Genomic DNA, 276,893 nt, shown 5'->3' with positions numbered 1-276,893 from the left:
GAACTCAGTTCAATTCCTCATCTAAAAATGTGAAAAGTTTTTCACAGCTGCAAACCAAAATGCAGCTATGGACCCAAACTGGGAAGTTGGGAAACGAGAGCACAAGTCAAGGAAGCAGGCAGGCCTGTTGACAACAGACAACTTGCCTCAAGACAAGTAGGAGAAAGCGGCAGACACGAGAAAGAAGAAGTTCAGGTTAAATGAGCTTCTCTGTGGTGGAAAACCACATATTTCCTTCTATCCTCATGATGGGACACGGTGGTGGTGGTGGCATGATGTGGGGTGCTTTGCTTCTGTATGGATTAAGGAAGCTTGTCCGAGGTGGTGAAGCTAAATAGAAGACGCTTAGCAAAATGTTCTTATATTTTTGCTCCTTTCAGCAGTGTGAGATTTTGCAGTGTTTTTCTAATTAGAGTACGCTTTGCAACACTTTGGCAAATTTCAATAAAGATTGTTTAAAGAAAAAGTAAGGAGTGACTGAAGCAAAGGAGACAGAGGATTCAGGGAGCTAACAAGAAGCTCTGTAATAATAATAAAACACTGGGATGATTGATACAAACTAAAAATAAATATGACTGCAGCCAAAAATACATCTGTAGAGTTTGTTTTGTTTCTGATAAACAACACCATAATCTGTGAGTGGACTGTGACAAAATGTAAAAAAATAAATAAAAGTTTGAATAGTTTTGCAAAGCTTTCTAACTCCCACAGCTGCTGTCTTGCGACACAGACCATCATCATAATGGGCCGTTGTGGTGATCACACCGATCAGGAGGAATGATCCACTTTCCGTCAGAAACAAACAATATTCTGGCAGCAGCTGCAGCCCAGACTCTCTTTGGGACAAGTTCAAAGGATTACGATCTGAACATCATCAGATACATGAGTACTCATCATTTTTATTTTACAGTAAATGAGTGAAATATATATGTTGGCTCAACACAAAGAATTTTTACACGATACAAATTAGCTCGTGTGTTTTTTTTTTCCCCTTCCTTTGCTGTTTAATCCCATTCGAACCCCAGAAAGCAGACATGCTCCAGCAATTTGGAGCCCAGATAAGTGCACCCAGGAGAGAAGCCACTTCTGAGGCTGCATCATGAGTGTGTACATGTAGATGTGTGTGTTTGCGGGCTGGGAACTCTTCTCAGCTTTGGTCTGAACCAGATGTGAGCCAACTTGTTTACTCTGTATGAAGATAGAGATTTACAGTAACTGGCATTTTGAAACACAGAACAGGCAGCGAAGGGGAGGAGAGCAAAATGGGTGGAAATGAGAAGATTGACAGCATATCTAAGAGCCTTAAAGGCCTTACTCAAAGTCTTAGGAACTATTGATGTTTAAAACTAGTATAATTTTACTAGAAACCATTTTATTGGTTAAAATAATCCCTGCCTTATTTAATTTGTTAAAAATATGTAAACTTGAAAAAATAAATGTGGTGTTTTCATGTTTTTGGCTTTTCAGTAATATTCTTTATGTTGTACAGACTTTGCAAAAATATTCCAACTCTTACTGGCAAATTGTTTAAAGTCATAGCCACAAATGTATTGAATTTGATTTAATTTTCTACATTTCTCCTGATGTTTTCAGCCACCTTTAAACTAATACCCCTGATTATGTATTATATTACTATCTATGCTTACAAAGTTATTTTTATTCATATAATTTTGCACCACTGTGTGCTAATTTATCACTATATAGGTGAACTCCATCAAAATGTTGTTGCTACCCTTAAATGTTGTCATTATTTCAACAAAAACACATTAAATAGGGCTCTGGAAAAAATTAAGACCCCACTTAAAATGATCAGTCAATGTACATTTATTTATGACTGTGTTGGTCCACCACAAAAATGGAATAAGAAAATAGTGAAGTTTGTGGACGTAAATGGGACTTTTCACACTTTCAAACTGGAGAGAAATCTGGTGGATATTATAAGTGGAGAGTAACAAAGTTGCTTTATTTTTCATGTGGTGATTTTTGATAAACAAGCCAGAAAATCCACTCCTTGATCTCGTGAAAATGGAATATCTGAAGTATTTTATAAAATTTATGTGGCGCATATTTGTCCAAATCTGGTTTACGTTATTGCATTTTAAATCTTTTATGTCCATTTGGGCTTCAGCAAAGCTGGATGGCACATTAATAAAAACAAAACAAACGTCACTGTTGGCACTTTAAGTAAAGAAAATGCTCGCATGATTTAACATCGTGAGAGGAGGAGTTTTCTGTCAGTCTGACACAAAGAGAAACAAATAATGGCAGGAAGGGAAAGAGCTTTGAAAGCTAGAATACAGCTTACATCTAATTAGACATGATTTGGCAAAATAAACAAGCGTCTGAAGCACAATTTCAAAAGTGTCATATTCCCAAATGCAATCCCCAAATTACAGATTGATTCAGACTCAAACTTACAGAATCAGGTTAATTTATGAGCTAATTCTGAAGTTTAGCGACAAATATTTACTGAAAATGCACCGTAAATGTTTGTGAAGTGGTTTTCCTTTAGCCTATGTTTGCTCCAGGGGGGAGAAGAGTCAGAGTATACAAAAAAGACAGATCAGAGAGAGCAGCATGTTCCTACTCAACATGTGTATGGAAGTACATGTATAATCACAGGATAGAGGTCTTCTTCAGGGCACAACACAACCATTCTACTAAATTACGCTCCACTTTATATGAATGTAGAAGGATATGCCTTAGCACTGGAGAAAGTGCTGATTTCTAATCAGTAGGTGCAACATGTGGAAAAGATCCTAACATGGATAATTACTGTGTAATATCAGTAAAGAATCCTTAATGTCTCGAATATACAGATAGCTGTCATTGCCAAAACCTGTCCACTTATTGGAGATCTGGGACAACATATCCAGGGGGAAACCCCAGCAATCCCTCTCCTTAGTGACATCCTCCAGCTTGTTTGGGGTGTCCCAAGGCATCCCCATGCCAGAACCGGTTGCGAATGCTAAGGCTAGTTAGCATGACCACCGATGATGGTCCATAAATAGTTTTCTTGTAATGGTAAGCTGTTTCTCCACCAGTAGGACATTGAAGAAGGTGTGCACGAGGGTGATTGACAGCGCTAAGACCTTCCTCCTGACTCTGATTGGTTGTATTGTATTTCTTCAGATTACAGTAGCAATAGGAGTAATAGGAGGAAGTAGTGAGCTCAATCTTTTTTATCTGTCTCATATTATATTGTCATGACAGGAGTATTAACAAATATGTAAAAAAAAACATATATATATTAAATAAAAGTTACAGGAGATTTATTATTTTATTTAAAAATTATGTGTTGAACCTAGTTTATTTAATTCTCCATAATCACTGACAAATAATTTAAATTGCCAACCAGATTTTGTTACTGGTGTTTTGACAGGCTTTGCTCGGTGATGAACTCCAAGTCTTTTAGACTGGAAGTCCTCCTTGACTTCACTCTAATCTTCAGCTTCTTCAACAGATTTGTATCTACAGATGTTCGAATCGCTTTCCAGTCAAAGGAAACATGCGGGGTAAATTTAAAAATGACCAAATATCAATCTGCCAGGGGTATGAACTGTTCTGAGCTTAGCAGACATAACTGTCAAGACACTGAATAAAGTCATTAAACGAAAGCAATAGATTAAAGTACTAAGATTTAAAAACAAAAACACGGTATGGTTCCAGTCCAGACTCTTCAGCAGCATCACATCACTCTCAGCATTGGTTAACTATTTCCATTAAGAGTTCCCACCCTGCTGCTGTGGAGCATGCTTGGAGGAATGGTTGAACATATATCAACAAACCCTCAAGCATGAGATGTCCCTGAGCTGGGCCAGCTGCTTTTTTTGGACGCCTTTCCTACAATATGAAAACAGAGATGGTGATGGAGATTAGCGACTTCAAAGCCAACAACTGAAGAATAATCCGCAATGCACAGAAGGCTTTAAGATTTGATCTGTTAAGAAATAAAAAAAATTAAAAAATGCTAAAGGCGTATGGAGAACGAGTCCACAGGATAAAACATACGGACACGTCCTCTGCAGCTCCTCTGCAGATAAGTGAAATGGGGGTTTTGGACTTCTGAGCACCAGGTCTGTCAGTAGCTACAATTAGCCAGAGGTCATTACCATGGTCACCAGTGGCCCATGACCACTTTAACCCAGTGCAGCCTTCCTCCCACTCCCTCCCTTCATCTTCTCCACTTTCTTCTTTCCCTTCATCTCTGAGGCTCAATGACTTACGTTCTGGCCTGCTGATAGACACGCACCACCACCCACAAGAACCTAATTAGCATCATGTCCATCTCAACCACTCAGCACAACACAAATACAGCCAGTTGAGGTCCTAGGGGAGGTCTATATGTAGCAGCAGATTTGTTGTTTGTCTCGGCCTGCTGATCTGAGTAATAGCACTGCAGATCAGAGTCACAGCTCCCAGTGGGAGTGATAAATCAACTTAAAAAATAACTTCTTGCATGTATACACACACACCCTGCTTTTAGAAAATACACACCACACATCCCTATAGGCCCAGACGTCAGAGCACCACAACTCGTTCACTGGTGAAGTTAATGAGGCCTGCATGGTTCCTCAGGCCAGTTGAGGAGTCTCTGATGTGCCCCTTAAAGTTCAAGAAAAAGTTCAAACACATGAAGATCAAGGGACACGGCAGTCCTACTCCTGATCACAAAACACCCGATTGAAGTGACAGAGTCCTGGATTGGTTCAGATCCAACTTGGCAGAGTGAATTTTCCCTGTTAAACTCTTGGCTTCTACTGTGGGATACCGCATGGCTGAGTTTTAGGCCCCCTTCTAGTTACACTGTATTTGCAACGCGATGCAGCACTCTACCCTGGAGGAATGGTCTGTTGTTCCACCTTTAGTGTTTTTGTGTAGTTGTCCTGACACTTTAGGAAACCTCATTTCAGCAACAAGGCATTTCAAAGTGCTTAAGACGAGAAGACAAAACATCAGCAACATTATATTGATGCGTCAAAATAAAAGAAAGTGATGAAAAGTTAAAATACAGGCAATAATTTATTAAGGTTCAGTTATTAATATTCACAAGGACCTCTAACCAATGAGATTTTAGCCTTGAATTAAAGGAATTTAATGTTTCAGTATTTTTGCAGTTCTCTGTAAGTTTGTTCCAGATTAATGGAGCATAGAGACTGAATGCTGCTTCTCCATGTTTGGTTCTGGAGATTCAGAGTAATCTAGAACCAGGAGACCTGCGTGATCCAGCAACAACAGAATTATAATGTATTTTAAAGTCTATTTTCTGAAGTACAGGGAGCCAGGGAGTTTTAGTGAGAATGCAAGCGGCAGCCTTCTGGATCAGATGTAGCTGAAAAGCCGAAAGACTTTTCAGGCGATTTTGTACCTCAGGGCTTTTTGGTGGTCATAGGAACTGGTGGCACTGACTGAATGGCAGCTTTCATTACGTCAGTCTGTAATAGGGCAACTTACCATCATCATTATATGAATACAGCTCTGGAAAAAATTAGAGCCCACTGAAAATTTTCTGGTTATTCCAACAAATAAAGATTTCTGAACTTTGCCTGAGTTAAAACATTAATATTGTTGTTTCCTTTGCATTGTTTGATGTCTCAAAGCACTGCGTCTTTTTCATTATTTTGACCATTTTCTGCAAATAAATAACACATTTTTGCATAGAATTTCAGAGACATGCTGTCAGTAGTTCATAGAATAAAAGAGCAAAGTTAATTTTACTCAAACATATACCTATGAAAAGTAAAATCAGAGAAACTGATAATTCTACGTGGTCTCTTACTTTTTTCCAGCGCTGTACATGCAAGAATTAGTGAATGACTGATTGTGGTTTGGTGTCCTCTGACTTGATGAAGTGTATGAAAGTGCAAGCCGTTTGCCATTTTCAGAAGCTTTTGATAAAAACCTGAAACATAACTTGTGTTCGTTGGGCTCATCGCGACTCAAGCTTTTCTGTAAAGATTTCAGCTTTTGTTTTTATCTGCAACCATAGCTCAAGTTGAAGTGGGAGTGCACATCAGCAAAATCTCATCTTAACATGATGTGCCAACAAAACCTACGACTTGAAAGCAGATCAAACGATGAGAAAGCTCAAAGTTATTTTTAAAGCTCTTCTTTACTCTGCTCCCTCCGTCTCTCTGAGCCGACCTCAGCACATATGAACTTTACTTGAAGGTATGTTGGCACAAACCGCAGGCCGAACAGGGCAAGACGGTGAAAACAAACATGCTCCAAACTGAATCTAGTTTTCACCTCATTTACACAAAAATATCTGGTGAAGGCAGCTAGGAGGGGAGAAAAGACGCCTGACCTAAAAGCACTTGCAGCCTGAGAAGTCCTGGTCGAGGGAGAGTGAAAGAGAGAGAATGACAGACGGGGACACAAAAGAAGGCGCAAAGAAAGGCAGCCACAGAGCAGGATGAAAGGGAATGCGAAAGAAGGAGGTAATGGCAGATTAGAGGGGAACAGAGCATGTGTAAATGGAGACCAAAAGAGAAAACGCTCTGAGAGAGGGAGCTGATTTGTCTGGCTCAGATGGAGTCAATATTTGCTCCATTCCACCAGTTCTGTGCCAAAGTAGGGATCAAAGCAAAATGTGCGTTCTGAAAGCAATGCAGAGAGCCAGAGGAGAAACCAGTCTACATATTTACTGTCTGCTGTGGACGTGGCTGGGAGGCCAGATAGAGAAACGGCGTGAACATGAACATACACTCAATAAACTTCAAGGATGTCTCTATCACAGCTGTCCTCACACCAACCCTTTTTTAAGCTCTCTCAAACCTTGCATGGTTGCCCCACTGGCTTGTGTCTGTATCCAAATGGGTGACAATTATATATAGACCACACACAATCACAGCAGCCATTCTGAGAGGTCAATCAACCTGTTTTTGTTTTGAAGCCGTCTCGCTTCCTGACAGCGAGAGGAAGTGAGACGGCTTCCTCTTGCCATGTCACATTAACATGATTGTTTTGGAAAATTTTGCTCACAAAGGATGCCTCCTGGACGCCATATTGTCAACCGGCAAAGATATTTAATCTCTCTTAGCTGGATTTTTTTTCAATATTTTAGATGAGCTCAATGAACAAATCTGCAAATTGGTGTAGTTTTTGTAAATAACTCGGAGTGACATTCTACAGAAATCAAGTGCAGCACAAACAGGAGAATCCTGAAAAAAAAAGCGCGATTTCACTGTAGTTACCTTGATAGCAACTTCTACTAGAACTCAGAGGTTGGATTTTCCCAGTTCCTAGTTGAAAATACAACAAGATCTGGCTGATTGGGGGAAATCGGAGCTGATCAACCAGGATCCAATATAGCTGCCAGCATACAGAAAGTGTTGAAAGTTGCAGATATACACTTTTGTGTCTTGTTAGACCAGTGCCATAGTGACATACTGCTGCTTTTGTGTTTGAATGGATTAATTCCAGTTTTTCCAACTTGCAACAGAACTCTGGTGAAACCTCATTGTTCTGTGCCAAGCCCCGACTTCAGACCTCTGAGAAAAATCAAGGGCAGCATGAAGCCCTCGTCATATTAACACGAATGTTTTGGAAAATTTTGGTTACAAATTGGGCGCCACCCCGGTGAGGTGTTCCAGGCCCTTCCCACTGGAAGGAGGCCCCGGGGAAGACCCAGAACATGCAGGCCTGGGAACGCCTTGGGATTCCCCTGGAGTGGCTGGAGAGAGGGAAGTCTGGGCCTCCCTTCTTAAGCTGCAACCCCCACGACAGATGGATGGATGGATGGATGGATGGATGGATGGATGGATGGATGGATGGATGGGATGGATGGATGGATGGATGGATGGATGATGGATGGATGGATGGATGGATGGATGGATGAATGGATGGATGGATGGATACAAAATGGAGATTGTTGTAAACTCTCTGTGTAGAACTGCGAATGAAAAACTTTAGCCTTGAACAGCTTTAGCCACTCAGAATCTTCTCGCTTTAAAGAGTTACACAGGTAATGTCTGCATTATCGCCTCCTACTGGTGCAGCATAGACATTACAGCTCTTTTTTACAGAGCTGGTATAGATGTAAAGTTTTTATAAAATCATTCAATAAAAACTTTATCTATTAGGTCCTTAGGTGATAATGTAACCACCTCATTAGCAACTTTTTTTGTGTATTCATTAATTAATGGATTAATAATGAACTGACTGAGCTAGAGCACTTTGATGTGTTCTGGTTGCGTGTGTTTGCAACTAGAAATAAATCTGAATTTATATTTTTATTTAGTCTCATCATGCTGCATCAAGTCCATCATATTTCATGAAATTTTGGGGAAAACATTTACGCTTGTTTCCCTGCATTCTGTGAAATGAAATTCCTGTCATATCAAAACAAAACTCCTTCTGGATTTGAACAATTGGTGGTTCAGTCCTGCTGTCGTACGCAAAAGCAGATGCACACATGTGAAAACAATAGGCTTCTTCACAGCTGATTTCCCTCACCATGAAGCCATCCTCTCACGGCCTCCATGTGCAGAGTCGTGTTGAGTCAAAAGGTCTCGACAGAACCGCAGTTCGGATACCTCTGAAGTGAAACCAGACGGGGACAACAAGAGGCAATGGGTGGAGCGCCCTTAATGAGGAGAAACAGTCATAACTAAGACGACAAGAGCAAGTTCAGCTCGGTTTTAATTGGCTGACCAAACTGCTGGTGGAACCTTGTTCCAATTACTCACACAAAGACCAATTGTTGCCCGCTCCCCGTCGCCAGGAGGTCACATACATCCTCAAAACAATAACAAACAAATTAGACTCATGTTTGCGTGAAATGAGCCCAAATGGTATGGCTTGGCACGGCTCAGCTATGCTTGGCACAGGAGAATGTGTGAGAGTGACGCTGCTGGATAAGAGCTTGGTATGTTTATGGCTGATTGGTTTTAGACCGCTGAGTGTTGCATCACTGCCTGCATCTCGGCTAAGTGACCTCGTTGAATCCTCGCCCTGTTCATTCACCAATTTGAGAGGACACTGACGACCGACTGTGGTCAAAAGTTCTTGTGATCTTTTGACAATTTTTTACACACATCAGAGTATTTGTGACTTGGTGACGGTTTTAAATATGGACCTTTTATACACACATTTGTCCATTAAGATAGAGGAACAAAAAGCACCAGATAAAAACTCTGGGAGTTATAAAATGATAAAATGTTCTTTTGTTTTTGTCCACAGTGAGTTATCGTCATTGTTTGTTGAGTATCCACCGACCTGAACTAGCTAACATCACCCCAGAATAAAATGTTTTAATTCTAATTGCAGCAGAAATTGGAGCCTTTTTATTAGAGAACCAATTTGGTCTTCAGGTTCAAAGTGAAAATGACTAGTGAGAGTACAGTACCCTGTGGTGCTCCTGTTGACTATCCAGTACTGTTGACTATTCCCACACAAACCCTTCAGTAATCCAAACTGTTGTTTTTTTTTTCATCAGTATTAAGGAATTATTTATTTAAAACAAGCTCCTATATCTTGCTGCCACGTTATTTGTAAATTAGCTTCGTCTTATTTCTAGTGTACCAAGACATTTTCACCCGAAACTGACGAAAACACTTGGTAAGATTTTGTGTTTTTGAAGTGATTACATTAGTATAGTTTGATGTTTATTAATAACGTTATAAATATCATGCACAGAAAACAGTTTTCTAAAGTGCAACAATGACTTAAATGTGCAATTTGTTTCAACCTTTCCAAATGGACTTAAACCATTTTCAGTGTTTTCACAGACCAACGGGTTTGTTTTTAGAAAGCACAAATAAATCCAGATTTCAGCTGCTCTGCAGTCCAGGCTCATTATTGCCTGATTCTCCTCTTACGTTTCTAATTGGAGACAGATCAGGGCTGCTGGCAGGCGGGTCCAGGTCTCCTTCTCTTCTATGAAGCAGAATAAAGTCTGGTATTTTCCTCATGAGATAACCAGATATATATCCCTCTGATGGTAGCCCACATCTCACTAAAATTCCAGAATTGCACATTCACGCAAATAGTATGACAATCAGAGATATCAGGCTTCAACTTCGACTGATAATCACTTGGATGTTCATTCTTGTCTTTGGCACGTTGGGTCTGACGTCTGTTTTTTCTCAGAGAGCTGAAACGTGGATCTATCTGTCCACCCGATCAACTTGCCGTGTGCAGTCAGGGGTAGTTTCAGATGTGGGCAGCATGGGCGGGCGCCCAGGGCGGCACTAGAAGGGGGCGTTTGGAGGGAACACAAGCACGAGAGAGAGAGAAAAAAAGGGAGAGTGAAAAAGCTTTTTCATTTCTCTGTTACATGTTGACTGAGCTTTGCTTATTTGAGTTATTAGTGGGGAGCAGATGGAGGTGGTCACTCATGCAAGCTGAAGGAAAGATTAAATCACCCATATTGCCAATAATCTTAACCAGTTATCAGGAAAGTGGTTGGTTTAGTGGATGTAAAAATGGGAGCTCTTCCTTTTATTGACTGAAAAAAGAGAACACACCAGCATGACCACAAAACCAGAAGAGATCCAATTTCAACACATCCAAAACACCTCCTTCTTACCTGCGTAAGAACATTATTTTCATGTAACAGCTGCGTGGAGGACGTTGTTTTTCGCATTGAATCTAATATGCAATCAATTCGACTCATGAAACAGCACATACTGGCAGCCAGACTACAATAAACCATGACTTAAAGTCTCCACCTTCAAACAACAGATTTAATCTCTACGGATAATTTCCTTGTTCCTGACAAGTGGAGAGAAAATAAGTTATTTATCTAGGAGTGGCCGCGGCTCAGGGGATGAAGCAAGTTGACCTCTTTCCGACAGGTCAGAGAGGTCAGAAAGCTTACTCAGTATTAGACAGAAAACGGTCAAAGGAAACAATTGTGAGGTTTAAGAAAGCTGTGAAAGAACCTGGGCAGAAATGTGCAGAACTCAAAACCTTCTGCGGCGTTGAGGGGCCCGCATCACTACACAACAGAGACATGGGTTAACGCTGGACTGACAGAGAGGCCCCTGTCATCGCACTGCATGCTGAATAATGCATATTCCCACACAAATTAGCATTTAATTGAATTAACAAACAATCCCAGGTGAAGTTTGGAATTTGGGGCCCGAAGCAGCTGACACCCGTCTTCCAGAGGAACTCTGAACACAAAGTGAAGCTCGCTTTTGTGCTGGACGTCTCTGAAGATTGGAGATGAGATGTGAGTGAAACACTTTCTGTTGAGGAATGCGTTCGCTTTCCAACTTGTCAGTTTGACGGTTCAAGTTTTGCTCATTGTTAATTTGCAAATTGTAAAGGGGCCTTGAGGAGCTCAAACTGAGTCTGCAAACTCACATAAACACACAGGCTGGCGTAAACTGGAAGAGGAAAAGCTGTGCAGACTTTGGACTTGGTAAAACACAGGGGACCGACACCAGCAGATGAAATGGCTCCACAAATCTCTCTCTTATATGGATTTCATTTCAAGATTCTCTTCCCTTTTCATTGTTCCTTTTGCTCCTTCCACCAGTTTTTCCTTCCACACAACTCTTCATTTATATGGCTGTGATTGTGGAGGTACTAATATTGCATATTTGTGCTAAAATCCTTTTTTCAGAGACTGATGTTGGAATCTTCATGAGTTTTAAGCCAAAATCATCAAAAAACTGAAACAAAAACTTGAGATATACATTAACGTTTTAGATTATATTCTAGTTTATTGATTAAACTTCATTAATATGTAATAAAAACTGCTTATTTAAGTTAATTTTACAGAATATAATCTCAACAATCAGGAACTTTTTCTTCAGAATATGAATGCATGAAGAATACAGATATTTTGGTAATCGGTCACAAAAACTAAAACATTTTCTGGCAGGAAGCGGACACTTGTGTCCAAATGGATAAACAGCTCTGAAAGAAGCAGGAATAATGAGAAACATGTTTTTTAAATGTGCTCTGAAGTCTCATCTTTCATGACTTAAACTGCCTTCCTCTGCAGGTTAAAGTTACCCCAGAAAAACAAATCCCAAAGGTAAAGTGAGGTCAGCATCAGAGGTCATCTTCTCCTCTCACTCCTAAAATTCATCCAGTTTCTTCACGGCAAGCTGAAATCAAACATGCATTATAATCTACGAAATGCATTGCGGTTTTTCAAAAAGGCTCACAATAGGCGCATTAATTTTAATCAATATGGATTATATGGAGGAAACAAGACAATCGTATTTGATTTTAGTTAGAAAAGCTAAAATATTTCTCCTCGGGTGGCTTTTCTTACACGCTGGACGTGTTTCAGTCCAACCCACATGTCTCCTGGCAGCTTTTCTTTGACTGCTCCTAGAGTTCTGAAGATCTGACCAAAACAAGCAACGCTAGGATGTCTTCCACGTGGGCTAGAACAAAGTCTTAAAAAAAAAAAACCTGCTGCAGAAACATTTCTTCTCCTCGCTCCTCTGTGAAATAAAGATTTACAGTGATTTCACTGCGAAAAACACAAACCTTACCAACTATTTTTTGTCTAGTCTCTAGTGGAAATGTCTTGAAGCAAGACAAAACTGACTTACAAGTAGCTTTTCAGAAAGATACAGGGCATGTTTAAGTAAATAAGTAAATTCAAGATCTACTAGGAGATTATTTCACTTATAACTTGGGAAATAATCTGAAAATGGAAGTAGTAGTTTTTCATCAATAATAAGGACTTAAAAGCTCCAACATCTTGCTGAAAAGTTACTTGTAAGTTAGTTAGAATCAAAAATATTTGTTAAGCTTTGCATTCTTTTTTTTTTTTTTTTTGTTTTGCTGTGTTGCAGCTGCATGAGGGATGATAATAGTAAATATTTGCAGATCTGGAGTGAGAGCGACTTATTCTTCTCGCATACAAAAGTGACCTGAGAGTCAACACGGCCCTTGACCTCCTCCTGAAACCATGGGCCCCTCTCTCCCAGGAGCGTTTCAACAGGTTTGCAGAAACAATAAACCGAAAGCCTCTTTCACACAGAGGCTGCTCGTCGGAGTCCGCTCCCTCCAGGCGTCCCGCTCCGATGCGAGCGGGATGGGGAACGGGGTCAGCTGCGGTGCTGAGCATAGCAGACATACCTCGGAGGAACCCGATGCCAGGAGGAGACTGTACACCAGTGTGCTGAGCTGGGAGCCATCTGACTCTCTCTGCGAGTGTGACTCTCCCAGCTCAGCGTGAGTTTGCAGAAACATCCATTGCTAATATAAATCTAGGTGGAAAGCATGCAGAGACAAAGGATCCGGTGGGTGAGCCGGTTTGTTGGAGCAGCAGCAGAGCCAGAATGTTCCCCCAGTGTGAAGATGGGAGTCAGTTCTGAGCTGGGCAGAGATACTGGGCCCAGATAAGTTCCTGGAACAGAGGGGCAGTGTGGGTGGCCTGAGGTTTTTGGTGTATCCAGTCAAAGAAGAAAGCCGATCTGACAGTTTTTCTGGGGCTGACTTACATTTACAACTAAATAACTCTGATAGCTGGTAGACTCTGGAAACACTCTAAACATCCCCGTCTAAATCCTTCCAGAACTTCTGTGTGTGGCATCGAAGCAACGATGAATGAAGAACATTTACCTCTTGGACGCTTGTTAGGAAACATGCAGAACAAGCAAACATGCAAGCACAAACTCAAACCCAGGAACAACTGGCTGTCGCCTAAAATGAACCGGAAACCGTTCTGAAAGAGGACAGCAAAACTACACTGCAGGGCATTCTGGGTTAATACAAGAAAAAAACACAAAAGTGCAAGTCTACCCCAATTGAGAGAATTGACAAAGACAAAGGAAAAATCCTACAAAAAATCCACATTTGTGAAAAAGGAAGTTGCGCTCATGTCTTCTTCTGAGGTTTTAGTGAAAGATATTTACAGTAGAAACTTGACAAACTTGTTCATGTCCTCCCGTGAACAAAGGGCTCATCGGGGTCCGTATGTAAACCCACAGCAGGCTCCAGTCCACGAACGAGGCCTCATGCGGGACAAAACATAAAACTACCGACTCCCGAAATTTTGGCCTTATTCCGCCGTTGCTTCTCGGTCTGAGGAAATTTTCTTTTAATGATCCTGTTAGTAAGATTTTGAGTTTTTGCAGTGTATGAGCCCAACATAGATGGTTAGAAATTCAGCAAGACGGAGTGTATTGCAGACCCCTACACAGTCTGATCAGAGATTAGGCGTGTGTGGGTGTGCGTGGGTGTGTGCGGGGTGTGTGTGTGTGTGTGTGTGTGTGGTGTGTGTGTGTGTGTGTGTGTGTGTGTGTGTGTGGGGGGGGTGGGGGGGGGGGGTGTGTGTGTGTGTGTGTGTGTGTGTGTGTGTGTGTGTGTGTGTGTGTGTGTGTGTGGTGTGTGAAGAGGTCAGTGGGGGGTTGTGTGCTCTGTCTCTCTGTCCCTGTTTGACTCTGAGCTTTAAAAACCTCCTGTTATTGTTTTCAGTGGCTCCTTTCTCTAAGGCCACCCGGGCAGTGATCAAATCTCTCTCTGCCTCTGCTCACACACTTTTTTTTTTATTTCTTTTTTGTCTTGTCCCTTGATTTGCACACAGTTATAAAACGCACAACAACACACAATCGGTTTATTTATAACAGGGTGGGTGGGAGAGAGGAGCCCGGCCTTGGAGCTCCTATTTGGGAAGCCCAGCCTTCAATCACTCAGACTGACAGCTTCTCTGTGATACCAAAGAGAACAATACAGAGCAGCCTGTTTATCTTCCTCTGACCGACCCACTGGGCCCTGCCTCCAGCCTGGGTCGCCGTCACCCTGCCTCCCACCAGGAAAAAGGGACTTCCAGGACTGCAGCGATATCAAAGAAACCCCAAAGAGATTTTCCAGAATTAAATTCTCACCCCAACCACACTTTTGCAGCCTTGGTCGGTTATCTTTGCAGAAAAAAAGAAAAGAAAAAAAAGACCCAAAATCTTTCAGCTACATTGTTCACATGAAACTGAATCCACTTTGATATCTAACTCAGGAGAGATCGAACTTCCCCCTCCCCCCGGGGCAAAATACTCAAGTCAAAAGCATTCTCAAGCAAAAATGTCACAAAACAATTAGAGCAACCATAGCATGGCTGGACATCCATCCGTCCAGCCATGCTATGTTCGTTTAATCCCGTCAATCTGTTCATCAATACTTCTTTAAATACTTCCTTCTTTCTCCTATATTTTAGTGTTTATAGGTTCTGCATTTAAAGCCTGATAGCTGCAGAAATATCATCCATATTTAGAGTGATCTGAAATCTGGGAATCAGAGTTTGGAAGCTAAATAAAAAAGTGTAGCAATCCTACAGCTTAAACCAGAGTTTTACTAAAACAATATTTTTATTTTTTCATCTGGGTAATAAGATAAAAAAAATCATCAGGTTTGGATGAAATATTAAACATTTATCCAGGTTCAAGTTGTTCAAATGTGAAAATTTGAAGCTTTCACAGATTTTGCTTGAAATCTTCTGCTGCTTTGTGAAAAAAAAAAACACTAACCATTTCTTTAATTCATTGCGAATAAAGTAGCTTCTCTGACCTTTAGCTGCGGCTAAAATAATTTCCCCCCTTTTATTTCCAGCCTGACATCATGCAGTTTATGGTAAGCCCCTTCAGCTAAAAATAATTTTCTATGAACTCTGAGTGACTCCTCTAAATGAATGAAAGACTGCCTTGTATGTGTATATGCTTCACATACACATGACAGATTACATGGGTGGAGGGCAGGCACAGTGGAGAGGCGGCGGGGCGGGGGGGGAGAGAAAAAAGGCCGGCTGCAATTGTTATCTCGAGTGAAGCTTTGAGGAGTTTTCACTGGAGTTAAATGGTCCGTGTCATCACGACGCAACTACTGTGCAATGTTGGCTGGTGGCTGAACTGACCGGCCCGGGTTTTATCACGACGATTTGGACGAACCACAGCAGACTGAGAGACTCGCAGCCGTAAAACGTGACGACAAACTGATGAGATCTGGAGCAAAAACTAACTTTTATTACCCTCTGTGCTGACTGTTTTCTAGAGAAATCACTGTTTTATGTTTGAAATGCCTGAAACTATTTTTCTGCCATACATAACTGTTAGGACTGTCTTTGAGTCTTCATCCATCCAGCCATCATCTTCCACTTAATCCATCTCTGGGTCATAATAGAAGCAGCCTAAGCAGAGAAACAGTTTCTCAGCCACTCTGGGCTTTTCCCCATTGACCTGAATTTCTCTGGTACAAGTTCAACCGGGCCAATCAACCAACAGAATCAGAATTTGTGAATGATGTCGATTTTCAAGCCCGTTTTAGAGTTGTAGTCTTCCTGTAGTTTTAGCAACAGTAGCGGAGGAAGTGAAGGAAGCCATTCAATGTGTTGGTCACACTTCTGAATACTGAATGAGCGTAAACATTCAGTATTCAGTCAATCTGAACGAGATTAACCTCGTTCACATTGGCTCTTCTCTCTACAGAAGAGGATGGTTGGGCACAGAACAGGCAATATCCGGTAAGCTTCATAGCGTAGAATACACGTCATGGGCAAACGTGAACAGTCAGGTAAAATTTAAAGCCTCAATACAGCCCAATCCTCCAGCAAGCAATCGCTTCTCAACAGTCGAGGTTCAGACCAGTGAAGCAAAGCACTGAACAAGGGGTTGGTTTTTACCAGGCCAGGAAAAAATCCCTGTAAAATGATTAATAACTCTAGCTGATTCTGTTAAACTTTTCATTTAATGTTAATAGGATACACTTATGTCTTGAGAAGCAGAAGTAAGAAGCCCAACACGTCTGATTATTACATATCAGAAAGTTTGCAGAGCAGCTCTGCTGTTGGCTTCAGCAGAGCATTACTGGCATTATTTGAATGAGCCAGTCTTAACGTAGGCATGAAAATGCCTTTTCCTTTCTTACTGTAGCACAAACAAAAACATGTCAACCTGCGATAATGGTTTTAATTCAATTTCTTTAGAAACACTTCCAAAATAATTTTTTCAGCGATCATTTTTCTACATTTCCCTCTTTGCCTCGGTGTCACTGTTGTGACTGATGTCTTTTCCATCCTGTTGCCCTCTTTGAATTAAAGAGGAGGAAAAGCGTCCAATCCCTTTGACCTTCACCTTGACTTATCCGTTTCCACCAAACACACATAAAAACACGCGGGCCTGACACCACGTCCACCTTTCCTATTTTAGTCAGATTGCCTCCTCTGCGTTCTCTCGCTCTCTCTCTTCCTAACTCTTTTAAAGGTATGTCTGGTTTTCTGCTCTCATGATAAACTTACACAAGCGGAACGTTTGCATATTTAATGGCTTTTAGGGAACAAATTGCATCCGTAGCCCAGTGATGCAGATGTTAGACCGATAATCTTTAAATAGCCTTAAAACTACACTCTGTACTTTTTTGGGCACAGATTTGTCATCGAATTCCAGTAAAGGACAAAGCTAAGAGCACAAACAGCAATGTTAATACACTTTTATTAGAACTGATAGCGTTCACATTCATAAAAAAAAGAAAAAAAAAAGAATGAAGTAACAAATTGGAGAATGAAGCCATGATTTAACCCAGGAAACGAGGCGCTGTTAAAGCTCGTCTTGGTTGCTCCTGGTGTCTCGTAGACGTATGAGGGACCTGAGGACCTCCTCTGTTTGTCTGCTGCCCAACTGTTTACCCCCTCTGCTCCTCACGTTCACTGCTCCACTCTCACGCTCCTTATCGCCCACCACTGCAAAAAACACAAGGGAGGAAAAAAATAAAGACGCTGAAATATGTTAACGTTGATATAAGGGAGGAAGAGGCAGGAGATGGAGCATCAGGGGGGGAAAAACATTTATATAGGCAGCTCCAAGTTGCTGCTTTCATTATTCATCTTTACCAAATATGTAGTTGTACTGGGCCAGCTGAGCGGAGCGAATCTTCTTATTTAAGGTTGCTCCTTGATCGTTGTTGAAATCCACCAGGAAGCCAGCTTCGTGGAACGTCGCGACCACCTTTAGACAACCGAGAAGTTTTCCTCTAAAGATTTTATCTCTTAAAAGCTTCACATATTTACTGATTTATCACACTGAACTAAAAAAAAAGATTAGACAAAGAGGACTTTGTTGGCAGTTGTCCACAGAAGACTGACCTGTCTAGCGTATGACTCACTGTTGCCCCCTACAGGAATCACCATGATCTGAGACGGAGACAACCACAGCGGCCTAGTGTGGACACAAACAGAAACGTGAGAATATGTCAGATGAGAAGCTCATCTTTCACCATTTTTTTGCCTAAATCTCATCATTCTAATATTTCTTTCATTTCCCATGTTTTAAAGCTTTTTTGTGATACTTTTTTTATGTTTTTTTGGTTAAAATTTTTCAGTGAAGCACATTTAATTAAGTGTGATACAAATAAACTTGGCTTACTTGCAACATAATGGTAATTTAAAAATGTAATTCCAGAAATGAAACTTGTACCTTAGATAGATCCAAAGTACCTGTAGGGTATATTTAAACTATTTATTACTTTTTAATTTGGATGATTACGCCATAAAACTAACCAAAATCCAGTTTGTTGGAAAATGTAAATATTACAAAACAAATTAGAAAAGGATTAGGTGGTTTTCATAGCTGATGGTCCAGCAGACTCTGTTTGATGGGAAGCAAAATGGCAACATTTCTTTCATTTTCAACTGGTTCAGTTTCACTCCGTGTCAAAATGAACCAAACCTTTGTTCTCCTCCTCGCCTTGAGGAAACGAAACAAAAACTTCTGAAGAAGACATGAGCGCAACTTCCTTCTTCATGAAATGTAAACATGAAGTAGCATCACATTTTAGTAGCTGTGTCTTTGGCAAAAGACCCTGAGCCATTTCTGTCACCAATGCTAGACATGAACAATTGTTTTGGTTGCATTTACCCACAATGCCCTGTGCTATGGCTTTTAAATGGCTCTCTGGTGAGAAACGCACCAGAGTTCATTTCCACCAAACCGAGGCCTGGGCAATTTGACTAAAACAGCGAACTAGAGTTTGCTTTTTTTGGTTGGCATCAGAGTTAAGTTGTGCATTCACACACAAACAAACCAAACTGTCTAGGTAAACAAACTAAAGTTAGATTAAAGTGGATTGGCTGGTGTGAATGAACCCCAAGATAAAATACTGTTATGGCCACGACTGTAGATTGAAGTCCTAATCATCAAAATAAAACAGAGACACTATTAACTTTTTTAGAATGTGCTAACGTAAAGAGTTGTAGCTGTAAATGCCGTGTTTTGTCATCATGATCTCACCATTTGCCTCCAAAGTTTTCAGCCAGTATCGCAATCATTCTCTCCAGTGACCCCAGTACAGCCCTGTGGATCATCACTGGTCTGTGCAGCTGTCCGTCTCGTCTGAGGAACGTCAAACGATGATTAGGTCACAGTGCAAATCAATGGGGAGGGCAATTTTAATGATTTTTTTTTCAAAGAGTCGATATCTGAAGCAACCACAACAAATCTATCAACGTTTACGTTTTTGCTGGGTTTTTTTTCTAAAAAAAAATCTAATAAATCACAACAAGTATCTGTGCTGCAGTAGGATTCCTCTTTGCTGACTGATTGAAAACACTTTGATGGAAGCAGATTAACATGAAGCAAATCGAGATCAGAAGCAGTATCCTCTCTAAAGACAAAAAAACACCCAATTATTCACGACTAAATTAGTCTTTTCTTAACTTCTGTCATTTTAACCTGGACATTACAAGACTTTACTCACAAAAATGCGAGTTTAGAAAAATGACAAGTAGATGGCAGAACCCTGGAGGTTTAAACCAGCACAGATGTAGGAATGTTTTGGAAAGCGAGGGCCAAAGGCAGCAGATCTGAACTGACTCACCCGACGTACTGAAGGTTGAATCTGATGGGCAGCTGGAAGTCGAGCTGGATTGTGGCACACTGGTGTTGTCGGCCAATTGCATCTTTAATCTGGATGTCGATCTGAGATGAAACGGGACACCGTTTCTTAATGTCTGGACTTCACTTCTGCTTTTCAACAAATCTGATTTTAGAGCTCTTAGACACCAGCGGCAGCCCAAGTACATTTTTGCGGACTGAACTGGTTACAAACTTGTTTCTGGGAAAGCTGCAGTACCCAATTGTGGCCAACGTGGCCCAGCTTCACAGCTGTGAGGAATGCGAGTTAGAAAAGCACAGGACTCTGTGTGCATGTACCTCATACATGACCTGACCTTCCTCCTGCTCCCAGCCTGGACATGTCGGCCTAAAGCCAACATCCTCCTGCGACTTGTTCATCAGTTGCACAAAAATAAACAGTCCCAAAAGAAAACAGAGCACATTCCAGTTTTACAGTTTCTAAATTTATACGTAAAACTCAAGAAGCCAATAAAAAAAAATCTTAATTTAGATTTTATTGCTCCACACTGAACAGAAAATGGTGAAAATATAACAGTAAAGCAGTAATACCAGGCTTAAGGCAAAAGTGTTTTAAAATCCGTCACAGACAGTTAAAGTTAACAGAAAAGAACAATTATGTATATGTTTAAAAGCCCACAAAGCTCTTACCCTGAAGATTTAGGAGTATACTTACAGATGAAAACATTGGTTTCTAAGTAAAAGTTGGTTCTCAACTCAGAACCAACTGTTATTAAATCCTCCCATATGACCCATGTTAAATCCCCCTGGATGTAACGTGATTAATTTCAGGTGCTGTGTTTGCTTTCTGCGAAGTGGCATCTTCCATATATATTTTTTTTTTCTCTAATTGAGTCTGGAAAGTTTTTGCATATTTCATCATTGTGCCTCCGAGTTGCAAATCTGCACAATCCGTTATACTCCTTAAATCTGTATTGGCTAAGAAATATCCTGATCAGTGGATCAATAGCTGTAGCTGCCATCAGTAAATGTTTGCACCTTTCTCACCGCCCCTCCCTGCTGACCTTTGGGCCGTAGAAAGCTCCGTCTCCGGGGTTTAGCTCCCAACGTTCGGCAAACTGCTGCAGGCTCTTCTCCAGCTGCTGCTCAGACACAAACACACGAGACGACTGGAGATGAGGCGGCGCAGGAGAACAGCCAGATGATTAATTCACATTATTATCAGCATTTTGGGCTCTGAATGTGAACTGTGGGAGCTCAGAACACTGATGTTAAGTTACAATGAACAAAAATTCCTGGAAGACAGTAGAAGACATTCATACATGTGTGTCAGCTATGAGCTGGTTCTACACTAGTTCTTGGTTTTTCCATGGATGAAAGCTTTCACGCTATTTTCGGAGTTGGAGCAGAAGATAGAAACACAGCATCTGCAGGTGGGCTCATGGAGACCCGAAAGCCAATCAAAATGTCTTGAGCAGGACGTTTTATGCTTCCTCGAACAGATTGATTGGACAGTCTAAAGCATGTTCATTACATTTAGCTCCTCTTGTCACTTTAAATCCAAATAAGCTGCTGCTGCTGCTGGCTACGGCCCCTAATTTAACGTTTACACTCGCACATAACAGATGTTATGTAAACAGATGTGCAGTTATATGACTGTACATGTTTGAAAAGCAAAAATGGAGCCTCCTGCACAATCAACAAGAATTCATAAAGTGGTTTATATGCAGTCAGTTACAAAAAAAACATTGCGCATAACATGCAGTGGTAAAACCAGCTGATCAAATGTGCTGGAGCTCCGGTTGGGGTTAATAGATGAAGCCTGGATTAAGATGGGGTTGCTAGGTAATGGGAAAATGCCTATGGCTTGTCTCTTAGCAATTGTTTTTGAAACTGCTTGTTTTTCAGACAGTGAAAAATATTAAAGTATTTCCAAAAACATCTCGGTCTTAGAAGCAGCAAAGACTAATGGAAGTAGAAAAACATGCACAATGTGAATTATCTATAAAAGGTCTCCTTTAAACTCTAACGTTGGTTTTGTTGTGTTACCTAATTCAGAACCATATAGTTGTTGTAAACCAGTGATAAGAGTTAGCACAAGAGTAACATAAGCTCTCCTTCCATCTTCCTTCTCTTTATTTGAGGAGTTTCAGGAAGTCTGTGACCAAAGCTGAACTTGCATCTGCTGTTGTTCACTGAATTTATAAACAACCATTTCCAACAAGGGTTTTAAACGCACTGCCTATTCTCTTTCATGTTATCAAACACTGCTAGTAAATCCTTCTCCAAGTGCTGTGTTTAGCTTCTTCCAGGGCTTTTAGAATCACATTCCATTAATTTGTGAAGTTTTTGATATTAGAGTATCCGCTTGCATGAAAACTGGGATTAATGAGGTGATCTGTGAGCTGAACTGAATCCTTGAACTGCAATCCTGAGGAGAAATTAAAAATTAGCTGCATAAAACATTAAAGATAAAACAAGGACGTGGCTCAGCGTTCAGAAGTGGTGAAGCACTGGAGCCAGTTTGGTGGAAACACCCTATCAGGCTCTTCTGTTCTTGCCTGTTCGGCGTGGTTCCACTGTTCAGGCTCCCCCAGGCACGGAGTGGGACGTGTGGACAGCAAGCAGTGGAAGGAAAACCCAAACACTTGATAGACGCGCCGGACAAAGTCCAAACAAGCCACAATCTCCTGTTCCAGCTGCAGAGAAAGAGCGAAACGGTGGTGTGAGGGAGGGAGCAACAAGAGGACAGGAAGGTATGCAACAATCAGCAGAGATGATTAAGACAGAGGAGTTCAAAGGGTAAAATTCCTACCCAGGTAGGAAGAGTGCATCTAAGATTGAATTAGCATTTCAGAGGCCAGTGGTTATCATGTGATCTCTGAATTGCCAGGGCGCCACCAGAGACCTGGAGAGCGGATATGATGGGAAAGATCCAGGTCTGGATGCAGCAGATCAGGATGACTGTACAGCTGCAGCGCCACACATGCGGAGGTATCGTGTTTGAACGGGACAAAGGGTCACATTCATCCAGCCAAAGGCCTCCTGGAATGTCTCAGGAGTTATTTGTACAGCCCATCTAATTACCGTGCCACATGTGTCTCCTTTACAGTTTCAATTTAATTGAAGCACCTTCAGGGATATAATGTGGCTTAAATAGATAAAAAAAAAAAAAAAAAAAAAAAACATGTTCTACCTGCTCCGGCGTGCAAAAAATGTGTGCGTCGTCCTGGCAGAACCTCCGGACGCGAGTCAGCCCTCCCAGAGCTCCAGACAGCTCATTACGATGCAGAGCGCCAAAGTCGGCCCAGCGCAGAGGAAGCTCCCGCCACGAGCGAACCCGATGCTCAAACATGAGACTGAACCCAACAGAGCAGAGTCAGTTCCCATCGAAATGTCCAAATGTAGAAATAAGGATGATATAAACAGCCTTTATTATCCCGCAAAGCATAAATTCAGGTGTAAAAGCAGCAACTGACGTGAAGGGTCACACAAAAAGTTCTTAAAGAGTTAAAAGCAACATATAAAAAACAAGATTAACATCAACGAAAATAATGCTGCATATTAAGAATGGACAATAAAGCAATAACAAGGTCGGTGGTATCAACTAACTCGCTTTCTCTGCGGTTACTGAGCAACTCACTCATTTTTGATTACTTATCAACAACCTGCTCGAGTAAACAGCAGGGTGAAGTTTCGCCACTCATAAATAAATAAATGTGTGGAGTGAAAACTGGGTAAAGCAGGAGACATCACATCACAAGTCTGGAAGTAAATCAGGTAATTAAAGCAAAAAACTAATCAATAATTATCAATATCAACTGATATGAAACACTAATATCATGATCAAAATATTGTGCAGTGTATATCTGTGTACAGATGTGGACTGACAGCGGTTACACTCCTTTGTGCATTTCGGATGCGGCAGTCTGTTGCTGAAGGAGCGCTGTTTGTTACGTATTTGTGTGCTTTTGCTTTTACCAGTGTGCAGGGCAGTTCATGGGCTTCAGAGCGAAGGTCTGAGCGCCCTCCGAGGTCACGGTGAACATGTTCTCGCTGTAGTGCTCCCAGTGGCCCGAGCGCTCCCATAAAGCAGTGCTGTAAAGGGTCGGGGTCACGACCTCGGTGAAGCCTCGCCTTCGGTACTCGCTCTGTGAGGGGTCGGAGAGGGAAGGATATGTGCAACAATGAGCGAAGGAGTGGGTAAAACTGTCACAACAGCGTCACGATTAAACCAAGACTAACATCCTGACCACGGACACACACTCATAAATCTTCAGGGTCGTAAACTGAGCACATTAATGGGAGAATTCAGTTCGCAGAAGAAACAGTCATTACCAAGAGGAACGAATGAAAAACCTTCGGCTGCTGATTCTCATCCAACTTTACTGCCATCACACCAAGGCATGTTTTGTATTTGGGTTCGGCTCAACTGGATTAAAGGGTCATTTTTATTAGCAGTTAAAATTGTGTATTGTCGCAGCTTCAGATCTAATTTCTAATGTTTCTAGAAGAGAAATTAATGCCTGAATCTGTCTTGGAGATGGACAAACATTTCATCAGACTATGTGCTCTGTTCCATATCAAAGTTTGTTAGATGATATATGAGAATATTGAGCCAGATGTTACAAATCTAAGTTTGTGTAAAATGTTTAGATTTACATCTAGTAGATTTAGTCTTTTAAGACTTCTTTAGTCTATTTAACTTTAGGAAAACAGTAAACCTGCATTTCTGGGTTTTCTTAAGTTTCAAAAGGTTAAATTTAAGGTTTTAAAGACCTTCATAAGACCATTATGGCTCAAATGTAAAATCTGCACAAATGACAAAAAACCAAGTTAACATGGTCATGTAGTAACTTTGAACTTCTGACTTTTTTGTATTTTTGCAAAATTATTGTTGCTTAGCTTATGCGAAATACATCAAATTTGTCCAGGTGTTGTATTTTAAGCCTGACGTCTCAAAACTAAATAAAGCAATCTGTGTCCTTTTGACTGATATGTATCATTTTACAGTTTGTGATATTTTATCTCCACCAACTTGAATCTAGATTTTTTTTTTTAAGTATAAAGATTGGATTATTACATTTGAGACCAAAGTCCAGGATTTTTTTAAAAATAAATGATCTTGACAAATTAAAAAAAATGGACATAGTCTACTTTAGTCCAAAAGCTTTGTATAAAATATTAAAAATTAAGATAATCTGCTGATTCAGTATATTTGCCATATTTGATTCCAGTCATTCATGTTAATTTGAAAAGTTGTTCAAAATATTACTATAGTCTAAAAATATATGTTTTAAAACATCTCAGATTTCATGATTTTATTTACCGACTGTTACTCCAGCATGAAACTTTTTTGTTGTCTGTCGACTCTAAATATTTGGCATAAAATTAACTCCACCTGAAATGAACTACAATAAAGAACCAGCCTTTTTCCAACTATTTGAAGCACAAAATTATGCATTTTTTGACTCCATTGACTCTGCCAAACATAATGAGTCAATTTGGTTATAAAGCGGCCATAAGTAGTTTAAATGTTTACAAAAAGTAGAGCACCTTAATAAAGTCAGTGAGGGAGTTGTAGATGTGGGCTCCTTTAGGCAGAAAGAAGCAGCTGCCTGGGCTCACGTCGTTGAAGAAGAACAACTCCTGGTCCTGAACAAAAACATCAAATCTATTTACTGATGAGAGGAAGGCTGATTTTACCACTTAGTTTCACTTCTGGGATGCATCTCTCATCTCACTGTTCCTATCCGCCGGTGGTCTCTCCTCCGTGCCTCTTCCTGCTCCCTCTCCCACTCCTTCCTGTCCTTCTCTCCTGGAAACGCCACACCTATCAGACGCGTTAAGCCGCTGGACTCCGTCTGGTTGCACAGCGTGACGGAGGACAGCTGGAATGAGAGAAAATAATGAGCGAACAAACAGATGGCAACAGAGGAAAGGAAAGTGACAGGCTGGCAAAAAAAGGGAAGAATGTGATATTTATCTGATGGAAAGCATTGTGTTAGTGCTTGGAACAGGAATACGGCCTCTGGCAAACACAACATCCTGTCACCAATATTTTCAGCCTCATGCTGTTGTGGAATTCCAGTCTGCCAAGTGACAGACCAGCACAGAACCAGAGCCACGGATCAGAAAAATGAGGAAAAAAATTTTGACTTATTCAGGAGAAAAGCCACATGAGATAAGGATGGAGTCATCTGATTATAGTGTGATCCAAAATTCTCAATCATCTTGTTTGAAGCGTAAAGAAAAGACCAGAGCTATAAAAGGAAAACATTTGTTGACTTTCTAGAGAATAGTTATCCATCTTTAAGTTAGAATTATAAAAAGGCAAATGCATAAAATTACAGGGAAGTTGAGCAAAGAAAAATCAAGAAAACAAGCAGAAGACAGAAACAGCCACACACCTGCAGCATCTTAAAGACCTTGAGGAAACCTGTGTGTGGGAGGAGAGGCCCGTCACACACCGCTAACCTGTCCCCACATCTGAATCACACACAGGATAACAGCAGGTCACATTTTTGTTGTTATAAAATAAACAAACAGAAAGCAAGTCAATATGAACACATGCCTGTAGACTGTGATGGTGGGGCCGTTAATCTGCTCCTCAACAAGCTGCATCCGTAGTTTACTGTCCTATAACACACACACACACACACACACACACACACACACACACACACACACACACACACACACACACACACACACACACACACACACACACACACTGCACTATTAAAAAACACAGATGCATTATAAAACAAGTGTTGAAGTTATTAAACTCAGAAGTAAACTATTAGAACTAAATATGAGACTACAAGACTGAGTAACACCATGACAATAACGAGAGATAGCTTAAAAATGATACTTTAAGAAATGAAATATTACTTAAGGCCTCCATTTTTTTCCCTGAGTTCTTAAGTCTTGATTAAATTCGGTTTTCCGGAGTATGAAAAGCATTCCTCCTTTTAGCTGCTCAGCACAGGAACATATAACAGTAGAGCCAAACTAAACAGAACAAGTCGTTTTAAAGTATTTCATTAAACTGGATTGATGCGGATGCTCCAACATGTCTGACCTCAAGCGTTTCTGTTCTTGCTTTAGTTTGTAATCTGTGCAAATCAATCTGGAAAAAGTCTCCATTTTCCGATGAAAGACGTGCATGGAGAGAAATTTACAGACTTACCGTACATCTGAGCTGAAACCTGATGAGGAGTAAAACCCCCTTGTTTTTATCAATTTAATCAAATCTGTGAATTCTCCAGCAAGCACTTTTGTCAGTTTGCCTTTCGTGGCTTCTGGTGATTTGAACTTTTTCTGTGATTACACTGCAACAGTTTTCTTTAAACCAAACACTGAATGAACTACTATTACTGCTTTCTCTCCTCCTTTAATTTAAATTTCATCAAATACCCAACAATTTCCCACTGCTGATTCTCCTGACAAGGCAGAAACATCAAAGGTAGTTGTGTGCCTACCTGCAAAAAACTATTAGTCAGTAAAAGAGTTTCTACAGAGCACCTTGAAGTGCTGCATCTCTCACCTCCTCAAAACATGGAAAAAAGTTATAAATTTAAGATGTATCTATATGTAATTTAGGCTCTGGAATGAAACAATCGATTAAATATGTTAATTATTAAGTTTTGCGCTTTTTAAGATGCAGCAGAAATCCCTTTTTTGTGTGCAGCTATTTAAAGGATTTACAGTTTTAGATGGCAGGAGGATAAATTGAAACAAGAAAGGACCAAACTGTTTGTAAAAGGTCCCGCATAAGAACATTAAGAGACCTACAGCAATAATTACTGACCTGAAACAGTTCATGAAGCTCTGCTGTGTTCAGGTCCAGTCTGACTAAAGGAAGTTTGAGGGCTGCAGCCTCCTTACATTTAGCCTCCACGTCACTCAGCAACAAGGAACTGAGGAAGAAATGAACAAATTAAAACTTAAAGCTTCCATACTTTCCCAGACTCATTGTGTTTTAGATTTTTCCAATACTTTATAACCTTGAGTAATAAAATATCAGCTTCTCCAACTTTATTCTCAAAGAAATCATGACAACAATCATGAAACTAAAGGAAAATAAAGGGTTATTTCACTTTTTTGGCATCTAGATATAGTAGGATTGCATGAAATCTCTAGAAAATCTAGACATCCTTCATCTCAAAGTATACGAACAGAAATACCTTCACTTCACATATGCAAAAGTGAAAAACTGCAAAGCATCCGTTTTCTGAATTTTAGGGGCCATGAATTTTTTGGTTAATGCATAAGAAAACCCTCAAAAAGTTGATCCTCTTCATAGAAATCAACAGTTTTACATAATATTTTTACCTTCAAGATATTAGAATTACAGTTTAGAAATTAAAGTTTTTCCCCCCATACATTTTATTTTTTCTATATTTACGCAGACGTGGAAAATAATCAATTCAGATTCCATAACTTTCCAAAGTTTTCAAGACTACACAAGAACCCCGAGTTCTTGTGTCTCACCTGCTGCTTGGAACATAGTCGCAAAAAAGTCCGAACTCTGACGCTCCTTCCCTGCACACCTCTGCACCAAACACCCCTTCCAACACACCGCCAAGGACAGACGCTCCTGTCCTCCATGCTGCCTGTAAATTAGTTACCGAGTTTATTCGGCTCAAAGAATAAACCAGAGTTTTAAAAAAATAGAAGGTGTCCATAAGGTTTACATTAAAAAAAAAAAAAAAAAAGTTTACATTTACAGCAATATCAGATTTTTCCTCACTTATAAGGAGTTCAAAGTTTAGAGAAAAAAAATACCTTCTGGGAAACCAGTCGGTAAAAAAGGTTAAGAAAAGAAGTATGCCAGTAAGTTGAAATAATGAGAATAGAGTGATAATATTATGAGAATAAAGTCAGTGTTGCAAGAAAAAATTGGTAATAATACCAAAAAAAGCCATAATACAAGGATAAATTCATAACATTTCCAGAAAAAAAAAATCACAATATTAAGAAAATAAAGTTGTGATCTTAGGAGATTAAAGTAGAAATTTCACAGTCTGAAATTCTGAAATTTCAGACTGTGAAATAATCTTGACTTCAAATAATCTTGTGAATTTATACTTTGGTATCAGTTTTAGAAATAGATTATATTTAATCTTTAAATGCATCAGCATGAAATTATTATTAGTAGGAAGATTTTGAAATTACTGTTTCAAAGAATGAACCACATGGACTGAACTGGTCATGTCATGTTTTCTCAAAGCTTTGCTCTCATTAAAATGACTTTTTCTAGTAATTTTGTGACTTTCTTTTGGGAATACTGCATCTTTATAATGACTTTATTGTGGTATAATGACAGGTATGTCATACATACCTGTCTCCCTTCAGCAGAGTCAAACCCCAGAAGCTGCAGTTCACAGTCTCCCTCTAGAGGTCGTTCAAGCTCCCACAGCTCCCCATTCACTTTACACACCAGGGCTCCTTTCACCCTGAAATAAAACATGGATTTACACCTGCAATCATGCAACACCTCAAAAACATTTCTGCTTCTCTTGTGTATTCACCTCAGACTCTGCGCAACATATTGCGGTGTGGTTACTCCAGCTGTTCCCTTCACCGCCTGTCCATCAGATAGGCGGACGGAGAGAGGGCTTTCTCTAACTTCACGTCTCCTGTTCTTGTCTCTTTGTTCCCTGAGAGACTCAAAGACTCGCAGGCGCTCTGACAGGGCTGGAGACAACTGGAGCTGCAGAGGAAAAATATTAAAAAGAGTAAGCAGGCACATCGTGAAACATGACGAAAGTCAGGGAATGAGTAACAGTCATTAAAATTAAAAGCATTTCATCATTTCAGTTGTAAACCTCATCATAAAGCAGTATTTTCCTAGCAGAAACCCATGTTTTCATCTTTCTAAAATAATGGCCTAGGTCACATTTTTTGCCAAAAGTGACTTTTTTTTGTGCTTAAAGCATATTTTGGAACAAAAGTGGTGGCAATTGTTTTGCCAAAACCTCTTACCACTATAGTAGGAAGGTGACGATATGTAAAAATTACCGTACATCTCTTAACTGAGTATTTTATAACAGCCAAGGGATTGGAGAATGATAAGTTATGTCATTTCATTTGTTTCTCCCTGCCAAATAAAATGAACATCCAGTCATGATGATGACTCAAAACTCTGGTTCTCATACCTCTGGTGGTCCTCAGGCTTCCTCTAGTGGCAAAAATGTGAAATTCAAGCTTTATGTCTAACCAATAGGGTAAGGCCATCACAGGGACGCAGCACATTTTTTTATTTCAAGGTTGTAGAATCAGATTTATGGACCTTTCATTACTTTAATCAATTTTCTTAAATATACAAAAGAATATTCTAAATATTTGGCAGATATTTCCACAGATGTTGGGTTTTAAACATTGGACATCAATCAAATATAAAAGAATTTAAAGTAGTAGAAAAGAAAGGTCAAAAAGGGAAAGGGAAAATAATCAACCTAAAGAGGAATGGCAGTGTGAGAAAGAAAGAAAGAAAAAAAATATAATTCATAAGGGAAAAAATGGGATAGAATGGAAGACAGAAATAACCAAAAGATGGAATGAAATCATAAAAGAACAGGATTAAGGAGGAAACATTGGGAATAATAAAAGGAAGAAGGAATGAACAAAGGAACTACAAAATGACAGAAATAAGTGGAGGGCAAAAGGAAAAAAAAAACTGTTTAATAACAGGAAGGATGAGAGGAACAGATGGAATAATGGAATAACAGATGGAAGTAAGAAATGTTTTTAAATACAATCTTTTTTCCTGTATTGCTCTAACGCTAGAAAAAAAAAAAATCAATTTACACACTCATCCAGACTGTAGGAACTCTGTACTCAAAAGGTATGTTGGTCAAGCAAGCTACAAGATCCTGGAATGTAAATTTTAAAGAAGATGTGCAGAGGAGAATATCCAGAACAATTTCAGAAACTGGAGCGAATGACAGTGAACCAGAAAAAAAAAAAAAAACAACTAATGTTTTAAGCAAAATTATGTTTGATTTCTCCAATGCTTTTAACACAATTCAGCCTGATTTGCTTTGTCAGAAACTCCAGAAGCGGAGACCTCAACAATCATGTTGAAGGACCATGTGTCTTGCCTGGTGATCAGCAGCACAAGGAATAGTACTCTGACCTTTTAGATAAACTATGTACACTTCAAACTTCCAGGACGAAACAGAGTCCTGTCATCTGCAGAAATACTCAGATTATTCTGCAGTCGTCAGATGTATCAGAAATGGACAAGAAGCGGAGTACAGAAGTGGACCACTTTGTGTCATGGTTTGGAAACAACCTACTCATCTCTAATGTGAACAAAGATGGTTGTAGATTTCAAGAGAAACAGGGTTAGAGCAAACGATTCCCATCATGGGGGGGAAAAGTAGAAGTGGTTGATGAATATAAATACCTCAAAGTCCAGCTGGACAACAGACTGAATACGAGATGCAAAAGAGAAGCATCTACAAGAAAGGATAGAGCAAGCTGTATTTCTTGAGGAAGTTCTTCAGTGTTTGGAGCAAAATGCTACAGATATTCTGCAATTCTGTTCTAGACTCCTCGAGATCATCTGGAGAATATTGTACAAATGAGATTTCTTCATAAAATGAACATTACAGACAACCCAGTGCATCCTCTTCATGAAACTGCTTTACAACAATAGACTGTCTTCAGCCAGAGGCTTTTTCAGAAGTGAAAAATACTGACTCCTACAGGAGATCCTTCCTGCCAGCAGCATCAACTACTCTGAAGAAATTTCAATGAGTTAAAACATTTAATTTCCCTTTGAAACTAATAAGGTATCTTTGAGAATACCTTATTATTATCCAAAAATAGTTCCTTTGGAACTAATAAGGTATTTTTGAACTGACTTTTGAAAAAGTACTGGTGGCCATTTAAGTAGCAGCATTTGCATTATTCCAGCTAGAAAACGTGAATTTAGCTGTGGGACATTAAAGGCAACTCTCTTTGCAGCAAATGCATAACGCCATTCCATCGACAACTTTGATGTCTGTCCTTCTGCTATAACTATTATCAATATAAGTAACTGACAATGGTGATTTGTTTTATTTTTTTTTTAGATAAAATGAATGTCAATACAGTCTGCCTGATACATTTGACAGATATTTGTCATTTGGCATCAAGTAAACCAAAGACAGACATATCTGCAAGATGAAAAGCTTTTCTGTGGCTATGCTGACAGTAAATGTGAGGCTGCGTCCATTTATCATTTAAACACATTCAGGCAGACCAGTCAGTCTCTGTGTACTGATTTATTAATAGTAACCCTCCACTTGAAGCCTCCTTTAGACACCGTTTGCATAACAGAGCAGATCTAAGCACAATGGATCTGTCACATGAAATGTCCCAAGTACCATAAAAAGCTACAGCTTCAGTCAGATCATTTAGGTTTACAAATGCAAAACTGTTATGCCGAAAAAGTGGCAAAATTCAAATCCTAAAAGAAAAACATCACAAACATGAAAATGTTGATCTTGAGAAATTATTTCAAGTGTGGAATGCCAAGCTGAAAAAGAAAGTGCTGCATCATTGTAATAACTAGCATGACATTATGAACAGGATGAGCGCCCTGACTTTGCAGATCCATGTGCAAAACAGCAAAGAACTGTGTATTCTGCCACCTTTCTGTAAGAGCCAGCATTAACTTCTACAGCAATCTGAAATAGAGCAAGTCATCTGTCAGATTTTATCAGATGGTGGTTTGAAAACGTTCCTTTCTTGGGTTGCTTTTGATTATTATTCACCACTGCAGACTTGCTCACCCCAGAACAGCTGCAGGTTTGGAGATGCTGTGACCTACTTTAGTAATCAGTCCCATCCTTGTATCCTTATGAAGCCCAATTTTCCTGCTGGCAACACTAAATCTGAGGTGAGGTAGCTTGCTGCTTAATGTTGTTAACTCATGTAAATCCTAATGCTAATTATTGAAAATGAAAATATTCAGCTGGGGAATGTAGCTAAATTTCCAATCCCAGAAAAGTCCAAGCATTACACAAACATTTTGTAACTAATGACAATATTGACAAATGGTATGGTTTTAATTTTGTGGTAACTGAAAAAGGGCGTATATTAATAAATAAAAAAATCTGGTTCCATCAAAAATATTCCTATTAAATTACTTTTCCCCCAAAGGACATTTAATTTAATTATCATCTAAAGCAACCCGTTTAGTCAATAATAAAATGTGTAATTACACTTGATAATAAATGTACAAAACAGAATTTGTTTACACACATATCAAATGGACATCAGTTTCAGCTCATGACATGACACACAGTAAACACTCTGCCCTGTATGCTAACTTTAGCATCAGTTAGCTTCCCGTTGCCACAAGTTTCCGCACCTTGCTGTACCTCCTTCCTGCGTGGAGTGTCGACCTACTCACGAGCAGCTTAAGCAGCTGCGTCACCGCCATCCTGAACGCACCTGCGCAAGAGTTTATTTACAAACATGCCTCATTTCTCTGTCTCCCTATATGCAAGCGGCCATAACACAGGAAACACGAAAGTCGGCAGAAGCAGCGGTGACGTTCGTTGAGGTCAGACTCGGTGACGCAGATTCGGAAGCAGCGTGCGCGTTCGCGGCTAGAAGCCAGAGCGCGCTTACACTTAAGAGATGCGCCACACAGAGAAAAAAGGAAGGAAGGATGCAGGGCGCGATACACTGGAAACCGAATAATTAGAAGTTCAAATTGAAGTTATTAGTAATTAATTTAAGTCAGAAACTCTTTAAAATTTCACAGTGGGCATTCTGCTGCATACGGGCGATAAGCAAGGTGAAAAGGGGCAGTTTTTGTGCCTTCTCTGGTTTTAAATACATTTATTCATCTAGTTAACAGCCAGGTTGATTTCCCAAACATTTTCCCCTCAACGTAAGCATTCCTTCAGTAATCAGACATTCGCAACACATTTTAATCCTGCAGTTCCAAAAAAATATCACATTTAATGTTTGATTTCGAGAATGTGCGAGCAGCGATCTTGTTTACAGACGCACTGAAATACAACGCACTTCCAAATTGAAAAACTAGTTTCAATAATTGTAGATACTGTACTTTGAATTTCAAATTTTGATTAATCCCATTAAAATCTTACTCATCAAGATGAGGCTTCAAGATGGAGTACCACCAATCTGCCACATGAGGGCGCTAGGGCATTATAAGAGCAGAGTCGATCACATCTTTCAGCATTCCATATATTTGGCATTATTTTGGTGTCTGACAATTCCCATCTTTAATCCACAGACATACTAAGTCATTTACTACAATCTAACTCAATAGGGGTACTGTATGTGCTCAGCATCTTCATGAGCTTCCAGCTGGAAATTCAAAACAATGCTCACAAATGCCAAAAAATGTCATTAAAATATGACACGTTTAGATAATTGCCAACAATAGATTTGGAGATGAAAAAGTTCTTTACTGCTTAACATTAGGTTGATGGTGTTTTGCAAATGCGTAAAATACTGGGCCATAAAACATTGCAATAGGTAATGCAGGGTTTGCGATTTTAAGCGGCAAACTTTGGGGCAACTAAAGGTAAAAATAGTTTTGGACATCATTAAATTTATGTTTTTAAAGAGGAATCTGCATGGCAGATGAGACAAAAGTAATAGGAGCATATGAAAATAAAACAGCTGTTGCAATAGGGCAGCAAAATGTGCCGACATATTAAGTGAAACCATTATAACTGGACTTCAAACGATCTGCTAGAACTTAAGACTACAATCTTCTATAAAAAAGTGCCTGTTTTCCTGGAGAGATAGACTTGTATTCTCGTTAATAGCCGCTGCAGAATGTGTGCATGTTCATCACAAGAGAAAGGACTGGACACTCAAAAACCAGTGATATAGCATCATTGATGAGAACAGCAGTGAAACGTGTCAAATATATACAGACCATCAGCTTCGGTACATCTTCAGTCATTTTCAAACTCAACTTTTCAAATCAATATTTTTTTGTTGTGAAAGAAAAATACATTTACAAACACAAAAAAGAAAAAGTTCAACATGTTTGGTGTTTGCAGATGTTTAAGAATTAAGCTCGCTAATAACTTTGCGTGTAATCACTGCAAACTAACTTCATTGCTAGCGTTGACTGCAGAGGTGACAAGACAGGCATCGTGAAAACTGTGATAACAGATACATTTTAAAACGTGATCGTCACCAACGTCATGCAGAACGTGGAGCATTACTTGAACTTAATCTGCAAAAAGAGCAAAAAAAAACAGATTGGACAAAGGAGTTATGGGGCTTGGAGGAAAACAATCTGCACCTTTCAGGTGGGCGAAAGAATGATCACATCTTGGAAACAATTGCTGCCCCCCTGACTCCCTAGCATTCTAAGTTGAGCTGAGAGGTGCAGAAATGCTCTGGGGAAAAAAAGCACAGGAGCTTGAAGCAGGAAAATGAAATGAAAATGTTTAGATGCGGATTGTTTCAAATATTTCTTCCTTCCCATCCCCAACTCCCCTTTTAAACTGATAACCAGAAAACTTGCAAATGTATATCCTGGAGAGTTGCAGAAAATGAAAGGGCAAAAAGCTTTAAAATAAATTCAGCTTTTACTGGTGTAGCATAATCTTATACTGAAACGTTAAGAATAACTGCCTTTATTTTTTTTAAAGTTATACTTTGAGATGTTTAAACAGTTAGTCTTTTAATGGACAAACTCACTTTTGCCAAAATGCTAGTATACCCAATAACTATTTTTAACTAAATCTAACTATTTGTTCCATACACTTTTTACTAAATCACAGTGTAAATTAATTCCAAACCACAAGTTTCTGTATTTTGGGGCATAAATAAGGGGGTTCATTTGTTTTAGCAGCTGGACCTGGGACCCATATTTGTCTTGAACGGCATGCCGGATGGTACCAGAAATAAAAGACAAATAATCCCAAAGCTCACTGTAAGGGAACTGGCATTTTGGGGTCCAAATAACCATAGCAATCATTAGAGATGGCTTTTTCAGTCATAGCCAAACATGGATTTATCTGAACTACCAGGACTTTAACAGAACCAGGTGTTTAGATCAGATGATGGTGGATCGTGGGTGTCCTGACAGTTTTAAACGAGTCTCTGCTCCGACACAACTATCTCCACAAAGTTCTGCTGAGGCCTGATAATGAACATTTGATTCTGGTGTGTTGAACCTGGGAAAACACTAAAGCATGCAGGATAGAGGAATGGGTAAGATCCCTCTCTCCATAAGCTCCATTGTTTTTAAAATGTTAATACAAATCCTTGTCCCATTAGAAAATATTGATATTCTCTTGTGAAAGTGTCAAAAATGTTACATTGAATAAATGTACTCAAATTAAATTTAGATTTTTTTGATGTTGTTAAATTGACAGCATAGGATTAGGCTACAAAAAGATGCATTCATTTTAAAATATTCTTAAATATATTTTCCTGGGTTGCCCAAAACGTTGCATGCATCTGTATGGAGTTTATACAAAGCAGTGCTTCCTGAAGAGTGGGAGGAAATACAGCCCAACGGATAAAATGATTTAATTCAAGGAATAGGTTGCAACCAATTACAAATAACCCCCTCTTCAAATTAAACTCTTGATTTTATTCAAGTAAAACTACTGTCCCCATCTCTTTCTGCGATTCAGTGTTCATAAATGAAACTTGAACAGAACACATGTTATGTCTGTGAAAGAAAACGCTAAATTATCCCAACACTTATTCAGAGCAGTGATTTCAAAAGGAGAGGGCAAGGAAGTTATGCCAAACATTGCAGGGGAAAAAAAAATTCAAGGTTAAAGCTTATCCAAAGGCCTTGATCACAGTGAAGACGGGAAATAAAACAATCACTTGAGACATTTTTAGAAATAAAAGTTTGAAGAAAAAAAAAAAAGGTTTATCAACTCAGTCACTCTTTATATTTACAGGTTTAGAAATGTACAGTAGGGAGGAATAGATAGATGCAAAAAGGTTGAGCAAGAGAAGAAGAATATTTACAATAGGTACTCTGGAAATCAGAACAAGCGTTAAATTCAACTACCACAACAAACGCCACATCAAATCAAAATAACTTTCAAATCCTCAGTGTACAGCTCTCACAACAATTATTGGTAATGCTGCTAAAGATGTGTAGGAAGCCTTGAAATGAGTTTCCAAACTATCTCCCTTACCACGCTCCTTACTCCTACCATGACATACTGGCAAGACTGGTTTGGGTCCTTTACACCATTCCAGTTTTAAAAGTTACAACTATTTTTCCGACTGCAGGCAAGAGCTTACATACGATGTTCTCTTGTGTTCACCATTTTGAAGATTGTCAAAGCTCAAGGAAACTTTAAGTCATGGATTAAAAGGAAAAAATATAAGTATATTTGCTGACATACTGGCAAATTTTCTTAAAATTTCAGTGAGATTTCACAGCTACAATAACATAACAGTGAACATTTCTACACATCTTTATCAGAGGTGCTGCTAAGTGTAGAAGATGCTGTACACTCTTGTATTTCAAAGAGGAGATTAGTTTGGAATCGGTTTGCTTTCATTTCCGGGGAACATATCTAAACATTTTAGAAAATGTGATAAATCCCACTGAAAGGCTTCATTCTTTTTAAATGAAGCCAGATATATCGGGGTATTCATTTAGCTCAGCATAGAGTTATAACAGTGCCAAGCAACAAGTCTGCGTAAGAGTAAATGCTCTAGATAGCTTTTTTTCTTCTATACATTTGGGAATAATTGTCTTAATCTTCAGAGATTTTATCCTCATCTTTATGCTAAGCTTCAAACCAAGTTGGCTGGCATGAGAGGTAATCTTTGTGTGTAAATCTGAGCACAAGTGAGGTAATGCACAGACATCTTAAAATGCTAAATCATTCATTTTAGGTTCTTCTTGTGTCTTTCTTCTGACATCTCAGGTGAAGTAACCCCAGAATCACAGAGAAAGAAAAGTATTGTTTAATTTCTGTGTGAACTATCTGTTTTATTTTTGTAGTTATGCCATTCAAGGTAAAGCATCTAAATGTGTGGAGAAATGGAAGAAAGCAGGTTATACAACACTCTGCACTATGTCACTGACAACCTCTGAGTACAGGGTAAAGTGAGTGGCCACTAAAGCCGAAGCATCAAGACTTGATCAGCTATTTACACACAACCTAAGGTAGGTTTCCTTCAAGCTAAGTAACAGAGTAAAGATATCTGGGCTCATACCAGCAGGGCTAACACACACTGCACTGTTAGATGTGTGGCTTGCTCTTCTCATTCAGCTTGTCATAGTTGACCGCTTCAGTAGCGTGGGGGAAGGTAAGGCCTCTTCTGCGCATGGAAGGGACCGCCGCCGAATGGAGGTCCGGCTCGTTTCCCTCCATGAAACCCGCCCCTGGGGTGGTCTTGAGACAGGCTGCGGCCTCGCATCGCGGGTCTCTGCTGCATGGGAGTGGCGAGGATCGGGGATCTGGACGTGGGTAAGTTGAGGAGGGGGACGGGGTTGGAGCCTGGGTTGTGGGGCGCAGCTGGAGGGCTGGGTGGGGGTTTGGAGAGAGAGGAGTCTCCTGCGGGAGAATTAGGCGTGGAGGGAGAGGGCGTGGAGGATGTCGGGGAGGGGTGAGGTAAAATTAAAGGCTCCTTCACTCTGCCGAGTAAAGGCGGAGGAACGCCAGGCGCACCCGGGCGGTGGAGAGGGGGGGTATGGCGAGGGATTAAAGGCTCTTTAACTGTGCCGGGACGGGGAAGTTTAGGAGGTTCACCTAGCAACGATGACATGAGTGGTGGAGGGGTCACCTTCCTTCCTCTGGGCCCCATTCTGCCGTGCTCTGCACCTTTGGGTCTTAGTGATGGAGGAAGAGGCAAGCTGTGGTCCACGGGGACCAGGATCCCCCCCACCATGACGGAGTGGGGCAAAGAAGGGTGAGGCGGTGGAGGCGAGAGGCGGTGCATGGAAGGAGGTGGAGGCAGCCGAGGGATCGGGGGAACAGAGGCGAAAAAGGAGGCGGAGGGATGAAGATGAGGTTGAAGCATCGATGGAGGAGGAGTCTGCATGTTTTCAGGGTGGTACGGCATTGGGAACGGAGGCTGAGGAGGGGGGAGAGGAAGAGACGGAGGAGGGTGAAGATGTGGGATGTGGTGTGGTGGAGGAGGAAGAGGAAGCATGGAGGGGTTCATGTCTTCAGCGCCTCCCTGACCCATGTTGTGAGGAGGGGGTAAAACTTGGGGTGATGGAGGCTGACCCTCCAAGTATTCTTCCTCTTCGTACCACATCGAAGCCCCTGGCCGACTCCCGGCTCCTCCCCCTCGCCGAGAGCCTCGACCAATCACACGGATGCTCTCAACTGTCTTGATGCGCTCTCCGGCTGATGGGCGGTTTGAATACCCCAGAGTTTGGATTGGTGCTCCTTCGGTGTGGGGCGACACCAGTGTCTCGATGCGATGGTACTGACCTTCCTTTGTGTCTGCTAGCATCTCTTTCCCATTGTCCTTTTTTCCACCCAGACCCGCATCGTCGGAACCGGTGCTCGCCTTCCGAGAGCCAGCAGAGAGTCGCCGCTCTGCCAAAGCTCTGCTGTTCCGACTCTTCAAGTCACCGCCAGAAGAAGACGACACCTGCTTCCTCATCATGTCTTCGTCGTTTAACTTCATGCCGCTCCTTTTTCCTGCACCAAACCTTGAAGAGGAGAAGCTAAGAAAGTCTCCGTTGTTGCTGCTTCCAGTCGGGGTGACTGCAGCATCCCAGGGATCATTGCGGTAGGCTGTGGGTGAGAGGTTATGGCTGCCAGAGGAGCCCAGAGATTCTGGCACGCCTCCAGGTGTGTCCATGATCTCGTCCTGCGTCGGCGTGCCCGCAGCCTCATCCCTCACCGGGGTGCCGTCGACGCCATCAGGACTCGCGTCGCCCAGCGCCAGGCTGAAGCCTGGATTACCCTGCAAGAAACTGTTGATCTTCGATTCTAGGCTGGGGGGAGAGGAAGAAGGAGCTGAGGTACGAGGAGGGGGTGGAGGTGGAGGTGGAGGAGAGAGCTGGCGCTCCTTCTCCCAGTCTCTGGCTCTTCCAGGTTCGTCTTGTTTGAGACTGTTCCCCAGAGGGGGTTTCGTCTTCGGGGTTGTGGGGGTTATCGGGGTTTTGACACTGGATGAGTCTGGGGAGGTTCGGTTGGAGGGAGCGGTGGAGGTATTAGTCACACTTTGAAGGAGAGATGACAAACCTGTTTTGAGATGATTAAAATAAAAAAAGAAGTGACATAAATTGTGTGATAATATTCATTACTAATTAAAACAAAGAGAGAAGTGTGTGCAACCTGGTGTGTTGGTTTTAGACAGAGCGTTTAGTATCCCTTCAGGGGTGATGTCAACACGTGACAGGATGCTGGCCAAAGCAGGACTTGGCGGCGTCCCTTTGGAGGCCGCTGATTGGGCAGTAGGGGTGGTGGGGGTCCCAGGAGACGGCCGAGGAGATGGAGTAGGTGCTGGGAGAACGGCAAGGACAGAACAGACAAATCAAAACCACAGTAAATATAAACCAAAGCAGGCAGTTATCCAGTTTTTAATGGTCCAAGGGCTCATCCACTTTCCCCCCAAAAGTGCTAGTAAAATTCTAGCACTTTTCAAGCATTTTCAAGGTGGATTTTCTAACTTTCCAGGGACAGTTTCAATTCAGTACTATATGGTATGATTTTCTACTGTTACTAATGTTAATTTGTTTAGTAAAATGTGATCAGCTGACATTGATTAAATAATGTCTAATCATGTCTAGTATCCTTCAGAGGATACCAGAGAAGGCAGACATTTTCAGACAAGAGGGAGTTAGTTGTCTCCACATACAAAAAAGTTATTTTTCAGAAATGCTGAAAATATAATCATCACAGATTTGTCTCGAAATTAGAAATCCTGTGAACTGGATGAACATTAGAATTAAAGCATTCACTGTTTCTGGTTGTTGATGTCCTGGTGAACTGCAGTGGTAGTATAGTAGCAGGGGAGACCAAAGCTGAACTTTTTTTAACAACCACATAAGAAACTGTGACAATAACCACACGCTACATCAAAGTTATTCAAAATCAAAATATGCCAATTTTCATTTAACTGATTTGTGATCAAATGCCAAAGGTCAAGAATGGTAAAATTTGATTATTCACTATTTATGATTAAACTAAGAGCTCCCACTGTTTTAGTAAATATATCATACGTTTTTCCTTTAACACACAACAGCAAAATTAAAACCTTAGACTTTTGCTTTAAAACAAAAATATTGATAACCTTGTAGTTCCTGAATTATTTGCAGGATTAAAATTGTTTCAAACCTAATAAAGTGGCCAGTGAATGTACATGTACAACTCCACGAGGTTTTTTGCTGTATATTTTTAGCTAGAAATAGCTAACCATTAGATTTTAACACATGGTGGCGTTATAAGGAAGACGGTGAGAAGTCTTTTCGTAACCGGCCTGCAGCTCTGCATGTCCAGGCAGTCAGTTTGTATGCTTAGCTAATCAAAAGCAGGAAAACCCATCACTCCTAAAAACCTGCAAATTAACAAAATATATGAAGGACATTTCTCAGTTATCAATCGTTAATTTAATTTTTCTCTTACCATAGAGACCATGACCAACTCCAAACTCACCTGTGTTCTTCATGGCAGATGTGAGAGAGCTGAGAATGGAGCTGATCTTCCCCAGGTCCACTTTGGCCAGGTTCACTCCCAGGGGCGTGGTCGGGGTTGTTGCAGCTTTAGCAGATGTCGGAGTCATTGGGGTTGCAGTGGTAACAACAGAAGGGCTGGGTTTGGGTGGTTTTGTTGGCGTGCTTGGAGGTTTTGACGCTACGTCCGACTTCGACTTGGAAACAGCCGTGGACGGCTGGTCTGACTTAACATCTGACAGGGGAAAAACAAATAAATGAAATTGTCCCGACTTAATACAATGCTGCAGTGGAGAAGAACTTCATGCTTTGAAAAATTCAACTTTTTCGTTTTCAACAACTTCTATTTACTTATTGTCATGAATACACTTAATGAGCTGAAGCACTTAAAAAAAATTACTCCTTGACTTCTGCACAATAATCTGAGAATTGTTTAATTGAGAATTACCCTGCGCAGCACCAGCGCCTGCCTCCTCATCTGACATGTCCATGTCTTCCATGTCTCTGTTGTCGTTTTGGAGCTCTCCTTCGTCCATGGCCTTGCCGTCCAGCTCCGGATCCACCTTGGCCCTGGCTGTCTCCATTTCCAGAAAGGGTGAGTCGGAGCCAGTGGGTGAAGGAGCGTCTTCAGAGGGAGAGGGGATGGGTGAGTCCTCAGGGCCGGAGAGTGATGCCTTGAGGGAATCCAGTTTCTTCTTGAGGCTGTTTACTCGGTTGGCAAAGGCATTATATGCCTGAGGAGGGGAATTCAACAAATTAATGTGAGAGACATGTGATCAATATCAATAGATGATACTCTCCAATCCCAGTTATATTAAACTTAATTCTGCTCCTCTAACTCCATGCAACTCTGTGTTAAAGCTGTTTAAGCAAATCATTCATGAACAAAGACTTGCTTAAACATTTAGAATATTATGAAAAAGCTTTCTCATTTTGTTAAAAACACTTTTTCTTATCTGGATGCAATTGTGTCATACTTTCACAGGTTAGTACGTAAATGTATCTGTCAAAGTTCTAAAAAGAGCTTAAAAATACAAGCATCTTTATCATATTTTGAACACACAACACACTTACGTTTGCCACAATCTTGACCTCCTTGTATTGCATCTCATAGAATATATCTGCATTTCCCAAAGCTTCCAGCAGGGGCGGTCCAGTTTTCAGCTCTTTTTCCAGGAAGCTGACAAACTCCTGAAGCTTCAGACTGCCATCTTCAAAGTCCTTAGCAAAATTATTTCCTCCGGCTTTGTCTAAAAAGGGAGAAATTGAAAAAACAGAATAAAGTTATTTGAATTTTTAAAAATCTCAAATGGAATGAATTGATGTATTTTTGTTAAGACTGAAAAGCTGAAGAGGAATTAAGTGTTTTAAGAAAGGATGAAGAAAATTGTTTTTGCACAAATGCAAAACTGAGTTTATAGCAAATTTCCTACAAAAATGGTCAGAAACACTGGGTTTAAGTTTCAACCTATGGGAGGCAGTATTTCTTACTTACACTACACTGCTACCCCAGGCTTGCTTCTTGTCAAGTTAAAGTCTAAGATCAATATGGAGAGTTACAAAAACTCAAATTTACCGTCATACATACTTTGCTCAAAAGACTGAGCAAAGTAGTGTGTCCCTCTGTTCTCCATGAGAGTGTGTCGGGGGAATTATAGCAAACTTTCATGCAAATATTTCTAAAGTAAAATAAAAATAATAAAAAATCCCAAAACCTGGAGGGACTGATAATCTACAGAATCTGTTTTTTTTTTGACAATCCTGTGCCACAGACAAGAAATTTCCTCATTGACTCCTCTTTGCTCTCAACGAAGATGTGTTAAATATAAATATATAAGAGGGGAGATAAAAATATTTGTGAGAAGGAGGACATTGTTCAACGGGAACTTCCATGTTTTTCCATATGAACGTTTTCCTGGTCCGGATGTCGGTACAATGGTTTCTTATTCTCAGGAAGTCACCAACAGAAACGTTAAGAAGATAAGCTGGAATTGTGCATTTTGCATTTGGATGCATCTGTAGGTCTGTTTATTGTTTTGAATAAATAAAATTAATTTAAAAAAAAGCTCATGAGAATCTCAGATATTCTTATCTGTAAATGTAAACGCCCAACTGATAAACGGTTCCTTCTGAGGCAGTTCATTCCTCTGTGAAACTGATGAAAATCTGTGTTTTTATTACTTATGATTGTTGCATTTGTAATGATTCAGGAAGCTCCATCCACTTGCTCTCATACTAAAGCTTTATCATGTTCATAAGTAATGACAAATAATCATGTAGTTTTTTTCTAAGTTACTTCATAAAGGTGCGCATTTGAAAAAACAACAACTTGTGTTTATTTTGAGAACATAAGATAACAAAAGCACTGTCGCCAGTTTATCTGAATGTGTGTTTTGTTGGACAAGTTTCCTCTCCGTTTCATTCACTGCACATCCATGAAAAGCAAACAGCTTCCCAAAACTTGATCACACAGTGCATACCTGTTTTTATACAAACATATAAAAATACACATCATCTTACATCATGTCAGAAAAACATGATGATCTAACCAGATAATTTTGTTTTTAATCAATAGTCAGACAGTTATTAGCATGCAGAAGTATTGATATTATCAATTGAGATAGTTACTATCTTAATTGATAGCAACTGATATCAATTTTTGTCCAATATAGTGTCCAGGGTTTCCCACAGTGTCTTATAAGCCACCAGGCTTCGCAGTTTTTTTTTTTAAGACTTTGTAGTTGGTGTTCAGGGTTTAATCTTCCAGTCTTCCAATAACACATAACTATCAAGTGATATTTTTAAATAACCTGTCAATTTTAAAGATTTAACTGAAAAACATGGCAGCAGGCTAGATGACTGCCAAAACGCCCTGAGCACCAGGCTTAGCAAGTTTTCTGAGGGAAACTCTGAGTGACTGTCTCTTCTGCAAGATTTTACCTCAGTTTTGGTTGAGTCACAAAAAACCTAATTCCATCTGTCTGGAATATAATTGGCGATTAAATACAATGAGATCAACCCTATTGATACTTTTTTTTTATCATTTTCACATGTTAACAAACTAATGTCTTCAAAGCCTTATGGTGTCAACTTTCTAGACTGAGGATGACACTAGAAAAAGGAGGTTTGTGATTTTAGGGAAATTATCTGGGAAACACCCGACCTTTAAGCCTTTTGAAAGCCTCTGTGTTGAGGACGTCCACCCTAAGCGTCTCAAGCTGTTTCTCTCTCATCTGCTCTTCGGCAGCAGCTTGCTTGTGTCTCGACAGCTGCTCAATAAGGGACTGGGGCTAGAAAAAAACCAGAGAAAAAAGATGAAAGGACACAGAAGTCAATTTTGTTTCAGGCAAATTTTAGTGCCACTATTTCTGAAGAGCAACAATGAAAGGAGGCTTACTGTAAACTCTGCAACAATCTTGGACTTCAACGCAGCTTTATTAGGTGGAGTTTTAGTGCTGACGGCTTTGGTGCTGGTGGGAGCTTAAGAACAGAAACATCATTAAAACACAGAAAAATAAAAGCATTTTAATTAGTAGTGGTGCTGGGACATTTGTGAATCTCTACTTTTCTGCATCAATGTGATTCAAAGAGGTGACAGGAAGAAAAAAAATTTAAAAGACAAAAAAAAAAAAAAAGAAGAATTTTCAGAATAAAATGATCCAATTTATCCTCAAAAACCCATTTGCAATAAAAACTTACTCAAGTCTTTCTAAACTTTATATATCATATCCACAAGTAACTCCCAGTCAGTGATGTGGTCAGGAAAGGCAGGAAAATTTCATCATGGAAAATAATATATACTGATAAAATGTTTTATATTGCTATTTTCACCCTTTGGTTTGTACTATAAAGTTTCATTTAGCTGAAGCAATTCTGATTATTTTTTCTTCAAAATCGCTGAAATTTCATATTTTCCTTTTCAAATGCTCTGAAGATTTAAAATAAAAGCTGACCATTATTTGATGGAGTCTCCTTTTCTTTCTGCTTTTCTTTCTCTTTTTCCTTCTGCTTTTCTCGCTCTTTTTCCTTTTTGTGCAGGCTGGCTTTGAACTGTGCAATCACTTCCTCGGGATACACACTCCTCTCCTCCCAAATGGAGAAGATCCTTTCAACCGATTTGCGGACCTTTCCATCTCTAATAGAGAAAAGCACACACATTGTCTCCATAAATACCAGGGTTGATGCATTTTCTTTGTCACAGACCAAACTACTGAAACAATGTGCAGATTTTGCTGCAACAAAGCGCTGAGTAAACACAATGAAGCTACTCACTTGATGAGGAGGGCAGCATTGGGAAGCACGTCGGAGAACGCCGAACGAAACACAATGGCGTTCTTTCTTTTGCAGTTTTGGATCACATCATTGGCAAGGTAGAAAAGATTCAAGCGATGATTGTGGTCGGCTACAAAAGAAATGAATGGGGAGATTAAAAAAGAAAAGGACAAAAAATAGCTGCAGTTTTATCCAGCTATGTGTGATATTTATTATTTTTATAATTTTGTTTAGCTCTGTGATGCATCCTCATCCATGCAACTAATTTTGCCAGCCTGTTGTATTTTTCTGTGTTGTATTTGTTGCTGGTTCTCATACTCCTTTGAAACAGAGATTTTTCATCTAAGTGAGTTTTTATTCTGGTAAAATAAAGGTTAGATAACTAAAAATAAAAGAAAAAGTTGTTTAGAAGCAAAGCATTTTTGGCATTTATGCTTTCAATCAGTTTTCAATAAATGCACATGCATGTTTTAGAAAATATCCAAGATTGCAGGAAATATATCTGTTGCAACATAAATACACACGCAGTTAAGACAAGCAAACTCTATTGGCTATTCAGCAATGCAGAGCACACATTTTAAATCATTATTTTACCCAACACTTCACTTTTTTTTAAACGATTCACCAAATGTCATGTTCTATTATTTTTCAAACTAGCCAAGTTTACAATGTCAAGTGGATTTATAATTTCTTCTTTACCTTATCTTTCGTTTTTTTTTAATAATCCAACATCAAATAAAAATAGTAAATAACCCACTAAAAAGTGATACTCATAAAAATGTCCATTCATAGTGAATATCTTTGATCTCAACTCCTCAGATCACTAGTTAATCAATGGCCACATTTGCAATTTTTTCTTTTCAAAGGGAGTTGACAGCATTGTAATAAGATCATAAGACAAAGAAAGCTAAGGATTAAGGTATTGGATGCTTGCTTCAGCCGTTTTCTATGTCTGGTTTCTTCTAGTGCAGAATTATGATGCATGTCTCACATCATAAATGAGACATGACCGTTCTGACTGCAGATGCTTTGAAAACTATCAGATACGTATCAAATTTTGGGGTCAAAACTTCAGAATTGACTGCCATAAAAAAGTTGATTATGGAAAAAAAAAAACAGAAAACAAAACACTTTGAATGTGTCACATAGCCAAACATGAACAAAAAGACAAAGTGACAGAAGTAAATCTAAGGACATGATAATTTCACAAGAGAGGGTTTGCAGAGTCAAAGTGAACTCCAGTCCCTGAACATCATTTGATTTTAAGTAAAAAGCAAATCTATTTAAATCCACATCTACGCTGAAACACATGAGCGATATTCCGAGACTGACTCATTTTTATCTTGAAATGATGTAAATCCATCCATTTAAATGCCATAAGCACCGAAATTAAGTGCTTTAAATTAGAAATGCATTACTTTTGTGATTTTGATAGAGTTCTTTCCATGAATGTAATGTTTGTGACTAAATAATTAAAGGGGTCCAATTCGCACTCCTCTGTGAATTTATCAGATTTACATAAAGCTGCACAAACAATCAAATGTCAATTGCAATGTCAATATCTATTTATGTAACATGTTCCAATTGTAAGAGTGCAGAAATGTAACACCTGGAAATGAATATTCCAGTTTTAATGACAAGCACATAATTACTGCAAGAAAAGAAGACTTTTAACCTGTTAAATGTACTTTCTATGGAAAAAAGAGAAAATATGGAACAACTGTAATCAATAGGAGCATGAAAATATTCAGCAATAACTTTTTTGCTGATATTTTGCAGCCCCAGTCATATCTGTTGTGAAGATTTGCATCATTTAATGTTAAACTTTCAAACTGTGGACAAATTAAACTTTTTCCAAAAGTTTAATCAAGGGAATTAAGTTAATTAATGCAGTTATGTGTACAGCAAAGATACTAATACTAGTCCTACAACAAGACCACATAATCTTAAATAATGCTCCAGATTTTTTATGCGCAAGCAAATTGAAAAGACCCAAAGAATCTGATGCAGCCCAATGAAGCAGAAAAGCTCGTTATATTAAAAAGCTTTTACTGGTGTGTTGAAGACACAGAGTCTAAATTTTATGCTCTATAAGACAAAACAGGTCAAATTTCAACCACATCATTCTGCAGAGAACAAAATTTACTAAAAAAAAAAAAACAAAACATATTTTTATATATGTCATGCAGTTTATAAAACCTTTAGAATTGCTTTAAGTTTTAAAAACTGTCAACACTGGAATATGGATTGAATTAATCAACACCAATTACTGTTGATTACTTATTAAACTTATTATATTTACTAATCTGTACATCTTTTGTGAAAACAAAAATGATTCTTAGCCATTTTTAAAACTATTTTTAATAGTTTAAAAATTTTGCTATTTTTATCAGCAATTTTAAATGGAAAGGTTTGTGAAAATCTTGCCATTCGGGCTGAAACAATTGATCAGATTAATCGTGATGAATCGATTACTGAAATAATTGTCAACTAATTTAGTAATTGATTAATTGTTAACTGAAAATATTATTTGGTGAAAGAACACAGTCAGAGCATAAAAAACAAAATAGTCCAGCTTGTGATTACATTACTATGAGCCTCAGATATTAAGAGAAATATTTTAAGATTAGCAATTTTTTTAGATCCACAATTGAGATTCCTGTTTCAAACTAAAGTTCCTGTGTTGCCTCATTTTATTGATCATGTCGGCTCGAACACCTGGCTGACAACACTTTGGTACAAAACCACTGAAGAAGTCAAGACTCCTCTGTACTCAAATCAGGTGTTATCAAGCACTTCGACCTTCCACAGGAAAAATCTGCTGCAATAAGGACACAGTCTGAGGAACACAAATGAACATGAATAAATTGTTTTATTTTTAATGTTTCATCACCTCTGGTTCAAGATTCTTATGACTGATTAAACATAAGCCTGATATTTCCACTTGAAAGATTCTTCAAAAAACAGATAAAAATGAATGAATGAAACTTTTCATTTCTATGCTTTTTGACATGTTACAACTAGCTGAGAATATTTAATGTCAATATATACACCTCACTCAAGTTTGAACTGAATAATTGTACGTCGTTACAGATTCACATAAAGCTTTAGTCGGTTTATGTGAGCAAAAACTAGGTTTATTTATTTTCCCACATTTTGCTGAAACCATGTCTCGTTTCTCTTTAACCCAGTATCATATCACACTCCTACTCCTGATTTCTCTGTTGAAGATTACTGCAAATATGCTCAGATGCACTTTCAAAGGCCTCCTCCTTAATCAAGGTTTTTGAAAATGTGCCTAAAAAATGACAATGCCAATAGTTTCAAGCAAAACATTTAAGAAATATGGCAAATTGAGGTTTCCACCACACAAACTGCTAATATTTAGGCTCAAAATGTATCATCTTTACTAAAAAAAATTTAAAAACCCAACCTGTTGTAAACTTGGATCAACTCAAGAGTCAGACTCAATGCAGAGATCCTACAAATCCACAACAATACAGTAAATATTTGTATTTACTGTATTAAACATTTTTATCTGGAAAACTTCAGTCAGTCTTACACAAAATACAATAGGATAATATTTTCTGACTAATATTTTAAAGGTCATCTAATGTTATGTTTTTTATCTGAACTTTTACCAAATGAACCTGTCTGAGCTAAAAACCCAACTCCAGCTGTCCTGGAGATGTTTTCTGCACAACGTTTCTGGAGTTTATGATTCTTTGTCCTCGGTATAAAAACGACGTGTTGACTCTCAGAGATTTTACTCTGGTCTTTCACCTAAAGAGTTTGGACACATTTTTTTCCTCCATAACACCATGACGAAATCTTAATAAATATACAGCTCCCATCCCTTGTTTTTAGAAGATTAAATTAAGAATAGTTATCACCACATGTTCCGTATCTTCCCCCAACAAAACATATTTATTAAAAAATATATTGCTTAACGTTTTAATATTTAATTGGTTATCTTACCCAGAAGATTTGAATGAATTCATGTTACTACTTACATTCTGGCATTAATCTTTAACCCATTTCCATCTAAAGCTGAGTTAACAAAAACATGCATGAATATTTAACATATCCAGAATAAAATGGAAAACTGCCAACAAAGGAGCACAAAACAGCAACTTCAAGTAACATCACAAAGTTTTACAGTCACTAGTTATAACTAATCATATAGTTCTCTACTGTGATATGGTTTTAAGGATGTGATGAAATAAACATTTTCTCTTTTGAAAGCCTTAGCCAATGTAAAATCCACCTTTATAGTCACACTGTATTATTTAACTTCCTTTTTTAGCTTTCATTAAGTAATTTTTGTGAATTTTATAATTTTATAATTGCACTTTGTGCAAACACGAGTGACAGTAATAAACTTGACCCCTCTGGCAATACTGTTCTTTAACAGACTGCATTTCTAAATTTAGGAGTTTGTGTCCATAAAAGATCTGGAAGACTGGCCTCAAAAGCATCAATAAATCTTCAAAATATGACTAAAAAGACCAAAAGTGGCTTTATCACCTGAAGACAGTTTGTACACAATTAAGGACACTTAGAGAAGATATAAATCAAATGACATTGCCAACAACCTCTAACCTTTGGAGTAAATACAAGACTATTCCTGAGGGAATTTAAATAATAAATCAACAGACTTCCCCAACTCAGATTTTTCTGTCCCAAATTTAATTTAGAAACAATCCAAATGAAAGACTTAAGTTCAGTAATGATAAAGAAAAAGATCTGCGAAACCCAATACACTTAATTCGGGCTTTTACTAACATCAGAACCACTAAGATTAAAACTTAGAAAAACACATTTGTGATTGAATTGGGTCTGGGTCAGAATGAGATTACAGCAGCAAAATTGTCTGGGGTTAAATACCACAAAAAATCCTGCATTCGTTCCAGGTAATTCAGAGAAAAAAAAAACACCTAATAAATATTATTGTTAAATCCCACTTGGACTCAGAATCTGTTTTACTGGCCAAGATTATGTGCATATTCAAGAAATTTGACTTTGGTTTTCAAGCACTCAGCCGCTGAACACAAAGTAGAAATAAAAAACTTTAGAGAAAATAAAATAAAAAAGTAACAAAACACATATGTATTTCCAGGGATTTCAATTTAGATATGCAGAAGTATTAAAAAAAAAACTGAGATTGCTGTCACTCTGAAAATATGTTTATTTTGCCTCACAATAGGCAGCTCCTAAAGTTAAATCAGACCAATTTAGGTAATTATTTCTATCTGCTGAATGTCACAATAATAAAAGTCAAAATTTCACATATAAATTGAATAGAGAGAAAAGAAACTGTAAGAAAAAGAGAGGCTACACATTAAGTAGCCTCTCTTTTGTAGGCAACACAATGCCTATTTGTAACACACAGAACTGTTTGGAATGAAATATTTGTAAAATGTTCCAAAAATGTTTGCAACTTGTAAATGTTACGCTAATGTAATATTTAACAAACAAGTCACAGAGTCTCGCAGTAGCAGATGCAGACACAAATAGCATAGATAAAAACACTGAAGATCAGAGTGCAAGACGTGCAGATAAGACAAAAAAAAACATAACTGATTTTGCCATCTCATCATTTTTCTGATCCCTGTGAAACCCTGTGCACATGTGCATGTTTTCCTTTGCACATGTAAACTTTTGGTTTCAGCTTTGAATCATATTCAAGTACTTAAACATAAATGAGTTTACGTTATTGTAAAACCATGAACACTAAATTTAGCAGAAACTAAAAAAGTCCAGCTGATGAATACTTCAGATCAGCTGGACTGTTTTCATTAGGAGAGGGACCAAAGATGAAATGTGACATTAAAGCCAATCAGTTTGTTGCGTCTTCTTGTTTAGTTTGCTTAGAACATCTGAAAAATTAACAGGTTTAATTTTGCTCATAAAAATTAAGAAAATTATGAACATCTTTAAACATCTTCATGAGACCGTCTTCAGTCAGAGGCTGAAGACGGTCTCTTGTACAAACTGCTACAAGAGGACCTTCCACAGCCATTATCAAGCCATGCATTCATCGAATCAATCGCATTACAAGGCAGACGACTAACGTACTGTGCAACAATTAAACAAGCACAATATACCTGCAGACTAACGAGCTACGATCTTGCCAATGTGCTAAAAACAACTTCTTTCAATTGTGCTCATAAAATAAACAGTAAACATCTCATCAAAACACGCCACACGAACAGCTATTAAGATGCAACCAAAGCTGTGTAAGAAGTGATCCACTTAAAGAAAGCAGCTACGCGTGAATGAAGATCAACACATCCCAACTGAATTTGTTTTTGCACAGCCAGCCCGTGTTTCCCAGAGAGGCCCATCTGTAAACACTGCCATCAGCGACACGTTAGCTTTGCCACCATTAGCGGCTAATTTTAAGTAGCATCACCTGCGAATACTTCTGAAAATAAATCGCTCGTTTAAAAGTGAAAAAATAAACGGAATAACAACTTTTGCGATACAACGTAAGGCACTGCATGATTTAGCCAAATATCTTGACGGGTTTTGCAAACTATCGGTGGAAAAGCCAAAAATTAAGCTTTTGAATTAGCTTGAGGTATGCTAGCTAGCGGAGCAGCTACTCACATTTCTTGAGCCACTTCATCCAGTAGCGAACAATGAGGCCGTGGTGTTTCTTGTTTTCAATGCACCACGCCGAGAGGCTCTGTATCGACTCCATAGTATTGGAAACTCCTTGAAAGCGGCGGTCCAGTGAGGCTTCCAGAGAACCAGTGGAGCTGCGGGCTGCCTGCCCGCTTGCAGCGCCTGAACCGGCCGCCATCTTCCCCGATCTGCCTGCTAATGTTGGGGCAGTGGCGGTGCTAGACCAAATTTACCAGGGGGACAGAGGGACGGTGGGGGCAGTGCTCTTTCAACGGGGGCTCACCATAACTAAATAATAATAAAAAACTGCATTTGTTGTTGCAATATTGCTTTTCCAAAGGCTACAGAACACAGATAAAAACTGTTATACCATATAAAAACATTGCCTTACTTTTTAATTGTTAAAAGTAAAATTTTAAATTGATCCAATGAACCATTTTGTACAGTTTCTGTTCCAATAATAAGAAATTAATTCATTTATCATCTCCTCAGGACTAGTCCCCATCTATAACTGCTCATAGTTGGGGGATGCAGCAAATTGGAATAGAGGAAAAGCTGGAGGAGGTAAACTTTAAAACAGGAGTAGTTAATGCAGTGAGCATTAACTACAATGTTTAATTAAAAAACAAACAAAAAACCCAAAAGTGTTTGTATTTTGTTTATTTAAGGCAGAGACTGCACTGTTAAAGATAAGTGTAGCTACAACAGAGCCAAAAATGCCTCTTCAAACAAAAATTGCTTAAATGCATTTAGACACCCGCCTTTCAGTGAAACGTTTGTGAACCTTATGTGGTAAAGAAATTTATCTAAAGTGTTTTTTTGAGTTGGCACAAAATTGTGCAAATTGTTTCTAATGGAGGGGGGTCACTCAAATGTTTCCAATCAAACTGATTGGAAACAGTGGGCATCTTGATTTTTATGACAAAATTAGCAGTCGTGACAAACGGATCTCACCATATTATGCCTACGGAGAGTTATTATACCAAACTGCTCAATCTGTCTACAAAAAATACAATTTCAACTGAGAAGCCTAAGTCATCAAAGAAATCAACACTGATGCAGATCTATACACACACACTTTTCTCTATACACATCTGGATCTCTTCCATTCTCTCTCTCTCTCTCACAAAAAAAACCATAAAAATAATCACACTCGCACGGTTGTTGTTGCTCCTTTTCAAGATTCAAGTCTCTTAATAAAGCCGATGTCTGTCCAGGAGCCAGCAGAGGGGGGTGGCTGGCTGTGAGGGATGTGCAGGCTTACTGATGGTTCAAGTCACTGACAGAATCAAAGCGCTTCGTAGGTTTGCTTCAATCATCCGAGCCTTCCAACACACTCTGGCTCAGCGCTAAGTCCCAGTAGTGTTCTGTGCCGTGTTTCCTGAAGTGCTCTCGAGCCATGTTCTCAGTGGGGCACTGCTTGAACTTCATCTCACCAAAACTCCGCTCCTTAGCCGTTCCCTGTGGAGCCAGGAGAAACAGATACTTTCAAGAGACTAATGAAAAATAATTAAAAAAATTAAAAAAATAATCAAAAAGGAAAGTGACTGAGCACGAAGATGCTAGATGTAGAGCACTGACCTCCCAAATCAGCCAACATTTGTTGTTTCTTCTTGTATCGTCATCGCCATCTGGATCTAATAAATAAAGGGCCGGATGGAAAAAGTTAAACATTAAAATAAAGTATTACAGGTAGAACATTAAAAAAAGCCTAAAACCAGTCTTACCATCTCTTTTGCTGTTGTGTTCCTCCCATTTGATTCTGTGCATCATCAGTCTCTTAAACTTTTTCTGGGCTTTAGGGCCTAAAATGGAAAGAAAAAAATATGAACATTTTAAGTGCAACATAAAAATCTAATAGTTTAAAGTCCAACAGACTATTTACAGAATGATGCAAGAAAATCATGAGATGATATACAAAGTAATGGCATACATTCTAGAGGCTGCCCATTCTGTGCAAACAGCTCAATTAAAATCTTTTTACAATAGAAAATGTTGGGCACACAGTATTTTATCTTTAATAAAATAAAAAGCATAAGTATTTAAAGAAACTAATGTGATCTCTTGAAAAGCACCATGTGATCTTTCGAAAAGTGCAGCACAAATGAGCAATCTGATGCCTTCCACTTGAAGATCTCATTCATAACAAATTATCAGTGTGTCTTTCCTCATCAGTCTTCTTATGACTGATGAGGGGAAAAAAGCATTCCAAAAGAATGCTTTTTTTTTTTGCATTCTATTGGATGAGCCACATCTACAATGTCAATCTTCCTGATCCCCAGGCAGAATTAGCTCTTTTTGGCCAACCACACTAACATAAATCATTAAAATAAAACTTTAAATACAAAGGTTTTATAAATTTTGTAAAAGTCTATCAACCCTTCCTAGCATTTTGATTCATTTCTTACCTCCCTCCACCACAACTATATTAACGTCTTTGTGCAGAACCACTGTGCCCGTCAGGTATAGCTGGTTTGCATTGGCCTCCACCTTAAATTTCTTTGCCGGATTTTGCAAGTTACGGATCCTAAACGAGGAAAATGTAAGAATTATAAGTATTTCCACATATCTCAAGTGACTCATGTCCTGTTTGCTTACCTGTATACTGTAACGTGAACGCCATTCGTAAGATCTTCTTTTAACTTCTTCACCTTCTTTTCTTTTCTCTGCTCTGCTGTCAGCTTGCGAGCTGCATTGGCCTCTTCATGAGCTCTGTAATTAGACAACAAATTAAGACTTGATTTATAAGAAAGTCCTTCAGTTTTAAATGTCAAAGAAATACCAAGATATTAATAACCATGCTACAAACTTTTGTCTCTTGGCCATCTGCGCTCTCACATGGGCTTCTACTTTTGTAGGATCCTGAACAGCCTCCGTCCCCAACACTCTCATCAGGTTGGAGATGCGTACTAAATCAATAGAAACAAATATCAGCAACAATATTCTGCTTGGTCCAACCCAGCAACTATTTATGACCATATTTGTGTACCTTTTGGTTCTGGTGGAGGCATCAGTCCCAGACGGACCTTTTCCTGCACTTCTTTTTGTGCTTCCCTCCGTGTTTGTCTTCTCAGTTTCTTTTGTTCTCTCTTTGTTAGGTACACACCTAAAGTTACTGGCTTGTCTGTGTCAACTAGAAGAAAAACAAATAAAATATTAAAACTACTAATGAGGGAATTGAACTGAAATGAGTTGCAATCAATTTGCCCAATGAGAAGAGGAGTGGGATTGAGTATTGAAACCACTTACTTGAAACCATTTAAAGGAGAACTACAGTAGAGTATCAAGAAATTATAATTGCATTTAACCCACACCTTACCTGGAGGACTAATTTGGGCAGGATGTTCTACTAGGTTTGTCACACCAAAAAGGTCATACTCTTCAAATTTTGATAGTGGATTTCTTTTCAACACAGAGAGAAAAAGAAAGCATGATAAAGGTCAGTCACTTTTAAGCATCATTATTTTGTCTGCAAATGTCATACAGAATTATTAAATAACTGAGATTATTATTTAATAACAGCCTTATTCATTTGCTTACATGGGCATTTGGGTGCTTAATATATACGAGTCCCACCACTCAATATTAGGCACATCTCCTTCTCCAATCTCTTTTTTCGGAGCAATCAGTGCCAATTTGGTGGAAGCTTGGATTCCTGTTTTCTTTGCAGCTTGGGCAATCTCATTCTGCAGCCTCTCCAGCTGAGCCTGTTTGGGTTAGACAATCACACACACACACACAAAAGATTATGAAAACTGCAAACCATTTAACTAAACTGAAAATGCATCTACATTTGAAGAGCTTTCTTCTACCTTAGTTCTAACTCTCTGAGCAATTTTCTCAAAGCGACCCGGTTCGTGGAATTTGAAGCCCTTGCGAGTCCGCTGGGCTGGAGTTATGAGAACCCGCTGGTCAAAGTAGGACGTGGACTCTATGTCGTCCCCGGGCTTCTCCTTCAGCTGCTGGCGAAACTGCTCCCTCTTTACAGCTCGTATGTTGGCTGCACAGAAAGAAGAAAACCATTTTAATTAGTTAGCATTATGAATGAAAAATGAATAATAAAAAAACTTCCCTGGACACAGCAGCTCTTCCTGGGCTATACTGACTAACAAATGTCTACAGTACATCCAAGCACTCTTTTCCTGACATAATATAGAATAACCTAGAAATGAAGCAAACTCTTTCTGGTAATATCCACCTGAATTTCTTTATTCTTCTATTATTCATTCTACTGAACAGTAACCAGAGGTAGTGTGGCCTATTCAACCACCATCCAGCAAAAAGATTTCATATTTAATTAATTATTTTTGAGAACTAAAACAACTGTTCAGAATAATCCAAAAAAATATAATCCAGTTGAGTTTTTTTGTTTTAAAGTTGAAAGAAATGCAATACCTTTGAGTGTGGGCATACGATGTGTGAGTTCAATCTCTTTGCCTGTAGCATCAACAGTTCTGCCTTTGTCATCCAGGATCAGAGGCGTTGGTTTGTTCACTTCTTTAATATCGACTTTCCTGTAATTTTACACATATAAAAGGACATTTTTAGCTATAACCACATTGATCCCAGATTTTCTTGTGCAAAAAAGTTTCTAAGTGTTACTAACGGTGGTGCAATTCCCATGGCGTGCAGATTAGCAAGAGCGACTAAGTTTGGAGGCCCCGTGTTCACAAAAGTGTTGAGGATACCAGGCTTCTGAGCTAACTGGGACTGGATCCGGGCCTGAAGCTCAGCTGCTTTGCGAGCTTTCTCTATAGCATCGTTCATAAAGCTGGCAGCCTGAGAGGGGGCAATAGATGAGGCTCCACCGGCAGCAGCACCAAGAAGTCGTGATCCATCACCCTGTGATTGTGAGAAAAGACAGCAAGCGATGTCAGAAAATGGGCAAATAGTTCAGTGTGATGAATAGCTGGATATTGTAAACATGTTTATTTATTTTTGGTCTAATATTTGAGGGTTTGAATAAAAAATTACTGTTGCAGGCGACGTAAAGCTCAGCTGTTTCTTCCTTTCTTCTATCTGCTTAGTGGCTGCTTCCATCATCTGCTTGATCTGTTTGAGAAGCAGAAGGTAAGACAGTTCTTAAAACATGACTAACTAAAGACATACAGTACATATGAGATGCACAACAATTTGTTTTACCTGCATTTTGGTGAGCATACCAGGGCTTTCAGATGGAGGTCCGGGAATTACCTCGGGCTCCTCCACCTCCTGAAAGCGTGGGACTCGCTTCCTCTTGGGTGTTGTCCCATCCCCTGTATCTGGAGCAACTTGCACTGCTCCTGTTTCTGCCTCCTCTCCAAAAACCTCCTTAGTCCAAACAGCCGAATCACAAGCAAACACACAAGGTTTTTTCAGTTGTTGTACTTTGTCACTAAGTGATACTATATCATCTTAATGGAGTGTATATAAATTCTTATACAGACTCAGAGCACCTTTCATAAGTTCGTCAAAAGGTCAGAGCACCAGTCTCTTGTTACCTTAAGTTCTCTCTTGCGGTGTTTTTCACTCGCTCCTTTGCTGCCACGGCTGTTGCGGCTTTCCTCGAGAGCTTCAAACAGACGTTCTACAAAACCTCCCGCAGAGTCATCGAGGATCGGACGCAGCTGGTCTAAAGGCAAACGAACATTTAAATAATTAACACAAATTCAACGGCCATTTAATAGTCACAGTAAGTATTTCAAACTCTGTAATTATTTGAACCTACTGCTCTTATTTATGTCATGTTTAGGTTTGATAGTGACAGCTTGACCTAAAGCTATATGTAAAGCTACAGTATGTAACTTTTAATTTTTTCTTACATATTTGTTAAAACTGCCCCCATGTCCTGACAGTATGAGACAGAAAATACAAAAAAAAATTAAAAATAATCAAGCACTCCCACGATAGCCTCCCTGAGCTACCGTCTAAAGAAGTGCTCCCTATCAAAAACAACCAATCAGAGACAGGAGGAATGTCTTAGTGTTGTCAATCAACCTTGTATATGCTGCCAGTTTATCTTCTACCACTGGTGGTTGTGCTAACTACCCTTAGCTTCCATGTCAGTTTTTGTTGTGGTGAACCAACTGTAGTGTAGCAGAGGGAAGCTGTCAGCAGCATGTACACAAGAGTGACTGACAGCACTAAGGCCCTCCTCCTGGCTCTGATTGGCTGTTTCTAACAAAGCAGTGCATTTGTTCAGGTGACAGCAGACCTATAGGGAAAAGGCAGAGTAGGACTACCTGTCTTCTGTCTCTTATATTGTTACAATACAGTTACAGTTTTAATTAATTTGTAGTAAAAAAAAGTTCTGCTATTTTAAATATTCCCTTTCTAGCAAAAAACTAGAAAGGGAACAGAAATCGCTCAATTTAAATATAAAAATTGGCAGAAGAGCCCAGTGATAAACACTGTTAGTTACCTGTCGTCTTCTTTTTATCCAGCCCCTTCCCGACGCAGTGTAAAGCTGCGGTGACCACAGTGGGCTCTGAGAAACCCAGCACCTTCTTCACGGTGCGCTCCACCCAGGGTCTCAGCTCCTCCACCTCCCGCTTTGGCAGAGACATCCTCCAACACTGCGAGACATAACAATTAGGAAACGTTTCAAAGCTGCATTCAGCTCAATAACCAGCTTTTAATTTGTAGCAAGCTTATATTTAACAGATTTTTTTTCTTAGGATCTGAACGTGCCAAACAGGACGTTGCATAAGAGAGTCGCACAAACGACCTGAAAACAACACACATGTTGAGCAAAGACTACATCTTTCGGTTAAATATTATGTGTCAGTACGTGGCTAGCTTTGCTAACATGGAGCAACAAACTAGCTAAGCTCAATCACATCCGAAACTCCCCGGTAACATGCTAAGAGGCGTTAGCTCACAGCTGTACATGGGCCACCAACATAGATGTGCTCTGCCTCAATTAAGCTTTCAAACCTCTTGAATTTGAAGAGATATCCCCGAGTACACGTTTTCTGTGCAATTCCGGCAAAGACGAGCAGGTTTTGGATGCTGAAAAAGCTCAAATGTTCCAGTTTTCCTCCAAAACTTTCTGTTTAGCCGCGCCGTTCACGCGACGTTTCTGTTCGAGGACCCGGAACAGGAAACTCAAACTTCTTCTTCTATGATGTTTTTTGGCGGTTGGGAAAACAATGAAATTGATGCATTACCGCCACCGACTGGTCTGGTGTGTGGAGCAGAATGTCACTGAAGGAGATTATTTTCTAAGATAACAAAATATTATCTGATAACCTTTACTTTAGTTTAATTAATTTCTAATTGAACTAAATCTTGTTTTAGTTCAACTCAAGTAAAATTTTGAATCAATGGTTTTCGGTCTTCATCATAATTTTGACAATGTAACATAACATCCACATCCAGTCTCGTTCTACTGTGCCACTTTCTGCTGAGATGTCTCTCCAGGAAGTTGGTTTCACAGCTTGTCCACTGTACAAGAAACTGTCGACTTGTTTCACGTACTTTAAGTGTGTAGTTTGCAAAAAAAAAAAAAAAAAAACATAAAAACATATCAAAAGTTAACTTAAAAATGTCCAGTTGCTTAATTATGAAGGTTAGCATTGTTGTTTATCCTTTAAAATGCAACTTTAACATGCAACATATCAATAAACGTATGCAATGAAATTAAATTGGAGTACAATTTTCTCCCATTATTTTTTAAATTGATTTATGCATTAATTAAAGACTAAAACCAGAGCTTTGGTTAAACCTGATTGTACAAAAAGTATTGGCCAACGTTTGTCCTCTCTGTCTGCACCTTGTCTCATTGGCATATTTTGAGTGATCTCAAATGTGAAAGAACTTAAATTAAATTAAACGCTCTGAAATTCCACTGAAGGCTTGTCTGTTTTGGGAGGCTTTTTTTGCTGCTGTGCGTTCTATATGACAAGTTATTGGATAAAACTAGACATTTCCATAGTTGTAAGTGGAGTTAGTCTCAAGTTAAATATTGCTGGGTGCCTGACTGGTGCACCCAGCAAACTGGTTTGAAAAACATGGGATTATCATGTGATCTCCCTTCACTGAGGACCTACCCCTTCCTTTTGGCTTTCTTTTTGTGATGTGGGTCAGCTCACTGCACTTGTAGTAGCGTGCGTATGAATCACACGCTACTACATGATAAGCCTGAGGCTACACCCGTCTGCCCCCTCCTCCTACAACAGACCGTGTCCACTTAATGCAGACTGTGGCAGTCCGGACAAAACAGCACAGAGACACACACCATATTCAAGTTTGGCCTTGTTTTTGTTTTTAAGATGACACATTTCTATTTACACTGTAAAAGTCCATGATCCTTACTTCTCTAAATGCTCCTTCATTGGGACAACACCCTCTCGAGTTCACCGCTTACCTGCTTATCTGCTTACTTGCCTCACCCATGCATTCACAAATAAACAACCAGACTGTAGCATTTTCTAAATGTAGCTATGCATCCTTATGGATTGGACTTATCTACACAAGATCTCAGTTTTGACAATGATTATCAGACCACTAAGCAATGACATCAACACTATAGAGCACAAATCTGGGGAGGAATACAGACAAATCTGGAAGCACTGTCTTATAAAGCAGTGGTTACTTGTTAAAACTGAGCATTTAGAGGAGAATGGTCTTGGTAAGAAAGGGGAACAAAAATCTGTTGATCTCTGAGCTCCGCCATTCACTTGTGGAAATACTGGAAACTTCTACAAGGTCAGTCAGTGCTATTGTTCTCCACTAATCACCCTTTCAATGGAGAGGCAGGCAGAAACACACCTTAGAGATGGGCAGACCAGAAGAAACAAAAAGCTGTAACATACCAAATGTGAAAAAATGAAAAGCTGTAAATTGTTCCTTCATGCACTGTACATAAAATGGACACTGCAATAACTTGAAGGAGCCTTTCAGAAAATCATATCTGAATGTTTTTCAGATATTTACCTTCAACCTCTTTAAACAACCACATACTTTGCAAAGCGATATTGTGATCAGTTGTAATCAAATGATTAGTGAGTCAGTTAATACGGCAAACCGATTCCCTCACCGCCACCGGTGATCAACCTGAGCCGTTCCGTGGCTCATCACATGTGCTGAACCCCCTTTAGCCCCTGGCTCTATTATGTAATGAGCTCTCAGCACATAATATGACAATACCTCAGATATTTCTGTGCAACAGGAAAACAAAAACACACAGGCTCCTTTCCAAACTGGCAAACACAGTGAGACAACTGAACTGCAGCACCATGCAGTTATGTGATGAGGACAGTGTAAATATATCCCACAATTATCCCTGGATAACACAGCAGTGATTTTCACATTTTTTTGTGCTTCATTAATTATGAAAGAATAAATGACTTTATTGTAATAATCTGTTAAGCTTCCTCCCCTGGGAATGATTTTCTACATGCACATTAAGGAGTAGAGGTTCTTTATAACTATCACAATTAAAAGTCTAACAATAAAATCAACCAAGTATTACAGTTGTTTTTCTTCACATGACCAATTGATTACAGTAATAAAAAAAAGAAACAAATATCACAGAGAGGAATAGATGGAGACTTTCTGAAAAAAGGCAGAAAACTGAACTAAGTGAAATAGGCTATTGTATAAGCTGATTCAATGTTTCAGTGTTACCAGAAGTGCACTGCTTTCTCAGGAGTTTGAGGTTTTTGCAGACTGACATTCTGAGTTGATGGAGAAAAAAAATGTTCCATCAAAAAAATTTGATGGAAAGTGTTTGGGAGAAGACAAAGGAAAGATTCAAAGTTTCCAAACCAGCTGGCCACATCCCTTTTCTCACCTTGCCATCATCGTGATAGAAAAAGGGAATAAAATGTGTACTATCAGGCCTAAGACGGGCTCTTAGTTTTCTCACAACCAACTTCAACTTCTGCTCTGGTGTCCCCTAATTCCTGTCAGCCTCAAGCTCAAACAGCGGTTCTTTTTCTCGGCAGGCTGCTTTTATGGGACGGTTTTATTAGAACAGTTCTGTTTATTAGATGTCTTGGTGATTGCTCACTTGGATCATTTCGGAACAATACTGGATGCAAACATGAACAAAACGCTTAAAGAAAGTCAGTGAGTGATTTGGAGGTTTGGAGAAAAATTACATAAACTTTACAGGGTCTTCTTCGGAAAATTAGGCAAACGTGGCAAAGAATATGTTGCGCAAGACAAACTTTTCATCACAACTAATTTGAGTGGGGAAAACCTTTATTTTTCTCTCTGGCTTCCAGAGAAGGAACCTTTGCAAAGTGCTGATCAGCCAATCACAAGCAAAGTTTGGGAAACATGTGGCGCCACGAGTGGAAAAAACGGAAAAACAGTGAGCTCAGTTTCAGAGTTTAAAATATTAGCCAAGTCAAATAAAGTCAAATAAATTTTGCACATTTTAGATTTTGAACCTAACTGTGTGAGTTTGTGAAAGATAAACTTACAGTTGTGTTAACTTTTCAATATTTTTGTCAGACCTCACAGAGTTGAATATGCCAGAGCTTTTAGGTCAGCACTTGAAAAACTGAAAGAAGAAAAAGAAAGGAGTGGGAACTAGTTCCCAGCATGCTTAGTGGCATGTTTTTCTATCCTATGTTGAACCTTGAGAGTGATGCAAGTGTGTAACATTTATCTGATTATTCTGTGTTGTTAAGGCAAATGTTTATTTAAATGTAACTTGAAAAGCTTGACGATAAGGTCCTGTTCACGCCAGATGTTTTAGAGCAGAGTTCATTGTGATGTTTAATACAATTTATTTTCAGTTTATGCAATTTGAAACAAGAATTTAAATTACTCGTAAGTCAAATAAGTTGCTATTTCAACTTGGTATTATGAGTGGAAATAATAGAGAAATGTGTGCTGTTTAACTAGGTGAGGGCAGTTTTTTTATGCATACTGTGAAATAATTATCTCATTTTCACCTTCAAATATTTTATAATGTGACACTCCAGAGTCAAAACAACCTTGACACATTGGGGACTCAAGGAACCATTTGGATCATTGATTGTTTCAAAAAGTCCATCAAAGACATCTTAGAAAACATTGGAAAAAGAGCAGATCTTGTGGTTCAAAGGTCAGATCCGATGACCTGGCTTTATAACACACAACCTGTTGTGTTGTTCCATAATACTCGTCTGTTCTTATATGTATTCCAATGTGTGTGTGTGTGACTTTGTTGAGAATGTTTCTCATCTGGCATAAAGGTTTTTGATATAATTCCGTCATACTGGCCCAGTTTTACTCCATTACAAGTGACAGGGGTTATAAATCAGCTCGGATGATTCAGTCGCAGGGGACGTTGCTGTCTGAACTCCACACCTTGGCTGGAGCGTTTCCACCCACTCACTAATGCATTTGAGCTTTTATTAAAATCATTCCTAAGACTATTTACATGCATCTTGTGCATTTTTTGACGTCCAACCTGCGCGTCCTGTGCTCATGCGACATGGCGTCACCACGAGCACGAAAACATCCAGTCCTTAAGAAACTGATGAGGACGTCGCTGCCTTTTAGCTCTTCCTTGTCCCAAATATTGCACACAATGTCATGAGGAACACGTGAGTCCTTGAAAGTGAGGCCCCCGTGTCTCAGTCTTTACCGAATAGGTGGCATCACGGTGATGGAGGGTTACAGATGGTGGGTGAAAGCGTTCCCTTCAACGCGGAGAGCTCTGTCAGTGATGGGGTCTCCGGAAGGGCAGAAATGACTTCGAGGTGGCTCTGATTTCCATTTCAGGGTTTGCCACTGTGCATTTTAAATGTGCGTCAAGGCTGTTTTGTGACAAGTCTGGACTAAAACTCCCCTGTGGGCTTCGGGTGAGTTTGAGTTTCGTGTGTGTGTGTGTGTGTGTGTGTGTGTGTTTTCCTGCAGAATCACTGTGTGCCTTTAGCTCAGAGGGTTTTAGCAGAGCACAGTGACTGAATTATGAAGGGAGGGGAGTTTGGGATAAATGATTAAGCACCTTATTGTGTCATTAAACATCCTCACGTTCGCAGCAAGCGCGGCTGCAGACACCCTCAACTTGTTAAGCTCAACAACGGGACACAGACCCACAAATAAAACCTCCACAACAGCGGATAAGAGATGCAGTAAGTTCATTATGTGAAATCCTATTGATGCCTGAACACACATGCTCAAATAATCCCACACATGCTTGTTGGATACTCAAAGAAGTGAAAACTACAAAGAGCATTAATGGTGTTTTACCAATTCCTGTTTAGTCTTGCTGCTTACTCATACAAAGGAATAAAAAAAAAGAGAAAATCAATACAACATAGCTTTCTCAAGGTGAGTTAGTTTTCATTGTAAGCTTTAAAAACACAACAAAAAGCCATTACTGTTTTAATGAAGCTGCAGCAATGTCAATGTCCTTGACTGACCCCCAGCACATCCCTGCCTTCTTGCCCCTGGTTTCCATGCTTCAGAGAAGAAAAAGGGGTGTGTTGCTGTGTTGGGGAGAAGCAGGCAATCGCTCCTCTGCTAAAAACTGCATGGATACAAGGGGGGGCTGGGAGAGGGGGAGAGGAGGTGGGCCTTCTCCGGTTTTGTAGCGCAGCACAGTCAGTGTGTCAGAGACAGACCCGTCGTGAAATTAGCCAGTCACTGTGTCAGAAAGCAGTGCACACCTGAGCCGAATGTGATATGTGTTGCTTGTATGTTTACGTGTATGAATGTCGTGTATGCACCACTGCTGGTTTCATTCTGCTTGACCAAAGAGCCAAACCCCGCCCTCCTAAAATCCACCACGCAACACTCCAGCAAAAAGAGGAAATTACTCTGCTTCCCTGTTTTTTCTAATGGCTGTTATGAGATAAAACATAATTTTCCAAATATTTCTTCATATTTCACTGAATGTTAATTAAATATTATTAAAATAATGAACATGTAATGAAAATTTCAAGTTCAAAATTTCTCCAGTCATTATAGATTCTCTGAATTAGTCCACATTTATATGCATTGCTGGTAAAGTTGTATACAACTTTTAAGAGCACAATATCATATACAAAACTTTTTACAAATTATATTATTTGCTTAAACCTATTTACTGGTGAAAATTTCTCATTGTATTTATTTTTTCCAACAAAATTGCCTGTGCAGCAATTGTGCACCAAAATTAAAGGCATTAGTGGTCCAACAAAATATTAGTGACTTTTTTTCTTATGTTGGCTGCTACTTTTTATTTGTCTGCTTGTGGCAGTTCTCCAGGCCACACTTTTTCTGTCAGATTTAGTTCTCTACTCTCATTTTACCATTTGTAACATTTCATTTGTTTTGGTGAATAAAATGTTAAATCGATTGTTGTGCATGTTTGTTCTTGCTGTGAAGCAGAAAAAAAATTGCCATTTCTAACTGAGACCTTAAAAACTCATCTTTCCTGATTTTCTTATTTCACCCACCTTTACAGAAACTCTGGTTCCATTTTTAAAAAATGATTCGGCTTCCACCGTATTTCACTTTGGGTACAGTGTTCTTTTGCCGATGTGTTGGATTTGTGATAAACTTATCTTTGGGAGCTGCGTCCCAAAGGTCAAGTTGGATTTATCAGACCATAGCAGTTTCTTTAAGCCAAAACCGGATGTGTTATTTAGTGATTTAGTAACACACCCCGCAGCTCCACAGCCAACCAGAAGTTTCTGCAGACTCTTCAGAGATCATTTGGCTGCCTCTCTGATCAGCTTCCAGATTTTTAAAGATATTTCTTATCAGCTTTACCTTTATTGTTAACTTGACAAACTTTTTTTTTCCCCCCTTAGTAGCCTTTTTGAGAACTATGGATTAGCTAAATTATGTAAATTAGCAAGTCAACAAAACCCTTTTAACACAGCTGAATTTCCTAATCAGATTGAATATAATTAATACGAAAATTGAACTTATGTAAAATACTTTTACATGAGTACTTGATAAATGTCATATGTGGAAAAGTAAATTTTTTACGCACAAAAAATAAAAAAAACTTGTGTAGATTTTGACAAGAACTATAAGTAATATATCAGATCTACTTTTGACTCCCAAACCTTTGCATATTCAGATCAAGTGAAACTATTTTTCACCCCCTTTCATTCATGACACCACAGGATGCACTTGAGACACCCCCCTAGAAATAGACTCTTCTTCTATTTCTAGGAGGTTGTTACTAATTCTGATTTTCTAACCTAAATGTGCACACAACCTAAATGTGCACACAAATACATGGCAGTAATGTTTGGGCTCAGCAGTAGCAGCTGGTTGGAGGATCAGCCAGCCCCCTACTACTTTCAGTCAGATTAGAGTCAGTAGTCTCACACCATACACCCTCCTTCCTTCAACCCCCCACCCTGCAAGCTCACACGCACTTCAAAATGTACAGTCTCTAAATCGGCACCCCTCTGAGTCACATCTGTTTAGTGAGAGCTGCCTTTCAAAACACGTCAAGTCTGACTCACATCACGGCATCATAATGAACAAAGCCAAACAGCAAATATGGGAAGAAAATATAACTTTTTTTATGTCATAGAAAACCCAGAAGAAAAAAAAAATAAAATCCAAAATGCGTTGTCACTTTCAAAAATTTGTCATTTATTAAAAGATTTCTGTCTCGTGTCATTCCTGGAAAACAAAATAGTCAGGAGGATAATAGAAAAAAGATGGAAGTGAAAGAAAGAAATAGCTTCATTTGAGAGAACGATACTAACAGGATTGAGGGGGATGTAGCGGAGATGGCAAGGGCAGAGCAGTGCAGCCGAATGGGGGAAGGGACGCGTTTACAGTTTGCGTATAATGATAAGCGTTACAAAAAAGAAAAATAAACAAAAAAAAAAAAAAAACAAAAAAAAAAAAAAACATACATCCGAGAAAGCCAAAGAAAAAAAAAAGCAGGTTAACAAATAAGTGCAATTGGTTTCTCTGTCATACTTCAACAGTAAACAAGAGTGAGGTGGAAGACAAGCCCCCGCCCTTAGGCTCTGATCCAGAGTCTGGATCTGTGACGGAGGGTTTGTGTGCTCATTGCTCCAAAACATGGGCAGGAACATGATGGCTGCCAGGGGGGCTCTGTGTTTACATGTGGGTGTTTTTAGAGGTGTCACCTCCCTCGGTACAAAATCAGTGAATTAATTACAAAAAAAAACAATTACAAGTAATTTCAATATTTATATGCTTCTTTTTGAAATGCAAGTTGATTCAATCACAATAAAGATAGCTTAATATTTATGTGAATGTTAGCTTATTTTTAAAAAATAAATAAGGGGATCCTATGAAGCATCTAGTACAAATAAAGATTTTCTAACTAATTTATATATATATATATTTTTTTTTAAGAGCACCAGCAGTTCAATTAGCTCCGCCGCTGATGAGAGCCCAAAAACAGCGTTAAATAAAGATTACGCTCAATCATACACAACAAAATTATAGCCACTGCTGAAAGTGTGCATATTCGGTGTGTGGAAGAGTAAAACCAGATTCCTTCAACCACAAATTAGTAATAAAATACAACCACAAAAAGAAGTGGCTATCTGATTTCAAGATAAATACAAACTAAAAAAGGGTAATAAGACAAGTCGTTTTTTTTGTTGTTTTTTTGTAGAACCCTTCCCAGAAACCTTTTTGTATTATTATTTATAAAATAAAACCAATGGCTGAAAGAAATGTACAAATTTTTCCAAACACAAATATGTGATAGCAAGGATCTTTGAGACACCATTGCCAATAAATGGCCAGGATGAGCATTTTTAACATAAAATGAAATATTACATAATTTATTAAAATTTCTCAAACTAATGTTAATTTCTTTAAATTATCATCCAAATAATAAAATAGCTAAATTTTTTAAAAATCTTTTTGATCATTGCCAATTGTGAAAAATGTTGTTAGCCTACAACTAAGACAGCGCCTCCTACAGTCACGATGATGGACAGTCACAGAATTACGTACCCTTCTAAAATCATTTTTGAGGATAATAAAAGAAAACAAATAAACACTTGTTTTTGTTTTTACATGACTGGTTTCCTCATCAAATTACCTGAACACATACACACACAAAATCAGCTTGAAATGTGGGCAGTGAGGATAAACATATCGGATCTGGACGCCGTTGGTTTAGTTGTCTTTTATGTTGTTGGTTTTAATGCATTGGTGCATTTTTAAGATGTACAGACTACATGTTGGCTTTCCTTGATTGAATGTGCTATTGGTTTTGTGAAATGCAAACAATCAAAATGCACTGAAAGCACAAAGATCTTTTTCAAACACATTGGCAAAAAGGCACAGTAGTCCATTAGTCCAGTCGAAATATTTTATCTGCCTCCTTTTTCCTCCTCATGATAGTTGTAAAAAACACATGAAATGTCAAAAGTATCGAAAACCCTCGAAAAGGAAACTGTGGGCCAGACTATGCGAAATGCACAGCAGGCGATAATCAGCTGCCCAATAAATAAATATGAACAATAATAAATAGCTGCAGTGTCTGATTGAAATGTGAATAAATTAACAGTGAAACTAGAGTCTTATGTCTGAGTGGTTGCTGTTTTTCCTGTTTGTTTTTTTCAGGCTGGTCATTAAAAAAAAAAAAAAAAAGTCTTTCTTGACCCTGATTGCCGGTCAGTTTGCAGACAGACACCGGGCGGCGGCGCCTGATTCACAGCAAGACGGGTCGTTGCTACGGCGTCGCTCCTCTGGATGTGAAGAGTCCAAACATTTTAGAATACATTCGTGGGATGTTGGATGTTTGTTTTCCGCCTTCTTCGCAGACTCCAACACACCACATAGACAGCATATTAATTAGTCAGTTCTGTATTTTTCACCGTAAAAGCCACAGGACTTGGCTTGACTCTCTTCACACTTATTTTTCTCCTGTCCCAACTACAGTTAGTTGTAAAATCAATCAGGACTTCCTGTCATAACACAAATATTAGATTGGAATCATAGCTTTCTAGGATTTTATGTTAAATACTGACATCAGACTCCAAAGTTTGTAAAGTTTCAAGTTTAAGTTAAAGTTGTGCGAAAACAGCCATCTCTGAATATATTGATTGCTTTCATGCTATGAAGTTATTCTCTTAATTGCTTCCTGGAACTCGTTAGTCTCCATCGACCATCTTTATGCCTGTATTCCTGATCTTTAGGTGTATTCTAGTCTTTTTAATCATAACCTCTTTTAGTGCATGTTAATTAAGAACATTACTTTATCAATAGTTTTTTTTCATATATATATATCACACATTATATTCCATATTGTGTATTTAAAAAACAAAGTTCAAAGGGATAGTTTGGATATTTTTAAGTGAGCTTCTGTTAAAGGTTGTCTTACCATTGGTGGATAACCTTCTTGATCTCGTGTAAATTTGGGATAGTTGGGCCTGGACTTCTACAGTTGTAAAACAAGTCCAGTGTCAAAAACACTAGAGCAGAGTATCTACACGCCATTTTGTGAGCCTTTAGTCATTTGGATTTGTTGGTTATTTACACAAAATCCAATGATTACTCATAGAGGCGATGGAGGTGGGAGGCGCTCTGCCGCCAGTGATCTTCCCGTGTGAAACTTCCTGTGGGAACTGAACAAGGGAAGCATTTTTCCTACTAAAATAGTATACTGCTATTCACTTCAACCTTTTTCTTACCACATAGTTACTCCAACCAGGAACACTTCACACCAGAGGTGCCAAATTCATTTTCTTTTTTGGGCCATATCAAAATGAACAATTTGAATGTTCTTAAAGGGCCGGTTGTGCCAGAATGTATTGATAAAATCAACTCAACTGTTAAAATATCGATAAATAGCAGTTTGTTTCAGCATTCACTAAGCGTTTCTTAAAATTACACAATGGTGAGTCTTGAGTTTGATACGTGCTTCACACGTTCTGCTGTCAGTATGCGTTTCACAGAGGAAGACCATGTCTGACAAGTTTCCTCCAACTACCAACTGTTATGTAAATCATTGCTATTTTCTGTGTAAATAACCATAAAACAGTTCAAATATTGATTAGGTAGTGTTGCAATAAACCAGTATGACATCAGCATGGGTCTGCTTTTAAACTATTTAAATTTATATTAAACGAAACCCATGTAAGACACTTAGTGCTTATAATGCCTGATCAGAACTTCACTTCAAAAATTTCCCAGTCCCTTCAACTTTACCCATAGCAATTTATTGTTTATATCCATCTCCTCTAACTGCTATTCTCCTCCTGTTGAAATGCATTAATAAACAACACTTTCATCCCTTTCTTTGTGTTGCAGCAGCTTTATGCCTCAGGTGGTTTAAGGAGAGCGAGGCTGCTGGCTTTTTGCTCTCTCTGTGTGTCAGGTCTCCACGGTGGAGGGGCATACCCGAGCCAGAGGCTTCAGCGAGACAAGAGGGGGCTGGTTTTGACCTTGACATGTCCCACTGCTCTCTGTCTCACCTTGTTGTCCGGCAGCAACGGGCTGGCTTTGGCACTGTGTTGGTTTCTTCTGATTTTTTGGGTTCTTAGAGGGCGTGGTGGACGAGATGGAGCAGTCTTGCATAGCTGGACTGCCCCTGCTCCCTGCTGTGAGAACGATTTCGCCGACACCTTCCGTCTTTATGGCCTCGTGCGAGATGCATGTTTTTCGGGGGGACGGGATGGGAGCGACGTGGACCCACGTCAGCCTGGGCTCGGAGCTCTGGGTCGTCTTGTACTTAGAGCGCTCGTCTAGCTCCTCGGCCTCGCTGTCATTTCCCTTTGCGCCGTTGTTTAGCTGTCTGCTGCAGACCACATCTGGCAAACTCAGGTTTGCGTCAGAAGCCAGCAGTGGAGAAGTAGCAGACTGATCTCTTTCATCTTGAGTGTGCTTCTTCCTCCTCTCCTCTCCACCGATTCGACGGCACTTGATAGGTACAGGAGAGGGCATGGGGGAGTCGGTGTCTGTCCAGCTGAGTCTGCGCTTCTGGAAAATGAAGAAGAGAGCAAGCCAATGAACATTAACTCTTAGCGGTGTGGCCGCTGGAGGGGGAGGGGCTTATTTGCACAAGCAGGCAAGGTGAAATGCACGCATTTTCACCTTGACGGGGATATGCAGCTGGTCCCGATGTTTGTGTGGCGGAGTGGAGCTGGAAGTGTCCTGGAGGGAGTGAGTGGGGGAAGTGGAGAAACTGGAGGACGAAGACACAGGCTGAGCAGCGATATGGGGAAACCAGAGCTTTAGCATCACCTCCACCTGGAGCAAAGTGTTCAGGTACTTCTCCCTAAAATACAGAGAAAAAAAAGAAGTCAGAAAACATTGGGAAAATCATCACCAATCATTTAGTGTTGCCCGATACTCCTGATGGATGCTGTGAATCTACTCCTAGGAGCGCTCAGTTAAACATGCAGCAGGCAGAGAGAGTTGAAACTGAAAACCACCTCCAAAAGCTTTTGAATCGTTTAATAATCCTGACTTTTATGGAAGTAGATGTCAGATAAAGGCCTCTGCACAGAGAAAGTATTAACGCCCCTTAAATTTTACATATTTTATCACATTACAACTAAAACCTTCAATGATTTTTCCACAGGGATTTTATGACATGCACCAATACAAGGTAGTGCATAACTGAAAAATTTCCAGGAAAGGGATACATAGTTTACTGAATTTTGCTACAAATAAAAATCTGGATTGTATTTCTATTCAGCCTCTCTGAATGACTCACAGTTTGCTCAGATAGGTACAAAATGTTTTGCCAGTTCCGCTTTGCAAAACAGCTCCAGGCCAGTCAGATAATTACGTCTTGACTGTATGTTGCCCCAATAGAAAGTTCAGTTCTCATCTCATCTGACCAAATTATCTTTTTTAACAAGTTTGCTATGTCCTCTACACGATGTATGTCAATGTGAAAACAGAAATGGTTTTCTTTGGGCCACTTTCCGTGAAGCCCACATTTATTCAATCCAAAACAAATAATTTTTCTGCCAGTAGATTCTTCCACCTGAGCAGTGGATTTCTGCTGCTCCTCTAACTTTATTTGCTCTTTTTTCATTCTTATTATATCCAATAAACATCTGAGACCTTCATAGAACAGCTAGATTTACACTGAGATTGTATTACACATAGATTGACTATTTATTTATAAGATTATTTATGAAGACACTTTCATGCTCTGGATTTAGGAAATACAAATAAAAACTAAGTATAATTGTCCTTCCACTTCATAGAGTGATCACTCAATTTATGCTAATCTATCTCAAAGTTCTTATAAATACATCAAACTTTGTGGTTTTAAGGTGACAAAATGTGAACATTTTTGCAAAGCACTCTATAAATAGCATATGTGAAGGAAGGAAGGCAATGTGGATGACTTCTTACCCACAGTCTGGTCTCTGCAAAACCCCGACAATCCTCTGGATGCGATCCATGGCGACGCTCTGCTGGAAACTGCTTAAACCTGTCAATCAAATCCATAATCCACCTGTCATGATTTACAGTGAGCGGACACATGAGAACACATACAGCCCCCACCTCAGGCACCACTTTCACTCAAACCCCAGAGGTCATATGTAAGGAGCAACGCTGTCGTGTCGTGTTAGTTGCACATTGTACCGTATCAATACACACTTGAGTCCAGAGGAAAACTCCTCAGTCCAATAGAGAAGTCCTCATAGCCTGTATGTATCTACACCACGCTTGTAGGAGGCAGTGATTTAGGAATGCTTACCTTGGTCGAATCGGCCACTCTTCAGCCCATTCAGCAACTCAAGAAGCGGCCTGACAAAACCCTGCAGCTCAGCACACTGGCAGAGAATAAGACAGAGCAAATAGATTACAGTCTCAGAAGAGGCCCCCCTCTGTACAAACACTGCCATGTCATGCCTCTCCTCTCCTCCATTACCTTCTGAGCAAACAGCAGATCTCCCTCTGATTTGGGTCTCTGGCTCGCAGCATCTGTGTGGAGCATGCTGAAGTTTGCCCCTTTGCCATCATTCTGCGACCTGTACTCCTCTTCCTCGCCTGGGAAGCCGCTGTATGGCCATTGTGACCTGGGGCTCCTCGATCCCAGCCCCTTTTTGGATGCCACTTCGCCGATGGTGACGGAGGAAGAGCTGTCCGTCAAAAAGACGTCAGTGTCGTCCTCCATCTGTTCCGAGTCGCTGAGCACGAGGCTGTCGCTGGAACTCAGGGAATCGAAGGAGGGCTGGGTGGAAGTGCTTCCTTGAGACTGCATCACTTTGGGGAAACAGTAGTAAAGGATTTGGATTACTACTAGTCAGATTTAGCTTTTAGGAGAAACAACACAAACAACACGCTTAGTGAAGTGCAGAGTAAATTCATAGAACAAACATGTTTTCTGTTTTGCTGGTGCTCCATTTTCCACATCTCTCTTCCTAAATATACAACTCCCATAACTCAAAATGGTGGGTATACCAGTGTCCTAGTTTAACATGGTGCAGAGTGGGGCTGGGGGTATATGCAGGAGGCACACAATGGTGGTACATGTCTGGCTCCCATTGAGGAGACTGGAGGAGAGTAGGAAGAGTGAGAGGGGGGATGGGAGCTCGTGGAGTGGTGAAATCAGAATAGGCACACTCCCACTCCACCACAGCCTCCGGTTGCTCTCCGAAGCCCCTCCTCTCTTCAGTCTCGTGCTTTCTCTACTCCACACACACTCACCCCCCTCCCCAGCAGGATTAGAGACACACAAACCACCTTCTTTCCTCTCTGGCTGCGTTTCTGCATGCCGTGCAGCTCTCATCCCATCCTATTCGTTATGCACACAGCCTCTATATTTCCGCTCACATTTTTCATTCTCTCTGGCTACTGACGCGCCCTTCTCCCACAGTCTGAGCGATCTGCAAGCGTCCTCTAGTCTCTGATCCCACCAGCATATGTGGGGAAATAGGAATGTACTTGGTAGATAAACACCCCAGGTCTTATCAGAGAGACCGATAGATTTTTGCACCCAAAAAGGCTAAGAGAGGAATGAAACACTCACAGTTTTGTCTATTTAAGTTACAATGTGAATTTTCAATCAGCTGGGTATTTTTAGATCAATATTAAATGTTTAAAAAAAAAACTAAAAAAAAACGAATTACCCAAATAATGCGTCACTTAACTGTGACAGAGTTAGTCCAAGGCACAGCAAGCTGCTGCTCAGGGCCCCAGGGGCCAAGAGGGGCCCTGAGCAGCAGCTTACATTCCACATAGAATATCAGTCCCAAAACTTTACATTTTTACTCAGAAGAACTTTTAAATTCACTCTTGATTCATGAATAAGAGAATGAAAAGACAATTTTAAATATGCAAATAATCTGGGATCCACAGCAACTGATGGAAGTAGTATAAACCGACAGATTAATTAACAATCATATTAATTTTTAGTCAGTTGAAACAAAACTCCGCAAAAAAATGTTAACATTTAATAATGTTAGGATTAAAAGAACTGACAAAAATGCAGCAGAATAAAATGTTCAAATATCAAACAAATGGCTATTTATGATTTATAAGTGCAAGCAAACACTGAAGAATTATTCCTAGCTTCATAGCTAGTTTAGCAGTCATGAATTTAAATTACTGCAGCTCCTCAATTTCTCCTCGGTTATATTTTATGCACGCTAAAACTGCGACCTGTAGTCACTAATTTATTTCAGCGATTAATTTAAGTGGAGCTAGCATTCTGCTGAGGGAAAGAACTGGTTCTGTGCGGGATGGATGGAGACGGGCTGGGATGGTGCATGCGGGCTCAGGTACAGAGACAGGTGATGGCTGCCCGTCTAAATGTGTGCGCGCGAGTAATCACGCCCACTACAACATCCGAACACATACTGGACATTTTATGACAAAGTTGTCCCAAAAAATAAAAAATAAGCTGCTATTGCTTTCAAAAAACTAAATACAAGACTAGCGAGAAAGAGTCGCGTCGGGGATGGGAATAGTCATTGTTTTAACAGCACAAACAGGATAAAGCTGGGCAGGAAATTCCGTTAGGCTAGCCTGCCAACTTCAGGAAACGGTAACAACAGATGATGAAAAGCGGTTTAATACTCACCGCCGGTAAAGTGAGATGATAATGAGAGCCTCGGTGAACAACGCATAAAATATCGCGTCTGGTTTGGGTTCGGTAGATCCGTCAGTACGAGGTTAGTGGCTGGAACAGCATCAGCGAGTCCATTCTTTGCAAACACACACACACGCGCGCGCGCACACCGCCCGGTCTGCTCATCGATCTCTGTCTCAACTAGCTGCTTCTCTTGGTAGTTTACGAGCGTCAACGTGTGTGTAGATCCACGTGCCTGCGTGAGTCGCTCTTCCTATTGGCTCACGTCCCGATTGGAGGCCCCCGCCATTGGCTGAGCCGCTCAGCCAGTGAAAGGATTACCGAGGGTTGATTGGACAAAGGTTCTAACCTTTATGACGGACACGCCCCACTCATGTGTCTCCGGTGTGTTTGGTGTCTGAGCGCTGCTGCTGTTGCTCTACTATAGCAAACGGTTGTAAACACGCAGCGCCGGAGCCAGAGGAGCGCAATGTGGCCTAAAAGGACTCCACCCGTCACAGCAAAAAACACCGAAACACATAGAAAAAAATCCTAGAGGACTTATGCAAGTGGGGTCGTAAATCGTCAGTGTAATTGACAAATATATTAACAGTTTTTTTTCTTCTTCAATCTGTAGAAATTAAATTTAAAAAAAAATTCACTGAGGAAAAAGAAAACAAGGAACCCACGCTGTCTGAACACATGGAATTTGATTAAGGATTTTTCATGTCTGTGTATGGAAAAAATATATATATTTGCATTTCAAAACTCTCAAATTGTAAAGATTCAATCCATCCACCGATCCATCCATCCATCCATCCATCCATCCATCCTATAAAAAACGGTAATCTATTTCTATTTTCAACCAGTAACCAAAAGAGGACTGACAATTCTAGAAATGTAAACGATTTTGAGATTAAAAATGTACCAACATCCACATTCATTAATTTAACAACAGCTCCATGTAAATAACATCTGAAGCTGTCACAGATTTCTCTTACAGATTGTGCCTCATGTCAAAACTTAAACATAGTAATTATAGTCATGTGAAGAAGAGAGCACAGTCCCTCTCTAGGCAACTTCAATAACACCCATGTTTGATTTCAGGCAGGATTCAATTTGCACTGTCTGTGTGCGCACACTCAAAACCTCAATCTCTGACAAGTCTTCAAATATTCTTCAAGAGTATTGTAAACAATTAGAAGCTGTTCGTTTGATTCTGATGGGATTTGCACTTAATATGTAAAATTTTTCTGAAAACAGGCCAGAATGTTGCATTTACAACCTTTTCTGATCTCTGATAACTGCAATTAGAAATCCCCAGACTACTTATTATGAATACTGTTTCACACAAATAATTTTCCGAACCCATTCTATATTTTTTTATTTATTTAATGCCTCATACTTTCTTTTAGCATTTTTGAACCTGAATCTTTCAGTCTGTGTTGTTGTTGTTGGTGTATATAGGATCACTCATGTAGTTACTCTTCAAGGTTATCCATGAGCAGCCATAGTGTGTCCTCCCCCTTCGCTTTTAGCTCACAACAGGGTGAACTCTGTGACCACCTCTCCGTACAGGCATTGCACTTGCTTGCATAGCCTGTTTGCACACACATATACCTACACACATCCTCTCCACTGATTATCTAATGCATTTTTTGTTTCTCACTTCATAATGCTTAAATGATGCATCAGTAGTTTGGCATGCTTTTATCAGGATTTTCCTACGTGCTGCTCCTCATGTTGCAGTCAGAGGATGAGGAGTCTGCCCCTCCCCCTCTATACATACAACTTACACATGAACTCACCGACCGCCCCCTCCCACCCTCCTGTCTCCAGCCATATACATTGCATACATAGCAGGGCGTAGCCGTGTTTGTTTTGCTATGCGTTTCGCTTATCCCAACTATATGCACTGCCCAGACTGCCTTCTGTGATCAGGAAAGCAAAACACAGGTTAACCTTTGGCTGTAGAAGCCAAAAGAAAGGCGTCTTAGTTGAATGTATGGAAGAGGCACCGGGTTCAGAGAGCTTACCATCCCCCTCCCGCTGTCAGAATTCCCCTGCAATACATGAACCGCCTGAACCTACTTTGAGTTTATGCTTGCTGAAGACCACCCCCATCATTTCAATCCTTCCACTTCCCTTCCAACTAATTCCCATCCCCCACCTGCTTCCCCCTTTCTCTCTATCATTTGCTCCTTTAAAAAATAAAAATAAAAATAAAATCATTATCTTTGATATTGACTATCCAATTGTGTCAAGCCTAAACTTGTGGATGAGGCATTTGTCAGCAGGTTGGATCAATGTAAAGCACATTACTTTACAGTTTACTGGATGTTGATTTTTGAATTAGAACCACCTCAATTTGATGAACAAATCAAAAAACACCTGTTTCAATTAAATAAATAGTCCAATCATCTCAGTTTTGTCACGTTTTTTCTTAACTAATGTTGACACAATCTCTGTAATGTAAGAGTTACCTCGATGTCTTCTTTCTACTGCCAAGAACTAAGAGATCGGATATCGAAGGAATGTGGAAGGTCAAAAGCACAAGTTTGAGCGTTTGAGAGTAGACAACAACAGCAGAAATCTTATCTCCCTCTGGGAAGACGCAAACACAACATAATGACTAAACTGTAAACGAGGGCCCCTTTTCACCCTCACTGCTCTTTTTTTCCTCTGTGAGTCAGAGGCAAACATGTCCCATTTGAAGACAGCGTGGAAAAAACCCACTCACTGCAGCTTTGTTTTCCCCAGTCTGCACCTGCAGACCAGTTTTTCCTTTCCTCCTTTAAATCTAAGGAGATTTTGTATACATATTCAATACTGTCAATATTATTTCTCAGTGATACTACAACAAAAAAAAGAAGATTTTGAAAAATGCAAGTTTGGTTTTCATAGTTTTGCATCTTCATTTGCAGTTTCTTGCAAAAATGTTCATGCTTCTTGAAAAATATACAACCACAAAGTGCATATGGCCTCCTTTCCACAATGTGCACAGAGAGGCTGTGCTCATTGTGAACATTCCTCTACATTTTGCAAAATAGCAAAAAAAAGTTCCAGTTCAGGCAGACTACATTAACAGAACCTCAACCTTCAATTTTTTTCACAAATTCTAAACTGGATACAGGTCGAAAACCACTCTAACACACTAAACCAGAAGTCTACAACACTCTCCCTCAAGTGCCACAGTCCTGCAACCTTTAGATGCATCCCTGCTCCAGTGCACCTGAGTCAAAAGGTTGAATTACCTCCTTGGCATAGAAGCAAGTTTTGCAAAAGCTTTGCAATTAACTATTTATTTGATTCAGGTGCAAGGATGCATCCAAAAGGTGCAAATCAGAGGGACTGGAGAACTGCTGATCTCAAGTCCTCCTGATCTAAACCATTCCTTTGAGGCTCTGACTGCATGTTTGTTGTCGTCTGTTAGAAGATGAAAATGTGCTCCAGTTAAAGCGTTTTACAGCCTTTTACAGATTTTGAACTCAACCCACATTTCAATCAACTCTGACAAGATTTCCTGCTGAAGAAAAGTTAAGCATGTTTCATGGCGTGTTTAAGGTGTTTTCCCACGTCTGCTGTGTCCACTCCAATTGATGAGGTCATGGCATTTGAGTTTCCTTTGGTTAAGGTTCTGTGTTTATGCTAATCCTTTATTTTTTTAAATATTTTACTTTGCATATTGGTGTTTGTTTAGGTTTTAGTTACAGTTCTGGTATTGCCATATGCATTGGGTTTCCCCCTAGACTCTGCACATGAAAAGCCAGTCTGCTTCTGCCTCTGCTGTGTGGTCATGATATCTGGTTCTCCTAATCTCTGTATTTTTTTGTTCTCTGTCATCTGTGGACTTTTCTTTCCATTAAATGCAGCAACATTTAAGTTTTGGTTGGCTTATCTTTCATGCATTCAAGTCCAATATTGGACCAAAACACGTGACATGGTTCCTTAAAGCTTTGTTTCAATAATGGCTATGCAGAATAGTGGAACACATGAATAATAGGTGCATCTACTGCTAATACCACCTGAGCTGTGGATGTTAAAAGCTCCTCCAAAGTCACCTTAGACTTTGCTTACTTCTCTGGCCAGTGCTCTCCTTGCCATTAGCTGTCAGTGGACGGCCATGTTAGCTTGATATTGATATTGAAGTGAACTTCTTGAGATGTTCAAAGCTTGAGTTACTATCTTATTAACTAACCCTGTTTTATATTTCCCCAGATATTTATCTCTGACCTTTTTACACTCACAGTAATTCACTTTCAGAAAAAAACCCAAAACATTTTAGGGCTTGTGCTGTATGTCATTAAAATGTTTCATATTGTAGATCAATATAAAACAAACAAAAACATTTGTTATGAAGGTGACGCTACACAGAACCTTTAGCTCATGTAAAATAAGTTTTCTTCCCGAAATATATTAATTGAATGAATTCTTTGTTGAAATAAAGCTGACCTCTAAGTCTTCCTTTGCCAAAACCACAGCCGCACATCTGCAGACAAACATGTGTGCAGCAGTGGGAAAAACGGGGATTTTCACATGACGAGGAGATGCTCTGCTGCTGAATTTATGAATGGATGCAAAGGACACGCCCTCCCGCGGAGACACAACCAACGGCACGCGCACTGGTCACAACCACGCGCCGTGATGGAACGCTCGCTAACCAATGGGAAGCCGACGAAGGCCACCGCTGTTGCATAATTTGTCTGAGGCGCGTCACGTTTCGGAGGACCTCGACACGGTGACTGTTTTACAGCATTTGTATTTAATCTGCGCTCGACTCCACGGAGTGATGTCATTCGCATCGGAACACGACTGGATGGCTCCAAAGCAGAGAGCCAGTTCATATTTTCTTTGGTGTGCAAAGAGGACGAAAAAAACACAACAAAACAACTATTAGTTATTTCAATTTAACTATCACAATGAGTGACAGTTTAGGAGACTCTGATTCGTCCTGCAGGGGAACAACTGGGTTGTTAAATTATTTATGTGAAGCGCTGGATTATACCAGGATTATATATTGGATTACCTCAATATACTATATTATTGGTTTTGGGACATATTTCCGCCATCAATTTCTCTGTCACATGTAAAGGGCTCCTCCTAGTGTTCACATTTAATAAGCAATTTTAAGAACAATTTGACATGTTTAAGTATATATATATATTTTTAAAGTGTGAATCTAAATCATGGCAGAAAAAAAATACTCTCAAAGCCAACCCCCCCTAACCCCCTAAATTATCCAACCCCCCCTAAAATAACACCCAGAGTGATGCACCCTTATGTAAATCAAACAAAATTAAAGCTCAATTTCTCTTTGACTATTTTTACTAGCTCTCAATTTGCCACCTTATTATTATTTTTTTAAATATTAACATTGGCCAATCCCACCATTTATTTTTGCAGTTTTATAACACAAATTTGCAAAAGTAAATAAATTAATCAATAAATCACTTGGATAAATTAAGTAATCAAATTCATGTGCAGCAGTTGTTATTTGGCAATAGCAAATCGGACATAAAATAAATATTTTAAAAAATAAGCTGCTAATTTTTGTTATGTAAGGAATGGTTTATTTTTCAGGAATGATGCCAACAAACAAACTTTATGCAGTGTTGAAAATTGGCCTCATACCAATGAAGGACGGAGGAGGTTGCTGGGGTTTAGGTTTCATTAGCGCTCCACCTAGTGGTTTGAATAGTTATCAACTTAGCGTGGATGCAAAGCGTCTGTAAACACCAACAGGGTCATTCAAACTCATTAATATTATTTTAAATCTTATATTTTTTAAATATATATAATAGAATGAATAATACTCTATTTTGTTTAATAACCTAACCCTGCTGTAAACCGTGCCACAACTTTCCCCAACCCTGACCTCTTCATGTTTGATTATCTTCATGCTGTGTTCACTTATCAACCCCTCCCTCCTCAATAACCAGAAAAATACATCTTTATTTGCACTACTGCAATAAAACCTTCTTTTTTTAAATAATTGGTTATCAACTTTTTGCATGTTTCCACTGGTATTTTTATAGTTTGCCTTTGATTTTCAAATCTCTACAGTTGAAAGACCTCCTTGCCATCACCCTAATCTCCACAGGTTCTTTATCAGATTCAGATCAATGCTCTGGTTTAGCCACTCCAAAACATTAACTGACTAAATTAGAAGGTCATCTTACACTTAATCTTTCACTGATGTCAATAGCTAATGACAGGTTTTCAATACTCCTGTAGTGGTCACATTTTTAGAGAAGTATTCAGGAAGTCTGAAGGGACTGTTTTGGTCAAGATTACAAAATAAAGCAGGTGTCAAAAACTGTAGATCCTTTAGTTTGTAAAGGAGACAGGAGAGTTAAATCAAAACGTCACAGCTGCTGATAATGAGCATAGTCAGTGCAGAGTAAGTGAAACCCCCAGATGCAGCTTGGATATGGAACAGGACCTCACAATGTATGTAAATGATGTACTAAATCACTTATTTATTTAGTGATCCAGGTTATGGGTTACCTTTTCTGATCTACTCCTTGGTAGCTGAAATGTTTGGCATTTTTCAGCTATTTTTGGATTAAAAACAATCCATTATGCTGGATCATGTTTCAGCACTGGATTGGTCTTTAGTTCATCAATGAATATTTGTGGAAAATACTCAATGTATTTATTTTTAACTCAGCAGCTATTAGATTATTATTTCTTTAAGTGTGAAATCTCTGGAAAAAATACTCTGATCAGTCACCTTTGGTTCTCATCTGGTCTGTCCCTGATTTGCACCCATTTCCAACAAGCAGCCATCTTTTCCTTCTGACCATTTCTCTCTATCCGTGTCAAACTAAGGGCCTTCTCTGGAGCCATGCATGCCGGACCGGATTCAGCATGTTAAACAGAGCTGTAGCAGGTGGTATTATTGGACCCGGTCCCCTCATCTCCCCCCACCTCCATCTCTCCCTCTCTTGCTCCTCATCTCCCAGTAAGCCCTTATTCATTTCTGCGTATGGGCAGGAGGGTGAACATGGACTCGTTGGGTCTTTTTGTCCTGCTAATACCTACGTTTTTCCACTGGACAGCTGCCGCTTCTGCTGGTAAGATGTTCATTAACATGAAAATAGGCCTTGGGTGATCATTTATTGTCTGTATTTTGGGTTTAGGAGGCAGAGAGTGAGCTTTAGTGGAGCACTAATCATTCCAGAGTGAATTTGTACGGATTTTGAGAACTGCTGACCACTCTCTTTGAGCGTCAACAACTTTTCTTTTAGGAGTGTAGGGTGAAAAGTGAAATTTGAGTTTGAATTTCAAGTATTTTATGGGAGGCCTTTCTTGTTTTCCTTTTAGATGAAATCAACTGGAGCTATTCTGGTAAGTTCATGCTTCATAATATTCTTTCAATAGCTAAATCTCAGTCAAATGTATAGCAACTTTTTTTTCCATATCCAAATGGGAATAAACACGATTGTTGGTTAGTGTGTGGATGTAATTATTATTTTGGAGTCAAGCTTTTAATGTCCATGCTAACAACTGGACAAATCCTGAAATAAATAAAATAAAAATTACTTTTACAGCAGTTTTTCTTTACCTGATGAGTAAAGAGAAGTTTTTTGAGAATAACAAAACAATGTTCCCCAACAACTGGAAGTTCTCATAACTTTGGGAGAATTTGTGTCTTTGGCCTTCTGTTTCACTCCCTCTGTTTTCCTCTCTTTCCCTCTCTGTCTGTATTAGTTACAGTTGAACAGGCTGGCATGAGCACAGCAATCACACAGGGTGTTGGAAAGGGGGCTGGAGGGTGATGTGAGGAGCAAAGCAGGAAGAAAGACAGAGGGAAGAAGGCAGGTGCACGAGGATGAGCGTGTTGCACTGAGACGGGACGGGTTTGAGGGAAAAGCCTACCGAATCCTGCAACGTATTGTTGCTGCACACAATAACCTATGTGTTTATTGTGCTGTCGACGCACACTGGCTGCCTATGAGCCGCACAATGAGTGTGTGGGAATGAAAGGGGCGCACAGCCGAGCACCCTCTGCATGTATTCACAGGAGCAACACTAATGCATCGTTCTTGCAGTCATTTTTCAGAGACTGCTTTGTATTTCCACATAACTGTTCAGACTTTATAAGAATACATGGATGTGCAAAAACATGATTTACTTAATTAACTTCCTGTGATCCAAGCCATTCACCGCAGCTGAATAAGAGGTGGAGAATTGTCTGTATTACTCTCCCAAAATGCAATGCTATTGTTGGCTTTTCTGTCACACTAGAAATTAATGACATGCTTCATCGTTTGTGTGCATTGGTTTCACGGCTGCGTCCAGGACAGGAGCAACGTTCTTGGTGAGACAGTTAAACGGCTGTAATTGCTTCAGAATATTTGGCCTCCAGTGGTTACAATGGTGAAGATGAGGAGCGAAGCCCGGCAGAGTTTCAGGGATGTCAGCGAACGTGTGATGTGTGTGAAATCCCCACCTTCCTCACATCGAGTGCACTGTAAAAAAAATTCTGTTGTTTTTACAGAAAAAATCTGGCAGCTGTGGTTTGCCAGAATAATTTTGTAGAAAACACAGTGAACATGTAAACTGTTTTACACCAAACAGTAATTACAACAGTGTTAAATTGTGAAATAAACAGATTTTCCCATAGTTTTATACAAATTTGAACTGTGATTTGAAAAGGTTTATTTTGGTAATAAGACAGTTTTATCAAGTAATTTTAACCAACTTTTTCTGATGAATTATCATTATAATGCTGTTATTTTACACTTTTTTTCCAGTAATTTACCCATTTTTTGTTTGTTGTACAAAAAAAGTTCATTTAGTCCTACTGATAATTACCTTTGAATAACAGATTATAACTGTAAAATGTCAATTTAAAACATTTTATTAATACTTTCTGAAAAACTGAAATTTGCTTTAATTTTTTTTGTAATAATTCTATTTTTAAATATTTATAAGCATCAAATTTCAACCAACATTTCCCACTTAAATGAAAATTTAAAACACAAGGAAGCCCAGTATAAATTGTATCTATGATAATCTTAAAAAAATAAACATACACTTACATGCCTTTGAAATATTTATTTTAATGAAGTTCTCATTTGTCTTTTCTGAACATCATGAAGCATGAACAAATGCACCTGCTGAATACATATAAATTTCTTCAACCTTTTTAACTTATCAGACAGTATGAGAGCCAACTTTCACACCCTTTTTTTGGAGAGGGGGCTTGAAGATTATAACATACAATAAATTCTATTTCCAGTATACATTTTAATAATAATGTTTGTTTGCTTCAAATTTTTTTCTTTTTTAGAAGCAATTCTATTTCCAAATATCTATGAATAATCAAATTTCAACAAACATTTACCAGTTAAATGGAAATTTAAAACACAAGGAAGCCCAATATAAACTATATCAATAATGATAATTCTAAAATTTTTTTAGAAACAAACATTTTAATTGAAAACATATTTACAATGAAATTCTCATTTGTGCTTTCTGACATGGTGCAAAATTCAGCCACTGAACAAATATAAATATGTCTTTTCAACTTTTTAACTTCAGAAGGCACGGTGTGAGATGCAACATACATTTAGAAATCTATTCAGCTCTGTTAAGATTAAACACCGCCTTGAGAACTCACTGACTTTAGTCCTTTCTCAAACATCACGCCACTCATGATCTGAAAGTTCCTGGATCAAGGTGAGTACACGGGGGTTCACACGCAGTCTGGGTTTACGGGTTTCTTCCACCTTACTGCCCTTGTCTGGGTTGATTGAGAAGAAACACCTTACGATAAAGAGGACAAACAGAAAACTACATCAAAATGTGCTTCACAATCAAACATTTTATTCAAGACATAAAAGTTGTCAAAAGTCAAATTTAACTCCCTACAATTTAAAAAAAAAACAAAAACAAAAGCTCATACCTCTGCAGAAACTCCAGTGTAGACGCCAGCCCCGATGGATAATGTATGTTAAAACAATAATAGCTCCCAAACATCATGCAGAGGGCAGAAATAAAACAGGAGATGTTGTTGTTTCCAATCTGTTGATCCACACTCAGCATGAATCGTTTAGCATGGAAGCAGGATTGACCTAAGGAGAAAGAACAATAAATTTAGACTCCTGATACAACAAAACAATGACATTCATATGAAAAATAACAAATTAAGTAAAAAGTACAAAAAAAATTAGTATAGTAAAAGCATAAGAAATAATTGGAAAAAAAACAAAACAATATTAAACAAAATGCCAGATGGACAAAAGCGCAAAGAAAGGGACAAGATAACAAAAAAGAAAACAGGTCAAAGAAACTGGAAAAACAAAAATGAACTCACCACACACAATGATAGTGGGAGTCAAGGAGACGTTCTCCATCTGTACTTCTTCAGCCAGGCATGTGTCCTCCACACAGAAGAACATTGCTTCTTCATTTTCATTGAAGTAGCAGAGAAGTAGGAGCATCATCTCTTTAACATCTTCAGAGTAACCGTCCAGTTCTCCCCTTAACATCTTCAACTTTGTCTGAGCCTGGAAAAAACTTTTGTTTTTGTTCACACAAACAGTGTTCATGTAGTTCAGCAGTCTTTTTCCCTTCATATCAATGTTCCTCATGAAGGTTTCCTTCAATCCAAGTCCAGTAAGTTCCTTGTAGTGTACAGCCATCCCAATGTCATGAAATAAAACAGGCCAGGCTTCCAAGACATCTTGAATACTTTTCCCTGGTTAATATCTTTGCGCTGTGAGTAGAAAGTTGTCCTCAGTAATTCTTTCATCTCCTCAGGATTGGCCTCCTTCTGCAGAGACATCATCTTGAGCTTGTCCTTCTTCTGTTGCTGACTTTCAGCAGTTTCTCCAAGAGGAAGGAATTTTACATTCCAGTTTATACACCCATAGGTGTCCTGAATTGCAGCTCTCTGTTCCTGAGGAATTCATCTGTGTCAGAGTTTTCAGAGCAGTGCTTTCGCTTTCTTATTTTAGGCATTGTAGATCGCTTCGCATTGTCAATTCGATATTGAAGTTGTTTGACGAGTGAATGATAGCCAGGGCCAATGACATCTCCATCGATAACGTCTTGTAGAGATTTTGGATATTTTGCCACCATCTTCTTTGCAACCTCTGTAGAACTCCTTTACCCAAGTAAGAACTTTTTCGCATCATTTCAGACACCACAATCCTGACCATCTCCTTCCTCATTTTTGGACTTGGGCGTTTACCTCTCTCTAATGCCTGCATCAGTTCTTCTGAGAACTTTTCCCATGGTATCTCAAAGGTGTCCATCCAGTCTGCTGCAGATGTCTGGTTGCTGCTGGAGGAGTTTGATGACACACTTAGCGGGGACGAAGACTGCTGTGATGGAGGAGTATCTGGTGATGCATTACTTGAGGACCCTGCTGGTTTCAGGGGTCCGGCCTTCAAAAACACAAAACAACCAATAAGTTATCAAAACTGAATAAGAATATCGGTGTTTAATGGTTGACTTTTGCTTTCTAGAATTGTACTTACATCTTAATTTCCAAGCAGCAAGTGCCTTTCTGGCTTGAATTGGTCTTAATGCTGACAGCAAGTCCTTCTCAACAATGAACTGGAAGTCATCATACGTTTTCTACTCCAATTGACTGTAAAGTCTCCTCGAGAATGTCTTTTGAAGCCTCTGCAAGTTCGGGCAACACTTCATTGATAGCACTGCGTAAAAATGTTTGCTCAGCCATTTCTGGAATAAAATCAGACAAAATAATGGTAAAAAAACAAGATCACCATAATATAACATGTATTCAACTATGTACAAATTAAAGAGACTCATACTTAGTGTCAAACAAAATGTGCCTGATTCACACTTTTTATTCATGTACATCCTTAAATTTTTAGTCAAACTTCTTTCCCTGTTTTTTCTTAATTATTTTTGTTCACATCAACATATCTGTTTTAAGTGGACTTTCCATGATGGTATATGAAGACATTTTTATTTTGAAAACACACTGTGTTTCAGAGGAACAACTTGTTGTCCATTTACCCTGATAACAGGTCAAAGGGTAAAAGTCAACCAAGTCATTTATGTTAATACACAAAATGCTTGAAGTCTGTTTTGTCACTGAATACAGATGGTAATCAGGATGATAGACAGCTGTTTGTACATCCATAACACAATACACATCAGTTTCATTTTGAATCAGAATTAAAACCAGCTCTCCAAACTCCATATACTCATCATTCTTTGAAACCAAGAAATGCCCCTTTTTATAAACTGTCCCTTATTTGTATCTCTGTGGAAATACTTGTGTCTTTTTCAGAAAATCCCAGGTCTTTTACTGCGTGTTTTATTTCATCACTGTAGAGGCTTGAGTAAAAAACACAACTGTCCTTGACCAGCAGCAGCTGATTGCATCTAGGGCCAGCTGAGATGTAAGCCTGAAACATCTGGTGTCTTTCTGATAGTGTCAAGCATATGTTTTTAAAATTTTTCAAATGCCTTGCACCTTTTAAAGTAGACATGTTTACTCTCAAAACGCATTGTCCACAACCTAATCAAAGGTCCAAATTTCAAAATTAGGGCTGGATAGTGCCGCAAAAAATGATGTTTTGGTTTAAGTGAAGTTTCAGGAAATAAAGATTTTCTTGATTCCAAATATTCTTGGATTATTATTTCAAGAAAGGCAACCTGTGGCAAAGAAATTTGTTGTGCACAAATCAAATCCACAATGTCTTTGAGCTGGAGCGTTGTCTGCCAAACATTATCTTGTGGATTTTGTATCTTGTCACCAATAATCACTGGCAACAATCTCAGCAAGTTCCAGTTTTTGAACAGCTTGACCTGAAAGCCTGATTGCCTCAGAGTTGACAGGGCACGGCTTTGTGAGAGCATCTGATCCTTTGTACTTGAATTGCTTGATTCTACGGTTGAACTGGGAATATGTAAACCATTTCCTTGTTTTAACGAAATATTTCAAGTACAGTGCAAGATCATAGGATACGACACCCTCAAATAAGTCATGGCCTAAGCAAGGTGGAAGACCAGGTTGGCAAACATGAAAAGATTTAGTGAGTTGAAGTCAGAGTTTACCTTGACACCTTTGTTGTCTTGAATGCTTCCAATCTCTCGATGATGCACTGCCAAATTGTAAGCTGCAGGGGTTCGCTGTGGACCACAAGCATTTGGATCATTAAGAAAGTCTTTTCTTGTGATTTCACAGTACCTACAAAAGTACTGAGAAGTACTAAAGTTTTCAGTAAACCCACCAATGCTGTGTGATCCTAAATTGTCACCAGCAATACAGAACAGTGCTCCTTTGACTGTTTCTTCACCTGCAATAATGCCATGTTCCTCTAAATCTCTCAAATCCATGAGAAGTTCAGAGCAAACCTTTGCAGTTCCAAACTGTTTTAAATCGTTCTCGAAACACAATGAAACTAGAGACATGTGATCAGTGCTTGACCGCACATGAGCAGGTAAGTTAGCCACAGATAGATAAATAGCGACAACTTTGTGTTTCTTCTTTGCTGAACCAAGGGGGTTAACAATTTCAAAGGCATCTTGGTAGAAATAAGCTTCAGGCACCCAGGATTTTCAATGAAGAACTGGTTGCACTTGAAGTTTGGCCATCACTTATGTCACAGAAAACATCCGGGTGTGAGTCATTGGACTGTTCCAACACTGAATTCTTCCATAAGTCTGATTCTAAAAGTGCACTTAGTGTCTGTTTAATGGGTATGTAGTAAGAAAATCTCTGGGTCATGTTTTCATCACTTCCTAAAGATATTTGCTTTGGTTCTGTGTATTTGAACATGTTTTTGAAAGTCTGAGTTCTTGAATATGTTGTTCTCAGTGGCCCATGATGACAAACAGAAAATAAATCAGAATCTCTTACACAATCACAGATTTTAGCTACAGCATCATCTACAAGACATGTCATCTTTTAAAAGCGACTTTAGTTTTAGTTAAAGTGTAATCCATTCCCAGCTCATGCACATTTTGCATCTCTTCAACGATGTTCTGTATCGTGGAAGCTGGAAGAAGCAGCTGTCCTTGAAGTTTCAGGTAGAAAAGACCCAAGTTTTCTGAGATAATCCTTGTTGAAATTTGGAGATAATTCGTGACTTTCATTAGTCAGAGCATCATTAAAGCTCTCAGAAGGCCCATCGTTTTCTGATAGACTAACGATCTTATTTGTAGTTTCCTTGTACAAAACATCAATGTCATCCACAAAAATATCTCTATGTTTACGGGACATATGAGCTGTGAATGATGATTTGACGCTGAAAACTTTTTTGCAGGCTTTTACTGGACATGCTACAGGCCGCCCCTCCATTATATGCTCCTTCAAATGAGCAACGAATTCTTTCACAGTTTGGCTTTGGTGCCCACACAATGAAATGGTGCATTTCAATTTAGCAACAATGGCTTTATCTGATTTGGGTTGTGAAGCCACATTGTGAACTCGGTAAAAATGAGTTTTAAACGCTGCATATGTACAAAATGTCCGCTTACATTCTGTGCCGAGGCATTTGAATACACAACTGGGCTCGTTTCTGTGCACTCTGCAATGCAACACATAGCCCCTCAATGATTCTAGTGTTTTACAGCAAAACGTACATGTAATCATGTTTAAACAATTTCAACCTATCTAACAAGTTACACATGTTGCAGGTGTAGCAAAAAATTATTCTACTGCATATTGTTCCAAGAAGCAATATGACGCCTAAAAAACAACAACAACAAAAAAAAACACAAATTACCGTGGCTTTTACGTTAGAAGAAAATAAAGCTTAACTTACATTTGCTGAAAGCTGACGAGGTCCAAACAGCGTTCTTTTCTTTGTCAAGGTTTGAGCACAATTCAGCTTCTTCTGAGATGAGAACCGTTGGACGAACTTTTTCAAAACAGCTTTCAGGCGCCAGGTAAGCGAACCAATTAGAGAGCAGGTAAGCGAACCAATTAGAGAGCAGAACAGACCGGAACTTGAGCACAAAGCGGTGATCTCTGTCTTTCTTGCAGTAGCCGAACTTTGAGCTTATAATGGCAACGGTGAAGGTAAAAAATCCAGTGTTAGCAAAAATAATAAATAAAAATAAAATACATGTACCAATAAGCAAGTACATGAATTCTTTTTTGATTCAGGTGTTTCCTCCACGTTAGTCGTGAAATATGAAGAAATTATCCAATCAAAATTGACAAATAATAAGTAAATGAATTAAAGAGGAAATGACAATCTAAAGAAGTGGGAAAACACAAGTGAATAGATAAATAGTGAACAAAATTGGAAGTAAATAATGTGGAATCATAATTACTTAATTCCACATTAATTTCCAAATCTATTAATTTATTCATTTATTTTATTGTCCATCTGGAGTTGGGTCACAGGGGCAACAGCTTAAACAAGGAAGCCCAAACTTACTTCTCCCTAGCAAAAAAAAGCTAAGCTAGCTTCCAATTCATTTGGATTTAATCATCACAGAATGTAAATGTTAGTTTTACACTGCTGAAATGTAAGAATGTTGTGAAGGATACAACTTTTTTCATTAACAATAAAAAATGTGTATTTTCTACAACTAAATACAATATTATTTACAATTTTCTATTTTAAAATGTACAATAATTTTCGGTTCTACATTATACAATATCATACTGGTAAATGAACAAAATATTATTGTGTTTTTCTTTACAAAATTTTTCTGTCATGATTTCACAGATTTTTACTGTTGATTTTACAGACTTTTTTTACAGTGTGCATCTGTGTGCCGACAGGAGGCCTTAAGCCCCTGAAAACATTGTGCAATTCAAGTATGGCACAAACCAGCCCGCAAGCAAAAGATGTTTTTGTAGAAATTTTGGGTATTTTTTTTAAGGGTTATCTACATTAGCTTACAATAAAATATCAAGCCTTAGGTACATCAGTGATTATGTGAGGGTATGGATTTCTGTGTGAGTCTTTGGTTAATTTAGTCCCTCTCTGCATCTCTTGTGCTTCTTGTTCTCAGCAGTTTCTCCTTCCCCTGATTATCACCTCCTGTATTGATACTCACCTGTATCTGCGTTTCGCCATCGGATCTGTCGTATGTCGTGTCGTCAAGTTTTCCACTTGCTACCAGTGTTTGCTGCTGGACTTTTATACCTGCTTAAGATCTTCATTAAATAATCCACTACCTCTCAACTACCACAAATCACGACGGTGTTTCTTTTATTAATTTAGTATTTACTAATGACATTTTCAGGACCACAAATATCCTGAAAGTTTTATTTCTAAATAAATAAATTGAATAAAAACAAACAAACTGACTTGGGTACTAAACCTGGCACAATTTATAAAGTGTTTACTTAAAAAAATAATCATAGATTTCCTGTTCTTATTGAGAATAGACTGAAAAAAATATTCAAACCAGCAAAATAGACAGATTAAAACCAAAAGAAGTGTGGTAAAGATGAATGGAGTAAGAATAAATGCATTTTTATGTTTTCATGTCAGCCTTTGAGCTCCTACGCTTTAGCCAATCAAACATAATCCATCTTGTAGAATAAAACTGCACATATGTAAATATATTTGTATTCATATTTTTAGAACATTAATCTTTATGTACTTTGGGGGATTTAATGTGATGGAACATAACATTGAGGAGTGGAAGGAAATTATAGATGATTTTCAAAATCTTTAAAAAGGATCCAAAAAATGTCATTTTGTATTTATCACACACTCTTTACACACCTGTTAATGAAATAAACCGCGAGTTACAGCCTCTGTTGGAGAACATTGGTGAGCAAACGGCATCATGAGGATTAGATCAGACAGGTTGGGGAGAAAGTACACAATGTTCAATCTGCAGACGTTCAATGGTGCAAAGGATATTCCCAATAAATGGACTCAAAGCTGCGATTGCTGTGAAAGTTTATTCCATGCAGCGTGGACTCAGGGGGGCTGAATCCAAATATCTGCACACTGTTTACAATTTTATTTGTAAAGCATTTTAAAAGCCATATTTTTTTTCCTTGTACGTTAATATGATGCACTTGTTCTCGCATAAAATCCCAACAAAATACACTGAAGGTTGTGATTTTAAAGCCGTAAACATACTCTTTTCAAAACACTGCCTTTGGGTTTATGTGAATAAAAAATGTGAGTAGCATTCTTGTTTTCCAAGGCATTTCTCCCTTTGCAAATTGAATTCAGGTTCTGCGTCTCGCATGTCACATCCTCTTTCTTTCTATCCTCATGCCGCTGCAGAAGGCCTGTCCTTTTCCTCTGATCAAACTCATGCTCTCCTATTTTCTTCCCACTTCTGTTGCCCAACTTAACAACATTCTGTTGAAAAGTGGTTTTATTCACTGAATAAATGAGGTGTCTCTGAAATATTTGGCATAAGTAAAATCTAAGTCAACCCATTTCTTCAGTGCATATAAATAACCTTCAGTGAAATACCGTATAAGCTAAAAAAACAAAAAAACAAACTCCAAACCATATTTTTAAATTAACAATAAAAAAAACTACATTCAATATTTAAACATCATCAAATAAAGCTGAAATAAAATTAACTGAGGCTAAAAGAATGAGCTATTGAATCAAAACAAAGGATAGTACAAGAAAATGGGTTTGAGAGAAATTGTGACTACTGAAGGTTAATTTCACTTGAAATGTAGAAACAATTTCACAGTTAATTTAAAAGAATAAATGACGTTTAAAAAATATGCCTTCTTGTTAGTTCTATACGTTGTACTCATAAAACGCAGGACTGCCTCTACTTTATATGGCTACTTTATTTGCCCCAAGCTGCAGTATGTTTTGGGATTGTTCACTCTGGAGTAGCTGTCCATGGACGGACAGACATCCATAGTCACGTTTCTGAGCTTCTGCTTCTTCTTAATTTTAGTAGCAGATTCCCTGAACTTCTGCGCCTAGACAAAAAGAATTACCCAAAATGTTTGGACAATAAAATTTCATAGATAAAATATATTAAATAAATTGTGTTTTATGCATTACAAAATGAAACATTTCCAGGTGCAAAATGTATAAATAAAAGCAGAGAAATCTGATTTTAATGCAAAATATGTTAAACTTTATGCTGTTTCATCCAGCATTTGTTTCAAGAGGCCACAGCTCAATTTTTAACTAGCATTCAGAGGTTTGAACAGATTTTTCCTCTTTTTTGGCTTTACCTTAATGGCTGCCCGTTTCTTAGGATTTATTTTAAAGTTATTTTTTGAAATCCTGTCACATCTCTCAGCTATTGCACCCTTATGCACCTACCGTTCTTGAAGGTCAGCTGATGAGCTGCTCCTCACTGTTCCTCGGACTGAGTGTAAACTTGGATCATGTCGTTGAATGATTTGGGCTCAGATATTAGACAGAACTGTCTGCTTTTAAATCTCTTCTGAAACCCCATCTCTTTTCCCTGGCCATTTCAGGTTATTTTTGTTGATTTACAATTTTTCATATTTTATTTTTAGGGCAATTACATCTTGCATTTGTATATTTTGTTTTTAACTTAAGTACTTACAGCACTTTGGCCCTGTGATTTACAAATCGTCACATGAGACAATATGGGATCCTTTCACATCAGAAGTTTTGTTTTTGTCAGTAAAAGATCTCTGGAAAGAGGAACCAAACATACCTTTTTGTGTTGAAGCAAAGAAAAACTCTTTAAATACTAGTAATAGTCAAAATTGTATTAATGCATAAAGACTCACATGAATACACACAGTGAAATGAAGCAATTTTTCAGTCTGGCAATTCTAACTAAACTTCTTCTTTAGCTCAGTTTGCATTTCTACTTACTGAATTCTACAATGAGAGATTTAAAAAATATATATTTTTAAATTCTTCCCTCAAAGTCAGAAGAGTGGACACGATGATTGCTGTGCACTAAGTTGACTAAATTGTAGTTGCTCTTAAACGTGTCCTGCATCATTGACTGTGTGTGGTTGTGCATGTCTTTTGAAAAGGATTCAGCTTCCTCCCATGAGGCCATGAATGTAAATAGAAAATAGTAGAATAACTGTCCTGCATGGCTGGAGGCCGATCAATGGAGGCTTTTCACTGCGTTGCTCAGCGCCAGTGAACTGTGTGATTGGGTGACATCACTGTTTCTGTCTTTTCTCCGCTAAAGGTTTTGCTGGTCAGTCTGAGTGGTCAGCGTATTTCCCCGACTGTGGTGGGACTTCCCAGTCACCTGTGGATGTGATAACCACTCAGACTAAATATGACCCCAGTCTGATGCCTGTGACTCCGCTAGGCTACAGTCAGCACGGCAACCGGCCCTTTTCAATGCACAATAACGGACACACAGGTAACTTTGACAGCAAGCTCATTTGGTCCCGTTAAGAGCTTCTGTTGTGTTGTGCATTTCAGCTGTTCTGTTTACCCTGCACTCAGACGTAACCTGGCAGCACATTTTTACTGCCAATTGAGACATTGGGTAACATTTTAGAAAATGCCACGTCTGGTTTTAGGAAAATAAAATCTGTAAGTGATCCCAGTCCTTGCTGGCTAAATAAATTTTTCTCCTCTGCAGTGATTGTTGAGCTGCCAGAGTGGATGGGACTTGGGGGGCTACCGTGGTTCTTCACAGCCGTTCAGTTGCACCTTCACTGGGGGAATGAAGGCCCAGATGTCGGGGGCAGTGAACACACTGTCAATGGGAGGAGTTCAGACGCAGAAGTAAGTTTAAACATTGTCCTTTACCTGCAGGAAGTCATAGCACTGCAATAGAAAAATCACCTGTATTGCACAACTTATATTAAACATGTTGCTTCTGTATTCTAATATTTTCTATAATTACAATCCACAATCACAACGAGGGTCACAGATTTTTTTTTTCCTTTTTTGGGGGGATATTAATAGTTGTCTGATAATCACTGCTTTTTGAAGACCCTTAATGAACTTTAATGTACCTAGTTTTAATAATGCATGATCAGGATTAAGATGTTCGGCAACAACAAGAACGCCATCAGGCTGAAGTCTAACATTAATATTTACTCAGAAAGCTGTGAAGTCCCTGCTCTAAACTTCTATACCTTTAAGTTTGGCTAAAATGCATTGCTGCTCATATGGATAAACTAAATGTCTGCCTAAAGATTAAGCTAACTGGCCAAATCGGCAAGAAAAATATGTGAAGGAGTTGATATGAGTATCTTAAAACTGAGAATGCTATAGGAAGGGTCATTCACGGATTTATTGTCAGTGATGCAATCGTATTTCACAAGGTGGATGAAACACAGAAGTTGAAATTTCTCCAATTTCACCTCAAATCATCAACTAAATGGTTGAAACTCTGATGAAACATTTAAAAAATGTATGGAAAAGGTCTAAATTTTGATGATGAATATGTTTGTTATTCTCAGAGCACTCCTACACAGACCCAGGACTTGCCCGTCATTTATTTTAAAATCCAATCAGGATTCAGTGCGACTGTGTATTGTGCTTTGATCCTGAAAAGAATTATTTCTAGAGAACAAGTTTTTAAAGAGGGAAATATCCTGTAAAGATGTTAAAAATAAGAAACTTTGATGGAAAAACTGTAGAGAAGGCAGAAGGAGGATAAGCTTGAATTTTTCAGTTCCTGTCACTGTGCAGGCATGTCAGCAGCTCATTTAGAGGTAGGAGGAAAAGTCATGTGAGAAAATGTGGCCTTCAGTTGACATGGGTCATAAAAACAATGAAGGGAAAATGAATTAAAAATTATCCGTATTTGCTAAATGAATCGTTTTAAAGCAGGAGTATTGAGTAGAATAGACTTCTTTGAGCTTTAATTCATGTTATAATGCGATTCCCTCATCAAATGCATACCTGGAGTGTTGCCTTGATTATTTTATGAAATCTCCTGTGGCAACCATACAGCTATGCATAACGCCTGGGGGATCAAGGACGCCCTGGATTCAGGTAAATCAGTGCTGTGATTGACTCCCCCGTTCGGCTCCTTCAGACTAGCCAGCAGCAGTTAGCAAACCCGAGGTAGAACTATGCATCTGCTGAGCTCGTTATAAAAGCTACTTCTCTGTAAAAATGTTGTTAAAGGATTAATAAAGAAGCAGCGTTGCGATGACGTCCTGAGGTCAGAGTTTCAGAAAAAGCAGGAGTTTTTAAAGAGAGAGAGTCACAATTTCAAGGTCTTAAATTACAAAGTCACATTTCTTTTAAGTAATGTTTGATAACTATAACATTTTTATAACAACTGTAGGAATTGGATTGTGCTATAAAATGTTACTATGTGCCTGGAAAATGCTCAACCATATTTTAACATGTTTTTTTGGACTGAATGCAATATTTTCTCTTTCAGTCTCTTCCTCTTTCTCTCTATAAAACCTTCCCCTTAAAAATGTAGAGAGCAAGAAGACAGTTCCTTATTTTTCTCTTTTAAACTGAGCGTGTTCCTGCTCTCTCCAGCTCCATGTGGTCCACTACAACGCTGAACTTTACCCCAACATGTCCGCAGCGATGACACAGAGAGATGGCCTGGCTGTTTTAGGAATTCTCATTGAGGTAAGAAAACCACACAGAACTTCATCGCCAGCTTTGAAACACCATGATAATTGTGATACACACTAGAATCAGAGTGTCTGAGCATCTCGAGTCTGAGGTTTTGTTTACCAGACAGGTGAAGAGACGAATCCAGGATTTAATAACATCCTCAACTACATGAGCCGAATCAGACATGCTGGTAGGTGTCCATGTTGGTTTTCAAGCCATATCATGACTTGGGTTCAATTTTTCTATTTTTCTGCATAATCTCAGTATTTAGTATTTTTTATTCATATATATATATTTTTACCTGAATCAAGTTTAAAACAATCCATCAAAGTCACAGAGTTGTTATAAATGAGTGGAACTAAATGACCACTATTTGTTCTCAACCATATTTAAACATTTACAGATTTGTTTGTGTCTTGTGTCGTCTCTAATTTCCTGTCAGACCAGAAAGCGTTCATCCCAGCCTTTGACGTCCAGTCTTTACTCCCCAAAGATCTAGGGCGCTACTATCGATACAACGGCTCCCTGACCACCCCGCCCTGCTACCAGAGCGTCATCTGGACCGTGTTTCATGAAAGGGTTCAGATCTCAAAAGCACAGGTCTGGCTAACAATGAGAAACACAAAATCAGCAAGCGTCTCTTAATCCCAATTCAACTGGGCAAAGTAAATCTAATCCAGATACATGTAAATGGAAACTGATCCTCAACCCGAACGTTTTGGTGATCTGAGGCATTTATCTTCACTGTCATTATTTAAAATGTAAAGAAAAAGTTATAGTTAAGTTTTCCCAAATTTTCTTCTGTTACAATATTTTATTTTGATTGTATGTGATAGAGCAACACAGAGTAAGAAATAAGTGGAGTGTAATGGAAACGTAAACACAGTTTAAAATCTAAATAAAGGCATCTGAACACTTAACCTGTTTTAAGTCAGGACTTTGTAGAACCACCTTTCACACAATTCCAGCTGGACTCCTCTTTAAAGTGTCTACATGCTGTTTACTCCTTTTGAAGGCAGTATATTTTTTAATCCATCGTAAAGAGGAGAACTGACTGTGAGCAGACTAATCTGTGTTTACCAGAAAAATGCTCCATTCTGCTGGGAGTTTTAATCTTAACAGATATTATTGCTTTAAATTGCATTCAAAATGTTTTGCAGCTTCTTGATTGTCAGTGTATTTTGGATCATTTTTAGAGGGCAGTGGTAGAAATAAAAAGTGAATCACTTTAGTCTAAAGTCAGTCTGAGACATTTTTCTAGATTGTCAGAATAGTGACGTGATCATTAACGTTGTTTTCTTATGCATTTTGTTTTGTTACAGAACTGAGAGTGTTAAAGGGTACAATGAATTTGACACCTGTGGTTGCAAAACTTTCTTGTTTGTTACAGGGTTATTTTGCTTTTCTTAACCTGAATCATTTGTTTCTCAAATGTATTCTTCACTTTGAAACATAATTTTTGTCATGTTACATATAAGCTAGTTTTCTAGAAGTGATTTTAAAGTTGCTTTGCATCATTTCTCCAGGCGGTAGGCTGTTTTCTCTTTAAGGGGAATTTGTGCATGTAAATAAGTCCATATAGTTCTAATCTTCTCTTCGCTCCAGCTCCTGAAGATGGAGATGATGCTTTACTCCAGTAAAGTCCAGGAAGTTGACAGGATGCTGCTGCAGGACAACTTCCGGAAAACGCAGCCGCTCAACCACAGAATCATCTTTGCCTCCTTTTCTGCAGGTTCGACAGAAAAAACACCAAGATTTTACCTATATTGATGGAGAAAAAAACAATTTATTTGCATCTGAAGTACTCCTTTGTGCTTGGAGATCTTTAATCTGTTTGATGTGTATATTTTGGAAAATTTTAGCAGGCAAAAGTTTACATTCACCTTGATATAACGTCAGTTGTTGCTGCTCATACTTCCATAGGAGTAGAATGTAAGACCCATCAGCTACTCTTGACAGAGTAGCTTTGCATAACAGAACAACAAGTAAGTGAATATGCATTTAGACCAAACTACTAAAACATGCAAAACGTGAACACTGGAGCAGGGAAGGATTTGCAGGAAAATTATTAATTTCCAGTGTCTTTGAGAGCATTAAATGCAACGTGGACTTGACGAGTGAAGAAAATGCAGGGGAAGGACTGGAGAAGTGATGAGAGATCCGTTTGTATTGGATCTGATTGAAAACAAGGATTTGGAGGAAGTAAACAGTGACTCCATTGTTATCACAGTAGTCTGACAAAAGGGGAGAGGAAAAGGAGAGAGAGGTGGAGACAGAGTAGTGTACAAAGACAAAGCAGAATGAATTTATGTAAAGTGCTCTTTGTGGTGAGTGACTGAACTGGAAGGCTTGTGAGATCTGTGCAGATTTCTGAAGGCAGCCTGAGATCTTCAAACACCTGAGCAGCTTCAGTTTCTGCAACCATAAATGAAACGTTCAGCCATCATGAAGTTTAACCCTAAATATGCATTCATGTTCTAATGAGATGCTTGTTTTTTAGAATCGGGGAGGGAGCTCTCATCTGGTAAGATGACAAGTTATTATCGTGCACGTTTGCAAAAAGATAAAGAAGCAGCTTAGAGCTTTTGACGATTCCGTTGCGTTGCCTCTGCAGGTGAGGTCACAGCCATCGTGATAGGAGTGATGTGTGGCTGCGTGGGTGTGGCGGTGATCATTCGCTTCATCGTGAAGACAATACGGTAAACTGTCCTGCTCATTTTACTTCTTCTACTAGCTTGTTTTCCAATCCGGTCCTTCAGAAAGCTGTTGATGCTGGCAGCCTGTGTGTTGTTGATTTGATGTGACACTGTGTGCAGGAGTTGAGCTTGTATATTCACTCTGTCTCTTTCTCTTGACAGATTTTTTAAACTCCTTCATCTTGAAACGGTCGTGGTAAACAGGTGGTTTACCTGATTATAACACTGACACCACTGATACTTTAGTTGTTTACTTGTTGAATGCAGACATCCTTAAACATAGCTCAAGGATAAATTATCATCAATTATCCATGAAATAGAAGTGGAGAAAACTATTTCTGTAGAAAAACCCAATTTTTCATTTGAAAAAAAATTATATATATATATATGTGTGTGTGTTTTCATTCATGAAATATTTTGCTGATAGTTATATACCAATATAAAAAACCTACAATGTGTATTTTTAATTTATGTAGGGTTATTGCATGGCCACACAGTAGGGGGAAAAACGTTTTTGCCTTTTTTCTTTTCCATTACCAAATGAAGTTAAAATTTAGAGAAAAAAAAGGCAAAATTACAAGCAGTTTTATTCAACAACTTGGTCCACACAAAAAAGAAAGTGTCTTTGGTTTCCATCTGCATTCAATAAAGGTGTTTATGATATAAATATAAGAAAGGGAATTACAGTTTTAAAAACAGTTTGTTATATTAAAGTGTAAATAATATCTTGAAGAAAAGGCAGTGTCTTGCGCTGCTGTTTTCCCAGCCAACATAATGCATAAAGGTTGTTTATATGTTAAGAGAAAGAAAGTCTTTGTTCTTTAATCCTATTCTAAAGTATAAAGTTAGAAGCTCATTTAAACAACGCAAGGCTGTCACAAGTCTTTGCCACCGTGTTGGGTTAGTTTAATCCTGATACTTTAATCTCAACATGTCAACCTGACTTGGAGACCTGAATACTTCATATAACATTTGAAATAGAAAATGACGCAGCCAGCCGAATGACGCAGCCAGCCGAACAGGCCCCAATCTCTTAAGGAAAACCTTTACACGAAACACTTCCATATGAAGTGTCGCCAGGTCTGTTAAAGAAACTCATATATGTCTTTAATCGTCTTTGTTTCTCTGTGAAAATCTGAAAGCAATTTTAACATCAGTGTGGGGATAATCTGCTCTCCTAACATCATCTTTACAACATGCATGTTTCTGACTCCTCTGTTCTTGCTTTGTTTACACACACTAGATATAAGGTCTCTTCTGTAACCCAGTGCTCATTTAGAGCCTTTCCGTTGCTTTGACCAGCAGTTTTCAGGCAATGATCAGCTTCATCAAAGCCAGGCTTTTTACATGAAGTAGTTTGGTTCCACGGCAAAAGAGAAAAGATGTTCAGTGAGGTGTGAAGTAGGATTGTACTTTTATTATCAAACCAAAATGTATTGTTGATTGCAAATACATGAATTAAAGGCCAGACTAGCACTTTGAAGTGTTGGTGCCCTGAGCCAGTTTTCTGAGTTCAGAGGCCATCACAATCAGGGGATTAATGGGGAAACTGAATGTAGACAGAACATTTTATAAAATAAAGTCATATTAACTTGAATCGGATCAAAGTGAGACCCTCCATTGGCCTGGACTCTAGTTACACTTCAGGTACAAACGCCTCTATCAATCAGCCCAGTTGCCATAAAAGTTCTTGTTGTTACATTAAACCGCAGACAAATGCATTGCATTTCTAAACTTCAATGTTTTTCTCTTATTGTTGCTACTTTAGATCTTTAAGAGTTTGAGCCAGAGTGCCTTTATTTATGGAACGTGTCACCCACATGTTACTCCGTCGGCCTTTGCCTTTGTGATTTTAATGCTGTAGCTGATCAGTGTGCTGATGTGAAACATAAAAACTTCTCAAACACTTATCTTTGATTTTTTATTGTTCCACATTTTTGCTGTTGTAATATTTGTTGTTATAACTCGCTGCTTTCACTCTGCCAATTCTTTAATATGCAAAACCATTTTAGTTTTATGGTTGCATTGCCATCAAGAGCCCTTAGGGAAGGTCTGGCATCATGCTTAAAGGACTGCTGACTTTCATAACCTCAGTCAGCTGTGTGCACTTGTTTTAAAACATAATCTCCTGTCCTTAGGAGTAATGAGAGCAGGAGTGAACACAGTCTCTTTGAGATTTTTTCTTCGTTTTTTTTTTCTTGTGATTCTGTCTTTTGATCTTGCGACAGCTCTACTTCTAGCTGGGATGTCCTGCACAATAACCGGCCTGCTCCAATGCCAAGGTTATTTCTCAGGATTTGTGACCTATGACCTTATGTCCTGAGCACCTCTCTTTGTTGTAAACACCTATTCAGTTGCTTAACCTCACCGTTTAGAGCAAAACACCTCCTAATGTTGTCTTAAAGATATTCCACACACAAACTAACCTCCGTTTGTGTATATATATATATATATATATATATATATATATATATTATATATATACACAAATATATATATTAGCTATATATATATATATATATATATATATATATATATATATATATATATATATATATATATATATATATATATATATATATATATAGGCTATATAGCATTAGCACTGTGGCACTCCTAGCAGGTAGCCACACAAATGCAGCAGTTTAAAACTCCCAGATGTAACATTTTTAATTTGATGTTAATTTGATTATAAACTAAACTTTTAGTATTCTGTTAAAGTCGTACTTCTTTTTCAATCTAAAATAAGCGGGTATAGGCAATAGATGGAGTCATTACAGCATTTCCAAAACAAATACAACACTGATGTTTATCTGTCAGTCCTAACGACTGACAGCCCAATTTTTCCACCCTAAATCTGTTGCAAAAATGACTCGGATAGATGGGATTTATTTTGATTTAAGGATGTGATTTATAAAACGTGCAAAACAACCAATTTATTTAAACCGATCCACTCGTACATAGAAACATAGCCAGTGATTACTTCGCATTATACATCAATGCTAATAAAGTATATTATTTATAAACAGTTCTAGTTGCACTATTTAAAAAAAAATTTAAACCACAATCACTGGGTGTATATTTATGTTAAGACATCCCTTGTTCTGTAAAGCCACTTATATCAGCCTTACTACTAATTTTCCCTCTCAGTTTCCCCCTCCTGTAAATATGGACCTCTTATGGACAACATAAGAACTACACTAACAAATGAAATAAAAAAAAATCCTCAAACAAGTTTTCTGTAAGTGGGATAACTTGAATAACTTGTTCTTTATTTTTGAACTGTTTCAGAACAAAGGAGACAGAGAAATCACAGGAGATAAAATCAGACCTGGCTCTAACGATAACCTCAAAAGCTGAAAGGAAAGAAGAGTCGTCACCCTCGCCTCAGACCGAGCCGTAGCCTTACATCTCACTTCAGGGGGTTCTGTTTCTTTTCTCATCAGAGATGATTTTATGGATCAGTGTCCTAGAGAAAAGCAGCCATATGTTTCCTGAATCAATCACAAAAAGAGAAAAATAAGAATAAGACGTTCTCTCTTGATTGTGTGATAAAGTCATTTCCACTTAAATTTGGCTGAGTTTTTAGTCATGTTTTGAGACTATATTCAACTCAAAACCAATTAAAGCAACTGGTGCTGGTTTAATATTCTGGTGTATTTCCTTCTTGAGATGAGGGATGCACAGGAGATATATTTCTTTCTTTTTCTTAGTTTTAATGTCATTTATGTCACGTCATTTGAAGCACTCTGCACTAATGTGTAAGCGTTTTGCAGCTAAACTCTTCTGAGGAAATTTAAAGATAAATGATAAAACAGACTGATGTAAAAACATGACAGGTGACATGTATATACAGACACTGTACAAATATTTCAGATCGGATTTTAATGGTGCACGTTTTGTTGTAAATGGAAGTTATATTTATGTGGATACCTTTACTCTGTTGAAGAGAGAAATATAAAAGCTGCATATCATCTGAACATATATGTTTATTGTTACATCTAACTTGTCTGCCTGAGCACTGCATTAAAACACTTGAATGCTGAACATGTTTTGAATTCTTCCCTGTAAATATCAGAACTATGAGATGGAGGAGTTTGGAGAAAAATGTAGGTACAGAGGGATGATAGTGGAAGGTGATGGAACTGTCGAAGAAAAAGAGAAAGACCTCAAAGAAGATTTATGGATACATTCACAAGTTTTCCAATACTAAGCTAAGCAGAAGGTGATAGGACTTCTCATCTTTATTCAAGATGCTTTGCCTGGGCTTCTTATGAAAAGGCCTCAAATCGTTGGATACAATTCTCAGATGCCTGAAGGTGCAAGAGTTATATCTCTTTATTGTTCTGGGAATAGAAAATACTAAATATGTTTTCTAAAATTGCAGCAAGAAGTAGTATTAAACGCACATTAAATTCAAACGAGATGAATAGATAAACATCCAGTCAAAGAGCAGGAATGGAGTCTGACATGATGAATATTGGGAAATGAATTGGATATTTACAGATTAAGGAAATCATTATTTATCTTCAGGATACAAAATAATAATAAAAAAAAGAATTTAATAGATGTAAAGTAATGTTACTACACTCATGCACAGAAGGTGACGGTATGCACCTTAAAGTTGCTTGCGATCCACCATAACAGAAAAGAAGACCAACATCCAGTCGCAAAGCTTGGATTTCTGCTCCAACAGCGCCCCGTGTGGTCAGCGGCGTGTGGTGCACAGGCCCCTCCTGCTTCACACGGGAAGTGAAAGGAGGAAGCGCAACTGAGGCTTCCAACATCTGCAGATTGAGATTTTTTTGACTAGAGGGCATTTTTCTGAGGCCAGAAGCAGGTAGGAAAGTTCTCCCAGCTGTTCCCTACATCCGCCTTTTGCTTTCGTGTTTAAAAAAAGGGAGTAGAAAAGCACAACTTCCGCTTTGCGAGACTCTCCCCACTTTTTATTACGTGTCATTCAAGTAGTCTATGAATTGTTTTTTAGCAAAAAAAAAAAGAAGACAAAAACACTTTAAGCTACTTGATTTTTTCCCCACGTTTTTACTAAACTCATAACTGAGTTCTTCCCTGCAGGAATGGCGGCCTACATATTGTATCTCTGTATTGCTACGGGTCTCCTTTCCACTCAGCCAACATCTGCCAGGAACGATGCTCCATGTCTGCCCGGGAAGTGGAACAATGCCGCCCAAACCTTCATCAAGCGCCATCTCCCCAAAGGGACTCCGACCTCTCTGGACCAGAATGAGTGGGAGAAGTTCATCAAGACTCTGGGAGGCTGTGACAGACCCACGCAGTCGTTCCTCCACCCAGACGAGCTGGAGAAGGTGAAGTCTGTGTGCTCCAGCAGAGGGGGGAAGGTTCTGAACGACAACCTGTGCATCAGCAAGCAGCCATTCAGTTTTGTGACGGTGAGGAGCATCCAGGGAACCTGTGGCATCAAGAGCATCACGCAGGAAAACAAACATCTGATCCTGGCCTGCGAGGTGTTGGAGAACCAGTGCGTCCCGGTCCACTTTGAGGGAAACTCCCAGAATAAAAAGCCCAGTAACAACGCCAGAGACTGCCAGGACCCTCAGGCCAGAGGCCAGGCTCCCTCCTTCAAAGTGACACCCCTCTGGTGGTTTGCTTTTATACTTATTTTCTACGTATTCTGACTTTTTCGAAGGACATTTTAAGGAACTAGATAAGACTGAGATTTTCATCGAAGGATAATTTAACTTTCAGTTGTGTTTTTTTTATTTTAAAGCGGTGTTGCATCATAATCGCAAAAGCCAAATATATTTCTTTGAATTTTATCGAGAGTGTCCTCGGGTATTTGCATGTTTTCAGTCTAGTTTTGACCATGTTTTTCTATAATCATGTATCGCCATAATGTTCAAGTTATATCAGTCATTTCAATAATGAAAAGCAGATTTTTGCGGGCCCAAAATTTCTTGTTTTTTTGTTAATTTTTTTTAAGCAAAAGAAACAAGAAATTTCAGCGTGTAAAACCTGTTTAATATACCGATATCAGGATTTTAAAATATATCAGAATCATGTCAGTCAAATGTATTTTCAGAGCATTTAAATTTTATTTAATTTTAACATTTCATTTGAGACTGTAGGCTGTGTTTGCATGTGTTTTCAGTCAGTCGCCTTTAAGTGTTGCACAATCTAATTTGTCCTATGTTCTTCTTTTTGAGTTAAAATAGATAGTTTTGGTACAAAATGGATTTAAATTGGAATGACCTTGGGGAATTTTAAAAATGGATACAGACTGTTTATTAAAAGTGTTTTCTTGACTCTTTGAAATATTTATTTAAGCTATGAACTTATATTGAAACTAAGAAATAATCGGGAAACAACCTGACTGGAGTTTTGTGGACAAAAAAATTAAGAAATATGTTTTATTGTCCAAATGTTTTGGATATTCAAAGCAACATAAAAAATATATGAGGTAAATTTCCAAGACATGAAAACTTATGTTTCACAGATATTTAAAATATCATGCTTGAACTAAAAGTAATGTGCAACTGGTCATGACAGGGTCAGTTTCCAATTTTCTGTTTTGGAACTGGAAAAACATGGCGTATTGATTCTTGTTCTGGTTTTTTGTCAGTTCTTCAAATTTCTTTGTAAATGAAACACAAACACTTCTGCTCTAACTAATAGCTTATCTCTGAGAGAAAGGCAATCAGGGAAACCTACACTGTGATTTCAAAGCGTATAAAAAAATAACTCATTTTTGGATGTAGAATGAAGAAAGTCGTTTCTTCCTAAAAATAAAAAATCAACAAAAAAAAAAAAACAGACATTTGCATTGACTAAGGTCAAATTTACTTTTAAACCCAGCTTTATAAGCCTCTGACTCACAACATTTAGTTAAATGGAGACACACCTGTGGGTGTACTTTAGGGCTGTCGCATTAACACATGATGTGATTAATCTAAAAATTTCAACATCTTAATACAATGCAGATCAATCAGATGAGCAAATTTTACTTGGAAAAAAAACACCATAATACATTTATTTGTAAAACCAAAGTGTTATGTACTTATTATGATGATGAATTATCCTTCCACTGAAGCACAACCAGTTTATAGTTACCATTTCTAAACTACGTTTGAAATAAAATGACTTCTTTTAAAAAGTCTTGCAAATCTGAGATGTTTGACGAAATAAAATATTTTCTTTGGACATTTTTAGGATATCGAGCATTTTTATATTTCAAGCTTGGAAAGTTAAGGATGGTGATTAATCATACTTATTCTTGGATACAGTATCCTGAAAGTGGCACACTCAAAGGTTCAAACGCGACTAAATAGTAAGAAAATGTCCATCCATCGTCAGGTGATGTGTTCTGCGTCTGGTAAAATTTTTTTGACTGAAGCCAGTAAGAAAGTTTCTATTTCTGTATACATGATTTAGGGTAGAGAAGAGACCAAAATAACAAGAAAGAAAGCTGATTTGATTGTTTTTGGAAATAAAGTTGGACATTAGAGTTCATAAGGGGAAATACATTTGTTCAGCACCTGTTCATGCCAGTCTTTCAATGCTAGAAAGACTTGCTTATTTAAGTAAAAACATTTAATTTCTATCGGAAAATTAACTACAGACACTACGGCGCCCATTTTCAACCCCAAAAAACCCCCAACGTTTTGTCATTTTTTAGTTTGGGAAATATTTGGTGTAAAACGTTTTTTCAGCATGTCACCACTTGGTGTCGCTGTGACTCGACTGATGTGGAGAGCTACTCAGCGATTGTAAATTTAAACTTGTGGGATGTAATTTAGAAACCAATTACAATAATTGTTCAAATGTTAGTCGTCTATAAATGGATGCGTAAATCCAAGAAGCAGCCCTTTCTCGTAATTACAGACTCTAAATGATATACTTCTTCACCTGAAATATTTGTATTTCCAATGCACATTTCCTCCCTTCAAACTAATGAGGGATTTCTTATGGCCTTCAGAAAAATCATAGGAAGATGAGACTGTTTTACTTAACATCTTAAACATAAAGGAAATAATTCAAGTCCTATGATAATTAGCTTTCCCACTCTAAAAATACCATGAAAACCAATCTTCTACCATTAAGGGAATCATTTAATGTTTGAATGGATTCTCTGTACAGGTGGTTCTCTTGGAGACACAAACATTTTCTCCTGAGCGACCTTTCAGGTGTTCTGACTTCACCTGTCCCTGCAGGTATTTGAGTGGGCATCAAGTCACGCACAGCTTGAGTTCACCACGCAGCATTAAATCCAAAGAACAAAAGTTTTAATAGTCAAAGTGGGTGAATGCAGCCTTACATGCCCGGGCATCTCCTACACTTGGGGTCAAAAAGTTCACGTCTGACACTGGAAACGGGGCACCACCTTTTTATCACCGCTAGGTGGCAGGAGAGACATTTGGAGAATAGGGAAAACATAGAAACGTGCATATTTGACAATTTTTGCATGTTAAAATTCATTACACCTTTATAGGAAACAAAATGAGGTCCAAACATTGAACTTGCTGTCTTGACAAATATTAGGAATTTCATTTCTTTTTTTGGTGTTGTAAGTTTTTGTGGTGTTGTAAATTAAATTGTACCAAGAACAGATGGAAGTAAAAGGATTACTTATTGGTTTTATGTTTTACAGCATAACCTGAGGTATAGTCTGAAGAAATAAACACAAATTTATTATTATAAAAGTGTTGTCATCCATGCAGAGAGAAATAAAATGTTCCTTGAAGGCGTTTTTATGTGAGTTTGTCATAAACTTCATGCTTTTTAACCGTTCTATTAAAGAGCATCCTCTTTGTAGAAGTCAGATATTTTTCCTGATTCAATTCCCAAGAATGCATATAAAATGGTGGTTCTCCAACTAACATATACAAATACCTGTAAATATGTATGAAAGTTAAGGGACATGTAGAAACGTGGTGGATCGAGGGTAAAATGGCTTTATTGTGTCAAAGTTGCTGACCTCAGTTCTGTCCATATGCCTAAAATTTCTCACTAGACGCTGTAAATTATCTGTTAGGATTTCAGTTTCACAAAGAGGTCTTTGGCGAAGTCATAAGACCATGTAGAAATCACAGGATCACTTAAACTTAATGCTGTTTTTTCGTTTTCAGCCTCGAGGTGCAAAAGTGCAACACAAGGAGGGAGAAAGGACTAAATGCAACTCAGAACTCCAAAAGCAAACTGTCAAGTGATACTTTTAGGTCGACATCGAGCAACAATGACCAGAGGCTGACTTCCAGTCAGTCCGAGCCTTCAACTCTGGTATTTCCTCATTAATGACATCACCAAGGGGTCATGCATCCACATGCATATACTGTATCCATGCCTTTTAGTCTGATGCCCACATGCACTGAGCAGACTGCTGACACAATTGTAGCAGAGGAAAAGAGAAAAGCACGCAACAATCGTTGACTCGGGTCGAGGAGGAAAGAATAAAAGAATGAGCGCCGAGTGAGGGGCGGCATGAGGGCAGAGGGGGCAACGAGGAGGAGGCGAGGGGTACGGGGGGGACAACTTGGAGACGGCTGCACTTTATTGAACTTGCTGGGTTTTGTAGGGCAAAACCAAAACATAAAATTGGGTGAAAAGTATGGGAACCAGCTCTTGCTTTCCTTCTCAAATTTAACATCTATTTCACCTCACTGTACTTCACCCAACCTTCCCGTATCTCTGGCACTTCCTCTCTTTGCTGTCCGACCTCCTTTTTTTCTCCCCTCAGTTCCTCCGTCCTGTTGTCCTTCGCCTTCCTGTCCAGCAATTCAGCGTCATTCAGGCCCATTCACTGCGGTTTACAGTGCTGTGGTCAAGCAGCACCTCAAAAGGGGCCCATGAACTCATTAAGTCTGTAGGTGGCACTGACATGGAGGGGGGGAAATAGTCAAAAAGAAGCTGACCAAAAAGAAGTCAAAATTCAAGATTACCAGATCAAAACCCACAACTTTACCCCCACTCATCTGAAAATGAAGTTCGACTTTGGATCTCCTGCTGTTGAGATCCACTCATGAGAAAAGAACATGATAATTAGAGCCACAAAGACACAAAGAGGGGGAGGGAAGACGGATTTTAGGAGCAAGAGGGGAGGGTGAGGACTCTGCTGGACAAAAGGAATAGACTGTGAGTAATACAGACGTCTGGGTGCAACTGCGCAGGCATCTAGGACTTTGATGAACGCGTAGAGACTCAGCTTGAGTCATGCACACACACACACACACACACACACACCCCCCCACACACACACACACACACACACACACACACACACACACACACACACACACACACACACACACACACACACACACACACACACACACACACACACACACACACACACACATTCTCACACTGCAGCTTTAGATGCAAAAGAAAAAAATCCTTCTAAGGACATTCTGATGTGTGTGGGCAGGTTATTAGGTCATTCTTTCAGCCTCCTACTTCCTATGTAATTGCTTTAGGAATTTCTTTTTTGTCCAAATAGAAAATTATCTTGTTATTGCACAAGTGTGGTCTTGATTTGGTAGGCGAGCGCCGGAGCATAGGAGACAACCATTCACAGTCACTTAAATAGTCTTTATTCCTCCTTCGGATTGAATTTGAACCTCAGCAAGTTGTCTTCAGTACGTCTAGCTGCCATATTTGACATGTTTAATGATCTCAGTTAACTGTTTCTGGTGAAGTGACTCAAGTTCCACATGTTTATGAACACTTTTAAACTCCTTTCAGTCAATTTGTGGATAGTATTATTTTATACAGATAGAATTATACTTTGTAATTTGATTCCAGTTTCAGTGGAGGGAGCTAAAGATGAGGGTGATGGACAGAGGCCTTCTAACCTCAAAGGTCATCATCAACTGGTGGCCTTTGAGTCTGCCGTATTTATCAAGTCATAAACTAAAACACTTAAAAGCTGAGAACTCCTTTTATATTGATTTGTAATCTTCTGAGAGTTGTCTGTCTCATTTCCCTCCAGAAACAAACTTCACTATTTAATTATGTACATGCATATTTAAAAATAATCAATCAATATGCCAGTGGTATGAATAATTCACCTCCAACACATTTATTAACACTCCAGGTTAAGATGTTAAATAGTGAACTCTAAGTTTTACGTGAAGCCATGTCCTGTCTTGTAAAGAGCAACATTTCAGCTGCCGTTTTCATTTCTGGGAGCAGCTTAGAGTGTTACATGTCATATTGACTCCCAGCGAAGGAGAAAATTGCTCAACAATGTGATCAAACTCAAAAGCAAAACATAAATCTTGAAAATGATTTTTTTTTTAAATGTGAGGATTTTGAGGAGTTTTAATAATTGTGGCACTGGTGATTATGTGAAAATTAACTCCCCAAAATATTCACAAATGTGGATTTAAAAAAAATGAATGTAGCAAAGTTAATGTATTCATCATTTTTGTTAAACAATAACATATTTTTTATTAATATGTCTACCAGTAAGAGTGTAAAGTGCTGAATGTGGAGCATTAATTTGTTGACAAAACCGACCTTTTCCAACATCTCACACACATGGAAAAAAGACAAAGATAGACTGGAGACATTTTACTTGCAGACTGCATTTTCTCTCTCTTATCTCTTCTTCTCTGCTTTTTAACCTTCCACATTCTCTGCCTCCTATTTCCAAGTTAAATGCTGCCATCCTTAGCACCCTAATCAAATCCATGTGGTTTGCTGGGTCAGCATGCCTGCAGTGAAACAGTGCCGCACACACACTTTTGGCTGCAAATGAATGCATGTGTGTGTGTGTCACCCAGGCTGTTTGTTGTTTAACTGTTGTGAAAGTCAAACAGAGCAGTGGTTCACAGATGTCTTGGTTTTTCACCCCTGGAAGAGGAGAAATGTTTTTCTGCTTCTGAGACATTAATTTCTTGAGGCAATAGGAGGTTCGCTTGTCATGTTTTTTTGTGCCATCAAAAGCAAAGATCTCAAAAAGTGTCATGAATGTTTTGTTAGCTATTCTGATCTCTCAGAGATCATCCAGCCCCTCCACTCCATCTGACATCAAATGAAAAACCTTCATTCATTTATCAAGGCTTCATGAGCATGCATTTATAATTCCTGTCTAGTATTGGAAAAACTGCAGTAAAAATCTCTTCCAGCCAGGAGTTGGTGCCTTGGAAGGGCAGGGTCAAGTTCACATCTGGGATCACTCACGATACCGGGGTGAGAACTTTTACCGGAGGTCAGCTAGACGATAAAGTGGAGAATGACACTGAAGTGTGACTTTACAGCAGGCAAAACACTTCTACGTTCGCATGGACAAACTGCAGCTTGTGCAGACTTATCACCCGTTTTACCAAAACGACAGTTCAAACACAAAATTTTACAAGGCCCCAACTAACACAGGAGGTCACCATCATTAAGGCACAGACTGTTCCTTGTTTGCTTCACGATCAGAGTCCCTTGGCACAGTAAATAGCCTGGATGTCCTGCAGATACGGTTCAAATCTGAGTCATTTGAATGAGGGACGGAAATAGGAAACAATAAGCAGCGCAGTAGGAAGGGAAAGCAGAGATATGGAGCAGGTCATTCTGGAGAGAGTGTTGATATGAGGCTGAGGCTGATTTGAATATAAATCCATGAATCCACAGAGGAAGAGAAAGACCAGATCCCTGCAAGACTCAAATCTGAAAATGAACCTGTCACATTTTAAAGAACAGAGTCAGTCAGGTTTTGGCTGACAGAAAGGCCTTCAAACGTTTACATAAATGTGAGGTTGAAAGAAAAGAATGCAACGTTTTTTGTTTTTTTTTTACAAATTAAAAACAGAAAGGCGTACCATGCACACCCCCTGAATCATTACTTTGAACCACCTTTGAGCCTCTGCTGAATGGTACCAGAATAAAAATATGCTTAACATATAAAAGATTCCTTCCACTTGAAAATTATGTTCTTTGTGTTTTGGCTATCAAATACAAATTTAATATGCACCACAGTATGTGGTCATAAAGTGACAAAATGTGTATAGGTGCAATACTTTGCATATTTCTTTTTAAACTAAGTGTATTTTTATCTATGAAATATCAAAAAGGCCTTGGATATTTCCTGGAGTCCAGTGATCAGATGGATTGTAAAATGGTGTCCGAATACAGAACCAGACACGTTTACGTTTTCGTTTTCTGAAAAGCTTTAGAAACTTACAAGTTTCTAAAGCTAAACTTTTATCTAATTTGACAACAGAACAGAACAAACGATTCTCCTTTGTATCTACTCACATAGTAAAATCTTAACTTTCTCTGAAGCTTTTTCAAGTCATTACATTTCAACTTCTCACACAACCCAAAACCTTTTCTAAACAGATTAAAAATAAGTCTATCCAGTTTTGTGGCACCTCTGCTGCGCATCAGTAACTGCCTTCACTTAAAGTCTTATTTGCAGACAGATCCTTTCACCAAGCTGAACATCAGCCAGTTGTGATGTTAGCCAACATATCTGCTTCTTCTGCATTTTTCCTAACGCTGCAAGTGTTTCCTCCTTTGACTGTGCCTGGTTTGTGATATTAGCTGTAGACTTTGTTTTATTTCCATGGGGTAAAGCCAGCCTGTCAGTTTCAGTGATGACAGGTGATGATATCAGTTACAAAAGGTAATCTCGGTGTGAGAAAGAACACTGTAGCAAACAAAGAAGCACAGAGGGATAATAATAGTGGAAACACAGGGAAATGAAGATCAAATCAGATAAAGCTGGCACCAGAGCAGCAATTCAATACTTTTTACACCTTCAAAAAACAGAGGAGTCTCTCTTCGCTCAGTCCCTCTCAACTCTATCTGACACTGCAGGCTGTGTGTTTGATCTCCAAGGTTGTCCTGTCTCTCTTTACTGACTCACTTTCTCCTCAACAATAAGATTTTTTTTAAAATCACTTGCACTCAAATTTCTAACTTTCTCCCTAGCTTAACTATTTCTTCTGCCATCCATCTTCTCCTATTATGCTCTCCTCCTCTTCAACAGACTTGAGGAATGTGTCCGAGCAGCACAAAGGAACAAAAGCCAGACAGCAGGAGGAGAAGGGGGCGAGTGGGAGCGAAGGTTGCCCGAAATGAAGGAGAGACAGAAAAAGGGGGGAGGAAGGAGTGAGTGGACAGAGTGAGGCCGAGAGGAGCAGAGCACGGATGAGTGCACCTGAATGCTGAGCCGTGCTTTGTCATGGCGTGCTGACATGCAGCATCACACACATTTTAGAGCTCTTTATCAAGCCCCGCTTTGAAACGGCACACACACACAAGATGGGTGAGGCTGTCACTGAGCTGCTCTGCTTCTAAACCCTTTGATGCATTTTTTGTTGTTGTGTCATGGTAATATGTTAAAGGATCCGCAGCAAAGCCGAAGATGGATTCTCTAGATGCTTGCTGGCTTTTTGTGTTTGAACTAGTCACTTTGAATTTGAGGAGATGACTGATTCTTCATTTGGCAGAGAAATTACATTTTCAGCAGACCACAGTGGAAGGGATGTGGCAGAATGTTGTCAAACTGATACAGAGATGTGCACAATCAGCTTAACTCCAATTGTAAAAGAGTCTGTGCACTTTGAATGTTTTCACATCTTAACAACAACCAAGAAATTCTATGTATTTAAATAAAAAGAATAAAGTTAAATATCAACGCAAAGTGACATATAATTGCAAAGTAAAACAATAATGCGCAAAAAGAAAAAAGAAACTATCGAAGTGTGACTTGCATTTGCATTTAGCCCCATTATTCTGACTTGAGAAGGTTCATAATTTCTCCCATCATCTCTACAATGACTCCTGGTGGTGGCAGTGTCATGCTGAGGTGATGATTCTCTGTAGCAGAGATAATGGAGGACAGCTGCTTAGAAACTAGAGACGCTTGAATGTGCTGGAGATATTTTTGCAAAGAAAAGATAAAACTTTCAGCCTCAATCTGGAGTACGGATATATGCAGGCAAATGGAAGCCATTATTTTGATTTAAAACCAGTGAAAGGTTTGTTGACTTTAAGGAGTTATTTGATGCAAGAAAACGTTTGTGCATACACAGATGTTATCACCCCACCAGCGAATAAATGTTGACAAAAGGAAAGATGGGTGTTAGAATCAATGCAAATGAAAATGCAATGTGCAGTTTGCATGTAAAGTTTGAAGTCCTGATGATTAAAGTACAAATGTAATCTGATATTAAATGTACATAATGTACATGATAGGATCATAATGTAATAAAAAAGCTGATTTCATCCAAAGTTCACTGACGGACTTGTCTTTGGACTTTGTTTTTGTTTCCAAATATTTTAGTTGTTTAGTTAATATTTTAGACTTGCAACTGTTGCAGAATACGGAAATGTTTGATAAAATGTTGATGATGATCTTTCAGATTTTCATCCCCACCAGATCACATCGCATTTGTAAATCACGTGGCACAATGCGGACAATTTCAAGAGGTATGAAAACTTTTGAACTGAATCTCTGTGATCTTGTTGGAGAAACAAAAACACCATGAAAAAAAGATGAAAAGGAAGCAGCGAAAAGAGAAAGAGTGAAGGAAAACGGAGCGAGCCTGTGGAAATCAGATTTCTGATATGGGTGTCTTGTGAGAACATGCTGTGATTGTGTCACGGTGTGTGGGCCCTGTGTGTGTGCGGGGGGGAGAACAATGTGAACAAGCTTTGTTCACATCAAACTCGCCGCAGTGTGAGATGCAGTTCGCTGCATTTGGACGCAGCTCTGTGCGGAAAAGTGCATATCAGGTTTCCAGGCGCTGTTTTGCTTTTGTTGGTCGTATGTCTCTGTTACAGGTTTGTGTTTTAGTGAGTTGGAGTTTTCACACAACATACAATAAAGGAGCTAAACCCTCATTATTGCCCACCCATCCTTTGCTGGAGTCACCGGTTAATTCGCCGTTCAGTGAAGCGGATAGGATCATCCATCAAGAGTCAATAGTTAACGTCGGCTTTGTCCAATTTCCATCCATCATCACCGCGTGCGTGACTGTGCGCGTGCTCTCTATGCGGACACCTCCTCCCCTGCGGGGCCCCCCGCCTCCTGACCCTACCCCGTCTACCAGATCCCCTCCTCTTGCCCCTTTCTTCCGCCCGAGCAGCGGGGGGCAAAAAAGCTTCTACGTGCGTCAACCCCACCTCCTCGTACTAATCCCCGCACGCCCTCTGCTCCTGTGCGCTTCCCACAGGAGGGTTTAATTTTCCTCTAACGCAGCCGCAGTTAAATGGATATATCCCAAAAGGTCGCAGCCAGGAGCTGTATCCCATTACCAGCACTTTTATTTTTATGGCACGGAGCAGTGGCGCACAGGAGACTGGGGAGGGGGTGAACTTGACTTTCTTCTCTGTTCACAAACATTCACACACACACACACACACACACACACACACACACACACACACACACACACACACACACACACACACACACACACACACACACACACACACACACACACACACACACACACACACACACACACTGCCGCTGCCATCCAGTCAGTCTGCCAGTTGACTGGTTCTGCCTTCTCACCGCCCTGCCAAGACGACATGTTCTGTCAACAGACTGGCTTGGCTACATCCTCCCTCTTTTGAAACGGCAACGAAGCAATCAATGCAATCTGCAGGACAAGTTGCAGGAACGAGACTTCTCCTGCGCGCCTGGCTGCTGGGGCTGCCGCTAAGCGTCTCCAAATGCTGGTCTGGCTTGGCTCCGCGCGTTTACCGTGAAATGCACATGTTGCCTGCAAAGGCGGGGTCAAATCGAAGCCCCTCTCCCGCTCATCACTCAGTAGGACTCCGGGGCGTGCCCACATTAAAAAACGGAGGGGGCGTGCGCATCCCCACGCAAGTGTCTTTGCTTGCCATTCATTTTAAGCGCAGCAGCTTTGACCGAGCATCACACAGTTAGAGATAAGAGCTGTCAGACGCAGCCGCTCAGACTGAGCTAAATCAAAGCATCCCCCAGGCTTCAGGTCAGGCGGAATAACTGGAACTTACATTTTACGCGCGGAAGAACTTGGACCTGTCAGCTCACTTGAATCAATTTATAACTACCTGCAGCCGAAGATGGAGCGCCAAATCCCCGATTTCTCTGGCACCTGGGAAATGAAAAGCTCGGAAAACTTTGAAGAGCTTCTGAAAACACTGGGTAAGCAAAGAGAGTGATGCTTCAAATTAGCTTCTCGCTTCTTTTTTCACACATTATTTTTTTGCAGAGACTTGCTTCCCATTTATCACAAAGACCTTGTTCTGCAGGACACATGAGGGTCAGATCTTGCACGGGATCAGCCTGTTCGGCTCGGCCGGGGGGCGGGGGGTCTTTGTCATTCTGCAGAACCAAAAACTCAAAGCTTGGGCCCCCACTCTTTTTTTCCTCTCCCATCTCCCCTTTTGACCTGCCCTCACAAACACAAAGGAGACAAACGGTGGCACATCTGTGCGTGAACAACCTCCGATTATCTGAGTGGGTGTGATTGCTGAGGAGGGCAGTTATGACACAATACAGTAGGGCAGACAGTAGCATCATTATGTAAAGTATCAGTCAGGGAGAGGAACAAACACCTGCTGCCAGCCCAAAGCTGTTTGAGCCCCGCAGGCCCACAGCACCACTAAACGTCTCCTGATGTCATGATCTTTCTTCTATTTTTTAAAAAAGATCATCATTTCACATTTAACACAACTGGTTTTACACTTAACAAGCCAACAACTAACTGAAATGATAATTATTTAAAAAGTGAAATAGTTGATAACTACTACCCACTGTGCCAGCCAATAAAATTATCCACCAACAACTGCCTGCAGGACCATTTAAAGAGCGTAGAAAAGTTTTTGGTAAACTTTGTAGTATGTTCAAGAGAGCAACACAAGTGAATGAGGTATTTCTTTGACTTGCTCATGCAGATTTAACTAAAACAAGCAGAATATCCCAGAAAAGTTTTTTTTTATTTATTTCAGGAATTCAATTGAAAAAGTGAAATTAAATAGATTAATACCACAGAGCGATATATTTCAAGTGCTTGTTTCTCTACTTTAGATGACTAAGCAGCACAGCTGAAAAAAAACAAACTTCTGTTCCTAAAAAAAGTTTATTTTTCAATTAAAAAACAACAACAATTTCATCAAAAGATTTTTTTTTTTTACGCTCTTGACAATCATGATGAAATTGATCTCCAGCAGATAATATTTTATTGCTAAAATCCACAACAATGCATATCAATGTAAAGCTGAGTGGAAGAAAAAATATGAAAAAGATCTTCAAGTAACATGGATAATTGCAGCCTCAGGAGAATCATAAAGAAAGTCTAATTCAAGAGTTTGATAAGTGGTTGATAGTATTCACTATACACAGTGACATACTGAAGGTGATTTCTTTGCTGTATCCACAGCTTTCACCTATGTCTTACCTGGACTGATGAGGAAACAGACTGGACTGTTGCTCAGTGGTCAAAAGTATTCATACTCTTTGGCAAATCCACTGAGAAGCTTTTCATAATAAGGGCAGAGTTGGGAGGTGGGAGAAAAAGTTTGTCTTTAACATTTCATGCCTCCACAGCTTAGGCAGAAATGATGGGGGGTCTGGTTCGCCTGCAGTGTCAGGGCAATTTGCTGAGGAGAAAAAAACTGGAAGAATCAACGGTGACAAGGAAACAACAATATACAAATGGAGGAACATGTTGAGGACTGTAAGAACAAGCAACCACATAAAAAACAACTTTTACTGGTTTGTTCACAACCATGTAACGCTTTCTAACTTCAGGTACAAGCAGAGGAAATTATTTAAAGGGTCAGTTTTATGTATTTTCCAGGCACATAGTGCCATTTCATAGCACCATCAAGAAACTATATTGCCCTCAGTTGTTATAAAAGTGTTGTACATTTCAAATATGACTTTAAAGAAATCTGTCATTGTAATTTAATGGCTTGAAATTGGGCCTCGGTCTTTACAAAAACTCCTGATCTTTCTGAAACCTCAGAATGTCTCCACTACAGCATTCTTCGATGAAGCATTTGACAATGTTTTTACCAGGGATGCACTGAGAGGTAGCTGGTACTATGAGCTCAACAGACATGTAGTTCCACCAGATGTTTTGTAATTGTTGCTGGCTAGTTTGAAGGAGCTGAGTGGGAGAGGTCTGCTCTGTCAGGCTGAAGCTCAGAAGCTTCGAGGAGGAGGAGCTTCAGCTTTATCCAGCTCTCTCGCAGACACACTCGCTTTAATCCTCAGCGCATGGAGGTCACTGAAATACCTGGTAAAGGCCACTGCTGTCTGGAGCTAACACTCATGATGGCACAGAATTCCTGTTGAAGCAATTAGCAAGCATGTTTTGCTCCAATGATCCTGCCTGTTTGTCTCCATCACTCTGTGTGTGTGTGTGTGTGTGTGTGTGTGTGTGTGTGTGTGTGTGTGTGTGTGTGTGTGTGTGTGTGTGTGTGTGTGCGCGTGTGGTGCGTGTGTGTGTGTGTGTGTGTGTGTGTGTGTGAGGGGGAAAGAGGCTCTAACAAAGAACAAGATGGAGAAGTGATTAGTTTGCACTGTGCGCAATAATCAGGGGTCAGGATTTCTCAGTACTGTGCAAAAGTCTAAAATCATTAACTGTTTGATTTCATTCTATTTGCAAGGAGACAAACTTTTCTGATAGGCAGCTTCTCAAAGTTTCTGATGGTCTTTGAAGTTTCCTCTTTTTGTCTCTGTTTTCACTCTTTTGTTGTCCTGAACCCAAACATTTCCAGAGATTGATTGTTAAATCGTTCAACTCAAAACTCCAGAAATAAACCAGCGCTGTGTTCACGCATAACAGGCCACTTAGCAATTATCTGTACCAATATGGCTCTCCATGCACTTTGTTATCCACAACTCTTAAGCGTGAAATTAATTGAAGATAAAGCACTTCAACACATGAAAAGATATTTTAGCACCAACGTAATGATTCCTAGCAAACTAATGCTTCATACCTGGCATTCAGGAGATGGTTAACTGGAAACCTTTACTGACTGTTTCAGAGTGACATAACTTTGATTTATAATTCTTCTACTTTAGATAGTTTTGGGGCCAAAATCATCCTTTGGTTTTTCACAATTCTAAATTTTAAGCACACACTACACAATATATTGTCATGGTTACGTTCTCTGATTGGAGGGAAAGTGGAAGAAAAGTCTTTCAGGACTTTCTTGGGGACCCATAATTCAAAGGCCATTAAAAGACAAGAAAAAATGCAAATAATACAAATAAAACTTTTCCAAGAACGCAAGTCAATCTGACTCTCTGGAACTTTGCTCCTGGTTTTACTGAAGAAACTTCACAGCTGGACGAGGCCCATCAGCACCACTGACTCTCCTTTCACCGTCAATCTATCGATCCTCTCTTCCCTGACTAACTCCTCCTCTCCGTCTCTCTGTCCCAAATGCTTCCTATGCACTTTGACCTCTGATCCTGACTGTCTCCCGGTGGCTGTGTGTGTTCTGTGGTGAGGTCTGCCTTTTGGTCCCACGTCTGCAGACAGGAAGGGTCGAAGGTAATCTTTAGCGTGAAGGATTTTGCAGAAGCATCCCAGCCTTCCCTCTGCCCTCACCAAATGGTTCACACTTTAGCACATGAACTCTGTTTGCTCACCGCTAAACTTTAAGAGGAATTTTAATCATTTATGTTATTTTTCCTTGCACGTAAACACAAATAAATAAGTAAAAATGAGGAATCTGGAGGTTAAATCCATTATTAATAAAGTTTGTGGATGTATTTATTTATAAAACAGAATATTTATTGTTTTTTTATTATTTTGAATTTCGTTTTATTAAATTCAATGAAAATTACAATATAAATAAAGCTACAAGTTTCAGGACAATATAAAGAAAGAAGAACAATGAAAGAATTACCTGACTGATTACTTATCAGCGTTGATGCCGTGAAATGATGTAGAACAAAGTCTGTGTGCAGAAGCTCCTTTAAATCCTGATGCTACATACTTATTCATCTAAAACATGATCTTGTGAAACATAATACACTCCAGAATGTAGCATCTTTATTTGAATAAAATCTGCTATGAGTTTCTAAAACTCCACATATTGGCAATGTGTTGAAAACATTTGCAAGTCTCCCTTCAAGTCTTTGCCTGATAATTTACACCTCAGTGTCACCGAGTGCAATCTGCATTTTATTCCTCTCCTCCTCAACCAGATGCAGATAATGCTCCCTCTGCCCTGTGCAGCATGTGTACTCTGCATACAGTGTGGATGCTGGACACTATTCATGCTTGGTGACTGTGCATTTCTCTGTGTGTATATTTACACTTGGTGACAGGTGGGAATGTGTGTGAGGTGAGAGGTGTGAAACTCAGCTCGACGGAGCATTTGCACTTCCCCTCGCACTTGGACAGAGATCTTCACACACAACATACAGACCTTCTGCCCCTCGGCAGTCTGAACACCCCGCCCGCCCCCCACCCATCCACCTCCTCCACTCCTTCCTTCTTCCACAGCCGTCTGAATCCCATTCCCTCTTGTTTCCCACACTGCAAAATCAGAATCCCTCTCTTATCTCTTACATTTTCTCTGACAGCTATCGTGTTTCGCCAACACATTTGGCATCAATTAAGTAACTTTTTTTTAGTAAGTTAGAAATAACATGCATAATTTTAGCCGCTCAGATATGCAGTGATTGAATTAATAAGTCATTAAACAAATAAAACTCCCTCTGTGGTTACTGGAAGGAGGACAGAAGAGAATAATACAACAGACTGCAGAAAGTGTAAATCCCCAGTTGAGCCTGGGTGTATTTAATCTGCGGGTTCATGTTTGCATGTGTTCATAGATGATGTTGTCAGGGGAGAATGCAGATGTGCAGACTTGCTTTGTTTCATGACCTCATTATTTCCCCACAATCATTGCTGGAAGGATTTATGGGATGCAAGTGGGAGCTTTTCCCTCTCAGTGAAACCGAGTGTCTTTGAACATGTACAGTAACATTTGTCACATTTTATACATTATGTATAAAATGTATTTATGTTTTATTGAGATTTAATGAGTTGGACCAAAAATGTGAAAAGTCTGTAATTTAATCCCAGTATAAATCCAACTGTTCAGTGAAGGGGTCAGAGATTCATTGCAGAGAACTGGTGAACAAACAGCTTCATGGAGCGCTCCTTTCACTTCACAGGTTTGCACCTCTTTGTATTTAATCCCAATAAATTACACAGAGGACTTTTATGACTCTATGAGAACAAGCTGAAGAGGAATGGATACTATAAATATCTGCAGGACACAATGTTGAAAGATCTGTAAATCAGATTGTAACTCTGTGTCGGCGCTGCACGTTTTCTCAGGCTTTCTCTGTCGGACTTTTTTTTGTACTGCAGGGGTGAATGTGATGCTGCGTAAGATTGCAGTGAAAGCCGCCTCGAAGCCGCTGGTGGAGATCACGCAGAACGGAGAGACGCTGTCCATCAAAACGTCCACCACAGTCCGCACCACTCACATCAACTTCACTGTGGGCCAAGAGTTCAACGAGGCAACCGTGGACGGCCGCCCCTGCATGGTAAGCAAACCTGGATTTATTCCTGAACATTTCTGTTTGTTGTAAATGCAAACACTCATGTCGGAGGCAGAAATGGGTGTCTAAAGAAGGAGCCACCCACATGACATCAATTTGTTTAATTATCCTTTTCATCATGATAAAACTAATACCACAGTTTTACTCCTCCCTGGCTCTCTGAGGGCTCATCAAGATACTCCTTGCTTTGCTTTTCAACATCCCAACATCTTCCTCCCCTCTTGGCCTTTCTTGCCCTCTGCCCCTCCCTAATTCTCCCCGTTCTCCCTGCATGGCCTCTGTGTGGCCGTCTCCAAAGCAAACACATGCATCCAGCCAGGACTTCACTGCATCACAGCTTATCACCTCCAAGTCACTGACCCGCAATGGGTTATTTCTCCGGTTCCTACCCTGGACACTGGATACTTTCTTTGGATCCTTTGGATCCTTTCTATGTGAATGACAATATGCCGGTCTGTGCATCCTGGCAGTTATAAAATATATAGTCTTATTCTTCCCCTCATGATTTTGTTTTGCAATTAGAGTTTTCCACGTTGGGAAACAGACAGCAAAATCAGCTGTGAGCAGACCCTGCAGAAAGGAGAAGGTCCCAAGACGTCCTGGACCCGAGAGATCACCAGTGACGGCAAGCTGATTCTGGTAAATCACACAAACGCTGCTGTTTCATATTGGGATTTCATGAAAAATTATGCACAGGTTTTTCTTGTAATGTTCCTGAATTATTGTGTTGTAGAATCCCTGTTCTGTGCAAATAAAACTGCATGTCTTTAGGGATATGCCTCTACTAGTTTTGCACAGATTTTTGACCCCTCCTTTGCAAAATAGCTCAGGTTCAGTCAGACTGGATGAAAAGTGTCTGTGAATATCAGTTTTCAAGTCAGGCCATAGTTTCACAATTGGATTTTGATTTGGACTATAACTGAGCCATTTTAACACAATTACACTTTGATTAAAAACTATTCCAGTATAATGCTGGTTATATATTTCAGGTTTTTATTGTACAAGAAGGTGAATTGTCATAAAGAAGAATAACTATCTTTTCTATGTAGGTGAAATAGGTTCATTTTGTTCTTGTATTATCAAATAATCGTCTTCCATATTATTGGTGTTTATCTCCTGTTCCGTGAAGGCCAGGTTTTCTTTCCCAAAGAAACAGATTCTCCTGCTTGGGATGTTGGACTATTTACACTGTAATTATACTGTACAGATAATGTTTAAATTTATGTTCTACCATCTTAACTTTTAGCTTTTCAGGCCTACATTTACATAACGTAAGAACAAAATGAGTAGTTTAAATACATATAAAAACGGGTAAATATAATGAAATGAAATGAAAACTTTTCATCAAAAGGTCAAGCTCAAGTTAGTCTTGAATATTCACACGGTTCAATTATAAATGTTATGAACAATTATAACATGTGATTTATGGACAAACAGTTTGGAATGAGTCAGACAAACATCACAAATCAACTTGACTTGTGTTTTAACTTAACTCACATTTTTAGCTTTTAGCCTTTCACCAAAGAAAATATTGAAAGTTGTCCATGTAAGACACTGGAAACTAAACAAAAGAAAAATATATTGTTGGGGAAATGTCCTTTGTTCTGTTCATGATGCCTCCCAGTGGGCATCAAGCGATGCTTTATTAAGTCATTATGAAGATGGATTAGCTGCACCAGCGGTTCTGGTTGACTGGCAGCATAGGCGAGTCCACCCCCCACCTCCAAACCCATTCTGCTCTTTTCTGTGTTTTCACAAAAGAATGAAGATTTCATTAATGCCAAATGAATCTCTGTGCAACTAAAAAAAATCCAGTCCAGGTTTTAACAACTGGAGCTGCTTGGATCTTAAATCACAGATAATGCAGTTCAGTCCAGATTCCTCACAAAAAACAACAACAACAAAAAAAAAACAAACTAAGCAGACCTTTAATTTAGCAACAAACCAGATCCCTCCTCCCAAAAATACAAACATCAGGAGATGTTCCCTCTCCAGTGACTACTCATCCGAATAGAAAACTTGCTTGGGGCACAATTGAGATAAATATTTCACTTTGATTAATCGTGTCGCCTCCCTAAGACTACGTCACCTTGGGTGGTGAGTCATAGCACTGACAGAGCTTCATTAAAACATATGAGAACTGAGGCCGACTCAGCCAAACTCCAGTTTTCTCATCAATATTTTTAAACAAAAACTAAAGATAGTTATAATGATTATTATTGTTATTTTCATCACTTGTGGCAAAAAATTAGCTTATCTGACTTAGCAAGTTCTTTGATAATCATATCTCAACAAAGGGGCTACTTAATTTATATTAAAAATGCTATTTCTTAACCGATGAAGGCATGAACGGGGTTGAAGATATGCAAAAAGCGTGGATGGTGTTTCATGCCGAGTTTTGAATGGTCAAAGTCCAAAACCACAGGATAAATCCTACTCACAAGCTTTTAAAATGAGGGAACCACAGTTGGTCTGCTTTAAGAGAGGAAAAGCAGCCAGACGAGCAAATGTTCATCATTCCTGCTCCTTTTCTCTGCTTGGAATGTCACAAATCAATTCAAGTCTGGTCAGCCTGGCCACCATTTGACAACATGCCCTGAGATCGCGCAAGTCTTTCAAACCAGACAACGTTACAGAAACACAGGGAAGACACAAAGAGTCTCTCACTTCTATTCTGTGTGAGGTTATACATTTCATGCTGTGCGATATAATAGAAATTATACACTTCTACATTTGTTGGTCCTGCTCCACATGAGAACCTGGAGATGACAAAGTGAACAATAGATTGTATTCCTTCCTGCAATAAATACTTTTTTCAGCTGAGCAGCTAGTAAATCAGAAAGGTATTTACAGGGGAATACTTTCTTGAGGGTTGGCATTTAAAACTTTTAATTTGCTCTAAAGCACTAAACCATCAACCGCTGTGGAGCAGCCAGCAGCGGGTGACGTGCTTGTGTCAGAGTCAAATGTCTGTTTCTGTAATCCTGCTAACTGCTGGATAAATCACACTACACCGGCCCACAAAAGTTATCACTGCCACTTGAACCAGTTTGTCACAAACACAAACCTTTATGTACTTTGTAAGGACTTTATCTGATAAATAAATCAGTGCAAAGTAGCACATAATGTGAGCAGGAAGGATAAGGACAAACTATTTACATAAATAAATCAGAAAAGTCTGACCTGCTTTTGTAGTCATCTTTCATAACAAAAGTCTTTTATATATATATATATATATATATATATATATATATATATATATAATATATATATATATATATATATATATATATATATATATATATATATATATATATATATATATATATATAAATATAAAAGATATATATATATATATATATATATATATATATATATATATATATATATATATATATATATAAAAGATATATATATATATATATATATATAAAAGATATATATATTATATATATATATATATATATATATATATATATATATATATATATATATATATATATATATATATATATATATATATATATATATATATATATCTTTTAAAAAAGGAGTTGCACAGATTCTCAATTGGATTTAGCTCCAGACTTTGTCTATGTCATACGAAGATGGCATAGTGAATGTGTTTTGATCTAACTCATTCCATTGTGGCTTAGGCTGCATTTTTAAGCTTGAGGTATTGAGGATGTTTTGAAAGTCCGGCTCCATTTCGTCACGTCTGGCAAGCATAAAATGTGAAAAGTGCTGGGCGTATGAACACTTTCGTCAAACTGAGTCCAGTCTTGTGAGTGTTAACTCTGTCCTTTGTTTGCTGTTTCAGACCATGAGGGCGGATGATGTGATTTGCACCAGAGTCTACGAACGACAATGAACAACAGCACTTCTCATTTTGTTTGCCCTTCCAGTTCCTCTCTCCTCTTCACTGCTCCCAACATCCCTTTCGGAGTGCTGGGAGACACCAATCTGAAGATTTATTCCAGTTAACCTGTTAGCTCCACCATATAAAATTACTGTGGTAATTGTATTTAGCATGTCACATTTAAAATCTGAGCTTCTGTCTTCATCTTCCTTTTCTGACCTGACCAGCTCCATTTTGGGTGGCGCATTGAGTTGCTAAATTGCAGCTCATGCATTTGTTGTCTGTGCATGTGTGTGTGATTGAGGGTTGTGCAGCAACAGCAGGCGAGATGTGAGACTATATTTGTAGAGGTGTAAACCAATCCACGAGCTCTTCCTTTTTCAGGTCACTTTTGACGTCTGTCCTCTCCTCTTTCTGTAGCCTCGCTCTCCTTAGCCCCGTCTAATTTGTTTTTTTGTATTTATTACTACACAACTTTTTACACTGTTTCTCTTTTGTACGAAATAATAGGAAAACGACCCTTTCTAGGGGAAAAAAATAAATCATCTTGACGTCAGCTCTTTGGCTCTCCTGTGCAGAAAAAAAAAACTATTAAGGAGCAGTAAAGGCATTTAACGGTGCCCGAAGTTTTATGGTTTGTGAGTGTAGCTGCAGAATGTGTGCACATTAAATGGCTCCATCTTATTTTAGGCTTTCACTCAGCTGTCTGCAACCAGAATAACTTGTCTGCCCCCTCCTTCTTCACATTCTCTGTCCATCTTCTCCCCTCGTCTCTCTCATGTCCATATTTTTTATGCCTAGTTTTGCTGGATCTGCTCATCCTGCAGCTTTCCTTCACCCCCACAGCTGCAGTTCAGTGGAATTTGTCTTATTTCCATTTTGTTTGGCAGTTGGAAGCATATTGTTCGTTTTTTACAGTTCTTAATAAAGTTTAACAAGACATTTTTTCACCCAGAGCCATCCTTTGTTTCATTGTTGTGTTGCGACAGAGCCAGAAAATCTTTTACAGTTTCATTTGCCAAAGGTTTTGTTGGGTTGTTTTTTTTCTTTACTATTTTTTCTCCAATTAACCTAGCATTTTAAGATAGATTTGTTAGTCCTGTCAATAATAGCACATGTACTTAATGTACTTGCTAATGTATTTAACTTTGATCAATAGACTTCAGACTTCAGAAGTTTTCCATATGTAAACGACGAACACAACGTGTTGACAAATGGAAAAATGTGTCTGTCCCCATCTATTGTTTGACCTATAACATATAAAAAAACAACAGTGAAATAATAATAATAATAATAATGTTAACACAATTTTTTAAAAAAAAGATCTATAACAACGTTGGTCATCTTTACATTTTTTGGGCCAAAGTTTTTAATAGGAACCACAGAGGTAACCCAAAGAGTCACGAGGCTGTGGAACCGCAAGGCTGCAGGCTCCATAAAATACATTGAAAGATGTGGTTGTAAAATGAAACTGTGCAAAAGTTTGAGAATTTGCAGGGTTTAGGCACCACAGTAACCAATGTGGTGCTTAAACTCCCCTCTAACCTACTAAAAGTCTAATACTTTAGACCCCCTCTAAAAATTCTAATAACTGCCTATTTTAATAGCTCAAACTCAGAGCTGTATGTTAATGAACATGAGTAGGCACAATGGAAGACATCTTGGCACTAGCACAGAAACTAATACTCTTTTTTTTTTCTCTCTCTCATATGGACATACAGCCAATTAGCACAAAGGAAAATGAATGTTGCTCCTGAATTTGCTGCTTTGCAAACGCCAGCCAATAGCATGTCAAGCAGCATTGCACCAAAGTATTTCAGCTCCCAAAGCTGCTTTAAAAAAAAAATGTTGGAAATACTCTGCAAAAAAAAATGTGCAAATAGTAAATTTTTGACATTTAATTTGGAGTTACGTACTGCAGAAAAATTCACCAGTAGGTGAAAACGTGAATACAATTTGCACAAAGGATAATCAAGGCTTCACCCTGTATAGGAACAAGGTGATTTAAATCTTTGCAGACCCCACACATCCTGGACACAAACTGTTTAATTTAGCTATTTGCAGAACAGATGGAATCCCATAAATATTTGTTAAATTCTATTTAGTCTTTCTCAAAACAGATACAATTGTTTGCTTTTTATTTCCCCTTTTTATATGTATTTAAATTTGTGAACTAAAATCCAATTTGTCGCTTATATGCACAAACTTGGCAAACAATGCTTCGAACACAGTCGAAGACTTGCTTCATTTTCAATGTCTGACATCTGAATAGAAAGGTTTCTATTCTTCAAATATAGGACTTTTTTGTTTATGGGGAGAACAACTATCAGTGTCTGTCTGATTTCTCCTATTTCTATCCTCATACGATCAGTCAGTGATCCCTCGTTCCTAAAGGCTGTGGACCAAACGCTTCGATAATCTTCAATCACTAGGAAGGGGTCAAAGGTTCAGCTTCCTCCTTTTAATTTGCCACCCATCTGAACTTATAGCTGGACGTACACATGAGCGGTATTGATCCTGTCATGCTCAGTATAATCCCGCTGAAAATCCTTGTCTATGGAGCAGCTGTTGTTTTGGCAACTTTTGGGGGATTACAGGACAAATACGGGTCAGCGTGCGAGTCAGAGTGCGAGCCTCCTGACTGATCGTTAAATGGTCAGGGTGCAGGTCAGTGGGCATGTCTCCTGTGGCAGGAAATGCCACTTGGATTACGGGGTATGGCCGATTGACAGCAGATGTGCCTAACAAGTAGCAGGCCGTGAAGGGTCCTGGAAACGACGAGGGAGTAATGATGGGAAGAAAGATGGATGGGATCGGGTTTGCACAAAGGCAGAAAATAAAAACTAGACGTAGATGAATTCCTGGGAGGGGAATTTAATGTTGATAAAACCTTTTCTGAGTATCTCATCTTGCCATGCAGCTTTGTGTTACAGTGTGACCCCAATAAAGTCTACCTCCTGCTCTAATAAAAGAGGTAAATAACTGCCCCTCCCTCGCTGTTTATTACCCCCCGGGGCAGTAAAAGACAGCTGTCTGGCCCACTTCAAAACGCCCAGCTTAAACTAGGCCCCTGTGAAAGAAAACTCACATATTCACATGAACGACTTAAAAAAAATGACACTGTACATGCAGCTCATAAAACATCATTGTGTCTCAACCAAAAGACATGCAGCCAAACTGCCTCAAGAACCAAAAAAAAGCTGCAGAAACACCTCAAAGACACAAAGATTTGTTCCAATAAAGTAATGAGAAGCAGAAAACATCTTTGAAAGATTCATATTAGATTTCCCTGAAGTCAAAATTGAATGGCGCGCTTCATTCCTCAATGTTAAGTGGAAATTCAACACCGTTTCAGCATGTCTAACAAGGTAACTTTAGGATATCTAAGAAACACAACCCTAATGCAGGGGATGTTTGTGGTAGAGCAGGTTAGTTCAGGTGCCCAGGGGCCACAGGCTGATTCACGCCGCTCTGAGTCCAATGACTTATGAGCAGAGAAGAGGCTGAGACGTGTGTGCCTTTCTGGATACTTGACTTTTCTCGAGTGTGTGTCACAAAAGTCAAGGCAGGTGATTTGCGATCTGTTTGAAGCGGCTATCGGGTCAAGGGTCAAGTGAATTCAGGCTTGGATTGTGGAGAAATGAGAGGCCTCCTCAGAGGAGAAAGATTGATGGATGGAGAAGCTGCACATTCCCATCACATCTTCACAGCCATGCAAACCTTCAAACGGCGTACAGTCTCTCGTGGAAGGGATTCATTCATAAATACACACACAATCACTCAAACGGAAACACAACACCGGCAGACAGAAAGTACTGGCGAAGACAATCAGACCACCCAGGAAACCCTTTGGCTTCTTGTAAAACATCTGTTTGTACAAGATGATAGCAACATCATACAGCGTCTTGATAAAGGCATGTGCAGATTATACATGTCATGCAATAGGATGATTACAATTTTAGTAAACCTTGTACTGAGTACAGTCAGATTTACCTCAAGAATGTGGAACCACTGGCATCATCATTTATTTGTGACTCAGTATTTTTTATTCTTATCTTCCTATTTTGTTTTTTTTTATTATCTTTTTACTACGGACCTTCCTATGTGTCTGCAACAAAGACATGACTGATTGATTGAATATATTTAAACTCCCTTTTAATATCCTTCTCACATTACAGACGTGATACATAAACACAAATTAAATCTACTTCCACAAATGAAAATAAAAAAATGTGAAGTGCGTATGTATTCACCTCCCGATTAAGAATTATGTTTAACTGTAGTTACAAGCTTTTTGGGTATGTGTCTGTACAGTTTCTGCTCATTTTTTATTTGCAAAATAACAGTTTCAAGTTTTATTACATATTTGTGATTAGATTAAAGTCTGAGCTTGGACTAACACATCAATATTTTTCACTATACACCGAAAAATGACTCTCAAACCTTTTAAATACCAGTAACACACAGATAATTCAAGTAATACCATCTTTATTTGACTCTGTAAAGCAGGAGTACAACAGCACTTTGGACTTGTATTATTGTGGTTATACATTAAATTATTTATAAATTATGTCCAGTTTAGGTAATAGGTATTTCATCACTTGTTAAAAACCAACCATAACTTCTAAACCAACATTAAAACCAGTGGGGAAAAAACTAAATAAACTCAACATTTTTTTGCCCTTCTTGTGTTTTTTATTTGAGTGAATCCTTTGCATAGGTTTGTTGATTCAGAGTTTTTAAAAAGTCTCTTGAAATCCCAGTGAAATGCATTCCTGCAGTGGTTGTAATGTGACAGAAAGGGAAGAAGTTCAACAAGTTCAACACATTTCAATAATTTGTACTGTTACTCATACTTCAAAGACATTACCAATTTTGTTCTGGTCCTTCTGAAATTTGCAAGCTTGCATTTAGATGCAACAATTAATATTTTATTTGAGCCTCAGTATTCTCAGAGTTTCCTTTTTTTTAGCGTTTCTGTGCTAATGGGCCACACAGGAAAGACATGAGAGAGGGTGGAAGGCATGCAGAGAAGGTCTTGAAAAGATATCTGGAAACCACGAGGTTGGGCACCTTGTTTCCCTGTGTCCGTTTCATCGCTTTAACATCTGTGCAAAGAAACGTTTGACAAGTGGAAAATAAAAGTGAAAGTGGAACAGAGACGAGAGCAAAAGAGAGATTGATTTGTAGCCCAAAAGAGGGGTGAGTTATTGCTTCCTTTAAAGTCTACTGTCTTTAATGAAAGATAAATCTCTCAGTCAGGCACAAAGGAGGCTAAGTTTCACTCAAACATGTTGCCTTTGAGAGCTCCTCTGTGGGGAATCTCCAAACTGATATCAGCAGTTTAGCAGAAGCACACGCATCCCTCTTCTCCTGCACAGACAGCCAAGCCTCAGTTTACAGGCCGAGCTGATTGAATGAGCTCTTTGTAAAAGTTAAGAGGTAATAACAAATCTGATTACAGACGCTGAGCATTAGACTCTGGGCAAGCTGAGGACAGCAGCAGAGTTGGAGGATAGTGTTTGAAGTCAGAAGGGTTGAGGGGAAAGACACACAGGAAGCGTGGGCGAAACTGAAAAGAGAGAGTGAACGGGCAGTTCATCAAGCTCAGATACTCAAACTACCATTAACTTCTTTATATTTTGCTTTCAAGGAACATCTGGCACGTTATTATTTCTCGGGCATTCGATTAGATTCAACACTTTTCCCTCCAAGGTAAGAGCTGGTTACTTTAGCTCCCTCCACAGAGGATCCATCAGACTCGGGTCAGGACTCTGGCTGCACCGCAGCCAAACTTCAATGTTACTTCCAGCCAGAAGAAACACGAGAACCACACTTTGTGCATAACTATTAAACCTGGATTATGTTTATTACTCAAGAAATACTGTGCTCTTAATTTGTACAAAATTTTAATGAACCTCAAATAAGATTGATTAAGACAGTAAAAGCGAGGTTTTTGCTTTCTAAACAGAATATCAATTGACAATTATTGGCCACCTATCATTATACGAAATTATTATGCAACTAAATGAAAAACATTTTCTGATCTAACGTTTTTATATCCATTTGTTCAAATAAGAATTGTGAACAACTCCAAAGTTTTCAATAAAAGTTTCTGACATAAAAAAAATAAATAAAAAAAACCTGTGAATAACTTTGCCTGCCTTCTTTTCAATAACAGTGATCACCAGTCCATTCATGGGCAATTTCTTTATCTGTTGTTGATCAAGTTTTTGGGTCCAGCAGGACAAAATTTGGATGCATGTGATGAAGGATTGTTCCAGATGAAAATCATTATCCTTTTGAATGATGCCGACTTCTTCTTCTTACACGAGGTCAGACCTTCAGCCTGACCTCGAGGTCAACAGGTCAAACTTGTTTATTATTGACTCGCTATAATCTTTGATGTTGGCAAGCATCTGACATTTATTCATAAAATCAAGTTAGCCAACACTTTCTTCACAGTATAAAAACGGTGTGTAAAATATTTACACAGTATATAAATTGGGTGCCATCGATTGGGTGTGGACTGCCGGAAAATTTTGTTTTGAGGAGCGTCACATGTGAACCTGTCTCATTTTCTTGATTTTGGAAACAACTTCCTGCAAAACCTCCGACATGACCCACAAAAACACACTTTGGATAAAGGAAGTCAATAAATAATTGAAAAGCTTGAGAGTCTTAACGCAGTTTTATTTGTGAATTTTATGGTGCTGAATAAGATTTACAAAAAGGTTGTAAGAAAAAAAATGTTTTCTGTGAATAAATTTATCTTTAAAAAAAAAAACTATTATGTAATAATGCTTAATTTCCATCATTCGGCTTTTGAAGCAAGACATGCAACAGCTTGTGAACACTTTGTTAGCTCCCCTGTGGCAAGAATCACAAATTATAAAAGCTCTTCATTGCAGCCAAATGTCTTTTTGCCCATTTGTCTGCCAGCTAGGTGAAATTCATGGAATGTTGTTTCAATAAGGGCTTGTAATTATGCTCTTCATGTGCATTGAAATGAAAGCCCAACATCTGATGAATCCACAATGGTGCTTAAGAACAGGAATTTGACTTGGAAATCTTTTTTCTTAAGCACTCCCTGTTAATTTGAGGACTTGAAGGACCAACCCAGTGAGTAAAGAGTCTTCCTGAAGGTTTTCTACATTTAAACAGAGGCTTTGTTTTAACTCATTATCAATTCAAAGAGCATGAGTCTTAGCATGCCCTAAATCTCAACTCCTTACCAGCTATTGCTGATAAGTGCCTTTTTTAGAAAGTACACAATGTGCTTTGAGCTACCTACACACAAAACTCAGCTCTGCCAAAGGTTTTCCATATTACTCTGTTACTTTAAGAGTATTAGTGGTTTTTATCTGTAAAGACCAATTAGCTGCTAACAAAGGAACTGATTGTTAGGACGCGGTTCATGGAGCCACAGGATTTTGAAAGGATTCAGTTTGCATCATGCAGCCTTCCAACTAAAAATAACTAGAGCCATAACAAACAAACTAAGCCCCAGTGTCATTCAGCTTAGATATCTTGATGAAACCTACATTTTATGTGTTTGTTTCTTGCATTGCGTGATTTCTGGGCAATAAATAAGTCCTGCTTTGGAAATAAATGTTAAAGAATTAATTATGACATTCCTAATATTTTTATTCAGCTCAATATATTTCTAATTAGTTCATCGAGTATATCTTTGGCTGTGATCGGTATCTTAAATCCAAGTCAGTTTGAGTTATTTACAGAAATAAAATGAAGAAATGCCAATTATTACAAAGAGGCTGCATTGAAGATCTAATCTCCGTGTGCAAGACGATTAAAAAATAAAGTATTTTTATTGCAGTTTAAGCATGCACAGAGGTTTTGGTCTGCACCATCGCCGCATAAAAGTAAAAGCTTTTAAAACGCTGAAGAACAAAGGTTGCCATGAGAAAATACTGAAAAGATAAAAAGTCTTAAAAGACATGGCTGCACAAAGATTATGAACGGAAAAAAAACCCATCAAGCTGCCGCGACTTTTAAATTTAGCTTTGCATTCCTGTTCTGTGTGTTAATACAATAATTAAAAAAGAACAGTGCAATTTTAACAGTTTTGTGTGTTCAGATTAAGTTTTAAGCTATCCAGACTGGGAATGCTTCATAAATGTCAGTGGAGCTTGTTCCATCATAAACTGTCTTCTGTGTGCTGAACTATCTGAAGCAAATGTGGCTCAGGTTAAATGAATACACTTTGAGCCATGTCCGAGTCATATCTTGTTTTATGGAATATAGCATCGAGTGAATCACATTTAAACATATTCAATCAAATCAACAAAGAAGATTAAGTTACTTGCATATTTACGCCTAACACCAATGCAAATGTTGTCAGCAAAGACCAAAACATCTTTACTGACCTTTTGGTCAGTAAAGAGGTTTTCTGACCAAGGAAGCACAGCTGATTGCTCTGAGCTGTTCCCTGTACAGAAACCCTTCATCCTGACTAAGCATGTGACAGTGGAGAAGAAATACTCCCTTCTAACTGGATGAAACCTCCAGCTGAATCACAATCAGTATGATTTACTGTGACAGAGCTCATAGGCAGAAAAAACCCAGAACCACAGGTCCGGGAACACTTTGTTCAGGAAGGAAAAACTGATTGTATAGAGTTGATGGCGGCATTGTCACCGTTAGAAGCTTTAGGGAATTCAAATCCAAAAATACTTAGTGGATCCCAAAGAGAAATGAAATCCCACAGAGCTAACAGCTAAATGACTGCACACATGACTAACTATAAAGCTTGTGAGTACATGCAAATTTCCAAAGCTGCTGCACAGAGAATGGCAAAAACAAGAGCTTGTATTTTCTCAAGGAAGTTCATAAACCTTCATAGGAAAAGAAAAACAGGTTAAACGCAGTGTAGAGAAAACAAATATTCATCATAGCACTGGCATAGTTCCTGAAAAAACTCTCCTGTGTGACTGACAGCTCAGGGTCACTTCATGAAAAAAAGGAAAACAGTCTTTTCTTCTTACACTACATACCCGCACATCACAGCTGCTCTACTGAGCAGAAACAATACCACACTCCTCTACTGCATCCCCTCCACACATTTACAAATATATAGTTTATGCTTCGTGTTGATTTATTGTCTCACCGGAAAAATATACTACAGATATGCAAACTAATACAAGTAACTTCAGCAGACATTTCAGACTAGAATAATAATTCCCAATTCCATATTAATATTTAACATTGTTATGGTTTGTAAAAATTGTTAAGGTCTTCAAGTGTGAACTGATCCAAGCTGTTTTATTACATGGATGCAACTCTGCAAAAACTCATTTCATACATGACTTTAAAGGGAACCTTGTTGTGCTATTAAACGCTGAGTTACACAGACTGTGTGTGTGCACTCTTACCAGGTTTGCACCTCAGTGCAGAGACCTGTGAGAGTGTGTTTACAGTGAGCGTTTTTGGTTGCCTGTGAACACCTTAACATGCAGAGCAACAGTTGCCTTGTGCCAAAAATACTAAGGTGTGTCCTTGAAAAAATAAAACCCTTTTTGTGCCACTTTAAAATTAAAGTCTTGATGTTGGGAATGAACTAAATACATGGAAAGGAGCAGGAGCAGAGCAAGGATGTGGACACAAGAAGACGACAAAGGTGAAACTGACAAGGATGCTGATGAAGAGCAATGTCGATAAAACACTTAACGTTGAAGGGATGATGGTGAGAAGGAGGTCAGTTTCCCAATAATCATCCTTTCTCCTACTGGACTCATAAATTCAATGTTCCTGTCACTTCACAAATCTGCTCTGCTGACCCTGTCTCACTCTCCGTCCGGCTGCTGGCGGACATACATCTACACGAGTCTAAGAAAGGTTCAACGGCGAGACGGAGAGAAGAAAAGAGCCCATTCATTAATAGTTGTCTGATTGAAAGAAATTCAACATTTTGTGAATCCAAGATCAGCTGATTGTCACGAGTCGCTGCACCGACATGCAGAAGAGGAATTAGCTTTGGATGATCTGTGAAATCTTAAATAAGGGAACATCTCAGCAGGTTACTAAAGAAGTCATGCTTCTTTCTCCTGGATTAGTTACAACACAGCGCCATCAAGTGGTTATGAGCTGAACTGTTTTGTAGAGGAGATTAACTTTTTCTCCGTTTTGAGAAAGTCATTTAATTAACCTTTAACACTGAATGAACTTTTCCAAAAATGTCTAACCTAACTTTTTAACTTTGTTCAGATTATGACGCCAACTATAAAACACCTTTAAAGAACAATTACATACAACATGTATTACATACACAAAACAATATAGTGAGAAATTACAAGGTAAAAACTGAATGTATTTAATTAAAATGAAACAGATCAATATTCAAAAGAGGTGTGTAAGTAGTAATATATATATATAAATCAACATATATATATATATATAGGCTATACATATAGTACACACACATAAACTGCTTCAAACCCTTTCAACAGCAGTTTGTAAACGGTGCAATACTGCCCTCTGCTGTTTAAACATTTAATACACGCTGACAAACTTTCAAGTTGAACGGTCTACATTAGAAAAAACCTTCAAGACTCTTACATTTCCTTCATTCATGACTTTTTGAGGAAAATTGCTTTTTCAGACTCAACCATGTTAGGCAGGATGGTTTGCTAATCAAAAATATCTGTCGTAGACGCTTCAGAAAATCCGTCATTTTCTTCAAAGGAGGCTTTACTTCTGAAAAGAGACAATTGAAGGAGATAAATTAGTATGTGAATCCATAGCAGTAACATTTCATGAAAGGTTTGTAATGGATTGATTTAAAAAAAAACATTACTTTTATTTTATTAACATAAAACTTCAACTTTAATAATCAATACTGTAAAGAAATTTGCATTCAGGGGAAAATACATTTATATTTCTCCCAACTCTATTAAGTGTTAAAGCTGGTTAAAGTTTTTCGCACATCTTAACTTTTCACGGTGTTGTGTTTTGTTTTTTCATTAAACTATTCAATGCAGTTGCTTACCCTGTAGATGGCGCTATAACACAGAAGGAGATACGCTCTACAGGCGCAGCTAAACAACAGTATAGAATAAACACGGGAACATGAATAGTCTATAATAAATGTTCATCACTTCCTTGAGAATTAGCTACATTAACATCCTGATGTTTTTAAACACATCAGGATTTAAATCAGTGGTTCCCAAACTGTGGGGCGCGCCCCATGGAGAGTACCATTGTGGGGGTGGGGGGTGCAGAGGGTAAGGGAGGGGCGGGAGGGGGCGTTATAGATGAATGGAAAAGAAAAGTGTTTCAATGTTAAGATAGTTAGTGTGTTTCGTTGCAACCTGAAGTGTGAAATAAACCAGTGGAGTTTGAAAACAAAATATATGCATAGGTGGTTGAACAATGTGTGCACCCAGTTGATTGATTTATCTTTTTTTATTTGGGGGGTTTATTGTAATGCATAGGGAGGGAGTGGAGGGGCAGAAAATCTTTGGGAACCAGTGATTTAAATGGAGCCTCAAGTTAAGCTGTGTCTCTGAGGGGAAATGTTTGCCATAAAAAAGGGGGAATGAACTCAAAGTGAGCCACCTTTGATCTGTCGTCTTGGAAAATGCCACAGTAACGTAAGATGACTTATGTGGCCTGAAATTGTCTGTTGTCTCAGCGCTTTCTCAGAAACATTCGGCCACTCTCTCACTCCTCTCCCTCAGCTCGGCTGATGAGGAAGAGCTTGACCAAGCTGTCACTTTAACCAAAAGGTCAACTTTCAGCAGCTGTCTTTTCTGGCACTGGGTTTTGAAAGCAGTGGCTGTAGAGTTTCCCAACCCGAGTCCCAGTTTTAGGTGTGTCCCTTCTTCAGCACACTTGGTTTTAATTTATGGCTAATTAACAGGCTTCTGCTGAAATGCAATCATTTGAATCAGGTGTGTTAAAAACATCTGAACATGACAGAACACTGTCAGCTTCATCCTTTGGATCAATCCAGAACCAAAATATAAATGCAATGAAAACTGACCTAGCTGTTAAAGGCTGCCACCAAGAGAGAGATGAAAGCAAACAAAAATGGCCACCCTTATGCTAGCAGAAAAACTTGAGTTTTGGGAAGCAAATGGTCAGATGTTATGATGACTATGTCACAGCTCAGACCTGAAGGGCCAGCGTCCTTTCCTAACTTTTAAACTATAAGATGAGACCATGTATCAAAGGCAGATGGAAATCAAAGTATGTCATTTCATTATGACTGCAAATAAAACCATTAACAACACTGAAATCTGGAAATCATTCATTTGACTCTGAAGTCAAACCAAAGACATATAGTCTTGGTTTGACTAAAGACTGTCAAACAAAAGACAGTCTTTTGTTTGACTACCAAACCAAAGACTAGTATATATACATATACTAGTATACTATTGTAGTTCTATACTACTACTAGTATATTTACTAGATTATACTATTGTAGTATAGTCTAGTAAAATACAATACTAGTGTATACTATACTAGTATATCACTATTACTAGTTTAGTATAGTGTACTAATATACTAGTACACTAGTAAGTGTACCAATATAGTATAGTATAGTATAGTATAGTATAGTATAGTATAGTATAGTATAGTATAGTATAGTATAGTATAGTATAGCATAGTATAGTATAGTATAGCATAGTATAGTATAGCATAGCATAGCATAGTATAGTATAGCATAGCATAGTATAGCGTAACATAGCATAGTATAGTATAGTATAGCATAGCATAGTATAGCATAACATAGCATAGTATAGTATAGCATAGCATAGTATAGCATAACATAGCATAGTATAGTATAGTATAGCATAGCATAGCATAGTATAGTATAGTATAGCATAGCATAACATAGTATAGTATAGCATAGCATAGCATAGTATAGTATAGCATAGCATAGCATAGTATAGCATACCATAGCATAGCATAGTATAGCATAGCATAGCATAGTATAGTACAGTATAGTATAGTATAGTACAGTATAGTGTAGTATAGCATAGCATAGCATAGTATAGTATAGTATAGTATAGTATAGTATAGTATAGCATAGCATATAGCATAGAGCATAGCATAGAGCATAGCATAGCATAGCATAGCATAGTATAGTATAGTATAGTATAGCATAGCATAGCATAGCATAGCATAGCATAGTAGCCTATAGCATAGTATAGTATAATATTTACTATACTATAGGAGTGGGAGCCCCAACTGTGCATGCTCATGCTTCTGTTATAAATGCCATAAAGTCATATATTTGTATTTAATTTCATAAAAGCGACAAGAACCTCTTTTAACGTCCATGAATCTAGTTTGTTGTCATTCTTCGGCAGGAAACGGACTGCTGGAGGTAACAACACTCATATATTTCTGCTGATCATAAAATGTTGCTTTCAAGTCAGAACAATAAAAAACGTTCCCGCATTCATTCCCAGTCTGTCGCTTTTATTCCTTTAAGGCAACACGGAACGGAATGAAACTTTCTTTGAGTTGGTAAATTCTCATGTGTTTTTCACTATTAAGCCTCCATAAACTTTATTGGGCCAGGAACTTGATTTCGCGCAAATGTCATGCCTTCAATAAGAAAATCAAAACAAACGGAACCAATTAATCAGGAATAAGCTGAGCTCTCAAAAACAGCGAGTGGAAAAGAGGGAGCGAGAGAGAGAGAGAGATGTGCAGGCTGAAAGTTTGTCAGTCGGAACCAGAACCGGGCGCTCAGAGAGGAGTGGATATATGAGGACGGATGGAGCGACGGGAGGTGTGACAATAAATGCGCTCTTTCATTTCCAGCAGAAAAAACCCAAAGACACATATTGATGCGGACTCCAGCACCGCGGGACTGAACAGCGAGAGTGGGTCATGGATAGGAAGTCATCGGGAGAAGCAGACGCGTCGGTTCTGCTCCAGGTTTGAGGTTTGAACAGTTCGGTGTTCAGAGACGCGCCGCGGGGTCCGGAGGAATGACGCGCACCGCCGCTGATTGATCGACGAAGTTGTTGCACATTTGTTAAGGCTCGCTGACTCTGAACCGTGAACTTCCGTCGGACCGGACAGGTGCACTCGCTCAATCTTTCTTTCATTCTTTTTTTTTTTTCTTTTACTTACATGAAGACTTGAAATATTACAACTAAGACAAAAACAAAAAACACAAAACAAGAATATCTTCATTGTTTTTCTGTCTTTAACAACCCGATAATTAGTCTGCAAATTTGGCGCTAACATGCAGAACATTGTGAGCGGATTTAACGCATCTCCAATGGAAAGAGAAAGCTGAGTATGTGGTGGATACAGAAGCGCTGCAGCAGCTCGGGGGAGGCCGCTTTGTAAACAGAAGAGGAAAAAGACGAGGAAGAAGCAGAAGAAGAAAAAAACGGACTAAAGGCACTGCTTTCATTCGGGCTTATAAATGGAGCTGCGTAAAAACCTGTTGTGCCTGGAGTTTATTCTCCTTCTGAAAGGTAAGATTTTCTCTCTGGGATTTTGTGACATGCACATAGTTACAATTTTTATATTTCTAAAGAATTTACTTGAGGATGTCCCACTGAAGGATGATTTATTTAAGCTGACAGTGTCTTTTAGTAAATTAGGGTATCAGTTAAATATATATGTCAGTAATTTATTCAAAGAGTCATGACGCATGGTGATATGTTTCTTAACCTCCAGGTAGGTAAACCACAAAATGTAAATGATGAAGGTGCTGACTATTCGAGAATTATATAGGCTACATTGAAAGTTGAGTGGAAGGAAAAAGTCATTTTGAGAATTTTAGGGCAGATGTTATGTATGGCCTTACAGCGGGAGTCAGACTCTATCAGCCGCCACACATCTTTTGGGGGACAACTTATATTTCACTCCTGAATCAGAGCTGATGTAAGACGTGTTTTATGGAGGCGGGATAGGAGCGGTCGTTTGTTAAGTGGTCAAAAACTCCTATTTTCAGCTGTAAATACATTTGGATTCCACATGGATATAAAGGTCACAGATTCTAGAGGAAGAGTGGAGAGGCACAAAATCAGAGCTGCTGGACATCCAGCAGAAAGTTTCCATTCAAGTCCAAGGTCAGAGTATCTGTCTGCAGGGGCTTTTATGTCACTTTATGAATCCCTCTGCTGTCAAGCTGAGATTGTGATTCTATTTTCCAGCAAGACTTTCCTCCTGTCACACTCTCAAAAGTACTGATGTCTGCATTAAAGCCTTTGACATTATTGTGCTTGGCCCGCCTGGCCAGAAACCCCAAGAGGATCTATGGAGTATTTGTCAAGAGTAAGACGGGAGACACCAGATTGGTTCACAACCAGCAATAAGCATGACTTTCAAAACCAGATTGTTTTGAAACCTTAACTCAGTCTTTCTCAAACTGTGGCACCCGGACCTCTGGTGGTCCGACCGCAGGGTACTGCATGCAAACGAACGTTTACGTCCCGTGACGCTACGGCTACAGCTTATCAAAGGATTGTGTTAAAAATAATGATGGAAAATTGACTTAAAACCAAGTGACTGAAAAGAAAAGCTGCAGATGCTGGTGGAAGAAAACAACTCCAGAACTTCTTATATGATCAGAGGAAGCTCAGTTTCAGCTGCCGCTGAGTGTGATGGGTCAGACACTCAGTGTCACTCAGTGTCTGACCCATCAACACTCAGCGGCAGCTATAACTGAGCTTCCTCTGATCTCTAGTGGATTCCTTTAGAAATCTGCCAGTGGATTCCGATCCACCCTTCCTTTAAACGGCTCTATGTGGTGAGCGGCAGGACTCGACTCAGTTAGTGACAACTGTTCTTTGTTTTTTTATGAATTTGCTTGCCTATGATGCTCTGTGTACACGTCTAAAGCTATTGTTATTTTTATTTAATTAGAAATGATTAAATTAAATAAATCAAATACAATTGATAGAAATGGGTGGATTATTTTTATATTTAATGGTGCTGAAAAGGATTTTTTTCTTTCTGTTAAAGCAACACAAGTCTATTTTATTTTTTTAATTGTGCTTCTAAATCACAAATAGCCCTAAATGTTAATGCACATAACATGTGGCAGTGAAGAACAATTAATTTTATTTGTATGTGTTTGACAATGAACACATATTCAGAATCTGTGAATAACTCAGAGTAGACGTGTTAATGGCTTTGTTGTGGCCAGTCACATTTCCCAAACAGCATCACTCTTCTCATTAGGATGAACAAAGAAAACAGCAATACACAAGTTAAGAGACTATTATCTTCATTCCAGGTTGCATTATATATAAAGATGTATTATCATGGAGTGAGTTTTAGGTTCGGTGGTCCCTGACTGCTTGTTAAATGGGTTAAGTGGTCCTCAGCCTGCTAACCACTGCTTTAGCTCAATGGAGATGAGCTAAAGGTTATGAAGCAACCTGGACTGCGGCTGGCTGCAGTAATGCATGAATTGTTTCAAAAAGGAGTTCTGTCTTCTGCAAAATCATAATTTCCTGAAAAGTTTAATTAAAAAATGCAGAATCATAATTTTATAATAATTGTTAAATTCGCAAATAATGAGCAAATCTCTATTGTTGTTTGCAGTCACAGACAGTAAAATTTGGAGCCTCTTTCATGACTCTGCTTTGTCTCTGTTGAAAGCCTAAACATTAGCCTCTGCTACCACATGAATAACTCAGAGAAATTGCAATTACTTTCTAAGACACTTTATTGCTTTTTGAAGAACAGCTCGTTAACAAAAGTCACAAATTACGTGATGGCAACAAAATTCTTCATGTTGAGTGAAAAATGCAACAGTGGTGAATCATAGAAAGAGTTGTTGGTGGCACTACAATGGCTGAAATGGGCCGTCAGATCAATTCCTGCTGAGCGCTTCATAAACTCTGGAACTGAAGTTTGTAAAGAGAAGATAAGAGGCTGACCATACTGATGCCCATTGACCTCATTAACAGACAACTCGTGCCAATATCAGTGTCGCACGTGCCTCCTAGAGATCCTCTGATCTTTTTTTTTTGTGCCAGTGAACCACCAAGCAGACATTCCTCACATGGTTGTGCATGGAAGAGAGCAGGCATGTGCAGAAAAACACCTGGACACACTCCATATGTCCGATAGATCAAACATGCAAGAAAGTGAACACCAGCCATCGAATAGTTTCTGGTTCAGAGTTTAATCTTTGGGACATAATTTATTTCGCCCTGCAGCCTTGAGATGTGTCCTTGGTCCAAAACTGAATCAAACGGCTGAATCACCTCCTCGGGAAGCAGCCAGGTTCTCCACAGTCCTGATTATTTGATTCAGGTGTGTTAAAACAGAGACACATCTGAAAGTTGCAGGACGCCGGCCCTGAAGGACTACACATGAAACATTATAGCTGCAAGGATTTATGTTTGTCCAAAATGTTGCAGTTTCATCTCCTCTTGCAACTGACTGACCCGAGCCGCTGCGAGCCGTGACCTCTTCGGTCATATCAGCAGCTCTCATCTCTGAGACGTGAAGTCTGAAGTTCCTGTAATGAGGGTCTTGTGGCGTGTTCGTTTTCACCGTGAAGCGTAAACATCAGCCGCCCTCCGCTGCTCAGGACTGCTGCAGCAGGGCAGGCCAACACACCTCATTGAAGTGTTCCTGCTCAGCAGAAAGAACGTGAAGAAAAAGCCCATTGTTGTCTGCATCGAGAAGTGTGTGATTGTGATTCTGATAAGTGGTGGGTGAGCTGCTGTATTACGGCACGCCTCCATGAAGCAGAATAAGATCAAGAGGCTGATTTTTCTTTGTTTTTGTTAACTTTGCAAAGAGCTAATCCTCTCAAAACAGAAAGTGCAAAGTGTTTTTTGTGTTATTAACCTGTAAGATTAAAACGTTGGCATGTGCAGGAAGCTGTTGAGTGATTATAGCTACATGCTGTGTGCATGGAAATACCCCCAAAAGATTACAGAAACAATTACATATTTTAAGAAAAACACCAGTAGTCAAATTTAGCTTGTCTCATTTAGCGACATTAGCTGTTTAAATCCAGCATGAACAAGCCAGAAGGTTTTCATCGCTTTGAACATTTGCTTCGCCCTCAACAGCAGCTTGTGCAGCAGCACTGATGGTGTTCCTGCCTCTGTGTGTCATCCTGCAGCATGCAGGTGACTGAGTATGTGTGTAATGTTAATGGTTTTAGCAGAGCTGCCCCTGATGTGGACAGCAGGACTCCCATTTCTGTTATGCTTTACTGAGATGTCAAACACAGGTGTGTGTGTGCGTGTGTGTGTGTGTGTGTGTGTGTGTGTGTGTGTGTGTGTGTGTGCGCGTGTGTGTGTGTGTGTGTGTGTGTGTGTGTGTGTGTGGGTGGTGTGTGTGTGTGTGTGTGTGTGCTTCTGCTATCTGCTTGTTATTTTGCTGACTTTCATTCCTGCTCCGCACTCATCATCCGCCCCCGACTCCCCAGGAGAACGTGACAGAGATGGGAATAAAACACGATCAACATAATGGAGAGAAAATCTGGTGAAGAGAGGTGGACGGGAAAACATAGTGAGTCAGGTGAAGAGAAGACATTCACGAAGACATGTCACTGCAGGGTGTTTTCTAAACCAGGTTTGCAGGATGATTAAGTGGGAAATGGGGTCTAGGAATCTTGTACAAAATTGTGCAAATCTTTTAACCAGCTATACCTCCTGCAATGAGCCAGGACAGATTTTCTTGTAATCTTGTGAAGTGGTTTGGTCAATTTATTCTCCAGGATTTATGAAGGTTTTTCACAGTTCTTGTTGTTTGGATGTTGACTGCCTTTAACAACAGTTCTTGTTCTTGATCGTGACAGTGTGTTTCACAAGGTGAGAATCAGATACAAGAAGATGTCAAAGGTGTGAGACCTACAGCACAAGAACATGTTTCAGTTGTCCTGATCTGAGTGTCTCTGTCCCTGACAGCAGTTCAGCCCACCCAAAGACTTTCACAAAGCTGCAACCTCAGTCTTTCCCAGCAGTGACAAATGTTTTGTCCCAAGAAGACTTTGGGAGAAAACTTTGTAAGATGTTATGTAAACCGTCTTGCACTGGGTGCATGACATATTTCACTTACTTGTAAGAAGCCAAAACATTGTTGTACTGTTTCATAAATTTCCTCTCTGCTTTGAGCATCATAAAACTGAATGATTGATGTTTTAGCTGCTTTCTGCACAACTATCTTTCTAAGTGCAGAGGAGGCTCTGTGACAGACTCAAGCCTGCTGCATGCAGTGCAGTCTGTCTTTCTGTGTGAATGTCCCAATAATAAGGTTAAAAACACCTGGAATGTTAGAAAAACAGATTTTTTACTGGTGTAATTATATATATATATATATATATATATATATATATATATATATATATATATATATATATTATATATATATATATATATATATATATATATATATATATATATATATATATAAACAAACTTCCATACAGCTTACTAGGGGTTTACTACTGACTTTAAGATGCAGACGGTAGACAAAGAAAATGTATAAGAAGTCAAGTTTAGTCAGGAGCTCCAGTCCTTGATAAACACCTTGATCTGGATCCAGGTATTTATCCAAGGATCTGGAAATCATTTCTTTGTGAAGTAGGATCAAATCTAGCAAAGAGCCAGAGAGATTCATCATCCTTCAGTTGGTCATCTACTTTGCTTTCTTTGAAAATCCCCATGTTGGTACTAAATGCAGCTGAACATCTGCTTTACCTTCATTATCTTTGATATCTCCCAAATATCTACCTGAATGAAAGAAACCAGTAACTGCCCAAAGACACATTAATGGTTGTGTTTTATGTGCACACACAAAAAGTCATCTCAATTCTGGACTGAAAATGAGTTTAAACAATCCTTTAGGCTGAAGAAAAAACTTTGAAAGCTCTTCAGGATGTCTAAAAATGTCTAACTTTTGGGAAGCAACATTTGGCATGGTTTAAATTATATCTTTGTGTTGGTACCGTAGAATAAAGAAGACTATGGCATCGGGTTCAGTTCTTTCCCATTCTTTCCAGTGACAACTGTTCACATCCAGCAGCAGTAGCACCCAGAGCTGAGCTTGTGGTTCAGGAAATCTGGACTTGGTTTTGGTTGATGTATGTTTGCCACCAGTTGTCATGACAATTAGTGGCCAAAAAGCTGCTGGCACAGTGTCACGTATAAAGCCAATGCAAATGGATGAAAGGACAGAGCAAGACAAACAACAGTGCTGCTCTGTGAAAGTTCCAGGCCGTGAGAACAAGGGTAGAACGTCATAGGAAGCTTGTATATCCGTGTGTGCCCGTTGTAAAAGTGTGTGGAAAACTAAAAGCAACTTTTTATTGCTTATATGGGCGAATGAATGAATCAAGAGATAAAAGACAAAATCGTCAAAAGCAGTTAGTGGAGACCAAACTTAAAAGAACGGTTTGTGTGACTTAATAAAACCCAGAAGTGTTTCACAGCGATGTTAGTGATATGGTTAAGTACAAATGGCAGGTGGGCAAATAATTTCAAAGAAACTTGGATTTTCAGCCTGTCTGGGTAGGAGAAAGAACACATAGAATGAAGGACATACAGTACATAAGACACATGTGAACAATCAAACAATTCATAAATCTTATCTGATGCTGAATGTCTTGCAGTTGACACATTACTGCAAAGGGACGAGAGGAAAAGCTAAATGGATTTGTCTCTTGCAAGTGAACTGGTCACAGATGCTGCCAAATGTTAAACACACATGTTCAGAAGTGACTAAATGCAACCTCTAGATAGAGAGAACACGCTGTCACCGCTGGAGATTGACAGCGGCTCTGCAAGGACACAATACTCAGGGTATCAGTGTGGAAACCAGCAGAGCTCCGCCCATTTCAGGTGTCACGTGGCGTCTGTGTTAAACAGCCGGCCACAATGTGTTTACAGAAATCTGCAATAATTTGTTGGAGTTCGCTTAATAGGCAGTAAAGTTGAAGAGGAATGTTTTTCCAATTGCGTGTTGTTGCAAAGTCAAGGAGGAGTTCAGGCTAGAACGATGAAGAGAAGGATGCATGTAGTGACATAACCTTGATCAATAGTCATCATAGCCTAAAATATAGTAAAACAGTGATGGAGTCTCTGGGTGTGAAGGGACCGCCAGCCCATTAACATAAGGTGATTTTAAAGTGAAGAGCATTTAATTAAATACAGGTTGAAGACAATTATTATTGCTTTATTACTTAATATTTCAGATTGCTTTTGCTGCAGTAGGAATATTGCAGTTACTTTACATCATCTGATCTCTATTTGTTTTAAATTATTGTTTAGTTTTTGAGGAAGTGTTGTGACTACACACAAATCTCATACTGACTTAATCTTAATTTTACATCAGTAATGCAACAAGAAGACACAAAAAGCAACCCCAGAACAACAAAAAAACTAATATAAATTAACAAAAATATTCTAAATAGTTATTAAAAAACTGAATCAAGAATCTTACCCTAAGTTTAAGTTTACCTGTGATTTTTCTTTTTGTATGATCACAGTTTGGACTCAAAAAACTCTAAACATAAGTCCCAATTACCTTCATTAAAGCAACAAAAGTAAAATCCCCACAGATTTTGTTTTTCTCAAAGTTTAGGCATACTTTGTCACATCTTGAACTGTATTTTTTGTTTAGCTGAACATACACATGTTTCTAGCTATGAGCCCCTGGTGAGCAAATCTGGACACGAGTCAGAGAAGAAAATTTCACGCTCAATGAGGATACCAGAAAGTACATCTGCAAGTACAAAGTTGGTGGAATAAATTGAATTCTGTGAGAAAAGCAGGAGCAGAGATGGATGAGAAACACTGAACGTATCCAGTTTCTTCCTCTGAACCAAGTGGAATCCCCCTCTGACTGGCCTGGACGAGGTAAACTTGTGTTTTAGTGGGAAAGTGCAGGAGGACCTGGTGCACAATCACTGCCCCAGTGATCCAGTCAGGTTCAAATCACAGGGTGAGACTGAGGAAGTCTCTGCAGACGAACCAGGGCTTGCAAAATTGCACACCAGGTCAAATGTATTTAGAAAGCCTCTTTATTTTCTGACACATTTAACATCCTGCCATTCAGGGCTACAATAAATGCATCTTTAACTGGCTAATTATCAACTGTCAAAACTGGAGGAGAGTTTTATTTTCAGTTTGAGCTAAATATAATGTTCTCCAAAACACTTTAATTTATGAGAAAAAGGAAGAAATGCAGCAATGCCCAGGAAGTGCAAGTAAAATGACCAAGTGTGTTTTCTGGAACAGGATGTTTCAAACACTCTCTGTGCAGCTTCCTTCTAATTATATTTGACGCTGCTTTTGACTGAAAATGATGTTGCTCATTATAAAACATGGAAATGTTGTAATATCTCAATGATTTAGTGATGTTGAGAAAATACAAAGTTAAGCAGGTTGGTCAATGTTAGAGATTTTACTCTAACATTGAGAGTAAAATGGATAAGATATTAATAGTAACGTGCTAAAAATATTCACATCCCTCAAAACATTGCTTAATTGATCACATTACACATTACTGCTAGAAATATTTATACTCTGTATGTTGGGGTTTTGAAGAGGTGGGTAGTAACTACCTGCATTTACTCTGATACATTTATTTATCGCTTGTTTTGCATTAAGTTATTGTGCAATTATGTTATTTATTTGAATTAATTTCTAAGTGATGCAAAAATTGTAAAGTGGAAAGAAAATTTTAAATGCTTTTTTAATCTCTCACAAAAAGAAATCTGAAAAGTGTCTTGTTTTTTTTGTATTCAGACACCCATTCTTCTTCCCTTTGTCGCTCATTCTTCTGGAATACTTTTCAAACTAAGGATATTAGTTAGAAAACTAACATCCTTATAATTTGCACCTTAACTGATAGGTGCTAATTATAAGTTATGAGACTTATAGGTCTTATAGGTATTATACCTATAAGTATGAGACTCATACTTACCACTTATGGTGGTAACTATGAGATACTTACCACAAAGTCTCAGATGATTTAGATCTGGACAGATGGAGCCAAATATAATCATTACTTGATGTATTCAGGTGCAAACTGCAGAAAAACTCTGGCTGGTTTGCTGGCTAATATTAGGATGACTGATGATATTAATCAGCATGTTATAAATGTCTACAGAGGCATTTCTGCTAACTCAAAGTTAGAACCACTGCTGTGTTCATACAACTCTTCATCTGATTAACTTCTGAACATGTGAAAACCAGGAACTTGTGAAATCGACTCATTTAAATGAGTCGACTTCATCTGAGCAGCTCGGTGATCTGCCTCCCGTCCTGCTGCTTTCTGTCCACCGTGTGTCTTTCTCCGCTCCCCTACCAACTATGAAGGGCAGGCTTGTGAGTCAAAACAGGGAGCTTACTATGCTTCAAGGTTTTTCTAACCCACACCCTTCCCTGCTTTGCTTCACTCCTCCTCTATCCTATCCCCCTTTCCTCTGTCACTTTTGATCACAAGATCTCCTTTTCCCTGTATATTTTCCTCTTTCCAGAGGAAAATAATAATAGTAAAAAAAGCTCCTCCGTGCTACACAATATTTCCAACCAGGTTTTGCATATTTTGCTCTGATTTGTAAGATTTACTTTGAAGCAAAGAACATGTTGGAAAACACACTCAGAAGTGCGGCTATCCGCAGCCCATTATCTTGTCAGCGTCTTCTTGTTCCCGATTAGTTCTACTGTGTTTGGAAATAGAGAGAAAAACAAAACCCTGCATAGATTTATAGAGCATGCAAAGTTAACGCATAATCTCCACTGAAATGGATGGATGAATGGATGCTGCCTCTTCTCCACCATGACACTATTTCATGTTTCCTGCTCTTTCTTTCTGTGACTTTTAACTCTTTGTTGTTTCTTTCAGGGTTGTGTCAGTGTTTCAACATAGACGTGAAACATCCTCGAGTCTTCACCGGCCCAGAGGACGCCCAGTTTGGTTTCTCTGTCCTACAGCATGAAGCAGAAGGAGAGAAATCGTAAGTATTTGTGTTGGTGGAGGTGAATATGAAAGAAGAAATATTTACATGATGCTGTGATAACATTTGGGTGGCTCTGCTGAAGGATGCTGGTTGGAGCCCCGTGGGACGGGCCGCCCAACAACAGGAAAGGAGACGTGTATAAATGTGTTGTTGGGGAGGAGAAAAACTCAAACTGTAGTAAAGTAAACCTTGGTGAGACATAAAATAAAATAAAAAAATTGAATGCCAGTACTAAAGCTATATGTCCAGATGTTAAGTAGATCTTTTTTATTTGTGTACTTCAGGTGAAACTGCTCTTCGTAATGTTTCTAAAAATCTGAGGAACTCTCACCTGGGAATGACCCTCACACCGGACTCACCTGATGGGTTTTTGGTACGTTGGTTCTCTAATTTCTATTTTAAGATCGCATACTCATGGAAAACATCACTTAATGACAGCACTTTAGATCAAACAAATGAATCAAAATTAGAGAGCCAATGGCCGAGGTAAATAATACCTGAGGTGAAATTAATGTATTTATATGGATAGATGGATTTTGATATTATTAGGTTTATTATGAAACAGCAGGGCAACACTTCATTTGAAGGGGTGTGCATAAGACTGCCATAAACATGACGTAGCACATGCCATTTACATAAATGATTTTTCATAAATGTTTACGACAAAGTGTCTTTTCGTAAATAATGTCATTTCAAATCAATGGTTTCCTAAAAGTTGCATTAATAGTTCATTAAAAGTGTCAACTTTGCATTATTCAGTAAGTAATTACACACTTAATGCAAAGTACCATTACAGCTGGCATTGAAATGGAACTAAGTGTTGACTTTGCATTAAAAGTGTCTTCATTTACCAAATGACACTCCATGACACCAGTCATAAGCATTCATAAAGACTACCTCATATTCATGACAGATGTTATGTCATGTTTATGTCACTGTCATGAAGTGTTAGCAACAGCAGCTACAACAATCACTTCTCAGTAATTTATTTTGTATTACAGAAAATTTGACAATAATAAGTAATGAAAATTGTTGCTGATTTTTCTTCTTGTTATTATTATTACTATTATTGTTAGATACAAGTTGTAACAAATCCTGAAATTTGTCCAATTATTAGTTTGTCTAATTTATTAGTTTAATTAATTATTTAAGTTAGATTTGTCTGACTTGAACTACTATGAAGGAATAGCAACTAGTCTGGTCGCATCACATCTTTTCTTATATAAAAAACCAACACATGTAGTGCATCGTTATGAAGTGGAAGAAATATGATCAAATGTTTTTTTGCCAAGAGGCCAAGAGCTCATCTGACAAAATCATTCAACATTTGCTCACTCCACAGATCTCTAAACAAAATATCCCCATCGGAAACAGTGGCAGCATTATACTGTGGGGATGGTTTTCTTCAGCAGGGAGGGAGAAGCTGGTCAAAGTTAGGGAGAAGATACATGGAGATAAATATGGGTCAGTCCTGGATGAAAAACCTGGGAGACTGTAAAAGATTTGAGACTTGGTCAAAGGTTCATCTTCCAGCAGGAGAATGATTTTTCCAGGAATTTCAGCAAATTAATGTAAAAAAAAATCACGAAACGTCAGACTTTTACTTCTAAGTATCCACCACTTTGATCTGATCTAACACATAAAATCCCAGTAAATTACATTGAAGAAGTTATTTTAATGGGATAAAATATAAAAAAGTTTAAGAAAATACAGTTTAAAATAGCGAATAGTTTGAGTTTTAGTTAATAAACACTCAGATTGAAGAGCAGATTATCACCAACTGTTTAGTTTCCATTACATTCAGTGATGGTCAGGGATTTTTAGAGAGACTTGTCTAAAAAAACAAGTCTCTCTCCAATCTGGGCCTGGCTCTGCAGCTCTGATAATAGCATTTTATTGTTGCTCTCTTGGCCTAATTTCTCCAGTCAAACACACTTCGCCCTTAGCCAGGAGGCAGTCGTGTGTGCTTGTGTTTTCTGCCAGGATTCCTGCTCTCCTCCGGGTGTGGAGTCGTGTACAGTTCACAAACGGCTGCCAGCTCCGGCAGCTTTAATACGAGCTTATGTTTAACTGTGAGTGTGTGTCTGAGAGTTTTTATGTTAACCCCAGTGGTCAGGTCTATAACAGGACTGGAATGCGTCTCCGGCCCTTCTGTAATGACAGACCTACCAAAAGCCATAGCACCTCTTTCGCTGTGCTCCATCCTCTCCCTCCGTGGTTTCCTCCCATGATTTTCTCCATCTCATCCCTGCTGCTTGTCTGTGTGCCTGAGGAGAAACCCATCCTTAATGACAGGGGAAGAAAAACCAGGATGTTTCTTTTTCTCTCCTTCTACCCCCTTTTTATTCCATTTTCACCCCTCCTTCCTTTTGTCTCTTTATAGCTGATTTTCCCTTTTAAGTCCTCGTTCTTCCTTCGTTCTTTCCTCCATGTATAAAAACCAACGAAACGGCGTTTGAAGACAGAAATATTTTTATAGGACGTCCCCCGCCCCACTCAGCCGCCCCACATTTAGCACAATCAGTTTTAAATTGCTGTGTTTCTCCTGGTTTCCAGCTCTGTTAAACCGCTCATGACAACAGTGGCTGCCAGCATGTCAACAATGGTCTCCCTCCCTCTGTCTCCGCCTCATTTTCTGTCCTCAAAACCACACCATTGTACTTTTTTCCATGACTTATTCCCCTTTACGACTTGTTTTCTTTTATTCCTACTGTTTTCTTCTTGGTTATTTTTAAATGTGTGACACAGACGTATTTGTCTAAAGGCAGCGACATTACCACATCTTCTTCAGAGCAGAACGCAGATAAAGATATGAGGTCCTCAAACTGTCCGCCAATGGCTCTGAATTCCCCTAACCTGTGTTACACATGTTGATTCATGTGTTTGTTTATGACCCTGAGTGAGTGTGTGCCTCTGTTCGCCAGGCGTGTGCCCCTCTGTGGTCGCAGGAGTGTGGGACGTCGATGTTCAGCACCGGCATCTGCGCCTCTGTGGGCGATGACCTGGAACCGCGAGGCACCATCGCGCCGACTGAGCAAAGTAATCACTCATCTGTAGAAACGCAGAGATAGGGAAGACTCGTGCTGCGTAGGGTTGGGAAGTTTTTCAGCTTTGTAAATGTAAACGTTTTGTATGTTAATAAATCTTTTACATTCTATGTTTTTATGACGGTATCATACTTTTCTAATATTGACTTTTGATGTTATGAAAGCTGACATTCTTATACTTTTGTGTAGTATTTAAAAATGAATCAAACTTAATTTTTACTGCAAACAAATCTACAGGACAGTACTATAACAGTAATTTATTTTTATGTTACATTTTATGTATGTCTAATTTGCAGCCAGATGCAGCTTCATTTCGGGAAGTCAATGATATTTTTGTGTTTTTGTCCTGATTTTAAATTGTGCTCTTATTCCTTATCTTCACACACAATTAGCCACAAGGCTGCTGTGCTACTAATCAAGAGCCACTGAGAGTGAGAGCTGAGCAGTGATTCTTTGATTCGCTAAAAAGAATATTCTCTTAGGGCCGAGGCTTTTGGTTATGGTCCATCACTAATATTAAGACCTAAAATAGAGCCTTGGAATGATGTTTCAACTTTGTAACTTAATCTAGTTTTGTCACGTTTCAACAACAAACTTCAACGTATTTTTCTGTTATGATATGGGAACAATTTACAGAAGGCAGTAGATAGTTTTGAAGTGAAAGAGAAACCAAGTACAGCTAACAGTTTTCAGGAATAAGAAAGAATAAACTCAGGATTAATAAGACCATTAAGAAGGTGAGATGTGAAGCATAAGTTCAGCCAATGCTTTCAACACTGGCTGAACTTAAACTTCATCAACATTTTCTTTGTTTAGGGTTTTATGGAGAAACTTTTAAAAAATTTTATGGAAAGTTAAAAATTATGTAACGACTCTTGAGGTTCTACGCTTTACGACTAATTTCTCCAGTGAACCTTGGTTCTTTCTGCCTTAGTCAGGAGGCAGTTGTGATTTCTGCCAGGAAAACACAAGAACACACAGATTTATAGGTCAACAGCTGTGTGGGACATCGCTATCTCTCACAAATGACCAGAAGGAGCATAGAGGCAAGTTTATGTTAGAAACCTTGATGAAATAAACTCAAGAAGAGCTTGGACTGGACAACGATCTAATTTATCTACCACAAAGACAAAAACTCAGTAAATCAGAAACATAGGGTGAGGCCAAACCACTAAGAGCTTTAAAATCCAAGCATAAGAGTTACTTTAAAACCTTTTCTAAAATAGATGGGCACCCAGAGGAGGAAGGACAACTTTGCAGTGTGACAAAACAGGGAAAAAGTTCAAAGTCAAACTCTCTTGTGTGGCAGAGTGTCAGACCTTCATGGACATCGTGATCGTTGTGGATGGCTCGAACAGCATCTATCCCTGGTATGAAGTCCAGAACTTCCTCAGCAACATTCTCAGCAAGTTCCACATCAGCTCAGACCAGATGCAGGTACAAACTGCTCTCCGTAACGTACCAGTAGCAACCGCCTGCAATTATTACACACATTTGTAATGGAAACTTGTGGGTTTGAGTTTAAGTCAAATAACACATCTCATAGACCCCTCTGCTGTTGCCTGGAGAAGGAACATTCTCGTCTCTTGAGTGAAAACATTTACCAAGTGAAATTACAGGAAAGTTTGGCAAATATGACCAGAATGAATTGCTGCAATAACGTCACAAGACAAGAACCTTGGAGGTTTCTTTAGAAGAACTGAAATCAGAGGGGAGGGTGTGGGGACGTTAGTCTGAAACGCAAAACAAGAAGAGTGAGAGGGGGTTTGAGTTATGAAAAGGGAGGGTGGGGGGTATTGGGTAGCAGGCAGCATGAGGTGAAGAGGAAATACCTCTGGTTTTTGAATGAATTCAAAAATTCCCCAAGTGTGCTGTTTGCTTTAAGAACAGGGTTCGTACTTAAAGAGATAGTTCACTCCGGAAAACATGAGCTTTTGACGATGTTTTGACCAACTGTGTGCAAGCTCAGCTATGAATATGTGGCATTGCTGAAATGCTTGTGTGTTTGCATGTTTTATTCAGGTTGGTATACTGCAGTACGCAGAGGTAGCAGTCCATGAGTGGTCTCTGAAAGACTACCAGACCACACAGGAGGTGGTGGAGGCCGCCAAGAACATCAGCCGACAAGAGGGACGAGAGACACGCACTGCATACGCCATCCAAATGGCCTGGTAGGCTTATTAGTTATTGTCCATAGACGATTCTTCTACAACATGGGAAAGATTTGGCAGGAAACTATCTGCTTGTTTGGATTTTGATGCAACATTCTCTGAGGTTTCTCTATAAAAATAACTACCGTGTAGTTTGTTCTTGCAATAATATTTAAGTTGCAAGAACTGTTTGCCTACTCTCTTTGTTCTCCAAAGAACGAGAGTAGATGATAATCAATAGATTATCATCTAATTTATTGATTAGATGATAACCAAACCATGAAATGTTTCTTCCTGCTTTACTGCATCCTATTAGATTCTGTAAAGTGAATGTAGACAGTGACTGCTATCAGACATAAGCATAAAACGTGACCCTTTTTAAGCTAAAATTTGTGTGTCTAGGGTCAAATTCTGTTGAAAGTCAAATAGACACTTTGAATGATTTAAAAAAAAAGAAAAATATAACATTGTAATAGCAGAAAGTTGAGGGTGAGAAAGGAAAACTCAGCTTTTTTGATGGGGGTTTTGTCTTTAGTTTGAGTTGGAGCACAGAAAAAAAATAAAATGGAAAAATAACTGGGCAAGCAGGCGTCACCCCAGGATCCAAATTCATGAATACATTTTATAGAGCTGTTATCAGCTAACATGGCACAGATGTGATGTTGTCTCTTGAAATGCCAGTCATTTGGTTTCTTACAGAACACGCTAGAAAACATTTACATTCATTCAGAGAATTGCAATGATGGCTTTTAACACCACAAGAGATGTAACTTACTGTAAATCTTCTATAAGACCTCAAGCCAGTCACTTTTACCATGACAAAGTTGTGAAACATGAGACATGTCATTCAAATCTTTCTTCATTTCTGACCATCTTACTTTATATAATCATATAAGCTAAATCCAATGCATTAAACTTAATAGTCCTCCATGCAGCAGTAAATGTAGTTAGAGAAAAATAGTATGTATTTTTGTGGTGATAAAATATTTTTAACTGGAAATAGATTTATTTGGCATTTTTATGTTTTTAAAGATACAGATCTGAAAGAAAAATTAAGAGCCTACTGCTCTTAATTGAAAGCTTTGTGGTTATTTGAACCTAAGTTGAAACATTAGTATTGTTGTTTCTAAATGAATATAAACTGGTTTTCTTGAAATTATTTGAGGTCTGAAAGCACTGCATCTTTTTTTTTTTTTTTTTTTTTGTTATTTTGACAATTTCTTATTTTCTACAAATAAAAACAAAAATTTTGCCTGTAATTTCTGAGATATGTAGTTAATAGGATAGGGTTCCTTTGCACAGTCACAAGTAAAAGGCGGCTCAAATAACCTCTCGCTATGTCCAAGGTCTGCATTATACCATCTCCTAATGTACAACATGTGCAACAGCAACAGATAACCATAAAGTGCCACAATTATAAGAAAATGATAAAAGAAAGAAGAACAGGATCAAAAAGGAAAAGGACAGATTGAAAAAATATTGATGAGTCTTGATGTCAGCTGTGATATTCAAACAATTGGACCAGAATTTGATATAAACAGTTTAAAAACAAAAGCATGTCTTCCTTTTATGAGCTTAGACTGGTTGTTGTGATAGTCATAGCACACTGATAGTACAAACTAACCATTAGTTAAAGACAACAGCCTTCCTGAGTATTGTTGCTGACCACATCAATCCTTCATGACCACAGCAGGATAATGCACCATGTCTCCAAGTTCAAATAATCTCAAGCAGATTTTCTGAAGCAGACAATGAGTTCACTGTATTGCAGTGGCCTCCACAGCCACCACACTGTTTCTTTCGACGTTAGAAGTTCAGAGACTGGTGAATAGCCTTAAAGTATCTAATTCCTTTCAAAAATAAAATTCCTGCTTCTTTCAACTAGCTTAACCCACATGGCGCACCACACCCAGACGTGATCTGTGGCCATAGCTACCATTTTGGGATGTGAGTCTTGGAGCGACGTTCACTTTCTGTACACACAGACACACATACACATCTACCAAGTATACAACCACACAACCACTCAGGTAATTGGAGGGTTCCTGTTTTCTGCTACATTTAAAGGGGGAAAGGTTTTAGAAACTAAACCATCAAAACAAATGAACAGTAAAAAGATAATATATGAGCTTAATGTTGCTCCTCAGAGAGAGAACTCACACTTTGGTTGAATTTACATAAAAACATCCTCCCCCAATCACACAGAATCCTAATCACATAGAATAGTTGGCACAGAGGAGAAACATGACGGGGTCGAAAAGCAGCTGAGCTGGGCGAACCGGCAGCTGGGTCAGCACCACTAAAGGCGTGGCACGGCCTGGTCAGCCAAGCAGCACTCCTGCAGCTGTGAAAATACATTCAGGAACATTTACAGACACAAAGTCACATTTTCACTTTGGGGTTACAAAACTAATTTTATCAAATTTAGAATATTTCCAGTGAAACCTTCTCTTAATGGGAAGCATTCACAGGATTCATACACTGACCTCCTAACCTCAGCTTTAACCTCTTAAACTGCATGCTTGGCTTTTAACCCTTCTCTCTGACTTTGTGCTTGTTGTAACCTTAACCATGAACCCAAACAACAACAATAGATTCTGACAGGCAGGAAAAGTGTTTGGCTTTTGATAATCAGATTGTTGTTAGACTTACAGAAATTAGTTGTTACAAGGGGAAAGCATGTAAAGAAAGTCAATATTCCTGGAAAATTGCTGCACCCAACAAACAGTGAACGTTTATCAGCAATTAAAATGCCTGACTCTGCATCAAAATAGATTTTTTTCCTCAATGTTTTTCATGCTTAAGACATTTAAGACACTTATCTGAAGTGAAAATTACATTACATTTTTATAGTCAAACTATGTAGTGTCAGGGGATGTCACATAATATATAAATCTATGACTTAATGTATAATTTCTGACTTTTGTTGAATGTTGAAGTTAAAGTTGTGTCAATGAGCCACAACTCATTTGAACAGAGACTCAGAGATGCTTTGTCATAATGCACACCGATTTGCTTTGCAAAGCCAAAAGCAGTATAGCAGCATCCATCGCCAGCTGGAGAACACGGTGTTGGAAGGGTAATGATCTGGGCTTGTTTTGCATCTACAGAGGATATTACAGTAAAGAAGCCAAACACAACCTTGCCTGAACTCTAAAATACTGCACAGTTGAATCAAACCTGAAGACAAATTGTGCTGCATCAAAACTTCAGAGGAAAAAACTAAAACTTCAGTACTTCAGTCAAAATCCAGATATTCTGGTGGAGCATTAAAAGAACTGTTCAGAGGAAAATGCACACAGACAACAATGAACTGAAGGGACAGAAAGGAGTGGGTCAAAACTCCCCCAGAATGATGTGACAGAGAGATAAGTTTATACAGAGGACAACTGAAGGCTCTCAGCATAACAAACACTATTAACATAAAGCCCTGAAACAACAGTGTGTGTGTGTGTGTGTGGGTGTGTGTGTGTGTGTGTGTGTGTGTGTGTGTGTGTGTGTGTGTGTGTGTGTGTGTGTGTGTGTGTGTGCGTGTGCGTGTGTGTGGGGGGAGGGAATGCTACTTTAGACGAATGCAACATAAAATCAAAGTGTCTAAATTATTTAACTTTTCCCTTATTTTGACCACCATTATTATCCTTGGCAGGAAACTTTTAAAAGAGCTGACATTTTGTCTTCTGACAGACTTTTAGAGAGAAAATTAGTTTTTAATTGATCTTCTGACAGATGTCTGCTGCATTTCCTGTCAGAATTTAACTTTCATGGTTGGCTGAAAAATACCTTAAAACCAGGAAAGATTTAAAAATTAAAAGGCAACAGTTAAAGAAGAAAGCTGGCCTTGTCCTCGTCTCTTCTGAGAGCTCCTGATTGTGATTAGTGATTTATGGGTGATTTTATTCACATAAAGTAATAATTTATTTGTTCTTAAATTTGTTATTTGACAAGCTGCAGTGCGTAACACCTACATCCCTTCATTCCTAGTTTGCCATAAATCCCATTTCTTAAAACCCAGCACTGAAATACTTTAAAATAACAGAGCAAAGTACATATTGATAACAGCAAAAATATTTCCAAATTTCTAATAGCTGCATTCAGATTCTACTTCACTCATTGTTGAGCTTGTTTTTTCTCTATTACATGTTTATCGCGCATATTCTGTAAAGTGCAGAGCATAAAATAAATGCTGATTGCTTCATAAAGAAGAAATAACATCTCACAAGTGGATAAACCGCTGATGTCTCTGTAGCTCCACCCGTCTCTCAGTCACCCACAAACAAAAGCGTGCCGCTGTGCTGTGTCATTACCACTCTGCTAAGACTCAATAAACTGACTTGTAAATCCAGCCAGAACTCCCAATTAGCTGCACTTACTTTCTCTGCTCTTTTATCTGCTTTTTTTTATCCCTTCCTTTTATTTCCATTCGCATTTAGTTGCATCTTTATTCTCTGACTTATTTGCTTAGTAAGCATGTTTTATATATGATCTTTTATTTTTCATTCTTAGAGTTTTTCTTCTCATAAATCAGATTGCTTTCTGGTCACTTTGTGCACCTTTTACGTAGGTATTTGTCACCCCTGCTTCCACTTCTCTTTTCTGTTTTTCTTCTCTTTCTTCTCACCCTCTGTTATTTGCAGGCTGCTTAGGGGAAATGGTTGTTTTTAACTCCAAGTTTCTTGTGGCTGACCACAAGGTTATATTTAGGCGAGGGCTACAGTTAGACTTGAAAAAGACTGAGATCACCAGGGGTGACTAGGCACTGTGTGTGCATATGTTTGTGTGTGCTGGTCTGAGGCTTACCAACCCTATTCAACCGTTGAACCAGGTCCCAGAGAGAACAGGTTTCCTGCAGACAAACAGGGTGCGGCATGATTCCATCAGTACATTTGTCATTTGGGTTTCTCCTTCTGGGTTATAGCTGAACTACAAGGGAATTCACAAATGTGGTCGCTGTGTGTCGTGACACATGCGAGTTGCATGCAGTGATCAATGTGTGTTAACTGGCAGCTGGTGTATGTGTGTCAAGTATCGTTAAAGAACATCTGAAAGGCTCCAGATGAATCCTGTGCCGTTTAATTCAGGGAGGGAACTCAAATGCAGAGTTTCAATGTTTTATTCGCTGGTTATTCTCCCTTGATACTGTATGTTAACACATGGAGGAAGTTTATTTTGACGTTGCAAGAACCGAAATGACTGGATACCTTTTGGGTTTCCTTCCTTTCACACGATTCTCTCGCCCGCCTTGAGTCTGTTTCAAATTCAACTCAGTTTGGCATGATCAGCAGCTTTACCAGTGCTGTTTTCTATCTTTTTTTTTTTTTTTTTTAGCACAGAGGCGTTCAGCGCTGAGCGTGGAGCCAGGGAGGGCGCCACCAAGGTGATGATTGTGGTCACAGACGGGGAGTCGCACGACGGGGACGAGCTGCCAGACGCTCTGGAGGAATGCGAAAGCAGAAACATCACCAGATACGCCATCGCTGTGAGTGCTGTCTGGCGCTCAGTGGTGCAGCGCATTAATTATTACACTGATTTCCACTGGTTTCAGACATCTTTCTACCTTTTAAGTGCTGTAATTGTGAAAAGCACAGCAAACAACTAATATGCCGTCTCCTCGGAGGGTGCAGAGCAACTCTGACATTCCTCCCATATTGTGCAAATGTGGCACAGCCTCTGTAAACACCCAGAAGCAACCGCACAACATCGCCACAACTCTCCCGAAATAACTCCCTAATTATCAAATGAACCCTTTTTGGCCCACTGAGACATCCAGCTGGGAACAAAAAAAAAAGTTCCTTGACCGGCTCCACCCGACCCCCCAATTCTGCACACAAAGGTCCAATGAAAGTATCCACAGGTCAGACAGAGACCAGTGGTTGAACCCCTCCTCTTCAAGCAGGAGAAGCACAAGAATGAATGAGCTCGCCTGACAGGGAAAAGCAAATTAAACAAACAATTTTAGGTTAAAGAGCTTATTTATAGCACAGCCAGTTCAGTGTTTTGCCATTTCTTTGTATCTTTTTCCAAGATCCCGGAAAGAATCTGGATCATCGTAAAGAGTCGAGTAGGGATTAGAGTTGATGCTGTTTTGAGTTCATCAGTCTGCCAGACCAACATGTGTGCTGGTTGGAAGACAAAGAAGAAAACTGAGTCATCCAGGGAAAAAATAAGCCTGTTTCATTGCTATGTGATGAGCCTGATGAGGGTCCGGTACACCAGGTACCTTCCCAGACATCCAGGAGCTGCTGTGCCGAGACACAGGCGATGGGGAGCAGAGGTGATTAAAACAAAAGTCAACACAGCATTCAAAATGCCACAATAAAAATAGAAGTAAACATTTTCAGTAAATTGTCCAATTTCCTGCAAAATGGTGTTTGACCTCAAACAGGCAACCTGCGCAGTGTGTTGAGTAACCTCATCACTTCTGTTGATCACTTGGAAAAGTTGCTCAGACACCCATGACTTGAGTGTTTCCAGTAGGTTGCATGAAATCTGCTTTACAAAAATGTCGAGGTGGCTTTACGAAGGGCATCATCAGCAACTGGATCACAAAACAAAGAGCAGTTTGATGCCCTGCAGAACCTGAAATTTTGTTTTTTGGCTGAAGGAAAAAGCTCAACAATCCTGCTACGTTCAAACACAGCAAGACTGTTATCATCAGGGGTCCTGGTTGAATGAAAAGCTGACAGATAATCAGATGAAAGCCAGTTTATAGTTTATCGATACTTTTGATTAGTTATAAAACTAATCAAAGTTTTATTTTTGACTATAGGTCTGTATTTGATGATAGGTTTAATAATTTGCCTAGTTAGTCTTTTTCAAAATAGATTTCAGTTGAACTCTTACAGAGTTATTTCATCAAGAGTTTGAGGAGCTATTGCTTTTTCAAATGTTAAAATGACTCAATCTCTTGTTGAAATAACTCTGAAAGAATTAAATTCCGATAAGGACCAAATACACCCGGCACAGTGTTGCTTTAACTCTGCAGAATTTGCTGTGTTGGCAATGAGCTCAAGGAGGAAATTGAGCAAGTAACTAATAGTTTTTAGAATAGCGTACTGCAATCACTACAAAGCATTTAATACAACTTCGGGGTTTAGAGTCTTGCTGTTATTTACTCACAGTAATCAGTAAAAAAAAAATCTGATTTTGTATTTTGTGTGACTGATTCCCTCTCAATGTCCCTCCACAGAGTATAGCTTAGTGATCAGAAATCCACAGTCTGGAGTGTTAGCTGCTTAACTTTTGCCCTGACTAAAATGCTGCTGGTGCTTGCCTCTCCATAGCAAGGCCAAAACTGGTTGTGGACACGCAGAAACTTTATGTATGTAGTGAAATTCCACAAAATATGAGAAAGTCTCTTAGGTCATATGGTTCAGTGCTGCAAAACCAATGAAAATCGATTTGGGGAATCGGACCAGGCTGCAGGATCAGGCTTGCCTCTGAGTAGAGTTTCATTTCCCACATTTGTTGCTACTTAACCACATTCAGATGGTCAGAGACGTCATGCAGATTGCAAGGTGGTCTTAATGCCAAAGTATCAAAAATATAAACACCAAGCATAGAGTGTTCATCTTATGAAGATGTAAAAGGGGGCTTTGGACTCTGACGGTAAAAACTCAAGTGATGACAGTTAACTGTTTCCTATAACAGCAGGTATGTTGTGATTTAGTATTTTCTGCACTGCATGCACATTTTGACAGTGCACAGGAAAGTATGTCATGGTAGAGGTCAGACCTGTTCAAAGTACAATGCAGGAACAGCAGATTGTTTTATACATCAGTGTCATGCGGATATTAAAAAGACATCTGTTGCTTGAGTAGTTTATGGAGCGCATTGCATGGATGCTTTTCTATTTAAATGATACATATTTGGGAAATACTGTTCCCTCTTTTCAATTTTTCTCTTTAATATCACTTTCAAAATCCACCATGACATGGAAGCTTGTGGATTTTTTTTTCTGTCTTCAATAGGATCATAATGTACATATTTATTAGTATTATATGGAACAGTACACCCTACTACACCCTCATCTGCCCTTTAAAAACATAGGATTTCCTTTGTTTGGCAGCCAAGTTTCAGGGAAATATTCATGGATTCATTTCTCTTGTGGATTTTTTATATGTTCTTGAAATGGATTTTATTTTCAGTTTCCTCCAGCTTTGTGTTTTACAGTTAATGTGTTTCCATATGACAAAACTTGTCATATGGAAACTTGCATACATAAATTTTGTTTTTCTATTTGACTTCAATATGGAGAATCATTGAAATGCAATGAATCATTTGCCTTGAGAAGTCAATTTTGTCTTTTTTTATGATCCCATTGTTGGTTTTGTGTCATCTACCATTTTTGTTTTCATAGATACTCATGTTTATGTCTCTTTTCTTCTGCCGTTTAGGTTCTGGGGTATTATATCCGCAAACAGCAGGATCCAGAGACCTTCATCAATGAGATCAAATACATTGCCAGCGACCCAGATGACAAGTTCTTTTTCAACGTGACCGATGAAGCTGCGCTGAATGACATTGTGGATGCTCTCGGAGATCGAATTTTCACTCTTGAAGGTGAGGGTGTTATCAATCAAGACTTAGTGTATAGTTCATGTGATCCCTTGGGTGAGGTGTAGGAAATCATCAGATATGTAGCCCAGTTTTCTTATTCTACGCTCCCCTTCTGACTACAATGGTTTATGAGAGCAATAAAAAAAATCGTTCAGAGCACAACTGACAGATAAATTTAAAAAATGTATCTTGTGCTTGTGCCCCACCTTTCTGATGCCACACACTGAGTATCTGTCACCTGGATCTCAGGAGACATGGATCTCAGGAGACATGCGGGACAGAAGCTGCCATGACGGGTTTTTGTATGATCAAGTCAGAAAATAATGCTAAGCTTGAACAATTTGTTTTACGCTCATCATCAGCATATAAACATGGCTTTATTGTTCAAAGTCCAGCACATCATAATACTAGCAATACCTCCTTAATTTCCAGAGGGATTTTTATTCTGCTGCAAATATCAATTAATGGCAGTGATGTCCAAAGCCAGTTCTCATGGGTCGGTGTCCTGCATATTTCCCTGAATCAAATTTATTGAAATTAAATTCACATGAGTTATTCATTAGTTAGCTCCTCCAGAACTTCACTTAATTGTTTCAGTCATGCTGTGATGGAGAAGAGACACATCTAAAACAGGGAGGTCAGTGGCCTCTGGACACCCCTGGTTAATTGAAAGCAATGCCATCAGTAATGTTCAAACTGATTCATAAAGTAGTGCTTAAAATCTCAACACAATAACTGTCCAATAACTGCATGAAATGGTTATGTTGTGTTGTTGTAACTTTTGAAAACACTACTTTTCTAATTTCCTGCAGATATCCGGTATGATAAATTGAGATTTGGCTGTCTTAGTTTTATTTTATAGATAACATGTGTCAAGTTTTTAACCATAGGAATTTATCCATAGGTTTATATGAATAAGTTATAATATTTGCCATGTGACTGAGAAATAAAATTGTAAACCTGCACCAAAAAAAAAAAAACTAGCAACAAAGACAAAAAAAGCTCCAGATATCGCAGTAGTTCCAGAAACTACTGCGAGGAAGGCTTTTGAAACTGATGCCACCTTTAAATGTTCAGGAAAATCAAAGAGGAAGGGACAGGAGGAAAGGAAATGTCTGTCAGCATCGGCTTTTGAGGGCGTTAAAGATCAGATCCTATGAGACATAACAAGGAAAGGGAAGGGAGGAGGATACGAACAAAGAAAGGAGAGAAACAAGAGATGCTGACATGCTGTCCTCCTTTAGGTACCTTGGGCTACAACCAAAGCACATTCCACATGGAGATGTCTCAGATCGGTTTCTCAACGCACACACTGGATGTGAGTCCTACTTGTGTTCATTTTTAAATTCGTGGCAAATATAAACTGACTTGTCCATCATTTAATCCAAACTAATTTCTTCAGGATGGCATTCTGTTTGGGATTGTGGGCGCCTACGACTGGGATGGAGGGGTGCTGAAGGAAGGGACCAACGGAGTAATTATCCCCCCCAGAGAAGCCTTTGAAAGTGAATTTCCATTGGAGCTCAAAAATCATGCTGCTTATTTAGGTACAAAGATTTCACAAGCAACCTTTTTGTGCTTATTAGCTTTCATATAAAAGGTGATTAAAAAGAAGTTGTTGCAATCTCAGTCCCACTCTGGGATGACTTTGATAGTGTCATTAGTTCTCTATTTTTTTGTTCTTTTTTTTGCCAGGAACTTGGGTTTTATTTTTTATTAATTACGTTAAAATTCAGATTTGCTGCTGTTTGGACTGGTTTATTTCAGCGAGGGTTGTTAGAGGAATCAACAGTCCAAAAGTATTTTACTACCTTTTGAAATGGCATGCTTGGATTATTGTGAGTTTTTGTACAGTAACCTTCTTTGCATAAAAATCTCCTTATTGGAGATAAATGGTATGACTGACTATATTATCCAGGTATAGCTTCCTAGTACTAGATTCTATTTTTATAAAATTACTTTTATAATTCTGTATTGCTTTTTTAAGAGTCTTCAAGGGCTACAATTGTTTCCTCTGTATTTTAGATATATTTTGAGCATTTGTACATTTTTCCAGAGTTTTAAGATCATCAAAACCAAATCCCTTTGCGAGATCAGGCCAAATGGAGGGAGTCAGACTCTTTTCGATCATAATCACTGTGCTCTGTGATGTCAAGTTTGATCTGCCCAGGGCTATTAACGCTTCTTGAACATTTGTCTTTTGACAAACTTTATTCTCTGGTTTATTAGAGACACTTGGTTGTTTTAGCTTTGCTTTATAAATTAATAAAATAAAAAAGTCATTCGTTCAAGACAGTAAACTGAGCTGAAAGCAGTGACATTAAAAAATTTAATGATCAAAGAGAACTTGACAAAGAAATGCAATGAGAATGAAAAACATTTAATCCACCACTAACTTTTTATAAATCATCAGCTGGTTTTTACATTTGGGTCTAAATTTGGCTCCTCATAAACACAAAAATATCCCAACCCTTCTAAATGAATTATCTAATTTTTGCCCTTCTTTTAGAACTTGTTATTGGGGTATCGCCAGTGCTGTTTTTACTCTGCCTTTAAAAATCTGTGGTTGTGTCATCTTAGTTTATTGAGACAGCTATGTTTCATGAGAATCAGAATAAGTATGTCTGAGGTTTACTAAGAGGGAATAGCTGAAACTAAACATTTCTTGAAAGCTTTTATTACCCTTAAAGTGTCTAAAACCCTCCGTACAAATGGTAGAAACATGTACCCTGGTTAAAGGAGTTATGATAGGTCAATTCTAACTTCTGACACAGAAGCAATTCACTTTATAACACTTGTAGGATTTTTTTGTGTGTAAAACTTCATTTTTTATTGCACAAAATTAGCACACAATTGGTTTAAATCAACAATTTTGTCAGTGTTCAGTCAAAAACATTCAGCTTGGCCAGTTTTATTTCCCCTTAAAGGTCATTTGTAGGCAGCCGCTACTCGGTCTGATTTGTTTGTGTGTGTGTGCAGGGTACACTGTGTCATCTGTGGTTATTGGTGACTGGCGGAGGCTGTATGTGGCTGGGGCTCCTCGATTCAAACACAAAGGCAAAGTCGTTTTATTTGAACTCTATGAAACCGGCTATGTTGACATCGTGCAGGCTTTGAACGGAGAACAGGTGAACTTCTGTTGCTGAATGTTCCTCCAACAAAAACAATTACTGCAAACAGCATAGCAAGGGCTCCACCTACTGGGACTAAGATGAATTTACATGCTTCTGTGCTTAGATTGGCTCTTACTATGGCAGTGAACTGTGCGGGCTGGATATCGATAAAGATGGCATCACTGACGTCCTTCTGGTCGCTGCTCCCATGTATCTCGGTTCAGGAAACAAGGAAGCTGGAAAAGTCTACATCTACACTCTCAATGGGGTAACAAAGCAGTGACGTCGTAAGCATGCAATGACAACTATTTTTGATAACTTGGTGGTCATTCTTTTCCCCTTGTCTCTTGGTTTTTACAGGAGGGGAAATTTATATCTAATGGGACTCTGAAATCAGACAATAAGTCTCAGGATGCCAGGTTTGGTTATGCTCTGGCGGCTGCTCCCGATCTGAACCACGATGGCTTCACTGACCTGGTGGTTGGAGCCCCGCTGGAGGATGAGCACAGAGGGGCCATCTATGTTTACCACGGTCACGATATTTACATCATCCATGACTGCAAACAGGTAGTTACGATAGGTACACTGCAGTGCAAAAGTAAACCACTTTTTAAAAATACTGAATCAGATCAGCAGTTTCCCAGGATTTATAAAAGTCTTTAGCTGTAATTTCACTTTATGTCCAGTTCTTGCACCTGAAAATATTGAATGAGTGGACGAAAGAGGAAGAAATGTGTACCTCTGCAGCTCGTATAAGTGGAATTAAGTTAATAGCTCCTTGGTAATTAGCTTGCAGATACTAAGAAACTATTTTATGTGTTAAACCGTGTTATAATTTTCATAAATTCCTCCACAGACACAGGAACAAATAATATTCTTTTGAATCCCTGCTATTAACAAAGTAACAAGGAGTTTTCCTTAGTTTTGTGTCATATGTAGATACATAATTCACCTGAAATAAAGAATGTTTTCTCATATCTTATTAACAACTCAGATTTAAGTCGCTTAACAACCATTAAAAAATATCTGTATAAAAAAAATGGTCAGATTTTCTGTTTTATGAAAACATTCTGCATCTCAGATTTCAGTCACTAATATCTGCTTTTCTCCTCCTCCCAGCATATATTAGGGTCGTTCCTCTCCCCCTCTCTGCAGTATTTTGGCCGTAGCGTAAGTGCACGCTTGGACTTGGACGGTGATGAGCTGATAGATTTGGCAGTGGGAGCTCAGGGCAGAGCCGTGCTGCTCAGGTAAGCGGGGATAATCGCAACCACAGCAGATTTTATTGCATAGGGTTCCTGGAATGTGACGCTTTACGAGCAGCTAGGATCTTTGGTAAGATAACCGTTTCTCATTCCTGCTCTTATAGCTCCAGAAACATCGTCCAGATCAATGTGAGTTTGTCCTTCCAGCCGCACTCCATTAACGTCATTCAGAAGACGTGTCAGAGGGGCGGCAGAGAGTCAGCGTGCCTCAACGCCACAGCCTGCTTCACGGCCGTTTCACGCTCACCTGAAACACACAGCAATACTTTTGGTAGTTTTTTTATTTTTCATTTATTTATTTGCTTATTTTACATAAAGACCTTAAAACATATGCTGAACAAATAATTTTTTTTAGTCAGATGAAGCAGCACAACAACATGAAATGATCGTAAAATAGTTATTTTTCTCACACGTAGAATGTTGTGGAAAAAACTGCTTTACCACCCACCATCAGGTGAAATCACTCAATCGGATTTATTCATATATTGTGCGCAATACAGAGAGCTTGTAGGACAATCAGTAATGAAGCAGGTCTGGATGAAAAGCTCTGCCATGCAGAGACAACACACAAGTTTTATACCAAGGATAATGAATTCAAAACAAGGAGCGACACAGTCTGGTTCTGATGAGGCTTTAGAAAACAACTTAAAACATTGTACATGTCACCAAACAGTTATTTTGGTGAGTTCACAAGCATTTCATATAACATGATCAGCAGATGTTAACTTGTGGTAATTTTCCACCACAGAGAAAATGAGATTATGGAGAAAAGAACTAAAGAACCAGTTCCTGAAAGTTAAATTGCTCTGTTAGGGAAAACGTGACTCATGTGCAAAAGTGAAAAACAATTAAAGATTGAATATAAAAACAATCATTTCAAAGCTGAACATTTTTCTGCTGTCAATATACTGTCTGGAAATAGATTTGTCCATAAACAAACTAAATGTGACCAGTCCCAAATAAAACCAGATCAACCTTAAAAAAAAAGATGCTTATTTTCCAGCTCACATCTTTTTGATTGATGCTTCTTCCTCAGATCTTTGGGTGTCAGCCATGTTGGATGACAGGAAGTTTTCAGCGCGAGCTCTGTTCGATGAAAGCTCCCACAGACAGATGCAGCTTCCAGTCCGAGTGCAAACAAGAAAAACTCTTTGCTACAACCTGCCGTTCCATGTATATGTGAGTATCTGTGCAACCATGTCGTCAACACCAGTGATGAAAAAAAATCTAGCCTGGACCACAAAGTGGTCTCCGACATTTGCATTGTTCTCGATGTTTTCTTTCTGCTTAGGGCCAATTGAATTTTTTTCCGATGAAATAGTGTTCTCAAAATTGATGAGTCTGGTTTGAGGTCTCTGAATATTACAGGATTTGTGGTGTTGAGGTTCAACATTGTCCTGGCTACACATTCATGGGATCCTGCAGTCCTTGTTCTCTCAGATTTAACAACTCTCTTAAGCACAACTGATCATAAATGTTCATCTGCTGCATTGGAAATACACATTTGACACAACTTAGGTGTTCGTTTTATTTAGATTTTATTTTTATATAGTGTTTCTGTTGCTTATTTCAGTATTTTTTTTTTTACTTCTTATATTTTGTTTCAAATATTCTGTCCGGTCTAATTGGCTGCTTTTAAAGTACTTAGTTAACAAATGTGGCTGAAGCCTCTCTATCTGCTCCACAGGATACAGCAGATTATATTCGCCCAATCAGCTTCTCACTGCGGTTTAAGATCAACGACACAGAGACCGGTCCGGTGTTGGATGAAGGCTGGCCAACAAGCGTCAAGAAATTTGTACGCAGCACAAAGCTAACGCCGCTCCATTTTTATTTTCATTAATAACCTTTCTTGCCCTTCTATCCAGATACCATTTTTCAAAGACTGTGGTGAAGATGATGTTTGCACAACAGATCTGGTCTTGCAGGCAAACCTGGACATCTCTGGTACAAGGTACAGATCTGCTGGAGCTTTCTCTCCTGAAGCCAGTCAAAGTAAAACGTCTTCTGGCTGATAGATCTGAGTGAGTCATGTTTTCTCACACAGGCAGAAACCTTATGTGATTCGCAGCCCTCGTAGGCGGCTGGCGGTGGAAGTGCAGCTCCAGAACAGGCTGGAAAATGCCTACAACACTAGCCTGAAGCTGCACTACTCACGCAACCTCCACTTCTCCAGCATCAGCGTCAAAGTAAAACTCTGCTTTAATGATCCTACACATGCAGCGTGGTTTGAGTGCGATATTTATTGCTGTTATTTTTCCTTTAATTTTAACAAAGGAGAATGCCAACTTCAAGATAGAGTGTACCGCTCTTGGCTCAAACAGCCACTCGTGTAACGTCAGCTACCCAGTGTTTCGCTCACATTCAAAGGTAACCTGCTGCTGAGGAAGCTGATCTCTTCACACCTCCCTGCACCTCAGGTGGGACGCATCACTTCACCAGTATCTGTTGCTCCTTGTTTCCAGGTGAATTTTATATTGGAGTTTGAATTCAGCTGCACCTCTTTGCACAATCGGGTACAAATGAAGCTCAATGCTACCAGGTAAGCTTGTCCAAACATTTCAAATACCAAAGAATTAACAGAAAAGGACGTTTTTAGTGATATCCATCTTTTTCTGTCTTACAGTGACAGCAGTGAGAGAGAGGAAACTCTGGGGGACAACAGTGTTCAGCTGCAGACTTTCGTACAATATGAGCCAGATCTCTTTGTTAGCAGGTTTGAGCACAGAATTCACTTAATTTACAAGTTTTATTTACTTTTTTTTGTCATCATCATTGATATGGAGCTCTTTTGTTTGGCTGTTCTTTGTTTAGTGACTCTAACCTGAACCGCTATGAGGTCCATCCCACACGGACAGCATCAGAAGCCATGGGTCCAGAGTTCTACACGTACATCAGGGTAAGTTTCTCATTTTTTCTCCTTCAACCGTCTGTCTGAAAGGTTAGTAAAGAAAGAGGAACTGAAAGCGACAAATCCTCAGTGTTAAAGCCAGCTGTAGCAACATTTTTAACCTCATTTAATAATAGGAGCCGAGAGCATTGCTTTCACCTGCAGAGGTGGAAAGCACACATTTGTTTTTAGATTTCTGCAAAAAGTTTTTTGAAAACCATGTATAATTTTCCATTTTGTAACTATCTGCAGTTTTGTGTTGGTCTGTCACATAAATCCAAATAACATACATCACATTTTTTGGTTGTAAGGTGACAAAAAGTGGAAAACACTGTGGGCTTCAGTACTTCTCAGAGAGCAGAGCAGACCAATCCTTTTGAACAATACCACTGAAAACAAAATAATTCTGTACCTGTGTGACTTCACTGCTCAGATTAGCAGATTTGACAAATTAAAGAGACATTTCTTTCAAAATGATCAAGTTCTGAAATGAAAATGAACTAAAATTCACCCTTGGCAAGATTGTATGTAGACCCACTGATCTTAACTATAGGCATTCAGGGTGAATTTCCACTGTGCTGTTTAGATGTCATTACTGTACAGGTTGAGGTAAAAGATGTGTTTTGTTTAGTTTTTTTGTCTGTTTTTGTAGCTACTGAATATCGGCTGTTACTCTGTGAGTAATCTGGAGCTGCGTGTGCTTTTGCCCTTTGTGGCAGCAGAAGATGCGGTCTTCATGACTATAACGGATGTCTTCACATACAACGTGAGTGGGCCTTCGTGATTTGCTTTAATGTGCATTGAATTTGAACGATGTGACATTGCTAAGCCTCCCCTCAGGCCACAGGAATAAAGTGCAGCGTGCTGAATGATGTAGCCCAGCTGAAGTCCAGACAGAAAGACGTTCGTCCCCTTCATCCCGAGGACATGATGCATGACGAAATACTGGTGAGGCTTTTTGATTCAGGAATAAACACCAAGAAGTCATTTTACAGGCTGTAATGTGGCATGTTTTATGTCCAGAACTGCAGCCGCTCGTGGTGCACAGAGGTCGTCTGTGAGGTGCGACAGCTCGGTCAGCAGGCGGTTATACGAATCAGCCGCAGAGTTCATGATGACTTTTTCAGAAAAGTGAGTTAACATAGCGTCACGTGGAAGTCTTTCCAAATGATGTAAAGATTGCTCATCCTTTGTGTGTGACTTTGTAGGTTAAATATAAGTCAGTGAGGATAATTAGCGCCTACAGTCTCTCAGCTCAGGAGACTAACCTCATCACTCTGGGAGCAGGAACAGTCCAGGGGGAGGTAAGACTGCAGAATGCTTCCACTCAGCAAAGGGAGGAGATATTTGAGTTTTTAAAAAGTATCATTTGAAGCTTTCAGCATTTCACTGTGCTACAGCTGCAAGCCTCACAGTATTTTATTGTGTTTTTTATGGGAAAGTAGTCCGTAACTGTGACGTAGAGAGAAAATTATAAAATATTTGCCATAATTACAGCTGCTAGTCTTTTGTAGTATTTTCCTACCAGCTTTGCATATATGAAGACTGTTGGGCTTTGCAAAAATAGCTCACTCGCAGTTATTTTTAGGTATTTAAATGCATAACCAGTTATCTTAAAGTCAGAGTTTTGATTTGTCCATTCCTGCATGAACATACTTATATCTAAATTGTTCCATTATTGGTCAGGTTTTATCTTTGGATTCATTGTCCTTCGGGAAGGTGTAAATTTTTTCTTGTTTTAAGTCTTTTGTCGGCTTTAACAAGTTTTCTTTCAAATTGCCTAGTCAAAGTCTGAAATTAAATCTGTGAGCTGTGATAACATTAAACAGGCCATTTATGCTTGAAAACCTGGCAAAAAAAAAGCCGGTCAAAAACTCTAAACTGTTTGCCAGTGACTGCAAAAACAAGTTGTACAAACTTTTTTGCATTTATTCATGTTATCTTTGTCAGAAATGAAAGTTTGTTTGATGTTATGAAGTATATAAATGCATCATAAAAGCAGAAACAGCTGGTTGACACATAAGGGAAAATTGCTGCACTACAATTTATTTAGGAGTATCAAGGTAAAGGGGAATGAACTCACATCGTCACCTTCCTAAAATAACTGCCTTATGGCATTTTTGCCAGTTATTTTGACAAAACAAAATCATTTTTTGACAAAAGGAAACTAGGTCATTATTTTAGCAAGGTGACAATGTGCAAACCACATTTTTGAGATTTTATTGGAAAAATAAAATGTGACAATAACGTACTACTTCCTGTCTGTGTATAGAACAAAACACTAATGAGGTTTGTAGTTGTGAACACTTTTGCAAAACACTGTGATTTCCTGACCGTTTTCTCTTTCCAGACCGTCCTAGAGGTGCTGAAGGGCCGAGCTATTCCCATCTCGCTCTGGATTTTGATCGGCAGCATCATAGGCGGTTTGCTGCTATTAGCACTCATTATATTCATACTGTGGAAGGTAACCGAATAAATCTCTCTTTGGAAGTTGGGGAAACATAAGTGTGTTACAAACCAGGTATTAATCTCAGCTGTCCTGTTGTTCTCAAAGGTTGGATTCTTCGCACGGAAACATAGAGAGGATGAAAACCAGGAGGACTGAGACAGTTTACAAAGCAGACGACCAGACGAGCAGAATCTGCCATCGAACAGGCAACATGATGAAGTTCAACTTGAAGTGTTCAACATGAATCTCCAGGACCAAAGTCAGTGTCAACAGGGTCTGACAGAAATGCACTGCCCAAGATTTTCAGGGTCAGTAGGGGCAATTATGTAAATTATCTTCTTTTTTTTAAGCAAAATGTATCAAACTACAGTTATTTTATTTAACTTGCTAACTTTTTCCACAATTTCATATTTTAAACGGTCAGAACAGGTTTTGTTTTGTTTTTTTGTGTGTGTTTTGTTTGTTTTCTAATGGAATAAAAACAGGTTGAGGGAAAAAAAAGGTGTTTTGATATTTATTCAGTCGTGATCCACACAATAAAAACAAGAAAAATAAACATATTCAGTCGAAGTAAACAGAAACGCTAAAGAAATCATTTTTAAAAATGATGACATTTTGGATACATTTTGACAATAACGACTCAAGATGTAGACGTGGAGCTGACGTAGGATTCTAAGATAAAAATGGTTTCATCTACCTGGTTCTCTGCTGAATCTAACCTGGAAAAGGACAAGAAACAGACACATAAAGAGACTGTTGAGGAAACTGAAAAAGACAGTTTCAGTTTGTCTTCTTACTTGTTAACGTGAAGCTTCAAGACGTCCAGCTGCTGCTTCTCGGGAGCAGAGATCATCTCCTCGACTTCGCTCAGCTGTTCGGGCTCGGCCCCGCTGGCCTGCAGAGACGCCAGAATGGCTTCGATTCGCTGAGATTTCTCCAAGAGGCGCCTGAAAATCGGCATGAAAGCAGTCAGCCACAATGAGACGGGGACTTAAACCATCAAACCAACTCTTTAGTCTAGGACCCACTTGTTTTCTTTGGTCTCAAACAGGCGTCGCTCTATGAGGTTGGCTACGGTCTGCAGGAAAAATATGTTAGAAAAGGCAGAAGCTGCAAAAACAAAAAATATGCACCTGGATCCTACACATTTCCATGTGAAATCTGCTTACTTTCCCAAATTTAGCTATGAAGGATATATCAGCAGTGGCTTCAAATGTGGAAAAACTAAAACAGACAGAAAGAAGCAAGAAAGTAAGAAAGGAATCGTCCAGTCAGATCTTAAGTTTCTACCTTGTAGCAGTTCTGCAGTAGCATCCTGGCGGTTGGGAGCTGGTTGACGGTGTAAAGATAAAAAGTGCGAGATGGAGCGAAATCTGGGGTTTTGGGGATTTCCTGAAGCAGAGAAAGTTTGTCAGACTGGAAAACATTTTTGTCAAACAAGATGAAATAGAGGCCTTTTAATTTACCAGATTGAAAAGTGATAAAATTGGACCATAAAATTTGCTTAATTCAAGGTTTATGTAAAAGTAACACAAAAGGTTTCTATAGGGTTTTTAAACAGTTTTCATAAATTTTCTAAATTTCTTGGCATTTTTTTAAATGAAACCTTCACTTTATTGGATTTCAGCTTTTAGGCACATTGATATTAAATAGTGATTTATTTTTTAATAATTAACTTTCAGTAAAAAACAATGTGACAATAACCTCACTCTACTCTGAATTTAGCATTGTAGGTGTTGAACCAAAAAACATGATTTAATTTAATTTTAAGCAGTGTGAAATGAACTTAGAAGTAGTTCTTGTTGGAATAACACAGCACAGGTACAAAAAGTAAAGTTTCTGTAAAGAAAAGACATGACAACTTTTGCACAATATATCTAATTACAATTGTCAACTTTTATAACTGTATTCAAAAGACAATTCCAAAATAAAACAACCCAAAAGGGACATTTTAAAAGTATCTTATCGATTAAACTGTTATGGTTCACCTGGAGCTGCACCAGGTTGTGAGACAGCAGCGTGTACAGCATGTCTTTAGCCTCCTTTGCTGGAATCATGGCAAAGTCCTCCACCTGCTTCTGCTCCAGGTGTCTCTTCCGCAGCAACAGACGGAAGATACGAGCCGACCGGGAGCCAAATCTGATCAGCAGATGAAAATAAGAACCGATTGATAAGTCAGTTCACAAGAAAGTCACACGTACGTCCCGCAGAAACCCAAACGGACTCACCTCTCCTGCACGATGGACTCAACCGTGGCTCGAGCCAGGTTTGCAAGAGCTCTGTGCAGATCTGAGAGATGAGTTCAGGAATACAGCCGATTTATCAGATTCATAAACCAAACTGGATCATTCAGTATTCCAGCTTTGGCTCTAGCTGCACTAAAGGATACTGACAACAAACATTCCTCCTCCACTTTCTCCAGTCTTCCCAACAAACTCCATCTGGGAAATAAAGAAGCAGTTGATGGTAAAAGAGATTCATGTGGGTAGGAAGTGAAATCGCCCAGCAGGCGGCGTGCGTACTGGGTCGTCCACCAGCAGAGTCAGATACTGATCCAAAATGTGTCTGGGGATGTTGTAGCTGGCAGGGAGGGACCTGAAGATCTCATTGGCTGAGAGTGGCTTAGTGCAGGCAACGGTGGCTGAAGTGGTCACCTCACTCATCCTCAGGATGGTCCTCACTATTTCACTGCTGGTCTGAAACGTTACAATATGAACAATCTTAAAATAACTTTAGGGATGATGCTTTTTCCCTTTGTAATATAATCATGTATTCTTTACTAAGTGCAATAATAAATAATTAATTTGTGTTTAAAGGAATTCAAACACACAAAAGGTAAAGCCACAATCTTTTATGTAATTGTGGAAATACATGGAAGAAGAAATATATATACATAAGCCTGAAAGTCTTTTCTCCCATCTTCACACATCTACAGATTGAAAAATCTGGATTTTGACTGGAACATTTACACATTAACATGACTTCATCCAAACCATGCCTTCTCAGCTCTGGGAGTTTGTTTGAAGATAAACCTCAACACCAGCCTCAAGGATTCTGCATCGTTTCCCAGAATGTTGCTCCATCTAAATTCCCATCAACTCTGACTGTGTTGAAGAAAAGCATCTCCACTCCATGATGCTGCCACCGCACTGTGTCACAGTGGGAATATTGTGCTCAAGATGATGTGTTTAGTGATTAAGGGTTGTGCAGCAATTTCAATCAAAACTTCAAAACTATTGTTTTCTGTTAGGTTCACAAATTTGCATACTGCTTTGTTGGTTTATCACATAAAATCCCACTGAAATTCTTGAAAGTTTTTGATATGACTCCATGGGTATCAATACTTTTGCAAGGTAAAGTGAATTAAATTACTGAAATATTTATTTTAAGCTCATCCATTAACAGTTTGGTTGCATTTTCAGTAATTCGATAGAAATCTGACCTGATCCAGCTTATTGGCCACGGCGCTGATGATTGCCTGGTCTCTGAAGTGTTGATGGAAACGCTCAAAATTCACCTGCCAGTAAATTCCTTCATCACCATGTGTCTGAGCAAACAAAAATAAAACATCCATAGAACTATGAAAACACAGGAATGCCAGTGATTTTAGAGCTTATTGATGGAACCAAATATTCACTGACCTCTGTGTCCATCTTGGCTCTTTTTGCATTCCTCTGGTCCTCTCCGTTCTCGGGGACAAGCTGCCGTTTGCCTCGTCCAATGAGCGAAACATGTGGTACGCTGTAGCACTCAGGAAAGCTCTCTGGAGTTGGCGGGGCGACGCTGACAGCGGCTGCAGCCGCTGCAGGAGCCGCACCAGGAGCGGCACTGCCTGAAGTTCCTGCTCCTCCAACTGGAGGGCAGCGCTGGAGAAAATGGGTCTCCACCAGTTTGGAGAAGGTAGAAGACACTTCGCTGTAATCCATGCTGTGGCCCTCTATAATGAAAAACACACACACTATTAACTAGGAGTCAGAATTTATCCTATTGTTGATTAATTTGAAATGTCTTTTTCACAATAAATTCCAGATTGCAATGCTTAAAACCCCAGAAAACCGTCAGTATTGTAGTTTTATGTCCATATTATTGTTATTTTCACTATTTTCTCCACTGTTTGTTCAAAGAGAATATCAACAAATACGAAAGAATTTTAAAATATGATTAAATACAGTTAATGTGTGGAGTTTGGTGATGCAAATCACATTTCTATAAGTGATTCATGACCTAAAGAAAAGTATTACAAATGGGTATGTTTCTGAAGAACACAAACACTGAAGAGCAGTGTTTGTATTTGTCGGGCCATGTAGTCACAGTTGCACATTTACTTAAAAAAAAGTAAGAAACTATTCTGTCATTTTTATAATCAATAATACTGAAAAGAGGAGCAGGCCAGAGAATTACTAGTTGAATTAACGACTAGTTCAGAAGTGGATTATTCTTGTTGTTAATTTACATTGACAGTTTTACCTGTTTGAAACCGATGATTCATCATTTTTAAGGGCAATTTTGTTTACAGACAATCCACAATTCAATACATATTGTTTCAGTTATGTGCAGGTTTTTATTTCAATTTCATTCATTGTTTTTTATCATTTTGGATTTTTAAAATCTCTACCAGCCCCAGCAGCATTGTTCTTTAGAAATTACGGCTTTATTAATCTTTGAGAATATTATTAAATGGTCTAAAAGTCTACATTTATCACAATAATTTCAGAGACAATTAGTCGCCAAGTAATCTTTGTTATTGTAATAACCCTAACATTAAATTCAAAAAGCTTTTGAAACAAGAGAACTGCAGCTAAAGATTTCTGGTGGACATGAAAACCGACCCTCCATGTTCTGCGTGAGACGGTCTGCGACCGTCTTCACCGTGCTGCTCATCGTCATGTGGCCACGCTGCAGCAGCTCCTCTATGATCAGCTCGCCCGTGTCGCCGTACAGCGTTTTGGCCGTGTAGATGTAACGCGGGTAGCGCAGAACTCTCAGGATCCGATCGCAGCAGGCCCGGTACTCTGTGGGGCTGCCCGGTCCTTTACGGCCAGAAGTGAAACAACAAGCCCCATGTTGCACGAGCACGCACAGACACTTCTTTACCTTTAATGAAAAAGAAACATTAAAAAACATCCATCATCCCTGAGTTTCTTCTACATTTTGAGAGATGGCATTGATATGAATTGTGATGTAATTATGCGGTAACATCTAAGTGCTTTGAATTTATTTCATGCAAGTCGAATATTACCGGCCATCATTTACAAACTAAAAAATAAAAATAGTTCCTAATAAGTTGAGAACAAAAATAACCAGCTTGAATACATCACAAGCCATTGGTGCGAAATTTAAATGATACTCATAATTATAGGCAGAAAACGTTGGATAGCCGCACCAAATCCACCGAGAGGTTGGTTTCTTGGACGATGGTCCTCAAGTTCTGCACTCCACTTCGGAGCAGGTGAGTTCCCACTTTCTCCATCACCTCTCCAAAATGCTCCTGCAGCAGGAGGCCACACAGACGGATCTCCTGGGCCGTCATCTGCATAAAGGCAAGAATAAATAAACACAATAAACATGTAGAATAAGGTGCTTTAGTGAGACGAGACAAAAATGTTACTTTCAGCCCTGTATTTGAAGTACCAAGTGTGGTGACAAAATATATATATATATATATATATATATATATATATATATATATATATATATATATATATATATAAAACCCTTAAAGGGCTGCAAAGGTCTTCAGGAGGATAGAGACTGTAAACATACAGTCAGAGCGACAAGCACAGGGTTTTCATCAAAGCCCAAAGTCAAAGTCAACTGAGAATCTGTGGCATATTTGGGAAACCCTGATTAAAAGCAGCGGGGGAAAAAAACAGGTTTAGCAAGATAACTCGATAGATTTGTTTTAAAATATCACCATTTTTGCAAGGAACTGCAATGTAAACAATTTATTACGTCAATTCATTGGGTTTGTACGCGGCAAAACGAGGTAGAATGAGTATAAAACTGCAGCTGTTTCACTAAGATGACGTGCAAACAGATCGTTGTTATTTAAGGCATAAAAGAAATACATCAAGAAACTACGGCTGAAGACTATACAACCTTAAAACCTGCTCTTTATGATGCGCGGTGTGTCAGTGAAAGTATAAACGTTACGAGGTCTGCAAGGCTACAAGCAACAACAACTTCAGCGTGTTTTCAGCACTAACTTTGCACACGGACGTCTGTCAGGGCAGGAGAAACTTTCGCCTCTATGCATCCCAAAGACGGCAGACTTCGCACACATGCGACTCGTCGATGACAACACAGGAGCACTTCCGGTATCCAAGGCTGTGGTGGAGCGCCGCTTGTCGGCCTGGAGGAGTATGGTAGACCAAATTATTATTTAATACATTTGATTAGGCAGCCAAGTTCATCCGTGTTAGTTATTTGCATGCTTTTTAGATTTTAGAGCAATGCTTCTCAAATTATATTTTTTTTATATTAACGTAGTTCTTTTGCATGTCTTTACCAATTTGCTGGGATTCGTTTGGTGTACTTGATGTTCTTACTTTAAATGTTGTTTTCACAAACTAACGTTTCCATTAGAGCAAAAATGTTTCCATGTATGTCGATGTATTAAATTAACTGAGAATTACAGATGCAGGTGTGTCACACTCCCTAAAATGTTTGACCTAAATTGTTGGATTGCAATTTCCTAAAAATAAAACAACATGTAGATTTATGAACATTTACCACTCGAGTAGTCCAAATATAAAGTCCTAGTAGTTTCTGCACAACTCAGATTTGAGGGAAGTTTGTTCCAAAGATAAGGGTATCATTCCACCCTTTTCGTTGGTTGAGCTCCTTTCTGTAAAGCAGTGGTGTGATTTCATCAGGAGACGCTCTGTTTTATTTATCTGACCAGTAACTCAAAATTTCTGACGTTTAAATGCAAAAAACAACAACAAAAAACACTCCACTTGGATGAAATTAGTAAAAGTAATAACAATAAAATGTGTTTACCTACTAAATGTGTGGACAGTCCATGACAATTGTCTTAGTGATATGAATAATATTATAGATATTGTTAATTTTAAAACCTACCTGCAACGCTATTGTAGTATAGAGTGAAGTAGTATGAGAATGTGATTTGATAATATGCTGCAACTACTTGCCATACCAGGCCGACAGCTGTCTTCGGTTGGCGGAGGACCGACGTCAGTGTTTGTGCTTCTTTGGGGAAGATGGCGGAGGCTGCGGCTGTTCCCCCGCATCGCTTTTTCTGTCACTGTTGTAAGGGAGAGGTGAACCCCAAACTCCCGGTAGGTCAGATGACTTTAGTTTATGTGCCGTGTTATTTTGTGGAGCACCGGGGCTGACAGCGCTGCCTGCCGGAGAATATCTTGATTCTTTCGCCTGCTTGCTAAAGCTAAACCCAGCTAGCCTGGTAGCGCTTGTTAGCCCCGTTTGTTGTTGTTGTTGTTGTAAACTCGCGAAATAAACTCCTGCCAACGTGTCAACAGATCTTAAAAGCAAACACTGTCTACTTTCGAAAGGTTTAGACGTCTAACATGATTATGCCAAAACTCTCTGCTTAAAAATGTGCTTAAGATACTTCAGGTATGTTCGCGATATTTCTGCTGGTCAACAGCAACAGAAAGCTCGACAACTTTTTAAAAATTAGCTGACAGAAAGTCGGCAGTTGCTGTTTCTCCTAAAAATAAAAATAACGTATTATTGACAGGACCAGTTGGGGAATTTTCCAGAGTGTACACTTAAAAGTGTTTAGTTTCAGTTTTGTTATCAAAAGTAGGAGTGAACTGACCACTAGTGAATTATTTTACAGTCAGCATCAAGATACTTAGAATATATGTGTACATATGTTTGTTTTTGAAAGACTTGGGAGTAAATCTAAACTTTGACAAGAACTGAAGGAGCTTCTATTGTAGCCGAATCATATCTGTAAGATCTTTGATTAGTCTTATAAAACCATTAATGGGCTTTTGGAGACAACTTTGTGTTGCATTAAATACATTTATCACTTTAAAAGTTAATCTAAGAAACGTGGTCACACTTGCCTCTTTGTTCCATATTTCAATCAAGCAGCTGATTTTGTATGTGTTAAACCTGCTGATTCAAATTGTCTTTGAGAACTATAAAATAATATGGTAGAAGAAGACCATCCAATATTTTTCTCTATTCTCTATTGGTCAAAGTGTTCTAATAGTTTTCATATGTTGTATTACAAGCAACATCCGTGTCTTCTTGACACGTTTAAACTCTTTGCTTATCTCAGAGAATTTGAAAATGCTGCCAACATTTCCAGATCTCACATTTTCCATGGCAGCCAGAGGTTTAAAGTGCAAAAACATCCAACAGAGCAGCTTTGCTGTAATGTTAAGCCTTCCTGTTATCTGCTGAAGTCTTGCTCCCTGAATGAGTAGCTGACACACCTCTGTACAAAGTAGTTTTCTTTTTAAATAGCTACTTACACTTTTAATTTTGATTTAAATAGTGTACACTTAAAGTCTTCCTGCATCAGTAATCACTCCTACTATGAAATGACCAGATGTTGCAGCAACATCTGGTCATCTTGACTTTTCAGTCTTGTTTTTTAGTGCATCTGTAAATAATTTTGAGTTGTCAACATCAAATCAGATCGATTTATTTTTTAAATATACGTATCGCCCTTTCACATGTTGATAGACATCATTTTGTGTCAGGGAAACAAACACTCACTTAATGTCTGACCGACTGTAGTTGAAATTGTTTTTCTTGTCCTATTTATTTTTTTGGCAAATTTGTTCAATAAGTTGTAACAAAGTGAAGCTTAAAATAAATAGTTGCATTTGTTACATTAGCGTTATAGTAAAGGATAAGCTAATACTTAACCATAATCAGTCAGGTTAGCTAATTATTGTTTTATAAAATCACATTTGTATTGTGTATACTTATAACACTTCTAATTAGAGGTCTAAATCCTGAGCTTCATTTGAATCTTCATTTTGATCAATTCCATATTATTTATTTTTCTACGCTGTCACTCAAAATAGGTTTGCTACTTGAAAGACATTTCATGACATTTCAGTCTCAGTCAGCATGATGACTACAGCACCCAAGTATCACAGCACACTACCTCGGTACTTCCCAAGTATCATTTTTCATTCATCTAGGATCATGTGCGCATGTGTAAAACAGAAAGGATAAACTGGGCAAGTGACGACTGGCACAATCTGGTTTTGCCAATTGTGCACTTTCAGATCCTAATGTTGGTCAAATCAGACTAATGAAATGTAATTCCTGGAATAAGGTCATGTATGTATGGAGAAGTTTATATCGTTTTTCCAAAAGCACTTTCCTGAACACTTTTTAAATACAGCTTCATATGCAGGCGACATTAATCTGATCACCTCCTCATTGTCTGCATGTTCTGGATCTTCGCTCGGCCCTGTTTTCATGGCCTGAAAGCCCTGGCTGTCATTAGGAAAAGAACATCTGAGCGATGGTGGCGTTTTCCTCATTCTGTCTCACTGTTTTCTGACACTCAAGGCGTGGTCGGCCAGACCAGCTCTACCTCCTGGGTTACATTCAGAAAACACTGGCTGTCATTCAACAAAGGGTCTGACATTATCATGTAAAAATACTTTGAGATGTTTTTACACTGGAATCTGGAAAGTGTTTTCAGATGACATGTCAAATAATGGCACTACTGTCTTTTACTTTTTTTGTGTTATGTTTATAGAGGTATATGATACAAAGATATTGGATTATGACATAAAACTTAGAGCATAACATACATTTAAAGCAAAGTTTATTTACATGCTTCTGCACGTTTTGTCAGCAAAAAAGAAAACATTCACAAGCTAAATTATGTAATTTTATAAGACTTTGTAGTCATATGTGTCGATCCTGGTGGTGAAGTTTTTAATTTGCTATATCTGGAATACGAATGTTTTGCCATTATTTTTTTCTAAAAATAATTGGCAGATTGGAATTTACACATTAATAATTTTGTCTCGTTAAATATCAGTAATTTTTTTTTTTATTTGTAAGTTTTGAGCTGTTCCACATTGTCCATCCAGTCGAAAGAATGTGTTCATTTTGTAAAATATGTAACTTAAAATATAAAAGAGGAAAATCTGAATTTGGAAACAGCAAATTTTGAAGGTTTTTTATGAGGATCATTTTGTTCAGTGCTGGTCTGCGTTCTCACACGTCTTATTTTCTTGCTTTGCCTTCGGCTTTTTATTAAATCAATTTTATATAAATAGCATGCATGTTATCTGAGTGGTGTCAATTTGCTTTCAAATTAAAGTACAATTTTGGAGGCTAGCTAAGTAGTCTGGTACTGAGTGCTCTGGAAGTTTTAGGTATTAAATGTCAGCTGTCCAGGACACAGCTTTGCAAAATAAAAACGACAAGTGTATAATATTTTTTTTCCTGTATCCCATAGTAATTTTCCCCTCTCAATTGTAGTTAAAATCTTTTTGAAATAAATATGAATTCACTTTGAAATATGCAGCCACATACTTTTTTCTAAACCGAACGTCAGTGTAAGAATAACAAATATTTATTGGTTCAGTCTCCTCCCACCTAAAATAATGCCTCTTTATTTGTTCGTCTTTTTTTTTTTTGTCCTATTTTCTAACATCTATTTCACTCATTTAGACAAATCACACCACGTAAACCTGGATTACTCAAACCCAGTTCTTGAGATTTAGCATCCTGAGACTTTTAGATGCGTCTTCTCTCCAACACACCTAAATTAAATGACTGAATTCCCTCATCAGCTTCACAGAGCTGTAGTAACGACCTATCAACGTGTTGGAGAAGAAATGCATCTAAAAGTTGCTGGACTGGTCTTGGCCATCCGTGACCTAAACTAACATCTTCAGTCCCTGGTTATCTGTATGAAAATGTTTGACTCAGACTTTGTTTTGCCTCCTTCCAGGAATTCACCTGTCCAAGATGTGATTCAGGTTTCATAGAGGAAGTAACAGAGGATTCCAGGTATGAGGCTTTTCTCCCTCTGCTTTAATTGTCCGTATAAGTAATCGTGTCAATGTCCAAGTGATTGGACTTCAGACTAATGTTCTGTTTAAGCTGCATACCATGTAGTCTGGTTCCAGGATGGCACTACAATTGTTCAGAAATGAGGGGTTCAATGTATGTTCATAATAATGTGTCTTTTGTCCCCTTGTGCGCTGCTTCCCTCAGTCTCCTAGAGGGCGGCGCTAATGGGCTGGATGACACAGCCACACAATTTGCAGAGGTACGAGTTTTTGGGGGGTTGTTGAAGGAAAACAAACAAACATCAACGATGTTTCAGTTCGCCGTCTTCTCTTCTTTTGACCCTTATTTCTCATTGTTTTCTACGTATAATTTCTCATACTATCCCCTCTTTGTTGTTGACATCTTTGTAGCTATGGCACCTTTTGTTACTGGAGCGGCCATTTACAACAGACAGAGACAGTCCTGACTCCGAGCACCGGCTCCCTGGAGGACGCCTGATGGGCTTCGGTGATCTGGGAGGGCTGGGAGGCGGATCGATAGGGGGATCTGTCCCCACAGGTCTGGGAGGATCCATGGGGGGACTGCTAGGATCCGGGGACTCCTGGGGGCAAGGGCGTCCTCCTCGTTTAGGCAGCCAGAGGAGATACAGGTCCAGAGGCAGCAGCAGGCCAGATCGCTCACCAGCGGTTGAGGGGTAAGCTGTTTCTACCACCTTAGCCTTGTTTCCAACAAACAGCGGCGGTTGAGACATGTTGCAGCTCCAGTGCGGTCGCTGGAGTCGCTCACAGCTGACGCACAAAATGATTTGCTGCAACTTGTTGGATGTTTCAGGGGCAGCCCTGCAGTTCTCTTTGCTGTGTGTGCAGTGACTAAATACAAGATGACTTTCACAGCAAAAAGCCACATGCACATTCCCAGTTCACACATAACTTGCTGCAAAAGGCTAGAAATCAGCTGGTCAAATAAAATTAACCAGAAATAAAAATGAAACATGTTTTTTGTTTTTCTCCAAAGACACTGATCTTGATCCTCAGACAATCAGTTAAATTTTTAAAATTGATTTTGGCTGCTTATTTTGCTCAAATAAAGAAGCAAAAATCTAAACTTAGCAATATAACTGGAGCCAATTGTGTCTTTTTCTTCTCAGAGAAAAGTTCTTGAATATACCATTTAAAATGGATTCTTTGCCGGTTTGTGTTTTCCGTAGACGGGTCAATCCTTTAAGGAGACGGTCACGGAAATGATGCTTCTTATTAGAGTTTCAGAGAATTGAACTCACCTAAAAGAGATGTCTTTTTCTGCTTCTAAATGTCCCTTTACTCAATATCTGCCGGCAATACTCAAAATATATGCTTCATTAATCATGGAGGGTGATTTCTTTAGACATGTAGCAAAATGAGGCACAAGATATCATGAAAAGATTGTAGTAACTTGCATAGAAAATATGTTTGTGAAAGCAAACAAAAAAGCTTTCTGGAGTGTCTGCTTTGCTCAGCAGTTTCAGTGAGATGGTTTAAATCTTTCTTGAACTGCAGACCCCTCCTGTAACCTAATATCTTGTGATTCTTACATGATTCAGACACATTTACCTAACAATCTCCAAGACAGCATCCTTATCAGTAACCTCTGTATGCTGTGATGTTAGGCAACTTCCAATAATGTCAACAAATGTTGCAATAACAATATGACTTGCAGTGAATAAGCAACAAAACATTGTTTAGGTTGTCGTTGTAAAAGCTACTTCTAGACGACATCGACTGTTTTTGTTACTGAAGCAAGTTAGTTTTAGTTTCATAATGATTTTCTTAAACATGCCTATTGAACTGCTTAATCTGTTTTCTACAGTTTAAGCAGTTCTCCACAATATGCATATTGTATACAGTGATACTGCAATGATTATAGATTTGCAATGTATTGCACATCCCATGTCTGGGTCATTCACAGGTCAGAGAGTTTCTCTAAGACTGCTTCAGCATTAAAGTAGGAATGAGTGAAAAAGCAGCCAAAGTTCAAAGAAAATCTTTGATTGGTTTCTAGAAATATTAATGCAATTTCTGACATGTATTTTAATTTAGAAAGAAACTCAGATAATTGTCTTCCAGCTATCATGAGTCTTGTATTTGGTTCTAACTTTAGTTGCTGTTGTGTGTTTTTTCTCACAGGATTGTGCAGCAGTTTCTAGCTGGACTCTTTGCCAACTCTGGAGTTCCCGGCTCTACTCCTCTGTCATGGTAAACCTAAGCAGCTTCGCTCACCAGCGTTGCTTTTCTGAAACTGTTCATCTCCAGCTTGGCTGCGCCTCTGTCTCTTACAGGACAGGGATGCTGCACTCCAACCCAGGCGATTACGCATGGGGACAGGGAGGGTTAGACGCTGTCATAACGCAGGTGAACTAATTTTCTTACCACACTTTCACCTGCTTTTACCCTCGAGTTTACCTGTGTGTGTGTGTGGTTAGTTACTAGGTCAACTGGAGAACACAGGCCCTCCTCCAGCGGAGAAAGAGAAGATTTCTTCCCTCCCGACTGTCAATATAACTCAGGAACAGGCAGGTCTGTCATATTTCGTGCCTCTTAGTTTCTGACCAGGTTACACTTGTCCTTAAAGTTGACTATAGCTGTGCTTGAGTTGCCAGTTTAACTCCTTTCCATGGACAGCGGTTACTTTATTTGGACTGTTTGGTCATGGCTGCTAACTTTTTCAACTAGTTATTAAATCCAGAGGCTCTACTCTATGTGTTTCAGTGCTGTTCACATACACAGACTCACTTTAATGCGATACTATGAGGTTTTTTCCTTTTATTGAGAAAATATATATTTTTAATTAATATTTGTCTATATGTATCTTTTAGATTCAGAATGAAATGACTCCGGTCAGCTTACTACAGTCTTAAATTTTGGAAAAAAAATGTTTCAAGTTTGGACAGGTATTTCAAATGAAAATGAAGTAAAATGTTTCCTATTTCTATAATTATTAATTCCCTCTTTTTTTCAATTAATGTCAGAACATCCAGAAACGATGACTTCAGCTGATTTTTGTATTTAGATAAACGGACATTAAACATGGGCAAATTCAATACTTATTGTCTTTAAAGTCTCATAACAGTACAGCTTTAATCCTTGAATGAAAATTAGTGCATATTATTGCATTTAAATTTCAAAATGAGCCAACAGTTGATTGAGAAATCCAGTTAATTGTATAATTTTTAAATGGAAAGACTATGGCTAATAAAAACCTCTAAAACTCTTTTTAGGGTAAAATATTCATCAATCTAGACAAGATTAGCTGTTTATCCCATTAACTAATTGCAGTGGACCCTTTGTGACTTTGTCTTTATAGTTTAACTTGCACTAACTCATTATCTTTGAATTGTAAAAAAAAAAAAAAAGAATATAATGCTCATAAATGAACAACAACAACAACAAAAAAAACCCACAAAAGAGAAGTGCTTTTTTATCAGTGGAACTAAAGCATGTTTTCCTCTTGTCTCCTGCAGACTGCTGTATGGAATGCCCAGTGTGCAAAGAGGACTTTGCACTGGGAGAACCAGTCAGACAGCTACCCTGTAACCACTTCTTTCACTCAGACTGTATAGTACCATGGCTGGAAATGGTGAGTCACGATACAGAACGGCAAGCATATGATTCATTTGCTGTTCTTGGGAAAAAAATAAATCCAGATGTAAAACCACATTCAAACTAGCTTTCCAGGATAGAGCAAAAAAAAAAGAAAAATTATAATTATAACAAATTTCCATGTGCAAGATCAGCATCAGAAAGGAACGATCAGGTTGCAGTTTGCAATTGAAAAGTACTTTGAAAGACTATTCTTAACCCTTAAAACTTTTTATATTCTGCCAATTTCATTAGGATTTATATACTGGAAAGACACAGATAAGCATGTACCGGTAATCATATATTAGTGTATTTCTAAGTTTCCACAAATCAGTTTGTGGGAAACTGATTTGCCGTGGAGGAAGGCGATCTGGTCAAATGAGAGATGATGAGATGATGATGTGTTCATCATCTGCATGGGAATGATGAACACATCATGCAGAAATATGGTGGTGGAAGATCTGAACACTTCTGAGATTCTGGGTTTCAGCAGATTCTCAGCAGGTGAAATGCTGTTTAGAGACGTTCTCTATCCAGTCTCACTGAGCTAGAGCAAAAATATTAAAACATCCCGCTAAATGTGCAAAGCTGAGTGAGACGGAAAGTGGTTCCTATAAAGTGTTCACCCCAGAGACAGAATGAATGCATACTTACGAGATTTTTTTGCATTGTCCTTCTGCTTTACATATGTTACATTCCATTAAAGTTGGAGGTTTAACATGTCAAAATCAGAAAAGGTTAAAGAGGATGGCTAACTTGCTGAAAGTGTTCGTATTAACTTGGCATTTTTAATTGAAAGATAGCCATGTACTATCCTCCATTGACATCCACTGAAATTAGTTTGATTTGATTAAAGCTCAGTTTATAAGTTGAATTAATGTGTTGGTAGGAACATGCTGCACTGTTTTGTTGTTTAGTTTGACAGTAATAACACCATATTTTTGAAAAAAAAAAAACAGCTGCAAGCTGATGTCTGCCTTCTTTTCCGGTGGTTCTGCAGCACGATACGTGTCCAGTGTGTCGGATGAGTTTGAACGGAGAAGACAGCAGCAGCCAGCCCTCAGAGTCCCCCTCGCTCTCCACGGACCCTCGCACACAGGAGAGATGGTCTTTTTGAGACACCCCAGCTGTCTCATCCTCAGCTTTCCGTCACTTACGTCCAGGAAAAAAAAAAAAAAAAAAAAACGCTTCACATCTTCCCTATTTTCTTTCTGTTCCTGTCATTATATTTTCAGCCACTTTGTATATTTATTTTCTATTTTTAATGCCTTCTTCTTCAATCATGTATCCTCTTAAAGACGTCTTAATTTGTTGTGGTTTGCTTAATCTATTTTATTTGTGGGGATAGAGCAGCCTAGATTGACCCTCATCTCGCCCCGTTCTTTTTCCGTTTCCTCTCCATACTTTTCTCTCGGCGCGTTGCTGAAATTCTCTGACGGAGGAAAAAATAAGACATTTTTTTTCCTCTTCACAGTTTCAGAGACACAAAATCCTGTAGCTGAGCCCTGTGGAGGCACGAGGAATATTCTTAATAGCAATTCTGCTCAGTTATTTTGCAGTGATTGTCATCAGGAAAATTTTTGACATTTTAAATTGAATAGGAATCTGATTAAAGAGCCACAAATAGAAGCTGTAACTTCAGATAAGAGGAAGCATTTTTTTAAGCCCTCCCAATTCCTCTCTGTTTGAAGCTGTACATGAACTGAGGAAATGACATTTTTCAGTGTTTTGCCCTCATATCTCATGCTTTAGATGTCATAAACTGCTCCTGGTGTATATATTAAATACAAATGACATCCCTCTCTCATTTTAGTCCTCTGTTTATGGCAGTCTTTTTTTGATTTACATTTTTACCACTTATTTTGATGTAAATAATTTTAGTCCTACTTAAGGTTTGCAAAGAAGACATTGAGAATGGCAACACAAATGTGAAATACATGGTTTATGAAACTGTATATTATAAATATAAAATGTTTATGATGTATCAATAAATTGACAGAAAATGTTGCTTGCTAAAAGTGCATTTAATATTGATTAAGAAACATTTTGAACAGTGCGCTTTATACACAATAAAACTAAAAGAAGGCATTTATGAGCTTTGTTGATCAGAAGGATCATTAGTAGCACGATGAGGCCTCAGCAGCACTTGTGAATAAATTACTTTCATTTATTGCTGTTGCTTAAAAAAATGGTGAAAAAAAAAATAGCTTCACAAACTCGATTAAAATATGCTGAGGTTCTTTGGAGTTATTTAAATAACTGGCTACAGTAATTGTGCAGAACAGAAATGTGTTCATATTAAAACTGACATTGGATCTGCTCCTCTTCCAGCCAGTGGGGACATTATGCCAGAGTGGACCTCTGGCATAATGCCGAGTACTTTCACATTCATAGTACAAAACAAACGAGCATATTAGTGATAGCAATGGATTAGCTTGAAATCGATGTTTCCAGATCCATATTTAACTCAGAATTTGGGCTACGAACTGAACTTAGTGGACAATCACCGTAACAAGCATTTGTGACAAGAAAAGCCAACAAGTTGTTTGATGTTCATACTTTGCCATTTGATTTGTGAGCCCAAATCTGATATGGAAGCTGTGTTTCCATTAACTAATAGCCTATATGTACCAATAATAGTTATTAAACTATTACTAGCTATTTAACTGACAATAGTTATTAGTTAGTCATAACTACTATGCCTTATAATTATGTCCAATTTAAAGATAAGCTTATATCCTATTAGCTGGGGTTTAATACTGACACCGTTTATGCGGATCGTCTCCAATCACCTCACTGCTTGGGTTGCTTCACCAAACAGCCCAGGTGAAAACTAAAGTCTTGTTGAATGAGATCCACTTGACGAAGAAATCCAGTTCAACAGGTGCAACACATCTAAAACTCAAATTGCTCCCATTTTAAACCCTGAGTGTCTCCGTATCAAATCTTCAAAAGCAATTAATCTCTGCATGTAAACATTGGCAGGGCGGGTTAGTAGCGGCCTCTACTCAACATCTCAAGTTAGCACGATTGTGAGAATGAACAAGTGAAACTATGACGACATGAAGTCATGATGAAGTTTTCCAGTGCAGTTTTCCTATTTAGGAAATCCTCAAAAATGAAAATGAGGCCAAATCATTTGCATACATAAGTGCATGGTGTCTAGAGATTTTGTCACAAACAGATTCAGCATATTCTTAAATTATATGATCCGACATAAAAAACCGCCAAGTGTGCCGGCGTGTAAATGGTGCAGACCATAATGAAGACATAACAGTTTGATGCGATTTATAAATGGTTGTTTTTGTGTCCGCGGTGCTCAGAGAAACTTTAAAGAGCGACATTGTTAAATCTCAGTGTGCGTTCCAAGCCGCTGTGAGCAGCGAATGGGGCGGCGCGGTGCAGGGAATATAACCCACAGCAGGATCCCACACCTCAAACTGAATGGCTGATGATGACCTGAACACAAACACACACACAGCGGGTTAGTATTTACCACTAAACTGCACTAATTAGAACCCATTTCTTTATTAGTACCTGTTGAGAACGATGAGAACCACAGAGCCGTCTGGTCTGACGAAGGCGGAAAACTCAAGCTGTGTCTTCCCACTAGCAGACACTCCCACCCTCTGCGACCCCTCCCACAGGAAAGCACTGTATACAAAGACTAAACATAAGATCTCATTGTAAAAATCAAAAGGAAACATACGAAAAAAAAACATCACCTAAAGTGGGCCATGCTGTAGAAAGTTGGCTGTTTGTAAAAGACGTCCCGCTTGGCGTCCACTATGATGGGGCTGTCCACAAAGTTCTTCACCCAGTTTGGCCCACCAGTCTGGTCCAGTGCCAGGTTCCAGTCAGTCCAGCCCACGACGAAGTGATTCAAGTCCTGAAACAGAGAAAACTCCCTCGTATGTCTTCTGAAACTAGTAGTGAGAAGTGTATCTTCATGAAGTAAAACTGTTGTCTGGGCATTCAGTGTCTTGTCACACTACAAACACACACCGGAGTTTGGAATATAATACGATGGACCAACGCAAAGTATCGGACGCGGCTTAATTCAAATTAAGAATGGAACATGCTTTTAAAAAGTTTTACAAGTAATAGTGTGATGTGCATTTTGTGTCCAACCTTCTTCACTATGACATTTCTAAATAAAGGGACATAGCAGAGATGTTAGAGTCCTTTGACGAGGTCAAAGTCCAGACCAAAATTCGACTGAATATTTGTCAAGTCTTGAAAACTGATGTTTACATATTGATTTCTTAGAAGGACTTTTGCAAGGAAGAGCAGGCAAATGTTTCCATTTCTAGATGTGTACAAAAATGCCCAAAGGACTTCTGACTGTTCTTCCAGTAGAAACTGATTCTGCTGATATCAAGTCCAAAGACGTGCAATGCTTTTCAGATTTGTTTTTGGAAAATTATTTGAAAATCGTCCATTGTTTGCCTTCCACTACACATTTATCCTTTACCTTTTATCCATCCATCCCATACAATCCCAGTAAAGCGCATTAAAGTTTTAGCTGGTAACATGGCAAAACGTGACACCGGCAGAGAGACACGGACAGGATCAAGTTCTTCTTGACTCAGGGTACGTCTAATACCTGAATGAGCACAAAATGAATAGGATGGAAGGACTCCAGTTTCCCCCAGCGAAAGTGAAGTAAGATGACACAGAACACCAGTTCCAGCTTGCTCTGCAGCCCCTGCAGGCAGTTTCTGTAGTGTGTGTATGTGTATGTGTGTGTGGGTGTGTGTGCAGCAGAGTGCAACATTTAACCTGCACTGCAGCTTGGAGGGGAGGGAGACGCGGCTCTCGGGGACGGCTCGCAGCTTGTCAAATCTGACGCCTGCAACAGTGGATGTGAGGGAACAAGCGCCAACCCTGAGATGAGCTCACCTCTAGGATGTCGTGTGCGTATTGCTCTGCCCGATCCCAGCTGCCCAGCTTCACCCCGCGGTCCGCTGGGCTCCAGCCCGCACAGGCCTCCGTGCCAAACAGATAGTACTCTGGGTACAGCTGATGGGTGGCTCCCAGGCTCGCCTCCGCAGGGACGAGACTGTCCAGGTACCAGTGCACCGCCACGCCGTGAATGTATCGTGCTGCATGAATGTCACTGAGAACCTGGAGGGACAAAAAGGCAAAAAAAAAAAGATAATTACCAGTACTGCAACTAGAGGTTTATTTTGTCTGATCATACGATCATATAATCTGTACTGAATCCCTCTAATTTATGTGACAATTGAGATGACAATTGTGGCATAAATTCAAGAGACTCAGTTACATCTGTTCGTTCGACAGTCTCCAGATGTTAAACTGGCTTTTAATTACTGTTAGTTCTACTGAAACGAGAGACTTAATGTTCTCACACACATTTTTTTCCCTAAAGAGCTGCTATTCAACTCAATCGCTCATTTTCAGTGAAAGCCAACAGATCAGGCGCCGGGCGTCCAGTGAATTACGCAACAGAATTAAAATGATCTGTTTTCATCTATCACTTATTTTATTGCTTCCAACGTAAATGCAGCAAACAGAACACAAATGTGACATTCAAACTAATTACATTTCAAACACTGCAGTAAAGTAGCGATTTACTAATGTGAAAGAAAAAAAAAAAGACTCATAATTCCTACAAATTCAGCAAAGTATTCTGACGTCTTTCTAATTTTTTTTTTCGTTAATCTTGTTTTACAACTAGAGAAAGATCCTCTATGACAGGTTGGGCTCTGAAAGAACGTTTGATTTCTGTTAGTATTTTTCTTATTGGTTTGTAATTTAAAACAAAATGAAACTTAAAGTTACACAATTTATATTTTTTTGTCACTTGAAATCTTCATCTTTTTTTCACGATTCTTTTCCCAGATGTTCCGTTTGTTGATGAACTCATTGGTGGGTTGGACTGACACCACTAGCGAGCCCCCAGTTGAACGCTCCTAACCTGAAGTTTCAGTTTGAAGAATCAGAAATTTATAGAAAGAAAAAGACCAGAATAAAGTAATGCACCACATTCAGAGAATGAAATTTGATGTAAAGTCTGGAAAAGTATTGGAAAAGCAAATAAGAAAGGGAAAAAATATATATTTCCAGACTTTGTTCTCTGCCTTTCTCTACTTCTTTAATAATTTTTTGGGGGAGCTGACTGAATTTGTCAGATTATCTGTGGGAAAATTGTTTAGCAACACCTGAGACACACCAGGAATATGAAGACTTTGAGATGAGATGAACTAAATTTTAGAGTAAATATCAGATATTTCCTTCAGCACTCAGGATGACTTGCATGTGACTTATATGGAAACATAATTTCATTACGACTGCCATTTTACCACAAACTGAAAAGCAGCAGACTTTGCTCATTTGAATTGACCTTACATGGCACTACTTTCTGCTTTCACTTTCCTTTTTGAATGTTTGGTCTACTGCTGGTTTCCCAAAATATAACTGCGGTGATCTCATCTGCCACCATGTGGGCTGAACAAAGTCAAAGACGACCTTCCCCACTGCTCTATCTCTTTGTCCTTGGACTCACCACTCGGGCCCAGTGGGGCAGCAGCAGGCGGTTGTCATCCAGTATGAGGATGTGTGTGTGTGGGTGTGCTGAGGACTGCAGGGCCGGGCCCAAGTCCAGAGCCACCCAGTCCCTCTGCTTCTCAGGAGTGAAGCCCAGAGCCTGGAAACTGCGACCACACAAAGACACTAATGTGATTTTTTTTTTAGCATTTTTAAGCCACAAGGATGCTGCGTATTGTTCCAAATTAAATCAGGGACCTGTAGTTTGTCATTTGTCCTGCAGAGGGCTCGTTTCCTGTAGTCAGCGCCCAGAAGGTTAGGTTATATTTAGCATATTCCTCAAGGAACCTGCCAGGGAAAGTTAAAATGCATCAGAATTTATGTCTCCAGTATCAGGCCTGTCTGATGTGTGATAACAATTCAAGGTAAAAGACCCAAAAGTCACCTGATATAGTACTGAGCCCATGTTTTATACTCCTTGCCCCCCGGCTGGCCCTTCAGGGAGCCCTTTCCTATGAGTGCACCATTAGTTTTCATCCAGGCGGGGGCGCTCCAGGCGCTGCCAAGCAGGGAAAGTGGGCGAGGGGACAAGGCCTGGGCACGCAGCAGCAGAGGGATCTGAAACAAAGAGGAAGAGAATGTTGATGAGGACACATTAGGAGATGGACGTGTTTCTGCATCAGTGTAAAGACAGAGACCTTCATCTTCACATCCTCAGGGGCCAAAGCGAAGCTTTTCAGGTCGTAGTCCCCGGGTGTGTCAGCGTAGGTGTACAGCCGAGTGGAGAAGTCACAGCTGGCCATGGGGACGCGCACAACGCTATAGCCAATGCCTGGTACAACACAGAGAAACAAAAACGGTCCAGAGTCTTCAGTGATCAGAGCCGGCCCAAGGCATAAGTTAACCAAGCCACCGTCAAGGGACTCCAGACCAGCAGGGGGCCCTCAAGAGCCCCGTAATACTCAGTAATTTTCTTTGCCGTTTGCTGTTCATACTATATTTTGTGTTACTTTTCATTTAAAATTTGCTCAACTGTTTAATTTGTTGTAAAAGAAAAAAATAAATATTATTTAAAAGAATATCACATTTAAACTAAAATGCATATTTTTTGATACATTATACAGTTACCGAGTACTAAATGATTTCAGTTTTTTGTGACTGAGCTTTAGAACAATTTTTTGCACAATAAATTTAGTACAATTTATTTTATTTATTTATTTTTTGCTTTATTTTCAGCGCTTTTTATTTAATGAACCACATAAACTGATGTCTCTAAAATAGTCAATTGTTTTGTTGCCACAAGTACAAAACGTCCTCTGGCTCATGGCTTTATCTGAAAATTGGGCTCAAATTCTGCTCAGGTGGCCCTCGAGCGTCGGACCGAGCCCCGCAGCTGGTGCAGATGTCACAAAGCTTTAAACATCTGCAGGTGTGAAGAATCTGCCGATGCTCTCCTCCAAACCATGACGGCACCGCTGCTCCCTGAATAAATTAAGGCTCCATTGACACGCCTGACTCACTTTACTAGAAATCTTTCATCTCTGCACTGTGAATAAAAACTTCAATAGGATTACGAGCGTTGTACTTCGCAGTCCTTTAATCTCTTTCCTGGTACTGTGCAGGTGACACGATCAGATACGATTCTCAAAGATGAAACGATAAAGATCTGCATGCCGCTGCTGCGATAAGCTATTTCTGTAAAAGCTGGTGATCTTATGGTGTTTTGCAAATAAAAACCTCACTGACATTTACAAAGAATGGCTTATAAAAAAAAAAAGGAAAAAACATTCCCACATTAAGTTGTGGGGCAGCATACCTTGTAGTACTAACAAATTTAATGGAGAAGGTCAAACTGTTTTCTTCTTTCAGCTGAAAACAACAACCAAAAACATCTTTAAAATGATAGAAAACAAATGATGTCTGCAAGACTTTTCGAAAGACACAATTAAGAGAACACTTTCACTGCTTCTGTTTTTCTTTCTGTCATTTGAACATCCGAGAACAATCTAACCGAGGAGGAATGCTGAGAATGAGGCCGCATTTAAATTGAATAATAAAAAGAAGAAATAACATTTTCCTATTATACCTTGATTTTCCTCGACTCAGCAGTCTGAACCACCATCTCCAAACTCTAAATCATTTCAGACCAGCTTGCTGCGGTAAAAGAATTAAAGTGACCCGGTCGGTCATTAGATCTGAATCTGCTCCCAACAGGATTTGCAGCCTGATGAAACCAAATCTCCAGATTGAGGTTTCTGCCAAAATGGCTAAATCTACATTATAAAGATTTTATGATTTTTGGAGGTGAGGGGGGGCAGAAAAGCTGTAATCCTGGATGGGGGAAAGTTTATGTCATGCAGTGGTGTGTTACAGTTTGATGCTTTTATGTCCGCATTCAGTACCACTCCATATACTTGGCTTCAAGGTGGCCAGATGTTTCTGGGTGGTCACATGACAACCATTAATATTTTACGTCCCATTTTAAATTCCAAACCCAGTTTTGAAGCGAGGTTTGGATCACTTTTACTGCTGTACCACCCGACTGCGTTTCATTGATCTGCTCCAGTATTTACACCTAAAATCTTGAATGAAGTTCAAGATTTTATCTGAATATTTGATCTGAATATTGTCAGATCAAATGTCTTCTGGGGAGATGTTTAATAGTCAAACAGGACAAAGATTGAGTTATTTGACCACACTGGTAGCATAAATGTTTGGAGGAGTTGCAACTATTGTTTCAAATCTAAAAAAAGCACATGGATGTCCAAAATGTGGGGCGGGGACTATTTTGTGGCTCTTGGGATGATTTTCTGCGGCCCCTGAGTGCAAATCAAATTCTGCAGCAAATAAATTATTACAGATAAAAGAAAATCTACCTTTTCAGCCCACTAGTACTTCCAACTTGACTACTCTGGTAATTACTCACCACGTGTTTGGCTTTCATTGTAATTTCAAGTATAAAATTACAAACCTTAAGAATTTATTAGAATTATTATTATTATTATTTTTTTTAATAAATCCATATTACAGCGCTGAATACCTTCAGGTGGACAATTCTGGCTTGTGTTGCAGAACGTTTTACACCACTGATATGGACGGCTGATGATTGGACACAGTTTGGAGTCCCAGCAGGAAAATGCTCATAAATACACACCAGCACTGAAATATGTTACTAAATTAAAAAAAAATAAAATAAAAAAAACAGCCACAAACTGGAAGGAAAACACTAAAAATCAAAAGGTAAATACTGGAAGACTGTTTGAAAACCAAGATTACAAGAAAGTCTGGATCCTGCTGCTGTCAAACATAGCAAGACAATAAGGCTTTCATTTTACACTGCAGGATGAAGTGCATTGCTTTGGCATTTATGTTTAATATTCGCTTCATCTAAAACAGTCACTTGCAGTGTTACATTAAAACAACAATGCAGTTCATTTTGGTTTATTTTTATACTCTAGTTCTCAACTAATGTCTTCTTAAGACGCTTCAGACGATCCACTCCCATAAATCTGTACATAACGCAATCAGTCCACCATCTAAACATAAGCAAATTGCATTCTCCAATAAAACCATGCAAGTCACTGATCAATCCCTCCTTCAAAACAAGCAAGAGGCAACAGTGCGAAGGAACAACTTCCCACTGGGCAATCTGTACTTTTATTTTTATGCACTTTTTAAAAACAAAATATATACTTTTTTCTTGATAAACAACAAAATGAAACCCCACAACGGCAAGGCATTATTTTTTCCTCAAGTTGATTTGAAACATCTAACCAGAATAACCACTTCAATGCAATTTTATGACTTAAAGTCGCACTGCAAACTCGGCCACTTTATAACCTTCATAAAGTTGATCATCATTACCTTCTTTGGAGAAGTACTGCCGCAGCAGCTGCTCCTGTGCGCCAGCAGAGAGAGAAAGTATGTTAATGGCTGCTGCGTCGGTCATGGCTCCTCCGAACCCCTTGATCCTCTGGTACTTCTGGTAGGGGATGATCGTCAGCCTGATACCTGGAAGAAGGAAACTCATCAGGGAACAGCACTGATGTCCCAATATCCCAGAGCTCATCCTCCTACCTGCTCCAGTGCTGTTGACCTGGACTTGACCGTGGCCTGGCTCCATCCTGCTGCCTGCCATGCTGCTCAGGTAGGTGGAGTACTGACCCAGAGGTGGCAGGCTGACCGGACCAACACCATCACAGTAGGTGGAATTGCACTCACACACCACAGAGTTATGGCCAAAGTTTCTGGCAACACATCCATTGATTCCTATGAGGGTAAAAAAAAAAAACATCCTTACTGCACATAAAACACAAGGAGGACATATTTGTTTTTGTTTTTTGCTTTGGTTTTGGGTTACCTGCGCAAAGAATCACATCCGCTGCGCTGACAACAAGAGCTGCGACAAGAGCTGATGGCAACAGCAGCCCCATTTTACCTGGAGGCGAATAAAATAACCTTTTATGAACGATCAAATCACCTGAAGAAGAAGCGAGAATAACCTCCGACCTTTCCTGAAGGGGAAGCTCAGGTGACAACACTCCTCCGCTGGTCTGTTGCTGTCCCATTAGGGAACTTCCTGATCAGTTTCTGATCAGTTTTTTTTATTTTTTTGCACTGGTCACGTGAATTTCAAAGCGATCACGTGAACAGCGTGGACGTTAATCCTGAGCTGCAGCCAGAGGGCGCTCTACCGTCAAAACGGGATTGAGGGGAGTAAAACAGAGAACGTGTTGTTTTCAGTGCTGATGAATAGCATAAAATGTATCTGCCATTATTCCTGAAATTGAACGCGATCCATTGTAATCAGGGGAGAAAATACTTTAAAAGTGGCAACAACAACAAAAAAACCCTATAGAACAAATAAAGCAGGTTGAGCAGACTGAGATGGGCTGAGGTAGAAGCAATCACAACTGAACAGCACAATTCATAAAGACGGACAATACTGGTAAAAGATGAGGATCAAATTAACAGAACATCCACATTTCATCCATCCTCTGGAGAATATTTATCAAAGATCGTTGCAGTGCAAATGTGCGGGAGGGAAATCCAGACATTCCTCTTGCCTGAGACACTGTCCTGCTCATTCTGGGGGATTTCACAAGGTTCCCAGAGCAGAAGGTCTGTCTGGGAAACATGTCTGTCTGAGGCTGCTTTCCTGCTTCAGGACCTGGACGACTTCATTTCATCGATGGAATCGTGAACTCTGCTCTCTAGCAGAACATCTTGAAAAGCAATATCTGGCCATCAGTTTGCAGCTCGAGTTCATGAGGACTTGGTTATGCAGCTGTTCCATCATCTGCAGCACATCTTTCATCTCACGCAATAAAAATCAAAAACGGCTTTCAGAGAGGGTTCGGTGAAAGGCTGGACCGAAACCTGCTTAAATGTTTCAGGGTGGCTGTTGATGTTCAAAATCATACATAATCCTAAAATAAGGGTGGGTCAAAGTTCATCCACACTTGATACTGCCAAATGGAGGAACAAGCCATTAGGCTTAGGGGGTTAATTACCCTTAACATAGAGCAAAGTATCTATGGATAATTGATCTTGAAAACTTTATATTATATATTTACTGATGTCATCTTTGTATGATTTTAAAATGTCTTGTACGAGTGTAAAAACTAGATATTGGTAACGCGACAAATGCTTTTTGACGACTGTGTTTTTTGCATTTAGCAATAAAATCCAACAACACAAACAAAGCTTAGCCAGGAGAATAATTTAACATTCAAATATTTAATTTCCAGTAGTGTTAAAGATGGATGGTGTAACTTTGTGACAAACAAGACCTTGACCCAAGTTCTTCAAATTGTAAAATTGTTAGTGATATTCTTAAAGATAAAAAAACAAACAGTTTTTCTTGATAATGTTTTATTATGAAAACAACAAAGTAGAATAATTTACAGCATGATACACACCACAGCGTTTGTATGTTTCTAATGAGGTGGCATTGTTGTGATGAAATGACTTCATAAGTAGCCAGACAGTCTTTCGAACAGGGATGGATTCATGTTACACAAAAAGATGAGTTCTTTCTTCCCCTCTTCTGTTCGGCCTGATGGGAAAGCAAACATGGTCGGAAAACTCTGGTTACGTTTCATTTCTAATCACACAGCTGCAGAGTGACAGGATAATAACTCACTCTGTGGGTGCTGCAGCCAGTTCCGGTCCATGTAGTAAAGGTAACAGCTCTCAAACTCCTTCTCGCTGTAGCTGGGCACCGATACGGGGATGAACGGATCCATGCTGTCAAAGCCTCTCTATGAAGAGTGAAGACGACACCGACAGGAAGTTAAAGAACCCAACAAGAAGTCGGTTGTCTACAGGTGTGTGACACATTTAAAGCCATAGTTTGAATTATTATCCTGAAGTGTGCACTAAGATCACAAATTCAGTGCAATTTTTTCAATAAATTTACATGTAAAAAGTAAAGTCAGAAACCATGATGACTGCTTCAGGCACTGGAGGAGGGAAGAGGAACAAAGTGAATGATAAATGTTTTCAAATATGCATTAATGTGTAAAGTCAAGCCCACACAGTCAAGGGTGAAGTAAATAATAAATATTATATTCATATAATGCAAATGTTTTCCATTAGGTGGGTTACGTGATCGCACTTTAAATCTTGTAATTTATGCCTCCCGGCATAAGAAGAGGCATTTATCAGTCCTCGGATGAACTGATTTCCTGGTGTGCAGTCGCACAACAAATATACTAGTAATTAGTTCAAAACGACTTAATGAAGTCACATGGTAAAGTGCTGCAGTGTCGAAAAGACGAATGTGAGTCATTATTTGCTTTACTCTCCTTTTTTCAATGCAAAAATAACTTCTGTGCTGTGAAGAAAGTAAAAAGCTTTTTTTTCTTTACAAAAACTGCAAGTTAAACAGTTCAACAGGCAGTTTCCTGCCAAACAGTCAGAATATGATACTCTAAGGATAAATGTAATATTAAGAGAAGTACATTATAACGGACATATATCTGCCTAGGGGTTGTTTGAAATTGAGAGCAGTCTGGAGACAATCTTTAATAAGCATAAATCTTTACATCCAAACCAGGGGAACTCAACAAACTTTAATGTACTCCTGGGAGGCTTAATGTGATAAATGCACACAACGCAATAACAGTTATAGACTCCAGAAGAGTGAAAACTGAGGCAGATGTTCCCATTTCAGGAGGGCAACAACCATAAACATACAGCCTGAGCTACACTTGATTCAAAGCATATTCATGTTTTAAAAAGTTCAGAAAAATGAAGCTCCAAGATGCTCTCCATCCAGTCGAACAGAACTTTAAGTTGTAACAGAAGCAAAAGATGTTTGTGTGCAAGGTGTTGACTGAAAGGGAACGGACGTATGGCACACTTTTCAAATTTCTGCAAGTAAAAACTTTTAGAAACAATTTCTCAATTTTCTTACACTTCACTTGGGTACTATGTTGGCTGGTCTAGGACATGAAAACTCAAAGCATATTTAAAAAGGTGGAACAATGGAAAAATATGGAAAGAATCCTGGGTTATGACTACTGTAAGGCAGTAAATTCAACTAAACACTGAACAACTCTGGATGTCTTTAAAACTGCTCAAGATGTAAAACTGAGACTACTCTAAGAATTTTTTTATCTTTTAAAGACCCAATATAGATGAGGTTTGTCACTAAATGTGGTGGTTTCCTTTATGCTACGGTTGCTGCGTTTGTATCCACTTAGACATCATTGTTTTATGTACATTAGCCTAAACTGAGCAGCAGAGCTGAATCATCTGCAGCTCTCTGAGGAGAAGCTGATCAAACATCAAGATGAAACAGAATATTCTCTTACCTCTCCGAGAAGATCTTGAGGCAAGTAGGCGGATTTTGGACAGTAGAGAGAGCCCGTCTGAGACAGAGTGGTAATGATGGCGCCGCCGCTCTGAAACAAGGTGGTAAATGTCAAAAATAGGTTTCGAAAACGGCGTTTTGAGGCTTTAGCTGTTGTATTTCTCTCACCCAGTCGTTCTTCATCAGCTTTTTCAGGTTATAGACCAAAGTGAGCTCCTCTGGATCCACCTGAGGAAAATTAGAAGGACACATAAGACATCCTGTTTGTGGATAAAAAAAAACCCAACAGATGACGGATGAGTTTTGTCTTACGGCGGTCTTGTCCTCCTTCTTGATGGTGGATCTTCCCCACAGGGCGTTCACACCGTCCACAGCCACGGCCAGGCGGAAGTCCGCTCCCGGTTCGCCGCTTTGCAGCCTGAGCTCCTTCATCACCGCTCCCACCACATCGCTGCTGCTCTTTACTCGGGATATGCCCTGCAGCAAAGCAAATAGGCTCAGATGAAAAATGCAATGCTGTGAAAAGACAGAAAAATATTAAAAACGCCACATTATGATAAAGAGCTGATGGACTTAGGGGGGATTTTATGCACAATGTAATCCATTTTCAGCTTCAAGTTTTTTATCAGATAAAAGGAAAAACAAAAAGCCAGGAAGTATTGACAGATTAATAGAAAATCAAATCAAATAATGCAGCAGAGGGATGACTATCAGTATTTCCTCGAATCATGTTAGCATCCTACGCAGCAGCCTCCAGAAACACCAACACTGACAAGTCAGACCCTGCAATAAATCTCCCTAAGCTGAAATGTGACAGACAAAAAGTGAGGATTTTGCAGCTGCACATAAATCCTTGGCTCCTTTCTGTCCTCATCAATGCGTGTGGTACAACAACATTGTGCTGATCCATCACCCTGCTCGGCTCATTGGCTATTGATCACCGGTGGAGGTGGAGAGATGAAACTTTAAAGACTCCTGAAGGAGAGTTAACTCGAGTGGAAATAAAGCAGAGATCATGAGAGCGGGAGAGAGAGAACGCATCGACATAAAAACACTGGAATCAGAGGAAGATAAAGATGCTTTAAAGGACTGACCTGATCCACCAACTCTCCGAGTGAACTTCCTGCCTCGGTGGCCTCCCTCTTCGTCCACACGTACCGCTCCTTTAGTTTTATCTGAGGACAAAAAAAGTTGCAAACATTCGATTCTTTTTTTATTAAAAGAAACTTTGAGATGTAAATGTGTCTCTTTAAATTTTTGCTTCATATCAAGACAAAAGACCCTCTGTGGAAATATCTGCAGCACATTCTGAAAGCCCTGTCCAAAACTAGTGGTATCTCTTGGGATTAATCATATCTTCATTTTATAAACGTGAATCTTAACCCATTTTTTGGGTATTTCATTGATAGACCAACACATAGCAGCAAATAATTTAAACTATTTAACCGCCTTGTTCCATGATGCTGATTGGTCACCAATGTCCCCTAACAAACCTCTGAGGCGTTCACAGAACATCTGCATTTCCTGAAGTTAAATTATACACTCAGACTTGATGGTAATGGGCTTTATTTAGAAACACTGAGCTGAATACATTTCGCCACCAAAGTTTTCAGTACAAGAGTTCAATAAACACTTTTTTTTTTACTAAGTTTGTGTTTGTAACAGGAAAAACGTGGGGGAAAAACAACTTCAGGTTACATAAACAACTGTGAAAAGTTAACTGGGTTTGTTTTGAATATGTCAGTTTTGAGTGGGATCAGCAAGTTTTATTGGAAAGCACCTAGAGCTTATATGTTAGACTCCAATGAATGCTTTGGCTTATAAACTGTTAATTTCCTTTTTAATTTGGCTACTTAACATAACTTAGAGTAGAAGAACGGATTTCTCAAAACTAAAATATTACCCAGCGGGTGTCTTTGGCATGTGTTTACAGCTGCAAGTACAAAAAAAAAAAAAAAAAAACATTCTTATAATGGGAAAAAATAGGATCTAATTCCAGCCTCTGTCTCTTGATTTCATAACTCTACCATCAAGGTTAATGAGTAAATTTTAATGTTACCTTTGGAAGAAAATGTTCGTTGGTGATTTTGAAGTTGCGTAGCCACGTGGTGGCTTGAAGCGGCTGATCAAAGCGAGACGACTTATAGGACGATGGCATCAGCTCTTTACAGTTCTTCACCCACAAGTGGGCTGTATGAGGAAGAGGAGAAGGAGAAGGGTTTTACTCTCTCTGGTTTTCACATAAACACTTGTGGGATTTGGGTTCGTCTTACCATCAGGGACATGAAGCACCAGCCATCCCTGTGTGTAGCAGAAGTGGACCGTGTGACAAAGAGACATTGTTTTCCCTGTCCCCTTCAGGCCGTCTGAGCCCCCAGATAAGGACGACAACAGACGTTTTATTCAGGCTCAAGAGGCAAAAGAACTTTTGTTTATCTCTGCAGTCGGTGCGGCTTAGTGCTTTGAAGGATACAGAATACATATCTCAGGGAAGGTTGGCTGTAGTCGGCGTTTTTAAGGTAAGAGATGACCTCCAAGGCCGGCTGCCGCACCATGATGCAGGTCTCATTGAACGTCTTCCTCTAGAAATGACACAGGGTGGTTTATAACCAGGTTGACTGTTGACTTAACCCTACCCTAACCTTAACCCTGATTAAAGCATCAGAGAAGAACCTGCCTGTTGCTGATAGCGCCAAGGAAAGCTGTCAGGAAAAAGAGGCCGGACATGCGCAGAAGACAGGGTGTAGAACTGTCCCACATGTTTGTCTGAGTGGCAAGCCTGGAGGGTCAGAGAGGGACGGAGAAGGGTCACATCTGGACATCTTTTATAACAAAGTGCAAAACTTTAAAAATACACATTATGAATACAAATCTCAAACATATTGGATAAAAATATTTCTCTGTTACACTGGTACGACAAATTATTATTAGTTTATTACAAATATTTAAACATAAGTAAGTGGAATCTGTCAATAAAAGGAACAAGAACCAATTGAAAAAAGGAAATGAATTCAAGGGCACTCATGTAAAGGTGTGAGGTTTTGGATGGACAAAATGATAAACTGGAACAGAAACAGTCCTTTATCTAAACAAATCTGATCACAAAACAGCTTTATTTTACATTTTATTTCTAAATTTACTTGTAATTTCAAGCCACAAGTCTTATAAAAGAAGATACTAAAATAAATAAGGGTAGAAAAAATAATAATATGCATTTATCTTTTCATAGAGGCGAGTGTAACAGAAGGCGATTAAAAAGTGAAACACTTGTTTAAACACTAGTTTCACTAATTTAGTTATTACAACAAAAATGTTCTCTCCTAAATGATTTTATTACAGACGCAATGGGAAACCTTCAAAGCAACTTCAGGGTTTGTAATAACCTCAAACCATCTCATTTTAACAATGTCCACTTTTAATATGTATTTATTTATACACCAATTGTAAAAAATTAAAATTAAAATTAAAAAAACAGCACTTCATATCAACAAGCATAAAAATAATAACATGCTGCTGCTCAGCAATGAGAAAATCTTTTTGATTGCCATAACATCTAATGACTATTTCTTTTCCCAATCATTGTTGATATGGGTAGCAAAATCTTCTATTATGCCAAAATGTAAATAAAACAGATGAATGACTTTTTTTCAAAATTGACACTTATTTTACATTGCCTCATCTTTTGAGAGATGTTTGCGTCCTTATCAGTCAGAATCAAACTTCTTGGTTAAATGTAAATAAAGTTAAGCATAAATTTAACTGTATATACATAATTATGCACAAAGTATTACATAACAGCAGCCCTTCATGTTTAAATGAACAGTGATTGTCAGAAATCTTAAAAACTTTAATAAATAGATAAAATGCTTTGGTCAATATGAGTGATTATCTCAAATTCTAGTGTTTCAAATATTTTATATATCGGCTTTTAATAGTGGCGGCTTCATCCTATTAAGAAGCACAGACAATTGAAATTGTGACATGCTTTTGCACACTTTAAAACAGAAAAAATGAAATTTGTGCTTTCAATTTGCAGTAGTTTACAAACACTGAAGAACATAAAAACATATACAGTATATTAACCTTACATATATAAATAAAGGAGCGAGAGGATCTGTTTAAAGACAACATGAACATATGATCTTATGCTTATTTTTTAAAGTAATCATAAATTAAAATTTGGATTCTTAACCGAACCACCTGATTCCCATAGAAAAGGATTAATAAACATCTTACTGGATCTTTTTCCTGTGTCCTGAAAATGGACACAGACTCTGGTTCTGGCTCCACAGCCACAGCTTCCTGCTGCTGGACATATCCACTGCTATGAAGACTCCTGACATGTGTCACCTGCAGCACAGCAGCAAAATACAATAAAAACATCTTCACCTGTTAGTTTAACACCTCAAACGTGGTTTTAAAAACATGGAGAATGAGTTAGATCTCAGGCAGCAGCCCATAAATAAACGCTCACCGTTGGCCGCAGCCTGAAGGCCAGTCTGTGAAGAGACATGATCTGAAACACGCCAGGGAAAAGTTACTGCTTTCGTATTTTAAAGTTTAAAATATGAACTGAATGTTTCAGTCGAGTCATGTAACCTTTGCATAAACACACAGCTAACAGCTAGCAGCTAGCAGCAGCTTCCCGAGGCCTCTGCAGCGACTCACCAGCGGTTCACTTCCGCAGATATTTACTAAAATGGGAGTTTATCTGCCGACTTCATCCACCGACAAAATGACCCGGAGACGAAGACGAGGGGAGGAAAAACTCCACACAGCTCGTAGAAGTCAACGTGCCAGCGCCGTCACGGACAACGCCATCATGAACTCCGGGACGTGACGTAGCATAGTCATGAGCCAATCAGATCACACAAGTTTCTCCGGAAAGATGGGAAATTGAGTTTTTTGGACTTTAGCACATTTTGTTTCTGAACGTTGTTATGCATATCTGGTACAGAGTTTAAAGAGTAACCTTCTTGTGCTATCATGTTTTTCATATACTTTAAGTTACTTTATTTTATTTCTTTGCACCAGCGTGTCTTTTTTGTGTTAAATGTTTTGACAGTAGTTTTGCTCATTACCATTTGGAATACTAAGTTCAATTAAAATTAAGTATTTTTGATAACTGACGATCAAATCTCTCTGTCCACTTTGTGGGGGGATTTTGGCCCAACTTAAAGGGTTGCTTTAATGCACTCACATTGTCAATGTCAATGTCAAATTTATTTATATAGCACTTTAAAACAGGTATAAAACTGCACCAAAGTGCTGCACAGGAACAACAGTAACACAAGTAGATAAAACAGAATATCAAAAAATTGCTTCAGTTAAAAGCCAACGAATAAAAATGAGTTTTGAGAAGCGATTTAAAATGATCCAGGCTGCTAGCAGATCTAATCTGAAAAGGCAAATTGTTCCATAAATTAGGAGCAACAACAGAAAAAGCCCGATCTCCTTTCCTTAGTCGGGTCCGAGGGACTGTAAGTAAAAGCTGATTGTTTGATCTGAGGGTTCTGGACACAGACTGAAGTTTTAAAAGATCCTGAAGATAAGGGGAGCTAGCCCATTTAAAACTTTATAAGTTAATAAAAGAATCTTAAAATCTATTCTATACATAACAGGCAGCCAGTGTAAATTGACCAGTTTAGGCCTTATATGGTCATGCTTCCTGGTTCCTGTAAGAAGCCGTGCCGCTGCATTCTGGATCATTTGAAGTCGATGAATCTGTGATTTAACCATGCCACTATATAAAGAATTACAATAGTCCAGAGTGGTAATGAAGGCATGGATCAGTCCTTCAAAGTCCTTAAAACAAAAATAAGATTTGATTTTTGCTAAAATCCGTAGGTGATAAAAACTCGATTTAACGACAGAACTAACTTGTTTATCGAGCTTTAAACAGCTATCAAAAGTAAAGCCAAGATTCCTAACTGAGGTCTCACAAAATTGAGCCAAAGAACCCAGAATCTGATCTGGTTTTGTAGTGTAAAGACTTTGGCCAAACAATATAACTTGAGTTTTTCTTTGGTTTAGGTGAAGAAAGTTTGTCCCATCCAAGATTTAACTTCAGCCAAACAATCTGTCAATAACTGAAGAGATTCATTATTTCCATTTTTTAGTTTAAGGGGCATATAAATCTGGACGTCATCTGCAAAGCAATGAAAGGAAACGTTAAATTTATGAAAAATCTGACCTAGAGGTAATAAATATAAAATGAACAAAATGGGACCTAAAATTGAGCCTTGGGGGACGCCATACTTTAAAGGTTTGGCCCCAGAATAGCATTGGTCAAGATTAACTGTGAAAGTTCTGTTTTCTAAATAAGATTTGAACCATTCAAATACTGGGCCTCTCAGGCCAACACAATGTTTTAATCTGTTTAAAAGAATCTGATGATCAACAGTGTCAAATGCAGCGCTCAAATCTAAAAGTAATAAAACCGCAACATTGCCTGAATCAACTGTTAAAAGAAGGTCATTATAAACTCGAAGCAAAGCTGTTTCAGTGCTATGAGCAACTTTAAACCCTGACTGGAATTTCTCAGTTATATTATTGATTTTTAGATAGAATTCAAGTTGAATATAAACTAATTTTTCAAGGACCTTAGATAAAAAAGGGAGTTTAGAAATGGGCCTAAAATTTGCTAGTACACTTGAGTTCAGATTGGGTTTTTTAAGAAGGGGTTTAACCACAGCATGTTTAAGTATTGATGGGACACAACCTGACTGCATTGAGGCATTTATTACCATTAGGATATATAGGCTAGAAGTAAGAAAAACGTCTTTTATCAGACATTGGAAGGTGTTCCAGCACGATTAACCTGTTTAAGGTTAATCGTGCTTGACAGAATCTCAATCAGATTTTAATACAGACTTTGACTAGGCCATTCATTCCAATACTTTTACATGAGTGTTCTGTAGATTCCTCTGAATACCACAAGTGTACCTGTCCCAAGATCACAAGCTGATTTATGGTTTATGTTCAGGATTTTTGTCTGAAGAGCAGAAAATGTTGAACAATCCATTCATTGACAGCCATGTTTAACTGTATCTGATGTTCTTTATTGCAAAATACTGCATTAGTTTTAGATATAATTACTTCAAGTTACTTTATTTTATTTCTTTCATATATAATTACTGAAAGTTCAACTTTTGGGAATCATCAAGATGTCTACTGGGAATTGTGATACCAGTTTTCTTTTCGCTCAGCAGTGGTTCCCACATTGGAAGTGTCCTATGGAGGCCATTGTTGCTTTTTTTTTATTATTATTGATTTGTGAACACTGACCTTAGCTGAGGCAGTGAAGTCTGAAGTACTTTAAATGCTGTTAAAAGTACTTCAGACTTTAAAGACTATAAACAACATTTAAAGTCTGAAGTACTTTAAATGTTCAAGAGTCTTGCACTCTTGAACTAATTCTGGTAGAATAGCCACTTAAGGGGCTGCACAGTGGCGCAGTAGGTAGCGATGTTGCCTTACAGCAAGAAGGTCCTGGGTTCGATTCCCGGCCCGGGGTATTTCTGCACGTTCTCTCTGTGCATGCGTGGGTTCTCTCCGGCTTCCTCCCACATCCAAAAACATGACTGTCAGGTTGATTGGTCTTTCCAAATTTCCAAAGGTGTGTGTGTGCATGGTTGTTCGTCCTGTTTGTCTCTGGCGACCTGTCCAGGGTGTACCCCACCTCTCGCCCGGAACGCAGCTGGAGCTAGGCACCAGCACCTCCTGACCCTGTTAGGGAGAAGGGTGCTCAGAAAATGGATGGATGGATGGATAGCCACTTAAGGAAGAGTGGGACAAAATTGCTCCATAGAGGCGTAAAAACACATTGCCACGCATCAAAGTTGAATGTTGCCACAAATGGTGGCACAACCAGTTACTATTTTTTCTCATAGGCTCATGTTGTTTTTGATAGTTTTTCTCCCTAAATCAATAAAATCTATTTTAAAACTCTTTGTATTTTTTAAAGTTATGTTTAGCCAACAATCAAATTTTATTCCATCTGATTAAATGAGAAAAAGGCATAAACAAAAGAAATCTTTCAGGGTGCAAATGCATATTGAGATTGAATCTAACTCCCACATCAGGCCCTGTTTGTCTCCCAGTAACTTTAAACTTTTAGGCTATAGATCTAAGTGAATTCAGGGCAGAATTTAACTATTTTTTGTCTTGCAAAGTTCAAAATGCACTGCCTGGAGGTTATGTTCTATTGTCTTTCTCATTTTGAATATAGTGGCTGAGAGAAATTTGCTGCTGTGTGCGTTATGTTTCTATTTTCATTGAATGCTCTCAAATTAAAGCCAGAAATTTAGTGAAAATTGCAGTCTTGATATTCCACTGCTGCAATAAAGAAAAATCTTATTTTGAAAATGTTTACTCATTTATTTGACAAGTTATATGAATGAACTCGACACACACTTTGTCGACCTAAACCGTTCTGACTTTGAACCTCCGAATGGCAACAAAACAAAAATATAATGTATATTATAACTGCTATTATTGTCAAACACGTTTCGTTTGAAATGCAAATATGATGTTATCCATGGATGAGTGATAGAGGGGGACTCTTTGCTTTTTGTTTCTTTGTTCAACTCATGCATAATAAACAGTCCTCGCTTTAACTTTTTAATAAACGCTCATATCCTGTTTGCCTCTCCCAGCGGTGCATGAGCTGAACCCCCAATCTCACATGACGCACTCTGCAACTTCTGAGCTGCTCCCCACCAGAAGAGGAGAAAAAAAAAACACTCTGACAACAGCTCACTTCAGCCAAGTCGTCGCCATTTTATTAAGAGACTAAATAGCCTTCCTCTGATCGCCTGTTATGAACTGCAGTGAGATCCTGGGCTCCCTTCGCCGTTTTTTCCTCCTCTGGCCACATGAAAATGGCCACGCAGTTGCATTCCCGCACATCCAACCGCACACGCACATATGCACTGGAGAGCTGCAGCCTTCAGCCCGTCCCCCTCCTCCTCCTCTTCCTCCTGCTCCTCGTCCTCCTCCTCCTCCTCATTGCTCGCCTGCTTGTGTGCGCACACACGTACATCAGAGCGCCGTGAGCCATGAGAACTGGCGGGAGCGATCCAACTTTCCCTGAGAGAGAAGTGGCAAAATAAGACCCAGTGGGTGTAACCAGTACGCCACCTAGCTGCGGAGACGCTTCGGCGGAGATCCGTCGACTGTACGGATTATGAAAAACACCCGCGCCGATGTTGTTGCACGGAAGGCTACGCGCTCTGCTGGGGGAACAAACTCGCCTTTCGGGGGTGTTTTTAACCTCCGCCGGCCCTAGTTATGTAATCGGAGCCACAATCTAATGCACCAGAAGCGGCGGATCGCTCGCAGTTGGAACCGAGAGGAGCGGAGAGCAGGACAGCAACACCTTCAGCTCCTTTTGCCTTGAACGCAGTTGGCTCTGGGACGCGCTCTCTGGGTAAGTAGCCTACGTAGCCTTATTACAGATTGCCATGGCAGTCCGTATTAATGTGCGCAGGCCTTTTCATCATGACCGAGCTCAAATTCGGTGCATCCGCTTTGCGCTAATTTTATCCCTTGTTGCTGAGCGTGTTTCCCTCCCCTTCCTCTGTTCTCCTTGCGCGGTGATATTTTTCTTATTTCAATGTTGCTGACACCAGCAGGGGGACTGGCAGAGGACAGAGGGGGTGGGGAGGAGGGGGGCTCTCTCGGGACTGATCCACATCAGCAGGCGCGTTTTGATGCCATGCACCCTCCTTTACTTCCATGTTTTTTTTTTTTTTTTAGCTCGCTTGCTGTGCATGTTTGCTGTTTTTTTTATTATTATTTTATTAGGACGCTCAAACACGCGTCGTATGCAATAACGAAGGCGAGGAGCAACAACAACACGTGTGTTTCATTTGCAAGTGCGCCAGCATCAAGAGGATGGTGCGCAAAGTCGTTTTAGAGGAGAGAAAGCTTCAATATATCCACAGTGGCAACATCAGTCAGCCGACACAACTGCGACCTGAGTACATAATGTTCAATCAACACACTTCCATCTGAGGGAGAAGTGTGTGTACGTGTGAGGAGGTGGGATGTAGAAAAAAAAATCGCCAAAGTATTCACACCCCTCTAACTGTTTCGACGCTCTGTCAGCGCCGCAGCCGCGAACTTTAATGTGTCTTACGAGAGTTTTGTGTGATAAACAAGCACAAAAAAAAAAGAAGAAGAGTGCAGCGGAAAGAAAGGATACGTGGTTTTAAATGGATGGTAAAATAAGAAGCGTGTGGCATGGTTGCACTAACAACTGCAAGCCAAAAGCTGTGCAACCAACTGCCTTCAGAAATAATGAGCAAATAAGGAAAATATAGTCTCAGTGCAGCTGATCTGTGAAAGCGTCTTGGAAAGTAGAGAACAAGCAACACAAAGACCAAAAAGCATAACAGGTCAGAGAGAAACTGAATTTACTCGAATCCAAAGCTTCCCTGGTCATCCACCTAAACTGTCAAGTTGTGCAAGGCGTTAACCAGGTAAGCAGTGGCTTTGGAGGAGCTGCAGAAATCTGGAGCTCAAGTTGGAGAAAACCATTAACTCTAGGCAGCATTTAAAAGCTGATTTTCACTAAAGACCTCCATCAGTCTGACTGAGCCTGAGCTATTTTGCAAGAAAGTATTTCAGTCTCCAGTTGTAAAGCTGGCAGAGACATAACCCCAAAAGATTTGTAGCTGCAGTTGCAGTAAAATTGGCTTCTGCTAACACACCTTAGAGATTTCTATTTGCGAAACACAATTAAAATAATTTTCTTCTGCTTATGATTCACTACTACTTTGTGCTACTCAGTCATATGAAATTCCACTCAAATAAATTGAAGTGAATGCTTGTAATGTGAAAAATGAATAACTAATTACGGTGAATACTATTGCAAAGTATTTTACTTCCCTGTCGGTGCGCCTCTGATAGCTCTAGAAAAGGGTGACCAGATGCGAGCCACGGATCATCTTTTCACGCACCATAAAAGCTGGAGCCAGAACATAATATCAGGGTATAAGGACAGGGATGAGAAGTACGCTCTGAAGGACACAAGCATGACAAAAACCAATAAATAAAACAAACAAAAAACTTAATAAAAAAGACATTCATCCACTATTGCCCAGTAAATTCAATACGGTGGGCCACTACCTCACAGTATCTCCATATTGGCCGCTACTCCTTCCCTGTGAAGGTGAAGTGTGAGAGCTGAGTGACTAACTGCGAGGCTTCGTGGTTCAACAACCTGAGATGCCAACACTGGAGCCCAGTTTCCAGCTGTGCTCCTGCTGTTGTCAGGCAGATGCTAGCGGCTGTTGTGGTCCTCGATGATAACGCTGTCACAGGACGGTGATCATGATCCTGCTGGAAAGATGGAGGGCCATTATCATGATTTAATCGTCCCTCTCAGGAGGAACCACAGTGACTTACAGTGTCAAGTCCACCCATCATTCTGTCACTGGGAATAGCTTCTGCTCTAATCTTAGAATAATTCAGAGTTATGTATGAGAGGTATGGCTCTGGAGAGCATAAGGAGCTATTAGTATGCTCTTTGACTGATCTTGAATGGGCTTATCCTTTTAGGTTTGAAAACCTGCCACTCTCATTATCTGCCTGCCGTCACTTTTCACTCCAGCTGTTTCGGAAAGTGTCTGCATTTAAAGCTGTTACCCAGACGTTTGAGTAAAATCTTTAGATCTGTTTTGTCGTCTATTTAATGATCAGAAAATATTTGTTTCGGTATTATATTATCACTTGTAATTTTCTCAGGATAAAATACATTGCTCATACCAGCATGCCTTTAGTGACATCACAAAAGGTAACTGATCAGAGTTCTTTTCGCTGTGTGCATTTGCAATCTCCTTATTTTTATTGTAATGTCTCCATCAGTCTGAGATTGCTATTACTATATGTACATAATACATAAATGTAGGTACAAATGTATAAAAATATATATATATAGAAAAAAATAAATTTAGTAACTGTTTTAGCAGAGAATATAAGTCCTTTCTGCAGTTCTATTCATTTACAGAATAACACCACAAGTATAACTAGCTAATAATCTGGGGGTAAGAAGTTGGGCTATCTGCTCTGTCAGAACATGAAATTAGCTACTTGACAGACATGCTGCTCACAGTTTACCTACTTTAGTTTTTAAACAGCAGTCAGTTATTCAGAATGGTGATAGCGGGCTGGGAAAACCTTTGTTCCCCGTCAAGGTATGGGCAATTATTGCAACAGAAGTCCTTTACAAAAAAAAAAATGGTACTGTTATTTATTGTGATAATGATAAACTCTAGTTAATGATGTCTACATAACGCAAAACGAACAGAAAAAGGTTTGTTAAGTTGACTGTTTGAAATAATTTCAATAGTTTTTCATTGCTTTCCCAATGTTGGATCCATGAGAGCATCAACAATTTGAAATACTTTTGAAAATATGAAATATAAATGCAGCTGATTCACTCTTCCATGGTACAATAGAACTATGTTAGTACTCCAGCGTACTGAAATACTGCAATTAATAATGGATAAACTGCTCTAAGTTTTGTTTTTAGAGCAGTTTGGGAGGCTCTGACTATATTAATTGATTGTGTTGCCCAATCCCTATTTCATGTCATAACTGTGTGCTTTCTTATTATTAAGATTTGAGTTTGTCCAGCCTGTATGCAAGGCAAAAAACGTACAGCCATTTCTTTCAGCAAGTAGAACGGCAGTACAGAGCAATAGGTGAGGGAAGGGACAGTTATTCAGGTCTCCAGACCTGAGGGATAAATAAAAAATGTGCATGATTTCAGGCACATTTCTTTAAAAAGATTTTAAACTGCAGTAATCCCTGATACTAATAGAAAAAATTACCTACCTTCAACGTGTCTATCTCTTGTCAGAACAGCATCATCAAAACATCAGAGAAATCTGGTGACAATTAAGGTCAAAATAAATTCCAACGATGCTTCCTGCTGAACTGCTGCATCCCTCGCTACTTCTGACTCGTACAAAGTCCCGATCTATCAGTTTGCCCCACTATGTGTGGACAGGTTGCACAGCTGGCAACTTCAACTGTCCAGGCAACTCCAGGGAGGAAGTAAGAAAAACTCCCATTGTTCAGTAGACAAAAAGAAAGAAGTTAAAGAGAGTTCAGACTGGCTCTCATCTGGAAAATTAAGTAGATATTGAAGGCAGTATAAGTAAATGATATGCATTCTCTTGGGGCAAATGAGAGGTTGGACATGGGCCGTTGCAGCTCGATATGCTGTTTTATCAACTGCCATTGTGAAAAGCGACTCATACTGCACCATCCTAGATAGGTTCTAGGTGGTGTGAGGTTGTAGTTGGTCTGGGATAGTTAGGGTGGAGGTGCTGGCATCATATAGCACAGATCGTCGACCGGGGGACAGAAAAATGTCTCTGCGAGCGACCAACGCAAGTGCAACATGTTTGATACCACAATAGGCTATTGGGTGTAGTCCTGGCTTCCCAGTGAAAGTCCAACTGGTGGCGGAAGCACTTTCCTGGCCAGCGTACCGAACCGCACTGACCCGTGCCGTACCACTCAGTGGGAATGAGGTATAAATAATCGATGCTCAAGCATGACCCCAAGCACATCAACAGCAGCACTCTTTAAATACATGCTTCATACCTTCTTTGTTGTATAGTGTATTTTAGTGACTGTCTTACAGTACAGAATATTTTTTCTGTGGGTGAAGACATTTGGAGTGTTTACAAAGAACTTCTTTTGGCAAGGACACATATTTTTTTTTCATTTTGAGAAAACCAAAAATACTTTATGTATATGAAGCTATAAATTTATTGTCATTTGTATGTGCAAAAGTGAAGTCGTGTGGGTAGGGCTCCCAACAGTGTCTGGCATGTAAATATGCCGAAAAGCCAAACAGATGGAAAAACTGAATCAGGAATATAAACACATTCGTACAAGTTAAAGATCTGAATAACCGTTTGCCTCTACTCAGCACTCTTCATGGCTTGGGGAACATCAGTCAAATTCTGGCTCAAAAGTGTGTATGGTTATAATTTTTCAACTTTAGAGTCTATGTCTCAATTTGTGAGGAGTTGCCATTCCGGCATAAATATGTTCCAATGCTGGCTGATCAGATCAATTCTTGCACTTCGTGTGATGTTATAAACCTAATCTCACACAAGAAACAGAAAGCAGAAGTTTTTTCTGCAGAACATTGTTTAAACTTTGTCCCTTTTCACTCAGCTGTGTTTTACTGTCAGTGTACGGTTGTCAAGTGGAATAAATTGGCATCCTTGGATTGCATCTTTAAGAAAGCTACTGTCCACTGCTGTACTCGTTTGATTTTACTGTAATCAGTCCTGGCCTTAAACATGCTTTCCAATACTGTTACATAAGAGGAGTTTCTGGAACAGATGTTGATTCGTGTGATTCAAGGAAAGAGTTTCTGTGTGTGTTTGGACTCAGAGACCCAGAGGCAGGAAAGATGGTCCACTGAGCTCCTAAATGAAAACATTAAACTGAGATGCGCTCGTAGGTTTAAGGCAGCAATTCACCGTGTTGTTGAGAGACAGATGAGCTATTTCATAAGTGGCTCTCAAGAGAGACAAGAAGAAAGAGCTGCAAGAATGCTTGGCGGGGTGTGTTTTATTAGAAAATGGACGAACGTGTCCCTTGATGAGAGATGGAGACTAATGAGAGGAGCTCGACAAAGGATGTCACTTTCCTTTTCAAAGCTTTTCGGTTTGAAAAAAACATTTGTGAACACAGGGTGAGTGAGAGTGAAAGTTTTTCTCTGGTGAGCGGATTGTTATTTTTAGGGCGTGTTTCTCTGGTGTAATGTCACATTAAAAGTCCATTTACAATGGGGTCAATGAAAAGCTTTACTTGACTTAGAGGAAGCAATGGGAGGAGGAGGAATTTGCGCTCCTGTCCAAAAATAAGTTTTACCCTTTCCTACGGATTTGTGTTACCACTACTGAAAAGCGGGAGGGAGGAGGGGAATGGTTTGCACTGTGAATGGAAGGATTTAGGCTGGAGAGGAGGGAAAAACAGAAAGGACTGCTCAGAGGGAAGAAATATGGTTCTGATTAACAACGATACAGTTTTCGGGTTGACTGTTTTACTGTGTGGTCTGCAGAGAGGGAATGAGAGTGGATGGGACTAATAGAAAATGTATGAAAAAAAGGTTAAAGCCAAACACGAAAGTGGGTGGGGGGTTTCGAAAGAAAAAAAAGACTACAGTGAAGGGAAGGGTGGGTGTAGAGGTGGCTGTGGGAGTAGCTGAGAACAGAAGGCAAAGACAGTGGGGAGACGAGGGGAGGAGACTGGATCAAGTGTTCGAATATGTCAGGAGACGACTGGTTGATTTGCTGATTTAGGGAGAGGAGTAGTAAGGGTTGTAACTGAGCTACAGTGTGCAGGGGACGGTGGCTGTGGCTCAGATCTATAAGAGCAGTGCTCTGCACAACTTCCGCAATAGATCACAGCCAAAAGACTTTTGTGTATTTTATTTGAACTTTTGTGATAGATCAACAAAGCTGCACTTAGTCGTGAGTTAGAAGGAAAATATTAAGGTTCACAGGTGAGAATTTGAAAAGTGTGGTGTGCATTCATATTTGTCCCTCCTAACTCTGAAACATTTAAAATACATTGCAACCAACTTCCTTCAGTGTGTCTAGTTTAGTCTCAGTACAAATTCATGTTTTGTTGAGGGCTCAGAGGTTTTCTAGAAAACATTGCCAAACATTCGTCGCTCTAAATGCAGAGTGAAACAAGGTGAAGGCAACATCATGTTTGAAATGCAGTAAAATATGATATTACTGAGGAGGAAGAGGGGTTTCTTAGAATCCCCTTTGGATGGATCCAGTCTTATAGATAACAGCTTGCACAAAGCCAAGAGAGTGTCAGACATCCATGTTTGGTCTGATAAGACGACTCGTGATAGAGAACTAATACTTTACATCACCGTAAAACAACTTCCATATGGTGAAATGTAGCGGCGGTGGTGATGGAATTTTTTAGGGACACTGTGAGGGTAAATTATACAAATTCATTTAATGTTTTTAAGATTTTTATTTGCAAAAAAATAAATAAATAAAAAAACTTTTTAAAACCTTGTAACATTTTTCTTCAAGTTCAAAATGATGCACTTTGTTGTGTTGGCCAGTCAAATAAAATCCCCCTAAAATGTTTTAGTGTCGAGCTAACATAATAGAAAATGTAAGAGTTTTTACAAAAGCACTTTTGTTATGCACCATAGCTGAAGACCGTTAGAAGAGATCACTGTAAGAGTTGTTTGGTGGGACTGTGAGTAAGTCTTCCAGTTGGAGCTGACATTCTGGGAATCTGATTGGCCTCCTGGGCTTTCTGTATGATGAGATCATCTCTGTGGACACAGACTTTAGCACCTCGCTGCAGCTGCCTGCAGGAAGGGGACTTTCCCCCTCAATTCCTGTGCCGCTGCGATTCAGCATCTGAGCTCACTAAAATGACTAATCTCTGGCCTCTCTCTCTCTCTCTCTTTCTCTCTGTCTGTTTTTTGTCTCCTCTTTCTTTTGGATTCATATTTACTCAGCTCAAGTCTGAAGGACAAGAGAGAGACCTTCCCTCGCTGGTTGACGGCAATAAACTGCACTTGGACAGTTAAGGGATCTGTTTTCCTAACCTTTCTGGTTTGCACCTGCAGTCTGCCCTTCATCTTTGACCCCAACAGTCCCTCTGGGCTCATTTGAAGGTGTTATACTGGGAAATCCGCAGCACACTGCCTCTCCCCCCTGACTTCTCTGATGGACCAGAGAGTGAAGGGGGGGACCCCTACAACCACCGCCTCCACTCTGGACTCCACTTCTGCTCCTGAAGACCCTAAGCAGGACCAAGTGGCAGAGAAAAAGAGGAGAGCCGAGGGGGAGAGTGGCAATGTTGGGAAAAAAGAGGAGGAGAAAAGAGGACCAGGAGGAAAAAGGGAAGGGGACAAGGGAGCAGTGCTGGAGCTACTCATCGAGGGGCGTTGTGCGGGGCAGCAGGAGCTCCAACTCTCTGGCAGGGAGTCAAACTGCCCCGAGGGGAACGTAAGGGTCCGGATTGGACTCCAGGCCAAGCGTACCAAAAAGCCTCCCAAGATTTTGGAGAGCTACGTGTGCAAGCCCACCATCAGGACGTATCAGAGACAAGGCAGGGGGGCTCTGCTGAGGGCAGATGGAGCAGGAAGAGTGGTCCAGCAGATCAAAAGCAGCCCAGTCACAGACGAGGCAAACAGGGAGCAGCGATCGGGCTTGGATGCCGTCCAGACCACATCCAAAAAAACTACATCTGCTGCTCCACTGCCGCCTGCAAAGTCATTATCATCCTCGTCATCAAAGCCTTTGTCAATATCCTCGACATTAACTTCAGAGTCTACTCCTGCTTCTGCCTCTAACATATCAAGCCAAGGAACCAAGACTAGCAAACAGGTAGGACACTCAGCCTCCCAGCTGCTGGCAGTAAATCTGCTGCTGACGTTAGCTATAAATAGAAGGACAACAACCAAGGCTTTCAGTGAATGAGGGTTTTCATCCATTATTAAAAAGAACCACATGTTGTACTTTCTCTGTTAGTTTTTAGAGTTATCCAGCAGATTCTCATATACACTGGAATGGTGAAAAGAGACAAGTGTGAAATAAGCTATTGTCTCAGAACTGAAAACTAAGCAGCAGATTACAATTAACAGACCTAAAATTAGACTGATAGGACGGTGGCCAGTTGGAGCTATTTCGGACATCAGTCCAAAAGTCCTTGTGATGATCTCCCAAGGGGAAACGTATAGCTATAACTGCTCAACGTCACTCGAGCAGCAGCAGCAGCATACCAAAATTACAGAACGAGTATAAAATGTCAAGCCTTCTCATCTGTATTAGTGGCAATTTATAACTACCAATAGCAATGTTTTCTCTCTCTCTTTCAGTCTCTGCCTTGCCCTCTATATCTGTAGCTCTCTTCTATTTTTACATCCCCTCTTTTCTCTATGCGCTCTCATTTATCTTTCACTCCCCCCCCTCTTTCCCTGTCCCACTCGGTTCCTCTCTGTTTCTCCACCTTTGCATTTCTCCTCTCTTTGCCCCATTCCAGTTTCCATCACCAGGCTCTCTCCTTTTCCTTGCTATGCCCTCATTTTCTCTCTGTTTGACCCATTTTATTCTTATACTCTCTTTTGATGAAATACAAATGTTTTCTGTTATAGCATTAATCTGACATATCCTCAAGAGTTCAACGTAAAAATGAACAAATCTAGTAGGTGGAGAGATATGTATCAAAGAAGGTGCAGTAACCCAGATGCATAAGTGCACACAACCTTGAACTGATACTTCGCCACCGATACTGATAGTACCTTCCAAACGTTCTTCAACTCTCACACTTTGTGAAAACATGTCTTGTCTACTTGTCTCATCAGGCTGCTCCACAGTTTCTCTGTTTTCATTTTTGACTTTGTAGCAGAAATCTAAAGTTTTAAGGTCCAAACTTGTGAGAACTGGTTCTCTTCATAATTTCACTCAGTGACCAGAAAGAAAAACAATAACAACAAAACATCTTACTGCCATCACCATGTCTCACTGTTGGTATGGTGGTCTTCTGGTATTATTTTTGGGCCAAACATATATTTTAGAGTTTGGTTCAACAAACTATGACTATTTCCACCCAAGGTTTTGGGAAATTTTAGCTATGATGTACCTGTAGAAGGTTTTGAACATTGTCTGGTAGTTGGAACCAAAAAGGTAAGTCAAAGTGTTTCAGAAATTGCTTATTTACTAGAACTTGTATGCACAAACCTCTTTTAGGTTTACACTATCTGTCTTGTCTCACTGCCAACAGTGAAATATTGTGATGGCAGTATGAAGCTTAGCCAGATTTACCTTAATTTATGATAAGAGTGAACTGAAGAAGTTTAATCAATTTGTGTTTCAGCAATTGCAGAATTAAGGATAAAGAATGTAAAGCTGGGTTGTTCCTCTTTTTTTTCTCATTACACTTTAGTTTGTGTATCAGCTGAATGCACAAACTCAAGTGTGTATTGAACCCACATTAAAGCTTTTTAAGCTCTGTCCAGATTAATCAGTGTCTCATTTTTAAAACAAGGGCATGTCCACTGTTACTAATAAATCTCACGGTTATTACAGTCTGTGACAGAAATTGTGTTTTTGCATTCCCCAGGTTCCCATCAAGGTGGGCGATAAGACGGAGGATAATTCAAATGGCTCATCAGAAAAAGTGAAGAAAGACAAGCTTCCAAGTGTTAATGGACAGTCTGTTCCTGCAGGACTTAAACCCTGCTCTCCCACAACAGATCAGACAACTTCAACCACTCCGTCCACACTGAGCAAGCAGACAGTCTCCACTTCAGAAACCAGGAATGAAGGGAACAGCTCCAAGAAACACAATGGTTTGGTTCAGACAGCAAAACAGAAGGAACTATCGAATGCGAGGAGTTCTTCAAATATCCTTGGCACTTCGTCCTCATCGAAAAACAAAGCTGGAAAACTCAGCGGTCTGTCTTCTGCTTCTTCCACAGATTCCACAGTGAGGCCTCTGGTGTCTTCTGGCTCCCATAAAGAGCTTTCCAGTAAGACTAAGCCAGACTCTGCTGCCTGTCACCAAATCACCCCAAAATCACAGTCTTCCCCCTCCTTGGATGCTTCCTCTGCCCAGTCAGAGGGTTGCGATCCCTCTCCACTACTCCTGATAGACAATAAGAGAGAGAAAGAGAAGAAAGCCAAGAAGGAGAGACGTAGAGATAAAAAATCAAGGAGAGATGGACCAGAGGCAGACAGACAAAAAAGTGAAAAAAGAAAGGATGAGGTTAAGAAAAAGAAGGACAAGGATGGGAAATCAAGACATGACAAAGAAAAGGATCAGAAACACAGAACTGCCGATTTATGGAGGGATAACCTAAAGAATGAGACTGGAAAGGCAGATAGGAGAAGCCCTGAAAGATTGGGGACACAAGATAATAATGCAAAATGTAGTGAAACAATTGGTACTGCTAAATTAGATAAGAGCTCTAAAAAAGTGACTCCAGTCAGACTAGAGGAGAAAGAAAAGACAGTTGACAGTTGTAGGCTTGCTAAACAAAGTGAGCCTACTTCAACAGGTGATTCCAGTAAATCAAAAGAACAAGACGTATCAAGACACCCAGTAGTGCCTCCGCCTCTCTCTATGTCCTCAGCTCCTCCCCCTTTACCCCCGTCTTCCTCTCACATTCCTGTTTCTCCCCCCTCTTCGCCCCGGGAGCAGGACAGCCGACCTCTCAAGAAGCGCAAAGCCAGAAGGCCCAGCTGGACCAAACTGGTACATCGCGCCCACAGAGTGGAAAATCAGGAAGCTTCTTTGGATTCCCTACATAATCCATCGCTTAGTTTCCCCCAGATCACTAAGACATCGTTTCCATCCAAAACCGCTGTTCAGCAGAGCGATGAGTCACAGTCAGTGCCCTTGAGCTCCTTATCCAGCTGCTCCCCCCCAGTGTCTTTAGCAGCCCCAAAACAAACTCACCCCATTTCAGACTCAGCCCGGAAGAGGGGCCGCCCCAAATCCCACAGCTCCAGTTTGGATGAGCTTCCTCCTCGACTTTCACCAAATGATATTCCCTCTGAAGATCCCATTGTAGGCTCAGATAGATCTAAAAAAGCCCCGGTGTTGGTACCAATACTGCAGCCTAAGTCCAACCCTAAGAAACGAGGGCGTCCCCCCAAAAGACCCTTCCCAGAGGACCAAGGCGAAGAGGCACTGAATCCCCCCAATCGCAAGGAAAGGAGTGAAGACTTTTTTCCTCCTGAACAGGGGAACCGGCAGCTAAAGATCAGGAGACTGATTAATGAAATAAAGAAAAGAAAGAAGAGGAGACTTCACAAAGTAATCATGTCTGGTTATATGGGGAAGGAGGGCAGAGGAGGAGAGTTAGTGGATGGTAAAACCTCACTGAGAATTTGTAAATCGATTGAGGACACAACAGTTCATACCCTTTCAGCCCTGTCCTCCTCATTTGGGAGCACGCTGGGCCCTCAGATCAATGTAAGCAAAAGAGGGACCATTTACATGGGCAAGAGGCGAGGGCGCAAGCCGAAGTCCCTATCAGCGAACCTAAACTCTAGCTCCCAGAACTCCACTCAGTCGTCTTTGTTTACCAGTCCCCCTGAAGCATCTCTTTTCTCATCTAGCCAGCCACAGCCACCCCCATCTCACCCATTTCCTTCCCCGTCACTTACCCACTCTAGTGGAGCACAGAGTCCTTACAGTGAAGCCAGCCTCACAGAACCAACATCCTCCCTCCTCTTTTCCCACCACTTCTCCCTCCCTTCCCCATCTTCCTCTTGTACATCCCCACGTCCTCCTTCCTCCTCTTCCCTTTCCCCCTTTGTAAAAAAGAGCTGTCCATGTCAAGGGAGACATCAGTTTCCCTTTCACCAGTCTTCATGTAAGCTCTCGGGTGCCACTGCTTCAATGCATCATGTACCGGGTTCCCCGAGTCACCTGAAGGAGGCCACCCCCTCACCAAGGAGCGAGTCACACAGTGACGAGACACTGCCCAGCGACAGCGGGATAGGAACAGATAATAACAGTGTCTCTGAGCGAGGCGAGATGAGGGGAGCCCGAGGAATACTAAGAATGGGTCATGGGTCAGGGGTGATTCTGGGAGGTCAAAGGCTCCTTCCATCTCTTGTGGACCGCCCCTCTCCGGTTTCGTCGCCCCTCTCTCATGTGGCCAGACACTCAAACACTATTAACAGCTCAAATGCCGCAGAGCGTCACAGAGACCGGCACCGACACAGGCGCAGGGATTACGACTGCCCCGCTTCCTGTGCCTGCCTGTGCACCTGCCTTGGACACAACAAGTGCACTCATTCCGACTATTACTCTTGCCTTGGACATAGTGCACTGAAGAGACAGAAGAACAAGCATAAGAAGAAGCACCAACAAATGCACATGCAAGACCCAGAGTTCCTAGCTGAACTGGATGATCTGATTGCTCAGTTCAACGAGGTACACATTGGACGACGGAGCTGGGCGAGGACGGGACTTGGGCAGGGCTTTGACGGAGGAAGGCGACATCATTCTTCTTCTCATTCCCACCGGTCCAACATCTTCCGGATCAATCTGAATGGCTTCTACTCACCACACCCCGCGTCCTTCCCAGCAGCTCCTTCTTTCACCCCTCAACCCTTCTATCCTTGCCATTGTAACAGGAAACTGGACCGCCGGCAGTGCGGCTGCCCCTCAAAGTTCCAGGAAACAATTGAAAACATCGGCTTTTACGGCAGCTACCCACCAGCACCTCAGTCGCTCTACCATCACCTCCCCAGCTCTTTCCCGCTTCCACCCCCTCACCAGTACGCCCCCCATCAGTCCCACCACGCTCACTTCCTCCTCAACCCGGCCAGATTCCACAGGCACAGAAGCAGGTTGCTGAGGGAGGCAGCTTTAGGAGGAGAGGTAGAGGGAGATTTAGAGGCTAGCAGCAGAGGAGCAAGCTCGGGGTTCGTTTCTGGCCTGTCTTGTGGCTGGGGGAGGAGCGAACATAAACATAAGCACCGTCACCGGCACTGTGAGCGAAACATGGAAACTGAAGAGGAGTTACAGGATGAGGAAGAGGAAGACGGCATGGATAGGGAGCTCTTGAGTGGTGCAAAGACACAATCAGGGTTCATTTTTGGGCAAGTAGAGGGAAGAAGGAAAGCGGGAAAAGGACCAGGAAGCATGCTGTCTAAAGACTCACCTTGGTTACGTCAAAATGGAAGCATTCCCTTCTCCTCTGCCACTTCCTCTTCATCATGTTCTTCAGCAGAGAGGTACAAAAACACATCTCTCACCTCTTTGGGCCTTGGCTCCACTCACCTGTCTTCCTTTGGAGGAGGCTGGGGTGGCTTGGGCCACAACTGGGCAACATTTGGGAGTCTAGGAAGCCCAGGATTTGGAACCCTGAACCCCAGTTGGAAAGGCTTTTCCGGGGACAAACACGTGGGCAGACTGGCTGCCCCGGAAGTAGAAGATGAGGATGGTGACGATGACGTTGACGACTCACGCCTGTATACTCCAAAACACACCAACCTGTTCACTTCTGCTGCTATGTCAGCAGTGGGGAGAGGCCTGAGGAGCGGATTGAGCGCCAGAATCCCTGGAAGTGGAGAAAAGTCATGGAGAAGGGACGAGCCAGCGTGGACAGAGAGGAGGGAGGCAGGTGAGAATGCTTTAATGATCTGAATGTGCAACTGTTGAATCCACAACTGTCTTTTGTTGTTGCTTCACTGGCATTAAATGTGAGTCTATTTTGAATGCTGACAGCAATCCAGATAAAACAGAGACTCCAACACCATTGAAATATAACAATAGGAGTCGTATAATGACAGCGAGCTGAGAAAATGGGTTTACGCAGACGGCCTCTTTTCACTCGCACAGTGTGACAGATTTAGCTATTTACACAGTGCGGAGATGAAACTCCACCAACCAGCAGCCGGGTGCCCAATATAGTGACAGACCTGCTTTTTCTCAGGTGTTGTTGAGCCACACATCAAAGCCCGGAGGGTGCACGAGGAGAAAGCAGACTCCATGCTTTTTATAGCCAGCTTCAGTCCCATTTCAGTGCAAGGGCACCAAACCAGCCACTCTGCAGCCACTCCTCTTAGAATTTGTTTTCAAATTACAGTAGTAATCTGAAGCTTATATACACTCACAAAAGGAATTAATCTAATTTTGATTTGGTTCATTTGAACTCTTCATTCTCCAGGGTGAGAAGATTCTACACCAACCAACTCCAAAACATATATTTCCAAAACAAGAATTTGGTGAAGAAGTTTGAATTTATTGTGAGTTCTCTGAAATCTACACAGGGTCAAATACCTACACATCCAAATATATACATTCATTTATCATTTAGTTAACGACCAGACACAATCAGCTTGTATCTTTGAAGAAGCTTCTGGCATACCTCTGTCAGGAAATTTGGAAATGTTATAGTGCCATGAAATTGCTTGGACTGAATAGAGCTGAGGTCAGGGTTACTCCCAAAGCTCAGTACTTATACCAAAATTAGTTTTGATATGCTTTTGGGATCATGCCCTGTTGGAGCAACTAGTTCTCTTTAAAGTTTAACAGTCTGACCCAAAATGTCACACTCAGATGAAAGTTGGTTAGGATGTTCAGGAATTACCCAGGAATCACCAGAGCTCCAGCACATTGAGAACTAAAGGCTGTTTGAAACACCAGTGATACTGTCTATGGTGACAATGTTTCTACATAACCTGAACAGAGAAGAAGGTACTGTTGTCCTTATAGATATGGGCTTTGGAGATGTCTGGCTTTGGATTAAAACTCCACGTTCCAATAACATATTTGGCATTTTAAATGGACTTTCAATGTCTTTGATGACCTCAACTGATAAAAATTTTAACAACCAAGATTATAAAGCTCATAGAGTGGTATGTGGAGATTGTCAGGAAGGGGAATAGTGAGGAAAATGTGGGTTTATCATCATCAACAATGTTATATTCAACAGTAAAAAAAAAAACAATGCAATGAATCCTAATATCCCACAGACCAGTTAAGTCCCACTGAGCTGCCGAGATACTGTTCGTCAAGATAGTTTAGGTGCAACCAGGTGCTTCAACAGGACAGTGGAGGCAAACATTTAGCTTCCAGTACAGATTCAACCTCAACTCTTAGTCCAGAACCATTAAAGATTAGGAGAATATGCTTAAAATTAGATCAGTGCCAGGAATATGAGCTATTTCATATTTTATTGTGGAGCCTGTGTTAAAATTGTGAAAATCTTGAATAAAGTCAAACTGTTGCACCAAATTTTCATTTTTAAATTAAAGATCTATGTGTTTTGCTCCTTCAGCCCGAAACCAAAAAGTTCAAGTGCTTTGCTAAATAAAAATAACATTCATGGCTAAAATGAGCACTTGTCAACTTTTGGGTTTCATATCTTGTTGGGAATCTCCAGGAGCATCTTTAAATCTTCTTGAACTGCATGCTTTACCAGCTCAGGGCTGTCCAGGGAAGCACAGTCATTAGTTATCCACCAGATCAGCTATTTAAAGCTTGTCCTATTCCTCCCCACTGGGCCGGCCGAGCCTGTTTGATTTGTAAAAATCCAATAAGGAAAGAGTGGTCAGTCTTGTCAGTGGCTGAGGAAAATGGAACAAAAAGACGGATGACCTCAGGAGAGATTGATGAAGGAATGAGAAGGAGGTCAGGAGGGGGGCACAAAGAGTGTGTATGTGAGGAAAAACAGCTCTTTTTGTTCCTGATGAAACAAAACAGAATTAGAATGGTAGGTCATACTTTGCTCTATTTCCTTTTCCAGTACTGTTTTTCCACTTTAACTGAGTGTGCAAAAACAAATGATGTGCATAAAAGGTAAGCATGCCTCAGTGTGTTTGTGTGCATCATTTATTTCTGAGTGTGTGCAGCTCGTAAATCACTTTTAATGCATTTCCCAGAAGTGATCCGGTCAGAGGAAATGTTGTGACTCACCTAATCTGCGGCTCGTCCACATGACTCAGCCCAGACTGGCCTCACCTCACACCTTCTGCTGGCTCAATCTCTCATCCACATCTGTCTTATTTCCTCTCCGCCACTCATGCGTCCCCTCCGCCCCATCCCCTCTTCGCCTCCTCTGCCCCCCCTCCCCGCAGGTTTACAAGGTGACTCGAGGAGCCGTGGCCAGCGAAGAAGTGTGCCAACTCCAGACCGCGCTGCGGTAAAAAACAAAAGAGGGCCAGGACGTCCCAGGAAGCACCCGCTGCCCTCCGCCGTGTCCTCCCCTACGTGCTCATCTCATGCGACGCCGTCCATGTCGCCGGCTGCCTTCATGCCAGAAGTGGGAGGAGGGGCAGAAGAAGCGGTGCCAGAGAAAAGAGGGGGAGGCGGAGGAGGAGGAAACAACACGGTGCAGCAGGTCATGGATCTGGAGTCGCAGGCCCGGAGGAAGAGGGGGCGGAAGAGAAAACACGGTGACTCTCCGTGCCATCAGAGGTGAACACCAGAGCTGGTTGACTTGACTGTTCAATACAACCACTCGTTATATTAACCCACCGTTTTCAGCACTGTGTGCTAAACCAGTGCCCTCTATCTCTCTCTTTCTCCTTTACCCTCCCTATCACTCTACCTCTCTGTTTGCACTTTCCTTTTAGTTTTGCCAAGGACATCCCTGAATGCGACACGCATTCTGAGTTTCTCAGCCAATCAGATGTCGACGAGGCTCCGACCCAAGCAGTAGCCGCCCATAGGGAAGAGAACAGTGATGGCTCCCCCAGGAAGAATTACCTGACAGCAGGCCTTTACTCTGACGATTATAAAACTACAGAGTGAGCCAAGTGAACTCATAAACTTCCTCATATATAGGATATCTAATTTTCTTTTTCATTAATTTTTTCTTTCTCTTTTTCTCAGTCCTCCCTTCCAAGCCCAGAAAAACTGCAGCGAGAGTTTGGAGTACACACCAGGGGAGCATGAGTACAGCCTTTTACCTGCTCCCATGCATGTTGGTGAGTACAGATTAGCATCTCTGTTAATCTGTTCGAGCCAGAACTAGAGTTCTGGCTCGTTCTGGCTATCGCCGCTCATTCCGAACTATCTTAATCTTCTTTAGGAAAGTACTTGAGGCTGAAACGAATTCACTTCCAGCTGCCATATGATGTGATGTGGCAGTGGCAGCAAAACCAGGTATCTAGGCAGAAACAAGAATTCAAGCAAACAGATTGTTTTTAAATAACTCAGATGTAACGCTCACGTAATTTGGGTGCAGCTTCAGCGTCAACCTGCTGTCCCCCTGAAAAGGAAACGCCGTTACTGTGAGTTTATTTCTTATTTGATATCACTATTACTTCTGTAAATATGTGTACAAACCCATCCTCATCCCTGGGGTAATTGTAGGATACATACCTACATATCAGTGGACAAGTGGTGCTTTTTCACATCTTAAAATTTTTGGTGACACTGTATTTGACGGGTTGTGAATAAGACTGTCATGACACCGTCATAAACATAACATAACATGAATATTTATGACTGCTGTCATAAAGTGTCACTCGGTAAATCATGACACTTTTAATACAAAGTTGACATTATTCAAACTGTCTTTGTTATGACAACTTGTCATTAACCAAGAAATCATGATCTGAAATAAATTTGTTATAAAAGTGCTTCTGATTAAACTTTAAAAATTATGTAGCTTTGTGTTATTAAAGCTAATATTTTCTTAATCCATATTTCTGTAGCTGGTGGCAAAATAAACATAGGTCACAATTTCACATTTTAAATTGAGAAAAGCAGCTACTTAGATTTGGAGTAAATACTGGAACCATGAAGAACACCAAGTAAGATCTGTCTTACTTAAATGCCATGTTTTATTGTCTTTCCCCTGTTGATAACTGGCAAAATAAAAACCCTGGCCTTCTGCATCACATCATAATGATGCCTCATCCTCCTCCCTTTGAAGAGTGACGATATAAACCTGGTCACATAGGACTTTGGACAAAAACAGGCCCACAGCATCACTACTCCCAAAGGGAATGTTCCATCATACTCATTCTGACCCATCTTTGCTGTTTAATATATTTATGCCTTACAAAAAGTGGAAATTCTAGGTTATTTAGTTGCAGTTTGTACATTTGAAAATGAATAATTATTAATTCTTTAGATGCATTTATTTTAAATGGTCGTCTGATTTCCCCCCCTAAAAAATAAGACACAAGTTTTCTTGAATTAGAGGTTGGATTTTTGGAAGATCTTCTGGTTTTAGATTATACTGCGTCACACAAAATGAAATTATTTCACGACTTTTTACACATCTATACCAGGGGAGCAAATAAGTCTGATGTGTCAGATTCTAACTGTTGGTCTGATTTACGCAGGCCGCCTGAAGCAGAGGACTCCGTCTTCCCAGCAAATAGTGGTGGGTTTTGAAGCTTCCGTGTGATTCTTTCCAACACAGACTCATTGCTTTCCCTCCATTCATCTCATCACGTCTGCATTTTACTGAACAGGAAGAGAGCTCCGGAGATATCACCAGCCTGTTCCCGCACCTCGACATGGAGCCTCTGACCTGCAGCGAGAAGTATGGGTTTCAAAATAAACTGCTGTTAAACTCATTTCAGCGTCAGTAGGGTAACCGTCTGTGACCATATGTGCCGGGTCCAGGAGCTTTGTGGTGAAACACCACGTGTTCCTCGTCAGGAACTGGGAGCTGGTGAGAGACCGACAGATCCAAATGAGGATAGCGAGGGGGAGAGATGGAGACGAGGAGGGAGAGGACTCGCAGATCGCGTCCTGCGACGGCGCCAGTGGGGACGACAGCCACATCAAGTCAGGTCCATGAAGCAAGTGTGTGTGTTAGTTTTTGTTTCTGTAGGTGTTTGTGGTTGAACCTTGCACATTTTCATTTTTTTGTTTTGCCGTACATCTGTGCGGACTGTGTCGTATGTGTGCATGCATGTGTGCGCTCGTCCGACTTCATGTTTGGCTTGTCTTTCCGTATCATACTCAGCAGCCCAAACTAAGTGGTTTTCCAACCACAGAATGCAGCCTGCAGAAATGTTTCCCTATTTCTGTCATCCAATGCTGGTGTCCAAGAACTCAGCAGGCATCGACTTTCTCCATTAGCAGTGAAACCACACACTTTCATCCAGCAGACAGAAACCAAAGAGAAAACAAGAACACGTATCATTAAAATGTAGCCGTAAAAGATGATGTTCCAGCCTTTGCTAACGTGCCGATTGCTGTTTGACCTGCAGATCACTCAGTGGGGGTGGAGGTGACGGTTATCAGCAGCAATGACCCCCACCACCAAAGTCAGGACACCTCTAGCTCGCTCACTGCCAGCCCCAGCGTGAGTTAAACAACCGCACACCACCCACATGGAGGAAAAAGTCTTCTAATAGAGTGAAGATTTATTTCATTTTTTTTTAAAATCTGCTTTTGCAGTCAATTGTGTGTTTTTGTTCTCTCCAGCCCACCAATAGCCGGAGCAGACAAGAGGAGGAGGAAGAGGAGAGAGAGGAGGAAGCAAAACGAGGGGAAAGAAAGGTCTGCAGCAAAGAACAGAGGAGGAAACGGTTGAATGATTTACTTTTGACTCTGCAGCATTCATAAATGAACAGAAAGAGAGGTAAGTGGAGCATCAGCTGGTGTACAGTGCTGGCAAAAGTACTCACACCCGTTTACTTTTTCACAAAGTCGACCACGTAGCGACCACAAATTGCATTAAAATTGATTTGGATTTAATTAAATAGATCTACGCAGAGTATATTGCTTTATAGTGATAGGAAATTTATATTATTCAAATAAAAATCTGAAGTAGAAGTGTGGCGAGTAAGGGGTTTCTGCCCCTTTAGTCTGGTGTCCTTAAATAAAATCAAATTCTAGCAGCTGTCTTCACAATACACCCAGTTACATGTCGTTTTAATCTCATTTCAAAAACCAGCTGTTCTAAATTTCCCAAAGTTGAAACACAGTGGTGGCTGCATCATGACGTGGGGACGTTTTTCTTAGCAGAGAGTTGGGGAAGTTTGCTAGGACTGACGGTAAATTGAAGGGAGCTGGAGAAAGGAGTCCAGAGTTTGGCAGAACAAAGAACGTTCTGCCAGGAGAGGCTTGTGAACATGCAGTCTCATACTCACTCCCTTGGAGTTGCCAACCTGATGGATATAAATAACTTTGCTGTTAGGCCATTTTGTTGGCACCACTTCATGTAACGCAACTTCCCCATCAGCCCGGATTAAAACTCTGGAATTACTGCACATGTCTCCACTCCGCTGCACAACACGCAGGCGAAGTGGAGCCATTCCTGGGATGTTAGTAGACTTCCAAGCCAAGGTTGACAATTTTTCTGTTTGTTAAAAAGCAGACAACTGAGCACAGCGTTTCGCCAGAACATAACATATCACTGGCATGGACGAGGTCATGCTAACAATGTTTATTTTGACAATTTCAAAATAAATGCAACTTAAAAATATGGTACCTCCAGCTGTATCTGCAGTGGAATGTGATTCAACAAAGTATTGCTAAGGAAAGACGTCGAATGCCACACTTTTCAGATTTTTATTTGCAATAATGTTTCAAAACCTTCCCATAAATTCCTGATTAAAATATTGCCGTATGTCACTGAACAGTTTGGTTTGCTCCAGGACCGTGTGCAGCTATTTTTTTTATATTTTATCTTCATGTAGGGTGGAATTACTCCAAAAAGGGACCAGCCCCAGCAGTGAACAGGTGGACTGAAACTGATGTCACTGCACCAACTAAAAAGACAAAAAAGACGAAGACGCGGAGCGTTTGACTGTGAGATGAACGAGACAAACTGACGTGGATGAAGGAAAAAAAAATGAAAAGAAAAGACCAGCTGACATGAATTTGCACTAGTGCTGGATGAACAAGCACACTAAAGACTGTATGTATTCTGAGTGGACACACTTTAAAAAAATACATATATACACTTCGAATGCTCTCACTGCAGCACCTTAAGCAAAAACAAAACTAAAAGGACGTGTGTTGCTCGGGAGGTTGAACGCGGACACGTACAGTGCGGTACTCTGCATTTTCGGCTCACTAGTTTCCAAGAGACAAGGAGCTCGTAAGCCGCCCGGGGAGGAGAAAACGCAAATGTAGCCCGGGCCCCCCTTAAGTAGGTCAAAATTGAACCTTCATTTACTTGTTAAGCTTTCAAAGTCACATTGCACCTTTGGGAAATGGCACAAGGAGAAGCGAGCCAATTAAAAGCTAAAATAAAGACAGTGTTCGTTTTTTTTTTTTTTTTTTGCTTCGCTTTAACAAGACTGTGTCTGCCATGTTCCAGTGAATAGAGAAACGGGAGGGTGAGAAGAGCTTAGCAATAGGAATTTTGGCATTGCTGCAAGAGAATTTCTAATGAGGTTTTGAGAAAGAGCTTATTTTTTAGAAAAAATAAATAATAATAAAAAAAGTGTTGTCTGCTATAGAAATGGACAGAATATATCCATGACAGGAATGTTTATTGTTGAACTATTTTCAGTATTGCTTCCAAGGAAAAGGGGGAGATAGTTTTGTTTACTCCCGACTGCCTTTGAGAGGGTTTCCCTCTTTTCTTCGGAGCACTGACAATCAGAATGTCCTCGGCGATGGAGGCGATGGTGGGGGTGGATGGGCGGGTGGGTGTCAGAGGGGAAAGGGATACAAGTAATTTACCCCAAAACGCTCTGTAGAAGTGCCATGTCGTCTTATGTGTAAAAGCGAGCTCATGTGGTCTTTAAAAAGCAATATCTCCTCTAATAAGGACTGTATAAGTACTCCAGTTATGTTTTTTAATTAATTTGTGAATATTTGAAGACTTTGTTTTTCTGTACAAAAAGCATATTAAATTGTTCTCATCCTAGGATCATTGGATTAACAAGCCTTCAGTTTTATGTGAATGTACAGTACGTAGATCTATTTTCCTTTCGCCGGCAGTAGAGTGTAAATTTAGCGTAACACATAAAAGCTAGCAGTCAAATCCTTCATTTTGCTGAGACATTTTTAACAGTATAAGCAGCTGACCAGTATATCCTTAGAACTGACATGGTTGTATATTATTTTTACTCTCTCTTTTTTTGTAGAGTTACATATTTTTCCTCCTTTTTTAGCTGAGCGTACTTTGGTCAGACAATCTGTGACAGTAAACTACTCTTTTTTTATTTTCCAGTGCTCTCTTTCAGTAGTGTGGCTTCTCATAGCGAGCCAAAAAAAGTGCAATTTCTTTGACTGTTTACATACTGTATGTATATTTTTCTCCCTCTTTACTTTTTTTTTTTACCTAAAGGCACTACATTATTGCCAGTGGGTGATTAACTTTATAGCAAAGGTACACATAAAGAGTTATTTATCTAGTTTGCATGACATGTAACCTTTGCCTGTTGCCTCTGACGGTGTGCATCTGTTAAGCAAAACAAAACAAAACAAAAACAGAAAATAACTCAATGCCATAGAATGTCAGCTCAAACATTTTGCCTCTATATCCATAATAATAAAAGCATTTTATGTCTCCTGGTACTAAACCCTGTGAACTCGTCATGCTTCAGCCTCAAGGCCCTCCTTCCTGCTGTGTTTGTGTTTTAAGTGGAAGTACCGCAGTGATGCTAATCAGTGTGAGTTTACAGTGCTATCTAGTGGTGCAAGACTGTACGTCTCACATTCTGTCGTCCTCTGTAATGACCCACAGTGGACAACAGGGCTGTCAAAGCAGCACAATAACAAGATGATGGGAGGGGGTAGCGCATGGAGATGCTCTTGCGCTCTCCTCTTTCCAGCTTCGCCGGGGCAGAGTTAGGTCATTTAAATCTGAAGAACTCTCCAGACACCAAGAAAAGGGATTACAATAGTCGATAGGATCTTGAATTTTTACTGACTAGAATGTGCATGTTTGCAGGAAACCTGGTGCAATCCTGTTTTAAACAAACTTGTTTATTACATATTAAAATTAAGACATTTTAGTGTTTTATTTTTTATTTTTAAGGATATTAATTTTAACTGAATTTCAATAGACCGGCTGCACAGTGAAGCAGTTGGTGGCACTGTTGCCTAGCAGCCAGAAGGTCAAAACCTGGGCTGAGGTTTTTCTCGCATGTTCTTCCAGTGGATGCCTGAGTTCTCCCCAGACACTCTGGCTTCCTCCTACAATAAAATAAATGACTGTTAAATTCATTGAATACTCTAAAAGACTGCCTTGGTGTCTGAGTGTGTGTGACTGTCTTATGAAGGACTGGTGACCTGATCAGGGTGAATCTCGCTGCTCGCCTGATAGACGCTCACCAAGCCCATTAGTCATTTAGGGCCACAAACGACTAAAATATGCTTAAAGACGCCATATGGAGCCAAAAGGGTTTTCTCAAAGGCCCAAATCATTGAATTTAGATGTTCAAATAATGTTATTGGGTACAGGTGTATGAAATCCAGGACATAGGGATGCAGACTGCTTTCAAAGAAGAAGAAATTCTTCTTTTGTAAAAGAAGACTTTTCTGTCTGGCAGTTTAAAAATGTATTAAAACTAATGTTTGGCATTAAGAGCTTTTGAGTCCAGACTGTCAATACCGTCAGAGTTGTCAACTTCAGGTGAGATATTGACAGATCATAAATCCAACAGTACCACACTTCAAATAAATCGGAGCCGTGCCTCATCTGTGATTGATATATTTTCAGTAATCTTTGCAGTTTTACATCGACACGTTCTGATATTTTTGAACCATTTGTTGCACTGGTTCTCTCACAGACTGAGGAGTGGCACATTCCCTCATATTTTTATTTCAGAAATACTCAGAAATTCCTACGTCTCAGAAAAAATAATATAATGTGGCAGAATGAAATTTAAAATAAGCATTTCTTTTAACAAAAAAAAAATGTTAGAAAATCCTGAGCTATGGCCTCATGATTTTTAGGCTGGTTATTTTAAGGCAGAATTCCCCATAATGGGATTATATTTAGTGTCCCGCTCCAAAGCTGCCACTTCTGGGAACCCAGCTTGAGTCAACTCCACTCAGATCCACCCACAGGGAGATTGTTGCCTTTGCATCTCTGCTGGCCAGACGACAATTTATCCTGGAGTAGAAGCTCCCAAATCCTCCTTCTGTTTCAAGCTGGCTAAGGAAAACTTTTTTTGTTGTTTTTTGTCTGAAGTTGGAAGAAATTAAGTTACACATCGAGGGGTTGCATGATACGTGAGGCAGAGGTCACCTGTTTTATCTGCTTGATGTTCAAAAACGATATGTGGTAAAAAAAAAAAGTTTGTTTAAATACCGTCAGCTTTGATCTTAACCATTTCAATTATCCTTCCAGGATAAAAACCGTTAGTATCAAAGATGGATTTCCACGTGAGGTATTGTGTATGACATGCGAATCAAACAGCTGATCGGTTTGGTTTGAACAGATGATTTTTATTAGATGTATTTACAAACAAGCACATGCAGGAGGTGGACAATTGACGGACACCAGAAGGGCACGCAACTATATGCAACAGTGGGACTCGGAAATGTCTACGAGCTACATTACACCAGAAAGAGAAAAAGAGAAGGAGGCTTTCTGTTACACACACACAGCGAAACAGCAGGATGTGCTGACACATGAAAGTGCTCACATCATCTCTACTTTCACTTCCATATACACACACACACGCACCACCATCATCATGTTCTCACCCTCACGCTTTCAGAACCCAGACAGATAGAGAGCTGTTCCTTTTTATACACCTTGGAATCAATAAATAGTACATCCAATAAATTATCAGCTTTCACATAAAAAAATCTAAATAAACTTTATTCAATCTTTTTATAACTATCCATTTGATGGTGTTTTATTATGATAATTATTTACAGTATGAGCATGTAGTGGCTTCATTTACTGCTACTGGACTTTTGCTGTAGCGCCAGTAATGTCATGCTACATGGCACTGGCCTACATAGAAACTACAAGGATATTTTGAAGAATTGAGCTCTCCCTGATTTGTCAGTGGTAAAGAAACCTTCCTACAGAACCAAATTCAGACATCTTCGAGTCTCTTTTCATCTTGTATCTGTAGAGTTTAAGATATCTTGCAGTGCCTCAGTTGTACACGAAAACTAAAACGATGACTTCGAAACACAACAGCTCAACGTGGAAGCATATGCATAGTCGTCGATACATCTAGAATCCAGAGATAAACGGGTAAATATATAAATATGATGCAAAGCAACGGGTTTCATGAGTGGCGTCAGTACAAACGAACCACTTCCACCATCACCACTATCATTAATATCAATGATTATGATCAGGAGACCTGGCAGGAAGATAAATACAAAAGCTGAGGACCAGCCACCAAACCTATAAGCCTCACTGCAGCATTTTACATCACTTCAAGGATCCCCCCCCCACTCGCTGCATTCATATTTTTATTTCAGATAGTGTTACACAAGAGCTGAAAATGTTTTTGTGAGGTTATTTCGCAAACCACAAGATGAGCTGCAGATTGCTTTGTCTCATATTTCACCACTAGGAGGGTTATATAAATGTGTCATTCATTCAAAGCATTCATGCTTATACTAAAATGCATTCAGGGTTAAACTTTATGAACTATACGTAATCATTTTCAGAAAATTACAGTACTGCAAAAGCCTTGAATGATCCCTGGTTTCCTTTATGCTTGCCTTCCAAGGAGCCAGACTTTCTTGCAATGTTTTAAAAGTTGCCCTTATTAGTAGTTCTTCAGATTTTCAGAAATTTTCTTTGGACTTTGGCTGCTTTTTTTTCTTGCAAGTTTTCCTGTCCCAGACCTTCAAGCTGACTACAGAATCTAACTGAGAAACGTGTCTGTATACAGCAGATATGTGGAAGAGACCAAATTTTACTTTTTAACCTACATGCAAAACACAGTTTGTGGTACTGCATATCATTCTGAATGCACCACTCCAACACTGAAGCTCGGTGATGGCAGCACCATGCTTTTCTGTGTTGACAGAAAAATAGGTTTGCAAAATAGGTTTGCAAAGAAGAACTAGTTTTCCTCCTGGTAAACCTGTCTGGCGCAAAACACATTTATGTTATGATGGCCCAGTCAAAGACCAGACCTAGATTCAATTGAAAATCTGTAGCAAGACTTGAAAATGGATAATTACAGTCTAAATTCATCCAATCAGTTTGAGCTTGAGTGATTTTGCCCAAAAGAATTAGCAAAAATCTCAACCGTAGAACCATACCAAGGGTCACGTTTATGTCTACAAAACAATGTCTTGGGGAGGGAGTTTAATGGACAACACTTTTTTTTGCAAGGCGCTGTGCGTCAGAGGTCAGTGCTTTGACAAAAAAGCATCATCAGTTAAAATGATGGACAAATATTGAGTGAAAAAGCATTCAAAATTCAAAGAACACCTAAAAAGACTCTTTGAAACCCCAGAGAAATATCGATCAAGAAAACTAAGAGATTACAATAAAGTCTGGCTCTGTTGAAGCAAAATTTAAAGATATAGTGCTTTGTAAAAATCTTTTGCACCTTAATGTATGGCAACAAATTTGCAACACAAAAAGCAAGCATAAAGGAAGATGCTGGATTTAACAATTGAAACATAGAATTTACTTTTCAGAACATCTACTTAATGTGTGAGGCGAGTTGCATGTGTAAAGATGGATCGACCCATTCCTACCGGTCAAACTCACAATAATGTCACAGTCTTTACTGTTTCACTTTTTTTCCCCTCTTGATAATCTATCTGTCTCGGTAAAACCCCTCTCAGTTAATATAGCTATACACATGGATTTATTATAATTCATATATATATATATATATATATATATATATAATTATACATTCTACTAGAATCGCAGAAACACACACAAACCGGGCCAGAGATGAGAGGTTGGTAAGAGAACACAGACCTACACAGCTACAATTCACCACATTGACACGCAGTATGCAAACAGGAGCTGCGGCGCAGTACTCTGGCATCCTTTCTTCACTCAACGACCTGCCGGCTGCAGCGCTGAAGCTGACTGCTCCAAAGATGTCACTTATAACACGTTCAATGGACAGGGTCTCCCCCGCCATCAGCTGACGTGGAGTGCAGGAACGGAAGAAAAGGATTAAAAGGGACGCTTCACTTAAATATTAGAATGGTTTGAATTTGAGTTGAGTCATTACTTCACGCCATCTGCTGCGTTCCTGCTACTTAAACTCATTAGCTTCCAAACAGGATGAGTTTTAATGGGAAAAAAAGGCCCATATGTTCACAACAGGAGAGGATGGGAGAATACTCGAGATGAAAGCAAAGCGGAGCAGATGGCGTCATGCTCTCAGCTCAAACCCACGTAAAATATCCCTTTCAGAGTAGTGCGACCTTCCCATAAACCCTACAGACTCACTTAAAATATCTTTAATATGTATATATTTTATATATATTTATTTAATATAATATGGATTTTAGTGCAGAAGTTACAGCGCCGACGTCACATGATGAGAGAGGTGTAGCCAATAGGTACCAGCCCCTCCTTGTCTCCCTGACGACATCGAATCCAATCCTGATCGACTCCTCCCAGCACCACCAGCTCTTCGCCTTTGCAGAAGCTGAGCTCCGAACCGGTTCCGGCGTGGTCACACAGCGCTCGAACGGACCTGAAGCACAAGAACGGTTACAGCCATGAGAACGACACTGTGAACATATGAACCAGGGCTGGATGAGTCACGACCAGGACCAATCGGAGCGATGAGTCACCAGACTGTGAACGTCCTTCAACCAGAGAAATGTTAACAGCAGCTATTCTGATCTCTGCTACACCCACTGGGGTTCCTGGAGGTTTAAAAAGAAATGAAACTTTGAAATGCCTTGCTGCTGAAATGTGCTATACAAATAAAATTTGATTTGATTTATTTTTTCCCATGACTAGTCCATCCTCTTGTATAACTGATAGTCTAAATCTGACGGTTTTATTTCATGTATATAATGGCAAAACATGTTATTTAAATATCCACCAAACATGGATTTTCTTTCATCGTAGTGTGGAACAAAATTAATTATCTACAATATTTAAGATTACACCGAGACATGTATAAAATATTCTGAGTTGTATTAGTAGTTTTTCTACTCCTCTCTCCTAGCCAACTGCACTTATCATAGCCTCAAAAGAACAGTTCTTCTTTGCATAGGTAAAAGAAGAACTGCAAGGGAAGAGATAACAAATAATTATGGGAACGGGATGAGATGCTTAACTTATCTGTGTAGCTTTGGAAGAATCCAGGTGAAGGACGCCTCCCCCTCAGGGCTGTCTATTTGGTTCAGATTACCCCTTTTCATGTTATGTATCCTAATTTGGTATTGGGCATTTGAAACTCCCACTTCCTGTGCGCCAAGGAACTGTATATGATTCTGTGATTGTTTCAGCGCTGTGTCGTTGTGTCGTTCTCCACTCACAAGTGATATTAAAGTTTTTGTTCTTCGCACGTTTGCTGTCTCAGTCTCATCTCTGGAAAATCTGTGCATTTCAACAGCAGTACTCTGGTTTGAATAAAGCGCCAATATGTCAATAAAAGTTTTAGCCAATTTTGATTTTTCTTTGATATCAATTAAATAAAATTTAAACTGTCAGACATTATTCTGTTTTTTTGTGTGAACTTTCTTTAAAGTCAGAGTTTGCAAACATTTCCTGAGTATTTGGTATTTTGCAAAAAAAAGCTTGTTTTTGTGTTTGTTTGTTTCTGCTCCACAAGCTTCCCACCATAGTTTGCTGGAATTCTGGCCCATTCCTATTAGGTTTGTGGTCTCTAATCCTCTCCTTCAGCGAAGCTTCCTCACATCATGATGCTGATGAAGGCGTTCACAGCCTTACAAGGTTCTCCATTTTTTAGAGACCAGTCATTAAGAAAAAACTATAATCTGGCTTTATAAATTTCTTCTTCCTCTCTTAGTGGCTCTTTAGTCAACATGACTCTTTTCACTGTGAATAATCACATTGGTGGTAATTAATATTTGATAACATTTTGTGGAAATGGATTCTTTATCATATCCTTTATCATAAAAAGCATTAGGATAATATATCACACTCAGTTTCATTATGAAATAAGCTGGAAAGCTTGATGCATTTACTTGAGATTGTGGTTTCACCGTGAGTTTTTCAGTCTAGGGTTAAAAATGTATTTACCAACTACATATTTCAGCCAAATTGAGTCGTCTTTAAAGGTTCTAAAGAATATCAAAACGTGTCTTTCTAGTTCAATGGAAAATTAATGAGTAAATAACAACTGCATCTCTAGCAGCTCAAGCTGAAAAGGCAGCTCTAGCATGAATCTGTGTTCTACCTGAATTGTCTGGGTTTTTCTTTCATTTCTGTGGCGTCTGTTGTTTTCTCTGATTCTATGTCTCTTCCTTCCTGAAGGTCACAAGTTCCACGTAGCGTTGGGGTGGAACTGCTGCTCACCATTCGGGTCAGAGCCGTGACACCAGGAGCTAACCACTGAGAGGGACGCCTGTGGATGGGAGAAATCAGACATAGAGGGTCATGAGATACAGGACAATTTTGTGGGCAGAAAACTATAAAAGTAGAATTTCACTTGATCGTTACATGCAGATTATTTAAGATTATTTGTTGTCCTCAGTGACATGGAGAAAAGAGTTTTGCTGGAGTTCTTTCTTTAATTCCCAAAAAGTGCAAAAAAATATTTTGCCTGTCTACATTCTGGACAAAAGCATAGTTTATATTCTTCCATCCTAAGTTCCTTTTCTGTGCTGATGCACTCAGTAAAGACAGCGGCCCACCTGGTTGGTGGTGTGTGACCCGTAGGGCTTTTGGAGGCTCCAAAAAGCCGGCCCAAACTCCAGGGAACCTGAGAGCCGTTGACAGGGGAATAGTAATTTCCTGTCTGGTCCTGGAAATCAGGACTGTTGGTGTTCATCTCCTCCTTTTTCACGGCAGGCAGGCTAAAGTCGGCCAGGTTCTGGCTCAGCCGACCTCCCCAGCGCATCACGGCTCCCCAGCTCTGCTGGATCACCTGCAGTTACAGTAAAAAAGAAAAGCAAAAGTCCATTTGGCAAAACTGTACTACCACAAGTGGTTGTAAGCATTGGATGATAAATTACTAACCTGTCCTGCTTGATGGGTAAAACTATCTTCATCTACATTAGAAAGAGGTAAAGTTTCGATTTCCTTTTCCTGCACCCACAGCAGCTGTGGACTTGTTTGCCCAAAACTAGGTGGAGCCTTCACAGGTTCAGAATCTATACTTGTTGATGTCTCTGATCCCCCATTGTTTAAAATCGGGGAAGAATTTGTATTTGGTGAATGTTCTGGGCTTCCAAAGTCCACTTCTGAGAGGCTCTCCATGTATCTGCCAGCTGGAGATTTCAGCTGGCCCTGCGGGGAAGCCTGGGGCCCGGCCTCCTGATGGGGAGACCTGGGCATCTCAGGCCTGTGAGAATCTGCCTCCAGATGATGGTGCTGGAAGAGCAGGTCGAGGTTAAAGGTGAGCAGGCTGAGGGGCTGCAGCACGAGGAGCAGCTCCTCAAAAAGAGGCCAGCAGGTGGTCAGCGACAGACGCATAAAGGAAGTAGGATGGTAATATGCCTCCAGCACATCTGAGGTTGAGAAATATCAAGGTTTAGAAATTGCGTGTAAAAGACGAATTTTGAAAACTATATTTTTCAGTGGTGAAATGTTCTGTGAAATACTTCTTGTGTCAGAGTAATTAGGACTGAATGCAAATCTCATTTAAAAAATTTATTTGCTGCTTTTGTTAACTACACAAAATTCCACTACAATATGTTTTGCTGGTTGAAGCTCAAGATGTCATAAATCTCTGGGGATATGAATACTTTAGCTAAGCATTGCAGCGACAGCCAGATCTGTTAATGATTTAGAAACTTACCGCTGCAAGACTGAAGATGACACAGCCAGAAATCTAGAAGCTTGGTGCTTTAAGAGAAAAATTATAGAAAGGAGAATGATATAAGCAGTTGCAATAAGAACATTTCCAGAGGACAAAATGTCAAACTTTTTTACACAGGGTTAGGAAAGAAGAGCTATTCCTTACTTTAGCAGACCAAGGAGGAATGCATTGAACCTCTGCTTGCTGTGTCTCAGCTGCGGCAGCTCGCCAACCCGGATTTGTAGGTTGAATAAGGCTTGAGTTTTGGGACCTTGCAGAAATGGTTGAGTGAAAGAGCATGAGAGTGAAAAAGAGGAAGACAGGTGATTGAAATACTGCTGTGAAGCTTGGCACCAATACAACGATCAATATCTGCATCCAGCTGGTTTCCTCTATTCAGCGTTTTCAACAGTAAAAATCAACAAAGATGAGGGATAAATATAAAATTGAAGTTTATCAACATCAACGGACTCCAGGACAGCTGCCAGACACCGTCCAAGTTTTTGGATGTTACCTGTCCTCGTTGTGGCCTGCACCAGACTCCAGGCTGAGTTTGGCCTCCGGCCTGCAATCAGATCACTCTGGTGAGGCTTCAAGCCGTCGGTCAGCAAATTGTGCAGGGCGGGGCAGAGGCACTGCAGCACCAGACGGCCAAGAGAAGGATTTATGGCGCTGTCTCCTGATAAAGCCTGGGGTGAATATGGAGGGGAGGGAAATGGAATTGGATGAGTTAAAAGGTTTGAGGCAATTGAAAAAGACGTTTGGAGAGAAACTCTCAAGAGAAAAAGGAGTGAAATATGCAATTCATGGACAAGTGTCTGAAGGAAATATTTGTTGATGAAATTCAACTTTCCATATTTTCCAAATAAGTCACCAGAATACTTTAAATTAGGAAACTTTAGCTTAGGAAATCATGCAGCGATACTGAAAGTGTCACATTTTCCTACATAATCTGTGTGTTTTACTCTTTACCTGCTCTCGAGTAATGTAGTGGTCAAAACATTTTTTCTGTCATGCCTTTCACAACTCTATAAGTCCTTAGTTTTCTCACAAAATCAGGCTGCTTGGCTCTCCAAAGCCTCTTCCAGCTAATACTGCACATGTTGTGGTTCGAAGAGAAGTCAAAGTTGTCGAACAGCAGCTTTAGTTTTTTCACTTTCTCCTTCATTAGCTTTATTTAGGCCATACACAGAGGAAGAAAAATACTCCAACAGATATTATTGGCATAAGCATTCTCTTTATACCCTTTTTGTATGTGTATTAAGTGACCACTCATTCATTCAGCAGTTTCCTTTGAAAGAAGGTTGTTTTTCTTAAAACAACCGGTTATTTTTCTACAGCCGCACAGAGAGACCGGCTTCAAGGGTCCTCTTCCATGTATGACATTGCATTTTTGTTTTTGTGGGCGTGACTCAAAACACTTTTTTGAAAAAGTTTAAAAATTGATTATTCACTTTGAAAACCCACATCTATACATTTAAACACTTTCAAAAAGAACAAAGTAATTAAATCTGCTCTTTAGGGACTGACCTTCTGGACTATGGTCCGAGAGGAACTGAACTGAGCCAAGATGGCCTCCACTGCAGCGCTGGCTCCACTGACCAGAGCTGAAGAGAAGAAACATTAAGGTAGGAACTGGGTGACAAGTTTATATGCAGTAGAAAAAAAAAAAACATGCATACAAATGCAAGAATGAACACCTTTCTTTTCCTGCATACACAGAGAGGTAAGGCCGAGACCCCTCACTGAATGCTCCGCATCCTCGCCCATCCAGGGAACGTCTATCTTCTGTACGGAGCCGGCAAACGAGACACTGCGGACGGCTTGCAGCGGCAGAGAAAATAATTACATACAGCTTCAATTTCTAAGCAAAACTAACATATGAGTGTTATTAAGTGAAATTAGGCAGATGTAAGCAGATGGTGCTTTGTGAGCACATCCTGAGTGTTGGAGCCACAGAAGTGAAGTTGTTTTACATCTGAATTCGTAATGATGGCTTCTTGTCAGCTTGAGTTAAACAGAAGCCCATGCATCAACCTCAGCTCACAAATTTATCAGGAAATTAATCGACCCATACCGACTCGCTTAATGCTTCCAATTTAAATAATAGATTTCATAAAACAAATTCCTGAAATCTTGCAAACCCCTAAAGCTTTACTCAAAGCACTTCCAGTGTGAATGTCTGCCCCCTCTAATAATTATTGTGACTCATTTAAAACTACAAACATTATCCTTTGCAAGGGAATTGGGTTTTAAATTAAACAAGAGCAAAAACCTAAATGTAATTTACAAAAGAGCTAATCCTGAAAGTCAGTAATTATAGCAGTCAGTCTCAACAGTCTTGAGTTACGTTTTTAAAATTGTGCAGTCAAAGTGTGATTTTCTTTAAAGTAGATAGTTCATCACATGCAGAGCCACAAATCTCACCCTAACAAGAAAGATTTTAGGAATTATTTATAATTATAATAATAATTAATTATTATTTATTTACTGCAAATAATTTTAGGAATTATTTTTATGTTCTTTTTTAAAATGTGAATGTGATGCAGTCTACTGAATATCAACCTAAAGTTTTGCTAACTTCACCACCCATATAATTGTGGCTATGTTGTTGCAAATTTGGAAAATCTGCTCTATTCAACAGACAACATTTTCTCTGCTACTATTAAAGTCCAAATATCATAACTTTATTTAATAATTTAATGTTGGTTGATTGTGTTGAGGTCAATGTTGCATTTAAATTGAAACCTGAAAAACTCCCAAAGTACTTTGGTCTTCCAGCAACCAGCACAGCCAAGCATAACTTCAACTTGGAAAGGTAAGTGTTTCTCCTGCGGGAGAGCCAATTAATATGTGCAAGAGAGTTGAACACGCCGCTACAATTTATTACTGTGAGGAGCAATAATTATTGTTGACGTTTCATGGTGAGACACGAGCAGCCTGCAATATTTCCCTAATGATATTTTTTTCCTGGAGTACGCTAGAGACATTTTATTCTAGATCTGGTTACAAAGAAAATGTAGAATTGCAGAGATGTAAATGATAACTTTAAAAATGGAACAGTCTTCACTGTGTTGAAAAAAAAAATCTTGTTACAATCATATTTTTTAAGTTAATTTGATAATTTAACGTAATCAAGGGCTGTCATAACAATTTACCCTCAAAGTCCAAATTTCAATATGTCCCGGTATTATTAGTAAAGAAAGAATAAAATAAAGCTCTAGTTTTTGCAAGGCTTCAGCAACAGAGCAGAAATGTTCATCTATGAATTTCTTCAAGAAATATATGACATGAATTCAGAGGTATTTGTGAGTATGTGTAAAACATTCTATAAATTTACAGTAAGAAAACCTGAACAAACAAGAAGCTAAAAACAAATAAATATTGGGGTTACCACAAAAATAACGGAACATATAATAAATGTGCAAAGACAGGTGTTGTGAACACACTGGTACTTATAGAACATGAACTTATAATTTAAAAGTCATACAGTGGATTTAGAAAGTCTACAAAATGACTATATTAAATTGCCAAGGGTTTGTGACATGAAAAATAAGACTACAATAAATCCTTTCAGACCTTTGTTCACCTTTAAATTGACCTGTAATCCTTATGACTCAAAAAATTAAGTGAAAAACAGTAATCTTTTTAAAGGACAAATAAAACTAAGAAATTTAGTTGCATAAATGTTTACATCATTATCAGTTATTATTATTGTTACTATTATTGTTACTCTTATTACTTTTAATAGTAGTAGGTATAAAAATATCCCAGTTGGAAAGAAAGTGTGCAAACCTATGCAACTGCATTTTTTAAGGTATTTTTCTTTTTTTGTCCACTCCACCGAGGCCTAATTTTTTTTTAAACAGAAAGTTTGCAAAACCTTTAAAACATTAAAGGTATTAAATATAGAAAAGTTCTGAAATCATAAAGCTCCTGGCATTTTAAATAGGGTGGACAGTCTCTTTTAAAATCCACTGTTTACGAAGGTTTAACTGTTATTATAGTGGAGGAAACAAGAAACAAAGTAAACACTTCTTACATTTTCTCTTTAATTTAAAGATCTACAGTGCTGTGGGTGTGCTTTGGCTGAGATGCATGTGTCAATTTTAACACATCATGCAGAAACAGGAGAAAAACAAGGAGAGAAGCCAGAACAGACCAACACAGACAAACAGACAGGGGAGGACGAAGAGAGACAGAATGAGCAGAGTGGCTGTAGACACGCTGTGACAGGACCAGCTGTTCCCTGTCTGAAGGCCCTTTTTGCAGATTTGAAGGAAGAGTGGAGATAGGACATATCGAATGACCTGCAGGTAGGTGCCCTCTGATATCACAAACAGCTGTAGTTACGGATACGTTCAAATCTGGAGAACTCCCTCAAAGCTAAAAAAGGGAACAGCCACTCCAGAGTGAAACATGCACAAGTTAAATGTCTAGCAAAATAATTACAAAATAAATAAGAAAAGAGAGACAGAGCAAATGTGAAATGCAGTGTGAGAAAGATTCTTACTCGCCACATGTGGCTGCGGAGGACCCTGGTAGAGTTTAGGGGGTACAGGGGGTACCCTGGGTGGGATGGGAGGGTAGAGGTTGGGGTAGTAGAGGGGAGCAGCGAGGGCAGGAAGGGTGTGAGAACGGGGAAAGAGCGGGGAGTTGAGGCGAGAGTGCGGGAGAGCTCCAGGGCGCTGGGGAGGGGAGAGGGCCCCAATGGGGGAGAGGCGTGGAGGGGCGCCCCGGTGGAGCGGGCAGTTTTTAGGGTGGTACAGGTAGCATGTGGGGAGGGGAGGAAGCTCTTTGGACATTCTGGCCTTAATGCTGCTATCGTCTGCACGGCAGCGCCTCTCTGAGTAGAGTGAATCCACAGCACTGAAGCTGTCTGGGTAACTCATCATAACATCTATGTTCTTATATGGAGTGGTGCAGCCCAGCGGTCCGGAGGTGCCACTAAGCGAGGCGTGGGTGTCGCCTCGCTTCTCCGAATCGCTGCAGTAGAGTGAGTCAAAATTACACTTCGACTCAACGTCCCCCGTGTTGATTTTGGAATCGCTGACGTACTTATAAGCTGAATGTGTGTTTTCACTGAAAATGTCTCTGTAGTAATGAGGAGAGTCTGCGCGGAAGTCAGCCAGGGAATCATCAAATCCAGAGCCTACAAGAGGGCTGGAGTCGTCTCTGTGGATATGAGCTGAGCCTGCAGCAGCAGGACCCCACTGTTTGTTGGAGGACCACCGATCTGCGAGGAGCTGCGAGTTATGGGGGTCTGGGTGGAGGGAAGGGAGGGCAGAGTGCAGAAAGTAGGGTTCAGGGGACCGGGTAAGGGAGAGCGGGGGTGAGGAAACTGTTCATTTCAGAGCATTAAGCGGAAAAATATTAGTCAGGATAGGGCGGACGTAAAGCCAAGCAATGGACATACAATGGATACAACCGAGTGGGATGGATGGGTGAGAAAAAAACCCAAAGTGATAATGTGGCAAAGAAATGGGAAGGAGAGAGAGAGAGATGCAGAGAATGTTAGTGTAAAACAGGAGAAAAATGCACAATTCTAATATTTCAGCCTCTATTGTCTAATAACAGAGCATTAGACTCAGATTTGGCTCATATTTAAAAACTGACCACAGGAGCCAGAGAGGCTGATTTATTAAGATCAATTCCACTTCCTTTAAATAAGGGTTAGTGTGCCTGTGGCTGTCAACCTCCCCTACATGTGATGTTCAGACTGCAGATAAGCAAATGTTAAGAACAGCTGTGAAGGCAACGTTTGCGTGAGTTTTTGTTTGTCCAGACAAAAATGAAAGAAAATCTGGCAGCAACTGAATCCTGAATTCAATCTTCTGACCAGCAGATGGCAGCTTTGAACAGAAGTCTTTAGATTTTGGATTTGAAATAAATAAATAAATGCTATAAAACCTCAGTATTTGACTGGGGTTTTATGTGATAGACCAACACAGAGTAGTCAGTAATTGCACAAATACAGGAAGTTAATAATTAGCTTTCAAACTGTTTAAAAAAAACAAAAAAAACATTGTGTGCATATAGATTTATTTATCTAAATAAAATCTAGCACCCCCAATTGCTCTAAGGGATACATGTGTGCAATTTCATTTCAGAATAAATCCAACTGTACTCACAGTAATTTTAACTCATGAGTTAAAAGTGGAACTTTTTAGGAGGCGTGCGTCTCGTTAAATGAGGTATAGAAGTAATATAATTTCAGTAAAAGTCTAGACCTTAAAGCAATTAAGAATCTGGGCTGAAACTTGAAAAATGCCGGTCCCACATGCTAGAATCAATCTGACTGTGCCTGAGCTGTAATAATATGTAAAACAACGTCCCTAGAAGCTGATAGGACTTGCAGCTGCAATCACAGTCAAGGACATAGGAAAAAGCATCGAGTCAGAAATATTGAAAAGACATTGCACGTCACACCTTTCAGATATTTATTTCTAGTAAAAAAAAAATTATTAAAAATCCAGAAGAATACATTAAAATTGTTTGTCTTGAGACAAACTAAAAAAGTTGATGAGGTGTAAACACAGTGTAGTTTCACTTTCTATCACTTCCTTGAGAAAAGTGTATGAAGATAGTACATTTTTAGACTCCATAAACTACTCAGAGTACTTTAAACTTCACTGCAGTGCTGTGTCACCTCCGGATCACCTTTCCTATGTCGGTTTTCTCCTTTGTTTCCTCCGTTGCTTTTACCTTCCTGTCCTCCCCAGCAGTAACAGCAGTCAGCGTATGAATGCTGAGTCAGTAGACAGAGATAACACACTTCAGTCTCTAACCTCGGCTCTGTAGAGCCTCAGAGTGGCACTACAGTTTTCTCCCAGGCTAAAAAAAGAGCTGAGAGAGAAGTCGTACCTTGTTTAGACTTGAACCTTTGAACTGAAGTCAACATATGCTACTTCCTATTATCAAAACAAAACTCTTAGCAATTGGCCTATACACAGAGATCCACCCCTTTGGCTCTTAAAGGTGTACACACCTTTTTGTAAGTTGTTTCATTTTCCTGTAAATACATAGATTTCAGGAAAAAAAACAACTTGTTAATTTCTTCATGAGCGGTAGGAAAAATGTTCAACACTACTGCATCAATCAAAGAGATATTTCACTCCAAGATCTTAAAGAATTAAAATAAACTTTCATATTAGAGGACTCTGTGGATACAGGGAAGCAAACATCCTGCACATTATGAACTGATGGGAATTAAATTCATCAGTTTATAATGTCATTTATAGGCATCATAAACATTAGTAGGATTAATCGGAGAGAAAAAGCTATCAAAAGCAACCTTGCTCTATGTGAAAAAGTTATCCTTGATATACCTAAATCAATGATGAATTTTGCTGAACCAAGGAAGAAAGGACATAGCAAAGAAGGAGCACTTTTATACAGTAATAGTGATAATAATGCCAGGAAATACATGTATTTTTCCTTACTTCTATTTGCCTTTTTCCTACTTTTCCCAGACTTGGCAAATAATAAAATCAAATTCCAAACTTTTCCAGATTGAGTAGGGATCCAGTTCTGAAAATAAGAAAGCTGAAAATGTAAGAATAAAAGTAGACTTTAGTGCTCTTCCATTATCCCCCAACCCTCAGAATGAAAAGATGATAAATAATTGAATAAGTTTGTGATGAAGTCACACTTTGATAACCAGTGGAGGATGTGCTGGCTGGAAAGTTTCCCACCACCTCTTTTATCTCATATTACCTCATCTATCTTCACTGCTGTTCATCTTCCACTCCCGTGCTTCCCTCACTCCTACACTGCGTACCCCTCATTATCAGCCATCCATCACATCACCCTTACTTTCCCTCTGTGAGCCATGCTCAATGTACCATTACCATTAATGAGTCAACATTTTCATCCATCTTGGTTTTTCTATTACGAGACAACAAGGACGAAAATGTCCAAGGAAATAATCTCTGCATGACTGAGGATATAAGAACGCAGCCTATCTGCCTGTTTGTGATTCTCTCTTTACCCTTTTCTTTATCTTTTCATCTCGATTTTCATTTAGAGTTTGCAATGGACACATAAATACAGACATCTACAGGGCTGTGCAAAACCTCCTATCTCTTCACGTTTTACTTCCAAATACTTAAAACAAATAATTAATTCAACAAACATTGTTGGACTGGACGCAAGGTTAAGCGTGGATGAAAGCTAACATTGCACATCAGCATGAAATATGACGGTGGCAGCATCATCTGGATAATGTGTAATTTTCTGCCAACATTACACACGTTACTGCTTTATGGTGTCTATCACATAAAATCTCAATGAAACATACTGACGGTTTCTGGATGCAACATAACAAAATGTGAAGGACTGAAAAATGTAAGAATACGTCTGAAAAAAATCTTAGGTTTTCAGCTAAAAGATTGTTCAACAAGGCTTGCTGCAACTAAAAAAACTGTTTTGTTTTCTTATGGATTTAAGTAAAGAAATGGGAACACTGTGTGTCATTTTCACTGCCTGTTGGTCACAAAGAATCTACAGATCAAATTGGTTCTTTGCTAACTCTTTTGAGGCTCAGTTGGAAGTGAATTAAAAACTAAGACCATTTTTCTGTGTGAACATGAGAAATCACTTCAACTGTATTAAACTGGAATAGCCTTGATAGTTATGTGTTGACTCATGAAAGTTGTACTCACCAGAAGTTCTCGATTCAATAGTTCTCCCTCCATCAGCCCGGCCTCTCACCTCCACTTCCTCTTTTCCTTTCTCTGTCTTCCTTTCCTTCATCTCTTCCCTCATCTCCCTGTTTTGGTCTACATTCCACAGGCTGCTGTCACTGACTGAGCAGCCGATCTTCTGCGACAGGCATAACTCCAGCTGTCCACCCTCCTTGTCAGCTCTCTGCAACATCTCCTTCAGGGCGGCCATGGAGGTGAGGGCTGGAGGCGGCTGCATGAACAGGGCTTGGGCCTGTGAAGTGTACTCCCACTGGCTGCCGTCACTACCAGCCTTCTCCCTCCTCCACCTCAAGTTGTAGAGTATATCTGGGTCGGGGGTGATAACAGTGGGGTCGGGCTCGGGATCTGTGATCACCTTTGTGGGAGGGGAAGTGCTCTTGTTGCGGAAACGGAGCTCTTTAAACGTTGTCACCTTTGGACCAGAGCCTGGAGATGAGCCTGATGACCTGAGCTTTTTTGGGACTTCGGTGGTGGATTTTCTCTTCTCCAGTACTGGGAGCTGTGGTGGGGCTTCACATTCGGGTGTGAAAGCTATAAGCCAATCAAAGCGCTCAGGTTGCTCAGAGTTAGCAGGCAAAGTGCTGACTTTGAGGGGCGCTAAAGAAGGTGGGATGGGAGGCAAAGGTCGAGGAGGTGGAGGAGGTGGAGGAGAATCTGGTAGCTCATTTGAATAAGAGAAAGTCTTTCCTGTTGCTTCGTGTGGATTATTAAAACCTGTGCTGTAGTAATGATCTGTCACCAAAGCAGCGTTTTTTTGCTTTCTTCTTGCAATTTCAGTGAAAGAGGTGGTCCTTTGTCTGTCTTTGCTTTCCCCCTCCTTAATGCCGTCCTTAGAGGCCTTTCCATCTCCACCCACTTTGCTTATGTCGTTTTCCTTCTCTGCCTCCCTGTCTTGTAATCTGAACTCGCTGGACTCCTGAGATCTGGATGTAAAGTGATTATCTGCTTCCTCCTCATCGTCCAGCTCCCCAACGCAGACACTGAGCTCAGGGCTGAGTTTGAGGAGCTCGGCTTGGGTCAGTCCGGCAAGCATGAGCAGCTTCCGGATCTCCACGTCCAATGTGTGGAAGGAGGGCGGAGGGGGCAGGGCAGGTGGTGGTGGTATGGCGGGGGGTGAGAAGGAGCAAGACACTGAGATGACAGGCGGAGGAGGCAACGGTGGAGGGCGTGTGGTGGGTGGCGGCAGAGAGAGGGGAGTTCTTTCCTGTTCAGCTTGAAGAGCAGCGAGGCGCTGGGCCTCCTTCCTGGCCAGGTGTCGCTTTCGAGGTGGAGGGATGGGTGGGGTTGGAGTGGGAATGGACGGAGGTGGGGAAGGAGTGGTATAAAGGGTGAGATAGGGAACTGGTTTGGAGAGAGGAAGAGGAGGGATGGAGGGTGGGGATGGAGGGAGGGGCTTCTCACATCGAAATGTTGAGAATGTGGGCGAAGAGGAGTTGGGGGAGAAAGTCGATAAAGTGGGGGAGGTTGTGACAGCCATGGAGGTGGTCTCTCTGCTGATGTTGATGTAGGTGTGGAGATCAGAGCTCACGCTGGCATGACGGGCAGGAGGTTTGGGGGGTCTGGGTGGCGGCTCAATGGGGGAAGGGGTGAGGGAGTCTGGAGCAAGGGGATCTTCACAGTCTGATGGAGCGGTGAGATCAACTCCGGCGTCTGAAAACTCCTGAGACTCTCCCATTGTTCCATCACGGGTTTTATACAACTTCCAGGGAATGTCAATGTTCCCCATTTCATCCATAATATCTGAGAGGTCCTGCTCCTCCAGATCCTCAAGATCAAACCCCTTCTCATGAAGTCTGGCAATGTAAGCCAGCTTCACCTCCCTATTCACTTTTTCCAAACGATCCAGGTGATCTAGGCGATCCCTCAGTACATCCCAGTGTTGTGCCCCTTCCAGATCCCAGCGAGCAACTTGGATCACCTGGCTGAAGCGCTCCATTTTCCCAAACTCTCCTACAGACTCTAGGAAGTCAAGTAGATCTAGTTTGTTGACATCAGAATTGTCTTTTACCCCTAAGTAGTCAGGAGAAGGGGAGTCAAGCGCAGAGGGGTAACCCTCATCGGGGGAGCAAGAGGCAACTGGGGAACAGGAGGTTAGGGAGAAAGGATTCTTGTTAAGAGGAAGAGATGAAGGATGTTTGAACTCAGTGAGTTGGTCTTTGAGGTTCAAAGTAGCAGACAGATGGTCCTGGTCCTGTGAGAAGCACATGGAAGCGCACTGATCGGCACAGTCAGACTCCAGGTCAGAGCAGGAGCTGATGGAAGTGGAGGATGATGAAGTAGAAGAGGAGAGTGAGAATTCCAAGAGGGAGGGGGGGCAGTCACAGCATGATGGCACCAGGGTGTCATCATCGTCATCGTCACTATCTATCTCATCGTCCTCATCATCTTCGACAGCGGTATCTCTGCTGCTCATTTCCTCCTCATCATCTTCATCTACAGTTTTCTTGTTGTCCACGTCTGCGTTTTCATCTGCGTTCTTTACATCGTTTTCCAGATTGGCAGCAGATTGGGCAGAGGGCTCTGCATGCGAGGGAACCGGCTCTTTGGCCTTCATCCCATCACGCTTTTGGGCCAACTGAACCACAGGAGGAGGAGGTAGCTGCAACTGCTGCCTGATGGAGATGGTGTTGTTGTTGTTGTGGTTATGGTTGAACATGCTGTTGTTGTCCTGAGGGGAGCGCCCATCGCAGCACAGGCAAGGGAGGCTTGGCTCGTTGCAGTTTGGATCCAGAGGGAGGACGGAGGGAAGAGGCAGAGGAGGGGCAGCGACCTCTGGCGTGTTCCGTGTCGCTGCAGATGGCCGAGTGCTCTTCAGTTTGGGTTTGGCCAATCTGGAAGCAGTGGGGCCCTGTTTCTGAGAGCTCGGTCTGGACTGGATTATAGGAGCTCGTGGCTGTGCGGGCGTCTTGCTCCTGGAGGAAGCAGTGGGGGCTTTAACAGCCCGCCTGGGGGACGGGGTGGTGATTGTGTTCATGTTTTTATCCTCCTTCTGAAGACTAGAGCCACGAAGCTTGGAGCCAGCTGAGTTAGGGGTCCGCCTGCTGGCGTCGAAACGCCGCGGCTTTGTAGTCTGGGAGGACGACTGCATCGTGGGAATGGGACTATTTAAAATTCTCAGATTCTTCTGTTGCTATAGAAACTGGTGCTGGAAATTCTGGACAGATCCGGTCTACGATGCACCGTAAGTCACATCTTGGCTCGACTCCCAAGATCCTGCAACATCAAAGGAGACACATGATGAATCATTTCTACGAGCAGGCTCGGCTCACCAAACACCAGTTTTGGTGTCTACACGTGTCTTTGTTTCATACGAAATTGAAGTGAAGCGAATGTAGTCTATAACATATTCATTAAAATCCAGTTTTACAGATATCTCTGGAGATCCAGAGAACACTTTGTCTCATGCTGTTGATGTCAAAGAAAATAACATGTGATGATGTCTTTTTATTACAGTCAGCTATGCATGAGTAGGGATATTCCATTCTCTTTTGTATATCTGCATATCTCCAATGCCTTGCAAAAGCATTGGATTGTATTGCTGAAACTCTGACAGTAAAATGGGTTTACAAGTCTTCATGGCATACAAAGGGATTCACACCCTTTGAACTTTCTTAGACTTTCTGCAGAATTTCCCTGTCTTAAACCCATCTTCTTATCAAATCCACCCAGGCTCCACCTGTACTTCCTAAAGAGAAGCGTTTCCAACCAGGATTGAAACTGAATTCCACTTTTGGACTGTGCTTCATATTTTATGGGTGCTGGATCATTTTTAATACTTTCCTTTTTTCAAATTAATACTATATTTCATTTTATGTCCTTTTCAAAATCAACATGAATTATGAAATACTTTCTGAGTGGTTTTGTTATCCACTGCCACAGGATCCTTTTTTTTTTTACAGCTACTTAAACACTGACAGCAAGAAGACTCCCTCGTGTGGCATGCTCAACATAAAATTTAATTTCATTTGAACAAGTTTTTCATTCTTTCTAAATATTTTTGCCCTGACATTGGAAAAGTACACAATCTAACAAGCTACCCTTGAAATATTACATAATTAATATTATGTACTATTAAAAATATTATTAATATTTAGGTAGAAAAGAATAAAATGGCAAATTTAAATGTTTGTGCTCTGAAAATGTGGACATTACTTGGAAGATATGACTACTTTTATACAATTACATTTCTTACACCTTGTCATTTTTTCTCAGTTGCTGCAAAGACTGTGTCCACCGTACTTATTGTGTTATTTTTCATCTTTGATGTTATTGTAATAAATTTCTACAGTTCTCCTAACACGGTGATTTGTAAAAGTTTTTTACATATCGTTACAATACAACCACAAACTTTGGTATATTTTTTATTTTATTTAACCCTATTAATAATTTTCTTTCTACTTCAACTCAATTCAGTTGAGTTTATTTATACAGCAGCAGTCCATAACACGTCTTTTAGAACAAAAAGTAAATTCAGTCCAAAAATGCAATACATTTCAATTGATTCTAGTTGTCAAAAGATGCAATCAAGCTCAGTTTATTAATCAGACTGATTAAAATATGCAAGGACATATAGTGACTTCAGCACTTTGCGATGGTCTAACATGACATCTCCACAAAATAGTTTGCGGTTAAAATGTGACAACATCCGGACAACCTGACGGGATACGAATGCTTTTGAATGGCATCGTGTAGATAGAACCGTCATCTTATCGGAAAGCTTCCTCAGCAATCATGAGTCGATAGAGTTTCCGTCTGTGCCACAGGCTGATGAAAGGAAGGAAGAGCAACATCAAATGAAAAAGATTGTGGGGGGGGGGGGAGGGGGGAGAAAAAATAAAAAATCCCCAATACCTGGAGCATAACGCAGATGTAACTGGAGCATGAAATAATCAGCACATCACTGAGTGTGCCTTCTCATTTTTAAAGCCCATCCACCGAGGACTATTGCTGACATATAGAAAAAAATATTACTATATATATATATATATATATATAATATATATATATATGTTCCCTTCACAGCAACGGGAACATAATGACTCAATAATCTGCTTGTTCTCAGGAATCAGGTTGAAGCCAGCAAAGCATATATATATATATATATATATATATATATATATATATATCTATATATATATTATATATATATATATATATATATATATATATTATATACATATATATGTTCCCTTCACAGCAACGGGAACATAAATGACTCAATAATCTGCTTGTTCTCAGGAATGCAGGTTGAAGCCAGCAAAGCTATAAAGTACACCAAGGAACTAAAATACAAGCCCCTGCCTATCTTTGCGTGTGTTTGGACGGTCCCGTGCAGAACCTTGTTTGCATTGATCCCACAGAGCTGCTGATGGAGACAGGGCTGAGGATGGGTGGAGGAGAGGGGGTGGGGGAAGGCTACATCCATCCGCATCGCTCTCAAACAGGCCCACACGCCCCATTTATTACGCTTTATAGCATCAACCTCCATTTTATCCCTCTTCTAACTCCAATGTGCGAATATAGAAATAAAATGATATTAAATAATGTATATTTAAACCTACACAATCTACATATCACGACCTCAAGCGGAATTCTGTTTTTTTTTTAACCATGTTAAATCATGACATTTTCTCTGACATGACTCGTTAAAGCAGGTGCGCTTAAAAAGACAATATACGGACATGCATGCAGACAAATGTTGCATTAAAGTAACTCACGTCGGATTCGTTTAAAGATGGGTGAAGGTCTCCATCTCCTATGTCTCTCTCACATCCAAGTCCGGGAGGATGTGGATTCTTCTCGTTGTTAACGGCCCTATCGTTTGTCTTCTCGCGAGAACACAGAAACGCCTCATTTCACCCCCCCCCCCCTCCCCTTCAGCCAACCCCTTGTTGGCATCAGCATAATTAGCCTCAAAGTCCATAACATTCCAATTTTTTTTAAGTATTGTCTTCAAATAAGTGGGGGTAAAAATAAAAAAATAGTCTTTTATAAATAATAAATTGTCCTGACATTTGTTTAAATGTGCCATGGATTTATTAGCTCAATTGCGAAAAAAAAACCCCACACAAAATATTTAATTTCTTTAATAGCAATTTTTTCTATTTAAGTAATTTAATTCAGAAATAGAACATATTTTATATAAATGCATTAATGTATTCCATTTTTTTCGTTTTTCTTTTGTTTCAAAACATTACAAAAAACTGGCTTAAAGTTAATGAAAACCAAAATTCAGTTCCTCAGAGAAGTGGAAATTTACATGAGACCAATAAAAATCATCGAATACAAGCCTGTATGAAAAGCAAACTAACTTACAGTACACAATGTGCACTAAACATTTGCTTGGGATACATTTCTGCAAGAATAACTTCATCTGTGACCTGATAAAGCATTTCATCTTTTTTTTTTTTACACAAATTGTGCAGTATGGGGAAAAACATGACTTGGAAACAATCTAGCCAATTCTCTTTTCACGCCTGGTAAGAGGTTTCTGAAATTGTATCTGCTTCAAGAAAAAAAAAAAAAGGCCTCACATGAGGAATGTAACAACTGCAGGTGAGGACCAGAAGTTTGTAATCCTGCTGAGTCAGCAGTCATCCCTAATATGAATGCTATTTCACCCAAATGTTTTCCTCTCACTTGATTTTTCTTACTAACATATCCAGACAGCAGTCTTTGAACAATGACCCTCAATGGCTTATCCTTTTGTGAAGCATGTTACAGACCACTACTGGTTACATTAGCAGTTATCATTGTGTATGCCATGAAATAAAAAATTTTATGTTAAAAAGTGTAATATTCCTGCTTTTAATACAAAATGCTTAATTATTTTAATATTGACCATTGAGGAACATGGTTTCATGTAAACATTTCCTGTTGGACTTTTATGCTATATTGTGAATGAGACGAACTGAGGCTGATTTTCGTTGCCGTTGTTCAGTTTCGTAATTGTGAAACCGGATCTAATTTACTGTGTCACTGGCATATTAACATTGTTGACAAATTGCTGTCTTAACGCATTTCATGACCGTTATATCCTACATGGTTCTTGATATAAACGGTCCGATCATAACTGAAGTTCTGACGGGGATTATTGAGGTTTTCTATAAAGGGATCAAATGTCTGTGATTGATAAAATGAGATGTAGATTAAGTGACAGTCCTTTACATACCCTTCACTGGTTTCCAGTGAAGTGTATGGTCTGGTTCTGTGGACCAAACCAGAACATTATTTCTGGATGTTTAACAATTTCTTTCAGTTGCTCAGCAAGTATATTTGGCGTCCATTATTCTTGCCCAGAAAAAGGATGCAAAAGAGACAGATAATACATAATTTATTAGGCGCAATTAGATTGAAACAGTTGGGTATTTTATAAAAACATTATAAAAAGGTTTTAGGAAATAATCTCCCAGGAGACATATCCTTCCCAAGCCCAAATAAAGTACAACTCTTTCTTTGACATTATTGACAAAATATAAACGATACCTGCGTTGGGACTTTGCTGGGATAAATATACCCTTTTCTCTGCCTTTTAATCCTGTTCTCTGACATTCATAACTTACTGAAAAGCTACTTAAATACTTATGTTCAACTCAGATTGGTTTGAAACTTCTCCCTTGTGATTTTAATATCCTAGTTCCAGTTCTTTCCTGTGATCTTCCATCCCTCACTTGTTCCGCTTGTAAATCTTCTTGGCGAAGTTGAGGAAGATTGAGTGAGGAAGGTTTGGAGCGTGCCGAGCGATGAGTTTCTGCAGCCGCTGGTAGCTCTCCTCCTCATATGTGTGATACAGTTTCGGCATTAGTAGGGCGTTGTACACCTCTTTGACCTTCGCCACGCTGGCTTCATCCTTGCGCCCGTAGCAAGCCTAAAGAGAATGTTAAAACATCAGCTCTTGATGCAATTCAGTGGAAAACGTGTTGCATGAAAATAAAACAACCACACGCAAAATTAACCTTCTTCTGAGTCCATCACAAACCCCAGACCTACATCACAGATAAACCCTTCAGGGTTTATCTTCGGAGTCACAAAAAAGATCCAGTAAGATCCAATATAGAAAAATGTTTCAGAGGATGACCAAATGCTGTTGAGATGAAATTGCAACACATAGATAGGAATTGGTCTGAACTGGTGCAAATCAACCTAAAGCTTCACAGTGGGCTGCAACAAACACCTGCCTAAGTAAAAATAGGGTTTTTTTTTCATTACGAAATGTGCAATGGCTCTAAGGGAAAAAATAAATCCCATGAGTCTTAAAAGAGCTTTAGATTTAACTGCATTTCCACAGAGATCCAACATGGAATGGTTGTTAGCACAATTTTCCATGAACATCCAAATGTGGATGCACTTAAAAACATTTGAATATTATTTCTTAAGAACAGCCTGATTATATCAGCTGCACTGTAAAGGTTTTAGTAAACATCGATCTTCTGAAAGTAAACAAGAGGAAGCAGAAAAATAACAGGATATGCAATGAGATGGGTATCTTTGTGGAACATCCTTATTTGTGGCCAGAAAATGGCTGAAATAGGGAAACTGGCATTTTCAGTCTGGAAGTGAAGGCTAATTTATTGATAAATGTTTGATTTGCCTTCAAAAACAACTTTATTTTTTGTTGGCGACGACATCCATGCAAGGAAACTTATAGTAATCTGATGTTGCGGCATTGGAGTTAAACTTTGACCCATAGATTAGGTTGCTATGAAGAGATTTTTGCTCAAATGGGAATGCTGCACAACAAACCTCACCTCCAGAACTGATCTCTGCTCAGGAGTCATCACTTCTAGGGCTTTCACCACCAGCCAGCTGCATTTGTTGTCCTGGATGTCTGTCCCAATCTTTCCAGTCACAGCTGGGTCGCCATAACAATCCAAGTAGTCATCCTGCGGAATAAAACGTAGAAATGGTTTATCATCACGGCAGACATGGCAGCATGTTATTTAAACAGTGAGAAAACTGATCATATTAATAACCAGCTACCTGTATTTGGAAAAACTCTCCCATCTCCAGTAAGATCTGCTTGGCATTATTGTGTTCCTCTTCGCTGTCAATCCCTGCCTGCAGGAATGAAGGTCCAGCATGTCAGCTGCATGCTTACAGTCTGTGCTGGCTTAACTTTCCCCCAAAAAACAACTCTGCAGTCTTCAACTTATTCCAACTATACAACAACTAACAACACAAACATACTCACCATGTACATTGCAGAGGCCACTGGGAGATAAAACGAATAAAAGGCAGTCTTGTATTTCACAATTGCTTTATACCTGGAATGAAGAAAAATTTACATTTTTACTCTGATAAACTGCATATTTAAATATTTAATTTAAGATACTTCTTCTGCTTTTACCTTTCCATGGTAAACCTGTTCAGGTCAATGTGACCAGGTGGAGCCGTCATGAGGTCCAGGGCCTGACCAAGTTCAGTCTGGAAGGTGGACTGAAACACAAAAAGACAACGATAAAGAACATCATTTTTCTTTTGAGAAAAATATCATCATTTATTTTTCTCAAAGAAATAAGCAGGCTTAAAATCTGCGGCTTTTAAACTTAACGTGCATTTTAACATATAAATTGCAAAAAAGTTAATCTTCTAAGCAGATACAGTTACAGCGTCTGAGCTATCCATAAAAACCTAAATGAACAATAGGGAGGAAAGATCAGAGGACAGAGGAAAGGGAGTTAAAAGACAAGCAATAAAGAACAAAATGTAGGACAAGAGGAACAAAGGAAGGAGTTAGGGAAAGAACAAGACAAGACTGAAAGACAGGAGAGAAGAAATTAAATTAGGGAAGGTTACAAACTCATACTTTGACATATACAAACATATATTTTTAGGAAAGACTTCAGACTTATCATCCTTCTTCAAGGCAAAGTAAAATCTTAAACATGGAAAACTTTCTCTTGCAAATAGCGGTCATATCCCAACACTGAGGTAAACACAGCCCACCTTATTGCTGCTTCTCTCCAGGGACTTACCTCATTAAAAAGCTCCAGTAAATGGACGTAATACGGCTCACCCCTGCATTGCCTTCGAAGGAGTCTATATATTGATGCCTCCACAAGAAAGGAGTCATTTATTGCATCCAGGCCTATTCCATTCTTAATAGGAAGAAGAGAATATTTATTTATGTGTCAATAAATGCGTAACAAAAATACATTTCAGCATAGATTGTCTCTTTTGAATGGCTGAGCGCTCACCCTCTTGTACCAGCAGGGTTGACCTCGCCGGGTCACAGATGCATCCATGATGTCATCCGCCATGAGGAAAAATGCTTGAAGCTGTAAGAAATAGAGTGACAAGGCTGAAGCTCGAGATAGCAGCACACAGTAACACCCCGAGTCAAAGAAACAAGATTTTACAAAGAGCTCAAACTACAGCGCTTTTATCCCTAGATGTTTTCAAATTGTGTCTTATTATGACTTAATACTTGTATGCATTTTATTGGGGTTCATGTGATAATTAAATACAAGGAAGACAAAATAAAAATAGGATTTCAAGATTTTTACAAATGGACATCTGTCACTACAAGCTCAGTCATATTCTATAGCACGCTTCTGCGCAAATCAATTTAACTCCAGGTTATAAGCATCAATGTTTGGGATTGTTATGTGAAAAAAAAATTCTGGCAGCATCACAACTTCATACACATTTGTTGATTTTAATTTGTGGACTACTTCTGTCCGGGTTTTATATCAGATTATTTGTTTATAAAACTGGTTCTAAAGAATAATCTTGACTGTTTTATTCAGACCCTGGTCCCTAAAAATTAAATTTACTCATGACCATGCATGTCTCAGTACCATTTGACCCCAGGTGTGATATCTGAAACCCAATTGTTTCAACTAAAAACACAACAGTATAATGCAAAATGCTTAATAGTGCGCTCTACTAAAGTTTCCAACTTTATCTTTACAATTGCTAAAACAAAAGTTTGCTAAATCATGTGGATTTACCAGGCACTGGCTAATTTTTAAGTATGAGACTTCAAATCCTTACCATCTCTATGCACCAGCCGACCGTCAGAGCTTTCTGCACAGCATCCTGACTGAGCTGGGACGGCGGAAGAAGCTCCCTCAGGGAGCCAATCACAGACAAACCTCTGTTCTTTTTGCCTCCAGGAACATTGTAATCCAAAACCTACACCAAAAAGCGGATAATTAGGCTAAGTCAAAACTATGGGATTTGCAGCGAAGCTCACAAAGCGATGCCAAATAAAGCTATACCTCTCTCAACCTTTTCAAGGCGTCCGCCAGCGCAGGATCCTGGAGGTCCCTCTCGGTCAGCTCTGTCACCAGCTCCTCGAACTTGGCGTCAAACAGCTGAGAGTCCGAGAGCGACGCCTTTTTGCAGGGTGTCCCATTGCAAACGGTGTCCCCCTGCAAACAGGAGGCAGACAGTATAAATGCCCGGCTTTTAAATCTGAACGGAGACGCAGCCGACCGGATTGCCCGAATGGTTTTAGGTGCATTAATGACACCGCTCAACAGCAGGCGTCTCATTCTGGAGCAAACTCACTCCAGGAGCGCGACGATGTGTGGCTTTAGCGGCAACATGACGTTACAAACTCGTTTCAGTCTACGATGGAGAGAATTGTCGAAGTAAGCTTCCGATTTGTGACTTCCGGTACATATAAAGGGCAGTTTCACATTTTTTAAATTCATGCTCAAAAACCACCACTTTTAGAAATATTTAGTCAGGACTCCACTACCAACATTGTGGATTATTTAAAATACATCACGTGACCTGTAGAATCACTGCATAGATATTTTATATATGCCCAGAATAGTAATATAGGTTTTATTTTACAAATCAAGAAAACTTCACAAGTTACATTTTAAAGTGCACACACTTAATCTACAGCAATCCAATATGAATTTGGCAAGTTTACGTGTTATCAATTGTTAATTAGAAATATTTTAAAGTTCCATAAAGGACGTGAATATACCTTTAAATTGAAAGTGACAAATCTGAAGCTAACTTCAGCGTCTCGTCAAACTGGGTTGCTGTGATCGGGATGATGGTTAGCTTTCTGCTTTAAATCTGTTATCATGCGATGTATGAAATAACCTTATGCTTCGTTTGTCTGTATATCTTTACATACCATAATATCTTTGGTCTGTTGTTCCAAACTGCACCGTATAGTTGAATAAAATCAGCTTGTATCTCCTTCTCGCAGACAAACGGAGGTTCTTTGAACGTTCCTTCAAACCAGGACATGGAGATTGTAGTTCATTACCTCACCCTGGCTGTTTTTATCTGAAATGATCAGAACTAAATGTCCCAGCGTCCCTTGCATTTGGGCGAGGTCAGAAAAGGCTTCATGTGACATTAGACGTTTTCATTGGTTGCTCGCATCGAACCAGGATAGGATCTTCTGATGATCGACCAATAGGATCTAAGCATGGGCGGAGCTTAAGTGGAGTGGTCAGATTAAATCCAGCGTTCATTGCACAGGTGAAGTAAAGAAGTAAAATTTCAACCAGTGAAATTGCAGAGTGATTTTACATCATTTCTCTAGAAATTTATGATGTTTTCAACCGAGCCTGAGAAGGCAAAAAATAAAATAAAATAAATTAAGCCTTACTCTCAATTAGTTTTTAGTGTAACATGATACTTCCAAATCCTAAGAGCTTTATAGTTGAATAGAAGCTCTAAATGTTTATTAATAAATTAATGAATTTTATATCAGTCTACTTATGGGAAAATAAACTCCTAAATACAAAAAAAAAACAGTATTTTTTCAGCTTTCTAATTCTAATTTTGGCTTTTACAATATCTGCAGAAACTTTTCATTTAATTAGAATGCTTAATGTTACTTTCCAAACTATTGATCAATTATGAATTGATAAAATGTCTGTGTTTGTAATTTATCTTTTCTACCTACAATTATTATGACAGTGTTGACCTCTTACGGAGTTTGCTCTAGCAGAAGAAATCTCCAAACTAACAGGGTTTATTATGTTAAATAAAGGTTAAATACATATACGAATTGTGCTTTATGTTATTTAACTATAAATTGCTGTACAAATCAAGAGCTGTAAAGGTAATTTTAAGCTAAAATAAAACATTCAGAAGAACTTTGTGTTGTGCCATAAAAAGATCCCCTACTGAATCTGACCTATATTTGCTTTTAAACTTAAAGTTTTTTATACATTTTTTCCTGCAAACCTTTCCTATACTTGGGTATTAGTTTGAAATTGTTTCTTAAATCTGACTTTGACCATGCCACATATTAAATATTCATGTGCAATCTCCTACAGCTCTGGTCAGAAGTTTGGGCAGGAATGTCATTAAATTTCAGCTTCAAACTTCTTTTTTCAGAGTTGACTTAGAGGATTTTTCAAAACAAGAATAGTATGCTTAATTGGAATTTGCTTTCTGTGTTTTCTGATATGCACAGGGTCAAAATTGTGCAGACACTCCTAAAACATTTGCTTAAACATTTAACAGAGATATATCAAGTACTGTGATAAAAAAAACAACTCAGTATTAGTTGAATTTTTCTGTTCCTAACCAATATTTTAGCCAACTAGGTTCTGCTTCTATATTAGTCCACCTGCATTGCAAAATGCACTACAGGCAATGAAACAGACCCTCAGCATGATGCAGCCGACCATGATGCTCGGTAATAATTTAAAGACCTGAAAGCCTCTCTTTAATTTGTCCAAAGATACAAATTAAGTAACTGTGTTTCGTCTGACTGTAAAGCTGTTCACCATGACCATGGTGAGCATATGTGAACTTCTAAACATACCTATCAATGGGACATGCACGGGTTTCACTGCAGGTGTCTTAAAAATGACTATCTTTCATAACACTTAAACAACAGCAATTTTTTTTAATTTCTATTATTTATTTCATATATTTAAGTACATTACTTACAATAAAAGTTTATCTATCAACAATGCATTTAAATTTCAAATAAGTGTCATATTTAGTGTACATTTATCATTCAGTGACACGTTTTAGCCAGGTGGGCCTGCAATACAGACGTCTCTTTAACCCTCTCCAGGCAGATGTTGCAGATTTGCAACAGCTAAATGCTGCTTAGCTAGTCTTTGCAAGTAATTTGAGCCTGAGAGGCTTAAATGAATAAAATTTAATGCAAGACAGGAGGTAGAAACAAATCTTGTTGCCTTTCCGAGTGTGTCTGTTTTTGTGTTTACTAGTGTAGATGCATACTTGCATGTTCCCAAAATGCGCCTTCACTGACATCGGTGTGTCCAGCTTAAAAATTCAGTCTGATATAAATGTGTTTATACACTTCTATAGTTGTTTGTTTCCTCATTTAATCATCTTTAAACAACCACTGCACAGCCAAAATGTAACAACACTGTGTGCATTCCAGATATTCATGATACATTTACTGCAAGAGCCTCTCAAAGCAGTTCACATCTGACAAGGATCTTCCTCCAGTAAGCCAAGGTCCAGAGGCCAGTGTGGAGCCACCTGGCAGGTGACTTTGTCCCTAACCTCAACTAACATTTCAAGTGGCTGCATCGAAGGTCCTGTGTGCAGGAGGAAAAACAGAATAAAGAAGCAAACATGCAGATAAAGACATTCAGAGCAATTGCTACTTAGTTACATGGACAGGCAGAATCAAATGCACAAGGTTCCCGCAGTATTGCAGCTGTAGCAAAAACATGCACCTCTTTGTGTGCATGTCACACGCACCATGGTACAATTCAACAACCACTGGAGTCATGTCTGTGGTGTCTCTGTAAGGAATGCTGGCTGCTTTGTTTAGGCGAACACTGTCAAATTGGTGAAAAATAACTTAAGATAAAGGGGGGGAAAGAATAAAATCAAGCTGATTTAGGATTTTCTTTGTAATAGCATTTGTCCTCAAGTGCAAACTCATTGGTACATCTTATGGTACATTATATAGAGGCTTCCAAAAGTATTCACACCCCATTTAATTTTTTTTTCGACATGATATTTCATGAATTTTCTGTGAATGTTTTGTGAAAGACCGAGACTAACTAGTGCATGATTGTGAAGTAGGAGGTAAACGATGCATGGTTTCCAAACTTTCTTACAAATAAAAATCTGAAAAATGTGTTGTACAATTATAGTCATATCCCTAATTAGAGTGCAGTTCAACACTCTTCAGAAGTCATTTGATAGGTGAATAGAGTCCAACATGAGTCAGCAATAAGTAGAGCTGAACAATATATTGTAAATTTATCATTATAGCAGCATCGCTGTTCACAAGAATGAGTTTGAAAGACAAAAACCTGGATCGCCTTCCAGTGCCATGCATTAAGGCTCTCCATGACAGTAGGTTTATTTGGTGTTGTCTGTTGTTTACAACAGAAGAAAATGTTTTAAGGGGGCATTAGGACGTTCTGGTAAAGTCATTAAGAAATGTCTGCTACTTGTTTATTTGCCAAAACAACACATCGAGGCCAATTTGTGATTTTTTTCTAAACATGTTTAATTTTGTTCCAGTAGCGTTATAGAGAATTTCTTATCTGTAATTTATTGTTTCTACGAGCCCAAGGCCAGAAAACCTTACCTAGCAGTTTATTTATCAACAATCAGTGAACATTATCTAAAGTTTTCTTAATATTATACACATACAGTATGTTCTGCTCTGCAAAGGGCTCAAAAATCGGGAGCTTCAGGAGGATTTCACAAATTCTCCCCATCCAGTTTGACTAAATTTGGAAGCTGCAATTTCAGTAATAGGTGGACCTACAAAGTGCTGACTTAGAGGCACTGAGAAATAGTGTACACTATTTTCTTCAGACTGTCATCTGAGGAAATAAGGATGATTGGAATCCAAGGTATGAATACTTTTGTGAGACACTGTATTCAGCTGACTGCTTTTGGTGGTATTTCTCGTCACTTGAGCAAAGTGGTCTAACAGCGATGTAGAAAAAAAGATGGGAAACATATTGGAACCCACAATGTTGCAAAAGAAGAAATGCAATTGTACTGGAAATGGTCATTCAACCTTGATCACTGTTCTCCTTGTTCGTAAAGAAAGCTGGAGCTCTGCGCTGATGTTCAGTCCATCAGAAGCTCCTCTGAAGCAAAGCCGTTTTCACAGCTGACCTCTGGAAATGGAGGCGACAAAGAGGAAAAGGGGGGAAGACTTTCGAAAAATAAATTCTGAATGTTTTCACTTTTGTCAAAATCGTGCTATCTTGTCTTCCTCTTTCCTCCTTCGCCCTCCTTTTCTCGTCACAGCGCAGACTCTGAATAGAGAGCTCCCGATGACCCATGAGGCGCGTGAGGCGCCATCAGTCGACGCAACGACGAAGTGGAGGAGCTCAGATCTCCGCAGCTGCGCAGGTGGATCCCTTCTGGCGCTCGACCGCTGTAGTGCCGGTTGTGCCTACTGTCGCTGTGGGAATGGTGATGTCCCCGGCAGTGAGGGTGACGGGAGTGAGTGTTGGGGTGTCCGCGGCTGGAGCTCCAAGGGGTCCGCGAGACCTGGAGGTAATTTAATAAAGCTGAAGATGAGCTGCAGGCTGGAGATGCTAAATAAGTGGTGAAAACGGATTGGAGTTTGGGTGTCATACTTGCTCAGAAGACAGGTGGTCAGAGCCAGCTGTCTCAACTCCACTTCTCCTCTTTGGCCCCTGACCTATGCTCCCAGCATGCTCAGAGGGTGGCCCCAGGTTACGTTTGGAGCGCTGCAAGAAGCGAGCCACCAGAACTCGGGTAACCTTAAAAAAAATTTATTAATTTAAAAAAACAAAAAAAAAAAAACAAGAAAAGTAATAATGTCAGAGCTTGGAGTTTTTGGTGTTTTTTTTTCTTCACTTTTGGTAAATAAGTGACACCTGATTTACCTTCAGGTCTCCCAGAGAGCGGTGGTAGTCTTTAGGTATACGTATAGGTGAGGTGGGTGCAGGTTTTGGGGGGATTTGCACACCTGTGGCTGCTGTCTTAATGCCACCTTTGCTTGGCATAGCAGAAGGAGGAGCCACAGAAGACCGAGGCAACAAACAAGCTTCGGAAGATGGAGCTTTGAAGTCAAAAAAAGGACAGAAATTGTAAGTATTATGTTCTACAACGAAAGTACGCACTCACCTTCATATTTATTAGGTACACCAGTTAAATTGCTTGTTAAGGCAATTAGTGAAACAACCAATAATATAGCTGTGACTCAGTGCATTAAGGCTAATAGACATGGTGAAGAGAGTATTTTTCTAGTTATTTTTCAAAAACTCTTATGATTTTATTTCCTAAGCAGTGGAAAAGTTCTTACTGGAAAATTTATACAAATTTCATGCATTGCCAAATTATGCCAAAAGATTTGTCTCTTCCCTCAACTTTAAGACAGTGTGTCTCATACATGATCTTTTTTAACTTATAGTCAGGGAGGAATCCTAAGCAGTGGTAAGAAGAGATTATGAAGAGATTAAGAAGAGTGTCTGTTTCTGCAAAGTGTTTCTGTAAGATCAGTAAATTTACAAAAGCAAAGTCAACCTAACAAGTCAACTTAACAAGTTAAGTTCACTTTGACTTGTTATGATTCAAAGTGAACATGAGAGACTTTAGATGTTGCGTGGTTGTTGACACCAGATAGACTGGTCTGAGTGTTTCAGAAACTGAGGGATTAGGAGTTTCCCTCAAAACCATCAGAAAATTGTCTGAAAAAGAAAAAAAAACAACAACCATTGGGCAGGACATGCATGGAGAAAAAGAGTCTTGTTGGTATCAGACTTCTAAGAAAAATGGGAAGATATAGCTGCAGAAGACCACACTAGTTGCCACTATTGTTAGCTCAGAACAGGAAACCGAGGCTGTAATTCACATAAGCTCACAGACATCAGATAATAACAGATTGAAAAACCATTCTCTAGTCTGATGAGTCTCAACTTCAGCTGTGACATTCAGTTGGTGGAGTCAGAATTTACCATAAATAACATGAAAGCATGGATCCATCTCATGTTACCACGGTCAAATCATCTCAACCTGCTTTGAACATGACTATGACTGTACTCCAGTGACCTCCACGGCCACCAGAACCTGATCCAATAGGTCACCTTTAGGATGTGGTAGAACAGGAGATTTTTCTCTAGATATAAGCTCTCACCTGTGTCTGTAGATGCCTTGCTGCCTCCGGACCCAAAGTCAACTGGAACAAAAAAAGGGGGGGAAAAAAAAGCATATATTTGTCATCACTGTAAAACTGGAGTAAATGTTTTCTTATTAATCCTGGCCTCACCTGTGTCTGTTGAAGAGCCGAGGCCTGGCTCACTGTGCGACCTCACAAGGCGTAAAAAGCCTTCACTCTGTCTTCTAACAGTCCCTCCGTGTTTGTCACTTCTCTCAGCCCTTTGTCGAAGGTAAAGGGCCCCGTGAGGAGGGAGCAGTCCGTTCCCGTGCTCACAGGCTGCTGAGGAAGATGGTGGAGGGGGAACAGATGAGGCCGGGGCAGCTTCCTGGTTTGAGGGGTCGGTGAGATTCACCTGAATCTCTGGGATGAAACGCTGCTGTTGACTTGGAGAGTTTCCTATTGCTTCCAGCTGGGAACAGCTGCTAGCTAACACAGCCTGGCGGTGCAGCACAGGAGACCTGGAAAGCAGACTGAGAGAGTTAAAAATTTCTCCTCAAAACTCAGGAGGAATTTGAACCTTTTTGAGCTTTTTCTCACCTGTATGTATTGGTAGCTGTGCTAGGCGAGGAGCAGGAATTAGACCTTTCCCCTCTGAGGAACCGTCTTGCCCTCGGACCTCCTGCCAGCGGACTCTCTGGTGTTTGACACTGTGGACCACGGAAGAAGCCGTCGCTCCTGTCAGCACAGGGCCTGTTGCCCCCATGGCTCCTTATCCCAACCTCCATCAAACATGAGTCTTCAGAGGGGGAGGAATCATCAGGGATGTCCACAATCTCTGACATTAACAGAGAACCGCTATCCATAGATACTAACAAGAAAAAAAATATGATTTTCATTATTATTCAGGAAAGCCCTTGAATGTTCAGTCCAGTTTTACAATATTAAACATGCCATTTTGTTTGACATTTCTTACCAATTCCCCAAATGTATCACTGCAGATTTCATCTAAATCTTCACATTCATTTTTGAGTGGTGAAATATTAAATAATTTAGCACTAAATGTTTTTCTAAATATTAATAACCATCATCTTAAATAACATTCCCAATTAAGAAAAAAAACTTTAAATGCCTGTCATGGTTTTTACTATTACTGAAGCAACTTTATGCTTTTAAAAAAAATTTTTTTACCTTAACCACAAGTAATAATATAGCTCACAATTCCAACTCGATTTACCTATGTTCTACACACTTGACACAACATGACAGACAGACATGGATGGACTGTTTTTGCACCTTCTCCGCTAAAGGCTGTAGAGGTCCCTCTCTCTCCAGACAGCTCAGTACCATGGGCGTCAAACACTGTTGCCTTGGCAATCACAAGAGACCAGGATCAGGACAATATTACACAAAATGAAGAAAAATGCTGCAGAGTGACATATAAAAGTTTAGCACTGTGCAGTCACATCTCTGTTATTCTGAATATTTAAATGTACCATTTTCCAAAAAGCTAATGCATAAAACATTATTTTAATTGAGCAAAACTATTATTATTTTGACTTCATTTGTGAAATTCAGTCTCACATAATTGCCATCACAATTTTTTTGTCTTATGAGCTTTTTTTGGGTGGGGGTAGGGAGGAGTTTTTGTTCATCTTAATCGGTATAACAGGAAAATGGATTATCATTCATTTCTAAAACTAAATCTAAACAGGCAAAATCCAATTACTCCCACTCTTTAGTCGTAAGCCATTGGTTTCTGCATGTTTAAACCAGGGAGTTTGTAGTTCCCAACATTTTTGTCTTGTAGGTATTTGTATAACTTACTGGACACTTTCAGGAAGTGGGTTTTATAAGGATGTAACTTAAAATGTATTTTCAAGGACCTTACATGGCACTTTCCCATATTTTAGGAAAGTACATTGCAGGTTCAGGAAAGTAAATACTATTTTTTAAAAGTCCCAAATAAGTTCCTGAAGTTGCCTTACAAGTTCTTGCAAAGTGACAAATAGATTCCAGGGAAGATCCTGTGAAGTCCTCAGTAAATTACAAGAAAATTGTCTAATAAATCTAATCAAGTACCTGATACATTCCTAGAAAAAGTAACCAGCATGCTCAAAAAAAGTTCTGGGAAATACTCGGTAAGTTCCATGGGAGTATCTTGTAATTAATAGCAATGTACCTGGTAAGACTTTGAGCAAATGTCTTTGAGAAAATGTCTGATGGTACACAGAGGCTCACCTGGCTTGCAGCTCTTTGGCCCATTACAGCTTCATAGGGAGGAGGGCAGTCAGTGGGGTACAAAGGGACAGGACTCTCCATGGAGCCATTATACGTGATGCTGGATGTTGACGCAAACATGTTAATCATTCTTTAAAAGTGTGTGTTATATAATAAACACAATGGCTACTACATAACACACAGATTAATAATATCACAAAAGTACTGTAGCACCTCTGAGCATCTGTCTCTGAGCTGCAGGTGTATTCAGGGGGATAGTAGGGAGGAGGAGGAATTGGGGGGACAAACTCCTCAAAGTCCATGATGTTGGTCAGGAAGGCGTCTTGCGGAGTGGTGCATTCTGGGTTGACTGAGCGGGAGCGATGAGGGGCAAGCTGAGCGGTAACCACAAAGGATGCATTAAGGTTTGTTTGTGTTTAAAACTGATACCTTGAATTCTAGATGCGACTCTGCTGCATCGTAAAAAAAGCCGATCGGCCACTTAAATGAAATGTGCTGCGTCGGCACTCACCAGGTGCACGAGATCCAAGGAGAATATGTGGATACTGCAAGTCACAGTGGACAGCGTACAAATGATGGTGGAGAGAATGCTGAGACCACACGCACTGAACAGGAGGTCCTGCACAAAGAAGGCATTCACAAAAAACTCAACTCAAGCATTTTTTTTTGGTAATTCATCTGCAACATAACATTTAAAATGTAACACTTTATGCTGATTGATAAAGATGTGTAAATACCCCTAAACAAATAATTTGTAGTAAACACAGAAAATGCTTTATAAATTCAATGACTAAACAAAATGTACTTGTTAAAGAATGTTAAAAAGACACTTTTTAAACTTCCCTACTGAGTAATCCATGTCTTCCTGTTTCCATAGGATATTGTTATGATGGACATTATGCATAGGATCATTTCTCTCAGTCAAGATTAAAAATTGGAAAGGCAAGAGAGCATGAAATTACAATTATGTTACCAAAAAATGACTTGTCTATATAGTCAGTGAGAATAACAAATAAGTTTGAAACAAAAATTGTGATAAGCAAAACTGCACCAAGACGGGGAAAAATGATTTCTTCCCCAACGTCTCGAAAGCGAGATGTTGTTAAACCTATATACTCCCAGTTTAACAGATCCTGTTAAACTGGGAGTTCATTCCTGCCTCATTCTTAATGCATCTGCTTGAAAGGTCGGAGGAAACCGTGATCGACTGGTTTGAAACATTATGAGACAGAGCATAAAAATCACTCTTGGGTGAGCAGAAAGCCAAGAGAGCACAGAAGAGGCTCCGATATTCCGGATGATCTAGAGAAAGAGTGAGAAAATATCTCTCACTATGAGGTCCGAAATTTTTATATATTATATAAGACTAAGCGCAGTCTATTTTTATGCTGGAATAAATATTTTTATTTTAAGCTTGTCTTCCCACACTTTTGCCAGGAATAAATGTGCAGAGTGCAGTGCTTACCTTTAACTGATGTTTGACTGAGTGACAGTCACCATTCAGGGACAGAACCAGGGTATCCTCATCTGCCATGGAGCAGGCTTGAGTGCCTGCACAGCACACACAGAGACCATTCTCCACCTAAACACATTATCATACAGAGTGAATCACAGTGAAGCACCGGTTGGAGCTCTTTCACATTATTGAAATTATTCCTGGCTCATTCTTAATGCATCTGCTTGGAAGGACATTTCAGCACCAGAAAGGCTACGGGGACAAGACAGCAGTTCAGACATACCTGGCAGTTGAGCATTGACTTGACCATCTGTGCGTTCTGACAGGAGAGCATAGAGCCGGCCAGGCTGAGGATCACACACACTGCAGACAGCAACATGAACAGTGACACCTGTGGAGGGATGCAGAGGTCATGCTTATAAAAACTGTCTGCAACCAGGCAAGGAGAGCAGATGACGTTAAAGGACACAGAAGCAGATTTCACTGTTTGTATTACAAAGAGGATGAAACAGTCAGTGGAAAGGTAAAGAAAGAAAATGTCCTGAAGGTTTGTAGTAAGGCTTTGTAGTTTCAATATTATGAAGCTTAAACTGGCACTTTGGTAGAGCATTCTACTAAAACATTATGCATTTCAAATCATTGTGATGGTTTCATTTTTTTTTTTTTTTTCTCCGAAGAGTTTTTTGCGGCGCTAGTGGCTCGTATATTTGACAGTAGGCAGACAGGAAAGAGGGCGAGGAGAGGGGGGAAGACATGCGGCAGAGGTTGCCGGGACCGGGAATCGAATCCGCGACGTCCGCGTGGGGTGTGCTGTGTGGCGCAGGGGTTAGCACGCCCCATGTTTGAAACAAAAATTGCATTTCTATGTGGAATTAATCATCCTGCACAGTGAATGAATTAATTGTGCAGCATATTTAAAGCTGCAGTATGTAGCTCAGCTTTTATGAAATATGCTTTTTTTAAAATTAAAATTAGCATTATGCCATGACAGTATAAGTCAGATAATATATAAGAAAAATTGAGCCTCTCTGCCTTCTTAAAGTGGTAGATACCGAAACACACCATTCATTCAGAAACAATCAGGGGGAGGGTCTTAGCGCTGTCAATCACTCCTATGCTCACCCGAAAAGTCTTTGTAGAATTTTCCTGTATTTTCCTAAAAACATGATTGTCCTTTAATTAGCTCAATCTTTTTTCAGTCCACTCTGACAAGCTTACTTGTTCCTATGCTGCCTCATTCATTCTCACATAACAATTTACAAATCATAATATTTTCTCTGTCAACACACAAACACATACACAGACACACAGGATCTATATTGCTTCTCTGATCATGTTCTCCTTTGGATGCTTGTAATGTGACAAAATGGGAAATACTCCCAGATGTTTGAATACTCTTTTTCCCCCAGTTATGATTAAAAGTTGTTAAAATGCAGTGAAAAACATACCACCAGTGTTAGAGGTCTTCTCCATGAGATTATTCCCACTATCCCTGATGCCACCACCTGGTGACAAATGCATACATAAAACACACACAACTTACAGTCAGCCTGGTTTTCTTTAACAAGCTTTGGCTACAGTCATACTCACAAAGAAGCCAGCCCAGAATGGACAGGACTGCCGGACGCGTGCGGATGAGGTGAAGGCCATGCTGGTGAAAGAGAAGGCCAGAACCATGGCTCCCAGCCCCAGGTGGCACAAACCCAGGTAAAGCAGCAGACGGGCCCCACCGGGCCCCCTGCCTGACATGCCTCTGCGACTGTCAGACCAACCGCGAGATCCAGAGGCTGAAGCCACACTGCTGGAGTCTGAAGGTGAGGGCATGGTTGGCTTGTCTAGGGGTGCGCGCGTGTGTGTGTGTGTGTGTGTGTGTGTGTGTGTGTGTGTGTGTGTGTGTGTGTGTGTGTGTGTGTGGGTGTGTGTGTGTGTGTGTGTGGAGGATGTGAAGATGTTTACTTGTGCACTGAGTTCATATCACAAATTGTGCAGGCAGAAACACAGAAGAGTAGAAGAGGAATTGGTGTAAATGCTGGCATGACTGTGTTACAATTCATGCATCAAGCTGACCCCCTGGCAGGTGCGATGGTTCCTGCGTAATGTCCAGACCGGTCAGCGAGTCCAAGAACTTGATCAGCAGAAAGCTGAGAGTCGAGCAGCTCTCTACACAACAACAGCACTCACCCCACTTGACGTTTGAGCTCTGCTGCTGCTGCTGCTGAGACAGTTCGAGTCGACGCAGCGGAGTCTCAGTCCATGCAGCGCAGAGTACACCTTGTGCCACTTTCCTGTTCAGTCCGAGTAAAAACACAACTTTAAAGCCGGGTAAAACATCGACTCGGCTCGTTTTAAATCCTCCCTTTTCGCATCATTTGCTGCCTGCAGACGCGTCCTCCTCTTCCTCCCCGCCGGCTCGCAGCCTCTCCCTCATCTCGGCCCGTGTGGCATTGCGGTATAACCGGAGCCCCGCGCAGGCCGCAGGTTCTCGAACCGTCCCAAAGAAAGCGGCCAACGATCGCTCGCTGTTTTGCGCTCCGTGCAGCAAAGGCGACATGCGTGCGCTCGGTCATGAGAAAAGACGTCCCCACATGTGCGCTCCCGACCTGGCGACCTTACAGTTCGTCATCCTACAGGAGGAAACACCAGTAAAGGGAGGAGAAGATGATATCGGTCCGTCCGGGGAGCAGCGGCTTATTATGGCGACCTATAGGGATGAAGTCTTAAAATAGCAGCCAGGTGGATCAGATGATGTACCGGATGAAATAATAATAATAATTAAGAACTTAATTTCTGAGCTTTTGCTATGGTCCACCAAGATCCCATCTTTCTCCTCCTCCTCCGCTTCTTTCCTCCCTGCAGTCACGCGGGCATCCCGTACAGTCCGTGTGTTAGTGTGAGCGTGTGTTTCTCTCTCTCTGCGTGTGCGAGTGTGTGTTTACCTCTCCGCCTCCCACCAAGCCTCACACAGCCGTCACTTATAGATCAGGCACATGTGTGGTATCTCTCCATGTTCACCTTTATTGACCCCTCTTCGTTCTTTCTGCGTCCCTCTTCCGACACTCGGGCGAATAATAGTGTTTGCAAACCGAAAAGCTGCTCCGCATGCGTGATGACACGGCACGCCGAACGTGCAGACAGCTCGGGAGATGCGGCAGCTCGCGCGAGCACAGCCATAAAGGTGGTGCTGATGCTGGGGAGGAGGCGTGGGTGCCATGGCGACAGAATCCGGCACCTTCTGCAGTAAAACGAACGAGCAGCAGTGAGCCGGTCCTTCATGAAAGGCCTGTATTGCAGGCAGCCCTTTAAGAGTTGAACATAATGTTTGCTTCAATAGATTCAGATTTTAGGCACTTAAAAACAAAACAGACAAATACTGCATAAAAAATTTATTGTTTTTTTAAGACTCTTTCCTTAAAAAATGTCTTTCAACTTTCTTCATAGTTGTAAGATTGATTGGACTCCACTCTACATTATGCCATTAAGAGTTTAAAATGCGCACATTTTCTTTCACCAGCCTTTTTCTGTCTATTATTAGCAACCAATGCATATTTAACCATCAACTTTATCTGTTATAATCACACATGTCCATTTTGATGAAATTTTATGTGATGGATCAACACAACGCCACACTGATGTCACTGTGAACTGGAAAAGGATGCATTGTTCACAACATAATTTACAATCGAAACTCAGCAATGTCATTAAACTGGACAGAGACCCTTTTTTCCAAAAATAAATTCCAATTCTTGCCACATAATTTCAACTGAATTTAGTCCTGGATTGGATTCCAGCTCTGCCTGAATATTTAGGATTGTTGGTACAGCTTTTTGCAATCTCCTTCTAGATTGACCTGCAACAGCAAAGCCTGTTGGTGATATCAGGCTGTGGGAATATTCGCCTGCTGGAGAAAACATATTGGCATTAAGTCCCTATTGAAAGTAAGATGACAGCAACTGGATATAGAGAGATTCTTCAAAAAATCTCTCGGGCGCTCTGGACCCCAGACGACATTGCCAACACAATGACCTGGAGCACATAGACAACAAAAGAGGGCCTTCAAAAGCAGTCAGCATGCTTGAATGGCTCAAATAGAGCATTGACTGAGATTCAAGACCAAAAGAATTACGGTCTCACAGGTTCCC

General features: G+C 39.6%; 15 protein-coding genes and 2 long non-coding RNA genes across 30 annotated transcripts; 6 read left to right on the top strand and 11 right to left on the bottom strand.

Annotated features, from left to right (window-relative positions):
* Window positions 1–17,376: 17,376 nt before the first annotated feature.
* On the bottom strand, window positions 17,377–52,473 carry LOC129371546 (threonine--tRNA ligase 1, cytoplasmic-like). Of its 3 annotated transcripts, XM_055048173.1 has the most exons (18): window positions 33,139–38,045; window positions 29,306–29,487; window positions 29,116–29,230; window positions 28,266–28,387; window positions 27,583–27,691; window positions 26,344–26,408; window positions 26,180–26,258; window positions 25,514–25,660; window positions 25,326–25,424; window positions 23,751–23,920; window positions 22,966–23,128; window positions 22,331–22,468; window positions 20,834–20,911; window positions 19,774–19,874; window positions 19,188–19,289; window positions 18,044–18,116; window positions 17,792–17,906; window positions 17,377–17,641 (listed from the first exon to the last, which is right to left on the bottom strand). In XM_055048173.1, the coding sequence occupies exons 1-18, from the start codon at window positions 33,208–33,210 to the stop codon at window positions 17,499–17,501; spliced, it is 2,073 nt and encodes a 690-aa protein (XP_054904148.1). In that variant the 5' UTR covers window positions 33,211–38,045; the 3' UTR covers window positions 17,377–17,498. The 3 variants fall into 3 exon arrangements, 2 of the variants coding, with proteins under 2 accessions (XP_054904148.1, XP_054904147.1); XR_008607161.1 differs by lacking the exons at window positions 17,377–17,641; window positions 17,792–17,906; window positions 18,044–18,116; ... (11 more) ...; window positions 28,266–28,387; window positions 29,116–29,230 and adding exons at window positions 40,049–40,216; window positions 41,369–41,620; window positions 41,834–42,119; ... (4 more) ...; window positions 45,658–45,787; window positions 52,270–52,473 and having other exon boundaries at window positions 29,378–29,487; window positions 37,968–39,955; XM_055048172.1 differs by lacking the exons at window positions 17,377–17,641; window positions 17,792–17,906; window positions 18,044–18,116; ... (12 more) ...; window positions 29,116–29,230; window positions 29,306–29,487 and adding exons at window positions 40,049–40,216; window positions 41,369–41,620; window positions 41,834–42,119; ... (4 more) ...; window positions 45,658–45,787; window positions 52,270–52,473 and having other exon boundaries at window positions 34,630–39,955.
* Window positions 52,474–52,931: 458 nt separating this feature from the next.
* On the bottom strand, window positions 52,932–59,351 carry prpf3 (PRP3 pre-mRNA processing factor 3 homolog (yeast)). 2 transcript variants are annotated; one of them, XM_055048177.1, is made up of 17 exons: window positions 59,203–59,351; window positions 58,688–58,841; window positions 57,768–57,898; window positions 57,430–57,597; window positions 57,262–57,339; window positions 56,894–57,129; window positions 56,683–56,801; window positions 56,100–56,287; window positions 55,828–55,994; window positions 55,607–55,689; window positions 55,277–55,420; window positions 55,097–55,196; window positions 54,886–54,999; window positions 54,696–54,814; window positions 54,015–54,092; window positions 53,869–53,924; window positions 52,932–53,748 (listed from the first exon to the last, which is right to left on the bottom strand). In XM_055048177.1, the coding sequence occupies exons 2-17, from the start codon at window positions 58,830–58,832 to the stop codon at window positions 53,599–53,601; spliced, it is 2,076 nt and encodes a 691-aa protein (XP_054904152.1). In that variant the 5' UTR covers window positions 58,833–58,841; window positions 59,203–59,351; the 3' UTR covers window positions 52,932–53,598. The 2 variants fall into 2 exon arrangements, with proteins under 2 accessions (XP_054904152.1, XP_054904153.1); XM_055048178.1 differs by having other exon boundaries at window positions 57,430–57,594.
* Window positions 59,352–68,327: 8,976 nt separating this feature from the next.
* Window positions 68,328–75,576, bottom strand: LOC129371463 (uncharacterized). The gene is made up of 6 exons (XM_055048059.1): window positions 75,206–75,576; window positions 73,052–73,386; window positions 72,878–72,953; window positions 72,529–72,607; window positions 71,251–71,434; window positions 68,328–71,136 (listed from the first exon to the last, which is right to left on the bottom strand). Exons 1-6 carry the CDS (start codon window positions 75,249–75,251, stop codon window positions 70,531–70,533), a joined length of 1,326 nt encoding a protein of 441 aa, XP_054904034.1. The 5' UTR covers window positions 75,252–75,576; the 3' UTR covers window positions 68,328–70,530.
* Window positions 75,577–82,033: 6,457 nt separating this feature from the next.
* On the top strand, window positions 82,034–103,376 carry ca14 (carbonic anhydrase XIV). 4 transcript variants are annotated; one of them, XM_055048104.1, is made up of 13 exons: window positions 82,034–82,269; window positions 82,520–82,543; window positions 94,274–94,453; window positions 94,679–94,824; window positions 96,550–96,645; window positions 96,757–96,823; window positions 97,076–97,233; window positions 98,239–98,365; window positions 99,134–99,157; window positions 99,248–99,332; window positions 99,492–99,533; window positions 101,558–101,611; window positions 102,621–103,376. In XM_055048104.1, exons 1-13 carry the CDS (start codon window positions 82,182–82,184, stop codon window positions 102,730–102,732), a joined length of 1,203 nt encoding a protein of 400 aa, XP_054904079.1. In that variant the 5' UTR covers window positions 82,034–82,181; the 3' UTR covers window positions 102,733–103,376. The 4 variants fall into 4 exon arrangements, with proteins under 4 accessions (XP_054904079.1, XP_054904080.1, XP_054904081.1 ...); XM_055048105.1 differs by lacking the exon at window positions 99,492–99,533; XM_055048106.1 differs by lacking the exon at window positions 101,558–101,611.
* On the bottom strand, window positions 86,743–90,845 carry LOC129371503 (uncharacterized). The gene is made up of 3 exons (XR_008607153.1): window positions 89,953–90,845; window positions 88,241–88,315; window positions 86,743–86,893 (listed from the first exon to the last, which is right to left on the bottom strand). It is a non-coding gene; the product is annotated as an uncharacterized LOC129371503 (long non-coding RNA).
* A 680-nt stretch (window positions 103,377–104,056) lies between the features above and the next one.
* On the top strand, window positions 104,057–105,613 carry LOC129371316 (ribonuclease pancreatic). Its single transcript, XM_055047870.1, has 2 exons — window positions 104,057–104,169; window positions 104,406–105,613. Exon 2 carries the CDS (start codon window positions 104,408–104,410, stop codon window positions 104,984–104,986), a length of 579 nt encoding a protein of 192 aa, XP_054903845.1. The 5' UTR covers window positions 104,057–104,169; window positions 104,406–104,407; the 3' UTR covers window positions 104,987–105,613.
* Window positions 105,614–116,140: 10,527 nt separating this feature from the next.
* On the top strand, window positions 116,141–126,642 carry crabp2a (cellular retinoic acid binding protein 2, a). Its single transcript, XM_055047422.1, has 4 exons — window positions 116,141–116,439; window positions 121,640–121,818; window positions 122,356–122,472; window positions 125,654–126,642. The coding sequence occupies exons 1-4, from the start codon at window positions 116,358–116,360 to the stop codon at window positions 125,702–125,704; spliced, it is 429 nt and encodes a 142-aa protein (XP_054903397.1). The 5' UTR covers window positions 116,141–116,357; the 3' UTR covers window positions 125,705–126,642.
* A 12,780-nt stretch (window positions 126,643–139,422) lies between these two features.
* On the top strand, window positions 139,423–173,552 carry itga10 (integrin, alpha 10). Its single transcript, XM_055047676.1, has 30 exons — window positions 139,423–140,154; window positions 149,507–149,618; window positions 149,704–149,813; window positions 149,906–149,994; window positions 152,546–152,660; window positions 153,978–154,105; window positions 154,691–154,839; window positions 160,144–160,294; window positions 163,212–163,377; window positions 164,619–164,692; window positions 164,777–164,921; window positions 166,354–166,502; window positions 166,612–166,755; window positions 166,848–167,054; window positions 167,607–167,737; window positions 167,857–168,023; window positions 168,789–168,931; window positions 169,440–169,550; window positions 169,621–169,706; window positions 169,800–169,941; window positions 170,030–170,122; window positions 170,218–170,294; window positions 170,379–170,468; window positions 170,567–170,651; window positions 171,295–171,408; window positions 171,483–171,590; window positions 171,666–171,773; window positions 171,851–171,946; window positions 172,993–173,106; window positions 173,197–173,552. The coding sequence occupies exons 1-30, from the start codon at window positions 140,103–140,105 to the stop codon at window positions 173,245–173,247; spliced, it is 3,507 nt and encodes a 1,168-aa protein (XP_054903651.1). The 5' UTR covers window positions 139,423–140,102; the 3' UTR covers window positions 173,248–173,552.
* A 37-nt stretch (window positions 173,553–173,589) lies between these two features.
* On the bottom strand, window positions 173,590–179,400 carry polr3c (polymerase (RNA) III (DNA directed) polypeptide C). Its single transcript, XM_055047678.1, has 13 exons — window positions 179,298–179,400; window positions 178,475–178,621; window positions 177,921–178,185; window positions 176,733–177,028; window positions 176,534–176,638; window positions 175,614–175,787; window positions 175,481–175,532; window positions 175,320–175,380; window positions 175,080–175,230; window positions 174,382–174,483; window positions 174,120–174,169; window positions 173,889–174,038; window positions 173,590–173,810 (listed from the first exon to the last, which is right to left on the bottom strand). The coding sequence occupies exons 2-13, from the start codon at window positions 178,619–178,621 to the stop codon at window positions 173,732–173,734; spliced, it is 1,632 nt and encodes a 543-aa protein (XP_054903653.1). The 5' UTR covers window positions 179,298–179,400; the 3' UTR covers window positions 173,590–173,731.
* An 866-nt stretch (window positions 179,401–180,266) lies between these two features.
* On the top strand, window positions 180,267–189,497 carry rnf115a (ring finger protein 115a). Its single transcript, XM_055047680.1, has 9 exons — window positions 180,267–180,392; window positions 184,022–184,080; window positions 184,288–184,342; window positions 184,494–184,777; window positions 186,246–186,314; window positions 186,398–186,470; window positions 186,542–186,635; window positions 187,580–187,695; window positions 188,698–189,497. Exons 1-9 carry the CDS (start codon window positions 180,315–180,317, stop codon window positions 188,812–188,814), a joined length of 945 nt encoding a protein of 314 aa, XP_054903655.1. The 5' UTR covers window positions 180,267–180,314; the 3' UTR covers window positions 188,815–189,497.
* A 205-nt stretch (window positions 189,498–189,702) lies between these two features.
* gba (glucosidase, beta, acid) lies at window positions 189,703–198,816 on the bottom strand. Its single transcript, XM_055047679.1, has 12 exons — window positions 198,717–198,816; window positions 198,568–198,645; window positions 198,285–198,476; window positions 198,072–198,218; window positions 194,906–195,039; window positions 194,653–194,825; window positions 194,466–194,555; window positions 194,227–194,374; window positions 192,600–192,824; window positions 191,423–191,586; window positions 191,235–191,351; window positions 189,703–191,156 (listed from the first exon to the last, which is right to left on the bottom strand). The coding sequence occupies exons 2-12, from the start codon at window positions 198,638–198,640 to the stop codon at window positions 191,051–191,053; spliced, it is 1,569 nt and encodes a 522-aa protein (XP_054903654.1). The 5' UTR covers window positions 198,641–198,645; window positions 198,717–198,816; the 3' UTR covers window positions 189,703–191,050.
* A 1,184-nt stretch (window positions 198,817–200,000) lies between these two features.
* dap3 (death associated protein 3) lies at window positions 200,001–206,853 on the bottom strand. Its single transcript, XM_055048159.1, has 13 exons — window positions 206,695–206,853; window positions 206,501–206,542; window positions 206,263–206,376; window positions 204,704–204,805; window positions 204,500–204,608; window positions 204,300–204,392; window positions 204,086–204,216; window positions 203,121–203,201; window positions 202,339–202,503; window positions 202,195–202,254; window positions 202,028–202,117; window positions 200,353–200,470; window positions 200,001–200,265 (listed from the first exon to the last, which is right to left on the bottom strand). Exons 2-13 carry the CDS (start codon window positions 206,537–206,539, stop codon window positions 200,180–200,182), a joined length of 1,188 nt encoding a protein of 395 aa, XP_054904134.1. The 5' UTR covers window positions 206,540–206,542; window positions 206,695–206,853; the 3' UTR covers window positions 200,001–200,179.
* A 3,930-nt stretch (window positions 206,854–210,783) lies between these two features.
* On the bottom strand, window positions 210,784–211,299 carry LOC129371198 (uncharacterized). The gene is made up of 2 exons (XR_008607132.1): window positions 211,209–211,299; window positions 210,784–211,116 (listed from the first exon to the last, which is right to left on the bottom strand). It is a non-coding gene; the product is annotated as an uncharacterized LOC129371198 (long non-coding RNA).
* On the top strand, window positions 211,053–234,904 carry LOC129371196 (histone-lysine N-methyltransferase ASH1L-like). 6 transcript variants are annotated; one of them, XM_055047648.1, is made up of 14 exons: window positions 211,053–211,456; window positions 218,561–219,434; window positions 221,170–225,190; window positions 227,649–227,988; window positions 228,147–228,320; window positions 228,406–228,500; window positions 228,605–228,678; window positions 228,761–228,806; window positions 229,869–229,909; window positions 230,001–230,071; window positions 230,155–230,324; window positions 230,748–230,842; window positions 230,965–231,121; window positions 232,182–234,904. In XM_055047648.1, the coding sequence occupies exons 2-13, from the start codon at window positions 218,772–218,774 to the stop codon at window positions 231,103–231,105; spliced, it is 5,931 nt and encodes a 1,976-aa protein (XP_054903623.1). In that variant the 5' UTR covers window positions 211,053–211,456; window positions 218,561–218,771; the 3' UTR covers window positions 231,106–231,121; window positions 232,182–234,904. The 6 variants fall into 6 exon arrangements, 4 of the variants coding, with proteins under 4 accessions (XP_054903623.1, XP_054903625.1, XP_054903624.1 ...); XR_008607130.1 differs by lacking the exon at window positions 232,182–234,904 and having other exon boundaries at window positions 230,155–230,319; window positions 230,965–231,077; XR_008607131.1 differs by lacking the exon at window positions 232,182–234,904 and having other exon boundaries at window positions 230,155–230,337; window positions 230,965–230,982.
* Window positions 234,905–235,872: 968 nt separating this feature from the next.
* Window positions 235,873–256,851, bottom strand: rusc1 (RUN and SH3 domain containing 1). 2 transcript variants are annotated; one of them, XM_055047687.1, is made up of 12 exons: window positions 256,762–256,851; window positions 251,003–254,257; window positions 246,853–247,680; window positions 244,040–244,162; window positions 243,870–243,946; window positions 242,854–243,028; window positions 242,505–242,610; window positions 242,340–242,386; window positions 241,559–242,049; window positions 241,234–241,466; window positions 240,777–240,944; window positions 235,873–239,096 (listed from the first exon to the last, which is right to left on the bottom strand). In XM_055047687.1, exons 2-12 carry the CDS (start codon window positions 254,130–254,132, stop codon window positions 238,931–238,933), a joined length of 5,544 nt encoding a protein of 1,847 aa, XP_054903662.1. In that variant the 5' UTR covers window positions 254,133–254,257; window positions 256,762–256,851; the 3' UTR covers window positions 235,873–238,930. The 2 variants fall into 2 exon arrangements, with proteins under 2 accessions (XP_054903662.1, XP_054903663.1); XM_055047688.1 differs by lacking the exon at window positions 246,853–247,680.
* Window positions 256,852–258,360: 1,509 nt separating this feature from the next.
* fdps (farnesyl diphosphate synthase (farnesyl pyrophosphate synthetase, dimethylallyltranstransferase, geranyltranstransferase)) lies at window positions 258,361–263,290 on the bottom strand. Of its 2 annotated transcripts, XM_055048212.1 has the most exons (10): window positions 263,145–263,290; window positions 262,267–262,419; window positions 262,040–262,180; window positions 261,241–261,321; window positions 261,019–261,141; window positions 260,391–260,479; window positions 260,235–260,307; window positions 260,024–260,101; window positions 259,792–259,926; window positions 258,361–258,911 (listed from the first exon to the last, which is right to left on the bottom strand). In XM_055048212.1, exons 1-10 carry the CDS (start codon window positions 263,145–263,147, stop codon window positions 258,711–258,713), a joined length of 1,077 nt encoding a protein of 358 aa, XP_054904187.1. In that variant the 5' UTR covers window positions 263,148–263,290; the 3' UTR covers window positions 258,361–258,710. The 2 variants fall into 2 exon arrangements, with proteins under 2 accessions (XP_054904187.1, XP_054904186.1); XM_055048211.1 differs by lacking the exon at window positions 263,145–263,290 and having other exon boundaries at window positions 262,267–262,623.
* A 1,595-nt stretch (window positions 263,291–264,885) lies between these two features.
* On the bottom strand, window positions 264,886–275,841 carry fam189b (family with sequence similarity 189 member B). The gene is made up of 15 exons (XM_055048068.1): window positions 275,691–275,841; window positions 274,345–275,378; window positions 274,203–274,259; window positions 273,038–273,145; window positions 272,764–272,880; window positions 271,810–271,917; window positions 271,512–271,672; window positions 271,299–271,398; window positions 270,354–270,426; window positions 269,658–269,928; window positions 269,229–269,578; window positions 269,097–269,138; window positions 267,847–268,022; window positions 267,574–267,720; window positions 264,886–267,484 (listed from the first exon to the last, which is right to left on the bottom strand). The coding sequence occupies exons 2-15, from the start codon at window positions 274,576–274,578 to the stop codon at window positions 267,233–267,235; spliced, it is 2,196 nt and encodes a 731-aa protein (XP_054904043.1). The 5' UTR covers window positions 274,579–275,378; window positions 275,691–275,841; the 3' UTR covers window positions 264,886–267,232.
* Window positions 275,842–276,893: the final 1,052 nt, after the last annotated feature.

This window comes from Poeciliopsis prolifica, unplaced genomic scaffold, assembly GCF_027474105.1.
Source record: "Poeciliopsis prolifica strain line A6 unplaced genomic scaffold, Auburn_PproV2 SCAFFOLD026, whole genome shotgun sequence".
In the NCBI taxonomy this organism is placed as follows: domain Eukaryota; kingdom Metazoa; phylum Chordata; class Actinopteri; order Cyprinodontiformes; family Poeciliidae; genus Poeciliopsis; species Poeciliopsis prolifica.
This window is presented reverse-complemented; position numbering and strand designations above follow the sequence as displayed.

Bases quoted from the DNA above. Each gene is read 5' to 3' on its own strand.
- LOC129371546 (XM_055048172.1), bottom strand. From the start codon at position 52,465: ATGGCGGCCGGTTCAGGCGCTGCAAGCGGGCAGGCAGCCCGCAGCTCC. The intron at 45,788-52,269 runs GTGAGTAGCTGC...TTTCTTTTGTAG, and splicing joins GATGAAGTGGCTCAAGAAAT to CCGACCACAATCATCGCTTG. The intron at 42,120-42,459 runs GTAAGTGTGTTG...TCCCCTCCTCAG, and splicing joins AGGTCAAGATTGTGGCAAAC to GCATATAATGCCTTTGCCAA.
- prpf3 (XM_055048177.1), bottom strand. From the start codon at position 58,832: ATGTCTCTGCCAAAGCGGGAGGTGGAGGAGCTGAGACCCTGGGTGGAG. The intron at 57,598-57,767 runs GTAACAAGAGAC...GTTTGGACTAAG, and splicing joins ACCGCAAGAGAGAACTTAAG to GAGGTTTTTGGAGAGGAGGC. The intron at 57,130-57,261 runs GTAATTTTTTAT...TCACAATCACAG, and splicing joins GCTTTACGTCGCCTGCAACA to GGTGATGGATCACGACTTCT.
- LOC129371463 (XM_055048059.1), bottom strand. From the start codon at position 75,251: ATGCGTTGTTCACCGAGGCTCTCATTATCATCTCACTTTACCGGCG. The intron at 71,435-72,528 runs GTAAGAAGTCAT...TCTGTATTTTAG, and splicing joins TTGCAGAGACCAGACTGTGG to GGAGAAGTACCTGAACACTT. The intron at 71,137-71,250 runs GTGAAAATGCGT...TTCATTTTCCAG, and splicing joins AGCTGCATATCCCCGTCAAG to AAGCGCAGACTCAGCTGGAC.
- ca14 (XM_055048104.1), top strand. From the start codon at position 82,182: ATGGGCAGGAGGGTGAACATGGACTCGTTGGGTCTTTTTGTCCTGCTA. The intron at 98,366-99,133 runs GTTCGACAGAAA...CTTGTTTTTTAG, and splicing joins CTTTGCCTCCTTTTCTGCAG to AATCGGGGAGGGAGCTCTCA. The intron at 99,333-99,491 runs GTAAACTGTCCT...TTCTCTTGACAG, and splicing joins TTCATCGTGAAGACAATACG to ATTTTTTAAACTCCTTCATC.
- LOC129371316 (XM_055047870.1), top strand. From the start codon at position 104,408: ATGGCGGCCTACATATTGTATCTCTGTATTGCTACGGGTCTCCTTTCC.
- crabp2a (XM_055047422.1), top strand. From the start codon at position 116,358: ATGGAGCGCCAAATCCCCGATTTCTCTGGCACCTGGGAAATGAAAAGC. The intron at 116,440-121,639 runs GTAAGCAAAGAG...TTTGTACTGCAG, and splicing joins AGAGCTTCTGAAAACACTGG to GGGTGAATGTGATGCTGCGT. The intron at 122,473-125,653 runs GTAAATCACACA...TTGCTGTTTCAG, and splicing joins GTGACGGCAAGCTGATTCTG to ACCATGAGGGCGGATGATGT.
- itga10 (XM_055047676.1), top strand. From the start codon at position 140,103: ATGGAGCTGCGTAAAAACCTGTTGTGCCTGGAGTTTATTCTCCTTCTG. The intron at 160,295-163,211 runs GTGAGTGCTGTC...TCTGCCGTTTAG, and splicing joins TCACCAGATACGCCATCGCT to GTTCTGGGGTATTATATCCG. The intron at 170,652-171,294 runs GTAAGTTTCTCA...CTGTTTTTGTAG, and splicing joins AGTTCTACACGTACATCAGG to CTACTGAATATCGGCTGTTA.
- polr3c (XM_055047678.1), bottom strand. From the start codon at position 178,621: ATGACGGCCCAGGAGATCCGTCTGTGTGGCCTCCTGCTGCAGGAGCAT. The intron at 175,381-175,480 runs GTATCCTTTAGT...CTCATCTCTCAG, and splicing joins AGGAGGAATGTTTGTTGTCA to ATCTGCACAGAGCTCTTGCA. The intron at 175,231-175,319 runs GTGAGTCCGTTT...TCTGCTGATCAG, and splicing joins GAGTCCATCGTGCAGGAGAG to ATTTGGCTCCCGGTCGGCTC.
- rnf115a (XM_055047680.1), top strand. From the start codon at position 180,315: ATGGCGGAGGCTGCGGCTGTTCCCCCGCATCGCTTTTTCTGTCACTGT. The intron at 186,315-186,397 runs GTAAACCTAAGC...TGTCTCTTACAG, and splicing joins GGCTCTACTCCTCTGTCATG to GACAGGGATGCTGCACTCCA. The intron at 186,471-186,541 runs GTGAACTAATTT...GTGTGTGGTTAG, and splicing joins TAGACGCTGTCATAACGCAG to TTACTAGGTCAACTGGAGAA.
- gba (XM_055047679.1), bottom strand. From the start codon at position 198,640: ATGGGGCTGCTGTTGCCATCAGCTCTTGTCGCAGCTCTTGTTGTCAGC. The intron at 194,375-194,465 runs GTCCCTGATTTA...GTGTGGTCGCAG, and splicing joins GGACAAATGACAAACTACAG to TTTCCAGGCTCTGGGCTTCA. The intron at 192,825-194,226 runs GTGAGTCCAAGG...TTGTCCCTCCAG, and splicing joins TGCCCCACTGGGCCCGAGTG to GTTCTCAGTGACATTCATGC.
- dap3 (XM_055048159.1), bottom strand. From the start codon at position 206,539: ATGTCTCTTCACAGACTGGCCTTCAGGCTGCGGCCAACG. The intron at 204,393-204,499 runs GTATCCTTCAAA...CTGGGGGCTCAG, and splicing joins TTCCCTGAGATATGTATTCT to ACGGCCTGAAGGGGACAGGG. The intron at 203,202-204,085 runs GTAACATTAAAA...TTTTGTCCTCAG, and splicing joins ACGAACATTTTCTTCCAAAG to ATAAAACTAAAGGAGCGGTA.
- LOC129371196 (XM_055047648.1), top strand. From the start codon at position 218,772: ATGGACCAGAGAGTGAAGGGGGGGACCCCTACAACCACCGCCTCCACT. The intron at 219,435-221,169 runs GTAGGACACTCA...TGCATTCCCCAG, and splicing joins GAACCAAGACTAGCAAACAG to GTTCCCATCAAGGTGGGCGA. The intron at 228,321-228,405 runs GTGAGCCAAGTG...TCTTTTTCTCAG, and splicing joins GACGATTATAAAACTACAGA to TCCTCCCTTCCAAGCCCAGA.
- rusc1 (XM_055047687.1), bottom strand. From the start codon at position 254,132: ATGCAGTCGTCCTCCCAGACTACAAAGCCGCGGCGTTTCGACGCCAGC. The intron at 244,163-246,852 runs GTAAGAATCTTT...TGCCGCTGCAAG, and splicing joins TCCGCAGCCACATGTGGCGA to CCGTCCGCAGTGTCTCGTTT. The intron at 243,029-243,869 runs GTCAGTCCCTAA...TATTCACCCCAG, and splicing joins CTCGGACCATAGTCCAGAAG to GCTTTATCAGGAGACAGCGC.
- fdps (XM_055048211.1), bottom strand. From the start codon at position 262,542: ATGAGACGCCTGCTGTTGAGCGGTGTCATTAATGCACCTAAAACCATT. The intron at 260,480-261,018 runs GTAAGTCCCTGG...TTTGTGTTTCAG, and splicing joins TACTGGAGCTTTTTAATGAG to TCCACCTTCCAGACTGAACT. The intron at 260,102-260,234 runs GTGAGTATGTTT...TCATTCCTGCAG, and splicing joins TGGCCTCTGCAATGTACATG to GCAGGGATTGACAGCGAAGA.
- fam189b (XM_055048068.1), bottom strand. From the start codon at position 274,578: ATGCCCTCACCTTCAGACTCCAGCAGTGTGGCTTCAGCCTCTGGATCT. The intron at 274,260-274,344 runs GTGAGTATGACT...ATTTGTCACCAG, and splicing joins CATTCTGGGCTGGCTTCTTT to GTGGTGGCATCAGGGATAGT. The intron at 270,427-271,298 runs GTGAGCCTCTGT...GTGATTGCCAAG, and splicing joins GCCAAAGAGCTGCAAGCCAG to GCAACAGTGTTTGACGCCCA.